Source organism: Lynx rufus, unplaced genomic scaffold, assembly GCF_022079265.1.
Source record: "Lynx rufus isolate CCGP_SWC_20201006 ecotype Redwood Valley unplaced genomic scaffold, mLynRuf1.p SCAF_2, whole genome shotgun sequence".
Classification (NCBI taxonomy): Eukaryota; Metazoa; Chordata; class Mammalia; order Carnivora; family Felidae; genus Lynx; species Lynx rufus.
The window spans coordinates 193204314-193485674 of NW_025814834.1; the positions used below are offsets into that span (position 1 = coordinate 193204314).

The following is a 281361-nucleotide window of genomic DNA, read 5'->3' on the forward strand; positions in this document are numbered from 1 at the left end:
GTCACATCTGCTTCAGGGTCTGGCAATAAAGTGAGCGACACTAGCAAGTCACACATTACAGGGGGCACCACCCCCACATGGGCACAAGCCTGTGCTCAGGGACCATCCTAGATCAGCATGCCGGGATCCCTTGGGTTTGTACCCCCAAAAAGAAATTGAAGGAAGGGCTGACTTCTAGGGTAGGAAAGGGTGAGGTCAGAGCACATGGTCAGGGGACTCTATGGGGACAGAGAAGGGAAATGAAGGACAGGTGGTCTGGCAGAGTTGGCCAAGCCAGGGCTCACCACCAAGGTGTTCCAGATGCAGGCCCCCGTGGGTACAAGGGCTGGCCCCTGTAAGGTTAATAACTTATACTCTCTCTCTCACTAGCATCCCAACCAAAGCCATCTGACCAGGGAGTCCAAGAGAAGTACATCCACAGGGAGTCAAAACACTAAGGCTGAAGAGACAAACACGCTTAAACTAGGTCAATCCAGTTCAGGCTGGTCCCAACTGGCTGCAACTAGATCTAACTGATTCAAGCTGGCTCAAATCAAACCAGACCTGTCGGGGCCAGCTCAAAATGCATGGAGCTGGCCAAGACTCAATGAAGTTGAATCAAACCGGTTGTGACCTGCTCATACCACCTGGAGCCATGGGAAGGCCAGCAATTCAACACCCAGTTCTTTTGTGTTGGCCTCTGCCCGGTGGAGCTTTGTGTCCCTTCCTCTTAAAACTTCTTGAATTCTTTTGCTTTCGGTATGATTTGTTTTTATTTTAATTCCAGTACGGTTAACATACAGTGTTATAATGCATTTTTTGTAATGTTTATTTTTTTTAATTTTTGAGACAGAGAGAGACAGAGCATGACGGGGGAGGGTCAGAGAGAGAGGGAGACACAGAATCCAAAACAGGCTCCGGGATCTGAGCTGTCAGCACAGAGCCCGAGGCAGGGTTCGAACCCACGGACCGCGAGATCATGACCTGAGCCGAAGTCGGACGCTCAACCGACTGAGCCACCCAGGCGCCCCTTACAATGCATTTTTTAATCCAAGCATCCCATCACAGTCGGAGGAGGTAACATGCACATGTTCCCTGCTATTAAGGTGATTACTTGGGTGAGTGCAAGAGCTGTCAACAACATGGGTCCAGATCCCCACCGCAATGTCCTGGTCGGGAGATCTTGAGTAAGTTACCTACTCTCGCTTACTCTGTCTCTCGTGTCAAAAGACTCAGCTCATTACAGGACTTGCCTCAGAGAGGACAGTTTTGAAAATTAAGATTATATACAGGAGCACTGTTCCTGGCATGTAATAACCACTCAGTACATAGAAGTTATTCCCATCTTATTATTATTCTTCTGCTCTGACCTCACACAGCACAGCCTTAACCTCAGATGACCAAAATTCAGAGTGCTACACTGCCACTGCCTCAGCATGTGAACTTGGATAATTCACTCAAGTTCTCTAAAGCCTCAATTTCCCCAGCTGAAAATGAGGGCGCTAACACCTGCCTCAAGGGTCATTTTGAGGATTGAATAAAATGAAGCAAGCACTTGGCAATATATCTGGCACGTAGTACACACAGTACCCCATATATATTGGCTACTACTATATGACTAACTAACACTTAAATAATGTTAATTCTGTGCTAACGGTTCTATGCATGTCAACTCAATTAATCCTTAGGACAACCTAAGAAGTAGGTATTAGTGTTATCCCCAAATTCAGGAGGGGTAACTGAGGCTCGAAACATACCACAGTGCCTCACGATTCTGAAATATTTTAGGAAAGAAAGGAAATGGTGCATTTGTCAAGGTGAAGGACAATGAGAGATTGAGCCGAGGGCACGTCTTGGGAGTCTGGTGATTAAAAGCAGGCAGTGTTTAAAGTCAAGTTCCCAGCTCACACACTTTCTAGGCCTCAGTCTCCTCATCTCTCAAATACGAATAATCTTTATCCCACAGAATTGTGAGAAACAAACTAGATATCATTTATAGCTTGCACATAGTAGGTGCTCAAATATGTAAGCTCCCTCTCTTCTTCCACAAGGACATTAGGCATTCAAAATCGGTGTGCATCGGCACAATGACATTTGCCTGGAGTGACCCCTGTAGAGCACACTATCTCCACATGACATCTGCCCATGTGTGCTGCCCATCTCTAATGTGGCATCTGATCTAAGTTGCTTGTGTCTTACAGCAACACCATCTGGAACACAAGGCTTCCAGGTCACCATGGCGAGGAAAAAGAGCTGGAATGTCACTCACCAACTCTTAAATGTTTCATTCCAGAATGTCACATTTCACTTCAGCTCTTAGACCATTGGCCAGATTGGTCACATGGTTCTTCTGCCTGGCCATAAGGAAGCTGGGAAATATGAGTAGCACGTGAATTCAATGAGAAGTACATGCCTCTGCCCTAGGATGAAGCCATCCATCTCAGTTGGGCTGCATCATTAAAGGTCTAACATCCAACCTGAAGAAGCTGATGGTTCTGAGAGCTCGACCACTCTCCAGCCACATCTAGAGTGCTGTATCAGTTCTAGGTGTTGTGTTTTCAGAGCCTCCAAGACACACGGATTCCCAACAAAAGAGGAGACCAAATCAAAGATGTGGCTGGAAATCTAGTCTTGTGAGGAAGAGTTGAAAACATGTTTGGCCTGGAAGAGGAGCAGCTTCAGATATCTAATTTCAGATTCTTAAAAAGCTGTCATGGGACAGAAAAGAATGAAACTGCTCTGTGGGGCTCCATGGAGCAGAGTCCTCCCAGACAAGTGGAACTTACACGGACAAGGGAGACAGTCGAGAGCTGAGCACGTTTGAAAAGATTGACTCAGGAGAGAGTGGATTCCCTGCCTCGAGGACATGCAGAATATGCAGGCAGAGTCCAGAAAGCCATTTGGTTTGGGTGCTATGAAAGAATTCAGGTATCTGAAGGAGCTGAAATAGACATCCAGTAAGAGTCTTTACAGACAGAGTTCAGATGGCAGGGGTAGGGACACAGCTCATTCAGATTCTAAGCTTGGTATCATAAGGAATCAGGAAGGAAGCCAGCCTTCAGAGTCCCTGTTAGATTAGGCTAGGCCTTGCTACAGTAACTGCGCCAAAAACAAAAAACAAAAGTTCCATGGTTTGACCAGAACAGGTTCATTTCTCTGGGGCAGAAGGGACTCTCCAGACCTCTGTCCCTAGACTCTCCCCCGTTCCTCAGGTAAAAAGCCCTGCTGTCTGGGTGCCTCCCACTCTCAGGGACACTTATGAAGGACACCCAACGTGAAAACAAATAAAAGTAAATCACCCCATCAGAGCTATAAGTAATAATCAATAATTCAAAGCCTTGATAAAGTCTTGCTGGAGAGCGCTTCAGAGAGAAGGCACGGGCTGAGTTTCATGGTTAATTCAATGTCAATTAGCTGATTGCTAACTTCCCTCCAGCGAAATCGCATGCAGTGCAGGGGAGAGAAATCAAACGTGCTCTCGCTTTAACAAGCCTGGTGTTTCAATCATTCATCTCTGGCCGCGGGCTCAGAACCAATGCCAACAGACGTTCCTTCACAGTTTTATCAACCATTTCTGCGTGTCACTGTTTTTTCAGCTGCCCTTAATTGTCCCAGGACCATCTCTGGGAACCAAGGCTACTCGAAATCCAAAGTCAGGAGAGTAGCTTTCTGCTTTCTAGAAGGTTGTGGGACCCACACTCCTGAAACTCAGTTTCCCCATGATAATCTCTTCCTCCAAGGGACACTGTGACCAGCCAGTGTGACAACGAAGGTAAAGTGAAGAGCAGAGAGGCTGGTACATAGCAGGCGCTCAGTTAAGGTAGTTTTCCTCTGCCCTCACAAATCCTGGGATGGGTACATTGCTCACCTCCATACCTCCAAGCCCGTGTATAGGCCATGGCCGCCTTCAGCACCATGGCCAGAGTCTCTGCCCAGAGGCTGGAGAAGGGTGGGGAGGAGCAAGTCGAGGAGATGCTGCAGGGCTCAGGGCTGGAGGACCAGCGGGGGAAATCAGTGTGCAGGGATCCCGGGAATCACTGAAGCACGCTGCTTCCCTTTGCATGTGAGAAAACGGGCCAGAGAGGGTGAGGAACTTGCCCATAAGCATAAAGATGCCAGGTCTCCAAGCTCAGCCTCTCCACATCTCACACTGCCCTACAGATAGAAGGGTGGAAATTCTGAGTCCCCTTCTCCTTCCTGGGACTCTCTAGGGGGTAGGACACAGGAGGGGAGTTATTGATGCACAAGGAGACCCCGGAAAGGGCTGCCTGAGGGACTAGATGGCTGCAAGAGACCTGAGCTCTCCCTGGGGTTCAGCCCTGGTCCAGCATTTCTGGACAGTGTCCTCTGCTTATCTCTTCTCCTCGCAGTTCTGAGCTGAGGCTTTAATTGGCCATTCCCAGGCCTAGCACTGTGCATGGCACTGCAAAGGTGGGTAGAAAGGCTCCTGACACACATCAGTGCCTTCTCTTGGAAGGCAGACATATATCTCTCACAAGTGTGTAGCATCCTATGATGGTTAGTTTCATGTGTCAACTTGACTGGGCTAAGGGATGCCCAGATAGCTGGTAAAACATTATTTCTAGAAATGTCTTCAAGGGCATTCTCAGAAGGGATTAGCATTTGAACCAGCAGACAGAATAGAGAAGATCACCGTCACCTGGTGGGAGAGGGGGGAGCTGACATCACCCCTCATCCAACCCATCATCGAGGGCCTGAATTGAACAAAAAGGCAGAAGGGCGAATTTGCTCTCTGATGAGCTGAGACATCCGTCTTCTCCTGCCTTCAGACATCAGTGCTTCAGACTTGGACTTGGCTCTCCTGTTTCTCAGGCCTCTGGATTTGGACTAGAACTACTCCACTGGACTTCCTGGGCCTCCAGGCTGCAGGTTGCAGGTCATGGGACTTCTTAGCCTCCATAATTGTGTGAGCCAAGCTTCATAATGAATCTGTTTCTGTGTATCTCGATATATCCTATTGTTCTGTTTCTCTGGAGGACCCTGACTAGTACACATGTCCATGCATTGTGGACTGTGCCCAGCAGTGTAATGACTACAGATACTTTGTCCGGGGAAGGACTGAGAATGTTCTTTCCATGACCCACAGGTCCTCTGGACCTCCTCTCCTTCCCCTGGGGGTGCAGGAAGGCAACCCTCTCCAGTCTCCTCTATCACAGGCCACCCCCAGATTTGAATCCTAGCTCCACCAGGAACTAGCTGAGGGATGCTGTAAAGCTCGTTAACCTCTCAGAGTCCCAGTTCCTTCATGTGAAAAGTGAGGATAATAATAGTACCAAAATGATCAATTGTTGAGGAGATTAGATGAGATAACTCAAGCATAGTGCTTAGCGTGGTGCCCAGTACAGAATATGTTTCAAAAATAATAGTGATCTTTTTTTAGTAAAAGTTTCTCTTGGAAAAATTCCAAGCCTCGAGGGTATTCCAGGAGTCTGTCCACAGCAGAATTAGTATGAAAACACTCGAGGGTACCCTGGGCCACCAAGACCTCTTGGCCCAGATAATGTGAGGCTCAGTGTGAGGCCATGTTCAGGGGTTAGTGCTGGGCCAGGTTCAGGGCCAGTCCGGGCCTGGGCTAGGGCTCAGTGTGAGGTCCTAATCAATAGCCCACCACTAACTCATAACAGCCTTGGGAAAGTCCCTTCCCTATTAGCCTTAGTTTCCTTGCCTATAAAATGGAACAACAATCCTGGCCCAGCGTGCCTCACGGAGGTGTTAGGAGGGTGCCATCAAATTGTGCATGTGAAGGCTTGCATAACTTCAGAGATAAGCTTCACTGCTCAGTGTTACTTGTATTTCTCTGGACCCCAGATCTGCTAAGTGCGAGATTTCTCTCATTTCCATGCACCCATGGTGGGGGCCATTCCCAGGATCAGAGCAATAAGGCAGGGGACTGGGATGCTGGGCGGGGTGGGGGGGTGGGGGGGAGGGACACCCAAGACTCTGCTGCTCTTCCCAGGAGCTGGGAACAGAAGGCTTAGAATTCACTGCACACATATTTGCTGACTTCTCTGCACTCTGCCAGCTTCAGGCATTCACTTCCCAGAAGTTTATTTGAGGAGACGCAGATGAGCCGGATTTGGGTTCAGCAGACCTGCCCAGACAAACAGGCTGAGCCCTTTCTCACTGCCTCTCTCACACACATTCCACCTCGCTCAGTTTCTCTTTGTCTGTCTGTCTCTCCTTGACGACCTGCTCCTCGGTCTCTCTTGCTCCTTGTGCTGTTTATTCGCCATTTGATCCCCTGCTCCACATTCAATCCCTGCCCTTCTCAGCCCTGCTTTGTGCCCTGGGAGGCTGACCCCAGCACACTGCATGGCCTGGGTGCCCCTAGGTGGGGTTCAGCTGGTGGGAGACACCGGCAGAGATTACAGGGAGGGGGGAGAGGAGGTCAGGGATTCCTTCCCCACCCCCTCTTTCCTGGGCAACATTTTTGGCAGTGGCTATGTTTCTCCGTGACTACAGTTTGCACCAGGCATCCGTCCTCCACAGCACCAGCCCTTCCTGGGCTGTGACAGCCCATCTCCCCCACCTTGCTGCATCAGCCCTAAAGGTTGCAAAGGCTTCAGACTATTGCCAGCCTCTGGGACCTCACCATCCCCTGTTGCTTCCTAAATTCCACCCATGCCAGGGTGCCTGGGTGGCTCAGTCGGTTAAGCGTCCAACTTCGGCTCAGGTCACAATCTCATGGCTCGTGGGTTCAAGCCCCATGTCGGGCTCTGTGCTGACAGCTCACAGCCTGGAGCCTGCTTCGGATTCTGTGTCTCCTTCTCTCTGACCCTCCCCTGCCCACGCTCTGTCTCTGTCTCTCTCTCTCTCAAGAATAAATAAACACTTAAGAAAAAATAAAATAAACTCCACCCATGCCTTGTAAGTAGCCCATCCATTATAGTCTGTACATGTAAACCATTTGAAGGGAATTCTGCTTCCTGCCAGGACCCTAACCAAACACTCTTCAACCCCATCCACACTCTCTTTGAGATCCTCCATAGTCCTCAGCCTTCTCTCCTTTCAAGTTCTCCTAAACTCAGGGTGGGAAATACTAAGATTGCTTCTGTCACATCCCTTAGTGAAGGCCACTCCAGGGTGGTCCCTGCTTCCTTTAGACACACACACACACACACACACACACACACACACACACACACACCACAGAACCAAGAGTCCCTCTCATCTTCCCAGCAGGTCAGGGAGAACTAGGGACAGCTTGGAACTCAGAGTAAGAAGAGCTGGTTTATAGCACCCCCTTTGCCACAAACCAGCTAGAGCATTTAATAATCTCCCATTTCCTCCCATGTAACATAAAGAAACGCACACTTCTCAAGCTGTTCGAAGATCTGGTAGGCTGACAAATGTGTACGTGGTTTGCAAACTGTAACCACAACACAGCAATGAGAAACTATTACTGAGACCCCACAAGGAGCCAACAGGTCTGCGACCTCTCTAAGGCAGTGGGCGAAATACAGCAGACCGCCGGGACGACCACCGTCCGGTGGCCATGGCTGCTCCCGACCCATGGGCCAGAAGGAACCACCGCTGTCCCAAGGCTAGTGATCTTGAGGTTAAGGTTGGAGCTGGACTCAGCTGAAACTGGGGGCAAGGTTATGGTTGAAATTCAGGCTGGGATCAGATTTAGGATGGGGCTGAGGTCTGGTAGTGAGGCTGAGGTTGGGGTTGGATGTGTGTTCCATTTGGGGCTGAGACCAGAGTCAGAGCTGAGTTAGGGGCTGTGGCTGGGGTTGGACGTTGAGCTGGGTCTGGGGCTAAAGGTTGAAGTTGGTGTGAGAACTGAGACCGGCACTGAGTCAGGAGCTGGGCATGGGGCGGCAGAATCCTCCCTGCCCACACAGACCTCCACTGGGCTTTGGGACCCTAACTGACCTGCACGATGGAGACACTGGTATATTGACACCTTCTTCCCCATCCTGGAGTGACTGCTTCATTCATTTATTATTTCATCTGTCTATTCAATGAACAATTTATTGATTACCTATTACGTGCTATATATTGTACCAGATACTGGCAATGCACTGGTAAGCCAAGCAGATGTGGTCACTACCCTCACGGAGCTTACGTTTTAAAAGGGAAGAAAGACAATAACCTGACAATCACAGAACTGGATGTATAATTACAGGTGTGCAAAGGGATATGAATCAAAAGCCCGGGGAGCCATGTGTTAGAGAACACAGCACATGAAAGGTCATGGAAGGCCGCTGGATGTGATAAAAGTTCCCAACATCTTTCAAAGTTCATACGGGGCAACAGACGACAGAGGGGTTGACTCCCGCTGGTAACCAAGGAGCACTTCATGGAAGAGGCTGCATTGTGCTATGTTCTCCACGGCTTCCTCCATCCATGACGCTGGGAGGCAGTGGATGCAATGGATCTGAAGTCAGGTAAACCTGGGCTCAAAGGCAGACCATCCAGGCCTTGGACAAGTCACTTCCCCTCTCTGAGCCTCAGTCCGATTCTGTAAGACGGAAACAGTAGTTCCCACACTGTGGGGCTTGTGTGAGGGTTCAAGATGACATGTGTAAAGTTCCCAGCGCACGTAAGGTGCTCACTTAATGTTATCTCCTTCCCCTTTTCCCAAGGCGCAGAGGATAGCGGGAGCTTGCTGAGAGCAGCTGACACCCCACGGGCGACTGCTCAGGGTCCCGATCTCCGGGCTCAAGCTGTCACCCCGACAGGAAAGGTGTGATCTCTCCCCAGAGTTCACGCTCCCCAGAGTGCAGGCATGATTTACACAGCCATTGGGGCAACTCCAAATTGGACTAAAACCTAATGACTGGAAACGAGACAAGTAATGAAATTCTACGCAGAAAATTTACAGGGGAGATTTATTAGGTAGGTTTTATTTACGAGGCTGAGCACTTAGGGCTCTGGGGTGGGGTGTGGGATCGGAAGAATAAATCCAGTCCACATACACCCCACCCCGCCCCCACTGCCTAGGCATCACCTCCACTCAGCCGGCCTAGACTCTTGATAATTAGGATTAGGAGACCTTGCCGCATCCCTACCCCCACTGAACTCACAACCTCCCCTCGCCTGCAAGGCTCTTTCACACTTTACAACCTCGTCTCAGTACTGCCAGCCTCTCCAAACGCTGGATCTCCCTATCTTTGGGAAGACAGTTGTATCATTCTGGGGCAGGCTGTGCCTGGAGGCTGGACCTCAGAAGCACAGAGGGGAGTGGCTGGAAGGCAGAAGCTTGCGTGGTTAGCCCCTAATGAACCTGATCTTGGAATAAGTCTTCCCCAAGATATGAGGTGGCAGGCAGAGTGGGCAGCAGAAACCCGAGGAGAAGGAGGTGCCACTCCAGAGGAGCAGTGGGCAGGACTTTCTTGTGGTCAGGACAGGGGAACAGCTAGTAGGAGTCTAGAGGGGAAACTGAGGCAATTCGGTGCTGCATCTGGGCCTACAAGCTGCAAAAAAAAACCCAGTCAAGATTACAAGACTGTTTTTAGCTACAGAAAGTAGAGCGCTCTCCTATGCCTTTCCCTCACATCTGTCCCTTTCCTGGGCAGAGGACAAAGCCACTGCCCACCATGACCCTCTCTGTGCCTCCCCTCCATGTAACTCCCACCAGCCTTTCCTTTCCTCCACCTGCTTCTCTTAGCTCCAATACTCTGACCTGTTCTCTTTTCCATTCACCTTACTCCAAGCACAATGGCCTCCTTGTTGCTCAAACACGCCCAATAAGTTCTTGTCTCAGGATCTTTGCACTGCCTAGAATGCTCTCTCCCACCCCATAAGCAGCACAGCTAGCTCCCTCCCTTCCTTTTTTAAATTTTTTTTTGACGTTTATTTATTTTCGAGAGACAGAGAGACAGACAGAATGCGGGGGTGGGGGGGAGGGATGCACAGACACACACACACACACACACACACACACACACACACACACACACACAGAATCCAAAGCAGGCTCCAGCCCCAAACTGCGGACACAGAGCTACCCGGACAGAGCCTGACACAGGGCTCAAACCCATGGACTGTGAAATCGTGACCTGAGCCAAAGTCGGAGCTTAACGGACTGAGCCACCCAGGCGCCCTGCTCCCTCCCTTCCTTAAATATCACCCTCTCAGAGAAGTCTGACTCATCAAAATTTCAACCTCCTCCTAGACACTCCCCATCCCCCTTCCCCACTTTATTTTTTTCTCCTTAGCATGTATCACTAAATGCTTTATATTATATGTATCTTGTTCATTGCATGCCTCCCCCATGAGAACAAAAGCTCCCGGAGGACAAAGACGTTTGTCTGTCATGCTTGTCACTGTAATCCACAGTTCCTAACGCGGAGCTTGGCATACGGAAGGCACTAGTACAAACTTAGCTGGGTGGCTGAGCCTCACCCCCAAGCAGCATAAATGCCCTTCCGGAGTGTACAAACAAGTATGTACAGGATGCCGAGCACTGTGCCCAAGGGTCCCTGTGATTACCTCCATGAGTGGCTCATTTACCAGGTGCCCTGGGCACCTGCTCCTGGGTCAGGTACTGGGGGCACCAGGTGAATCAGATCCAGGCGCTGTGCTCAAGAAGCTCCCAGTCTGGGGAGGGGCAGGAGAAACCCAGAATCGGGAAGAGCGGCTCCAAGTGTTCAAAGCACAGCCCCTGGGAGACGACGGAGGAAGTCAGCCAGGGAGGTCTGGGAGCCGGGATAGCAGGCGCCCACAAGTGGCTCTCGCAGCCACGCGGAAACCACACGAGAGCTGGCAGCAGAGGCCACGGAGCCAGCTGTGGGTCTCAGCGCCGCCATCCACCAGCTGTGTGACTTCAGCTGTTCCTCCACCTCTGTGCCTCAGTTACCTCATCTGTGAAATGGACATAATATAGTGCCTGCTCACTGGATGGCTGTGAAGATGAATCGAATTTGTAAGGTCCTTTGAACAGACCCAGAACATAACTAAGAAGCACACAGTAAATGCTAGCCATCGTTATCGCTGCTTGTATTGTCGTTCATGAAAACTGACAGACAAGGGAAAAAGAATTCTAGGGAGCATCCTGGGCAGAGGTTAAAGACGGAAGTACAGGCATGTTTGAGGTTAGAGAAGAGGCTTCCATACCAGCGTCGGGACTGTGCTAGTAAAAGCCTACCAATAGGTTCTGGGGGGGTGGGGGGGGGCAGGGAGGGGGGGAGGGAGGGGGGAGGGCTGATGTGCAACATTTGTCAATTTCTGTAGGGCAAATACTCCCACCAAGGCCAGTTTCAAACCACCAAAGTGACATCACTGAACAAGAACTTGGGAAGAGATGTGTAATTGGGACCTGCGGGCCCACACAGCGACCTCAGCCTGCGGGTGGGCTCAGAAGGATGGCCTCCATCCACCTCACCCCACCCCAGTCCCTGACAGGGCCAGCTCCCTCTACACCCAGCCCTTGGCCCTCAAGTTAGGCTCTAGAAGGGAAACCGATTAGGCTATGGGGTGGGAGGCAGGGAGACACCAGCTCAGATGTGGCCTGAGGTCCATGTTTAGCCCTTGCCCCAGGGAATCTTGGGAACTAGTCTCTCTCTCCGTCTCTCTCTCTCTCTCTCTCTCTCTCTCTCTCTCACACACACACACACACACACACACACACACACACACACACCTGAATCCTCAACCCTGAGCCCAGTGGCCACCTGGATTATGAGCACATCTGCCTCTGGAGAGGCCAAGGTGATTGGAGCCCCTGGAATCCTAGAGGAGTAAGGGAGGGAGGCCCACCTTCCACACGAATTCCCTGCACACAGCCCCAGTCTCCCCCTGTGGGCTCAGATGGGGATGCTCTGGAAACCAACTTCAGAGGCTTGGGGCTGGGCCAGCCCCCGCAGAGCAGCTCCGCTGAGCGCTGAGTGGGGAGGGGCCCTCGAGCTCCGGGTTTGCCACCTTGCTCTCTCCCTCCCACCCACCCTCCCCAGCAGGTTTATCAGCGTGAAAACAGGAAGGCTGGCAGTGCTATTAATAATACATGAAGCCAGCTCTGCCCCCGATCAGGCGGGCAGGCAGAGGCGGAGAGGCAGCCCCAGCCCCCAGGGAGGGAGGGAGCCAGGCTGCTGGGGGCCTGCCTGGCTGGGCCACGGGGCAGGGGTAGGGGCAGGGGGAGCTGCTCTCTTCCTTCTCCCATTTGCTTTGTGCACGTCCAGCACTCAAGGCCAGACACTGGCGCTCCCTCCATTTTGCTGACTGTTATTTCCCTCCTCAGAAACACTGCCTGAGTCCTGCAGAAGCTGCAAGCCGGTAGAGAAAACTTTCTGGTCTGGGATACAGGAGACCAGGTTCTGGGACTTGGGAGGCCACAGAGGGTCAGGTGTAACACAAGCTTTGATGTTAAACTGATCTGGATCGGAATCTTGGCCCAAGCCCCACCTACTGTGTGACTTTAGACAAATCGCTTTACCTCTCTGAACCTCCGATTCTTCATCTACAAAATCAGAGACCACTAAGGAAATGGTGAGAATAAACCAAAGAATAGGTGTGACACCGCTGGCACATAGTAGTTGTTCAAAAAATGGCAGCTGGGCATTATTATTTTTGTGACTATGAACTTGGGCAAGTTTCTTCTCCCCTGAGCCTTGATCTTCACATCTATAAAATGAGGAGGTTGATCTCCAAGAGCCCCCCAGGTGCCGGTGGGATCTCCATGACCACAGAATGAGAATCCCCAGGCCACAGATGAGGTCTCAGAAGCCCCTGAGATGCCCCACCCCTCTGGTAGCCCCCCTCTCTGGAAATGCTACCCCTGCCCCAGAATACACCTGCACTAAGACCGGGGGTGCCTGGTGTCTGGTCCACTCTGGCCTCAGTTTCCCTAGTTATGATGTAGCAATCCTCTCTTAGCTCCCTGAGGAAGGGGTGAGCAGAGGGCAGGGCCAGGAGGGGAGAAGAAAGAGCGAGAGTGTCCTGGGGAGAGAGAAGAAGCCTTGATTCTGAGTCATCAACAGATAATCACGAGGAGCTCAGGGCTGAGGGGGTGGGGGGCCAGTGGGGGGATTACCAATCTTTTCCATCTGCACTCACTCATTCATTCATTCCTTTACTCATTCATTCATTCATTCATTCACTCATTAGTCCATTCATTCACTCATTCATTCATTCATTCGTCCTACAAATACTTCCAGAGCCCTCTCACATTTTGGAGGAAGCCCTCTGCCCTGATCCTCCCTCTACTGTTAGTCCTTCTGAGGCTCCTACGTGAGATCCTTACCCTCAATGAACCCTTTAAATGAAGGGGTCCCCAGAATTCTTGACCTTTTCCTCTTCCCACACCACATTCTCCCTGGATCTCCCCCTTCACTCACAGACTCATCTCTCCTGATGCCAATAACCCCAAACCTCCTTCCCCAGAGTAGACGTCCCCCCAGCTCCAGACCCATGGATGCAACAGCCCACAGGGCATCTCTATGTTGATAGTTCACAGGCACCTCAAACTCAGCAAGGCCTGAGTCCAACTCACCGTGTGCCCCAGGCCTTCCCTCTGACCATCCCCCCCTGCACCTCCTCTGAGCCCTACACACACCCTGTGCTTCAGCCTCAGGAACCACCGCACTCCCTCTGCCACCCAGCTCCCCGCAGCCGCCTGCAGCCTCACCTGAATGACTGACCATAGAGAAGAGAGGGTCATTTCACCCCTTGGTCCCCTAAAGCACAGCGAACACTGGCCTTGGGGTCAGAAGATCAGGGTTCAAGTCCTGGCTCTGCACTTACTGACAATGCCACCGTGAGAGCCTCACAGAGCCTCCACTTCCTCAAATGGGGATGATAAAATCCCCACCTCGTTGTATGGGGTCACAGTGAGGATTACATGGTCTTCTGTAGAGGAAGTAGTTAGCATGTGCCAAGAGCACGTCAACAGGCTTCAGGTCTGATGACGATGACGAAGGTGGTGGTGGTGGTGGTGGTAAAAGTTTATTCACCACCAAGCTTCAGGCTGGAAACACAGAAATAAACAAAGACAGACCTGGCCCTCAAGGAGCTTGCCGTGAGGCAGGAGAGGCTGTCATAAAAGCAAACAACTACAAGGCAAGCAAGGAATGCTTACACACTTGTAGGAACAAGGAGCTATTTGGGTGCTCAGAAGAGGGTGGAACTAAGTCTGCCTGAGAGTCAGGGGCTCTGGACAAGGGAGAGGGCATTTGAGCTGGGACTGGAGGGATGTGTAGGAGTTCCCCAAGCAAAGACAGACCAGCATCCCGGGCTCCAAAGTCCTACTCATTCTGAACAAGGTGCCCTTTTTTTTTTTTTTTTTTTTTTGTTAATGTTTATTTACTTTTGAGAGAGAGTGTGTGTGCACGAGCGGGCAAGGCGCAGAGAGAGGAAGACACAGAATGCAAAGCAGGCTCCAGGCTCTGAGCTGTCAGCACAGAGCCCAACGCAGGGCTCGAACTCACAGACCGTGAGATCATGACCTGAGCCGAAGGCAGACGCTTAACCAACTGAGCCACCCAAGTGCCCCTTCTAAGGAATACGGCTGATAGGAAAACTAGTCGGAGCACAGAGAGCACTCTCACTCCCCTTGTGGGTGTGGGCCAGTGGGTCAAGGGCAACCACAACACACCTGAGCCACCCCAGGTGCCAAAGCAGCAGAGATCCTTACAGGGTGGCTCACTGGGCAGAGGGCCCTGCAATTTGCTCCAGCCCCCATGTTGGGCTTCTAGGCTTTCTCTCTTCCCTTCTCCTTTCTGCCCAAACCCAAGGTCTGTGAGGTTTGGTCTCCTCACTCATGGTCACAACCTGCTTCCTGTACCCCACACTCAGCACTAAGCACAATACTAAGCAGTGTCATAGCCTAGAAGCACAGTGCTCTTGCCTGAGCCCTGGGAAGTCCACACGCCCATCCTCTACAGTCCTGTTTCCCTCCACCCCCTACCCCAGGGTCTTCTTTGGGCCTGTGAGTCTGGATGCATGGGGAAGGGAACGAACAATGGATGGCAGAGTCCCTATACATGGAAGTCTCCAGCACTCAGAAAATCAGAGATGCCAGAAAAACCGTCTGCTGCCTCTCCACAGTCAGGTCCCCTCTCCTCAACGTGACAACTGTATTTCCTGAGTGGGACCAAGGGGGAAAGAGAGATGCTTGCAGACCAGACCTGTAGTGGACAGAGTTATAGAATCTGGCTTCAGACAGTCCTCAGCTAGTCCCAGCTCTGTCCCTGCCTGGCTGTGTGACCTTGGGCACAATTTCATCCTTCTGGATCTGTTTTGCCATTGGTGACTTTCAGTCACTCGGCCAAGATTCATTGACCATCTCTTCTATTCTGGGTCTAGCTCTAGGATGAATTTTGATGAGTAAGACAGACCAAATCCCTGCTTCATGAAGCTTACATTCTAACTGGGCAAACAATCAAAATGTAACCAACTGAATCAATCATGTAACTTACATGAAGGTAAATGCTCTGCCCAAGGGATGAGAGAGGAACTAGAAGGCATGTGTTTTAGCCAGGTTGGACAAAAATCTGAATCAAATGAGGGAATGAGCATGTGAAGAGGTGGGGAAGCCACTCCTGGCAGAGGAAATAGCAAGTGCAAAGGCCCTGAGGTAGGAATGAGCTTAGCAAATTTAAGGACTTCCAGGCGGCCAGTGTGACTGGAACAAGGAAACAAGGGAGAAGATAATAGGAAAAAAAGATCTGCAAGGCAGCTAGAGGGTCATTCATCCAAGGGCCCTGAAAGCCATGGTGAGCACTTCATTTTCATCCTGTGTGAAATGGGAGCATTTAAAGGTTGTAAGCAGAAAAGGGACATGATCCATCCAAGATTTTAAAGGATCTTTCTGGTTGTTATGTCAACAACAGACTCTGGGGCAGCACTGTCCAATGGAAATACAATGCAAGCACATGTAATTTAAAATTTTTTTTTCAACGTTTATTTATTTTTGGGACAGAGAGAGACAGAGCATGAACGGGGGAGGGGCAGAGAGAGAGGGAGACACAGAATCGGAAACAGGCTCCAGGCTCCGAGCCATCAGCCCAGAGCCTGACGCGGGGCTCGAACTCCCGGACCGCGAGATCGTGACCTGGCTGAAGTCGGACGCTTAACCGACTGCGCCACCCAGGCGCCCCATAATTTTCTAACCACCACTTGCAAAAAAAAAAAAAAAAAAGCAAAGAAACAGTGAAATTAATCTTAGTAATATATTTTACTTCATCAAAATATTATCATCTTAATATATCTATATGAAAAATGATTAGAGATATTTTGTGTATTTTTTTTTCATACCAAGTCTCTGACATCCAGTGTGTACTTTGTACTTGCAGCCTATCTGCAAGTAGGGACTGGTCCCATTCCAAGTGCCCACTAGCAACACAGGGACACTGTGAGGGACAGCGGAGCTCTGGAGGGTCAGGAGTGAAAACAGGAAGACCAGGTAAGAGGCAACTGCCAGACATGGAGAGGTGGGGCTTAGAACTGAGTGGTCACCGTCGAAGGAGCAAATCTTCCTTTGCTGGATCACCGTGAGGAGGAAAGAAGGTAGGACGTAGCAGGGTACAGGGTGAGGGTTGGCTGTTATTGTTTGGTATTATTACTTAAAATTGACTGACCCCTGAAGACACTAACTGGGCAGCAGGCACAGTGCCAGGGGCTAATCCTTAGAACCTCAGTGACCTCTCATCTGATCGCTTAGAGACCCAAAGAGGCCAGTCCCTGGCCCCCAGTGACAGACAGAACCGGAGTCAAGGGTATGATCTTGAAGCAGTTGTCACCTCTGAGATAATCCCACTCCTGAGCAGGCATAGCTCCACTGCCTGCAGATGCTACTAAGACTGCTGGGGCATTGCCCAGTCCCCTGAGCCAGGACCCCAAGGATGCAGGAGAAAAGACGCTGGAGCCTAGCCTAGGAACTGGACACAAGAGCCTAGGTCTCCCTAAGCCCGGAAGCACCATGTGGCTTTGGGCCGCCTGCTCGGCCTCGTCTGCAAAGTGAGGGCTTTGCACAGCACGCGTTACAGGCATGCTGGATAACACACGAGACCCCTCGCTGACGTAAGGAAGTAACTGCTTGCCTCATGTGTATGCATCTCTTAGATGTGGGCTGTGCAGCCTCACCAACCTACAGGTTCAGATGTTGTTCTACGAGTAACAAAAATAACACGATAGTGAACATTCACGGGCCACCTGTGTGCTAAGTACTTTTATACATCTGTTAGGTCACTTCGCCCTTATCACCCAAGGTCACACAGCTTCTGACTGGCAGGCTGCCGTGGAACTAGGCAGTCCAGCTCCAGACCCTTAACCACTATGCTCTCCTGCCTCTCTGATGAGAGCAGACGGGCACCAAAATCATCCTCTTCAAAACTGCTGAGTACCTCCCATGAGCCAGGTGGCAAGTTCCCTGTGATTTTTCTCCTGGGGCTGGGGAGGGGGTTTCTGCCCAGGATGGAGGTGGCTACCTGGACATCCCCTCCTGCCCCAACTTTTCCCAGATATACACAGACACCTGCATGCAGAATCCAGCCCTATCTGATGGGGGAGAGGATTAAAACAAAGACAAGGTTACTGGAGAGTGGAGCTGAGCTGAGCCCAGGTTGGAGCCCCGAGCTTAGAATTAGTGCTGCAGGTGAAATTCCCTGGAAATTCTCTGAGACCATGAAATTTGCACGAAGACTTATTGGAATGCACTCTTGAGAACAACAGTAAGACAGGGGAGCAGCACTCGGCAAAGGGAGAAGCTGACGTGTGATATAGTCGCACCAAAGGGGCCAGGCTCACCAGGAGCTCTGGGGCTAGGATGGCCCTTCACAAGCGTCCCAAGGTGAAGCAAGGGGACCTGACCTTTACACACACACACCCCCCCCCCACCAACTGACCAGCCCCGGGAGGCAGGCCGCCCCCAGGGAGGGGTCAGAACTTTGGGCGACGTGCCCCTTTTCCACCAAATCACCAACGTCAATCCCCAGAGATAGATTCAGCTAGGAGTCATCAACAGCCCACATGACTACAGTCAGGCCGTCTGGGGACAGGAGAAAGGGGACAAGAGAGAGGCCTCCTGGATAGCTTCTTCCTCCCAGGAGCAATACTGTCACAGCGGCAGGAGCATCAAGTCCTAGCCAGCCAAGTCCATAAATAGCCACTGAGCACAGCCAGGGAAGGTTCAGTCACTGGAGGGACGCGGGCCCAGCCGGGGGCTCTGTCTCTAAATCACTCGCCACCCGCCTCCATCCCGCGGGTCCCCTCACGGCCAGTCCCCAGGTCCCAGTTTGGCTCTGCAGCTCCCCTCCCCCACTGCTCCCCACAGCAGGGCCCATCCCCGCCCCCATCCAAGGCCTTCTCAGCAGGCCATTGTGAGGCTTGAATGAGCTTAAGCAAGTGGAAAAGTTTTGTTCACTGCTGGTGCCATCCACAAGGAAGGGGGCCCTTCATGAGCTCCAAACTTCCTGCCTTTGGAAGAGCTGTTGTTCCCCTGGGCCCACCGCTTTCTCCCCTTGCCCTGGACTTCCCTCCCCTGGCCATTCTCTTCCCAGCCCTTCACACCTTCCTCCTCCCACCTGAGTCTGTCTCTGTCTTTCTGAGTCTCTCTCTCTGTCTCTCTGAACCTCAATCTCTCTATCCCCCTGCCCCTCCGAGTCACTCTGTGCTCCTTTGGGTCTTTGTCTCCGGCCCCTCCTCTGCAGTTTTACCTCCAGCCGGGCCAACTCAACCCCACAGACGTTGGCCGCCCACGTCTGCTGTCCTGGCCAGGCCTGGCAGGGAGGGCAGGTGGGGGGTGGGGGGCGATTGGCCTGAACTCTTGGCTCCACGGCAGCTCCTGAGCTCCGAGCTCACCCGGCCACCGCTCTGAGGCCACACTCCGCTCCTCCTCGGCTCCTGCTCTTCCCAGCATGGCAGCCAGCCCCTGACCCTGCTTCCCAGCCTGTTTGTTTAACTACAGTAGTGTGGAGAGGCTCCACAGCCACACAACTCTACCATTCCTCAAGCTGGGTGCTGGCAAAAGGGGCCAGCGGCTCCTGCAGCAGCCGCAGGCAGGCCGCCAAGCAGCAAGGCCCCGCCCCTGGAGCGGCACAGCATCCTCTAGGCTGGACCCCGATGAGGGTCACAAGCCCGGCCCAGGAGGGGTAGGAGCGGCGTGCGAGATGCCCATTTCCCCGGGGCCCCAGGGTGCCCAAGCCTGGCAGCTGCTGACAACCCTACAGCCAGGACAGAGCATTTCTGACGGGTTCAATAGAGATGGGAGCCCCACCTCTCAAGGAGCTTCTCTAAGAAGCAGGTGGAGAGAGGAAATACATAAACAGAAGGGTCACGAATGTATAAACACTGAAAAGCTCTCTAACACATGCCCTCAATAAGCATAACTGAACCAGTGACTATGATAGGCATTCAGTCAGCAGTGTGTTGGATAGATGGGTGGGTGGGTGAGTGGGTGGATGGATGGATGGATGGATGGATGGATGGACGAACAGATGGAGAGACAGGTGAATGGGGAAGAGGTGGATGGATGGGTGGGTAGATGAACAGGTGGGTGGATGGACAGACAGATAGATGGATGGATAGGTAAGTGGATGGGTGGATAGGTAGACGGGTAGAGTCATGATTTGCAGATTAGCAAGCCCATCATTATAAGACCTCCCTTTCCCTTCATCCCACCCAGAAAACCCCTTTTGCCACATTTCTTTATTCACCAAAGACTGACTAAGGCACCAGACTCCTCCCTCGGCCTCTGAATTTCCAGTAACTTTTCTATTTCCTCTTCTCTGTCCCTTTTCCTGCAGGAGAGAGTGAGGCAAAAATGGAGCCTAGACCACAGACACAGGTAGGTGGTCAGGAACTAAGAGGCCCACTCTGGCTGAGGCCTATACACTGACTATATTAAGGAAAGGACAGAGGGAACCAGGCAGGGTAACCACCAGCCATGCTGCCTCCAGCACAGTTAGCAAAGCACAGGGAGTGTTTTGGGACAGTGCCATCAGACAGCAGGAATGGAACCTTGTTTTCTCCCTGCCAGGAACCTCAGCCCCAAGCTGAGACTAGGCTCCCTGAGCAGAGCCCAGAGGACAGGGCTTGAGCTAGTCAGGGGGCTGGAGAGAGCCAGGTGCTAAGCCGTAGAGGGGAGACGGGAAGATGTGGCTGAGAGCCCCGGGGAGAGGAAGTTCTCAGGCAGGCCAGGCTGGATGGGATTAAGTTAGGCACCTCACCCTCTCTAGCTTCAGTCTGCTGGGTAGCTTTGATGTTCTCAGGACCGCCCTGCTTCATCCACTGTGAGGATCCTGGTCTTTCCAGGTGGCAGACGTTAGGTGCCCCAATGTGGCTGGGAGATGGAAAAAGGCTGGAGGAATGGAAGGGAGCCCAACAGTCTCCCCAGGCTTCCCCAACTCCTTGTGTTGTTGTGAAGGTTTAACAAATGTAAAATGCTTAGAAAACAGAGCATGTGCTCCATAAGCATTAGCCATCAGCACCTAAGATAGTACCTGGCACAAAGTGGGCACTAAATATTTGTTGAATTAATGTATGAATGAATGTGGACCTGGAAGGCATTATGCTAAGTAAAATAAGTCACACAGAGAAAAACAAAAACCATATGGTCTCACCGTGGAATCTGAAAAACAAAGCAAACGAACAAACAAAACAAAACTCATAAATACAGAGAACAGAAAAGCGGCTGCCAGGGGTGGAGGTGCTGGGGGGTGAACGAAATGGGCGAAGGGGGTAAAGAGGTGTAAGCTTCCAGCTATAAAATAAATAAGTCTTGCAGGTGTAAGGTACAGCACGGTGACTACAGTCAGTAATATTGTAGTATATTGAAAGTTGCCAGGGAGAGTAAATTTTAAAAGTTCTCATCATAAGAAAAAAAAATTGTAACTTTGTATGGTAATGAACGGTAACTAGATATTATGGTGGTCATTTCCCAGTGTATGCAAATATCAAATCATTATGCCATACCATTATACTTAATAATATATATACATACACACATATGTGTGTATGTATATGTGTGTGTGTATATATAAAGGGAATTTTCTGTATTTCCCTCCCTCAAAAAAAAGCATGAATGAATGAGTGAATCTTGCTCCCACTTTGCTCCTCTACATCAAACATTGGAAGATACAAATCAATATTGTCTCTATAACTACCAAGGGAGATATACATATGAAGTTCATTCCAACCCCAGGGCCTGTGCCCTTGTCCCTTCTGCCATGAGTGATTTCCATCGCATCTTCACGTGGTTCACATCCTCATTTGATTCCAATCTCTGCCACTGGAAATGAGAAAGGGCCCTTACCAGTGTCTGCTGATAGAGCTCCCCCACTCCCCGAAGTTGTGTCTCCTTCCTCAGTCAACTCTCACCAAGTACACACACACACACACACACACACACACACACACACACACACATCCAGGCAATCCTAACTAGACAAAGTCAGTGTCCCTGCCCAACCCAGAGCTAGAACATGAGCCAATAGGGGCTCTATTGGGCCTGACAGATGATCCCCCCCATGCACTGGTGACTGTGTGTGTCCATGCATGACAAGGGCTCACCCAACCCACAAAGGAGATCATGCTCTGTCCCCAACCATGCCCACACCCTCCCAATCAGCCTTGGCAAGAACCATGGTAGCATGCAAACAGTAGAGTCCACTGGACCAGGATTTAAGAATCCTTGCTCTACCACTTAAGGGGAAAAAAGACACTCTTACTGAGCACTTACTGTGTGCCAGCCTCTGTGCTAACCTCTCTACACCCTTGAGCTCATTTAACAATTAAGCAAGGTAGGTGTTATCTTTACTTCATACCTGGTTGAGGCATAATAAACTGGCTGAGTGGCTAAGTAAACTGGGGCTCTGGAATGAGACAGAGCTGGGTTCAAGTTTGTACTCTTCCACTCACTTGCTGTGTGGCCTTAGGCAAGTCACTACAGCTCTCTGAGTCTCTGCTTCCTCCTCTGTTATGAGGAGATAAGACAGCCACTGCCTTTGATCCTGCTGAGGATCAAAGGAGGTGATGGATGAAAGTGCCGCCCGGTGTCAGGCATGCAGCCTTCAATCAAGGCCGGGGCCTGCCCTTGCCTCCTTATCTCACCAGCGCCCCTGCCAAGGTTTGCAGGCTGAGACTGGTCTTCCCCGTGGTGCCAGGCACAGGGCTGGGCACAACCGGCACACACAGAATATTCTTGCTGATTGGCAGATTTTCCCCAGGCCTGGATTGCAGACAGCACTCCCTTCCCTCTCCCGGGAGGCACCCAAGCAGGGGACTCCCGCCCTGGGCAGCACCAGGGGGAGGGACTCTAGAGGGAGGCCCCTTCCTACCTCTGATCCTCTGCTTTGTTTGGAAGCCTTCCACCACCATGTGTCCTACCCTGAACCCAAGCTCCTGCTCTAGCTCCTTGGGTCTGAGTTCCTACCTAGAAAGCTTGGCTGGCACCCTGGCTTCTCCAAGACGGTGGCGACCTACAGGCTCATCAGTCACCCACCCCAGTGTCTGAAGCTCTGACTCTGCCCCAGCCCTTTATCTGGACCCTGCCATACACTGACACGCACCCCCCCCCCACTCATACCAGCTGCCCAAAGCACCCACTCCAGAACCCTGGGCTCCAGACTGCCCACAACTCAACCCCCCGGCCACCGCCCACCTACCCACGGCTGTCACTTTCACCCCGTCCAATAGCCCACACGTACACACTCAGAGCCTACAGCCCGTGCCCACTAGCCATGCCCTCCGCAGGACCCTGAAGGTTGGCAGAAAAATCACGGAGGCACTTTGACATCAATCAAAGACACTCATAAATAAGTATGAGTAAATCACATGCAAACCAAGGTGGGAATTTACATCTTCCATTGCAGAATCAGCATCTCCCAGTTCCAGGGAAGGCTGCCTGCCTCAGTGCTCAGGAGTTTCAGGACAAGAGCCCCTCTCATTCTCGAGGTCCACTGAACAATCCCAGATTCATCACCTGAGATTCTCAAACTTCCAAGTTGGGAGTATCCACCACCATTTACTGATTGCCTACCACATGCAGTCGCCCAGACAACTAGCTCCTACAGACGTTAAATGAGATGGCACGTAAAGTGCCTAGACTGGCAGCTGGCACCCAGTAAATACCCACTATATTTGGACTACAACGATTACTACCAACTCTGAGCCTCAGTTTCTTCTGAGTGTTTTGGTGAGGCTGTAATGTATAAACCCAGGTAGAAGCACTTAGCATAATTCCTGCGCATAGTAAGCACTCAATAAATCTTAGCTATTATTATTAAATAGAGTGTGTCTATCCAAACAAATTCTGGAAAGATATAGCCAGTAGGAGTAGTTATGAGGGGGTGAGGCAGAGAGATTAATGGAGGACTTCCACCTTCTGTTTCGTATGTTTCTGAGGGAAAGAATTTTTACAAATAAGCTTTTATCATCAGCAAAAACTATAAAGACATTCCTATTCAGTGGAGTAAAAGCTATCAAGGCAAAGAGCCTGTCTTGGGACCATTCACTTCTCAGCTGCCTCCCCATCGTCCTGCCTGTCTCTCTACTCTCCTGGGGACCCCCCTCCCTCGAAACCTGGCAAGTGCCAGGTAGGTTCGACCAGGGGAAACAGTTCGCTTTGGACACGACATTTACATTCATAACCCCTCCCATGACCTCCCCCTGTCCGGCAGGACAAGTGAAACCAGGAACCCTGGAACTTTTCCACACAAGCTAAGCCAGGCCTTGGCTCTCCCACCTGCCCTCAAGGATTCAACCTGGGCAGAGGCCTCCTTGCTTAGATCTGGTCCCATCCCCATGACCCCCAGAGAGGCCATTATGTCTGGATTCACTGTGGCCCCCTGAACTTTGCTGTTCTTCCCTGCTCCTATCTGCGGCCAATGTGCAGGATCTTCAGATCCTGCGCATCTTCACCCATGTCGTGGATAAAGAACATTGGGCAGGACCAGGCCCTTGTCCGGGGTGCCCTGGGCCTATCACCCAGCACCCTGTAGCTTTAGTCGGCTCACCAGGTACAAATAAGAAGATACGCCCTCAGGGCCTCTGAGTGGCTCAGTCCGTTGAGTGTCCGACTCCTGATTTTGGCTCAGGTCATAATCCCAGGGTCATGTGATCAGGCCCCGCATCAGACTCTGTGCTGACAAAGTGAGGCCTGCTTGGGATTCTCTCTCTCCTTCTCTCTCTGCCCCTCCCCTGCTCATGCTTGCTCTCTCTCAAAATAAATAAATACATACTTACAAAAACTTTTTTTAAGATTCTCTCTCTCCCTCTGCCCCTCTCCCCTGCTTGCACTCCCTCTCTCTAAAAAAATAATAATAATAAAAATGTTTTTTAAAGATACACCCTCTTCTCTGAAGCCCCCTTCTTCTAAGACTGAAAGCCAGTGTCTACTTCCTTCTGATACTAAAAGCCGGTATCTCCCCTCCAACTCCCCCCACCCCAATTTTAAAAATGAAGGAAATGAGATCATAGTGGCACAACCATGTGCTCATCGTTCAGCAGCCATTCTTTATTGGTACCACTACAGACCAGGAATTGGGCAGGGTGCTGGAGAGACAGAGCCAACTACCCCCGGGAGCTCACAGCTCCATAGGAGAGACAGACTCACAAAGAGTAATGCATGACCATGCAGGGCTGAAAATGCTAGCACGGAGTGGAAGCAGGGCAGAGGTCATGGTTTAGTCTCGAGTGGGAGCACAAAGCCTTCCCAGAGCATGAGACCCTTGAACTAGGACTTGAAGAATACGAGGAGGGAGCATTCCAAGGAGAAGGAACTGCGTGTGCAAAGGTAGGGAGCCATTAGGGCCTGGTGTGGAGGGGAGGGGGGGCAGAAGCTCCGAGCTGCTGGATTCAGAGGATACGCAGAGGCGGGACAGGACTTTGGATGTAACAATGTGCACAGTAAAGAGAAATGGAAGGCTTCTCGGGAGGCAAGTGACAAGTGACAGGTCCAAGTTGTGTCTTGGGGAAGCATTCTGACTTGACACAACACAGGGGCCAGAGGAAGGGAGACTCATCCTAGACCAGTCATTAGATTTGAGGATTTATCTACTCCCCTTACACATTCTTTTAACATTACTTTCCTGGAGCCACTGAGGTGTAGGCTTTGGCTGTCCCTTGAGGTGCTCAGAGCCAGGAGGCCGACGGGCTTACAAATGGAGGTAAACTAAGGCACTCTACCTGAGGGTCCTTTAGAAAGGACAGCAGGGATAGGAGTCTGACGTATACTCTGTTCCCAGCCACAAAGCAAAGTTGAGATTCGAGGGTGATTTTATCTACAATGACAAGTCCACCCCCAGGCTCAGACAGGTATTGTTCCAGACTCGGCAGACATCCCCAAGTCAGACAGATGTCCAGGGCTCAAACAGACATTGCCCCCAGGCCAGGAAGATGTTGCACCAGGCCCGGACAGATGCTGTACCAAGTTCAGACACATGTCCTGGGCCCCGACAGAAGCTATCCCGGGGCCAGATAATGTGCTGGGCTCAGCCAGGTGTCCCAGCCTCAAACAGATGTTGTCTCTAGCCCAGGCAGATGCTACCCTAAGCTCAGACAGATGTCTGCCACCAGAGATACATAAAGATGCTAAGAGGTCCCTGGGAAAATATAATTCCTAAATCCTCCTTTGCCACTCCCCCCCCCCTCCACCTGCTACCCTCAAGAAAGCTGAGGAAGGCCAGCACTGAGCCCAGCCAACTCTCTCCAGAGCCCCCAACTTGTAACGGCCAAGGAGCCCTATCATCCTGTCCCTCCCTCTGGCTCCAGGCTAGTCTGCTACACAGAAGGGAGAAAGGCACGTAGAGTGGGGTGATGAATGAGGCACAGGCACAGGAGTACAGGGCACCTGTCCCATCTGTGGTGTGGCAGACAGTAATGCCTGGGCTACCCGAGCTGACCTCAGGGAGAGGGGGCTGGAGGGTTAAAGGAAGGAGTGGGTTGATGTAAGGACCAGGCCCACTAAGTCTTACTTCTAACCAACGCTCTGGGACCGGCTGGAGGGAAGAGGCCCTGTGACCTCATCCGCAAATTCCCATCTCTGCCCAACACCCTAAAAACGTCGTTACTCAGTCATTTGAGGGTAATTACTTCTCCAAAGCTGGACAGCATTAGGCTAGGGAGAGAGGAATAAGGAGGCCGGCCCCAGTGTGGACACAAAGTGGAAGATAGTTCCATTCATCAGCTTGGCTGGAAGAATGACCCCCCACTCCCAACCCCCCCTTCTCTAGGAGCCTTCACAGGGGCAGCCGGGATCCAGAAGGAAAAAGACCTTTCCCCTCACAACCACACAGCTATTGTCAGGAGCTAGAATTGCATGGACGGCTGTTGTGCAGAAGTTGGGGTTCAGAAACCGTGGAGTGCTGAATGTTCCCGGTCTGTGGGTGGAGGAGGGAGCTGCTAGCAGTGGGATGGGGAGGAGGGGTTTTAGTGAGAGCCTAACAGCCCCATCTGCCCTGAGGGGCCTCCCTACTGGTCTAAGTCTCTTACAGAGAAGAGCTAGGGAGGCAGCAGTTCATGAATATGTAAATTAACCTTGAGCCACACCCCCAGCAGGTGAAGGGTGGGACCTTCCTTCCAGCTCTACCTACTGCCCCTGAAAAGCTACCTGGAAGCTGAGAAAGGTGAATTGGGTCTTTAAAACCCCTGTCAAACAGAAACACGTTCTGACACAATGACCAACACTGATGCACACACATCAACACAAACCAAGCACCAGCACCCTAACCCAAGCACACAAACACTTTAGGGAAATGTATAAGGTACAAACACGGATTCATGCGAGCACACTGATATACAGTCACCATATACACAAGCCCAGCAAGCCCAACACACTATTGCAAATGCTGTACCACACACAAATGCAAGGGAATCCCCCCTTCTTTCCCTGCACCCTACCCAAGCTGCCCACTCCCCACCTTCAGTCAGGGCACCAAGTCAACACCAGGCCCGGGAAACCACCTCACTCTTCTACTAAAGGTGACAAGGACTTAAATTATCATTCACTGCTCCCACCCCACCCTGCGGTGGTGAATTTTGCAGCCATCCAGATAAAAAGTGTGTTTAAGAAAGAAAGGAAGGAAGGAAGGAAGGAAGGAAGGAAGGAAAAGAAAGAGAGAAAGAAAGAAAGAAAGAAAGAAAGAAAGAAAGAAAGAAAGAGAAAGAGAGAGAGAAAGAGAGAGAGAGAGAGAGAGAGAGAGAAAGAAAGAAAGAAAGAAAGAAAGAAAGAAAGAAAGAAAGAAAGAAAGAAAAAAGAAACTCAAACCCAGCCCCAGCCTTTCAGAGTGATTAATCCCTGCTAATGATTTACCGATTTGCAGAGAGCGTGTTCTGCATAACCGGATGGTGGGCATTAACACCAGCTCAGAGGCTGCCATTCTGCTAAAAATGAAAGTCAATTTTAAGAGCAATTGGCCACCCCTAATTTGAATATTCTACAGACGCACTGGGAGGACCCCCCACCCCCACCCATAGACTTAGGGGCTGAGGCAGGGGAAAGAATGCAAAGACAGATTCATCCCTAAGAGATATTTCACCTTCCATCCCTCCTGCCTTTCACCAAGACTGTGAAATAGGGAGCCTTAGATTCAATAGGTGAGGCTGCTTCCTCCTCCTCCGCCACAGGCAATGCCCTTCCCACCCCTCTACTCCCCAACACCAGGCTTTTGCCAGCACAGGCAGGACAGAAGGGATAGGACACCTGGAGGGGCTGAGTTTAGAGGGGAAGATGTGGGGGCTTGACAGCTCAGAACAGTGATCACATCCCATATGGGACAGCTTTTTGGATAGTGGTGAACACTATGAATCTGTCCAGCTGGCACCAATCAGCACGGAGGCAACGGATGGACACGATGACCCTGGCACTGCCCCAGGTCAGAATCTGTGACAGCAGGACCCTGCCAGACTCTTTCAATCAAAAACACATTGCAGCCCAGAAAAGAGCAGGGTGTGGGTGTGGTCACTCCTGACACGGCTTAGCAGGAACTGGTTGGGGAGCAGGCAGTTTCCACTCCTGTCCATAGAGCTTCTTGCTCACCCCAGGCAGCCCAGGAGAAAAAGCAAACCACACTTTCCAAACTTCCATCGGGGCAGTGGTCTCATCTCGCCTCCATAAGCCACCCAACAGGGACCACCCTGCCCAGTTTACAGATGAGGATGCTGAGGCTGAGTCTCGTCCAATGTCATCCAGCAGACCTGAGTCTGAGCTAAGATGGAACCCTGGACCTCCTACACTCTGAAAATGCGGGATCCAGGGTGAGAGGGGAAAACTGGCAGAAGGGAAAGGGAGCAGCTGTGAGTGCTGGCCGAGTCCTGTCCCCCTACCCCCATCCCGGCCACCTCAGCAAAACCTCAAAGCTCATGCACTGCACACAGAAGGGTGTCCTCAGACACGAGCTCCCCCAGTAGCCCAGATCTGCCTTTCCTTAGCTCTTTTCAGCACTCATGACTTCCAGTGAGGAACCCAGGGGGAGCGTCCTGGAGCCTGTGTTCCCCCAGCAGTGAGAGGCCTTGGGTCTGCAGACACACCTGCTCTCAGGGCTTCTTGGACTCCCAAGAACCCACCGACCAGACTGAGAAGACACAGCGCAGGGGCTCAGAGTCCAAGGGGGAAAGCAGCCAGACCCAGCTGCCCCCTCTTCCTCCCTCCCAGATCTTGCTCCGCGTGCCGGCTCACCAGCCTGGGATGTGTGTCTGGGATATCACAGTGCATATGTGGCCGCACAGGTGTTGATGGTGAGTGTGGCTGTCTTCTAGAGGCCGTGTCTGACTCTCTTGGGCGGAAGCATGAATGTAGATTACAGAGTTTGCGTCTGTGACTCAGGGCTTTGCAGAAAGACCGTGTGGGGTTGGAGTTCATCCCTTCGGAGCTTCCCCCCCCCGCCCCCCCCCGCAGCCCCCTCCGGCTGTGAGACCCCCCACAGTGAGGGCCCCATCTGCTGGAGGCTCGGTGACCTGTGTCAAATGAGCAAGCGCTCAGTCACACTCCAGAGCCTGGAGGAGACCGCACCACTCTGGGAAAGCCCAGCAGCTCCTAGCCCGGGGGCGGGCTGAGCAGGGGCCCCGCTGGGGAGGGAGGCCCCAGAGCCTCTGAGACTGGCGGCGGCCTGGCTGAGAGCTGCCCTCCACAGACAAGGAAATTGGGGGGGGGGTGGGGAAATAGGAAAAGAAAGGGCTTCCCTGCTTCCTTGGGACTAGCACTGCTGCTGACGGGCATGAGCCAAACTCTGAGCAGGGCATGGGCCCTCCTCCAGCTTCTGATCCCTTGTGCGGGATATATTAGTTCCATAGGGTGTGGGTGTATGCATTAGCCTGTCTGCGTGATAGGCGGGGTTCGCCTCTTTGTATCTGTGCATTGGTGGGGAGAGTGTGCATGTGTCTGTGCGTTCATGTTTGCGAACACCAGGGTGTGCCTGTTTGTGTGAACTGGCATGCCAGAGGAGAGTGTCCATGCTTGTGACCCCAGGGGCCTGCAGGTCTCCTGTATTTTGCGTCACCGAAGGGATGCCTACCTGAGCCTCCCTGAGCCTATGTGCAGGTTTTATGCATGTTTCCTTTTAGACACACGCCTGTATTTATCACTGTGTGTCTGTTTGCGCGACTGTGAATTCTGACCCAACAGGATGACTCCCTGTGTCCCTATTGTGAATCTGTTATGTTCGTCCCTAAGCTAAATTGCACGTGTGTACCTGTGTGTTATGTGTATGAACACATGTCTGTTCACACGCCTCAACCATTCAGCGCCTACATGGGTTCAGGTAGGTGTCTGACTTCTGTCTCCCAATTTTTCCCCAGGCCCTGGGAGGGCAGGGCTCCTGGAGGAGAGGGGCTGTTTAACTGCAGGCATCTCTGCCAACGGGCATGTCAGAGTCCCTGGAGTTCTACACAGAATCTCCAGGAGCAAACACAAGGAGGGTGTCGAGACCTCTGGCAGAAGCCTAACTCTCAAATACAAGAAAATTTTGACTCCAGACCAAATCCATACATTGTAGAGGCTCTAAAACTTTCAAAACAGAGACGGGACTGTTACCCTGCCCTAGTCCACATGGCTCGCCCCAGGGCAGTATCTAACATTAGACTTCAGGGCGGGCCTAAGAAGCAGACAGTCCTGTCCCCATTTTAAGATGAATAAACCGAGGCTGGGACAGGCGAAGCAGCTAGCACAAAGTCACCGGGCTGCTAGTGGGAGAGTAGGAGACGGGATCAGGACTGAGACTTGCTGGCTGACAAGCTGGTAACCTCGGAGCCCGGCTTTGCTGCAGACACCCCTCAATTCAGCACACACATGGGAACTGGGCTTCAGAAGCCCCAGATGGTCCAGGCCTGCCCTCTCCAACCTCCGCTCCCCAGAGAGCTACCAGAGATGGGGCCGGGGGGCTCTCTCTGCTGCGACAGCCAAAGCCACTGTCCCCACAGGTGTCCTCCCCCATCAAACAGCAATGGGAGCACAATGAGAAGTAGGACCTCTGTAGATTCTGCACCCCTCGGACAAGTTCAGTTTCTTCATCTCTGCCCTAGGGATAACAATCTCAGGGCCCCTCCACAGGGCTGGGAGGTGCAGGTGAACGTGAATGGATGTAAAAGCACTTGATAGGGGCACCTAGGTGGCTCAGTCGGTTAAGCGTCTGACCATGATCTCAGGTCATGATTTCACAGTTTGTGGTTTCGAACCCCATGTCGGGCTCTGTGCTGACAGCTCAGAGACTGGAGCCTACTTCGGATTCTGTCTCCCTCTCTCCCTGCCCCTCCCCACTCGTGCTCTGTCTCTCTTACTCAAAAATAAGTAAACATTAAAAAAAAATTTTTTAAGCACTTGATAAAGCACTGTTCCCATGGGTCACTGTTCTTCAAGTCTCAGTGGCGATTCAAAGGCCAGACATTGTAACACCTGACCACTGTCCAGACACTTCCCTTCCTCCAACAGGAACAGAGAGATTCACAGAATCTGATCATCACAGCTGCAAGGCACTGAGAGGTTAGCTGGTCCAAACCTCCACAATGCCACTTGATGGATAAGGAAACTGAGATCTGATTAGGGAAGGAGAGTAACATGCCTGCTCGTTGGGCACTCACAATAGAAACAACCAGAGTAAAAGCCCTTCCTGAGAGTTTTTCACCCCCACTGTCTCAGACTACCATCTGACTTCCCTCAGTGAGACAGGTGGGCTGCCTATGGTACCGTTACTCCCAATTTACAGGGAAGAAAACCAAGAACTACAGGGATTGGACCAGAGTTATTCTCGCCCAGGAAGATGGTGGCAGGTCCAGGTAGGAAGCCCAGGCTTCAATGTCATGCTGGCCTTGGTTAGGGCTGGCCTAAGAGTAGCCTTCACTACAGAACTCCCACCTTGGCCCTAACTCCTAGGCTTGGAGGAGGGGCCAGGAAGGCAAGTGTTTTATGATCTTATGAAGGAAAGGTGGCTCAAGGTGACCACTTCTTGGGCCAGAGTCTAGGAAAGCCAAGCATCCCCAGCTGGATTCAGACAGAGCTCCATCACAGCTCTTGAAGCAAGGGTGGTACCCAAGATGACTGCTCAGGACAGTGGCCAATGGCCAGACAAGGGCCCTGCCTTGTCCCACTCCATCCCCTGAGGGCTAGCCAGAGGCTGGTCTAGGGCATTCAAGGCCTCGATGAGCATAGTCTGTGCCCAGGACGACCCTTATCACGGTGGCCTCTGCCCCAGCTACCCCAAGGACCATTCCCAATGCAGCTGCTATCTGAGCCCCCATCACCCTTATTTACTCACTGAGGCTCTATTCTGCAGTTCTAAATTCCCCAGTAGGGTCTAGCTGGGCCCCTAGCTCAGTTCTGTAATCTGGGACCCCAGGGCCCTGGAATCTGTGGATCCACGGGGGGCAAGGCGGGGGGGGGGGCGGCGGTGAGCCGTCAGCTGGGAGACTCCCTGGGACCCAAACCTCAGTGCAGAAAAGAGATGGAGACTGCAGCTCACTCCACTTGGCCTCCAGCCCAGTGTTGGTCTTAGAGGCACAGAGTAGCTGCACTGAGGTCCACGTCCACTCAGGATCTTTCAAGGAGCCCTCAAAGAGCTGGGGAGATGAGGAGATCCCCACACTGTACACCTCACCCCTCTAACAAGACTTCTTCGATCTCAATTCCCTTTTCGGCAGCCCGGGCAAGTCCGTTAAATTCCAGCCCGGGCTCCATGCGAGGCTGGACAGCTCCCGGCCTGCACGCGGCATTTCTGAAGTGCCAGCCGCCCTTCCCCAAGTCCATGCCACTCCTCACCTGGAGCAAGTTTCGCGTCCGCGAGTGACCCCGTCATGACCCCGACCAATGAGCCGGTCACGCAGAGAGACGAAGCGAGGAGGCGGCAGCGGCATGGGACAGATACCCGTGGGCGCAGTACGTCCACCACCCCCGTCGGCGGCGTTTTCGCCGGAGCTTCGGTCTCTACCTCAAGGTCCTCTCACTCCGGAAGCCCGGAACGCGGCCTGGATACGGGAGCTCCCGCCTTCCCGAAGCATCGCTGCCGCCGGCCATGCGGGCCCCGAGCCGCCCGCGCGGTACTCACCTGGTCCGCGGAGTCCGGAAGAAGGGGAACCCGCACGAGGCGGGAAGCTAGGGCCGGTCCGACTCCACCCGCACCCGACGCGCTCTCCGGGCCGCATAGGTCGGCGGAGTTGCGACGCTGGGTCTAGAAGGAGAAGAGGGAAAACGAGACGGGCCGGGGAGGCGCGCAGAGGAGAGCTCTGTGCCGGCTGAAGCCGCGGGAGGCAAGGCGGCCGAGGTGAGCAGCCGCGCCGGAACCGAGCCGGGACCCGCGCCGCCTCCGGCTCGCAGCCGCCGAGACCCGCGGGAATCCCGGCCCGCCGGCAGCGGCACTGCGGAGGGAGGAGCGCGGGGCTGAGCTGCTTCTCGGAGCCTGAGCGCCTCCCGGAGCCCGCAATCCCCGCCGCCGCCTCTTGGCCGCCCGGGCAGGAGACGGGCGGGAATTCAGTTCGCGTGGAGTGTGGGACCTGCCGGGCTCCGAGTCTCCTGCATCGGGGGTAAGCTGGGCCCACGCAGCCAGGACGAGAGGGGGTGCGGTCCCAGTGCCACCCCCGCGCCACTCCCCACGTGGCGGCCGCGCCCCCGGGGCGTGAGTATGTAAGCGGACGGTAGGGGGGCCGTGAATGAAGCCCCAGCGGCCAATCAGCACGGCCGGCGCGCGGGACCCCGGGAGCGAGGCCCAATGGCGAGCTCTGGGCGGCCGGGCCGGGCGGCAGGCGGACGCGGGGGGCGGGGGCCGTGGCCGGGGGGCGGGAGGCGGCTCCGCGGGCAGCCAATGGGCGGCGGGTGGGGTGGGGCTCCGGAGCGCCGAGCGGGTCGGGGCTTTAAGCCGGCGGAGCGCGGCGGCGGGGCCCGCAGACGGAGCGGAGCGGCGGCGGCGGCGCGGCGCTGGGCGCGGGGCGGCATGGCCACCACCGCGCAGTACCTGCCGCGGGGCCCCGGCGGCGGAGCCGGGGGCACAGGACCGCTTATGCACCCGGACGCCGCGGCGGCAGCTGCGGCGGCGGCGGCCGCCGAGCGGCTGCACGCGGGGGCCGCGTACCGCGAAGTGCAGAAGCTGATGCACCACGAGTGGCTGGGCGCGGGCGCGGGCCACCCTGTGGGCCTAGCGCACCCCCAGTGGCTACCCACGGGAGGAGGCGGCGGCGGCGACTGGGCCGGGGGCCCGCACCTGGAACACGGCAAGGCGGGCGGCGGCAGTACCGGCCGAGCCGACGACGGCGGCGGCGGCGGAGGAGGTTTCCACGCGCGCCTGGTGCATCAGGGGGCGGCCCACGCGGGCGCGGCATGGGCACAGGGCGGCACGGCGCACCACTTGGGCCCGGCCATGTCGCCGTCCCCAGGAGCTGGCGGGGGCCACCAGCCCCAGCCGCTCGGGCTGTACGCGCAGGCGGCCTACCCGGGGGGCGGCGGCGGCGGCCTGGCCGGGATGCTGGCGGCGGGCGGCGGCGGCGCGGGGCCCGGCCTGCACCACGCGCTGCACGAGGACGGCCACGAGGCGCAGCTGGAGCCGTCGCCTCCGCCGCACCTGGGCGCCCACGGACACGCACACGGACATGCACACGCGGGCGGCCTGCACGCGGCGGCGGCGCACCTGCACCCAGGCGCGGGCGGCGGTGGCTCGTCGGTGGGCGAGCACTCGGACGAGGACGCGCCCAGTTCGGACGACCTGGAGCAGTTCGCCAAGCAGTTCAAGCAGCGGCGCATCAAGCTGGGCTTCACGCAGGCCGATGTGGGGCTGGCGCTGGGCACGCTGTACGGTAACGTGTTCTCGCAGACCACCATCTGCCGCTTCGAGGCCCTGCAGCTGAGCTTCAAGAACATGTGCAAGCTCAAGCCGCTGCTCAACAAGTGGCTGGAGGAGACCGACTCGTCCAGCGGCAGCCCCACCAACCTGGACAAGATCGCGGCGCAGGGCCGCAAGCGCAAGAAGCGCACGTCCATCGAGGTGGGGGTCAAAGGCGCACTCGAGAGCCACTTTCTCAAGTGCCCCAAGCCCTCGGCGCACGAGATCACCGGCCTGGCTGACAGCCTGCAGCTGGAGAAGGAGGTGGTGCGCGTCTGGTTCTGCAACCGGCGGCAGAAGGAGAAGCGCATGACCCCGGCGGCCGGGGCCGGCCACCCGCCCATGGACGACGTTTACGCACCGGGCGAGCTGGGGCCGGGCGGGGGCGGTGCGTCGCCGCCCTCGGCGCCCCCGCCGCCCCCGCCGGCCGCACTGCACCACCACCACCACCACACACTGCCCGGCTCGGTGCAGTGACCCCGCGGGCCGGGCCCCCGCCGGCGCGCGGCGAGGCGCCGCGCGGCCTGAACTCTTTTTGTTCGGTTGCTTTGGATTTTACAAAAAGCCCAGAAACTTTCGAACAAAACCAAACACCCGGATGACCCTCTCTGGCGAGCGGCGAAGACGGCCGATAGGCTGCGTCGCCCGAGCCCCGGGAGAGAGGAGCCGGAGATCCGAAACGCGCCAACTCACCGGGCATCCTGCCCGCCGCCTGCTCCCCGCCCCCATCCCCTCGACGACCCCCGCCCCTGCCCCCCCGGGCTGTTCGGGGCCGGATCCCGGCAGCGGCCTCCCCACAGCGACAGGTAACGCGGTACGGGGTTAGGGATTCCCCGGGAGAGAGGACGAAGAGAGGAGAGTGCCCTGTCCCTCTCCCCGGCGCGGACTCCCGAGCCTGCGGGTTGAGGGTGGGGGACTGTCACTTTATTCGCTCCACGCCTCTTCTCTCTCATAAGGATGCGCCCCACCCCCCCCTTACCCTTCCTCCGGGCTTGGTTTTTTACGGTTTTTATTTATTCACGGAGCCTCTCGGCTCCTGGGGTCCTTCTAACTCCGCCCGCGCCCTTAATTTAAATCGCTGTATACTGTATTTATCGGGGCCCCGGAGGGGAGGCCGCGAGAGCCGCGTCTGTGTATAAAAGCAGGAAATAGCCAAAGCTTTAATCTAGCCTAATTTATTTTTTCCCCTTACCTTCCCCTGCCCTACCCCCAAAAAGCAAAACAAAAACAAACAAAAAAAAAAACTAACAAAAAAGATTCGAGTGTTCATTTTTTCGTTTCGTTTTATCCGAGCTGCGATTCGGTTCCCGGCCACGCGGGAGGGGTCTGCGCTCCCACAACATAGTCCATGGGAAGAGGCTTCTGCCCCGCTGCAGACTGACCGCTGCACAGCAGGGCCCCCGCTCCCCGCGGGGCCCTGCCCTCCTGGCCACAAACAAACGAAACTTGACAAAGTTGGAGATATTTTTGGACCAGCTGTAGAAATAAGCCGTTCCCTGAGAACCTTCTGCCTGATTCCCTGCAGCTTCCGCCTGCTCCCTTTCCAGCCCCACCTGGGATGCGGGATGCTGGGCGGCCAGGAGAGAAATCCCCAAGTTTGGGGTGAGGTGGGAACCATGTAAATATGTGAGATATGTACACACTGGCGGGGAGAAGAAACATTTTGTGCTTGGTTTTTATTTTTGGTTTTCCGGGTTGCCCTCCATCCCCATCCTAAAGGATTTTGTACACCGAATAATCCGAAAAAAAAAAATATTTTAATATGATTTCCAAATTTCTGACCCATCTCTATTTATTTTCTGGATGTGTTTGGAGCTTCCCCCCTTCTCCATTTCTTGTTCTGTTTGTTACAGTTTGGATTTAAATTTTGTTATTTTATTTTTATTATTTTTTGGAACAATGTTTTGGTGCATTCTTTGTATCTTTATTGCAAAAAAAAAAATAATGTAGACTGGGAAGTTCCCTTTATATTTATGTTATAGTAAATATTTTATTACTCACATAAACATGTACCCCAGGGCTGTGTCCTGTCCTTTTTACTACGAGGGTTGGGTTGGTTTGCGGGTAAAGCGTTGGGATACCCTAACTAACCTCTCCTAAAGTTCTGGCCACACTATCTTGGAGCAAGGTGACCACGCAGACCTTCTCTCAGGCCAGTATGAGGACTGCCTGTTACTTGGGCAACAGTTGGGCCCCTGCCTTTAGGCGAGTGAGTTTTAGGGAAGATGAAGCTGCCTCGTGTCCCCTCCCGTAAACAAGACTATCCTGAGACCAGACCAGGACCTACGACACTGCAGACACCACACTGATTTCGGGACAGCCATTCCCCAGGCACAACTGCTTCTCAGCCAAGGAAGAATTGCCTGTCTCACGTGGACCACCAGCCTGGCATCTTTGTGTTCCCCACCCAAGACCCCAGACCCTGACTTTGGTCTCCCTTTGCGTTCCGCGTGTGGCATCCAGGCCAGCTTTACTCTCCCAGGTCATGGGGCAGTCGGAAGCAGGGTCAGGCCCCACCAGCCCACCCCAGCTGGCTCTCTACCCACAGAACAAATGGTGTCTGAACCTACCTGGATCCACTGGGAGTTCTAACAGCTTCCACAGTGGTCCTGCGGGAATTAAGTGGGCCTGGGGAGGGAGTCCTGCCTGTTTGCTTAGGCAAAACCAGTCCTACTTCTCTGCAAACAAACCACCTGCCCCAGCTTCTCTGGTGGAGGAATGAGGGCAAAAACAATTGTGCCACCAGAAGGCCCTTCCATGTCTCCAGGGATGGGTCCCCAAGGAAACCCCCCTTCCCCCACTCAGGGAGTGATGCCTATGCCTGTGGGAAGACTCAACAGTGGTACAGTCATGTACCTGGGGGGACAGATGCAGTCTCAGACATCTCCCCGTTCAAGCTCTCAGCAGCAAATGTCTCCCCACCACCTCCTCAAAGTCATGATGGTGGGGGAAGATCTGGATTCCAGGGCCAGGGCTCAAGGTTACCTGTATCCCCGTCAAGATTCTCTTTTTCCTTTAAAACAACTTTTAAAGATACGCATAAAACATGGATTCAGTTTTCTCAGGAGGAACTAAATGAGGTTTCTCTTACTCTTCATGGACACAAAACCTGAAGCAGCACAAGCACTGGACAGGGTTGGGGGGTGGGGATAAGTTGTGTCCCTAGTGAGCGTGTATGCGTGGCCCCCTCCTGCCAGGGAAGCTGCCCAAGCCCAGGGGCTGGGAGAGGCCTTGGCTCCAGCCGACGCATCTTGGGCACCCAGAGAGGTGTTCCCAGGCTGCCAGTTCAGTGGTACCTGGCTAGGCTGAGGCTTTAGGATGATGGTACCATGCTGAGAGTCCCTGGTGACTTTCTGGCCTCTGACCCTCAATCTCAGGAGGAATTGTCTCTGCAAGTACACAGGCCGCCAAGATTTTTCCAAGGCTCAGCCTCTCACTGCTGGTTTCTTTCTCCTCCCTTCTTCAGTCCAGCCTAGTGGGCAATTAGCCCTGTAATTCGCGCCCGTGTCCCAGCCATTGCCTGTGCTGGTGGGCCCAGCGAGCCTTCTCAACGCTTAAAGACGAGGCCGGGAATGTAACAGCCAGGTGACAGCATGGCCTCCATTTCCTGCTCCACTAAGTGGAGAACTTCGAATCAGCCCCATACTCCCCCACACTCTCTCCTCATTCCTCCATTCCTGGATTTGTCCCAGCCTCGGGGCCCTGAAATGGAAGCAAACGAAGCTCAGAGCTCCCTGCCGCCTGCACCGCCCTGAGCCTCAGCAGGTTTGGAGGTTGGAAAGGCAACAGGGAAGACCAGGCCTTTCACTGGCCTCTGCCTGCAGCTGACACCTTGATTGATTGATTTCCTAATTGTCTGCTTAATCCTGTACAAGAGGGTGGATTTATTATTTAAGCAAGTCAACTCAAAAACAGCAAAACAATGTGGCCTCCCAAGAACCAGCAGCAGCTGAGGAGTAGAACAAAAAAATGAAAAAAAAAAAAAAAGTGGAAACAAGGATGGGAGAAAAGCTTCCACTTTGTGAAGATTTTACTTAACGAGCACCAGCCTGGGACAGCTACCCAGTGACCGACCCCTTGGTCACAGAAGCCCCCAGAGGTCCTTTCCCTAGTCTCCAGCTTGGGATGGCCATAGGAACCATAGCACATTTGACTGTGTGAGGAGAAACCACAGGGAGAGAGACAGATTTTGTCCTGGAGTCTTCCTCCTTGGATACAATACAGCTTAGGAAAGGTTTCTCCATCCCGTGTGTACGTGGAGTTACGTGCTCACTCCCGAGAGCCCCAGACTTCCTTGCATTCAAGAGAGGCAGACGGCCCTAGCATCAGTCTTCAGGGAAGCCCAAGCCTTCCCAAGCAGATTTGGAATTTTCTGATCCCAGCTCTCAACCCTTCTCACCTGAAGAAAATTATTGCCTATGATCATGTGGACACAGATTCTGTTCCTTAAGAGAGCTTCATTCTCCCCATGTGAACCTGTGTGTTGGTGTATGAGTGTGTGTGTGTGTGTGTGTGTGTGTGTGTGTGTGTGCGCGCACGCACTATAGCCGCTCCCAGAAATAGGGGGGAAAGGAAGGCCATGCTATACCACTAATGCCTTGAGCTGGGAAAACATTGACAGGGTGGGGGGTGGCTAAAACAAGCAGGAAGGTGGCCATCATTGTCGACAAGGCAAACCCAGAACCCAAACCTCAAGGACGCCTATATTCTCCCCCAACGTCCTGCCCCAGGAAGTTGTACTAGCTTGTATGTCACATGGCTTAGGTCCTGTACAATCATCCCTCGACCCCAAGACCGGGCTGGGTGTCCACAGAACTAGCTGACCCCCAACCGTAGCCACCCACTTAGAGCTGTTTGGAATGGAGTGTCCTCCAGAGAGGCTCTGGGCCTGCATGTGGGAGGGTCAAGTTCCCAGTGGCTTTCCCGGGCCCAGGCCTTTTGGAGCAGGGCTTGAGTTCCAGAAAGGAGACATGCCTGAGTAGGGAGAGGAGTGAGAGTAGGTTAATTATCTGGCCCAGCTGTTCCCCCTAAGCTTAGCAAACGGGAGTCACCCAGGGCCTCTAGCTGAGTGACTGAAGCCAGAGGAGCTGGCCATCTAGTCCCTGCCCAGCCTATTTGAAGGCATCGGAATTAGTGTTTGGCCAGCCGTTCGGGGCTCCATGTGGGAGGACTGCCCTCTATTGGTCCCTGAGCTGGGACGTGGCCACAGTCACCAGGGCCGCCTCACAGCTGAGCATCCCGCCCCCCAAAACTCAGCTTCAAGTTGGCTGTGATAAGTGGGTTGCCGGGTAGAGCAGAGGCAACCGTCACCTCCGAGAAGGCAACCCTGCTTCACGTGCACACAGGCTTGCCCACAATCCTTCCTTCACCTACCTCCCCTCCGGTTCTCCACCGTTCTCAGAAGTTCGCCATCAGGCTATCTCCTGTCTCTCTCCCACTCGCACCCTTGCCCGGCCCTCCTCCCCTTGGCCGACTGGAACCCCAAGCACGCCCTCGCCAACTTGCTACCTCACACACATGCTCACACGCTCGTGGCCACACCCATAACCGCGGGCCAGTGCCGGCCCTGTTGTCTTGGGCACTGGGCTCTCCGGAGCTAACCTGGCACTTGTAAACATTTGGTTGAACGCACACAACCATGCTTTGCGGCGTTGGACCAGGGCCCTTTCTCTCAGAACGTGCAAGCACTTACCCCACAAGCCGCTTTCCAATCCCTGCCCGTCATTGTTCCCGGCTCCTCCCAGATCTCTCCTGCTCCCTTCAGATAATTAAAGTTAGGCTGTGTGTTTGTATGTATGTGTGATCTTATTTTTTAAACACACACCCCCACACATACATATGCGTGTATATATACAAACACACACAGCAATTAGATCTATCCATTCCTGCCGCCGTCCCTCTTGTGCAGTAAAAACCTCAGCTCTGCACATGCCCCCACATCGCCATGCGATGAACCATCACCTAGTCATGGGCTCCTGATGTCACACACACATACACACAGACACACGCGCACTGGAGCTTTCACACAGTTACATCCACCCCAGCTCCCTGGTGTTTCTCCAGGGGCACAACCCACCTCCCACCCACCTCCAGGGCATCTGAATGGGCTCCCTTCAACTGAGCTGAGCACCAGGAGGGCTCTGCTTCAACGCCCCCCACGCACACACCCAGTGGACATGTCGTTAGCTGAGCCTGACCAGGGTGGGTCCGGGTATTATTAGGCTGCAGAGACAGCACGGAGGCATATGGTCTCGTACACAAGAAATAATGTTCATGTTAAATCAGACCTCATGCATAATGCATGGTGCCTGATCTCACATTATTTTGGGTGTTCGTCAAAATCAGTGTTCTTTCTTGCGAGGGCTCCTGAAAAGAAGGGGGAAAGACATTTGCTAATGGCACCCGCCGCCTGGACCCAGGGAGCCAACAGTGCCCCGGGAGCGTTCCTCTGGCCCCACTTCACCCACCAGCGGGTCTCATCCCTCTGGCCCGTCCGTCTTTCCCCACAGAAGGAGGGGCTAACTCCGGTTCGTAGCAGGCTCGAGGCCCCGTGTTATTTTTATTTCTTTTCTCTCAGCTCTCTGTCCCCGGAGGGTTCTGGGGAATAGCAGTGGCTCCGTCGTTCTCACACCCGATTCATTTGCCGTTTTATGAACTCCCCGTTGATTCATCGCCTCCCTAAGTCAATGATTCACTCCTGATGGCTTTTCAGAAATCCTTCTTCAAAGGCTCCAGATTATTCAGCTCTGAACAGGGGCAGACCTGGACCCTGCGTGGCTACTGCTCTCCTTGCTTAGGGTGGAAAATTGTCACCTTGCTTGGCCTTTCCCTGGGACTGGCCACCCTGAGAGGAGGGAGTGCTCCCTCCAAACAGAAGCTGCTAGAGTTGACCCCAGCAACTTGTGGGCAGACCCGGCTCTCCACTAAGGCCCCCTCCAGACATTGTCATCAAAGTTCCTAGGGAAGCTGTGTCTTGCGGGAGGCAGGGAGCAGAATGGTGAAGCACAGTGTCTATAGGACCAGACAGATCTGGGTACAAATCCTGGCTCTACCTCTTACCAGCTGTGTGACTTTAGGGCAGCTACTTACCCTTTCTGTGCCTTGGTTTCCTGATATGTTGATGAGGGCAATGCCTACAGCATAGAGCTATTTTGAGAATTAAGTGGGATGATGTACATAGAGTGCCTGGCATAAGTAGGTGATGAATGAATGAAAGCTGTTTTATTGTGGGGCCTATGCAGGGCATTGTACAAAAACAAGTGAACGGGAAAGAAAGCCAAAATGTAATGAACTTTGGCCGTGGCCCCCACTCTGTCCAAGGCGTTCTGACATAATACTTACCCAGCACTTACTTCGTACTTACTTTCATTATCTCACATTAATTACTCCTATTCTGCAGATGAACAAACTGGTACCCAGAGAGCTTTAGGGACCTGTCCACGGCAACAAGACTAGTTCAGGATAAAAGCTGGAATAAAACCTATTGCCTCTGACACCTGAATCCATGTTCTATTTACAGCAGTGAATAGCAGTGTCCGGTGCTTGGGGCATGGGCCCAAGGCAGAGGAGGTTCCAGAACTCAAGACTAGGCCAGAAAGAGAAGCTTGGGGACCAAGGGTGTTGGAGCTCATTGGCTAGGATCTGCCTCCTCTCTCCACCACTTTGCCATGAGGTTCAAGGAAGCTGGATGCCTTGCCCGAGCTCACCGAAGAGGTCAGGGAGCCCTCCTCGTGCATCCATTCAGAGAGCTGCATACTGAGCGACCGCATACATGAGGCAAAGAAGGTGGGACCTGGTGTCTTCACAGGCTTTCCTTCCGGCTGCACCACCTGCTACCCCTGGGACCTCAGGCAAGCTGCTTATGCTCTCCATGCCTCAGTTTCCTTGTCTGTCAAAAGAAAATCATGATAGCACCTGCCTGGTAGGATTGCTGAGAGATTATATAAACACTTAAAAGAATGCCTGGCATGTTGTAAGTACACATTAAATGTCAGCCATAAAATTAATTTCATATGTATAATATATGTTATTGTATTATTCCTGGGCTGAATCAGTGTGGAAAAATCATGCCCAGCTTGATTCCAGCAATGCTTCCCCCTGCCCCCCCCCACCCCGAATTACTGCTCTTCACTCTCAAAACCACTCACTCTGGAAAGAAAAGTTCAAGCTCTCCATCCCACTCCACAGATGAGGAAATGGAGGCCCAAAAGAACTTGCCCAAAAGAACCCAGAAAGTTAGTGGCAGATGCAGTCTCCCAACCTATCCCCTACTTCTACCTCTTCGTGACAATCCCATGTCCCCAAGAATGTGTACTGAGTCCCTTCTAAGGCTCTGTGTAGGCTCTGGGGAGATAGCACCGAGACGGTCAGAGAAAACCTCATAGACGGCAGTAGCAGTATTTAAGCTGGGTCTTGAAGAATGAATAGGGGTTTCCCTTGGGGCTCACTGCTCAGGGCCTGACCCTGAGGAGGCAAAATCACTCAGCCCCAGCGCCCTCAAGACCCCATTCATTCCCCCTCCCTAAACCTTCATGCTTCTTGCTGCCTTGGCCAGTACCCATCCACTAATGGGCTCCCACCCCTTCCTTTGATCCCAGCACAGAAGACTCAACTCAGGACTAAGGCTCCTGGATCCTGGGGAGCCACTTACTATGAGACTAAGTCTGAGTGTAGATTCCTTCCAGGCCCCAACTCCTGGTTCTACTGCCACCCTACCCAGAGGTTAACCAACAAACTATGCTACAGGGCATCCTAACATCGAAGGTGGGTCCCAGGTGCCTCGGTCCAGGCCTCACTCCACTATCCATCCTTGGTATGACCCAAGTTATGTCATCCCTGGAGTTTAACATATGAAGTAGGCATTCCCTCATTTATTTATCCATCCATAGGTCCGTCTATCCACCAGCTCATCCATTCATCCATGCAGCCCTTAACCACCTCTTCAACCGCCCACCCATTCATCTATCCAACCACCCACCATCCATCCACACATCCCATGATCCAATTTAACAATCAGGCCCTATGTTGAGCACTGGGAACACAGAGATAAATCAGACCAGCCCCCCTGTCCTTAAAGTTCTCTTGCATTAGCTTCTTCCCCTCACTACCTCTCAGTCATGTAGGGTAGGCATGTGAGGACCCACGTGAGATCATTGTTCGGGAGGAAACAATGAAGTCTATTGTTGCATCTATGCATCTTGTGTGTCAGAGCACTGGGAACCTCCACGCGCCATTCATTTCTTCAGGGCCCCACAGAGGATGCAGTCAGTATGGCTTCTGTGTGGCCCTAGGACTCCCCTTAGCTCTGTTTTCTCACTCCAAGAATGCCAAGTGCTGACCTAAACTAGAGAGATTTCAAAGGAAGCAGAGGAGAGGAAGGTGCTTATAAACATAACTTCTGCCAAGGCTAAAGATCGCCACTGGAACTCAGTCTTTTCTACCACAAATGGCAGTAGCATCTCAGCACCAGGGAGATATGGAGAAATGTTCTGGTCCTAGGCCTGTCACCACCTGGCTGTGTGACCTTAAACAAGTCCCTGCCATTGTTCAGACCTCAATTTTCCCACCAATGTGGTGTGAGGGGTGGTCTCTGGATCCTCTCAGCTCTGAAGTGGCCCCTCTCAATTCTCGCTTCCCTTCTAGCCTGGGTGGGCCTGCCCCTCTGACAATGGGGCCTCTCTGACCGGCCCACACATGAGGAGGGGTAGGAGATGACGTGGTTGGTGTCCATGGCCTGGAGTCCTCTGACTATTCAACACACACACACCCCCCGCGACACAAACAACCCTCAGTGGCCTCCCCCTCCCACCCCCCAGAATCTGGGCACAGCTGGGGCTTGCTATGCCCTGGCCACCCCATGAATCACCCCTCTATGGTCCCGCGGGGGAGTGGTCCAGGGAGCATCCTACGCCCCCCATGGGGTGAGGGCCAGAATCACAACCCTCAAGTAGGCAGTGTCCACAGGAACAATGGGGGCCTGTGGCTCACAGCAGGAATGCAGCCATTGTCCTGCCCTGGCCCCCAACCCCAAGGCCTCAGGTCCCCAGGCCAGGCAGGCTGGCGTGGGTCGGTGCGTCAGGCACTCGTGTGCCTGGGCCAGGACACATGGCCTGCCGGTTCCCCTCTCTGGGCAGGCGGGTGGGTGGGCTAATGGGCCAGACCCCATCTCCATACCCAGCCTCACAAAGGATCCCGTACCCAGGGTGAAGAGAAGCAAGACAGGGCCCAAAGAAGCCAAGCTGGCCTCCGACCCACCCATCCCTGGGGTACTTGTAGCAGACTCAGAGAAGGGGCCTCCCAGCTCTGAGACCCAAGCTATACATCACAGTGGGGAGGGGGACCACATTAGAATAATGCAGGATTCGAGTGGGGTTGCTATAGCGACGTATTAGGGCAATACATCTAGGGAGCCCCGGCCCCTTGGTGATGTATGACTCTGCTTAGCTGAGGGGAGCAGGGGGAGGGGATCTATCCCGCCCCTCCAAGGGGACAGCAGACACCAAACATTCCCTTCACTGGGGGAGAACATCTGCCTTGGACTCCAAAAATAGGCTTCTCAGAATCCTGTCAAGACTGAAAGAGATGCTCTGCCAACCCAACCTCCAACAACCCCACCTTAGTCCATGCTCTACTTGGCTTCAGCTTCAAATCCCAGCTTGAAACTCAGCCTCGACCCCACTGTGCCCCGCACCAACCTCAGGCCCAGCCCCCAACCCAGCCCTTCCCAGCTCTGTCCTTTCTGCTTCAGTGCTAAAGACCATCCCTGCACTATCTGCCCAGCATCCAATGGGATTAACAGAACTATATTGGGGAGGGGAGGGTGTAGGGGAGCAAAAAAGGGAACAAAGGGGAAGGAGGTAGAAACATCCAGAAATGTTCCTCAGCCAAACCACTCAAAGCTGTTAATGTGAGAGACACCTGGAGAATAAGTCTGAGGGCACACATGCGCTCCCTTTCTCACCCACAGGCCTCCCCATGCCAGTATCCGGGCACCCACCCCCATCTAATGCCAAGTCTGGAAATTTAACTTCCCTCCACATAGTACCGGGGCCAATGAGGGGGTGAAGTGGTAGACTAGCCTTAGAGAAAAAGTTGTATTGGGGCTCCCCATGAAGGAGAGCTCGTTTAAAAATCTTCACGTAATGTTTGCTGTATCAAATCATTTGTACTGGCTTGCCCTCGACCCTTTAGGGACTTCAGGGAAAGATTCTCCTGAGACAGCCCCCTTTGCTACATCCACCTGAGCATCTTGGTGAGGAAAAGAAGGACAGATAACCCCATTTAAGAATCACAGGTGTAGGGGTACCTGGGTGGCTCAGTTGGTTGAGCATCCAACTCTTTAATTTTTTTTTTAATGTTTTATTTTTGAGAGAGAGGGAGAGACAGAGTGCGAGCGGGGGAGGGGCAGAGAGAGGGAGACAGAATCTGAAGCAGGCTCCAGGCTCTAAGCTGTCAGCAGAGCCTGACGCGGGACTCAAACCCATGACCCATGAGATCATGACCTGAGCCAAAGTCAGACGCTTAACTGACTGAGCCACCCAAGCGCCCTGAACATCCGACTCTTGATTTCGGCTCAGGCCATGACCTTGTGGTTCATGAGTTCGAGCCCCATATTGGGCTCTACACTGACAGTGCAGAGCCTGCTTGGGATTCTGTATCTCCCTCTCTCTCTGTCCCTCCGCTGCTCTCTCTCAAAAATAAATAAACACTTAAAGAAAAAAATAAAATTAAAATAAAGAATCACAGGTGTTCCTGTAAGTATATCCCTGTCTCTCTGTATCTTGATTTTCCCTCTACATATCCTTGTCTGTGTATAGCTCTCATTGTACGTGTACATGTTGTTGCACACGTGTGTGTGCATGCATGCCTTGCCTCTTCACTGAATGCTAATTTTTAGTTCACTCAAGTGATTATAATAATTGCACAACCCCAAAGAAGTCTTCCTTTTTCCCTTTTGAAAGTGACACCCTGGCCCTGTGCCAGATAGGGGATGTGGCTTCCAGCAGGAGGTGGAAGATGCAGACCATAGAAGTCACCCCCCTCCCACCAGAGGACATAGGTCATAGGATAAGCCAGGGTAGGAAGCAGTGCCCTCTACATGAGCACACGTGTCCACCCTGCCCGTGAACACACGTGCATAGACATGCATGCACGCACACTTTGGTCCTAGTCTGGCGTTGTCCCCACAACAGAAGAAATTAGGTTCATTCTTGATTAGAAAGGATACACAAAAGGGGCTTCTTTTCTCACTGTCCTTCATCCTCCAGGTGCCTTTCTCACACTTGCACAAACACACATCCTCGCACACAACGTACATACATTCACACACAAGCAAAGAAAAAGGGAAGAGAGAGATTAAGAGAAGGTAGGTGAAGACAGAGTGCGTGTGCCCAGAGGGCAGTGCCTGGGGTGGGGGTGGCAGGGGGCCCAGGGCACTGAGTGGGCAGGAGACCTTCATGGCTTCCTCTCTTCCCTAGCCAGCGACCAAAGGTCAGCCCAGGCGGATCAGCCACGTGCAGTCCATCCACCCCCAGCAGGTCATGTGAGACCAAAACCAAATCCTCATCAACATACCATTGTCCTACAGAGCCCAGCCTTGGGCTGAACTGGACCAGCCCCCTCCAGCCCAAGACTAGTCAGTGCCCCTCTAGAACCTATGGTCTCCATCTGAACGGAACCTCTGGGGCTGGGCGGGGGGGTGGGGGGGGTGGGGGGAGGAGAGGGGGGAGGGTGTCTCTCAGCCCCACCTTGAGGACAAGCTGGGTGATGCTCCCCTGGATCCTATCCCTCTTTGGCACTTCCCATCCCCTTCTGAGAAATGGGAAGAAGCCAGCTTTCCATTTGCACTGAATGCCTGAGTGGGACCATGAGCAGGGGAAGAACATCTCTCTCATGTTCCCTCCAAGGGGCACATACACCACGCCATGCCACCCCTGCCCCCTGCCCATTGCCCCACATGCTCTAAAGGGGAAACAGAGTGAAGCAGAGAGGGTTGAAGAGTTGCCCTGAAGGTCATCTTGCACGTCAGCACTAGGAGGGGCCCCAGATCCCCTTGCGCCCTGGCTCCCAGCCTGGACCACAACACAGGCTCCATTGACTCCTGGGCACCCTTTTTCCCAAGATGCACGCAAAGCTGTGGGCTTGCGGTTCCTGCCCACAGGCCCCTGGGCCCACAAGGCTCCATGTAGCCTGGCCCCACAGAACCCACCCAGGGAAAGAGGCCAGAGCTGGCTGCCTGGATGGCCGTGGGTGGACACAGCTCCCAAGGGGCTGGCAGAAGGGAGGAAGAAGGACGGGATAGATACTGCACCTACACAAGAATCTCTTAGATCTGGGCTGCAGGCCTTCATGGCCAACCTCCAGACCCTGTCCTACCCAGCCTGGAATGAAGCCAAAGATAGTGGGGACCTGGCTAGGACAGATTCTCCATCAGTACCACCTTTACCCCCGCCCCCCCTTTATTCCTTCCAGAAACAGGGACCCCTTGGCCCCACCACTGAGACTAAACCTGGGGCAAAGCTGCCCTGGCCCACCCTCTGCCTCCTAGAAGGGAAGTCCAGGAGAGGAAAGATGGTGTGTCTGGGGGAGGGGGATTGGAGGAAAGCCGGGGCCAGGAAGGGGAGGGCTGTCCCAGCAGGATGACAGAGAGATGATTAAACCCACAGAGAAGATTGATAAGGGAGCTGAGCAGCTGCAGCTCTGCAAGGTGGGCTGGGGACAAATCTCATCTTGTCCTGGCAGCTTTCAGAGCACTGGGGGGCTGGGCCAGCCAGGATGAGCTCATGACCTCCACAAGCTCCCAGGGCAGGGAGGGGGTGCGGGAGGAGGGCTGCTCCCATCTTCTTCCCCCTAAGGCCTCTGACGGTGGCTTCCAGAACCCAGCCCCCATTCCCGCCACCCGAGAGCTCCTTCACCGCTCGACACCCCAGTGCACCTGGGCAGCATGCCCCTTCTCACCAGTGCCCCCTTCACCCACGGCATCTTTGCCCCGACTCTCACTCTCGTTATTATTAGATGTGATTTACAGTGGAAACGCTGAGTCAGACAAACCAAGAGTCCCCAGACAGAAGCAGTGGCAGAGAAGAGTCCAGGGGAGATGGCCGTCTCTGGACACCATCCTCAGAAGACAGTGAGTTGGGGCACTGAGAGGAGCTGGAAGTCCATTTCTGCTATTTCTCCGGTCTGCTCCAGACCCCAAAATCCTCACCTGGGTCTCCCGGGCATCCAGACCCCCTTTCCGATGCCCACCCAGCCTCTCAGCCTAATCCTGTCACAGCCTGGATCTGCCTTGGCAAGTCGGAGAGAACAGCCCAGGGATCCCGAAGTCCTAAAATCCAGGTGGTTCTACTGAGCCGTTTCCTCCAACCAGGGCTCATGGTACAGAAGGCAGCCCGACTCCCAGAGATGGAGAGAGGCAGGGAAAGTGCACTGCTGGGGTCCCAGCCCCCCACTCCGTAAGCGGCAAACACGGGCACTGTGCGTTCACGTGGGCGTCCAAAGGCACAAGAACGCGTGGGGAGCACATGCTCCCGCTCCTACCTTGCTCAGAGGAGCTCAGTGGGCAGGATGGTCTTCACTCCCTGGGTCTCTGACTCCCTGGCAGGGAGGAACTGGGCATTGTTGCCAAAAATAAACGTTCCCTCTCCCGCTCCCTGGCTCTCAGCTCCCGCTCATTAGGATGCGTGGCGTTTGGCTGCGGTCCCACACCTTGCAGCTCATTATAAATATGCAGTCGCTGCTGGCGCTACCCCAATCATCTCTGCAATCAGAGCTTTTAATTAGGTTAATTAAATTGTATCAAATCTCGCAGGGACGCAGTTCACTGATGCTGATGAGGCAGCCAAAACAGACCCCAGCTCCTCCGCTAATGAAGGCCGCTGCCTGCCTGCGCAGTGAGGGAGCCCGAGCGCATAATAAACGGGCACGTCCTCTGGGAGGAGCTGCTGCCCAGGCCCAGCTCTGGGGACCTAGCAGGGGGTCTGCATCAAGCCCACCAGGCTCCAGCTGCAACAGAGACTCCCACCCCGGGGACCATCCCCTTCACTCGAGAACTGGGGGTTCTGGGAGCCTGGGTAGGTGGGCAGCATCAGGGCCCTGAGCACCTGCCACCTCTACACAGAAAACCTGGGCATGCCCCCAAGATCCAGACTTCATGTAGGGTTCCCTCTTTACCTCTCCTCCACAATGGCCCAAGAAGGCCAGGACTCTGTCTCCTACTAAACACACACACACACCACACCCTGTCACTGCCCCTCTCAATTGTCTTATTAGCCAGGGAGGCCAGGCTGGGACCGGAAAGCTCACCCAGCCATTGCTGGCCTGGTCTCCATCTGCCATGGAGGCCATCTGCCCCCACTGGGGGGCAGGCAGGGAGCAGTTTATGCTACCAGCCAGTAACGGGAAGGGGTGGTCTCCCAGTCTCCATGTGCCAGATGGATCCTGCAGCTTCCCACCTACTGCTCCACCTAAAGAGCCCTCTCTGAGGGACCTGCCCCCGATCTCCAGGGATCAAATTAGCGAGAGATGTGAGGTGGTTCCCTTCCCCAGCCCGTCTATCCTGAGCTGACCGCCCCTGTCCCTTGGCAATCGACCGCTGGCTACTAGAGACCACAGGGCCCTGCAAAGGCTCTCCCCTGCCTTTAAGCAGGAAAGCAGATGCTGCCACCTCCAAAGGGGCTGTCCCCAAAGCTCCACTTGCCTCAGCTCCAACCCCCTCCTCTTAACCCTTCCGTCCGTCACTGGTCTCTGTGGCTGAGCAGCAGAGAGAGGACAGGGGAAATTTCCAGCGCTCTCGGGACATGTTGTTTCTGCTGTAAAAGCTGGTTTTTTTGGTTTGGAAAGGTTTTTTTTCCACCTAGTAATGTAAAAACATGAAACCTGAAACCAACCCCACATTTGTCACCTCAAAAGAGAAGCCTTTGGGGTAACTCGGAGAAAGCTGTAAATGAGTCAGGCTGATTCAGGGCGGGGGGTGGGGGGGGCTGCCCAGCTGCCTCCGGGGCATCACAATTTCAATTAACACTTATGATGTGAGCAAGGCCATCAGGTGACAGACAACAAGAGGAATGGAAAGGGCTTCCTTCCCACCCTTAACCCCAAACATAGCAGTCCCCACATAAGCTCCTCTTGCCTAGAAATTGCTAGGTCCTGGGGTCTGTTCTGGACCAACGTCTACAACCACCAAAGCCGGGGACTCAGGACTGCACCACAGCCCCAGCACCGAGCAGTTTGCTCCCCAGATGTGAGAGGAAACGGTTACTCTCATGATGAGGGCTATCAAGTGAAGCACGCAAGACCGGACAGAGAGAACTAGGTACAAACTTTGGTTGGATAGATACAGAGGAGACAGAACACTCCAAATGCAACATTGATGGGTCTAGGAATGAGGAACACGCAGATTCCGTACAGGGAGTCTGAAGAAACAAGAGAGATTTTTTTGCTCTCCGACCAGAGCGGTGTAGGAAAGAACAAGCAGAAGCATGACCCAGCCAGCCTCTGAAGCTTCCAAACTCTCAGGGGTGGACTTGGGAAAGCCAGCTCTGCCTCTCGGGGTTTCGTAGCTTCATCTCCACTCCTCCCCTGCACTTTTTGCTGAGACAAACCCGCGGAGCTGGGTGGGAGCCCCGCCAGGAGGGAGGCCCGGTGACCTGCTGGGCAAGAGAGCATGTACCCTCTGACCCCAGGAGGCAGCCGCCCGAGCCCAAGAAACCGCCAGCTCAGCCCCAATAGTATTTCGGGTCCACCCCCAATTCCTCCACTCGCCGGGGGCTTTGGGTCAAGACTCCCACCCAAGCTTCGGCCCGCCCTCTCCCAACACCCTGTGCACAAGGCTGTGAACGGATGCACAGGGAGAGCTTGAGGAGGGAGGCCGGCACCGCATACCCACTTGCCTCACTGGTTCAGGTCCCAACAGGCCCCTGGCCTCACCGGCCTCCACAGGCAGGCAGAGCAAGTCTGCGTCTGCTGGCTGCCTTCCCTGCTGGAGGATGTGCAGCTCTAATTGTTCACTGCCCCACAACCAGCAGCGGGGGAGAGACAGTGAGCTAGACATAAACCCTCGCAACTGCTCACGGGGAGACCCCCTACCATTTCCTGGTGGAACCACCCTCTCGATGTGGTACTCAACAGGCTTCCTTGCATGGGCCTTACTAGAAACGTGAGGGGAAAAGCCCGCTCCTGCCCCTTCCTTGTTTTGGGACCACACTTACCTCAAACTGCTGGAGTAGGGGTGGAAAAAACCTTTTTTCCTAAGAGTTCTCCTCTAAGGCACTGAATTCAATAAATAGGAACTAAGCACCTACGTAGTACAGGATGCTTCCAACAGAAGCCAAGAGTGCTAAGAGAGTAGACACCAGCACCCAGAGAAGGGGCAGCAGCTCCATCTACTGGGCCCTTTCCTACCCTGTTGCCAGGAATCAGTTCCCTCTAGAGTTAGAAAAAGATTTAATCCGAGAATAAAGCTAAGGCCTGACACTCTACTGCTGGAGTCAGAAGGGCTCTAAGAGGCAGTGGAGTAGGACTCAGGCAGGATAGTTGGTTCCCTGCCCGAGAAACCTCGATGTTCCACGTCAGCTATTGTAGCTGACACTCTGGGGACCTCATTTGTACGAGACCTGAACCACACAGGTTCTGACTCAGAGCAATGCCTTCCACCTCCCTATGCTGCCCGCATTCCCCTTGGCACAGCCAGAGCAGGACGCCACCAAGAGCCCAAACCACCTCTGGGGCCTGGACGTGTGGATCCTAAGAAAACAACAGTCTCTCCCCTTCCCAAGCAATGAGCCAGGAGTCCGAGGTCCCACTGAGTGCCAAAGCATAAGGTCCTGGCCTATTTTCGGCACCCAGGAGGCTGGGGCATCTGTCTTGGGTTCATCACAAGGGGCAGGCAAGCTCTCCTTGGGCCTCAGAGACAGCCCTCAGTGTTAACAGCAATTCGGGACACCTGGTTTTATCTCCTTATAGTTCTCTATCTCTAATCTGGAACTTACGGTAGTCCAAAAGGATAGACGTTCCTGCCTACACACATGCCTCTTCAATGAAGCATTGCTGTATACCTACAGAACACGTGAGGACTTACTTAGCACCTAACCAGCGGATGTGAAACCCTGGTGGCACGTTCGTGTACCAGAGGGTATATAGGTGTGCGCATACGTGTGTGCATGAGGCCCGAGGTGTAGTACCCTGAAAGTCTATTTAAGTGAGAGCCAGGGCGCCTGGGTGGCTCAGTCAGTTAAGCATCCGACTTCGGCTCAGGTCATGATCTCACGGTCCGTGGGTTCAAACCCCACTTCAGGCTCTGTGCTGACAGCTCAGAGCCTGGAGCCTGCTTCAGATTCTGTCTCTCTGCCCCTCCCGAATTCATGCTATCTCCCAAAAATAAACAAACGTTAAAAATAAATAAGTAAATATAAAGTGAGAACTAACGAAGTGTGCGTACCTTTGTGTAAGCGTAAGCTTCAAGAGAAGGCATTAGGTATATCCCTTCCCTGCCTCCCACCTTCCTACCCTGCAGGGACAAGGGATACGAGTCCGAGTAGCAGCACCAAGCTGGTTTATCCCAGGAACAGACTCTGCCCACTCCTGTCCAACATCCACAGGATAAATCCCTTCCCTGGCTCAGGACTCAGACCTCTATGTCATAAGACCATTAACATTTACTTAGCTCACCACCTCCCCAAAAGGAAGTTCACACAGAGACTGTGAAGCATTTCCTTCCTTAAGGCAAAAGCTACTAACTTCTATTCCCTGGCCCTTCTTCCTACTTTCCAGGGCTCCCAAATCTAAATCCCACTGGGTACACCCTGAGGAAACATGCTTTCATTTTAGGCTTTATATAGGAGCCTAGCAGTCATAGAAACTTATTAAGTTTTAACAATGATTTTCGTTTTCTCTTTAAAATCCAGGCACAGCTGTTCCTCCTCCAGGGGTGAGGTGTAAGCACACCTCCCAGAACTCTGCTCCTCCCACATTTGCTCCAAGCATGCTCAGTCCTGTCTTGACCAGCCTCAGCTTACCACCCCGACATAGACAGGAAGAGTGAGACTCTGGGAAGACAAAGGAGCTGCTACACATGCTCTGCAGTCCGCACCTCCAGGGCACAGGCCTGTACCAAGCCATCTACAGCCTTGGAATCAGGAGCTGGCCAGAAGTGCAGAGGGCAGGAACAGAGCCAGATCTGTCCGATATGAGCTTCATCAATAAGGAGGTGCCACCATGGGTTCCTAGTTCCAAGGGTTTCTATCTGTAGCTATAAAGCGTAAGAGAAAGAAAATTCCTCCTTGGCTACTTTATGAAGCCACTGAATATCCATAAACACAGAAGGAAGGAAGGTAAAATCAGTCTGCCCCCTAAATCAAACATGCAAGCATTAAAAATATTTATTTTAATTTCTACTATGAGCATATACTACTTTTAAAAAATTAATTATGTGTGGCACCTGATGGCTCAGTTGGTTGAGCATCCGACTTTTAATTTTTTTTTTTTTTAAAGTTTATTCATTTTTGAGAGACAGAAAGAGACAGAGTAGGAGCAGGGGAGGGGCAGAAAGAGGGAGACACAGAATCAGAAGCAGGCTCCAGGCTCTGAGCTGTCAGCACAGAGCTCGATGCAGGGCTCAAACCCATGGATCATGACCTGAGCCGAAGTCAGATGCTTAACCAACTCAGCCACCCAGGTGCCCTGAGGATCCAGCTCTTGATTTCAGCTCAGCTCATGATCCCCCGGCTCATGAGTTCGAGCCCCAAACTTGGGATTCTCTCTCTCTTCCTCTCTCTCTCCACCCCTCCCCCCCATTTGCATGTATGCACACGCTCTCTCTCAAAGTAAACTTTAAAAAATAAAAAATTAAGTGATGTAACAAAATGGAAGAATTGAAGTGAAAAAAGATGTAAAATTGTTTACTGTAATTACAACTACAAAACACAAAAACGTAATTAAAAACCAGTACACACCTTTATAGAATGGAGGAAATAGGGGCGCCTAGGTGGCTCTGCCAGTTGAGCATCCAACTCTTGATCTCAGCTCATGATCTCACAGTTTGCTGTCAGCACAGAGCCTGCTTGGGATTCTCTCTCTCCCTCTCTCCTGCCCCTGCTCATGCTCTCTCAAAATAAATAAGTAAACTTAAAAAAAAAAATAAAGAATGGAGGAAATAAACCAGAACACTCACAGTTTTGTTCACTTTCATTGCCCTAGCTGCTAGCACTAATAACTATTTATTGTTCCTCAATTAGTACTAGGATTAGGGAAGAATTCATTTATTTTCCAAATTTGCAGTAATAAGATTATATAACTTTCATAAGGAAAAAAATATATAGGAATATAAAACTAAGGCTGATTTCACAACCCTCAAAACAATAAGACATGGGAAGGGGCTTTAATGGCGTCCACAGAAAAATATCACATGTCAGATCTATAATAAAATTACAAACAGGAAAAATCATGTCATTCAGGCTAATGGAATGTGAAGTTACTCAGGGAAAAAAAAAGGAATTCTCTTCTGTATGGAATGACAAAGCTCATCTGTACCACTTCAACGTTTTCGACGACTCTGAAATTTGTAAATAGCTGGGGAGTTCACTGTTTCTTTCTTCACCTTCACCTTCTGAGTTTTGTCCTACAAAAGATTAAAAAGGTTACCAGTAAATGGTAGGACAGCATTTTGTAAAACAGGAAGGTTAATAAACTACCTATTGGAAAGCCCCTAATTCAGTCCTTCTCAAAGTACAGGAAGGACAAAGCCCTACTATCCTCAAGTATCCCCAGATGCAGTGAATCATGTTCTCCCCTGGGAATCTATAATGCTACTACTATGTTGAAGTTTCCAGAAAAACTGAGAAGACAGGGAGTCAAATCATTTTTCTGTAGGGCTTATTCTCACACGGAACCCTAGTTGAGAAAGGCAGATCTGAATGATCTACAAAGCTGAAGAATTTGACATTTAGAGGAATGGTACTAATATGAAAGGAGCATCACATAATCCTTAGCTGTGCTATTTAACAACACAATGTTGTCTATTTTTAAACACCAATGAGTGACACACACTGCTTTGTTAACCTGCTTAAATGTTACACATAGCTGCTCATAAGCTATAAAGTTCATATGCTACCTGATCCTACCCTTTGCTGTTCCAAAGCACTGACTAATAAGCCCCTTATTACCTTCTTAATCAAGGAACATTTCAACACTGTCAGAGTAACAGACACTGGCTCAAACCACTGCCCCTGAGGAGCAGACATTTTCACTGGGGTTGATTTACACACAGCTGAAATCCAGTCTAAGTTAAAACCTTTACAAGAGAGAAAGGAAAAAAAATAAAATAAAAGGAAGGGCCTAAGGCTCTCTCTCCTTACCAGAAGATCTTTGCGTGTTTGAATTTTCTGTGCAATAACAAACAATTTCTTCTCGCGTTCAATCCGCTGCGTCAGGCAGTTATACTGCTTTTGCCTTTCTTTAGCTATCCGCTGTGGAAGAAATACACACCCGTTTTCAATAAAATTAACAAGATAAAAATGAATTAAAAACTGCTTTTAATCCACTCAAGTCCAAATGCGTAAATGGTTTCATCAACTCCCTCCTCCTTACTCAGAATCAACACAAGGGACCATAAAATTGCCCATTTTAGGAACACCAGATTCTAGAGCTAACAGAACGTTGGAGACTTGCCCAGGGACACAAGGATCACCTGGAACAGAGTCAGGACTGTCCCACGAGTCTCACGGGTCCCAGGAATCTTTCCACTACTACACTAAGCTGTTTGACCTTTGTGTGAGCGTCCCGGTTACCTAAGGCAATGCAGGAATGAGCCAATCCTGGAAACCCTACACAAAGTGAACAGAGAATAGAAAGGCTAATGGACAGTGTGCAGTTGTCTGAGAACCACAGAACTCAGAGAGAAGGACTTTTTCAGCAGAAGCTGACCTGAGAATTCTCACTGCTGAAATATCCCCTCAAAGGCCAGTGGCCCTTCAATTTGGGGGAATCATGAACCCCTGAGAAACTGAAGAAAGCTGTGGATTCTTTCCTGAAATAAATGTGTATGTGTGTTGGTGCAAATTTGTGCAAACGCATATGCCTATCTGCACAAAATGTCTGTGTGGAATGAGAGTGTTCACAGACTTCCTACAGCTCATCCATGGGCCGCCCACCCCTCCAAGTTACAGAGAGATTATAAATTCCCTTACAATCCACCATCAGTCTCTTAATGAAAATATTTTTGCTTTAAACAAAACAACCAGAAGAAACAACACCACTGGACAAGAACAGCAAGATCCAAATCTTTCCAACTTACAAGGCATGTCTGTGAACTATTCTGTTGGGAGCACTAATCTCTTTAGGGACCACCATAACACTTGAGAAGTGTTAGTGACACAGCTAATTGAAAATACAACTAATTGACAAACAGGGTTATCACGAGAATACTAGTCAGCCGGCTCCTCAGCTGGAAGTGTTATCTACAAGGGGGGGACCATCACCGGGCTTCAGATTTAAACAATTCACCAATTCTAGCATAGTCTCGCAGCAGTGGTTTCAGACAGCTTTTGTTTTCACTTTATTACACAGACTGTCAAATTTATGGGATTACCCAATATAGTCAAACTAATTAGGGGTATTTATATTACCAACGCAAGTTTAGCTGCCTCTGAGCTAGAGAAACTGCTGTGAAATTAAACATTGGAAGCAAAGCTGATGCGGTGTAAATGATTCAAATCAAAACAGAACAGCTGTCTGCTTGAAACACATTGACAGCATTTTTTTTTTAATGAATCAGTCAGAAGTGAGAGTTCAACTCCAGAAGGCTCTGAGAAAAAGCATGTCTTCTGCACAAACCCAGTTACAGTGATGGAAAGCACCATAAGGAAAAGTCAATACAAAATTCTGGTTACAAATGTATAATATGTAAAGACTTTTTGAGATGTGTATTTGCTGAAGGTTCAATATCAGAATATACCAAATCCCTAAATCTTCAGTGTCCCCTCCTCTCTCTGCATTTTACAAGGTAGGCATCAGTCACAAGTCTTAAAGGCACAAAGCCCAGAGCGAGAGGTGGGATTCAAATGCAAATCTAAAAGCCAGACCAGGGGCACCTAGGTGGCTCAGTTGATTGACATCAGTTTGGGTCATAATCTCAGTTTGTGAGTTTGAGCCCTTCACTGGGCTTGCTGCTATCAGAGCCCGTTTAGGATTTTCTGTTCCCCTCTCTCTCTGTCTCTCCCCTACTCACACTCTCACACTCAAAAATAAATAAAACATTTAAAACAATTTTTTTAATTAAAAAAAATAAAGCCAAACCCTTAAGCTTCCAACCACTAAGCCACACTATGCCACACACCCCTCAATCTTAAAAACCAAGAAACCTTCATCCATTCCCATCCCATCATCAAATCTTCCTTCCACTTTTCTTTTTTTAAAAAAATTTTTTTTTTCAATGTTTATTTTATTTTTGGGACAGAGAGAGACAGAGCATGAACGGGGGAGGGGCAGAGAGAGAGGGAGACACAGAATCGGAAACAGGCTCCAGGCTCTGAGCCATCAGCCCAGAGCCTGATGCGGGGCTCGAACTCCCGGACCGCGAGATCGTGACCTGGCTGAAGTCGGACGCTTAACCGACTGCGCCACCCAGGCGCCCCTCCTTCCACTTTTCTAAGGGAACTTAATGAGCTTTCCTTAATTATAGTAAATGCGGGGGGAGGGGGTGTGGATCCTAGATTCTCCTAAGCTCAGACCTGAAAGCAATGGAGAAAATTACCTTAAGTCGAGTCTGCTGGGTAACCCCCTTCACTTTCTCCTTCTGCAAGGTCTCTATTGTGGGTCTATTAAAGACTCTGTCAACAAGTTCCGGGGCTGTTCGCAGGTGAGTGGCAATATCAAACTGTTCAACTGAAAGTCAAGACAATTCTTAAGGCACTAACACCAAACATACACCAACATGCTAGACTATCCCAGAAACCCTCAAACATTTCATACCTTCCTTTTTGGTGTCAAAAAAAAACACATGCTTATTCTGTTGCTTCCCCTGGAAATCCAGCAGATGGAGCTCTGATTTCAGTCTTTCAATTTTCTAGAATACAGAACAGGATCTCATTTTACACTGGGTTCTTCCAGGGTATCAGAGATGAATGTCAAAAGTGTAAACCATTTCACATCATTATCACGAGCCAGCAAAAAATGTGCTTCATTCTTTTAAAGAACGGCTAAACATCCATCAAGCACCAACCACAGTTAAGTGACTGGGCTACACATTCCACAAAACTCATTTAATCCTTACAACAATCCCATGAAATAGAAATGAGGAACCAATCTCTCAAGGATGTTAATTTGTTCATAATCATGGGGCTAATAAATGGCAGAGCCAGAATTCAAACCTAAGTCTGTCTCATTTCCAAATCTGAACTCTTTCCACTCTACCATACTGACTACACTTCTAAATCATTATACCATACACAAGTACTTCAAGAAGAAATCAACTTATAATTTGAAGTCACTGAATCTGCATTTCTTTCCTTAACAAAAATACAACAGAACAAAGGGCTTCAGTTGTTACCTTAGCTTCTGCAACCCTTTTCATTTCTATGTATTTGACATCCTGGGTTTTCATCAGTTTCAGCTGTTCTGGAGTTACTTCTTCCTTAGTCTCCTTAATAACGTGAACTCCATCCTAAAATCCAGATTTAAAAGATACAGTCCCTCTTAGATTAAAATCACTGATAAGCTGTCAGCATAGCTTATGACTGGAACAAAGACAACTGAATGCCATCTGCAACAGCAGTCCAATGTACTAAGCCCCTAGATGCATGTTCAATTTAGCACCTCATCATCCACTCTTAGAACAGCTCCAGGCAGAGGTGGCTGGGTGGCTCAGTCAGTTAAGTCTGACTTCGGCTCAGGTCATGATCTCACGGTTTGTGAGTTCAAGCCCTGCGTCGGGCTCTGTGCTGACAGCTCAGAGACTAGAGCCTGCTTCGGATTCTGTCTCTCTCTCTCTCCCTCTCTGCCCCCCACCCCCACTTGCACTCTCTCTCTCAAAAATTAACATTAAAAAAAAAATTAAAGAAAAAAAAGAAAGAAGAGCTCCAGTCATAAGACAACTCAGATTCAGGAGTAGAAATGCATGCTGTTCATGAAGGGACAGTTTGCCTTGGATACTGACCAACAGCATTTGGACCAAGTGGAGAAGGGCTAAATAAAGGCCAAGGCTCCTTCCTCTCCATCTCTTCCCCCATCTTATTTTCTTTATTGAGTTGGAGCTCAGAATACCAACTGATCCATTAGGTACCCACCTGGAGTTTAACCCGAGTCATTTTATAGTAGAATTCATCTGGATTTTTTTCAAGAGCCTTCTTCCGGAGAGCTCTGAGGTACTCTTGCTTTTTCCGGTAGTCACTAAAAGGCAGTTTAAGTGAAGTTCATAACAAAAAAAATCCAAAAACAAAAAAGCACAAACAAAAAAACCCACAAGAGCACACTTTACAAGCATCTAAAGTTCATACAAAATGAAACTCAAAAAAGCCAGAGCAATGACTAGATTTGATCCAGACTCCACCGTCACTAATGTTGAGATCCCGTCACTGTAGGCTACTCTCTTATCCCCAAATTCACCTGAAACTGTCCCCATCTCACATGTTTTAGCGCTTTTTACATCTTTAGAGGGAAACACCAAAGAAAGCACATATTAAAGCTCATTAGAAAGGGTTCTGATCAGGGCGCCCGGGTGGCTCAGTCGGTAAAGCGTCTGACTTCGGCCTAGGTCATGATCTCACAGCTCGTGGGTTTGAGCCCCGCATAGGGCTCTGTGCTGATGGCTCAGAGCCTGCAGCCCGCTTCAGATACTGTGTCTCCCTGTCTTTCTGCCCCTCCCCCACTCACGCTCTGTCTCTCTCCCCTTCAAAAATAAACATTTAAAAAAAAGAAAGGGTTCTGATGCAAGCTTGGGCACCAACTGACCAAATAAGGTTCCAAAACTACACAGCACAGAATAGCATACTGACTAGAATCGTGGACTCTGAAGCCAGACTATCTGGATTAAAACCTTAACTCCACCACTTCTAGCTAAGTAATCCTGGATAATTTAGCTAACCAATCTGCATCTTAATTTAATCTGTAGAATGGGTATGATGAGAACAGTATCCCAGAAGGTTGTTGGGAGGAATAAATAAGTGTAAATATTGCAAGTCTCCCAAAACACTACCTAATCCAATAATAGCACTCAGTTATCATTATTAGCCTTAACTCTGGGACCCAGAGCAATCCACTTAATCCATCACCATCTGTACCAGGAGCACAAAAGGACCTCAGCTGACATGCATAGTTAACAAATAATTATAATTTATTCTCCAAATAAAGTGCCAAAGAAGAAAAATAGAGGTAATTGTTTTATGAAATGTTTTCAGAGTTCATTATCACCCACGCTCAGTCTTATGAATCCATCTTTCATATCTCTTCATTCCACACCACACACGGGGTGATGTAAGAGACTCAACAACTGGAATTTTAGATTCTATCTTGCATTTCAAGAGAAGGGAGAGAAAAAAAGAGATTCTGCTTTTGGCTCAAACACCAAGGCAGGGGCAAATCAAAGCCACTATGAGCAAACTATCTGGAACAACAGAATTAGAAAAAATTCGCAGTGCAACTGTAGTTAAATAAATAACGCTCTGCCCAAACAAAGAGAGAAGTTTAGGGTCACAAACAAGTATCTGACGGGTTGCCAGCGTTCTGGCCATTTTATCAATGGCAGGAAATTATCCCCCGTCAGACACTTGGGCAATCCAGATGCCGTGCAGGGAAGTGGTCAACCTTCTTGGCAGCACCTCTACCGGGAAACCGAACTCACTCTGCGCGAAGTTTGTAATCTTTCTTTTTTTCCAGCAGGCCCAGATGTTTTCGAAAGCCAGGCTAGAAGACAAAAGGGAAAAAAAAAGAAAGTGCTTAGTTCCCCCAGCAAACACATGCCCAAATCAACATGACACCTCACAAGAACAAGAGTCTCTGGAGTGCTCAGTAAATCCATGTCCTTGGAGCCAACTTGCTACCCTGTTCCCTTCCCTCCCCCACTGGGCTCTGCCCAAGGATGAGAGGTACTATATGGACGCCAGAGAGGTCATAAGCACTGCCATAGTAGGTTTCCTGGCCTATTAAGGACAGAGAGAGGCAACAATGACTCGGCACTAAGCAAGCAGTTGCCAGCTGTACTAAAATTACTACAGCCTTAATCCAAGGGTTTAAAAAATACTATGAAGGGAAAATATAATAACAGGGAGGCAACTGTGGTAAGGGCTCTAAATTTAGAGTCCAAGAACTGGGTTCAAATCCAAGCGTTACCTCTTAACAATCTGTGACCTTATGCAAGTCACTTCACTTCTCTGAGCTGCTGTTTCCTAACTTTAAAACGAGAATAACAATACCTGCTTCCCCTGGTTATCATTAGGATTAAATGAGCCTCTGTAAGGGGCAGTGCTGGCACCTGGCCTGGCACAAGGCAAGTACCCACCACATGTTTACTGTTATTATTCTTCCTTTGGTAAGAAGTAAGAGAGAAAACCGAGTGTGACACAGAATACCCTTCTGACACAGAACTTGGATAGCATGGAAGGCACAAGGATTATATCTTGGTATTATCTTTCTACAAGCTATTTGTTGAGCAATTAATATATGTCAGTATCTGTGCTAGATGTTTCTGCCCACATCATCATAACAGGCCACATTTATTAAGCACGTACTCTGTTACAAAGCAATCTGCTGTGCTTGTTACACACAATCTCTTAATCCCCACAACAAACAGGAGAAGTAGATAAAACATACGATTGTTATCCCAATTTTCCAAAAGGGGAATAAAGTTTGGAGAATGACTTACCCAAGAACACAGAATAACTGGCAAAGCTAGAACCAGAACCCACTCTATGTCAGGCCAGAGTCTGTGCTCTTTCCCACAAAAGACCGCATCTTCTCCTGCTCTGAATAATCTCAATTTTTGAGAAGGTACATACACTTTTTTTTTTTTAACGTTTTTTTATTTATTTTTGAGACAGAGAGAGACAGAGCATGAACGGGGAGGGGCAGAGAGAGAGGGAGATACAGAATTGGAAGCAGGCTCCAGGCTCCGAGCCATCAGCCCAGAGCCCGACGCGGGGCTCGAACTCACGGACCGCGAGATCGTGACCTGAGCTGAAGTCGGACGCTTAACCGACTGAGCCACCCAGGCTCCCCAAGAAGGTACATACACTTCTAATACAATACTACACACAAGTTTAAACTTGTATAATATTAGCAGATGACATTTTTAAGTTACCTTGCTCAATTTTTATCCTTGAAATGATGCAACAAATAATTCAATAATTAAAATAACAGCCAAACTGAAATCAAAAACACAACAAACACAAGAAACAGGCGTTGGCGAGGATGTGAAGAAGAAGGAACCCTCATGCACTATGGTGGGAATGAAAATGGATGCAGCCACTGTGGAAAACAGTATGGAGGTTCCTCAAAAATTAAAACCAGAGGGTGGCCCGGGCACCTAGGTGGCTCAGTCGGTTGAGTGTCCGACTGACCTCAGGTCAACTCAGGTCATGATCTCACAGTTTGTGCGTTCAAGCCCCTCATCAGGCTCTGTGCTGACCGCTTGCTTGGAGCCTGCTTCAGATTCTGTGTCTCCTCTCTCTGCCACTCCCATGCTCATGCTTTGTCTCACTGTTTCTCAAAAATAAATAAATGTAAAAAAAAAAAGAAATTTTTTTTTTTTTTTTTGAAACTAGAGAGTGGCCTGGGTGGCTCAGTCAGTGGAGCGTCCGATTCTTGCCTTCAGCTCAGATCATGGGACTGAGCCCCTGTGTCCGGCTTCACACTGAGCATGAAGCCTGCTTAAGATTCTCTCTCTCCCTCTCTTGCTGTCCCTCTCTCCCACGCATGCTCTCACTCGCTCTAAAACTAAAAAAAAAAAAAAAATTCAAAACAGAAATACTCTACCATCCAGGAATCATAGATACTGGCTATCTACCCAAAAATTACAAAAACGCTAATTCAAAGGGATCTGAGTTATAGAAGAAGACTGGCCATTGCATCTGAAGTAGCTCACCTAATTATACCTACTCCCTCCATACAAAACATCTTCAGTAGCTGGCCCACCACCTCAGTGAAGAACCTATGGCATAAAGTCCAAACTTTACCCAGACATAGAGTACCCTGGTCAACATGTTTACCCATCTTTCCAGCATGGCCTTCGTCTTACCTCTCCCACAAAGAGCCTCTATTCCTACTCAAACATGACCGTGTCATGCTTATGTCCAGCCTTAGAAGCCCTCTGTCTTCTGGAGTGCTGGTGGCTCAGTCAGTTAAGTGTCCGACTCTTGGTTTCGGCTCAGGTCATGGTCCCACGGTTCGTGAGTTCCAGCTCCACAAGTTTGAGCCCTGCGTCCGGCTTGCTTGGGATTCTCTCCTGCCCCTCCCCTTCTCTGTTAATCCAAACCAACTACTCACAACTGATATTTTGGATACACTATTCAACCTCTTTAAGCATCAGAGTCCTCATATGGAAAATATGGATAACATCCACCTCATAGACACGCTGTAGATTTAAATGAGATCATCCTTGTACAGCATGTTGGGCTGTACCTAACATACAATCAATGCTCAAAAAGTGACAGCTATTATCATTCCCTTCAAAGTTCAGCAAGTTTCACCAGGAAGCTCCCGCATCATCTCTACTTTTCCCATTCAAATTCCTCATTTGGCAGTGTTCCTGTGCTATCTCTTATACAGGTGCCTCTTTATATATATATATATATATATATTTATTTATTTATTTATTTATTTTTGAGAGAGAGAGAGAGAGAGAGAGAGAGAGACATGGAGTGTGAACGGGGGAGGGCAGATAGAGGGAGACACAGAATCTAAAGCAAGCGCCAGGCTCTGAGCTGCCAGCACAGAGCCAGAAGCGGGGCTCGAACTCAAGAACCATGAGATCATGACCTGAGCTGAGGTCGGAGACCCATCTGACTGAGCCACCCAGGCTCCCCTTTTACAGGTGCCTCTTTATTCATCTTTTAGTGGCCTCTGAATTCCTGGTCTGATTTCTGGCTTTGCCAGTTGCCAACTACAGCTGTATGTCTTTAGGCAAATTACTTAACCTATCTGAGTTTTAGTTTCCCCATCTGCAAATGAGAGAAAATAACGGTACCTACCTCCACACGGTGTCAACAGTTAAATGAGATAACGAGTAAAGCATTCTACACTTTTGGCTCTGGCCCACAACAAACACTGCTATCGTTACTTTTTTTTTTTTTTTTTTAATTTATTTTGAGCGAGCAAGCAAGCAAGTGGGGTGGGGCAGAGAGAGGAGAAGAGAGAATCCCAAGCAGGCTCTACTCTGTCAGGGCAGAGCCCAGCTCAATCTCATGACCCTGGGATCATGACCTGAGCAGAAGTCAAGAGTCACGCTCAAGGACTGAGCCATCCAGGCGCCCCTATCATTACTTTTAGATAGGCCCACAAATAGGTTCAAACAGGTACCACAATTAGGTGGCAAACTGCACTATTGCTCCTAGCACACGACTGAGCACACAGTAAGTGCACAATAAATACCTGATAAATGCTATTAAGGAGGAAGACTGACTCTGGTTAGGAGGCCTTAGTTCCCCTCATCAGTAAGCAACACAACTTTGGACACATCTTTCTCCCTCTCTTCCCCACCTGCAAAATGAAGTTGGACCAGATAACTAGGTTGTATAAGTGGTTTTTAAGCACAGTGAAATGGATGCGCTGGTTCTGCATATATTAAACTAGTTTCTACTCAACTTCCCCAACACAGACACACCCTCCACAGAAGTCCTACAACTGTTTATCCACCTGAATTTGGGGTTTAGGACTCGGCAAGTCACTTCTGCTCTCTGGGCCTCAGTTTGTTCACCTGTACAATGGGGATGGAAAACATTATGGCCTGAGACATAAAAAGCGTATACGGCAGACCTTCATAAGATTCTGCGCTAAGCCCACGCCTGTCGGTGTTACATGATCAGCACCGATCTCTTGGGTTACTGACCCCCGCCCCCCTACGCAGTGGGCAGGGCTCTGCACCCTTAGATGGGGGTTCCAGTTCCAGCCGGTATGCGCTTTGGCCTCACCTTCCTCCCAGGTCAAGCATTTTACACACGGCGTCTCACCCAACTACCTCCGCACTGAAATTCCGCAAGACAGCTTTGACTATACCCAAAGAACCGGTCGGGAGGAAGGCAGGGAACGGGAACGACGACCCCCCTCCCCTCCCCAGGCTTCGAGGCTCCGCCCCAGGCACGCCGGCATCATTAGCATATATTTGCATTTATTTACGTGCCCCAGCGACGCGCCAAAGGGACCTGGTCCCGCAGGTGAGGAGGAGAAAGGGGTGAGGGAGGCACACGGGGCCACGGGCCAGCGCTAGTGGGACCTGTGCGGTCCTACCTGGCTTCGCTCTCGGTGTTCTCGCTGCCGGGACTTAGCCGCCTTCCGAAAAGCCGCTGCCATCGCTACTCACGCCTGGAAAAGCTCAGGAGACAACGCCAGACCCGCACCGCCTCAGCCGCCTAGTACCCCGATCCTACCGGAAGTAGGCCAGGGCGCCAGACGCTTAGAACCGCCCACTTCCTCCCCGCAGCCTATCCGACCCGTGCCTTCCCGGAACTACGTCATCTAGCAAAGGCGTCCAGCGCGAGCTGCTTCTGGGAAGTGTAGTTTCCTAGGTCTAGTCTCGTGACCCTGCGAGACTAAGTTCTCATTCGCCAGAGCTTGTGCACGTGTACCCAGATCTCTCGTTTTCGCGCTCGGCTCCGCGTGGTCACCTGGGAACACGTGGCTGGCACTGCCCTGGGGCTGAGCCGTGCTTGGAGTGTGCGCATGTGCAGTCACCAAACAGCTCTGCTCCACTTGCCCTATTTACACGGTGTGTTTAGAGGCAGGAACCGTGTGAATTTTAACGTGTACAGGAAAGAGCGTTCTACAGACAGGAGACCTTAAAACCAGGTTTGGCTCTGCCACTTACCAGCAGCTGTGACTTTTGACAGGTCTCTTGACTTTAATGAGCATCATTTTTCTTCGTCCATAAAACAAGGATAATAATAGCGTACACCGCTCGCTTCACAGGGCCGTCAAGAGACTCACAGTTGAATGGAGGAGTTCTATCCCTTACAGTAGTTGTAAAGTTGGAGTCCCTCACACCCTCTGGGGCATGGCAGCTGGCTGACAGGACGGGTATCAGAGGCAGCACAATGTAATGATTAGGACCATAAACCATACAGGTGTGATCTGATGCTAACAGCCACCAGCCAAGACAAAATTAGCTTCATTTAACCTCTGTCTCCCCATCTGTAAAATGGTGGTAATAATACTATTACTTACAGAATTGCTGCAAGGATGAAATGAAATGGTATGTCTAAGGTGTTTGCTGCCGCGTTCACCTCTTAACAAGTTCACAGTCGGGACGCCTGGGTGGCTCAGGCGGTTAGGCATCCAACTTGGGCTCAGGTCATGATCTCACGGTTCGTAGGTTCGAGCCCCATGTCTGGCTCTGCCCTGACAGCTCAGAGCCTGGAGCCTGCTTCCGATTCTGTCTCTCTCTCTCTCTCTCTCTGCCCCTCCCCCCTCTCTGAAAAAAATAAACATTAAAAAAAAAAAAACCTCACAGTCAATTGGAGCAATGGATGTTGTTGTTGTTACTACTATTGTTACTAAACCTACCCATAAGGATAGAGAGAGGGTTGGGCACAGCAGAGCTCTTCAGAGGCATTTGGTTTCTTTTCCACTACACGAAGCTAACCCTCAGCGAGTCCTATAATAGCACCCATTTGTCATGACAGAGCTCACTCCTCCAGCTGAGACACTCTGAGGAAATCCTCTCCTCAGTCCCAGGAAGCGCGAGTCTAGTAGACGGGTGGGTACGACAAAGCTGAAAGTAGCTGAGATCGGCCACGTGACAAGTTTTTCCCTGCCTGTCCGTCCAAGCCTTGCCCAACGCAGGCACATAGGTTAACAAAACCTCCACCTCATTTGTGACTTAACCATTGAAACACAAGGTCCTTCATGATTTAGCCCACCTTCCCAGTCTCAGCTCAATTAAGTGGGCCCAAGAATCAGCCCTGGAATTGAATTGCAGACCCACAACCTATCAGCTTGAATTTAGGGCCACATCGTCAAATTCTCTGAGCCCCGTGTCCTACTCTACCAAATAGCGATAATAATATAACCAACTCCTGTGGCTTTTGTGAGAACCCAAGGAGGCAACGACTAGCACTTAGCATGGTGCCCTGCATATAGTCAGTATTTAACATGTTAGCTCTCCCTCTACCCACTCCCCCCCCCACCCCACACGCACATATTCATTTCACCCTCTGCACCCACAGAGCATCACCAGGTTTGGGGGCATGAGAAGACTGTTTCTGGGCAATCTAAAAGACACTGTCTGCTAAGCCATGAGGTCTGGCAGGGGCTCCAGGCAGCCCAATGGGTAAGAGCAGGCAATACGTCCAGAGAAGGAAGGAAGTTTTCTCACTGGGGGAAGGAGGGCTTGTGATCACAAGCATCAAGGAGTGATTCAGCACCCAGAGGAAACCATGAGAAACCTGTCAGTTGTCAGTTGTCAGGCTGTCGCCTTGTCTTAAAAACACTTCCAAGGTGAAAGATGGCTGGGAGACCCTGAACAAGCCCCCTTCCACCACAAGATAAGAAAGGGTAGGTGGGGGCCTCCTTGGTGGGTGAAGAGACAACCAGCTCCCACTGTATGACCCAAGGTTAGTCAGGCTCTGCTTCCAGCCTCTGCTCAAATACACCTGTTCCCTACAGGGAGGGTGGGGGTGGACTGATGGGAAACGGGAACAAGGAGTCCATGTGGCTGATCCCTAGACCTTCCTGGGGCACGTTGTCCTCCTGGACCAACAGAAATGTGAGCCCACTTGGGAGCTAGAAATGGGAAGGGGAAAGGACAAAGCCCCTGTCCTACACCAGCGTCCCTCCCCCAGGCTGAGCCAAGTCAGAAATCTAATTTTCTCTGGCTTCCAGATTCCTGGCCCCAGCAGCAGAAACTTAACAACTGACCATGAGAAGGAATATGTTGGGCAGGGCGGGAGTCCCACCTCTTCAATACCTACTGTGTACCTTCCTTCAAGACTCACAAGAATGCTGTGAGACAGGGGAGTCCACTACTCTTCACAGATGAGCAGACTGAGGCTTAATACGGTTGAATGACTTAAGAGGCTGCAGGGCCTGACAGTTAAGCTCTTTTGGCATAAGGAGCTTTGACATTTGACTGGATATGAATCCAGGCTTTGCCATTAGTAGCTGTGTTGCCCTTGGCAAGTTAACTCACTCTCTCTGTACCTCCATCTTCTCATCCTTAAAATGGGTATAAGAATACATATTTCATGCGACACCTGGGTGGCTCAGTCAGCTGAACCCCTGACGTAGGCTCAGTCATGATCTTGCAGTTCATGAGTTCAGGCCCCATGTCGGGCTCTGTGTTGACAGTTCAAAGCCTGGAGCCTGCTTCAGATTCTGCCTCTCTCTCTCTCTCTCTCTCAAAAATAAATATTTAAAAATATATTAAAAATATATATATTGCATACCGTTGTTGGAAAATCAATTACACTAATATATGCAAAGTGCTTAGGCAGAGATCGGTGCAAAGATCTCAGGAATTACTGGCTCTTATAAAAGCTGTTCAGCAGAGATTCAAGCCATGAGTAAATACCAGAGACCCCCAACTCTACCTTTGATCCAACACCTTCCTTAGTCATAACCCCTCCCTCTCGGAAGGCTACTCATCTTTGCCTCCCCTCACCCCAGAGCAGACCCCTTCTTGTCATCTCTCCAACCTGGCAATCTTCCCTGCCCTCCCCAGGGCCAGGAGTCTTCTACATCTTCAAGACAAAACCCAGAGAAAGGGCACACCCATGGGCTGGCTGTTCACCCTCTGGACTCCAGATAGCAGGTACCTGTGATCCAAACTGGGGTGGAGGAGAGTTGAAACTGAAGCAGCATCTGTCATTCCTTCATTCATCAGGTATTAATTATGTGCCAGACCTTGGAGCAGGTATGGGGAATACAGGAGTGAATAAGAAGAAACCTGTCCCTGCCCTCATGCAACTTACAGTCTAGGCATCAGGCACAATAATACACAAACAATTGGTTTAATTTTGGAAGGAAACCTGGCCTCGGGGGTGACTTGGTACCCAGGAAGGCGGGCATATGATTCAGAGATGGGAGAGGAAGGTACTCAGGAGCCCCAGCCTGGGAGGGAATGAGTCTGTGCTCTGAAAGCTTGGCTGGATCCAGCCTGGGGGATGGGAGAGCCTCTGTGGGCATCTCTTACTCTAGAGGCTGAGGTTATTTCTAGGGTTGGTTTGTTGTCTCTTGTTTTCCAAACAGCACAGCAGAACCTCCTCCTCCCTCCCCCATCCTACCAGATCGAGGCTATTTATGCCTAGTGACAAGCCTGAGGATCCCAGGGGGGGTGGCCTCAAGGACCTGGAGGGGCCTTGTGTCCCTGGCAGCCGCCAGTCCTCCCTCCCAGGCACAGGGAGGAAGCCAGAGGATTGGAAACTGTAGAGGTGGGGAGTCCTCCTCCCCACCTCTACAGTTCCCTCCACTTCCCTCCACACTGGGTGGTTCCCTCCACTTGCCTCCACACTGCCGCCTGCAGTGCCCCATCCCTGCACACTCCTCACACCCCTCCCTGAGAAATCCAAAAATCGTGGGGCCAAGGGCTAGGGTCTCCCCTGGGCCTCAAAGGTCAAAACTATTCCTGGGCATTGTGGAACCCAAGGCGGAGCTCGTCTGTCCCAGGGTACAGCTGGAGGTGAGGAGGTGGTGACCTCTGTTTTTGCCCCCCAGAGTTGTGAAATCAAGCCCTTTGAAGGTCCAGGCTCTAACCAGGGTTGGGGGTCCTCTCTTCACTCCTTGTTTCCTGAGAACACCTTGGTTCCCACTAATAAGAGCCATGACAGCAGTCAAAAGCACCCGCTCTTGCGGGCTGAAGTCCTCTTTTACAAACTCGGGCTACGTGTGACCCCTGGGGGTAAGCTGGGGGGGGGGCATGAAGATGGTATGTGGACTCTTGGTCCCCCAGTGGACCTTGTTCGGCTGGGTCCCGTACCCCTCGCCTGAGACCGAGTACAGCCGTCTCCCGCTGGCTGCTGGTGGGAGGCGTGGGGGAGGCTGGGAGTGAGGACAGAGAAAGCAGGGAGGGGACGGGGGCGGGGTCCTGGCGGCCCGGGGAGGTAGGGAGAGCCAGGTTAGACTGGGCGGGCCGAGGGGCCCTGGGGCGGGATCGGGCCCAAAGAGGAGGTGTGGGCGGGGTCTGGCCCCCAGCCTGCGGGATGCGGGGCCGGGGCGGGGTCCGCACTCTGCGGGCAGGGGCGGCCGGAGGCGGGGTCCGGGCGGGGCGGGCCCCGCGCGCACTTCCTCGGGGAGGGGTTGGGGCCGAGCTCCCACTCGCCCACACAGTCCGTGTGCAGCCGGCACCCTCACCGGCGGCGCGCTCGGCCCCCGCTCGGCCCGGCCCGCAGGTACGAGCCGCCGCCGAGGGACGCGCGGCCCGGCTTCCCCGCTCCCGCCGCCCGCTTCGAGGTGAGCTCCCCGCCGTGCCCGGCGCCGAATCCCCGCTCTGGGCCCCGGCCCCCGCCCCCCGCCCGGGTCCGGCCGCGATAACCTGGGGACGCGCTTGGAGCGGGAGGCGCGGGGGCGCTGAGCCCCGGAGGGCGCCCCCCCGGATCGCACGGATCCCGGCCGCCCGGCGGCCGGGCGGGGGCTGCTTCGAGACTTGGCGGGGGGAGGGGGCCAAGTTTGAAACGGAGAAGCCAGAGTCGAGCGAGGGACCGAGAGGGTTCGAGAAACTGAGGCTCCCAGAAAGGCCGGTGGAGCGAGAGCGAGACAGGGATACGAGCGATAGGCTTAGATAGGGGGAGGCTCAGGGATGCCCGAAGCAGGGACAGAGACTTGGGCGTAGAGTCACCGAGAGCCGACCGGAGGCATAGGGAGGGACCCAGGTTTTGTGGAACGGAGCATTTGAGGGAGAAGCATACAGTGATCCCAGTGAACACGCTGTAGCGCCCTTCCCAGGGCCTTGCAGGGTCCTGGACGAGTAAGGGGCCCTTGAAGCCTAAGCTTCTTTAGCCTTGTGGTAGATCAGCCTCTGTGAGGCCTATAGAGAAGTCCAGAAACTGGAGACAGAGACACTTAGGAACAGAGATGTTAAGAGAGAGAGAAGGGGTGGGGTGGGAACCCCTAGGAGACCCTCAGATACCAAGACTTGGGTGTACAGAGGTAGAAATCCGCAGAGCCGGGCCCTTGCAAGATGACTAGCCCACCCAAAACATAAAGACAGCTGAAGTGTGCAGAGACACAGACATGCTGAGTGGGACAGAGCTGGCTCTGACGGAGGTGCACTGACAGCTTGGGTCAGACCTGGAGAGACTCAGGCCTGAAAAGACTGGGAAGCAAGGATGTGGAGAAACAGAAACTCTGGGCCAGCCAAGCCCCTGTGAGGCAGAGGACCTGAGACAGACTGAGATCAAAAAGGAGCCCCAGGCATACACCAAGACAGCCCCAACTTATTTTTAAACTCAAATCTTGGACGCACTGCTTCAGCCCTGGGGGATCCGGGGTGAATGAACTGTTCCTCTCCCGTCCCCAGAGCAGCTGCTGGATCCTGCCTCCCATCCCCCCCCTTCCCCTAAACTGCTCTGACTCCCAGGCCCCATGGGGGGAGGGGAGGGGAGAAGGGAGAGTTTGGGGTTGGTGCCTGATAGCAGGATGTGGGGGGTGAGGAGAGTTAGGTTTCTCCCCTTAAATCTCCTGTCAGTTCCTGGGACTTGGGGGGGGGGGAGGGGTCTGAGCTGATCCTGACTCACAGCTGCGGGGCCTCGCCAGGGTCCTCCTGGACAGTATAGGGTGGAGGTGGGGGCGGGGGAGAGTTGAGGGGTTGGCATGGGTAGTTGGAAGGGCTTCTGGTTGTCTTCCAATCGCGGGGTTAGCAGCTGGGAAGAAGAGTCAGGCTCCTGTGCTAGTGATGTCACCAAGTATCTCCTGTGTCCCTGCTCTTAATGTTGACCACCCTCTTTACCACCACTGCAGCATTTTTAGAGAGACAAACAGGAAAGGGCTCCAGGCTGGAAAGCAGGGAACCTGGCCTCTCTGAGACCTGAGTGACCTTGGGCCTGGCTTGTAGCCGGTTTCTGTACTCAACTGTAAGATGGGGATGGTACCCTAACCTGCCTGCCTTTTGTGAGATCCAGTGAAATCGTGGCTGGGGTTGCACTTTGTGAGAGGCCACACTTTGTGTGAACACCTGCGTACCTGTGTGAGTTACGCTCACTGGGATCAGGCTGGCCCCACTGACCTCCTCAGCCAGCCCCATAACCTGGGCCTCTTTGCTTCCCCCAGCAGAACTGGAAGTTGGTGGGGGGGGGGGGGTCCCTCTTTGTTCTCTCCCTGGGTTTACCCTGGGAATGTCCAGATCAAAACCCAGGCCAGCTCCCTGACCCAGGCCTGGCTCAGAAACTTGACTGACCCCAGTGTGAGTGAGGGGGCTAATAATAAAAACACCGATGGCTACCATTTACCGACTATTCACTTTTTGCCAGGTGCTTTCCAAGCACCAACATTTAAGCCTAACGACAACCCCAGGAGTAGGAGGTAGTCTTAGATAAGAAAATAGGCCCAGGAGCTTCAGTGACTTGCCCAAGATCACCCAAATAGTAAGTGAACAACAAGTCAGGATTCAGATCCACATGCCACATTTGGGCCTCTATCACTACATGCCACAGCCATTCTGAGCTCTGGGAGGTGCCAGACGTGTGTGTCTGGGTCAGGTGTAGGAGTGAAGTGTGTGTGTGTGTGTGTGTGTGTGTGCATGTGCATATTGGTGGGAGCAGGGGCTGAGAGCCATCTGGCAGACTGAGCAGTCTACCCTGTGCTCGAGCGTGCACACGCGCGCGCGCACACACACACACACACACACACACACACACTAGCCATGAAGGAAAATAAGATTGGCTCTCTTCCTAAGGGCTAAGCTCCCTTAGCCCTGCCAGGGAAAGTGGGAGGGAGATGGGGAGGAAGGGGGATGGGCAGGGACAGGTGGGCCTTGATAGTGCCCTTCACTGTCCTCATTAAAGCCCAGCTGGATGGACTAGGGACTAGGGAATTCTGGGAAGGAAACAGAAGCCATGCTCATACCCTATTTGGGGTGCCCCTGTCTCAGAGTGGTGATTGCATCCCAGGGGATGGCCCCAGAGCTAGCCTGGGCCTGGGAAGGTGATGGCTGCTGTGGGCCAAGCCAGGAAGGAAGGAAAAGACCCAGGGCACCCCTGGACAGACCGTAGCCACACTCCACCTGTGTGGCCCCCTGCTGCCCAGTGGCTGACAGCCCAGACGACACTCAGATGTTGTGCCAGAGGAAACCCAGGCCCGACTGGTAGGGAGCGGACTGAGAAAGAGGGCTACGCTCTACCCTATAGCACAACTCTGCCCCAGGAGTCACTTCTCTGAAGACCCCAGCCCCTGGAGGCCTCATGGCCTGGCCCTGGGTACAAACTTTGTGCCCCTCCCCCCCCCCCCCCCCCCATTGTACAGAAGGGCAGTTTTGAGTTCACAAACCATCCCTTCAAGAGCCAGGCCCTCCAGGCTTGGGGCATTTGCTGGCGCCTGGAGTCTGAACTCCAAGCCAGAGCAGTGCTTCTTGGCCAGAATTTCCCACTGGGGGTGGCTGAGAAGAGGAGGTCTTTCCCTCCACTTGAGCCTGGGCAGGCTCTGGGGACTGCCAGTTACTGGGGTGAATGGGGGGAGGGGGTAGTGGGTTTGGTGGGTTCCTTTGTCCTCCCCAGGCTCCTCTGAAGCTGTGGGAACATCCCCTTCCTCTGAGTCCTGGTAGTTCCTCTCCACCCACCCTAGGATCCAAGCCCTTAGAGAGCAGACTTCATGATGGAGGAGGCTGGGGGTGGGGAGCTCTGAATCTGGGGCTCGAGACGAGTAAGGGACAGCAGAAGGGACTGAGAACCCCACTTCCCTACCCCCCCCACACTCCCCATGCTCCTGTTCCAGAGGCAGCTGTGTGTATGACCTCATCCCACAAACATGCTTTGTTCCTGAGAAAATGGAAAGTGTCTGAGGTTTGGTGGGGGCTGGGTGTCTGCAGCAGCAGCTCTCAGGGCTCCCCCCTGCCTGACTCCCCACCCGAGAGGGGGCCTGATTGGGGAGAAAGTGTCTCCTGTGACTCCCACTCTCACCCTCCACTCCCCCTGCCCCAAACCCTTAGAAACCAGAAAAGCTGGGGAGAGGCTGTTTCTCCCAGAGGCAGGGGGTGGGAAGTAATGACCCCAGGGGATGGAAAGAACTGCCAGGAGCGGATGCCCCCGTCGGAGATGGCAGGGGGCACGCTGCATAACCTCCATCTTCAGTTTACCTCTCCCTCCCCTGGCATCTTCATTCCTTCTTCTCTCCCCTGTTGTTGGTCAAACCTGACATCTGGCCATCTGCGCTGCCACAGCTGCTGCATATGTTGCAGGCCAAGGCTGCCCAGTCTGGTGTGACCAGAGACCCCGCAGGGGCCAGAGGGGGGGTGAGGGCAGAGGGTCCAGCTGGGGAAGCTTGGCTGTGTCCAGCTTGCAGGACTTCCTTCCTGCTTAAACCTAGGCTGAGCCTCTCAAGTCCTTGCTTGGGCTGATTCTGCAGGAGGGAGGCCCGAGGTGACTTCCACCTCCGCCATTCGCGACCCAACATCCTTCTACACACCCCATTCATGTCCCTATGCTCCTCACTCCGGAGCTCTGGCTAGAGGTTCCTTTTTCCATGTCGCTAGGGCTCCTTCCTGGGAGTCAAGAGAGGGTGGGGGTGCTGTTTATATGGGATATAGAGTGGGGTGGCTCCCTGCCCCTGCTGTTGTCCCCTCAGGGACAGTAGGAACAGTGGAAGCTACACTCAGGCTGGGGCAGGAAATGAGTCACTGACCCAGGAAAAGCCCCCTCCCCCCAGATCTGCCAGGGCCCAGATAAGAAAACAACTTCTGCTTCCTGATTTTTTTTCCTGACCCCTTCTCTCCCTCCTCTCCCCGCCCCGAACCCCCATTAAATGCAGAAATAAACATGCAGGGGGTGCCTGGGTAGTTGAGTGTCCTATTCTGTATTTTGATCCCTGATCACGGGATCATGGGATCGAGCCCCGCATCTGGCTCCTCGCTGAGTGTGGAACCTGCTCGAGATTATCTATATCCCCCTGCCCTTCTCCCCCCACCCCGGCTCCTGTGCGTGCTCTCTCTCTCCCTCTCTCTCTTTCTCAAATAATTAATTGGTTAAAAAAAAAAAAAGAGGGACGCCTGGGTGGCTCAGTTGGTTGAGCGTCAGACTTTGACTCAGGTCATGATCTCGCAGTTCATGGGTTCGAGCCCCACGTCGGGTTCTGTGCTGACAGTTCAGCCTGGAGCCTGCTTGGATTTTGTGTCTCCCTCTCTGTGCCCCTCCCCTGCTCGTGCGTGTGTGTATGTGCGTGTGTGCGTGTGTGTGTGCGCGTGCACGCCTGCACGCTTTCTCTCCCTCAAAAAAATAAACGTTAAAAACAAAAAAGAAAGAGAACAAATGTGCCAGACTCCTCGGTTTCCAGAAGCAGCCCTTCCTCTTCACCACCTGTTCTGACCTGGCATTTCTTATGCCTGGTCTCTTGCAAAAGGCTTTTACAAAGGGCTGAGTCACAGCCCCTCTGGGTGACCCACGCCCCACCTTTTGCCCCTGGCAGGGCGCACTCATAGCCACCATGAGCGAGTCCTTTGACTGTGCGAAATGCAGCGAGTCCCTGTATGGCCGCAAATACATCCAGACGGACGACGGCCCCTACTGTGTGCCCTGCTATGACAATACCTTCGCTAACACGTGTGCTGAGTGCCAGCAGCTTATCGGGCATGACTCAAGGGTAAGGACTGGACCTGACAGGGCAAGGAGTGGGTGGAGGCTGGCGGAGGGGGCAAAGGTGCCAGTGTCCCTTGCCACACGCCCCGCAGGAGCTGTTCTACGAAGACCGCCACTTCCACGAGGGCTGCTTCCGCTGCTGCCGCTGCCAGCGCTCACTGGCCGATGAGCCCTTCACTTGCCAGGACGGGGAGCTGCTCTGCAATGACTGCTACTGCAGCGCCTTCTCGTCGCAGTGCTCCGCCTGCGGGGAGCCCGTCATGCCTGGTACGTCCCCTGGGGGGCTCGCCGTGTGTGGGACCAGGTGCCTGCATCTGGGTAGGGTTCTTGCACACACAAGGGACTGGTGCATGTATGGTGCATATGTGGAGGCTGACTATGCTTAACACCTGCACACACAGCATCTTTCTGGAAATTCAGTGTATACAGGATGGGTCATGCCCGTGTGCTCCCGGGAGATTAGCATGCACGGGGACTGGCATACCCAGCTGTACACACGAAAGCAGAGCATGTACAAGAACGGACAAGCTTGGTACATTCCTGAGGGTTTGGCGTGTGCCGCACCAGCAGGCCTGCTACGCGCCTGTGAGTTGACCGTGTATGGGCAGACGGACAGGCTTGGTACACGCCGGGGCGCTTAGCACGTATGAGCGCCTGCACGTGTGGTACATGCAGAACCGAGAAGTGCAAGGAGACCATCATGCTCGGTGCATTGGGGCTTGGTGTGTGCAGAAGCAGATAAACAGAGGGCTTCACGTGTGTGGTGACCCGCATGCCTCATAGTTACGTGAGGCTTGAGGACGTGTGGAGCATGACATTGTTAGGACATGTCAAGGCTTAGCGTGTACTGATCGATCACGTCCGGGGCATTAGAATTCTGTGTGGGCAAAGACTTGCTTGGCTAGTATATGTAGGATCGTTGTGGTGTGCTCAAACCATCACGTCTGGCATATAAGGGCTTAGCGTATACCGAGTCATCGTGCCTGTGACACGAAGGCCTGGCGTATGCTGAGACAGTCATATCTGGTACACATGGGGACTTCGCTTATGCCAACTCCTCATGTCTAGTTTCTGGGAGCCTAGCATGTGCCCAGCGAGCGTGTGCAGTGTTCGGGGGAGGGTAGCATGTGCCATATATGGGGCCAGGGTCCTGCTGCATGTGCATGGATGCCACCCTGCTTAGGCTGTGGGGACAGCGGGGACCCTCCTCGGGAGGGTAGCAGAGGGTGGCACTCAGGAGCTTAGGACACAGCCTCTGAGTGGGACCCCTGTTCCCCACAGGGTCCCGGAAGCTGGAATATGGAGGCCAGACGTGGCACGAGCACTGCTTCCTGTGCAGTGGCTGTGAGCAGCCGCTGGGCTCCCGTTCCTTTGTGCCCGACAAGGGTGCTCACTACTGCGTGCCCTGCTATGAGAACAAGTTTGCGCCTCGCTGCGCCCGCTGCAGCAAGGTGGGGGCTGGGCCAGTGGGGTGGGGGTGAGCCAGGCTCTGTTGTGGGGTGGGAACTGCCACTCCCTCCCACTGACAGATGCTGCCCCCGTAGACGCTGACACAGGGTGGCGTGACATACCGTGACCAGCCCTGGCATCGAGAATGCCTGGTCTGCACAGGGTGCCAGACGCCCCTGGCAGGGCAACAGTTCACCTCCCGGGACGACGATCCATACTGCGTGGCCTGTTTTGGAGAACTCTTTGCACCCAAGTGCAGCAGCTGCAAGCGCCCCATCACAGGTGGGACAGAGGTCAAAGGACAGAGCGGGTAGGGTGCAAGCAAGGGAATGGGATCTGGTGTTGGGTGAGGCTGAGGGACAGGACCGCGCTCCGGATCCGCAGAGCTAACCTCCGGCCTCCCCCCAGGACTCGGTGGAGGCAAGTATGTGTCCTTTGAAGACCGCCACTGGCACCACAGCTGCTTCTCCTGTGCCCGCTGCTCCACCTCCCTGGTGGGTCAAGGCTTCGTGCCGGATGGAGACCAAGTACTGTGCCAGGGCTGCAGCCAGGCAGGGCCCTGAGCCAGGACTCCTGGGCCCAGGGCCTCCCAAACCAGGGCTCCAGGACTAAGGCTCCTTTTCCAAACCACCTTTGGGACCCAGCCCCACCCCCCACCCCCAAATTGGGGCTCCTCCTGGGCTCCAGGATTCAGCCTCCCTGCTCCCACATCCCAAACCGGTACTCCCTGACCCAGGGCTCCCAAACCTGGGCTCTTATGGAGCCTCCATGATTCAAATCCCCTCTGCCAACCTAGACTCCCCCTACAGTCTGGGTTCCCAGATCCCAAGCCCTCTCCCCAAATCAGGGCTCTAGACCCAGCCGTCCAAACCTGGACTCTGGGGCCCAGGCCCCCTTTGATCTAGACTTCTTTCCTGAGACGTTAGGTCCTCTGTGGGTGCCTGAGAAGTCCTCAAAAGTGGGCTGTATTCAGGTTTGACCCTCCCCACCGTCATCCCAATCTAGCCTCGGGGCTGGGGCTCTCTGGACAGCAAAACAGGCGTTGACACTTTAAAGGGGTCCTAGAGCACAGGGTTTTGCCCATCCGGTATCTGTCGAGTGTTTTCTCCTTTCATTTGAGCTCCATTCTGCCCGGAGATGGGCAGAGGGGGTGGGACTGGCTCACCCCGCCCTTCCAGATTCTGCAATAAAGCAGTGTGAGGAAGCGAAGGCCTCTGTGTGTTTGTCTGGGTTTGGCGGGGGGTGGGTGGGGGGGCGGGGGAGGAAGGTTCCCTGGCAGACAGGGAGGCTCTGAGGCTTTTCCAGACCTCCTCCGTGCAGGGCAGAGGAGGAAGCTGCTGGGATGGGAAACCTCCGGAGAACGGGGATCCCGCCGCTGCTACTGTCCATCTCAGGCTCCGCCAACCTCCCCTCTGCTGGCGAAGGACTTTTTCCTCCGGGTGGGGAAGGGAGGGGGCTTGGGGGAGGTCCCGGACGGGAGCGGAGTTGGCAGCGGGTTCCCCATCCAGTACAAACCGCCCCCCTCCACTGGCAGCTCTTCCCAAATCCCGCTGAGCACCCTGTGCGGATTCCCAGTCTGGGCCCAGACCCTCAGCCCCCTTCCCCCTCTTCCCGAGGATTAGCGGAGGCGGCCCGGGATCCGCTCGGGGCCGCACGTTTTTTGCCAAAAAAGGCAAGGATGCAGCTGCACGCGCCGCGGGAACATCTGGATCCGATTCCCGGCATGAATGGGTCACGGCCCCGCCCCCCCGTGATTCAGGGGCGGAGGCGGGAGTGAGCGAGGGGGGTTGTCCCCCAAAGTGGGGAGATGGGGCGGAGCGCTGCTCCCCACCGCGGGTGTCGGTCGCCCGCGGCCCCTGCCCCGCCCTCGGCCCCCCGACGGTCGGGGGCGCGCTCCCGGCACGCGCGGCGTGGGGCACTCCTTGTCCTGCCCGCCGCCTCTTGGGGTGGGGACCCGAGCTGCAGAGCGAGTGGGCCTTAGGGTCTCGTGGGGGAGGGGCCCTCCGGTCCGGCAGAACCACGCGATCATATGTATCTCATACTAAATCCTCCCAGAAATCCTATGAGGCGGGCATTTTTCCATTTCACAGAGGTGCAGACGCCGCTTGCCAGTTCCCCAAAGTCACCTAGGTAATCACAGGTGGATTATTTTCAGACTGCCTCCCGGGCCCGATGCAAATCCTAAACTTTCTGAGACTGTGGTTGCCATTTTTCAACAAACCTTTACAAATACCCAACATGTGTCCTTACAACTGATAATTATATGTTTACATTTTTGTCTCTTTCTCCCAACGGCTTCTGTGAAGGCTGGGCTCGCGCCTGCCTTGCTCACCCTTCTATTTTCAACTCCCGGCACTTACTACTTGTTCAATAAATACTTGTGGAGGAAGGGTAGTCCAAGCATAGAAAACAGCTGGTGCAAAGAACGGGAGGCTTGAAAAAACATATGGCGCTTTGGGGAAGCAGCAAGTAATTTCATTTGGAGGAAGTGCCAAGAGACTAAAATGGCAGGCAGAAGCCAGGTCACAAAAAATCGAATGCCAAGTTAAACAGACCTCACCCTGAGGGTAAGCAGCCAGTGGAAATGTTTCAGCAGGGGCATAAGATGATCACTCTGACTGCAGCATGAATAATGGATTGAAGGGGTAAGATGAGCAGGCTCTGTAGGAAGCTAGCGCACTGGTCCAGGTGAGAGATAAAGAGGCAGGTGGCATCAGGAGTGGAAAAGACAGGACTCGGTGACTGATTTGATAGACCGGAGAAGGAGGTTTTAGGGGACGGAAGGTGAATGGTTTTGCTTAAGTGGTCCACCCACCTCAGAGAAAGAGATGTACAGGTACTGTGTCATTGATCTCAAGATAAATATTTTTCGTCTTTAACATCCCAGAAAGCCAGATGCATTGTATAATGGGTAGATGTGACATAGATGGACAATTTTTTCTTCTTTCTTAGTGGAACATAATGATGGAGTTAACATTTGATGACATCTTATATTTGATGATATATCATAGATCCCAAATCCTCCCCCCCCCCGCCCCCCAACACAGTCTCTCCAATCTTGAATGGAGATTTCCCACCTCTTTTCTAGAGGTGCAAGAAAAGCCTCTGGTGAGGACTTTTGCCTGGAGTGCTCTCCCTGCGGTTTAGATCTTGTTTAAATTTTTAGACATATAACCCTCACAACACCCCATCAGCAGGCAAGATGAGAGTCATTATGCCTGCGTTATTTTTCAAACTTTGAAAAACATAAAGCAACGCATTCTCATTGTAGAAAAATTGGAGAATTCCTAAAAGTAAAGAGAAGAGGCAAATCACTAAAAATTGCTGGAGATACTATAACTTCCTAGTTCCTTTTTTGTTAAGCATGCATGTACATATGTGTGTCTTAATTTTTAGGGCTTATTTATTTATTTATTTATTTATTTTAACGTTTTATTTATTTTCGAGAGACAGAGCATGAGTAGGGGGGGCGGGCAGAGAAAGAGGGAGACACAGAATTTGAAGCAGTCTCCAGGCTCTGAGCTGTCAGCCCAGAGCCCGACGCGGGTCTGGAACCCACGAACTGTGAGATCATAACGTGAGCCAAAATCAGATGTTTAACCAACTGAGCTACCCGGGTATCCCATTTTTAGACTTTTTAAAAATGTTTATTTTTGAGAGAGAAAGCAAGAGTGGGGGAGGGACAGAGAGAGAGAGGGAGACAGAGGATCTGAGCAGGCTCTGAGTTGAGAGTGGAGAGCCCAATGCAGAGCTCAAACCCACAAATCTTCAGATCGTGACCTGAGCTGAAGTTGGACACCTAATCACCCGAGCCACCTAGGCGTCCCTTAATTTTTAGGGTTTTTTTTTAAAGTTTATTTATTTATTTTAAGAGACAGAGAAAATGTAGGTCAGGGAGGAACAGAAAGAGAGGGAGGCAAAAATTCCAAGCAGGCTCCACACTGTTAGCTCAGAGCCCAATGCAGGTCTCAAACCCATGAAACAGAGAGATCATGACCTGAGCCAAAACCAAGAGTTGGACACTCAACTGACTGAGCCACGTAGGCACCCCTCTCCATTTTTAGTTTTTAGTTTATTTTTTAATTTGAAAAAATAATGCATGTATAAGTTAAGAAAAAAAAGTTTTCATGCTGGGTATATACAAAGAAAAATTTCCCTCCTGTATCAGATCTTCCAGGCTGTCTCCTCATTAACAATTAGTGTTGAACTTCATTGAGTTCATATAGATTCTTTTAATAGATTTATTTTTTATTTTTTAATGTTTATTTATTTTTGAGAGAGAGAGAGAGCATGAGTAGGGGAGGGGCACAGAGCGAGGGAGACACAGAATCTGAAGCAGGGTCCAGGCTCTGAGCTGTCAGCCCAGAGCCCGATGTGTGTCTGGAATCCATGAACTGCAAGCTCATGACATGAGCCAAAATCAGATGCTTAACCGACTGAGCCACCCAGGCATCCCCTTAACAGCTTGATTGAGGGATAAGTTACATACCATAAAATTCACCCACTTTGAGTGTACAGTTCAATTACCTTGAGCAAATCTAATACAGTTGTGGAACAATCATTGCCATAATCAAATTTGAGAACATTTCTATCGCCACCAAATTTACTGTCACTCCACTCTCACCTCCAGCGACAACCACTCATCTCCATAGACTTGCCTTTCTGGACATTTCATCTGCATATACCCTATGACATTTTTTGTATATGGCTTCTTTTAGTGAATGTGATATTTTCATGGTTCATTCATATTGTAGCATTCCTTGACTGCTGAATAATGTCCCATATTTTGTTTACCATTCACCGGTTAATGGATGTTGGGGCTGCAACCAGTTTTTGTTGATTATAAATAATGCTGCTATGAACGTCTGACTATATGGGAATATGTCTTAATTTCCATACCTAGAAATTTGCTTCATTCTTTTTTTATGAAGCTGTATAGCATTTCACTGCTCGGATGTACCATATTTTATTTTTTTATAAATTCAATTTTTTTGACAATTACTTTTTAAATGTTTATTTATTTTTGAGAGAGAGAGAGCATATGTGTTCACGGGGGAGGGGAAGAGAGAGGGAGAGAGAGAATCTCAAGCAGGCTCCCTGCTGTTAGCAGGAAGCCCCACCTGTGGGTCTCCATCCCAGATCAGGACCTGCGCCAAAATCAAGAGTCAAAGGCTTAACCAGTTGAGCCACCCAGGCGCCCCACCATATTTTATTTTACCAGCCCCCTGCTTACAGACAATTAGGTGTCCTCCACATGCGAATTTCTTTTTTTTTTTTTCCAACGTTTTTTTTTTTTTTTTTGGGACAGAGAGAGACAGAGCATGAACGGGGGAGGGGCAGAGAGAGAGGGAGACACAGAATTGGAAACACGCTCCAGGCTCCGAGCCATCAGCCCAGAGCCTGACGCGGGGCTCGAACTCACGGACCGCGAGATCGTGACCTGGCTGAAGTCGGACGCTTAACCGACTGCGCCACCCAGGCGCCCCCGCGAATTTCTTTAAAAAAAAAAAAAAAATTACTGACAAGGACACTGAGGTCCATTGAAGGGAAAAACGTTGTCAGAGGTCACGATGAAAGCTAAAGACTCAAGTTCCGGTCTCCCAGCTCCCATCCACGTTCTCCAACTACTCAGTCCACCATGTCCCTGCCTGCCCTGCCCGCCTCATAAAAGCCCAGAAAGCCGGCCTCTTAACCTCAGATGCCAGAATTTCTGGACGCCCTCTAGAGGCACCTGCAAACCGCTCGGCCTCGCTCCGCCACACCTCCGGCCAGCAGGGGGCACTGCGGCGATCTCGACAGCACGGACTGTGCTCTCCTTGTGAGGCTCCCTTTTCTTCGAGTCCCAGAGGCACTTCCGGCACCCGCGGAACTTTGGTGCAGCCGGACGCTCAGCGCGGGACGCGGGCGCGCAAAGCGGCGGGAGTCGTTTCCGGCCGTGTCGGTGGTGTGAATCGAGGTGCAGCGGCGGAGGAAAAATGGAGACAATTCTAGAGCAGCAGCGGCGGTATCATGAGGAAAAGGAACGGCTCATGGACGTCATGGCCAAAGAGATGCTCACTAAGAAGTCCACGGTGAGTGGGGGCCTGGGCAAGGGCTACGTCAAGGCTGGGCCCCGTTCCGGTGTTTATCCTCGGGGAGCTTTTTTTGGCCCTCAGACCCTTCCCGCTCCGGGCCTCCTGCTCCCTCCAGGGCTCCCTCTCCAAGCTCCGCCATGGTTACCGCCCGCGGAGGCGCCGCGCTCCCCGAGGCCTCGGCTACAGCCGCTGGGACCTGGGCGGGTAAGCTCCGCCCTCCGGCGGCCTTTCCACCTTCAGAATTCCGACTAACGGCATCTGTGTCACCGTTTGCTTTTCTTCAGCTCCGGGACCAGATCAATTCCGACCACCGCACGCGGGCCATGCAAGATGTGAGTACTGCGTTGTCCGCTTCTCTTTGGGTCGGGATGAGCTGGAAAAGAGAGGGGAGGCGGGGTGCGGGGTCCCCACATGAACCTTGGCCGAAGGTAACCACCAGACTGACCAGTCGTGGGTTGTCTGCCTGGAGATGTCCTCGCGGCTGCCAAACCCGAGGGTACTGAACTGCGCTTCCTCACTTCTGTGAATGGGGACCTTTTATTCATAGCATCCCGTGTCCCATGATGTGCAAAGAATAGTTAAGTCGGTGGCCCAGGCACAAAAGGTACTATCCCTTCTCCCCCAAAAAGAATGCTCAATGTTAGTGTTTTCCCCTCAAGGTATTGTTTTGAAGTATTTGAAGTGTTTTTCCCTACCAAATTGCATTTACTTCGTTCAGTTTCTTACTTTTAGAAAGTGGACGGGGCGCCTGGGTGGCTCAGTTGGTTAAGCGTCTGACTTCGGCTCAGGTCATGATCTCGCAGTTTGTGAGTTCAAGCCCCATGTCGGGCTCTGTGCTGACAGCTCGGAGCCTGGATCCTGCTTCAGATTCTGTGTCTCCTTCTCTCTCTGCCCCTCCCCCACTTGTACTCTGTCTCTATCAAAAATAAATAAAATATTAAAAAAAAAAAGAAAGTGGAGCAAAATCAAAATGTTGATTAACTTAATGCAACTTAGTTGCTCATTTAATGCTGAGTGATAGGTAAATGAAGGTTCATTATACTGTGCTCTCTTCTCTTGCATGTATTTGAAATCTGTTTAGAAATGATTGAAAGACCTGGGGCGCCTGGGTGGCTCAGTAGGTTGAGCATCTGACTTCGGCTCAGATCATGATTTCACGGTTTGGTTCATGAGTTCACACCCTGCATAGGGCTCAGCACTGACAACGCAGAGCCGGCTTGGGCCGCTTGGGATTCTCTCCTCTCCCCCTGCACCCCAACTTGTACTCTCTTGCTCTCTAAATGAATACATTTTTTTTATGGGGCGCCTGGGTAGCTCAGTCAGTTAAGCGTCCGACTTTGGCTCAGGTCATGATCTCACAATTTGTGAGTTCAAGCCCTGCATTGGGCTCTGTGCTGACAGCTCAGAGCCTGGAGCCTGCTTTGGATTCTGTGTCTCCCTCTCTCTCTGCCTCTCCCCTGCTTGTGTTCTGTCTCTCTCTCTGTCTCTCAAAAGTAAATTAAAAAAAAAATTAAAAATTTTTAAATACTTAAGACACTTTTTTGTGTGTGAACATTTATTTATTTTTGAGAGACAGAGAGAGGCAGAACATGAGCAGGGGAGGGGGGAGAGAGAGAGACAGAGACACAGAACCTGAAGCAGGCTCCAGGCTCTGAGCTGTTTGTTAGCACAGAGCCCGATGCGGGGCTCAAACTGTGAGACCATGACCTGAACTGCAGTCGGATGCTCAACCGACTGAGCCACCCAGGTGCCCCTAAATAAATACTTAAAAAAAAAAAAAAAGATTGAAAGACCTAATCAGAGTTTCTCGGTGCAGGAAATGATTAGTATTATTAGCTCCTAGTTCCTTATCTAAATTCTCAAATCAAAAATACTGTGAAAATGGGGGTGCCTGGGTGTCTCAGTCAGTTAAGTGTCCAAGTCTTTTGGTTCAGGCATTATTTCACAATTCGTGGGGTCGAGCCCCTCGTAGGGCTCTGTGCTGATAGCATGGAGCCTGCTTGGTTTTCTCTCTGCCTCTCCCTCTCCCTTTGAAAATAAATAAACTTGGGGCGCCTGGGCGGCTCAGTTGGTTAAGCTGCCGACTTCGGCTCAGGTCATGATCTCGCGGTCAGTGAGTTCAAGCCCCGCGTCAGGCTCTGTGCTGACAGCTCAGAGCCTGGAGCCTGTTTCAGATTCTGTGTCTCCCTCTCTCTGACCTTCCCCCGTTCGTGCTCTGTCTCTCTCTGTCTCAAAAATAAATAAAACGTTAAAAAAAAAAAAAAAAAGAAAAGAAACTTTACAAAAAATATTGTGAAAACAAAAGAGTTTCTATGTTTTTTGGGTGGGGATGGGGACCGTATTTCTTTTTTTGTTTTTTAATTACTTGGTGGCAAAATCTGATCTGAACAGATAAAAGGCTTTTTATGGCCTTTATTCCACTTCGTAAATAATGCATCGTTTTCATTGCAGGATTACTAATATGTGTTCCAGATGCCAGTAGGGATGTTGCATAATATGTAATCATTTTCCAACTTAAAATTTCCAAATTCTGAAGTGAAATCTGGTCCCAAAAGTTTTGAAGAGGGAACTGTGCGATCTTGAGTTTGAATCCAAAGTAAGCTGTGAGATTTTTACTTAGCCTGTGCACTCAGTCAAGCTTTGTCAAGTAGTGAAAGTCCTCTTGAGCTACCCTCAAGAGGTAGGGAACTTTTATTTTTGACGGTGGGAACTGCTGTTTAGAGTGTGATACTCTTATGTGATTCTCTGACTCTTCCAGGGAAAGTTAAGTATCAGTAGGATGTAAATATAGGAACACTCCACCCTTCAAAACGTGTCACTTAGGTAGTCTTCACCTTGACGTGTTTTAAAAACTAAGCAGGAACAGGGGCGCCTGGGTGGCGCAGTCGGTTGAGCGTCCGACTTCAGCCAGGTCACGATCTCGCGGTCCGTGGGTTCGAGCCCCGCGTCGGGCTCTGGGCTGACTGCTCAGAGCCTGGAGCCTGTTTCCGATTCTGTGTCTCCCTCTCTCTCTGCCCCTCCCCCGTTCATGCTCTGTCTCTCTCTGTCCCAAAAATAAAATGAACGTTAATGCACTGAACACTCATTAAAAAAAACATTAAAAAAAAAAAAAAAACTAAGCAGGAACAGCGCTGTCAGTTTAGGGTACCAGAAAGCGCAGGAACTTTTACCACCACATCTCTCAAGGTTTCCCTGACCTTTGACTAGTGGGCCCTGTTGGTTGCTGAGCCCTGTAGTTCCAGATTACTGTTCTGATGGGTTTTGTGTTTGCCTTTCAGAGGTATATGGAAGTCAGTGGGAACCTGCGGGATTTATACGATGATAAGGATGGGTAAGTGCTAGTCCCAGCTAGTCCAGAAGTTCATGCCTCTGAGGAGCCACGATTAAAGGACTGATTGTGTGTACTATGTTCTTTGGATTTTTCCTGAAATTGTAGGTTACGGAAGGAGGAACTCAATGCCATTTCAGGACCCAATGAATTTGCCGAATTTTATAACAGACTCAAGCAAATAAAAGAATTCCATCGTAAACACCCAAATGAGGTATGGTACTTAGAAAGTATTTTTTCCAAACCTGCCCGAAAAGCACACTAAAGGAAAGGTGTAAAGAGAATAGAGATGTGCCATTTAGATGTCCCTTCAAAAAAGAACCTGCCATTTAGCTGCAAGCAGATACTTAGCTGACATCCTACAACTCCAGTGCTTTCAGTCTCCCCCTCATCTTTAGACCAAAGCCATACTCTTCCCGGATAGCCCCAGCCAGTGACTGAGCACAGTGAGGGTACTGTGGCCTGGCTATTTCCATCCACTGAGAAACTCTTGGAATGAGTAGTCTTTGCTCCACAGCTCCCCATTGGGAGGTTAAAGACTTTGTCCTGTCTAAATCACAGTGTAGGCTCTCCCTGCCCAATCATGCTTTGTTTTGTTTTGTTTAAGAATGGGGGGTGGGGGGGCAGTGCCTGGGTGGCTCAGTCAGTTAAGTTGTTTGTTCCCTTGATGGAAATAAGAAAGAGGTAACCCATATGCAGTGGAAAATGGGTTTTCGTATATGTAGCTTTTCAGGTGATAGTGTATATAGGTAGGAGTGTTCCGTGAGTGGTAGAAGTTAGGTGACTGGGGTTTAGGCAAGAGATAAAAGCTTGTGATTTAGATCTGAGAATTATCTTAGATATGATGGTTGAAGCCATGAATCATAGAGTTCTGAGAAAGAGACGCAGTGTGAAGGTAGAGGTCAAGCTTTTCCACGTGCCTTGAGGGCATACCGATGACAATAAGGTACCTAAATGAACCGTGTCCTGGGAACACTTCTATCACAGAGGTCAAACAACAGCTCTAGGTAGTGTGTCTTACTGAAAAGCTAAGCAAAAGACTTTCAGAAAGGAGGCCACTGGCATCACTTGTTGTTGACCGGTAAGTGCCAGGATTGCTGCTTCATCAAAGTAGTGGGAATGGAAATCTGGTCACAGGGGCCAAAAGTGGATCACGGGGAAGCAGAAGTATGGATTGGGGAACAGGCATTTAAAAGACTGGCAGAAAAAAAGAGGAGAGACAGGAGGGTCATAAGGAAGATGTGCATGTTTTAAAGGAGCAGGTAGAGAAAGGAGAAGACTGAAAGTACCAGAAAGAAGACATTGATGTTCAGGGGTGGGAGATGAAGGTGCTTTCCCCCACCAACATAAGTCTTCCCACCCTTTTGAAGTGTAGAGTGTAAAGTGTTTTGCCATCCAAGAGACAAGACACGAGTACCATTCTGATGTATTAACTTTATTCCAGCCCTGGTAGAAAGATGATAAGGAATACATAGTTTCAAAAAATGTTGGAAGGATGCCCAAGATACACTAAGTGGGGGGAGAAAAGGTCCAATTATGTGAAAAACAAACCTTGCACATGCCTGTGTGTGCTTGTACAAATGTGTATATTTAAATATATGGAACAGGGGTTTCCAAATTTTGGTGGATATATTTGAATCCTCTGGGGATCTTGAAAAAGTGTTGCTACCTTCCCCACCCTTCTGATTTAATTGGTGTCAGAGGCATCAGGATTTTTTAAACCACTCCCCAGGTGATCCTAAATGTTCAGCAAAGTTTGGAAACCTATAAAAAGGCCTCTTGGGAGGGACTCCCCGGTGGCTCAGTCGGTTGGGCGGCAGACTTCAGCTCAGGTCGTGGTCTCACGGTTTGTGAGCTTGAGCCCCAAGTCAGGCTCTGTGCTGACCGCTCAGAGCCTGGAGCCTGCTTTGGATCCTGTGTCTCCCTTTCTTCTCTTTGCCCCTCCCCCGTTCGTGCTCTATCTCTCTCTTAAAAATGAATACACAGTAAAAAAAAAAAAAAAAAAAAGGTCTCTTGGGGTTCCTGGGGGGCTCAGTGGGTTAAGCATCCAGCTTTTGATATCTGCTAAGGTCATGATCTCACGGTTCATGAGTTCGTGCCCTATGTCAGACTCCACACTAACAGTGTGGAGCCTGCTTGGGATTCTCTGTCTTTCTCTCTGCCCCTCCCTCACTTGCTGTCTTTCAAAATAAATAAATAAAAAAAAAAAGGAAACATCTCTTAATAATGCTTACCTATTTTCAGCAGAATTAAAGGGGGATTTGGGGTTTTCATTTTTTTTTTTAATGTTTATTTTTCAGAGAGAGAGACAGAGATAGAGAATAAGCGGGGGAGGGGCACACAGAGAGATACAGAATTTGAAGCAGGCTCCAGGCTCTGAACTTTCAGCACAGAGCCCAACACGGAGCTCGAACTCAAACTGTGGGATCATGACCTGCATCGAAGTTGGACACTTAACCAACTGAGCCACCCAGGCACCCCTTCATTTTGAGTTTTTGTGAGCAAGTGTTACTTTAGCAGTTTTTAGTCAAAATAAAAAGCAAGGTAATTGGAGAATAGTAGTAGACTCATAATGAAAACTCAAGTCTAAAGTGTCAGAAGTCCAACTTTCTGTACAGCCCATTTCTGTGACGTTGCAATTTTTTTGTTGAAAAATCCACGTGAATTTTTCTCTTTTCTCCCCTCAGATCTGTGTGCCAATGTCAGTGGAATTTGAAGAGCTTCTGAAGGCTCGAGAGAATCCAAGTGAAGAGGCACAAAGTAAGTAGGATTTACCCTTTCCCTCTAGCACTAAACAAAAGTGCAGGTTAATGACAGAGCTCAGATTTTCACCCAAAGCCCCAGAGAAATTTATAGCCAGGTTCTCTTGCCGGTTTTCTCTTTGCTGGTTTCTGAGCTGTACTAACATCCTAAATTGGCCTTGGAGAAAATACTGATTTTTGTGCTACCCTAGCTCAGATTCGCTGACCTGGAAAATTGAAGTTTGTTCACTTCGTGAGTATAGGGAGGACATTTGGGTGAAGAGCTGTGTCATGAAACAAAGAACTAGCAGTCCGTTTGAAAAGCCAGGTCCAAGAAAGTGGTCTTTAATGTCTGAATCACTGGTATCTTTGATACTTTCAGATCTGGTGGAGTTCACAGATGAAGAGGGATATGGTCGTTACCTTGACCTCCATGACTGTTACCTCAAATACATTAACCTGAAGGCCTCAGAGGTAGGACCTGGGGGGTTATGGGGAGAGTGGTTCTGATTCTACGGGGGAGTCAGGACATCAGGCTGGGGCTCCTGGACAGGAAGCAATTAGATTATCTGCCTTGTGTTTTGTAACCATTATGTAAATCTTAAAGAGGTGATGTGCTTTCTTGGAATGAAATAGTATTCAAAATGAAAAGCTTCTATAGTGAACACAACGAGCATTTTATTTTATTTTTATTTAAGTACGCCCTACACTCAACTTGGGGCTTGAGCTCATGACCCTGAGATAAGAGACACGTGCTCTACCAGCTGAGCCAGCCAGGCACCCCAAGCATAGTATTTTATTAATGAATTTTATTGCTTAATATAAGCATGTTTTGCTTTTGTAAATATAAAAAAAAAACTTTTTGAGGAAGCATGCATGCGTGCGTTTGCGAGATGGAGAGGGGCAGATGGAGAGAGAGAGACACTTAGGCAGGCTTCACACCCAGCATGAGATCATGATTGTGAAGTCATGACCTGAGCCGAAACCAAGAGTCAGACGCTTAACCGACTGAGCCACCCAGGCACCCTTAAAGTATATTTTTTTTAAAAAACTGAAACGGGGGGGGGGGGGCGCCTGGGTGGCGCAGTCGGTTAAGTGTCTGACTTCAGCCAGGTCACGATCTCGCGGTCCATGGGTTCGAGCCCCGCGTCAGGCTCTGGGCTGATGGCTCAGAGCCTGGAGCCTGTTTCCGATTCTGTGTCTCTCTCTCTCTCTCTCTCTGCCCCTCCCCCGTTCATGCTCTGTCTCTCTCTGTCCCAAAAATAAATAAAAAAAACGTTGAAAAAAAAAAATTAAAAAAAAAAAAAACTGAAACAGAGGGGTACCTGGGTGGCTCAGTCGGTTAAGCGTCTGACTCTTGATTTCCACTCAGGTCACGATCTCAGGGTCATGAGATCAAGCTCCACGTTGGGCGCCGTGCTGAGTGTGGAGCCTGCTTGGGATTCTCTCTCTCCCTCTCTCTCTCTGGCCCTCCCCTGTTTACACAGATTCTCTCTAAAATAAACATAAAAAAAAACCCTCAAACACATACTGAGCTCCTGTGTTAGATGCACATAGTACTAGGTATATGAAAAATATAAAAACATAATCTGTGCCAGTAAAGGGTTACTTAGTGTCTTTTATCACAAGAGTTGAGACTGAATGTGACAATCTCAGAAAGTTCACAAGGAAGCGTATGATTAAGTTCTTTATGGGGTTGTGAGGAAATGTCCCAAAAGTTCAGGGACTGTACTTTAAGCTCCGTGAGGGCAGGTCCTGTACCTATCTTGTTCTCGTTTGTATCCATGTAGTTGGTCCAAAGATGCTTAATAAGTGACTGTATGAATGCACAAATGTTACCTTCAGGACCTTAGTTTAGGCTGTAGTGGGTGTCAGTTTTCAAGTGCCTCGCATATAGTTAGGGTTTGACAAATGTTTCTTTAGTTTACTGTTTGTTGATTTGATCTTTATTTTGCAGAGTTCATTTCGTGTCTGGTGGTCTACTCAGTGCTGTGGAATTAACAGCCCACTAGTGCAGGAATTAAATGATGGGGAGGGAAAAGACAAAGATGAGCCGGGCCTTGTTACTTTGTTAGCACTCAGTTTTGATCTTCATTTATTGGAGACTATAGCATAACTTGGTGCAGATACCTAACTGAATCTCTTGTCATTTCTCCTTTCAGAAGCTGGATTATATCACATATCTGTCCATCTTTGACCAATTATTTGACATTCCTAAAGAAAGGAAGAATGCCGAATATAAAAGGTGGGCTTTGCCAGCTGCTAGGCTCTACTGGATTTGATTAGGAGGTTATTTCATGTAAAGATTGGATGGCAGAGTTTTGCATTTTATTGCCTGGAACAAGGACACAAACGATTTCCAGGTTTATTGGAGGATACGGATTTTGAATGACATAGTCTTTTAAGCATTTGTCATACTCTGGCTCTAGGAAAAGATGCATTTGTTGGCACATCTGGGATCTTATGCCCATGCTGTTCTTAAATTTGTTTCATTGTGGAAGGAAGTATCATTCAGGAATCTGGGTCTTTGGAGTTTAATAAGAAAAAGATGAGAATTTCTCATTGTGACTGAAGTGAGGTGCCTGGTTCTGATGTATAGATGGAAAATTTTGTTTGTGGTTTTATGCCCCGGGTTAGTGATCTGTACTCCTTCCTCTCTTGTTTTTTTCTTTTACTTGAAATCTTTTGTGTTAAGATTTTAGTGTTTGAAATTATATCACGAGAATGAAATGAGGTCAGAAAAGTCAGAATCAAAATTATAGGAAAAAAGTCAATTGCAAGCCCCTTCTAAAATTTAGTATTACTGCTTTTAAAAACTGGTGTTACTAGGATTATGATTGTATTTTACGGGACATAAAAAATCTATGCAAAACATAAAAACTCTCATTGCTTTCTCTGTATTGCTTGTTCCTCTGTAGATACCTGGAGATGCTGCTTGAATACCTTCAAGATTACACAGATCGAGTGAAGCCCCTGCAAGATCAGAATGAACTTTTTGGAAAGATTCAGAACGAGTTTGAGAAGAAGTGGGAGAATGGTACCTTTCCTGGATGGCCGGTGAGCTTCAGTGGGGTTGGGAGAGGACAAGCGCAGGAATTGAATTAATTATTGTGCTTTAATATTGATCCTCTATCTTAGGGCATTAATACCGATCCCTCAGGATCAGTTGTAACTATGAGGTGTCCTTTGCCAGTTATGTCAGGTTTTCTTTCCATGCATACTTTGGGAATGAGATTTGTCAGGGCCTCCTTGCCATTGGCTGAGCTCAGGATTTTCACCAACTGTGTCATTACTGCTGGGTGGCTCCTGTTGCCCAGAAACTGAAAAGATTATATGCTAGAAGTCTGTACCATGTATTTTCACTCCTGATGATAAACTTGAGTTCTCCTGAACTCTGAGGGAGAGAATGACCATCTTTCTTTGGCTCTGCTCTTACGGGAATTTGATTCCTAGTCACACATGTGTACAAGGAGGGGACCATCCACCACCTGGTAATTTAGATAGGTGTCTCCCTTGCCTTCATTCTAAATGTGGATCTTCCTGTTCTTCTTGCTAGAAAGAGACCAGTAGTGCCCTGACCCATGCTGGAGCCCATCTTGACCTATCTGCATTCTCCTCCTGGGAAGTATGTTTTCTTTTTATTTTTTTTTTAAGTTTGTTTATTTATTTGGAGAAAGAGCATGCACAAATGGGGGAGGGGCAGAGAGAATGAGATAATCCCAAGCAGGCTCTGCACCATCATCACAGAGCCCAGTGTGGGGCTCAAACTCCCCAACTGCGAGATCATGACCTGAGCCAAGATCAAGAGTCGGACACTTAACCAATTGTGCCACCCAAGCGCCCCTGTTTTCTTTAGCAACTGTACTGGTCTCGCCTGTTCACTGCTCAGAAGAGCCACTCAGTCGTCTTCTCTAATGCCGTGAACCTATTATGATAAGACACCAGTTCCTGGAACCAGGCATCTACGAAGAATGTGGAAAGATAACGATAGAAAGAAAAAAATTAAGCCAACGACTTTGAAAAGTGTAAAATAAAATAATTCTAACTATATTAAACTATAGCGGAGGTAATCACTACCAATATGATTACGTATGAACTTGACCACAGAGTCAGTCCTTTGGAGAATTTGAACTTACTGCTAGGTTTTGGCTATGGAATGTGTGGTTTTGCCACAGCTTCAAGAACACCCGCACACGAGCCTGCGAACACCTAAGTTTGAGCCTTTTGTTGTTTCTCAGAATCTATTTATATAAAATTGTAACTTGTCTCTTTTTTTGTGTAGGAGTTGGCCTCCCTGGGTCTGGACAGATTGAAATCTGCACTCTTAGCTTTAGGCTTGAAGTGCGGTGGGTAAGAAACTGCTTTTTCTATCAGAACTGTCTCATTTTACTGTGTGTTTGCACAATAACTGGCTCTGATTCCATTCTTTCCTGTCACCGCCCACTGCAGAAATATGCAGGCCTATATGATAAAAGAACTCTGAAATCTTTTGCTCCTCCCGTCTCCTTAGGACCCTAGAAGAGCGAGCCCAGAGGCTCTTCAGCACCAAAGGAAAGTCCCTGGAGTCACTCGACACCTCCCTGTTTGCCAAAAACCCCAAGTCAAAAGGCACCAAGCGGTAAGTAGCTGGTGTGGCACCTCGGTGGATAGTTTTAAAATTTTCCCATGCAGAATTTTTGCCACAGCAGCCTGTTTTATCGCCATTATTGATTCAGAGAGGTCTAGTTTGCCCTTTTTTCCCTGCAAACGGCAGTGCTATCGTTGTAAACCAAGGACAGTCCGTACTCCACTGATTGAGAGTAGGTACTTTTTGTCACCTCAGGAGGAGATGGAGGCTGAGTAGGGTCGGGAAATACTCTTCTAAGTTTCTTTTGGCTCTTGACAATTGAATCTTTTTTTTGAACTGAAGTATAGTTGACCCTATGTTACATTAGTCTGAGATGTGCAACCTAGTGATTTGACAGCCCTCTGCTTTTTTTTTAATTTTTTTTTTAATGTTTCTTTATTTTTGAGAGAGAGCATAAGCAGGGGGAGACACACAAGAGAGAGAGGGAGACACAGAATCCGAAGCAGGCTGCAGGCTCTGAGCCATCAGCACAGAGCCCAACGCGTGGCTTGAACCCACAAACTGTGAGGTCATGACCTGAGCTGAAGTCCGACGCTTAACCATCTGAGCCACTCAGGCGCCCCTGACAGCTCTCTGCTCTATGCCATGCTTCCCACAAGCGTACCTACTGTCTGTCACGTTATAACGCTGTTGCGATGCCACTGACTATATTCCTTATGCCGTACCTTTTATTCCTGTAGTTGAATCTATTCTCGAGCCACATGCTTGTACAGGGTATTTTTTAAATATGAGTTTTTCGTAATGCTTACAACAACTCTGAAAAGTAGTTATCCCGATTTTTTGCAGATAAGGACTCAGAAAAGTAATGGAATGTGCCCACTATCTCACAGTGACTAAGTAGCAGGGTCAGGATTTGGGCCCAAGTCTGCCAATCCCAGAGCTTGCCTCCTACACCACATTTCTTTTGTAGATTATGATGATGGAAATTTAAATGTCTCCATGTGTTTTTCACCTTCTAGAATGAGGTCAAAGAGGAAGCTTCTGAGCATTCCAAGAAAGAACCTTAATACTTCTGTCAGCAAGTCCTAAGTTGAATAGAACATTTGCTTTCACAGCATGGCATTTGTCACATGCTTGTAGTTTTTAATGCACCCTTGGAATAAATGTTCCCAGATACAGGGGATAAGGCATTGGGCAAAAGAACTCTTGAGTGATATGGCTTGTTTCTTGTTTCCAGCGACACTGAGAGGAACAAAGACATTGCCTTCCTAGAAGCCCAGATCTACGAATATGTAGAAATTCTTGGGGTAAGCAATGGACTCTGCTGAGAGCTAATAAGATACAAGATATAGGAGTCAGAAATGTGAATTCTTAGTTGTTTTTTTAGGATCGAAAGAGAAAAGGGTAGATGTTAAACTACTTCAGCAGAAAATAGGGTTCTCTCAGGGTACTTGGGCCTTTAGTGAAGTCCCCTCTGTTCTTAAGTGCCTTTTGTTAAGCGATATTTCCAAGGCCAAGCAGAGAGAAGAGACTCCCCTCTCAGTATAGTATCCAGAATGTTGCAGGTTCTTTGCCTGCATTCCAGAATATACCTAGAAGATGACCCAGGAAACAGAAGGCAAGTAGGAGAAAAATCTATTTATAGCAGTTTAGGTATGATTTTTACTATGAAAAGGCCTTACTTACATATTTAGAAGATTATAAGGAATTTGCTAGGGTTAGAATGTTAGTGGTACAAAGCTGGCTGTGAACTGCATCTTGAATATTCTTTCAAGAAAGGGCTGAAGGGTGAGTTGGAGTAGAAAAAGCCCTAATCAAACCCAGAATGCTTTTCTCAGAAAGGAGGAGAAGGGAAATGACTCTTTCAGAGAAGAGAAGGTAGACGAAAGGGCAGCACTCATCCAGAGAAGGTCAGGATCTCTGGGAGTCCTGCAGAAGACCAGCCTTTTGGATAGTCTCTGCTTTGTATAATTGTCAGCTGCTCTCAGAGCATTTCCCTATACAGATGCTCAGATCGCCTTTTGAACAAGTGGCTCTGACTCAGTAGCTTGTTTATATGTCTTTGTTGCCGTGGATGTTTTCATTATGCTCTTGTTTGAGGACCTTGCATGTAATAGCTATAATACTAGAGTCACCTGTTGGTTCTCAGCCGCTTTCAGTAAAAGGGTGGCTAGGTCTTGGAACCTGGGACACTGCTATTCCCCGCAGTGAACTTGGGCTGTGCTAGTATGGTCGGCAGTCTGGGTTGCCAGTCCTCCAAAGATGATTGGGAGGCTAATTTGTACCCATGACATAAGGTGTACACACGACTTTTTACTTTCTCCCTCCTTTGAGAGCACTTTGGTTTCCCTGCCGGCAGATGGCACCACTCTCTAGACTTCCAGTCAGAATGGTTTTCAGAAGTTGCTCTCAGTATGTAGTGGTATGATTTTTACTGTTATCTCAGCATTTATCGATACCTGTTGGTTTCCAGACATTGTACTAAATCCATAGGTACAATAGTGAATATGACATGGCTTCTTGACCTTGAAAAGCCCACTTTGTGCTTGGGGGAGACAAGTAACTGCAGCGTGATGTGATGTGTGCTGCAACACATTGAGACTGCATTTTCTGATTAGAAAGAGGGAGAAAAAAATGTTCTAGGAAGAGGAAACAGTAAGGATGAAGGTAAAATATCACGAAGAGGAACTAGATGTTAAGAAATAATGAGAAAATCAGTGTGCGTGGAGTGTGCCTTATAAGGGAGGGAGTGGTCAGGGAATAATTTGGAGAGTTATGTTGGAAATTTGGACTTTGTTCTTTAAACAGTAAGAAGCCAGTAAAAGTTTTTTTTAAGCAGAGTGTACCATTAGGTTCTTTTTTTAACGTTTGTTTATTTTTGAGAGAGGGGAGTGTGAACAGGGGAGGGGCAGGGAGAAAGGGGATCAGAGGATCCGAAGCAGGCTTCATGCTGACAGCAGAGTCTGACAGGGGCTCGAACTCACAAACGGTGAGATCATGACCTGAACCGAAGTCCAACGCTTAACCGACTGAGCCCCCCAGGCACCCCGGGTGTTTTTGGTTTTGGTTTTGTTTTTTAAGCACATAAATCTGGGAATAAATGGAATTTGGACTGGAATGAGGAGAGAGTTAGGGCAAGTTAGAAGGTTGTCATCTTGACGAGGAAGGAGAAGAAAAGACTGGGTAAGAAAATATTTTTAGATACAGAAAAGACTTCTTTTTCTGTTCTGTGATCGTCTGTGGCCGCATTGAGTAGCAGAGGCAAGTGACATAAGACCTTTGACTTTTTCCTTCAGGATCAGGAGAGCCTATTGATAAAGAGTTCTGATCTGAAGGCAGGACTTGCCTGTTATTGTACAAGCAAGAAAACCGTATCCTTGGATGTGAGGGATCAACAAGGTTGTAGGAAATTAGGAAATTGCCCTTCTTGTTCTGCACTACTTTTTCTCACTTCCCTTTTCATTTCTGGACCTGACTTAGGAACAGCGACATCTTACTCATGAAAATGTGCAGCGCAAGCAGGCAAGGACAGGAGAAGAGCGAGAAGAAGAAGAGGAAGAGCAGATCAGTGAGAGTGAAAGTGAGGATGAAGAGAATGAGATCATTTACAACCCTAAAAACCTGCCCCTGGGCTGGGATGGCAAAGTAAGTTCAGCACTACCCCCTTCCTGTTGCCCATTCGGGATGCAGACGCAGACACTAGTCTAATACTGATTCTTATCTGGTCTCTTTCAGCCCATTCCCTACTGGTTGTATAAGCTTCACGGTCTAAACATCAACTATAACTGCGAGATATGTGGAAATTACACCTACCGAGGTCCCAAGGCCTTCCAGCGACACTTTGCTGTAAGGAATTCAGAGCCGTTTCTCCTGGAAATTGAAGTATGAGATATGCAACTTTCAAAGAGGATAGGAACAGCCCGAGAGAAGCGTTAGCGTCCAGAGCTTAAGGGAAGCAAGAAGGAGTGGATCTAAAGTCAAGCGTGTGGCATTTGACCTTTGGCACCACACTAGCCTAGCATTACACCTAAGATGGTTTCTGGAGGCATTCTGCCACTTGCTGTTTGAACCTCATTTCCGTTTCCCTTGCTGTTTCTTATACTTCTCATATCTTTCTGCCAGCACCTTAGGCCATCCTCTGACTCTTTGGTCATTTCTCTACCCACTGCTAGTATACAAAACCAGAGAAAGGACTGACCGCCTCCTTTTTTGTGTCTTAAATGGGCTTTTGCGTCTTCGAAAAATAAGAACTAAGAGGATAACATTTATCAAGCAAGTTTTGAGACAAGGCATTATCTGGATGGTACTCCAGTGAGTGGATTCACCCTTGTTTTGTTTCTGTCTTTGGTTTCTAGTACTTGGAAGGAAATCTTACAAATGGAAAAGATTTGCTAGGCCAGGGTTAGAGAATTCATATGAACTCCTCTCTCCCTCCTTCAGACATCCATACTAATTGATCCTGGGTCTTTTCTGTTGAGCCCCTGAGTAGTCTCTGAGTCTTTCTCAATATTACCTTCAGTGCGTTGGAATTGACACCCAGGAGAAAGCCCATGCCATTTGCCGTCCCCGAGCCCAAATTGTCATCGTCTCTCCCTGTTCTCCTTCACCTCCTTGCTTACTCCTGGTAAGCAGCCTTCTTTGCTTACAAAGGTGACGCTGACCCGCCATCAGTAACGCTTACTCATGCTGGTGGTGGGAGTGCGTGGGAGATGACTGGTTAATTAGAGTTGTGCTGTTTTCTGTGGTCTTGATACAGGTTTTATCTGGACCACTATTGGATCTGGATCTAGAATGTCGGTTTTATATATCAACCCCGTGGGGAAAACAATGCAATGCTGCTTTGAAATAACTTCCTCTTCTCAGTCATAGGCAGCTGTTTACAAACGCAAACTGCAGAAGGAGTGCTGCCATTACATGGAGTCTTTGACATGGGGTCACGTTAGGGCTTCTGAATAGAATGGAGTTTGTATTCTGTGTTCATTTATTCCCATTTCACATTGTCCTTCCACTTCTCTCTTCTCCCAGGAGTGGCGTCACGCTCATGGCATGAGGTGTCTGGGCATCCCAAACACTGCCCACTTTGCTAACGTGACACAGATTGAAGATGCTGTCTCCTGTGAGTATGCTTTATTGACTGTTTCCCTAGGCCACACCAAGTGGCCACCCCTCCACTTCCCTGCCCCAGTACCTGGTGTGTCCAGGTCTAAGGTTAACAGCTTGTGGACTTGGAGAAGTTCCTACAGTGACACAATAGCTACATTTTTGGCTGTGGCCTTTGAACTCTATGTAATATGAGTGAATGGGTATGTATCTTTTTCTGAATTCGTTTTAACGTGTTGAAAACTACAGATATGAAAGACAAATAGAAATAATCCCAGCTTATTCCTGAGGTGACAGGGCAGATACACAGAAAAGTGGTAGCAAAATACCTTTTGCAGAAAGAATGGAGTAAAGTGCATGTCAGAAGATGTGCTGTTAACCTTAGTCATGCTCCCTGCTTTGCCTGGCAGTGGTATCTTTTCCTGCCATTAGCATCACTCACAAAGAAAGGGGTACTCCCCCTCCACTCTGAAAGTTCTGGTAGTCCCCCTCGGGATCACGTCACACCACTCAGCTGCTTGGCCAGCTGACTCCTTTGGCCGCATACCTGAAGTTGTTCACATCCACTGCAGAGACACATTAGAAATGACCTTCTAGAGGTACCTGGGTGACTCAGTCAGTTAAGCATCCATTCGACTTTGGTTCGGGTCATGATCTCACAGTTTGTGAGTTCAGGCCCCACGTTGGGCTCTCTGCTGTTAAAGCAGAGCCCGCTTCAGATCGTCTGTTCCCCTCTCTCTCTGCCCCCTCCCCGCTCATGCCCGCATGCATGCTTACTCGCTGTCTCTCTCAAAAATAAACGTTTAAAAAAAAAATAGAAATGACCTTCTCAAGAGCTCCCTGAACAGTGGTGACTGCACTTACCCCCAGTGAGCATTGAAGGACAAATATCATTGTCAAAAACGTATTTTGTACACCTGAAACTAATAGAACGTTGTATGTCAATTATACAATTATATTTCAGTAGTACAAAAAAAAACCAAAAAACCCTCCCTGATCCTGCCTAGCCTGTAGATTCTGGGGACTTTTTCATTTAGTGTTATATGTGCAGTCAGCTTTGGGGACTTCTCACTGTCTCGTTTTTCCTTATTCGTTTACAAGTCAGGATCATACAGTCTCTCCAGAATTATGAAGTGCCTCGTTAGCAGATCGTCACATTAGCTTCTAATTTACTTTTCATTTTTGCCCTTTACTTTGTTGGGATGAAATTAAAATAGTAACAGAATCTCATAGAATTATAACTGCATTTTGAATGCAGTCTCATTTTTAGATGTATTTTTTGGCTGTGCACCACTAATAAATACATCACAGTTAATTTTTTGTGTATTTTTTTTAATGTTTATTTATTTTTGAGAGAGAGAGAGAAAGAGCATAAGTGGGGGAGGATGGGATGGAGGGGGAAGAGGTGGCTCCATGCTGACGGCAGAGAACCTGATGCAGGGCTCAAACTCACGAACCACGAGTTCATGACCTGAGCCGAAGTCGGACGCTTAACTGACTGAGCCCCCCAGGGTGCCCCTGTGTATTTTATGTCCCGTAATTTGCCTGAGTTAATCTATTATTTCTGATACCTTGAGATTGACATTGACATTATTTAAGCTTAGGGTCATACGAACTGCTAAAACAAAAGTGAGACTTCTATTTTGTTCCATGTTTGTTTGTGTCACAGATAGTATGTATCCTAAGCATTCTCTTCAAGTCTTATGTTAAATAGAAGTAGGTGAGGGGTGCCTGGGTGGCTCAGTCAGTTAAGCGTCTCGACTAGGTTCAGGTCATGATCTCATGGGTTCGTGAGTTCGAGCCCTGCATCGGGCTCTGTGTTGACCTCTTGAGGAGCCTGGAACCTGCTTCAGATTCTGTGTCTCCCTCTCTCTCTGCCCCTTCCTCGCTCATGCTCTGTCTCTGAAAAGTAAATAAACATTTTTAAAAAATTAATAGATAAATATTTAAAAAACATTAAAAAAAATTTTTTTTAAAAAGGTGATAAGCCATTCTTACCTGCTGGCTGTTGTGTTTTTTTGTAAGTTTTTATTTATTTTGAGAGTAAGAAAGCATGAGAGGGAAGGGGCAGAAAGAGAAGGGAGGGAGAATCCCAAACTGGCTCCACACTGTCAGCGTGGAGCCTGACCCAGGGAGCCCCCCCTGAACCGTGAGATCATGATGTGAGCCCAAGTTGGATGCTCAGTCAACCGACTGAGCCACCTAGGCGCCCATAACTGGTTGCTGTTTTTAAAGGAAATGATGCTGCACATCCACACTGATTTTTAAGATTGGCTCATGGTTTTATTACCACATTCCGCAAGAGAAAGATGACAACATTTTTCCCACTTTTTCTTTTATGGGCATTGGATTAAACCACATTCCTGGATTATTTCATACTGGTGGTGGATATTCTTTTAATACACTTATTTATCCTGTTAGGATTCTGTTTAGAAGTTTTATATTTACGTTCAGTAAAAGATGTGCTTCTTGTTTTCCTTTGAATCACTTGTCAGATTCAGGGATCAAAACTGTATTCGTAACATAAAGTGGGTGGGATTACACACTACATTCTCTTGTCATTTGAAACTTTATACTTAAATAGAGGTTACTTCTTCATACAAAGGGACAGCCAGAGAAGATTCTTCAGTTAATAACCTGTACAACTCCTTGATTTATTATGACAGAGTGGAAACCAAGTGCTTTATTTCTCTTCTGTTTTATTTTCTTTTTCCTGCCAATATTTTTCAGTAATGTTACATATATTTTTTATTGTTTTAAGTCTTTAGTATATGTGCTGCCGAAGCGAGCACTTGTTTTAAGTCTTTAGACAAGAATTTTCTTCTCTTTGTTTCTTTATTCTTTCTAAAACAGGCATTTAGAACTCGATGTCGTTCTTTTAGGAATCCATTAGGAATATCCATTAATAATACGTTTGCTTTTTATTTTTTAAAGTTGTAATTTCTGATTAGAGTATTTTTAATTGTATTTGGTTGAGTACCTTTTAACTCCCTTTTATTTATTCCTGTATTTCCTGGCCCATGCAGTAAGATAGAGAATTTCTGCCATTAGAATGTATTGTATTTTTGTGTTCAAGTGTGTAGTCTGATTTGTTAAAGATTTCTATAGACCCAAGAAGTGCTTCTCTCCATCTGTAGGCTGTTTAATCTTGCAATGTTCAGGTCCTTAAATTTCATAATTGTATTTATTTCACATTCTGATAGGGATATATTGACATTCTCAGTTATAATTAAATTTGTCTCCTGCATTTATACCGATTTTGTATGTATTTTATGTTGTTTGAGCCACATAAACTCAAATTGTATTATGACTTTACTGATTACTTCTCTCTTTTTTTTTTGGAAATTCCCTTTATCTGATGGCTTCTTTGTTCTTTTGTGATGGACTTAGACCGTTTCCCAATTATCAGAATTTTGGCAGCAAATGTGGGCCATTTTTACCCTAGTCACCAATACTCATCATTGTATAGGCATAGGAATATTAAGTCTTTTATGCTTCATTGTATTAATTGATCTGTTTGTACTTAGGTCCTTTGCTGGAAAGGTTACCTTGTTTTTTAGATTTCTCATTTACATGGATTAAATAGTAGACTTATATCTATTCCTTTTAGATAGATATTCTTCTAATATTTCTAACTTTCAGGTTTCAACTAAGTTTATTTCTATTATTAATTTTTATTAGCTATTATTAGCATATATTATTTGGTTGAATTATAAGAGTGATCATATCTTGATGACCTGAAACACCGAAAATGTTATACTTATTTCTTACTCTGTGATTCAGTCAGTAGAATATATTCTGTGTTCTTAATCGTACCCTGTTTATCAATGTTTTTACCACCTCATTTATAAAAAGTGGCTTTTCTGCTTTCAGATTCATGTCCTCTCTTGTCATGATCTTTTACCCTAGAACTTGGTTGACGGATTCCGTCAGGTTCTTTACATTTTGATACGTTCTGTTTCAAGGGTAAAGTTGGTTCAGAACCACATTCCTAGTGTAGTTTTGTGTGGTGGTTAAGAGTGCAGACTCTGGAAGGCAGCCTGTAAGTGTTCAAATCGTGGCTCCGCCACTTGCTAGCTTGTGGGACACTGGGCAGGTTACCTCTCTCAGTGCCTCAGTTTCCTTATCTATAAAATGTGGCTGGTAGTAGTATGTCTACTTGACAGAGTCGTCTTGAAGGTTGAGCCAGATATGCAGGTACGGTGCTTACAACCATGGCTGATGGCCGTGCCGAGCTACCCAGTGAGGAAGCACAAACTGCCCCCGCCCTCGTCATCTCCACTTGTGGGGGCTCCTCTGCAGGTCCCATGAGAGGGGTCCAGTCACCTCCGTCTTTTCACTCAGGGTTTGATTTTGCTATTGCTAACTACCGTTTATCAAGTGCTTGCTGTATGCTGGGTAAATGGGAGATGTTTTACACTCCCTAATCTGTAGAACAACCGGTGAAGTAGTAGGTCACCTGCATTTTCAGATGAGGAAAGTTAAGTAATTTTTTCAAGGCCCCGTAGTTTATAAGTGGAAAAAAAGCCAGGGATCAAACCCCCTTTCCACACTGCCAAAACTGCCTCCTTCCAATCAGCTTCAAGTAGGGTTTTTTTTTTAAAGAGTTGATCATTGGGGCGCCTGGCCGGCTTAGTCAGAAGAGTATGTGACTCTTGATCTCAGGGTCATGAGTTCGAGCTCCATTTTGGGTGTAAAGATCACTTAAATGAATAAAATTTTTTAGAAATTAAGAATTGATCATTAATTTGATTCCAGAAAGAAATGCCATGAATTTTCTCCGTGGCCATACTAGATTTTCAGAAAAATTTATTTTTTTCTAGAATATGGTTGGGAGGTTCATGATGCTTCCATTGCCCGAATTATTTTCAGAATTTATCTCTTTATTCAAATGTCTGCTTACTCAATTTCTCTCATACATGTTTTTATTACTGGCACTTCTTTGGTTTGTTGTATCATTTCCATCCATCATGACTTTCCTTGATATTTTTAGGTTCTGTGTATGACATGAATAGTGTTATCTCTGTCCCAATATCACTGTCTTTTCACTTTTTCCCCCACCCTCTGTTGATCATTCATAGATTTATTACAAATTTATCATCACTTCTCCCCTTCTCCTTTTTCCCCCGGGCATTTGTTCCTTCTTTTGAGTATCCCAGGTTAACTCTCTGGCTTCCTTTCAGACTTGCAGGAACAGATCAATGACTGGATACATACTGGCTCCCACAAGATCGTGACAGGCTTTATCTCTGATGTCGCACTAGTAGTAAGCAATTATTGAATTGAGGTTAATTCTATTGTGTAAGGTTTCTGCAGTTTTTCTTCATTTCCTGCTGGCAGTTTTATTAAACCTGGGTTATCCTTTTTTTTTTTTTTTTTTTTTAAGATTCTGAAGTAGACATTTTAGGAATTTTTGGTTATAAGGAAGAGAGCCTATAAAAGTGAACTCCATGCCCCCCACCTTGAATATGCCTTTCTCTGTACATACACCTTCTCCTTTTTCTTGTATTTTTTAACCCGAGTTCATATGAGGGCAACTGTCGCCCTTGCTCCGATGCCCTCCTTCAGCCTGCCATCGCCCAGCTTGGTCGGCGTCTAATTGTCCCCATTTCTAGTACCGGGGACAGACAATAGATGGATGCAGCCGGGTCTTGTGCCATCTGTAGTCCAGTCAGCTGGGTCTCCGGTAGTTAGCAAAAGTGGTTACTTGTTAGATACACCAAGAAGATGTGTTCCCTAATAAGGTGCTGGTCAGGGAAGTAACCGTTGGCATAGCTTTTACACTGGATCCACTTGCTGATCTTTGTTTTACATCATTCTGTGGACATTTTTCTTCTGGAGTTTTTAGCCAGGAGAGAGGGATTCAGCACCGTCATTTAAATTACAGTTCTTTTTAGGGCGCCTGGGTGGCTCAGTCAGTTAAGCGTCCGACTTCGGCTCAGGTCACGACCTCACAGTTCGTGGGTTTGAGCCCCGTGTCGGGCTCTGTGCTGACAGCTCAGAGCCTGGAGCCTGTTTCAGATTCTGTGTCTCCCTCTCTCCTCTGCCCCTCCCCTGCTCACGCTCTGTCTCTGTCTCAAAAATAAGTAAACATTAAAAAAAAATTTTTTAAATAAATTACAGTTATTTTTGTTTTTTAAGTTGAAGAAAACAACGGCCAAGAAAGAGCCCTGTGAAATTGCCCCCAGAGATCTCCATTATTTAGGTGGGTGGTCACCACTGACCAGTATTCACTGGATATAACTCTACCTGAGAAACTAACAGCATCAGGTTCAGTTATCATGTTGTTTATGGTAATAGCATAAGAAATTTAAAAGCTGTAATGACCTCTGTGGACATTGCCTATGAGAGCAGTTGCTTTGCTAGATCATGATATTCTGTCTCTGGCTTTTTATTGAGTGGGCTATGTCCTCAAAAACAGGAAATTGAATTTGTTCACCTATTAGCGAATCCACACTGGTTCCCAAAGGTAACCCCATTCTTTTCTAATTGTTTTTAGATGCCTCTGAAGAGTAATATCCCCCTTACTGCTCCATAGTTTCCTACATCCATTTTTCTTTTCTTTCTCGGAAAAAAAAAATCATGACAACCGAGAGAAAAATCACCATAGCATTTCTAATCTCCAATATTTCACTGTCTTCTGGGTTGGATTCCTGAATGGCCTGGAATAGAACCTGACAAGACCCTGCCCTGGGTCCTTGTAGCACATGATAAATTTTCTGTTCATTTATGATATGCTTATTATCTGAGCCTGGAGACTTCAGTTAATTTAAAGCAACTAGCAAGGAGGGAAAAGATGATGAGGTCGGTATCTGTATACCAGGCACAGAGCTAAGCACTTTCTCCTTTGTTGTCTGTCTCATCCCCCATATAAGGCTTCAATTTGTTCTATGTGGTATTTCTTTTAATCTTGTCAACTTTAGGGTAGCTCTGCTTGGGAGATGTGAAAGCATACAGGTATCAGATAGTTGTGCCTTTTCTGCCCCCCCCCCCCCCGGTAATATTTTGTCCTCTCCCTCAGTGGACCTGTCCTAGCTGTCCCATGTAGACCTCTGTTCTGAGAAGGCACCTTCTGGCAACAATCTTAACAGAGTTACAGCTCTCTCTTCTGGGTTAGTACCTGTCCTGCTGTGTGTACATGTGTGCTTGCTCCCTCAGAAGCTGTGATAGTTTCTGGAAATGTTTGCTACTGTTCATCTTCTTTAAGATAACTTGTTCTTGAACTGTCAGAATTCTTATTTTCATATCTCCAGTGTTTGTTGAGCCATCTTATCGTTCAGATTCTTTGGCCATGATATTTCACCTTTTTTTCCTCCTCTGAAGCTTCTCAGATCTACAAACCAGCCTTTAAATTAACATACGTGACCATGCCTGGTGTTCCCTTTCTCTTCTGTAATGAACTTTAAGACCATAAGGTCACTTTCTCCAATGATTCTCATAGGTTGTACCACATTAACTTCTTCCTCGGAGGGTGTATCAGTTCTCTATTATAAGAGGGCTGTGGTTTTGTTTGATCCAACTTGTCTTTTACAGCAAAGCAAAGATCATGGTAAGTTTTGCCACGGAGGAGCTTTCGTCTGTGGGTGGTCCAGAACTGAAATTCTAGTCCGGGGAAGGCAAAAAGTCTCATCCAGGGGAATCTTAATGGGGACAGGAATTTTGTAACATCATGATGTTGTCTGCCTGATGGATATTCAGGCCACTCTTGATTGCTGTTCATTTTTCATCCTGCAGTGTGGGCCAAGCTGAAACTGCAGAAGGCATCAGAGAGATGGCAGCCTGACACTGAGGTGGGTGCTAATGTGGCATTGGGGATAGCATCAGGTGACAGCTCCCTCACCCTGTGGGAGGCAGACAAAAGGTGGTCCCCAGTTCACCATAGTAGCGAGTATTGGCCAGAAGTGCCAATATCTGTGAATTGGCTCTTCATATGTAAACCTAATTTATTTGTGATATTAAATGTGTGTCCCGAGGCGGGTTGTATTCTGCTTCTGAAATTTTGAAGCGGCAAGTACGAGCACCCAATGTCTTGCCCTGCTGTGAGGATTCATAAGCTAAGAAGTTGTGAACCCGTATCATAGGTTAGGTCTCCTTCGAGGAAAGCATCTAATGAGAGATGACCCTCTCTCGTGCTCACGGGGTGAGGAGGCACCCTTATTGGTCTCGAGATAGTCCTCCCACAGAGCACAGTTCAGGGATGAGGAATGATGTGTGTGTGAAGTGAGGTAGCTGTTCCCTTTCTCTGAGGTCACTGGTTTCCAATATTCCTTTTTTTTTTTTTTTTTTGGTAGCAGCAAAGCCATCTGCAGACTGTAACGTAGAATTCCAATACATAAGATAAAATAAAGGAGAACTGCACTGGAAATGAGGAAGCTCAGCTTTCTTGGCCTCCCTTTCAACTCCCCCCCCACCCCCCAGTGGCCTTTTGGGCAGACACTGAGGGTTCTTGGGGATCCTTTGCGAATTGTTGTCTTAGGTCACCCTTTCTCAACCAGGGTACATCATCTTAGACACACAGGGTGATTTGAATGAACTATTTTCTCAGGTATCCCTGGGAACTGCTACCATTCTAGTCACCTAGGATGTGTTAGTTTATGACACACAATGGAAGCCTTAGGACAGTCGGGTTCAATCGCCTTGCAGATCCCCAGAACCCCAGGTGAGAAAGGCCATCTCAGCTGAATGCCATGAAATCAAGCCAGGGTGAGGTCAGGTGCCCAGAGGCTAGTTCCAAGCATTTCTCCCAGGAGGTATGGCTAACAGTGTGCCCCTGTCCTTTCAGGAAGAATATGAAGACTCCAGTGGGAATGTTGTGAATAAGAAGACATATGAGGATCTGAAGAGACAAGGACTGCTCTAGTGTTCAGGGACGTATCTCGGCTTTCGGGCTTGTCCAGGCTTACCTGAAATCTGCCTTTTCTATTTCTCCCAACCAAATGCTCCTAAAGACTCTGCTACTTAGTCTTAAGGTCTAGTGTGCATCTTGGGGGGAAAAAAAAGCAAGGCATGCTGGCAGATTGCAGGGTTAAGATGTGTTTTATCTTTGTTTTATATTAAAAGATTCTGTCAGAAAATAAACCCAGCCCTTCTGAATGTGTCTTGTTCTAAAGCCCAGGATTATGGACTAACCTAACTAATCCTTTTGTTCTTAACACTTCCCTACCTCTTTCTCATCAACTTAAGCAGCAACTGAGGTTTGATGAGCACTGGTTAATGTTACATTTATTATGTTAGGTAGGTCTAACCTAACTTCTTTCCCACCCCCATTTGCTGCCATTTCCCCAAATGCACATTACCGCAGGATAAGCCCTGCCCTTAGTTGAGTCAGCCATTTATGCATGTAGTACGGAAAGGTGGTGAAGACGAGCCAGGGCCTCTCCTCAGGACAAGGTTGCGGAACCACGATTTGCCTTTTGTATTTGCATAAAGGAAGGAGTTGGGCTGTTGTGGAATGGGCCTGCAGCCCTGCCCCGTCCCTAAGCCTCAGCAGCGTGGCACACAGTGGGTCTAAGACAAGCTGTGACTTCACCCGCTTGCCAGCTCACAGCAAGTCTTTGGTGATCCTCCTTCTGCAAGATCCCTACTTGACTAAGAGGTGGCTAATATTCTTGTGGACTCCAGCCCCAGGTAGCCAAAATTTGGGTGGCATTTGGCAGCCGCCCTCGGATCCAAACCTGGTTTCCCAGATGGAAAGAACTAGGGGAGCCGAGGAGGCGATGATCTGCCCACAGGCACAGTTGTTTGAAGGCCAGAGCCAGCTCCAGAACAGGATTTCTCCAGAGAGCTCCTTTGGCCCTCAGCACTCAGACCTTCAGTTTGTCTGTCTGTAATGTATCTGCTTATAAAAATCCCAACTCCAGGGGCGCCTGGGTGGCGCAGTCGGTTAAGCGTCCGACTTCAGCCAGGTCACGATCTCGCGGTCCGTGAGTTCGAGCCCCGCGTCGGGCTCTGGGCTGATGGCTCAGAGCCTGGAGCCTGTTTCCGATTCTGTGTCTCCCTCTCTCTCTGCCCCTCCCCCGTTCATGCTCTGTCTCTCCCTGTCCCAAAAATAAATAAATGTTGAAAAAAAAAAAAAAAATCCCAACTCCAGAACTGGCCCTTCCTGTCACACTCCTCTGTTGCCCTCGTTCTCTCCATGGCAATAGGGTTTCACCGCCCCTGCCCCTGAGACCTGACCTGTTGCTCTGGGTTGGTGTTGTCCTTCCTGGTTCAACTGTCTCTTCAGGCAAGTCCTCACGCGTTCCTTTGTTTGTTCCTTTGTTGCTTAGAACCCGAGCCAGACAGCCTCTCCAGGGCTCGAGCTGCTGAAGCAGAATGCATGGTAATTAAACCTAATCGAGCAACTAGAAACCTCGAATACTGAAAACCGGCCCAAAGTGCAAGCAGACATTGCCGTTTGGGAAGGGAGTTAAACAAAACCTTGGCACTGGGAAACAGGTGGGACCGTCCCTCCAGCCTTCCCGCTGGAGCGACAGCAGCACTGGGGCCCCAGGGGATATACCTGCTGCATTTCCACTGTCACATCCCTCAGAGCCTCCTCTTTAGGAATGGGTACCTGGATTCCAGGGTCAGTACAACCTGTATTTTACCGTGTGGGGGGGGAGGTGGGGCCAGGTCCTGGGGAGTCCTGCTATCACCTTTGCCTAGGTGACTGCGGTCCTTACGCAAATTGCACCAGAGAGGCCTTGGCGGAAATGTGCCGCTTCCCTGTCTCACGGCAACAAAGGATTCTTCTTTCTTCATCCAAACACATATTTTTAGCGCCTTCTGTGTCCCAGCTAGGTTTACAAACCTTGAGAATTAGGTGAAGGTGAGACCATGAACGGGAGCAGAACCGGAGGTACGGAGACCCAAAAACAGCCTCCTGGACAGGGAGAAAGCCCTACAGCCAACCTCCAGCCCCGAGGGCACAGAGCTATTAGCACAAACCATCAGAAGTGGTTCTCCCACAGGGGACTCCCTGGAATCTGGACTTCATCTCAGCTCCCTGACCAGGCTCGGGAAGGAGCATGGTTGCTCCCTCTTGGCTTACACCAGTAGTCCGTAATCTTTCCAGGATCATAGATTCCTTCCGAAATACGAAGATAAAAACTGTGGACTCTCTAGGAAAATACATGTGCATAGGTAGTTTTACACACCATCTCAAGGGTTCACGAATGCCCGGAATCCCATTCTTGGTTCCCGAGTCTTATGAGAATCTCTCCCTTAGACGTGGAGTCTGAACCTCTACCAGGGCACTTCCTGCTGAGAACAGGTGACTCAACTCCCTCTTTAAGGAGGGAGGCTGCTCATCAGAGAAGGTCAGGCTGGAGACTCGTTCCGGGCTTGCCCCCCAGACAGGTGCTGCCAAACCCAGTGGCTGATCCTGGGATGAAACTCCCAGAAACAGGAGTCTCTTCACTCCCACCTCAGAGGAAAGCCAGTCGGTCTGTGTCCAGCCCCAATGGGCCATCCCTTTCCTCCAGTTGTCTTCTGTTCCTCTCGCTGGGGTCAACTTGTCCTGGCAGGCTTTACAAAGAGAGCACCCTAAAAATGTAACCAGTGTGTTAGAGGAGTGAGGGGCAAGGTTCCTGGGGTTTTTCTCCTCCCTCTGCATTATTTAATCTGTCCTTGGGATGATGGCTCCCCCTCATTGTTCAGATCCTGCCAGCAGCTTCACCTCCCGAGTTCTCACGGTAAGAATGGACCCACAGCCTCTTCCCGCACACCACCCTTTCCACCACCAGCCAGCCAGACTTCTCCCATTCCAGGTGGGTTCTGGGAGGACATGGGCCTCCCTGCCCTCCTGTCACTCCTGAGAGCCCTCTCTACCTTCCAGGTTTCTGCTCTACACAAGTAGGCATGTCCCAGTGGGACCTTGGGACGGGGGTCCTTCTCTCTGCCCAAGCTGCCAATTGGCTTTAATTTCTCCCTCCAGCTACAGTCTGGACAGCATTTGGCTTGTGCTCCCTTCTGCCTGTGGCCCCTGTGTGTCCCGCCCCCATCCCCCAGCAGTAATGTCAGAAGGAATTCCCAGAGCTGACCAATGATTCCAGGGGCTGCATCGTATGCACACGTGTTCACTGCCCTCCGTAGCTTCGGGTGTGCAGGTAGGTCTATGTCTGGGAGAGGCTGGGGCACAGGGAATCATTAGGAATATTCTATCTAGCCATAGAGAATTGCACAAACCAAAGCCAAAGGTAATGCAGATTAGGAGGTTATCGGCCAGGCTTTCTGATTCTGCTGTGTCTGGCCAGCTCACACTCAGGCTGTCCCTCCAGCCTCATCTACCCAACCCAGGGAGGAGGAAAAGAGGCCTGTGCGGGATGCCTGGGCCCTTCCTTTCACATGGACACAGACATCTGTGTAGAGCCTCTGGGCCCTTCTCTTCACCTTTGGAAGCTGAGATCCCCTTGGAGAGGTGCTGTTGGGAGAACTGCTTCCCACTTGCGGTGTTGGAGGGGAGGGAGAGGCGTGGGGACACCTGCTGGGAAGGGGTGAGGGGAGGGGTGCCTGGCTGGCTCCATCACTAGAACATGCAACTCTTGATCTCAAGGTCTTGAGTTTGAGCCCCACATTGGCAGTAGAGATTACTTGCAAAAAGAAGACAGGGGCACCTGGGTGCCTCAGTTGGTTAAGCGTCTGACTTCGGCTCAGGTCATGATCTCATGGTTCGTGAGTTCAAGCCCAGCATCAGGCTCTGTGCTGATAGCACGGAGCCTGCTTCGGATTCTCTGTCTTCCTCTCTCTCTCTGCCCCTCCCCCGCTTATAGTCTCTCTCAAAAATAAATAGATAAAGTAACGAACATTTTTTAAAAAATTAGAAGAGGTGAGGGTAGAGAGAGAAGTGACCTCTATTGCCAGGAGATCCTATCCTGCTTCACCTCAGCACCCTGGATCGTGAGCACTGCCCCAGATGTGTATTCAAGACCCCTGCCCGGAAGGCCCCAGCCGAGAGGGGTTCTAGCTCCAGGCTTTCCCTGGAAAGAGACAGATGGAAGTGCTGAAGGAAGAATGAGGTCAGGGAAGCGTGTCCTGTGAGCCTTGGGAACACGGGGCTGGGGGAGAAGATGGAAATAACGCCCCCCCCCCTTCTCTCACCTGCAGCAGTTTTCTGCCTTGCATGGAAACACCCGAACTGGGCTTAGCACACTCTTCCAGGTCTAATCTTTCAGTACTGGGGGAAGCAGAGCCAGGATCCAGATCTCCAGTGTCTAAGACCTACCTCCTGCCCTTGGCCCAGCTCTGGTTTAGAAACGGTGGGATCCGAACCCTGAAGAACCCAGACAAGGTGTGCCCTGATTTGGGGCCCTCTCTGTGACCTGGGGTTTCTCTGCCCTGGGTTCTGAGAAAGCCCATCTCCCCCCAGCACCTTCTGATGTTGGACACAAATGAAGCCCGATCAGAGGCACCAGATGTCTCTTTCCTGTCACTACACCTGCTCTGGTTCTGTCTCCCCTTGGGCCTGGGATGCTGCTGTTGCCATGCCGACAACAACATTCACTCTCAGAGGGGCTGTTACTAGGCTCCAGGCCCCTTTGTGCTTGCCTTAGTGTCACTCTGACTGTAGGGCTTACGGGAAGCAAAAATTCAGCCCCTTGGTCCCTTTCTCCGTAGAGGTTGACCTCTCCTGCTCCCCAGCCTCAGTTTATTCACCTGCAGAAGGCAATGATGGGGATCTCTCTTTGCAGTCCTCAACTGGGTCCTTCACTCTCTCTGGCCCCTGCGGGACCTCGGTAGAAGATATCTGTGGCCAACAGTAGTCATGGAGTTGCTTTGCTCAGAGGTAGCTGTCCCCAGCCCAGGGACCCCAGCCCTTCCTGGACTCTGTGACCATCCCTAACTCATGACTGTTGCTGGACCCTGGGACTGCCCCTTCTCTTCCCTGACCTCACAACCTCTTTCACTTGACCTTTCCTTGACCTGTGACCCTTGAGCTGGTTGCTCCCTGCAGTGGTCCCTCTCTCCTTTTTCTCCTACCAGTCCTTCTGCTGGTCTTACTGGTCGCCCAGAATCTGACGAGCAGTCAGTTGACCCCTGCTCCTGTCCAGGTGAGCAGCACACGAAGGAGGAGAGAGCCCCCTGGTGCCTTCACCCCATGGGAAAGGAGCCACAGTGTTCCAAGCTGTCTGCAGATATGACACAGCTCCTACTGCTTCTGAGAGATGTGCTACCTGGAGGCCTGGGGAACACCACCGTGAGGTGAGGCGTGGGATGGGGCTGCTGTGGGAGGAGGGAGGGTTGCTCACACTGCATGCAGTAAGCTGCTGCGAGAGAGATGCCGAGCAGGAGGGAAAGGAGCCGCTGGTTGGGATTGGGGCAGGGGGCTGAGCCTGGCCCAGGACTGGCTGTCCCCGCTCCTCCTGGACTCCCGGCATGCTCTTCTTCCAGCTGATTCAACTCGGTGCTTCCTGCTACGTGGCCCAGGGGAGATGAAACCAGTCCCAGCCCAGACCCCCGCTGTCCTCGGTGCTGCAGTGGCGGCTCACTCTGCTAGGCCCTGAATGAACTGGGCTCTGGTGAGCAGCCCCGCCAGCGTGGGGCCAGAGCCCCTCCTCCATGGCCCCTGCTCTGGCTTCTCCCATCGCCCCTGTGAGCTGTGAGCCCCACCCCGCCACTCCCCAGCCCTGAGCCTTGCCCACCCACTAACACCCAACTCTGAACCCCACTCTTAGTTGTTGGGTTTTTTTTATATGTAATTTATTGTCAAATTGGTTTCCATACAACACCCAGTGCTCACCCCAACAGGTGCCCTCCTCAATGCCCATCACCCACTTTCCCCTCTGCCCCCACTCCCCATCAATCCTTAGTTTGTTCTCAGTATTTAAGAATCTTTTATGGTCTGCCTCCCTCCCTCTCTGTAATTTTTTTCCCCCTTCTCCTCCCCCTGGTCTTCTGTTGAGTTTCTCAGGATCCACATATGAGTGAAAACATATGGTACCTGTTTTTCTCTGCCTGACTTATTTCACTTAGCATAATACCCTCCAGTTCCATCCACATTGCTACAAATGGCCAGATTTCATTCTTTCTCATTGCCAAGTAGTATTCCATTGTATATATAAACCACATCTTCTTTATCCATTCATCCGTTGATGGCCATTTAGGCTCTTTCCATAATTTGGCTATTGTTGAAAGTGCTGCTATAAACATGGGGGTACAAGTGCCCCTATGGATCAGTACTCCTGTATCCCTTGTGAACCCCACTCTTTGGAAGGCCCTCAAATCTGAGCTCAGTTTTTACCAACCCTCAGCCTCTAGCCACACCCTAACCTCTCTACCTTGTCAGGCTGACTCTTACGTTTGAGATCTACCCTCCTCATCACTCCCTGAGTCTGAGCTTTGTACCTTCGGTGCCCCAACCCCACCAGCCTCCCCCTCCCAGTTCTCCCTTCCCCCTTCTCCCTACCAGCTCTCCCCTTTCTCCAGTCTCCATGGAGGCCCAGCAAAGCTCCTCTGCTTGTCCCGGGTGGCAGCACTGTAGCAGTTTCAGATCGTGACTGTCCCCACACACAAAGCCCTTTCTGGGATGGGGGCTGGGTCTCTGTAGAGGGGTTACCTCCCCCCACCCCACCCTGCAGCGGAGTGTCACAGCACTTCCCCAGGCAGCCCTGCTCTGCTCCCAGGCCTAGGCCACCTGACCATCCCAGAGGACTAGCTGCTTCCCACTTAGCTCCTGGTGACCACCAAGGAGCCAGCCCCCAAGGGAAACGTGAGTGTCTGCTTCCCACCTGCCTGCTCCGGAAGGCAGAAGCAGGAACAGGGCTGGGGGCAGTGGGACAGCCACATGGGGCTTCAGCCCTGCCTCCGTCCAGCGTTCGCTCTACATCCAGTCTGAGCAGAGCTGCCCGCTCCTCAGCCTTCCCTCCACTTTCTCTTACAGGGGAAAATCTGTGCCACCTTCTCCTGCCAAGGTGGTGACTGCTTCAGAGGGCAGGAAGCTGTGCCCTGAGGGCTGGGACTCCTGTGAGGTGGGCCCTTGGAGTGCTGTCCTTCCTCAGAACTACAGGCCTTTCATCTCCCGCTGGGGCACAGTGGGTCAAGCAGCCAAAACTGGCCAGAGCTAGACCTGGCCGGAGCCCGGCTGCCTGGGGCCCAGCATGCTTGACCCTCTCAGCTCTACATCATACCAGATCCAGGGTGGCAGCTGGGATCTTCCAAGTCTCCATGACATGCTTCCTCGTTTCTGGTCACCCCGTATGTTCTCTGGGGACTGACCGGCTGAGCTCGTGGAGAGGGAGCTGGGGGTCCAGGGAGGTTCAGCTCAGCCCATGGCCCACTTTACACTTCCTGCCTCGGTGAGTGGCAGGGGAGGAGCAAGCAGAGTATGAATGGTCCCATTTCTTCTTGCAGCTGAACTGGTCCAGCTCAGGCTTTGTTGCAGGCCTACGTGGCAGGGACCCCTGGCTGTCGCGGGACAGTGGCTCAGCCCTACTACCAGGAGTCCTGCCAAGCCTCAGCTTCTCCAGCTGGATGGGAATCTTCACTTCAACCGGGTTGCCACAAGGGTCACTAGGAGGGCCCCTCCACGGGGCCACAGCTGTGGCCATGCTGCTGTTCCTCCACTCTGCCCTGCTCCCTTCCTGCTCCCCTAGCTGGGCCCAGAAGAACTGGGGAGCAGCAGCTAGGGAGACTCTGTAGGCCCTGCAAGCCCCTAGTCCCACTCCTAGCTCTGACTCCTACAGCTGTATCTTTAGTGAGAGGGATTTATCAGGTCCATGGCATGGGCTCCAGGATCCTCACTTCTCCTTCCCAGGGCCTCAGCCTGAACTTGGTGCCCTCCAAGGGGGCAGGGCTTCAGCACTAATCCCAAGGAGAGGCTAGCGTTCATCTGGAAAAACAGAACTTCCCTCCTGACCCCCCACTGAATGGGAGGACCCCAAAGTTGTCAGTGTAGTTATCTGGGGAGAAAGAGTTCCAGTAGAGGCCAGAGCGGGCCAGCCTGGATGAAAGGAGTTGAGGCTGGAATAGAGGAGAAAATGAAAATGCATTATTTTTTTCCCCGTAAGGCAGACATGGCCATCTTCCTTCAGGATGCTAGGCGGGGAACTCTGGCCCCATGACTTGGAGGGCTGGGGTGACGGTTAGAGCAGTCATCAGGAAGGGGGAGCTCAGAGTACCCCAGGACCTAAGGAGTTAATGGAGGCAGCGAGCCCCCCAGCGCCCCCGTGATTGGTGCGGGCATGCTGGGACTTGCAGGCTGGCTGACCAGCGTGTGGCGCACGGGCTCCTGGGAAACGTAGTCATTAGCCGGCCAGGGCCACGGTGTCCTACGTCCTCAGGTCCTCAGCGGTGACAGCTCAGGAGGTAGGCAGCTGTGGCAGGGGGCTGGGAGCAGGTGCGGAGCAGGGAAGCCAGGGCCGGGCTGGGCAGGCGGGAGTGGGCAGACTGAGGGCTGAGACCCTGGTCCTGCAGCTGTCAAAACCGGACACCCCCTGGCTTGTGGCTGATGCAATCAGGCCTGCTGGGCGGGGATGAGGGCCAAAGAGCAATGCGATGTGTTTTCCTGTCTCTAGGGAAAGAGGAACGGGACTGGGGTCCTTGTCCAGGATGAGGCCCTCCCTTCCCTTCCCTTCCCAAGAAGAACAGGACATTTCCCCCCAAATCCATGCAGACGCACCACTGATACCCTCCAAAGAGGTGCCAGCGGGGCTAATACTGCTCCCCCAAAAGGGAGGCAGAGCCCTATCCCACGAGCCGTGGGACCATGCCTCCCTCTCCAGTAGTGGGACAAGGCACCCGCCTTCCAATAAATAGACCAGACCCCACTCAGAAACAACCGGACGCCCTTCCAAAGGGTGGTGCAACAAACTGTACATCCCACCAGGGCAAAGGGATGGCCCCTCTCCCTAGAAACTAAAGGGCCCATCTAAGGAGGAGGAAGGGGAGGGTCAGGCCTCCTCTAACTTCTCTCTGTACAAGGGCTCTCCTCCCTGCCCCTCAGTCCTCTGAGGCAGCTCCATCACCTCCTGGGTAACTTGTTGACCTAAAGGGGCTCCCATCTGCCCTCTCCCCAGGGCGTGTCTGCTCAGCAGGGACCAGCATGGACCAGTCTGTGGCGATCCAGGAGACCCTGGCTGAGGGGGAATATTGCATCATCATATCCTTCCCAGCACTGAGCTCCCAGCCCCGGCGCCTGCCCTTGCCCTGGGAGGTGGACCGGGCCGTGTCTATGTGCCTGTCTGCTTTCCTCCCTTTCTCTGTGCCTTCGGGAAAGAAGGAAGCTAGTATTTACTACGTGCTTGCTCAGTATCGGACTCCTCCCGGTGCTTTAAATACTCTGTCATCCTCCCAACCCGCTGTGACGTTGGGGGTTATTATCCCCATTTCACAGATAAGGAAGGGTCAGAGAGGTGAAGTGACTTGCCTAAGGTCACACAGTGCATCTGGGTGAGCAAGGGAAGGGCAGGGAAGGTGGGCTGGGCTGGGTTGGCAGAGGCCTGGCCTCTGGTTTCGTTTTGGTTTTTCCTTGACCCCGAGCAGCAGGCAGTTCAAGGTGTGCTGTGTGAGGGAGACAGCAGGCAGAGCCGTCTCCTGGGACTCGTGCGCCACCGCCTGAAACATGGTGGCCAGGAACACGCGTGAGTGAGGGGTTTGGTCCTTGCCTGTTGGGCCATGGGGTTATTCTTCACTGTATCCTCCAGCTGGGCTTCAGCCATCCCTCTGGGGCAGAGCCTAAGTCTTCTAGATTAATTAGAATAATGATCACTCATATGTTTTGAACACTATATTCTAAGCCCTTCCTGTGTATTGGGCTCACTTAATCCTCAAAATCTGTTGGAGAAACTTGTCAAGCAGAGACAAGTCCAGATCTTGAGTTGCATGGCCTGTCTGCCTGGGTTCAAATCCAGGCATCATTGCCTCTGACCCACGTGATCGTGAGCGAGTTGTTTTACTCCCCTGTACCCAATACATGTTGCCAGCGATGCCCACATATTACACAGAAGGAGAGAGACTGACAAATGCTTGTCGAAGTTCTCAGAGCCAAAAAGTGAACCTCAGGATCTCAGAGCTGAGGGGATGGGGGAGGGGCACTTAACATTTTCTAACCTACCACCCTGACTTTACAGATAGCAAAACTGCGGTCAGAGAGGGTGGCTGAGGTTATGGTGTTGCTGTCACACGCTACAGATAGATCACGCATGTGTTTCACTGACAAAGCAGAGGCACCCCAAAATGAGCCAAGTTCAGCTTTGATGACCTATCTGTAGAACGGCAGTCTTTGATGGGCACCGTGGACAGAGAAGGCATGAGGATTGTGCAGAGCAGGGCACCACCAGCACGATCCTAGGGACCAAGGAGGGAGTGTGAGCACTTGGCCAAGGCCTCCACGATGAGCCTGAGGGGCCACCAGTGGGCCCTGTCTTCACCTCTGCTTCCTGCCCTTAGTCTCTTCCTGTACACGCACCGGAGGATGGCCATTACCGGGGACGATGTCTGTTTGGACCAGATAGTGCCGGTCTCACGGGATTTCACGCTGGAAGAAGGTGCCACAGGGGCTGGGTGGTGTGAGTCCCTCTCCTCTGGGCCCCCGGGTCATTTCTGCCCTGGTAGGGGCTGGAGTGCTCAGTTGCTAAAGCCATTTTCATTTCCCTCCCCACAGTGTCCCTGGATGGTGAACTCTACATTCTTGGTGAGTGGTCTTTTCAGCGTGAGTGGCAGTTAGGGCCGAGGGCAGTTAGGGCAGGATCCACTGAGAGAATGGTGTGAGGAACACTCTCTGATGTCCTTACCATGGCAAGCAAAACGCTGTAGGATCAGGCCCGCCCATCCCCCCCCGCCCTCGCTTGCTGTGCTTGGAATCTTCTGGATTGCTTCCATCACCTTCCAGCATGACATGATCCAGCCGCGGAGCCCCTGCACAAGTTGCTCCCTCTTTCTGAGAGCCCCCACACCTCTTTTCACTTAGCCAACCCATCCTTCGGGGCTTCAGTTCACACTTTACTTTTTCCAGGAAGCTTTAGTTGAGCCTCCCGAAGTTGTGCTTCGAAGATACACATTCCTTTTTCTCATCCTTGACGGCTCTCTGTCACCCACAGTGATTTTTTTTTAAGTCTTTTTAAATTAAAAGAAGATTTTTTAAAATTTTTTTAAATGTTTATTTATTTTTGAGACAGAGAGAGACAGAGCATGAACGGGGGGAGGGTCAGAGAGAGAGGGAGACACAGAATCCGAAGCAGGCTCCAGGCTCTGAGCTGTCAGCACAGAGCCTGACGCGGGGCTCGAACTCACGGACCATGAGATCATGACCTGAGCCGAAGTTGGACGCTCAACCGACTCAGCCACCCAGGCGCCCTAAAAGAAGATTTTTTAATCTATTTTTGAGAGAGAGAGTGCGTGCTCACAAGAGGGGGAGGGACAGAGAGAAAGAGGGAGACAGAGAATCCAAAGCAGGCTCTGAGCTGTCAGCGGAGAACCCGACACGGGGCTCTAACTCATGAGCCGTGAGATTGGGACCTGAGCCAAAGTCGGACGCTTAACCGACTGAGCCACACGGGCACCCCTGAAGTTTCTTTTTTAAGATTATTTATTTTGAGAGAGACAGAGACAGAGACAGAGTGAGTGGGGGAGGGGCAGAGAGCAAGGGAGAGAGAGAATCCCAAGCAGGCTCCACACTTAAGTGCAGAGCCCGACACAGGGCTCGAACTCACAAACTGGGAGGTCATGACCCGAGCGGAAACCAAGAGCTGGATGTACAACTGACAGAGCCACCCAGGTGCCCTTGCCACCTTCAGTGATTTAATTATTTGTAGTGACCTATTTAATGCTTGCCTTCTCTGCTAGACTGTAGTAGAGCCGTAGGGTTACAACAGAAATGAATATTCAGTCAATGAGTATCTTGTGTCAGGCACTATGTTAAGAGCTTTACGTACACCATACGATGCTTCCCCACCACAACTCCATGAAGCCGTCACTGTTTTCCCATCCCCATTTTGTGGACAAGGTAACTGAAGCCTAGAGAAATGAACTAACTTAGTAAGTGGTGGAACCGGGATTCACACTCAGAGTCCAGACTGTAGAGCCCACAGTCTTGATCACTCTGCTAGATTGCTCCTGCTCATTCATTAGTTGAGTGCATTTGTGGGTGCTCACCATGAGCCTACAGGGTGCTGGGGGGTTCTGTGATGAGCAGGACACCCTCCACAGTCTAGCTCCTTGCAGACAGGCCGTGTCCATTCCCCTTACCATGGTATTCCCAGTACCCAGCACGTGCCTGACGTAGTCAGCTAGACCCAGACAGCCCCTCTCGTCTGCTTCTATGTGCAAATTCCCTTCTGCTCAGGGATGGGTAGACAACAGGTCAGAGAACTTGTCCCCGTCCAGCGCCATCTAGCACTCTTGTGGGGAGGCTTACTGACTGTTAGAGCCCTGATCCGTGTCCCCCTGCGGAGTGGGGAGGATGTTAATTTGGAGCTGAGGGTGTAGAGGTTTCTTTACCACCCAGCAGCAGCCTTTAGTGAACTGCTTAAGGGCTAACAGGGCTTTGGGATCTTGGGCTGCTGATTCTCCATTCTGGGGATGCCAGCCTTGGTAGTTCTGGAGGCCAAGGGCTCAATTCCCACCTCTTCTGTGCAGGCTCAGATGTGACTGTCCAGCTGGACACCGCAGAGCTCAGCCTCGTATTCCAGCTACCTTTTGGTTCACACACCAGGATGTTCCTCCAAGAAGTTGCCAGCGCCTGTCCAGGTAGGTAAGACTCTAGGCTCTCTGGGGTGGGGCGGGGGGTATGGCTGGGCACTGACCTACCCACCGCCAGTTGACTTTCCATCCTTTGGACTCACGCTCCACAGTTTCTGTGCCCTCTCAATGCTGCTGGCCTGAGGCCACAGTGCCCTCAGGCCATGAGCCAACCATGGGTTTGCATTTCTGGCTTCCCATTTCTAAACCTGAGCGGAGCCCCCTTTGTCCTCCCGGCTCTAGGCTGGGTGGGCTGTGATTCTGATGCAGAATCTTTTACAAGTTAGCAGGGTCAGCAACTCCTAAAGGCCTATCTTTCATCTCTCTGGCAACCACAGCTGGGCATATGGGCTCATCTGCTCTTGAACCTTGCTCTGTCTCCCACGGCAGCTGAGAAAATGGTCTAGTTTTGGCTTAGCAATGAGAGGTTAGTGGCCTCTGGGGCAGAACTTGTATAGATCAGGATTTCAGCCAGGCAGGTAAAGGAGAGTTTGTACAGAGCAGAGAATTAGCCACAGAACACGTAAATCTCAGTCACCAGGTACTGGGCTTAGGTGTATACCTAACACCATTATTTGTTTCCTTTCCAGCTAACATCTTGTCTCTGTAGGAATGACGGAGGGGGGTGGGGGCTTCCCTTCTATCGTGGTCTAAATGTCTGGGGGGGCTCCAACTTAATTTGCCTGGTATGCCAGAAAGGGGACTGGCTTTGAATGTAAGCTGGGGTATGTGGGATAAGGAAGTAGAAACAAGATTACAGACCCTTGAATGCCTGGTTAAGGGGTTTGAAGTTTATTCTACAAACAGGGGGGAATTTGTCTCCAAAGCTTCAACTAATAAGGATAACTCAATTTATGATTATTATTAGTAGATGTAGGAGGGGTAATAATAGTAATAACAGCAAAGAACATGGACTTTTAAGCTGCACAGTCCCTTGCATTTGAAACCTATCTTTGCTGATGATGTGTCTTGGGACAAACCACCTCACCTCTCTGAACCTTGGTTTTGTAGACTTGTAAAGAATATCTTCCTCATGGAGTAGTGAGAATTAAATGGGAGAATACATGTGAAAGTGCCCAGCACATACTAGGAGCTCAAAACCTGTTTCTTCCTTCTGTACAAGAGGGCCCGTAACTTAGCTAACATTCATTGTTGACTCAGTGTGTGTTAGATGCTGTTCTAAGAACTTTTTGCACATTATCTTATTTTCCTTACCATACCTTACAAGGTTGGTATTAGCAATGTCTCCATTTTACAGACAAGGAAACTGAGGCTCGGGGAGGCTAAGTGTCTTGCCTGAGTACACAGCTGGTAAACTATGGAGCCAGGATTAGACAGGACTACATAGTGTCCTCCAGAAGAGCTGAGCTCGTGTGTGTGTGTGTGTGTGTGTGTGTGTGTGTGTGTGTGTGTGTGTTTAATGCTATGAAAACATTTTTTAAGTTTATTTATTTATTTTTAGAGAAGGGAGGGGGAGAGAGAGAGAGAAAGAGAGGGAGAAAGAGAATCCCAAGCAGGCTCCACACTACCAGCATGAAGCCTGATATGGGGCTTGAACCCACGAACCGTGAGATCTCAACCTGAACCGAAATCAAGAGTTGGATGCTCAACTGACTGAACCACACAGGCGCCCCTTGCTCTTGTGTTTTGATGCAGAATCTTTTACAGAAGTGTTTCCTATCCCATAGAAACGGCTCAGTGAAGAAAGGCTTCATGGAGGAGGTGATATGTAAGCCAAGACCTGAAAGATGAACAAGGTTTTTCCCAGGCAGGCAACAAGGGGGAGACGGTTGTCAGAAGGAAGAGCAGGTTGTTGAATGGGATTGAACTTGGAGATAGGAGGGTGTGGAGAGAGCTGAGCCAGCAGAGGCCAGCAGAGACAGCTCAAGAAGGGTTTTAAACAACGAACAAAGACCTTGGACTTTGCCCTACAGCTTGTGGGGAGCTGTAAGAGTTTTAAACCTAGGAATGACAAGGTAGGATTTGCATGAAGGAAAAGTTCCTCTGGCAACTGGTTCCAAAGGGGAGAGACTAGAGCAGGGAGCTCACCGGGAGTGCATTGCAGGGGTTCTGGCATAAAACCTGAGGCTTGGGCTAGGGATGGAAAGGAGACGGTGCACCGGAGATCGAACTGAAGAGAATGCACGTACCACATGGGCAGTGAGTTTGGGTTGTGTTCATAACTTTACCCCAGTGGTTTGAACAGTGCCTGGCACTCAGGAGGCACTTCATGGATATGTGTTGAAATGAAGAACAGAGCTTGGTGCCTGGCTGTGAGTCTGGAGAGAGAGAGGAGTCAAGGATGACTTTGCTCTTTTAGGCTTACATATCTGTCTATCAGTCCCTTTACCTGCTCTGCCTTCTGGGGACCACACCTGGGATAGCCAGCAGGGACACTGCACTGAATCAAGTTCCCTGAGTAGTCATCATGACGTGGACTCCCTCAGGGAGGGGCCTGGGTAAGACGGGGACTCTCACTGGTGAAGCCTTGGGTGCCTACCAGCCCAACCCTTGCCTTTTATAGATAAAGGGACTGGAGTCCAGGATGAGGGTTGAGGTGAAAGGTGAGAGGAACTAGGTTTTCTCCACCCGGTCCCTGGTGGATAACGTGCAGCACAAAAGGCCAGGGAGTAGAAGTGCCTTGGTCAAGAGACCACAATTAGAGAAAAGAATTAGAGAACCCTAACTGAGCACCTACTATGTGCCAGACATTTTTCTAGACATCTGGACCATGCACACCAACCATATTCTCCTGTTCTGTCCCTTGAGCAATACTAAAGAGTAGACATGCTGTTTATAGATGAATAAATTGACATAGGGAAGGTAAGTAACTTACCCAAGGTCATTTCTCAATTGAATTGATGGGACGGGGTTTGGAACCCCAGGCTCTAACCCATGCCCCCGGGGTCCAGAGATTTCAGTTCAGATCCCAGCTCTTCCACTTCCTAGTTGTGAATGTGAACAGTGTATTTTATTTCTTTAGGTCTTGGCTTTGTCATTTGTACAATGATATGAACCTGCCTTACCTACTACTCCAAGAGATTTATGAGGATTAGATGAGGCCTAATATGGATTAACACTAAGCAAATACTGAAAAGAACTTAAAAGCTATTTCTGCCGGTGCCATACTGGGGCCTGGAACCCAAGTTTCTTCATTTATGATGTCCCTGCAAATCCAATTAGGTTCGGTCAGGTTCATGCAGTTTTACAAGAAGAGCAGGCAAGATAGCATAGGAGACCAAAAGCATTCGGGGCACAGACAGAAGTGGGTTTGAGTGAGAGGCAGAAGCACTCAAGAATTTCCAGGAAGAGGTGGCAATCTGTTAAAGGGGAACCAGAGGTCTTGTCTTGAGAGGACCTGTCTTGAAGGCATATCTCATAGCAAACACACTACTTTTACCTAGAGTGTGTTTTTACTAGGAGTAGCTTACAAGTTGCTGACGGAGATTATGGGTAATTAAAGCACCCAACCCACTCCCTAGTACTGACAGCTATTTGAGTTCCCACTGTGCCTCTCACTCTGCGACCTAAGACTTACGGTCTCTGAGCACAGCTTCTATGGGATAATAGTTCCTCACTTCCTACACTTAGTTGTGAGGATTAAGAAGTAATACACATATGAAGCACACACCTTAGCACATAGTTACCACGGGGAGTAGCGCGGGTCTAGCTTGGAAGGGCACTTTTTTCTTTTTCCACATTTATTATTGCATTTGAATCCCAGATGCACCCAGTGCTCCGGGAAACAGGCTTGGAGACTCTCCGGAAAGGCTGAGCGATTTGCTCACCGGCCTACAGTCGTGCAGAGGTGGAACTGGCTCTTCAAGCCCGTGGCTCAGCATTCCCTCCTTTTCCCTGCCACAGGTTTCGACCCGGCGACCCCGGATCCTGAATTCCTGTGGCTGTCTGTATACAGGTGCACCCGGCTGGAGCCCGATCCGCCCACGCCGCTCGGTTGGAACTCTGCCCCGGGCCCCCGGCCGCCATGCGCCGGAATTGGCGGAGGCAGGTATCCGTCTCGAAAGGGGCGGTGGAGATTGGAGGAAGTGCGGCTGCGGGGGCGGTCTCATTACTTTTGGGGGGGGGTGGGGCTATGGAGAGTATCGGCCTTCGATTGGTGGAGGTGGCACGCGGGGGCGGGCCCTTCTGGGGGCGGAGCGGGCAGCGCGGGCGGGGCGGTGCGAGCGGCGTGATGAAGAGCTTGAAGAAACTGGCTGGGAAATGTCCGCCGCCTCCGGCTCTCGGGAGTGCGACTCTGCAGGTCTTTGGCGGGCTGTGGGAACCTGGGTTGGGCCTCTGGGTCGGGGGCGGCGGCGGGCCCGGCCCGCGGGTGGGCAGGGTGTGCGGTTTGGTCGGTGGACGCGCGGGGCAATGACCAAGGTCCTGGCCCTTCGGGGGCGGGAACGCTGGGGCTGAAGTTCCGAGGGGATGTTATTCTTAGCCGGCGTGGTGAGGGCAGGCGGACGGCTGTGTGGTACCCCGGAATCTGGAGGCTGAGGTTGTAGTAGAGCGCCGTTCCCGACTCGCTGTGTGCCCTGGAGCCAGTCGCTGCCTCTCTCTGAGCCTCAGTTTCTCCATCCTGACCTTCCGAGGTTGGCCTGTGTTGGGGGTGCGCTCGCCATGACCGAGCCTTCCTTTGGGCGAGGAATGGTGTGTGTATTGGGCTGCCTGGCTCTCTTGTCAGTCTTTGGCCCGTGTGATGGGGCTGTGCACAGATCCGGGGTCCAAGAGAGCCCTGTTCACCGTGGGACTGGAGGCCAGGATGAGGTTACAGGTGAAAGGGACTAGATTTTTTCCACCCAGCCCTTAGTGGGTAGTGTTGTGCAGCACAAAAAGCCAATTGTTGAACAGGAGGTTGTCTTTTGGAAAGCAAGAGGCCCAGGGCTGAAGTTTGCGTCAGTCTGGTGCTTTGGGAGGACCTGCAGACCTGTATTTTCTGAACAGCCCCTTGATTTTCTGCACGGGCTCCCTGGTATGTTTTTCCCCTGGGTGCGCCCATGCGGCTCCAGTTACGTGAGAGCTTTGGCATGACCACTGGTACCCATTCGTGCCTCCTTTCTCAACCATCTGCGAGAGATGAAGAGTCTGTCAAGTGGCTGTGTAAGTGTGGGCCAGCACTCCGCTTGCTCTTATAAGGCTTGGAAACTATGAGGGGCTGGGGCGTCGGGGGTGGGGTGCGGATAGCACGTTGCACAAAGTTTGTAAAACGAGAGGAAATTGGGTGAGCGAAAGACTTCCTCAGTGCTTATGCTTTTCCTTCATTGCAGCTGCCACAAGAGGCGTTTGAAGCGCCTGATGGTGCTGATAGTTTGCATCTTTCTGGGGCTTATCTCAGCTCACTTGAAGGACTTGATCTTGAGACAGCTGTTGCTTCAGTTCCCATGACATCCCGGGCTGTGGTGCTGGGACAGGTGAGAGCTTACCATTAAGAACAGGCCCAGTGGCAGCAGAAAGAGGCGGGTTGTGTTTTCTCAGCCAGCATGCCAGGGCCAGGTTGCTGGAGTGCTTCATTCCCTACGTGGAGAGAAAGGTCTTCTGCGAGAAGTCGGGACAGCTCTGAAGCCAGTTATCTGCCCCTGGGTGATAAACGCGCAGGGATCTCACAATCTTTCTTTTGCTTTCAAAAAACAAAACCGAGTCACATGCTGGTGAGGAATTGTCGTCAAGGTTTTGGTTTTATTTTTAGTCTAAAATGATTTGGCCCCATCATAATAACCTACGGTAAGTGGGGTTACACTAAAGTGCTAAGTTTTAATTTAAGTTTAATTTATAGATTACTCATTTATAAATTGAGTTCATTTAAATTCAATTTAAGTTAATTAAAATTGCCAAATGAATCATGTTAAAACTGGGAAGAGATGGTACCCAGCCCCCAGTTCTGCCTCTCATCTCTGCTTCCAAAGTTGCTCTGGCCTCAGAGGAGAGTCACACCTTCTACAACAGGTAGGAGAAACTTTTGGGGCCTCCTCTGACGTTCTGGATAGTCCAGGCGCCCAGGGAAACAGGTAGTGGATTTGGTTCTTTCTATACGCGTATGATCAAAATACCCACTTCCGGATAGCCTGAGGAACCAACCTGAGGCGAAAGGACTGCTTAAAAATGCTATTTGTGATGTACTTTAGGAGAAACAAGGCTCCCTCAAGGAGCTGACAGTCCATACATTGAGGTAAGAGAGTGTAGGGTTAGCCCAGCAGGGCAGTGGTCCTTATAGGGTGAGCCAAAGGGATAAGAGTACCTCAAAGGCGTAGGTAATTTGGCGGCCAGGGGAATCTGGTCTTCACATCTCGCCTTTGTTTTGGTAGAGAAAGGAAAGAGCTCACTTTGATGCTTCTCTCCCAAATGTCCATTCTTTGATTTGTCTCTGCTGAATTTGGGGGTGTCAGGCCAAGTTTGGTAGAGATTGGGCAAAGACCTGGAGCTGTGTTCTGGAAGATTCTGAGACATGTGCTAGAAAGGGAAAGAACTACTCAGAAGTCCCATCGGGTGCTCTTCTGGGCTAATTTAACAAAGTGGTAATAACACTCAAATGTTGGTCTTTTGAAGTGGTTTTCTTATTCCATGGCTGATTCAAAGTGAGGCAGCTTTGTAATAACTCAGATTTAGAATGAGATGCGCCATGAGTATTTTTGCCCCTGGACCCAGAAAACAGCATTAGAATCTGTCTGGCCTGAGAAAGGAAATGAATGCTATTTATATCTCAGGGCAGCATAAAGGGTAACCTAGATTACCAGGGTAGAAGCCAGAGAGAATGTGGGAAAAATAGCCCCTGGGTTGGTCCATCTCTCTCTCTCTCTCTCTCTCTCTCTCTCTCTCTTTCTGTCTTTCAAGAAGTAAAATCTGTGTGACCAACCTATCCTTTTAGCAGCGAAGAGGAATTCTCCTAGATATTTATCCTGCAGGTAGGAACGTTGCCCATTCTCTCTGCCTTTGTGGGCCCCTAAGCTCTGAAGGCCCCTAAGCAAATGAGTTTGGATCACTTTGTTTAAACAAAAGAGAACTGTGCTCCCTTTTTCTTCCTCCTTTTGTTGTTCCCTTCTCCATTTTCCCTGTTTGTCCCATTTAGCCTCCTGTTTGTTTCTAGAACAGGAGAATCCCCAGACGACTTTTCCTTCCCTCAGAAAACAGTTTGTGTTGGAATTCTACAGGGGGAGTCTTGAGCAAGCCAGGTGACCCACAAGCATTCATTTAGAAGTGGAGCTTTGCACAGAAAAATCCTCAGGGACTGAAGGTTCAGGAAGAGAGGCATCAATATTTATTAGAGGGAAGACAGGGTTGGAACATAGAAGCCAGCTGACTTGCATGTTTTCTTTGCTGCTTAAAATATACTGTAACAAATTTGTAGGCTTTACCACCCCTCGTGCATATGCAAACTGAAACTAGCAAAAATGAATGGTGAGGATTTGAAAAAAGTGTGTGTCTAATTTTTACTTATTTATTTATTTTTTTATGTTCCTTGCACCTTGGTACAATATTAGACATGTCTCTTGACTTTCCCCTCTTCCATCTATGCAATGAGAATGAATGTTTGCCTCCAAGAAGGTCACCTCTAAGTTATTTAGAGATGCTTTTGTTTGGGAAACACACTCAGGAATTGCAAATGCCCACTTTCCAGAGCTTAGAGACTGGCTGCCCTCTTCAGGGCCTATCCTAGGCCAGATTCTTCCAGATAACTAGTCATTATCTTCTTACTGCTCTCTCTCCCTCCAATTTCTTTTCCGTGAATGCAGTCTCTTAAAATCTCTGTCATCCTGGACTCTTCCCTCTCCTCTTCTAATAACCACGTTATTTTTTAATCCCCATAGTTCACGTAAGTATCGTCTTACTTGAATGAACCCAGTGGTCTCCTTCCAAGTCTTCCTAACCTTAAGGCTGCTTCTCCCTCGGGATCTCCCTAGCCTCTAACTTTTATCATGCCCTATTTTGTATGTGAACTTGAATGTTGTGCCACTCTCTGTTACCCACAGGATAAAGTTCAGATTCTTTTGCATGACAGTTCAAGTCCTGCACAGCCTGGCTTCAGCCCCCTCTTATCGTATCTAGTCTTATCTGCCCCAACTCCCCTTCATTTCCTCTTCCTTCGAACTTGACTGCTTGTAATTTCTGGATAAAACCCTGTGCGTTTTCATCTTTGTTGACTGCTCATTCAGCTACATTTTTACAAGCTTGAACTTGCTGTTGTTAGCATTTTGCATCCTCTCTCCTCCCCACATGCCAGCCTGAGTGCCTTGCACATCACCAGGTGCTCAAAAAATGTCTGTAGTCTTTGAGCTATAGAGACCCGCGCAGTTCATCGCCTCAAGTGCTTAGTCACTTGAGAAGCTCCTGCCCCCTTCCTCTTTGAGTGTGCTCTGAACTTCTCTCCCCTCTCTTCCTGGTTTGCTCTTACCCACTTCTCTTTTCAGCTTTATCACCAGACCACAGACCAGAAGGTCCAGTGGAGGGAGAGCCTGGAGGGAAAGAGTCAAGTAATCTGTCCAATAACTTGTCACGACTACAGTCTGTTGCTGTGAACTGGGCGCACTGGAGTCTTCCTCCTTGAAAGCTAAACCGGTCACATTTAGTCCTTGCCAACCTAAGTTGGATTTGCACAGGGTGCAGGTAGAGTTTGAGTCCAGGGCTTATGGATCCGCAGGGCACAGGATGTGTTTTTAGAGATGTCTAAAGAAACAGAGAGAAAACTAAGAAGCATGGTTATTTGACTTTTAAGAAAGTAACAACTATCTGGGGTGCTGGCCAGGCTGACCGTTGTTTGTAATGCCGGGTGCCCTGTGTTCTGGACTTCTCTTCAGAGTTTCCCCGCACTGTGGACTATACGTAGCTCCCCGCTCTCCCTTTTTTAAAAAATAGACTGCACGTCCACTGTGGGGCTTGAACTCACTGCCCCGGGATCAAGAGTCACAAGCTCTACCAACTGAGCCAGCCAGGCACCCCTGGTTCCCCCTCATCATAGAGTAAAATCCAAACTCTACATGGGGTTCAAAATCTTACACTTTGGCCATTTATTACTAGTATGTATTTATTCCTAAAAAATCTTTTCTTTTGAACATTTTTTTTAATGTTTATTTTTGAGAGAGAGAGAGAGAGAGGGAGGCCGAGAGAGAGGGAGGCACAGAATCTGAAGCAGGCTCCAGGCTCCAAGCTGTCAGCCCAGAGCCTGACACGGGGCTCAAACTCATGAACCCTGAACAAATTTTCAAAATAAAAATTTGTTTATAAAAATGTATTGCTATCGAGGCGCCTGAGTGGTTCAGTCGGTTAAGCGTCCGACTTCGGCTCAGGTCACGATCTCATGGTTCATGAGTTTGAGCCCCGTGTCGGGCTCTGGGCTGACAGCTCGGAGCCTGGAGCCTGCTTCAGATTCTGTGTCTCCCTCTGTCCCTCCGCTGCTTGCACTCTGTCTCTCGCATTGTCTCAAAAATAAATAAACATTAAAAAAAATTTTTAAAAATGTATTGCTATCAAACTATTATTATTATTAGCAGTTACCATTTATTAAGCACTTACTGTGGGTCTGTGGGGCTCACACTATGCCACAAAAGTTCTGTAAGAGGATGTCCATTTCTCAGATGGAGAGGTAGAGGCTCAGATAGGGTAGGTAACATGCCTGTGATCACTCACTGGTCAGTGACAGAGTTGAGAACAGAACTCAAATTGTCTGTTTGAATCTAATGCTTGAGCCCTAATCCCTGTACTCTACTTCCGTGTCCCCTAATCCTTCTCAAACAAAACTTTTTCTTTGTACTTGTTTATACTACTTATTACTACTATTTTCTGAGGATGCCATAATGCTGTCTTTGTACTGAAATTATTTCTTCTGCCAGAAATACTTTCTGAACCTCATGTTTTTCTGATAGTTGATATCTTGCTATTGTTTATTGGTTGAGAACCCAAACTCTTGGGGCGCCTGGGTGGCTCAGTCAGATGAGCGTCTGACTTCAGCTCAGGTCATGATCTCATGGTTTGTGAGTTCGAGCCCCATGTCAGGCTCTGTGCTGACAGCTTGAAGCCTGGAGCCTGCTTCGGATTCTGTGTCTCATTCTCTCTCCGTCCTTCCTCCACTTGTGTTCTGTCTCTCAAAAATAAATACATTTAAAAAAAAATTTTGAAAGAAAGAAAAAAGAACACAAACTCTTGACCCAGATTCCTTGGGTTTGAATCCTGGCTGTGCCATTTACTATCTGTGTGTTCTGGGGCAAATTAGTTAACTTCTGGTCTGCAAAGTGCAGATAATAATAGCACTTACTTCATCCGATGGAACAGTTTTGAAGATTAAACATATGTAAAGTGTTTAAAACCATGCCTGGCATGTAGTAAGCCTTAAGAATTTGCTGTTAATATTATTCATGATAATACTACTATCATTGTCATTAACACAGCCTGATTTGGATTCTGGGTAGTTGGATCCGTTTATCTGGATCTGTTTATCTTCCTGTGAATTGAAGTACCTTGTGCTGGTATGTGTCTCCCTGTTTCAGACTGAGAGAGCCCTTGGCGTGGCCCCCTCTGTGTCACTGGTAAGCGTTGAACCAACTCACTCACTCCTGCCAATTTGAAACATCAGGGATTTTGCTCACATGGTTTTGCAGGTTCTTCTGGTGTGCTGGATTTGGAATGCAAAGGCCAGTGACTGACTGAGAAGATAGGAAGGGACATCTCCTCCTAGACCTGTCTAGTAGATACTCAGCAAGGGCAGGACATGATCTCCACCCAGCAATGGCAGCCACACACCCGCACACCCTGTGGACACCATGGTGGTACTTTTGCTTTGTTATCCAAGCAGACTCAACCCTTCTATTCATTTGCTACTTACCTCTATGAGTTGATAGTTTCCTTGAAGATCCTGTGCTCGTGCTTGCAAAGGGGGTGACTGTGGAGTCAAGCAGATCTGGGTTTTAACGTCTAATGCGATTAGAAGGTAACTTGGTAAATGGTAGTGTTCATTATCAGAGCAGTGGGGGGTTAAGAGTGGCAGAGCTGGGGGAAAAAGTGGTAGAGGGGAAAAAACTAACAGTTCCTGCCCATCTGCTGTGCACCAGGCATTGTGCTAGGCTCTTGACCCATGTAGATTTCGTTTGGTTATTCTTTTGGGTTCTAAGTTTGGTGGTATTATTCACATTTTACAAATGAGGACACAGATGCAGTAATTTGCTTGAGGTTTCATATGAGGTCGTGGACAGAGCCAGTAAAAGAGCCAGGTCTGTTTCATTCCAAAGCCTAACGCTTATTTCCAAAAACACTAATTTCTCTTAAAAGTGCCACACCAGTTATATGGACAAGAAAGGCCTTCACAAGTCGGAGGGATGACTACCTCGGATAGTGTGGTGATGGTAGTGGGGCATCAGGAAGAAGAGGAAGGAGCTCGTAGGAGTGGAGGCTGGGCTTTGCAGGAGAGGTGGCCAGCAAGTAGGAGGGGCTTCCCTTGGAGCCAGGGGTGAGGGTGGCACGCAGGGCGAACCTGTCTATTTAGATCTGGCTGCTTTTAGGTGACTGAGGAGAGCCAGTTTGCAAAGGGCCTCATCTGCCAGTTCAACCAGTCTGTATCTTAACCTCCAGGCATCGGTGCAGTGCTGAAAGCTTAAGAGCAGGGAGACCTAACTAAAATCAGAGTTCAGTCTGGCCACATCCAGAGACCAAGTTGGGTAGTGAGAAGTGGGAAGCTCCTGTAGTGGGAGGCTCTTGCGGTGATAAGAGAGACTCTTGCAGTGACAAGTGAGGAGAGGATGGCCTGAAGAAAGGCATCCTTGGGAACAAAGACATTGGTGACTGACCAGCTCTTGGGGCCCTGGGACGAGAGGTGTGGGTGGATGGCAGGGTTGCAGACTAGGCTGGCGGGGACAGGGCTGGTACAGATGACAAAGGGGGAGCTCAGGGAGAGGGCCCTAGGTCAAACCGCACCTTCACCTGGGCCCCCGCCGTGCACAGAACTTCCTTGTGGAAATGCAGACAGTAGGCGGTGGCAGGATTAAGTTCTGGCAGAGCTGGACAGCTCCATTTGGAGCGAACTGTGGTGGCCGATGATTCTTGAAGAGAAGGAGTGTGACCTAGGTCTGCATTTGTCCACTGTGGTAGCCGCATGTGGCTATTAACATTTAACTTAGGTGAATAAAATACAAAATCCAGTTTCCCGTTCACTCTAGAAACATTTCAGGTGTCTCAGTGTGGCCAGTGGCAGCAAAGCTGTAGAACCTTTCAGTCATCACAGAAAGTTCTCTTGGACAGCACTGGTCTGTATATGGGAGCATCTGCAAATAACTAGGGCACCTGCAGGGGGAAACAGAGCAACAGGAGGAGACAGAAGGAGCCACTGAATTAAGAAATAATGTTCCTGGGAGAAAAAAGGAAAATAAAGAATGCTGCTGCTTTCGTACAGGTCTCCAAAGAAGTAGGGTACTTGTATTTGGGTCTGGATTTTTTTTTTTCCTTGTGTCATGTCCTGTTTTGGAAAAAGCCCCAACCCCAGGTCATTAATAGGCCTGGCTACAAGATGTTGGCATCAAGACCTTGCCTCTTGTCTTTGTTTTGTAGCTCTGGGCCTTCAACAGGTCCGGTTTGGCTTTTAGAGCACCTTTTGCCCTTGAAGTGAGGGAGAGCCTCCAGTTAGCCACAGGGAGAGAAGACAGCAGTCGCGTACAGCAAATACACTGTTGTCTCTGATCGGCGGAAGAGGCCAAAGCTAGAGAAATTGGGTAACTTGCCCAAGGTCAAACGACTAATGAGTGGCAGGGTCCAAATTGGAACCTGGGTCTTTGATTTCAAAACCCATGATAAATGTGCCTACAATAAAAGACACATTGTAGCTGCTTTTGAAAGTGCCTATAAGCAAAAAGCAAAAGAGGTCCTACCGTTGAGAAATGATTTCTGTTGACATTTTGGTTTCTACCCTTCCAGGATACGTATGTGTACGTATGTGTCTGTAAAATTTATCGATATATTTATAAGCTTGTGTTATAGATGGACATAGACACACACTCTAGTCCTTTTTGATGTGTGTAGATAACAGCAGGCCATGCTCTTAACTACCGTCTTCAATCCCTTATTAGCAGTTCTGAAGTCCTAAAAGCTCCAAAGACTAAAAAAAAAAATTGTATAAGTTTGGCCCAAGCCCACTTTGGCAGCAAGACTCGCTTGAACTGACATGAGACTATTTATAGGCTTTATTTATCCCCCCACACTTTACTACTCATACGTCGCACTGTGGAAATATCAAAGTGTTTGATTCCTCAGTGTTGCCTCAGACTCTGCTGGGGGGTGTTGTATTATATACAGCATAGGTCACATATTAGCTTTTTAAGATCCCCCAAATTCTGAATTCCAAAGTACGCTTGGCCCCAAGTGTACAAGTGTTCGAGATCAGAATCGTGGATCCGTGTTAGGCACTACTGCTGCTTGAGCTAAGGAAGGAGCCTCCAGGGGCAGTGTTGTCTGTTTAGCCAGGCATGGGAGAAGGGTTTTGGTCCTGTAAACTATACAGTGCAATGCACAGGATTTGCAAGAAAAGCAAAACACTTCAGCAGTTCTATACATCCAGACCAAGCTGTTACCATGGTTGACCTACTTACTAGGTAGCCTCTTACAGGGAAATGGTTTCAATTGTAGGTGTGAAAGGTGGTCATCAAGTAAGCACCCAGAAATGACAGTGAGCTTGATCTCTGCCCTGTGGCTCTTTGTTCACTGTGTGTTTACTCACTGCCTAATATGTTCCATAAATTGTGGTAAGCCCAGGTCCACAGAGGAAAAAACATCAGCCCCTGCTCCCAAGGAGCTTGTGGTCTAGCTAAAGAAGTAAGACAAAAAGAGGTGAATACAGTGGCGGTTCTATTAGATAAATGTCTTGATTGAGGCAAGCACTAGCTGTATGAAAATACAAGGAGAGGACCAGTAGAAGACCTTTTGAAGGGGGTGAACACTGAGCAGAGTCTGAAAGGATGATGTCTACCACACAAAGGTGGGATTGAGGACTGGTTAGGATCAGGGGTGGGGTGAGGAGACAGCATCTAAAGAGAAATCGTGGGGCACCTGCATGGCTCAGTCAGTTAAGTGTTCGACTTCGGCTCAGGTCACAATCTCAGGGTTGGTGAATTCGAGCCCCACATCAGGCTCTGTGCTGACAGCTCAGAGCCTGGAGCCTGCTTCAGATTCTGTGTGTGTCTCTCTCTCTATCCCTCCCCTTCTTGCGCTCTGTTTCTCTCTCTCTTCAGAAATAAATAAACATTAAAAATAATAAAAATAATAATAAAGAGAGAAATCGTTTTGGTGTGACTGGATGGGGGTGGTGGGAGATGGGGCTGGAAAGGGGGTCTGGGTGAATTACAAAGTTCCTTGTGTGTAATACTCATAGGTTTGGGGTTGATTCGATAGTTGATAGAAATTATTGTGGGAGGGGCGCCTTAGTGGCTCAGTTGGTTGAGCATGAGACTCTTGATTTTAGCTCAGATCATGATCTCACAGTTCGTGGGTTTGAGCCCCAAGTAACTGCTTGGGATTCTCTCTCTCCCTCTCTCTCTCTTCTTTCCGGCTCACGCATGCACACTCTCTCTGTCCAAATAAATAAACTTTAAAAAGAAAAAGAAGTTATTAGGGGATTTAAGGCACAGCAATGACCTCAGATTTATGTTTTCTTCTAGATGGTGGCAGAATGGACTGGAGGGGGGGTTGTGATGGAGGCAGGGAAATCATTGAATGTGCTTTCCAGAAATTGTAAGGGCCTAATCTCGGGCATGACAGTAGGGATAGGGAAGAGGGTCAGGTATAAAAATATTTAGGAGAGAGGATTTATAGGACTTAGTGAATGAACATGGGAAGAAAGGAAAAACCCAGATGTCATCTGTTAGATTGGGTGACAAAGGATTGGAGGTCTGAGGTTGGAAAAAGGCAGAGTAGGAGTAGGGAAGCAGAAGAGGAGGAAGAAACAGGAAGCTGTGGTTGAGAAGGAGCCAGGGGGCTGGGTGATGGTAAATTTGGTAAAGAGCTGCTGATAGCCAGCCGCCGTGCCAGATCCAGGGGAGAAGAGATCCCGAGAAGACTGTTCTGTGGCTGGAAATCCCCCAGGTCACGCCTTAAACTTTCCACTCGTAGAGTGAAGAATGAAGATGTTCTGGTCGTCGCTGGGCTGGTTCCTGCGGCAGACATGGTGATGTAGGCCTGCAGGGCGATTTTCCAGTACACTGCCCACTCATGGACAGAAGCTGAATCCATAGGGACGAACCACCTGTCCCCAGGAGATGTTCTTCCAGTCTGGCCCTTCCTAGGAACTTACGAAGCCTTTACTAGGAAGCCCCAAAACAAGATCCTGAGTCCTTAGCACTGACATGCAGAAGCAGAGCTCTAACCCATATTCCTTAATTTGCCTTTGCTCATTGTAAAGTATAAAGATATTTATACTGAAGTGCCTGCTTTATAAGTGAAGAAACTAAGACCCAAAGAGAAGAGGGAACTTGTCACACAGGAAGATAATGGTACAGCTAGGCTTCAGCTTAAGTTTCCGGATACTTGCATGCATTTAACACATCGAGTACCCACTCTGCTGCAGGTGCTGTTCCAGGTCCCCAGGAAATCGCATAAAGACAAAGCCCCTGCCTTGCAGAGCACTTACGTTTTAGTGGGGATAGCCTCCGATAAACTGATGAATACTCACAAGATATAATGTCAAATGGTATTGGTACTAAAGGGAAAAATTTCACAAGATTGTGGTTCCCAGACTGTGTGCTGAGGTATCTGGGGCTCTGTGGTGAATTCACAGGGACACTGTGGGACTTGTAAAAGTTCGAAAGTCAGCACATAGATACTTGAGGTCTGTTCTAGCTCCAGGTAGTTTACAGTTTCAACATTAGATGGTGCCGCATTCCTTCTGAGGACATTGTATCAAAAGGAAGGTGATGGGGCGCCTGGGTGGCTCAGTTGGTTAAGCGTCCGACTTCGGCTCAGGTCACGATCTCGCGGTCCGTGAGTTCGAGCCCCGAGTCAGGCTCTGGGCTGATGGCTCAGAGCCTGGAGCCTGCTTCCAATTCTGTGTCTGCCTCTCTCTCTGCCCCTCCCCCATTCATGCTCTGTGTCTCTGTGTCCCAAAAACAAAATAAAACGTTAAAAAAAAATTTTTTTTAAAAAAAAAAGGAAGGTGAAGCTGGGTTTTTGGTGGTTGCTGTCATCAAAAGCAAGTAGGGGCCTGGGGGGCTCAGGTGGTTAAGTGACCGACTCTCGATTTTGGCTCAGGTCACAATCTTATGAGTTCAAGCCCCACACCAGGCTCTGGGCTGACAGCATGGAGCCTGCTTGGGATTCTCTCTCTTCCTTTCTCTCTGTGCGTGTGCCCTCTCTCAAAATTAGTAAACTAAAAAACAAAAAATACAGGGGTCAGTTGACCATCCAACTTCAGTTCGGGTCATGATTTCATGGTTCATGAGTGAGTTGGGCTCTGCACTGTCAGTGCAGAGTCTGCTTGGGATTCTCTCTCTCTGCCCCTCCCCTATTCTCTCTCTCTCTCTCTCTCTCTCTCTCTCTCTCTCTCTTAAAATAAATAAACTTAAAAAAAACTACCATGCAAAAATCAGTGTGGCACGTTGTACGTGGTGTCCAATCGGATTCCAAAGTTTGAGAGGTTGGTTGTACGTACCCAGTAGGCACGCACATCTCGTTAGTAGGTAATTGTGGTTATTTAAAATGAAACAAATAGTATTTTTTCCTTCTATTTATGTGTATTCGTTTTCAAACTGCTACTTAAGTTGTTAGGCCTTAAATACTTAGTAATTTATTTGGCCCTAACTACTTGAACAGCTCTATTAGGTATTTCTTTTGGCCTAGAGGCTCTTTGAAAAAAATCACTGCGACAGGAAGGGTGCTGTGAACAGAGGAAGTTTAGGAAGTTCTGGAGAAAGGGGATAGAGTGATGTGGGTGGCAGGGTGGTAGAGAGAGCGTCAGCCTCCTGATGTCTGAGCAGAGGCAGGAATGAAATGGAGTGAGTAATGTGGAGGTCTGAAGGAGAAGCATTCCAGGCAGAGGGACCAGCAAGATCAAAGTCCCTGAGTTGGGAATGAGCCTGACATGTTCTAGGAACAGCAGAAAAGGAAATGGACCCAGAGCAGACCGGGTGACGTAGAGCACAGTGGATGAGGCCAGAGAGGTGTGAGGGCCAGGTTAGGTAAGGAGCTAGAGCTCTGCTGAAAGATCTAGGTTGGAGTATGGAAATTTGGGAGTGGTCAGCATGTAGGTGGTTTTTAAAACTGAGACTGAGAGGCACCTGGGTGGCTCAGTCCATTAAGTGTCCGACTTCGGCTCATGATTTCATGGCTTGTGGGTTCCCATATCAGGCTCTGCATTGTCAGTGTGGAGCCTGCTTGGGATTCTCTCTCTCTCTCTCTCTCTCTCTCTCTCTCTCTCTCTCTCAAAATAAATAATAAATAACCTTCAAATAAAAAATAAGACTCTGAAACTGAGATCACCTAGCTGGGAAAGAGTGTAGCTGGAGAAGCGGTCATGCCAGGACCTAGCCTGGATTCATTCCTGGGGGTGGGGGTGGGGTGCATGGAGAAAAGAGGAGCCTTCAGAAAGTAAAGTGTGTGTGTGTGTGGGGGGGGGGGAAGGAGTGGTTTCTATCAAGTGCTGCCGAAGAGAGGTTGAAGTGAGCTTAGCTGAAAACCGGGGAACTGACCACTGGATTTGGCGACATGAATGAAGCGTATCAGTAACCTTAACACAGCAGTTTCAGGGGGAGCCGTGGGGAGTCATGCTCTACCTCCTTGAAGGTAGAGTGTTCACCTACAGTATTTGAAATTCTTCAGAGCAGATTTGTCTTTTCCTCTCCACTTATTTTTTTATTCAGTTAGTTGTAGCGCTATGGACTGATGGCTGTTTCTTTTATACTTTGAATTATAATCCAGTATTGTTGCTCACACTGTTCCAGCTGTGACCATTGGAGCTCTTTCAGTTGGCTCCTGTGTTCACTTGACATACTCCCCTCATTGTGGGTGTTTTAATTTAATTTAATTTATTTTTTTAAATGTTTATTTTTTTTTTTTTTGAGAGAGAGAGAGAGAGAGGGAGGGAAGGAGAGAGACAGAGGTTACGAAGCAGGCTCCCCACTGACAGAGAGCCGACGTGGGGCTCGAACCCATGAACTGTGAGATCATGACCTGTGCCGAAGTCAGACGCTTAACTCACTGAGCCACCCAGGTGCCCCTGTTTTGTTTTGTTTTGTTTTGTTTTGTTTTGTTTTGTTTTTTTGAGTGCTTTCTTGTTTTCTGGCACTACAAAATGCTCCATCTTGTATATTTCCTACCCCAGACCTAAGATAACCATATCTCAAGGAGCCTTGGTTCCTTTTATTGGCGAATAAATGGTATTAGAAACCAGGATCTGGGTATTAAAGAGTGGTCCTTGCTACTTACTGGTGGGTCCTTGCTTCTAGGCCCTCTTAGCTGACGGAGCAAGGAAATGTATGTGTGTATACTTACACGTGTGTGCCTCTGTATTTCTGCATGTAACCATATGGATGTATGTTAGGTAAACATGAACTCATGCTGATATCTCCAGCTCTAATCCAGTACCACATGGATCATTCTAGTCTCTTCCCCTTCCAGGTTTATCTGGAACCTCTTTATCCCTACAATGAGATACCCAACTCCTGCAATCCACTACCCGTTTTCTTTCTTTCTTTTTTTTCTTCTTTTTTAAGTTTATTTATTTATTTTGAGAGAGAGAGAGAGAGACAGAGACAGAGAGAAATTCCCAAGCAGGCCCTGCAGTGTCAGCATGACGGGGCTTAAACCCACAAACTGTGAGATCATGACCTGAGCCAAAATCAAGAGTTGGATGCTCAACCAACTAAGCCATCCAGGCACCCCTCCTCTGTCTGTCTTCTTAAGTGTTAAATTCCAGGATCCAGGTATAGTGACTTCACAATTGTTAACCCATATCCCCGTGGGAAACAGCATTTCAGCTAGAGTATAGTGCTTGCATACAGTTCATTTTGCCTTTAGTCTTAGAGGTTCCACTAATTTCCAAAGTTACTTAGGTCAGCACTTTTTTCTTCTGTCCTCTTCATTGAGGCTGTTCATACATTTGTAATATAGTTAGATACTTTGTCATTTCCTGTATTTTACTCCAGGATCCCCTGACCTCCAAAATGATTTTTTAAATTTGCATACATTAAAGTTCACTCTTTGTGCTATAGTTCTATGAGTTTTGAAGCCTATAGATAGTGTCATGTATCCATCATCACAGTTTCTTACAGAATAGTTTCACTGACCCAAAAAGTCCCCTGTGCTTCCCTCACTTAATCCTTATGCCCCCACTGAACACTTGGCGACCACTGATCTATTTACCATCTCTAGAGTTTTGCCTTAACCGTGATGTGATATAAGTGGAATCCTACAGTGTGTAACCTTTTCAGAATGGCTTCTTTCACTTAGCAATATGTGTTTAAGATTCATTCATGTCTTTTGGTGATTTGGTGACCCCTTATTTTTTATTGCCGAATAATATTTCATTATACGAGTACCATAGTTTGTTTATCCAGTCACCTGTTGAAGGACATCTTGGTTGCTTTCAGCTTTTGATGAATATGAATAAAGCTGCCGTAAACATTTATGTGCAGGTTTTTATATGGACATAAAACTTCAAATCATAAGTATCTAGGAGTGGGATTGCTGGATCATATGGTTGAGGCTACGTTTAGCTTTGTAAGAAACTACCAAGCTGCTTGCAGAGTGGCTGTACCTTTTTCCATTCCCACAACCAGTGCATGAGAGTTCCTCCTGCTCCACATCCTTGCCAGCAATTGGTAGAGTCAGCTTTTTGGTTTTCAACCATTCTAATAGGTGTCCCCGTATGCCATTCACTAAGTCAAGTACCTTGGCTGTCTAAGCTTTAGAGTTCAATGAGAGTAAAGCAAGAGAGGTAGGATACAGTGGGGGATTTGGGTCTCAGAGATAACTAGCTAACCATGGGGTCATAGAAGTCTAGAAACAACCTGTTGTAGTTTCCTTTCTTACTTTTGTTGTATGCCGAACACAATGGGAAGATGACCTGAAACATTCCAAAAGAACACTACAGACTTGAGCTTAGATGTTACGTATTTATATAAGACACATAGGGGATCCATATTCACCCAGTATTTTCTTTTGAATTGTTGAGTGATTGAACTGCTTGTGTGCTGGCTGGTATGCTGGATGATGGGGATGCAATGATGAATAAATCAGACATAGTTGTGTCCCCAGTAAGCTCACAGTCTAACCAGGGGGAGAAACAGTTATAATACACAGCAATTTAGGCTATAATGAAAGACGTACGGGGAGCTGTGGGAACACCAGTGGAAGGGCATCTGACCTTATCTAGGAGTCAGAGATGGTGACATCTTAGAAGAAGTGACCTCAGCTCCCTCTCTCTCTGCCCCTCCCCTGCTCACTCTCTGTCTCTCTCTGTCTCAATAATAAATAAACGTTAAAAAAAAAAAAAAAAAGAAAAAAGAAGAAGTGACCTTGGAGATGTGGTCCATAGCAGGGCTTGGCTAAGTACAGGTCATGGGCCCAATCCAGCTCACTGCCTGCTTTGTACAGCCTGTGAGCTAAGAATAGTTTTTATAGTTTTAAATGTCTGAAAAGAATTAGAAGAGAATAATTTTTTGTGACATTTAAAAATTATATAATCCTCAGATTTCGATGTCTATAAATAAAGTTTTATTGGAACAAAGCCCTGCTTATGGCTCCATTTACCTTATGCCAGCAGGGTCGAATAGTTGTGATGGAGACTGTACAGCCTGCAGATCCTCGGCCATTTACACTCTGCCCTTTGCAGAAAAGTTTGCCAGTCCCTGGCCCCAGGATGGGTAGGAGTAAGCCTTGTAAAGCAGAATGAGGAAGAAGGAAGTGGGTTTCTGATGGGATCATGGTATAACTGCAGTAACTTTAATATACTTAGACTGTGGCAGTCCGGGGGGCAGGGAGCCAGAGGACTGTGGTGAAAGATGCAGGTGGACAGGTGGGCAGGAATCAGACCAGAAGGAGACTTGGCAGCCATATTGGGAGGTTTGGGTTTATCCAATGGGAAGCTTTTAAAAGATTTAAGTGATGTGATTAGCCTTCCTTTAAAAAAAAAAAAAAATCCTCTTGCCACAGTGTAGAGTTTGGGTCAGAGATGGAGGGGTGAGAAAGGAGGCCAGGAGACTATTAATCAGGTTTTTGAAGTCATTCCAGGGAGATGCTGGTAACATCGAGCTAGTAGGGTGACATTGGAATATATTGATTTGAGAGGCCTTTAGGAGGCAAAATTGAAAGGCCTTAGGAATTGATTGGAGGTACTGAAATGTAATTATTTTCATGTTTCAAATTGTGTGTGTGTGTATGTGTGTGTTTTCGACTCTGAAGTTTGTTTTTTTCTGGTTCCTGTGAATGCATGGTTGAAAATCCATGTTTAGTAATAGTCTTCAGGGCAAAATTCTTTCGTGATGTTTCATCCCTCCAGTGCTCCTGGTAACTTGTGTGTTGAAGCAGCATCTTTCCGTGGCTTCTCCATTGCTGTTTTCTGTTGACAAGAGATTTGGCTTTTTACTTATTTATTTTCTAAGTAGGCTCCACACCCAGCGTGGAGCCCAGCATGGGGCTTGAACTCACGACCCTGAGAACAACACCTGAGCTGAGATCAAGAGTCTGACACTTAACCGACTGAGCCACACAGGCATCCCACAGATTGGGCTTTTAAGGAGCCAAGAAACTGTTGGCAGATTAATTTTCCTTTTCAGGTTTATCTTGGTTTAACAACTGTGTCAAAGTATTTATTAATTGAAAGTCCTTGGTTTGCTGTTTGGTTTTGAGGCAATTTGTTAACAATGACAAGTGCTTCCCATTCTCTAGAGCACTTAGACCCTTTCCAGTGTTAGATCTCTGACCCTTGCCTCTTTCCTCCTTGAAGTTCCACTTGGAGTAAATGGAGTGATATCACTATCTTATATTTCATAATATGCTGTGTGGCTTCCAAAGTTCTTACATGTCAACTATTTGATCCCTACAGTAAACCTGTGAAAAGAGCAGGGTAGGTCAAGTCACTGACATTAAGAGAGATTGAAGCCTTGCCCAAAGTCAAGAGGTCAGTAAATAGTAGAGCTGGTGATGGAGCTTAGGTCTGCAGATTTCAAAGTTTTATTTTTTCTGTAATGCACTCTTGTCTCTAGGAAAAGGGAGTCAGACCAGTGGGATATTTATGTTTTCAGAAGTAAAGAATCTCTGGATGAAATGCTTGTTTTTTCTCCCTCTCTCTGTGCTCTGGGAGCTTCACTCAGACACCAGCACAGACCTTTCCTGTGCTTTCAAGAAGTATGTGGACAACCAGTGATTCCTAGACTACAATTTGAGAAGTGGGGGGTCTGTATATTAAAGTATATGTAAGTGTGTTTTCATTCCCTCCCCCTCCCCTTAGGTGTTTTTGACTTTGATGATTCAAGGTCAGATGGGAAAGGCATGCTTGTGGACCAAAGCTCTTGGGGTCAGGATACAGCAGACAACTTGCTCACAAGGTAATGCACTCTCCCTTCATTTGTGTCTCTTAGGGCCACAATTTTCCTCATTTTAGAACTGAGACCATTACTGTGCATGATGTAAGTTGTCCCAGGGTGGCTGGCTTAACCAGTGGTTAAGTGGTTAACAAGGGGTTGGACACTTCCTGAGCATTTACTGTGTGTGCCCTGCACTGTGCTTTTACCTGGATTATCTTATTTTAGCCTAAGACATAGGTTCCATTATTTTCTCTGTTTTACAACTACAGAAACAGGTGAAGAAGAGACTTTATAGAATGTTCCCAAGATCCAGACCTAGCAAGTAGCCCATCTAGAGTTTGAAAGTGGCAGTATAACCCTACCTTAGAAATGTAGAAGATTAGAAACATTTTCATTTCTCCTTCCCATTCTTTTAGGAGTTTCCGGACTCTGAAGATACTTTTTTCCGCTTTTATGTTCTCTTCTTTTTTTCTGACATGCTATTATATTTAGCCTGTACACCAGTGCCCCCTGCTGATTGTAGCCGGAATCTCATCTGGTCAAGATAGATTAAAAACTTGTTTTGGTCAGTATTTTAATTATGCACTGAAGCAGTAGCCAACAATCCCTGAACTTTATTTTTGTTTGAGTTTTATTTATTTTTTTTAAGTAATCTCTATATCCAACATGGGGCTTGAACTCACGACTCCAAGATCAAGAGTGGTGCACTCCACTGACTAAGCTAGCCAGGCACTCCTGGAATCCCTGAATTTTAAATGATAGGTAGATCTGTCATTCTCAGCTCACTTATAATTAGTATGTACTTGATACAATACCAGATACTTGTAGCTATTTATTCAGTGTCAGAAGTTGTTGTGGGTGCTTTGTATATCTTAATTCATTAAGTAATCATCAGCAAAAATTTCTGTGCTGTTATTAGGATTATGTTAGATAAATGTATCAAATTTTAAATTTTGCTTAACTTAAAATTTTTTTTGATGTTTGTTTATTTTTGAGAGAGAGAGAGAGAGAGAGAGCGAGCGCAAGCGGGGGAGGGGCAGAGAGAGGAGACACAGAGTCCAAAGTAGGCTCCGGGCTCTGTGCTGACAGCTTAGAGTCTGACACGGGGCTCAAACTCACGAACTGTGAGATCATGACCTGAGCTGAAGTCAGATGCTTAACCGACTGAGCCACCCAGGTGCCTCTATTTTGCTTAACTTTAAATGTTGGCATTTGAATAATTTTTAGTATGACTGTTAAAACTGCACAAATAAAAATGAAATACAGATTTTCTTGTTCTCCTCTTATTTCTAATTATTCCTGTGGAATAGAGATACAGTAGAATTGTCAAGTCAAAGGATCTGGATAGTTTTATAGTTTCTTTACATGAAGCATTAGGGTCTAGAAAGAGCACCGTCAAATCTGGGTTCTAATCCATACTCTGCGACCATCCAACTGTGTGGACCATTGATGATGCTAGGTCTCATTTTTCTTATTTGAAAAAGGAAGGGATTAGATCAGTATGTCTTCAAGGTCCCCCCTGATCTGAGATCTCTATCAGAAAATCTCTGGACCAATGTGCTATATGATTGACAACATGTAAGTTTATTTAATTGCACATAGAAATAGTGTTGTCTTAGTAAATGCATTTAACTTTGGAAACTTCTAGCTTTATGTTCATGTATTTTGTCATGGGGAGACTCATCAGAATATGATAAATTTCTGTTTCTTTGTTTTTCTAGACAGAATAAATCCAAGTCTGACATCATTAACATGGTTCGCTCCTCCACTATCACAGTATCAGACAAGGCTCATATTTTATCAATTCAGAAGTTCGGACTGCGAGATACAATAGTGAAATCACATCTGGTGCAGAGAGAAGAGGATTATACCTATATCCAGAACTTCAGGTAGCTAACTGGGTGGACTGTTTTCAAAGCAAGGTGATCTCTCAGCTCTCTGGAATGTAAGCACTTCCCCCCAACCCCCCGTATCCTGGATTTGGAAGTAAATCCTTCTGCAGAGTCTCTCCCATCATTTTCGAAATGATCATTTCCTTTCGCTCTTCACTAGTAGGCATTTATTCTTGTGCCTTTTCTGGCCAGGTATGGTGGTAGGTGTGGTAGAGCGGAAGTGACACAACTTGCAAATAGTTACAGCAATGTTTGAAGAGACATAGGGGCCAGAACAAGGAATGATATCCTGAAATTTGCGTATCTCTTGGTCATTCCAGGCCTTTGAGTGTATATTTATTTAGTTTTGAGAGAGTGAAAGCATGTATGCATTGAAGACAGTCCTTTCTTTGTTTATATGTTTATTTGTTTTTGAGAGAGAGAGAGCCCGTGTGCGAGGGAGGGACAGAGAGAGAGAGAGGGAGACAGAGGGTCCAAAGCAGGCTCTGCGTTGAAAGCAGAGAGCCCCGTGTAGGGCTCCAACTCACAAAGCACAAGATCATGACCTGAGCCGAAGTCAGACACTTAACTAACTGAGCCATCCGGGTGGCCCTGAAGAAAGTCCTTTAAGTTGAAGTTAGTGAATTGAAGTTAGTGTTTGGTAATCTTTTTAGACAAGATTACTGGAAGTGAAATGAGTAGGGGTTGCAGGATTCTGCTAGATCTTTTTAAATCCGTGCACTGGGACTATAAACACAAGGTAACATTGCTTCCAGGTATATGAAGAGTCACTTATTGTGAACACTGCTGTTGCTTTCCTTCTGAAAGTAACAAGGTACTTCCCCCCCACTCCCCCCCAGTTCCCTAGCATACACAGGATGAAGAATCGTTTTGTGGATTATGGCTCTCTAATGTGTTTCAAAGCTAACAGGAATGTTCAGAGTAGGCCTGTCCTGTTTGAAGTCCTCATAAAAGCACCAAAGTCACCCTTTGGTGCCACAGTTGTTGGTCTAAGTTAGATGTGACATTTCTTGTCTTCGAATTCCACCCCAAAGAGACTGAAACTGGGCAAAGTCAGCATAAGATGCTTTCCCCTGTCACGTCCATAGTCCTCCCAAGTGACTCATCAGTTCTCTTTGTTGACAGGTTTTTTGTGGGAACGTACAATGTGAATGGCCAGTCCCCCAAAGAATGCCTCCGGCCCTGGTTAAGCCATGGCATTGAGGCCCCAGATGTGTACTGTGTAGGGTGAGTGCCTCTCTTCTCGGTTGCCTCTACATCTCGAGAAAGTACAGCTGGGGTTGAAGGGACAGGGACATGAATGTATAACTGCGTTTTCGCAGCAGGTGAAGGGATTGAAAAATGAGCATGTGCTTAATAACAGCTGCTTCTCTGTTTGATGTTCTTACTCGTGGTAAACAAATTTCCGGCACCATTAAAGTGATGTGCTTGGCATTTAAATGCTATTATTTAATTGTTAGTGCAACCCTCCTGTTAAAATCACTACACCTTGAATTGACTTTCATCACTTACACATTCAACATTTTGTCAGTCATAAAGTAAAGATCTCTTTTTGCCAGGGAAGGAAGGGTAGCTTTTTTAAAAGCGCCATCAGTCATTTTTTTCCCCCTCCATACTTCTGTATTCTTACCACTGTCCTGGGCACTATGGATGGGGTGGGGGCAGCAAAGAAGCCTGCATAGTAAAGTGGGAAGGGCCTAGAATTTGGAATTTATATAGACGCAGGCGTGGCCCCCAGTTTGCCATTCGGTGCTTGTGTGAAATAGCGGTCTCGGCTGTGAAATGGAGATGCTTCTAACTGCTTCACAGGCTGGTTACAGAGAGGAAATGGGTGGCTGCCCATGAAAGTGCTGGTGGTTCCTTAGCACTTAGTCCCTTGGCTTCAAGTGTTTATTTTTCTCCCCTCTCGAGGGCCCTGCAGTTCAGCTGGAGAGCCAGGACACGTGCATCTAAACCAATCTGAGGACGGGTTGTCTCGCACACTAACCTTTCTCTGTCTGACCGCTTGCTGCTTATAATAGGTTCCAGGAGCTTGACCTGAGTAAGGAGGCCTTTTTCTTCCATGATACCCCAAAGGAAGAAGAGTGGTTTAAAGCTGTATCAGAAGGTCTTCATCCAGATGCCAAATACGCAAAGGTAAGAGAGGGGCCAGTGACCTTTAATTTTATGTTGCCACGCAGGGAAATTCAAAGACCGTTTTGGACTTTTCCTGTGACCTTTATCAAAAGCCAGTCCTAATTATTTCAGTTCCAAGTCCTCCAGAAGAGGCGCTGTGGGTAGGAAAGACGCAGGCCTTGGCGCTGGCAGGCTGTCCAGGTTATCACGTAGCATGTTCAGTGAGCTGAACAGGTGATCACCCTGTGTCCTGTTCGGAAGAAGGAGACGCATTAGCACCCTGAGCCAACCAACTTCAAGACTCCTTTTCCTCTGGGACATTTATTCCCGTTTTCGACTGTGTTTCATGCTGTGACTTGAATGTTTGGCTCTGTTGTCCAGGTGAAGCTCATCCGACTGGTCGGGATTATGCTGCTGTTGTACGTCAAACAGGAACACGCGGCGCACATCTCCGAGGTGGAAGCTGAGACCGTGGGGACAGGAATCATGGGGAGGATGGTGAGGTTTTGGTCGGTATGCTTGGCACACCGGTGGCCTTGACCCGTAAGGTTTTGACACTGCGTGTCCTGATACCATGACTGCATGCACCCCAGTTGGATGGTGCTGGTATGACAAGATGAACGGGGCGTTCAAGCACGGCTAGATGGAGCGGACCGCTCAGAGGTCGGATTTCAGTGAACTCACCCCATTCAGTTGACTTACCCCATTAGCACGTATCCCTGTGTCCGCTCCACGCCGGAGCCTCTAGTTGACCTGCCCCTTCCGCCCATGAAATATGTTGCAGAGACGCTGTTGGGAAACCAAGATAAAGAAAGAGCGCCAGGGCCGCCTGGGTGGCTCAGTCAGCTGTGTGTCCGACTCTTGGTTTCGGCTCAGGTCATGATCTTACGGTTTGTGGGGTCCGGGCCCTCGAGAGAGAGATTCTCTCTCTCTCTCCTCCCCCTTTCTCTCCCCCCCTCCTCTACAAGGTCAGTCCCCCCTTGAGAGAGAGTTCTCTCTCTCTTTCTATCTCAACATAAAGTTAAAAAAAAAAAAGGAAAGGATGCTGATAACAGGTTTGCAATTTTCTTGTCTTGAGGCTCCCACAGTCCCACTTTTAGGCTCCGCTGCAAGAGCTTGGCTTCCTGTGGAGAAGGGCAAGCATGTGGCTTGCCTGTGACTTAGTGAAAAGTGGACTCAGCTTGGCCACTGACCGGCTAGTCACTCCAGCCAGTGACTCTGGGGTTTGTTTTCTTACCTGTTCAAAGACAGACAGTCACACTGCTTCGTCTCCCTGTCAGGATCATTTTGAAGAGGAAACATTTTGAGGGTATGCGGGCGGGAGTGACCGACACGACGAGGTGGCGAGTCGGATTCTGTCGGGCTCTTTTCCGCAGGGCAACAAGGGAGGAGTGGCCATCCGGTTCCAGCTCCACAACACCAGCATCTGTGTCGTGAACTCTCACCTGGCAGCCCACACAGAAGAGTGTGAGAGGAGGAACCAGGACTATAAAGACATCTGTTCTCGAATGCAGTTTTGTCAGGCTGACCCAAGCCTCCCCCCTCTCACCATCAGCAAGCACGAGTGAGTCTGGGCGTGGAGCCCAAGCAGTTCACCGCTCCTGCTGTACAGAGCTGGGGCTCCCCCCTGTTTCGTTGGGGGCAGGCCTCCCACTGCCCGAGTGGGAGCTCCAGCCAGCGCTTGCTTCCACGCGGGTTGTGTCCCATGAGATGTTCGGTTTCCCAACTCCCCATCCGGCAGATCTCTGGCATCTTGGTCCCACGTCATTTGTCCCCAGAAAAACGTAGGTTTATTTTAATGCGGGTCTGCCTCGATAAACAGCAAGAGGGAAGCAACCAAAGAACGAGCTTGTCAAGCTTTACAGCAAGCTTCGCAAGGTTTTAGAAGTATGTTTTCGGATCCTGTACATCTGTTCTTTCCAGAAGCATATGTAGTTGAAATCGGACTGCAGTAGTATACCTTCGCTTAGTATTAAACCTCTTGATTCACCGTTAGAGTTGTAGTTACAGCTGCTTAGAGAATCTTGTGCTGATCTTTGTTCCCTTAATCTCTAAAACTTCCCGTATGTCTAAATTCAAGGCATGTTAGAATCCCAGGCTTTACGGTAACACTCGAAGCTTGTGCCACTTCTTTTAGAAAAAGGAAGAAGCCATTGGGGCCATGGTGTCTGCCAGGGAGCACACAGATTCAAGCCTCTCATCCCACCTGCCGCGGTGGTGGAACTGTCTTGAGCTCACTGGCGTTCTGGAAGCTGACGGGATGGCTTTCCTTCTCCGGGGAACCCCGCAGGGAGTGTGTCTTCCGTTCTGCTGAACCTCCGGCACCCTAGTTTGGGAGGTGGCAGCTTGCATGTCAGTCTGTCTGCTGTGAGCTCGTGGGTGCATTTATCGTGCGTGTCTACTGCTATGCATTCTCCAGTGCCTGGCTGCTGGCTTCAGATAGAGCAGTAGCGGACCTTATGGGATGTGCACGGTCATCTGGGAATGCTTGGTTATCCTTCTCCCAAAGAAGCAGGTGTAATAAAACACCTGCCACACTTCGCACAAAGAGCCAACCAAGGATACCGTGGGGGTTTAACTCAGACTCCCCTGTGAAGGTTGAGCTTTGTTTCAGAGGAACTCAGCTCTAGAAACAAAGGCGGAGAGTGTGTTTTGTGGACTGCGATGTGCACGGAGGCGACATGATGGTGTCATCTGGTGCGGGGTCCCTGAGCAATCGACATGACACCCAATATTTGATCTCTGGTGCCTCGTCCCAGAAGTGAGGTGAATGGTGGTCTCGCTTTTAGACCTGATTAGGCTGTCTTTCCAACCACACAAGAATAAAGTAGTCCAGGACGACTCCAGGCTGTTTCTCATGAAACTGGAGCAAGGTCCCGGAGTCAGCAGCATGTTAGCCGTGGCGTGAAATGGGATGGCAAGAGAAAAGATTTCCTGAACAGCTGGGTCCCTTCCCTCCCAGCCCCCAAGAAGCCGAGTCTCAGGGCGCTCCTGTCAGAAGCACACTGGCGAGGATGGGGGAAGTCCCGCCTAAACTGTGAACTTTGTGCTCTGTCCTCACAGTGTGATCTTGTGGCTGGGGGACCTCAACTACAGGATAGAAGAGCTGGATGTGGAAACGGTGAAAAAGCTCATCGAGGAGAAGGCCTTTCAGACGCTGTATGCGTATGATCAGGTACACACAGCCACCTGTGCCCTCTTAGGCAGCTGTCCCGCCACTGTGAGGGCACGGGAAGGCCTGACTTCCCAACCCTCGGCCTCTTCTTCCTCCGCTGGGCAGGCTTCCCTGAGAAGCTGATGGCCTGTCATTTCTCTCTTTTCTGCCTTCCCTCATCCATGGCTGCCTCCCCATCGGCTCTTCCCTCGAGGCGCCTCATCCCCCTTGGGGGCAGGAACGTGTGTTCTCTCTCTCAGTCTCTCTCTCTCCCCCTCCCCTTTCCCCTGGTGCTTGCGTGTTCATTCATTTGTTCAAGAAGGGGCTAAAAGGGTGCCAAGTTTCTCATACAGATCCTTAGTGTGTTTAAGATGATTTGTTAAATTGTTTTCTGAGTGAGCCTCCTCTGCCCCCTCCTGCTCTTCAACCAGACTTGTCCAGTGTAAATGACAGCCGTTTCTCCTGAGCGGCTTTCTTCACTCCTGCCAGGAACCAGTTCTGGAACCTGCTGTTCTCCACTGTGGTCTGGGTCAGCGTTTCTTGCTCAGAGCATGAGCCATTTCACAGGACAAGAGACGTGTGTCTCGCTGGCTTCCTTGAGGCTACTCGTCCCTGTAGGTTTCAAAACCATTCAAGTGGTCAGGGTTGTTCAGAAGGTTCAAGTCCCTTTTCTTTTTAGTCTGTAGCCGCCTTCTTATTGTCACCAGTCTCAGTCTTTCTGTTAACCTTTTTGTCCCCTGATGCACATCAGTCAGAGGGGGAAACATCTCAACTTTGTTGTGTCTTTCTTTTATGGAATCATCTCCTTTTTGACCATTTTTCTCTCCAGTTCCTTTCCTTTCCTTACGTGTTTTTTCTCTTTTATCCCTGTTTCCGCATTAAGCCAATCTGCTCAAAACTGTTTACTGCATCTATATTCTTGAGTGAGGCATTCTAGCTTCCCTGGCGGTTTCCTGCTGACCTCCTCTTGCCTTCTTTTCTCATCTTTCTTCAAGTAAAAGTACCTGTTTTGTGTATTCTCTGCTTTCCAGATGGTTTTAAGGTCTTTACATACCGATTTAAGACTCCTCTTACATTAATATCTACATTTTTATTGTTTCTGCGGCCTTTCCTTAGTAGTTTTTTTTTTAGGCATTCCTATTTTGGGGAATTTGGCAACTGTTGTCCCCTGAATAGCTGCCACCCTGTGTCCAGTGCTAGCTGGCAGTTCTTCATCAGTCCATGGCGGGCCAAGCTTGGTCCCCCCGGGAGGAGACAGGAGCACCTGTGGTTGTTCATCTCCCTGAGAGTGTGATCTGGAAGGATCTCCTCAAATGAGTGCAGCAGGAGGAATGCTGGCTATTCTCAGGATGCACTAGGCACTATTCTAAGCTGACAGTTCTTTCCAACAGCCCCGGGGGGCAGACTCTCTTGCCAATCCAGAATTTGCAGAGGGGGGACATCAAGGCACAGAGCTTCCCCCAGTTCAAATAACTCATTTGATAAACTCCTTTAGAAAACTGTTTAAATTTACATTTAATTCATACTTGTTTTGGTATACTTCTGTTTCTACGTACATGAAAGTCCCCTTTGCTTTTTGCACTGTATCTTTCCAGACCCTTTTCCATGTAGTCCTCTCTCCATGTACAGTGGGAACAGCTGTGTTACGCAGATGAAATGTCTGATATTTGGAAGGAGAAGCTCCGTGTCTGTTGGTACCTGATCCTCTTAGGGACGTCTCAGTAAGATGGTACTCAGGTCCCTTGGATGCAGGTACACTCTTAGAAAAGAGCCTTAAAAACTGTACAGCAGGCAAAGGAGTGGTCAGCTTACTCCCCTTCCTAGGATTTCGTTCTCAGAATCTTACAGAATAACTTTCTCCTGGGACTTTCTCTTTAGGTTAAGGTTCAACTTCCAGATTAAAGCCCTTTCCTCTGCTAATTCAAGGTTTCAGTTTTTTTATTTTGAGGTTTTTTGGGTTTTTTTGTTGTTGTTTTTTCCCCCCCTTCCATCCTTTTACACAGCTGAAAACTCAGGTCACGGCCAAGACTGTCTTCGAAGACTTCACTGAAGGCGAGCTCACGTTCCAGCCCACGTATAAGTATGATACTGGCTCCGACGACTGGGACACCAGGTAGGTAGGGAGTTGTGCAATGGAAACCCAGAAATTTCAGGAAGCACTTGCCCCCATGGACATAAAGAAGGAGATAGGAATCCTATGACTTCCCCGTGTTTTGCACTCTGGTCAAACGTTTTCCCTCAGTATCTGCTCATTCAGCAGCCCTACCTTCCCACGTTTTCTTTTTGACTGCCTTAGGCTTTGTTCCACAATAATTTACTTTTCAGTTATGCTTAGGGTGATAGGATGATTCTAAGCAGCTTAGCTTGTACTTGGTCACTACATAGGAGTTTATCGTTTTTCTTAGTGCTTATGGCATGCCTCACATTATGTCACACACTTCTATGACCTCATCTAAATCATCCCTACAGCCACCGGAAGTAGATGTGATTTATTATCTCAGTTCTTAGATCGGAGAACGGAGGCATGCACAAATTAAAGAGCCTCTCAAGGGGCACCTGGAGCGTGCGACTCTTGATCTTGAGGTTGTGAGTTCGAGCCCCATGGTGGGCATAGAGATTACTTAAAAATAAAAATCTTAAAAAAAAAAAAAAAAAAAGAGATAAGAGATAAAGAGCCTCCCAAACAGGGAAGTGTAGAGCCAGGATTCTAACCTTGGCAGTAGGAATTCAGAGCCTGTTTAAACCACCATCTTTTAAGGGCCACAGAGTACTTACTTGCAGGTTGCCTTTTTCATCTCATCCCCACAGGAGGGTAAAGAGCAGGGAATCATTCTGAACCGTGTTTGGCTTAGAGACCTAGCAGCTGTTTTGGGTGATACCCACAGGGTACATGCTGTCCCCTGGTGGGCCCGAAGCACTGTGCCTTCTTGGGTCCCTGGGCCTGCATGCACACGCATTTGGAGGCCCTGGCCTGTCTCCCCAGCCGAGCCAGGGTGCCAGCCAGGCACTGGGCACTGGTGTGCCTGTGTGGGCCCCCAGCGCAGACTTTGTATTTCAGTGAGAAGTGTCGTGCTCCTGCCTGGTGTGACCGGGTCCTCTGGAAAGGGAAGAACATCACTCAGCTGAGTTACCAGAGCCACATGGCCCTGAAGACCAGTGACCACAAGCCTGTCAGCTCAGTGTTTGACATTGGGGTAGGTGGGGAGCTGATACCCCTTGCGATCACTCTGTAGGGAACTGGTTCTCATAACCACCTTTGTCGTTTTGGTCTCCTCCTCCCCACCTGAGTGTGAGAAAGCTTTTAAATGTTTTTAGGGGTGCCTGGCTGGCTCAGTCTGTAGAGCATATGACTCTCGATCTTGGAGTTGTGAGTTTGAATCCCATGTTGGGTGTAGAGAATACTTAAAAATTAAAAAAAAAATTTAAATAACAGTGTTTTAATTTAAATCCAATTCATAATTATTTTCGTATATTTCTCCTATGTATTCCTATGTACATGGAAGTTTTCCTTTTTTTTTTTTTTTTGGACTATGTCTTTCTAGCCCTTTTTCTATGCACATACAAATGTGTCAGTATCCTATATACAACACAGAGGATGTTTTTTCTTTTTGTAAAAGAGATCATCTTATGCACATTGTTCTGAGAGAATATCTTTTTTTTCCCTACTGACTATGTCTTAGGAGATCTTTCTATGTCAGTAAAGGTAGAGCTCCCTCGTCCTCCCACTTCTGCTGACTCTGTATGAGCTTATTTCCCACATCCTGGCTAATACTGAATTTTATCACTCTGAAATTTCTGCCAACCCAATGAGCCAAAAGGAAAAGATATGTCATTATTATAGATTACATTTCTTTGATTGCCAGGTTGAACATCTCTTTATTTATTATCTCTTCTCCTGTGACTTCTGTTTCTTTATTTTACCAATTTTCGAGGGTTCAGGTAGAGGCATATCAGAATCTGTGAGGATGTAGTGGCTTGAAAAAAGCCTAACGGATGTTACAACGTTTTATTATTGGAAAGTGACAAAAATTGTGTTTATAATTCACAATACCGAAGGGAAGGCCTGACACAATCTTAGCTGATGGAGCACAGGTTACAAAAGCTTGAGAAATGCCACTTTAAATCAAACCCTAGAGAAGTTTCTCGCCGCAGGCCTGTTGACAGGCAGCAAAGTCACCGGACATCTTTCTGCCCCAGCTCTGCGACCTGGCAGAGCTCCCAACCAAGCTTTCACTCCAGTGTCTTCTCAGCTAATCAGGAAGCGGTTGGCTTTACCACAAGTTCAGCCTCTGGAGGACCCTCCGGAGACTATTGTTAATTGGGTTCTTTGTTAATTAATTAAATCTATTTAGTCTTCACTTTCTGTGTGGCTGTCAACTGCTCTTTCCCAATACTGTGCGTGTCTTCTTTACTGAAAAGGAAGAAATGGGCAGAAGGCAACTCAGGCTCTGATGTCTCCCTCCCAGGTGAAGGTGGTCAATGAAGAACGTTACCGGAAGACTCTGGAGGAGATTGTTCGCTCCCTGGATAAGATGGAAAATGCCAACATTCCTTCTGTGTTCCTTTCTAAGCGAGAGGTAGGAAGGATATGTTAAGAGCATTGGCACGAGGCTCTTCTATTCATAGAACTTAAGTCTCATCTTCGAGGTCTCGGAATTCCAGGAGGCACCAGTCCGACCACTGGGCTCTAGTCTTCTTGACTGATAGGCTGCCACTAGTTAAAGCGAGGCTGCTGATGTTGGCTGAGAGGAGGGGGTTGTTGATTTAGATGATGTTCATCTCCTGATCGTCTATATCAGAAGCCTTTCACCTTTGTGGCTCCTATGTTTCACCCACACATGGGCCATTCATGTATTAAATGATGGCATAGATGAGCCAAAAGGTGTTGTGTTTGATTTTAGTGTAACTGGGTAGGTATTCTCGCGGTGGGGTGGGGGGGGGGGCGGTTCTTTCTCCCAATGTTTTGCTCTGACTGAGATTAAATTGAATCAATTTCTTGGGTACACATGTGTTGGTGGGAGGCGAGGCGGTGTAGAAAAGGGATGGGCAGTGGAGGAAGTCAAGTTAGGGCTGAAGATTTTTCATGGAAGAGCTACAGCCTAGATCGTTGAGAATAGACAATTCCAAGAAGCCAATCAAATGGAGATTTATGGCGAGGGTATTGTTAATGCCCTAGAGGTCCAGCTACTTGGAAAGATGTGCTTGGTCTTTGTGTTTGGGGGTGCACTTTGTAAAGGGTATCTTGGAAATGGCCTTTGGATATAGAAGATAGAAGATTTGAACTTTGATTCCTTCAGGAAATTTGTTTATAAAACATGAAGTTTTTGGATTCCTGGGTTGAACATAGACAGCTGGTCTTAGTGGAGCTGTGGCCTCCCTGGTAAATGCCTAAATCAGAAACGTGATTCAAAAGAGGTAGTCCTTCATTTTCTTTCCAGAAAGGGCAAAGATTGCTCAGTTGGGGTGGCTGGGCAGGTTGCCGAGAAGAGAGCACTGGTCTGACTGGTCCCGGTCTTGCCCCCAGTTCTGTTTTCAGAATGTGAAGTACATGCAGTTACAAGTACAGTCCTTTATAATCCATAATGGACAAGTGCCGTGTCAGTTTGAGTTCATCAACAAGCCTGACGAAGAGTCCTACTGTAAGCAGTGGCTGAATGCCAACCCCAGCAGAGGCTTCCTCCTGCCAGGTAAGGCCTCTCTTCCTAGTTTCCTGGTTGCTGGTTTGGGGAACACTCTACCTTGCCTGTTTATTTTCCTAAAATAAGCTTTTTTGTTCCTGAGTGTTTTGTTGTCTGATTGAAACTTCTAAAAGCCCTGTGGATGTGAACCATCCATGAATAAAATGTAAAAACAGTAAAGGGCAGGAGTTCAGCTTGAAAAAGCTTTCTCAGCCATCTATGTGTTCCATAATTTCACAGAAAGAGAAGACAGAAGACCTCTGGGAAGCAGGTGCTGCTGTCGAAGGACCCATTTTCACTGTCTGCCTCACTATAATCAGCTCCCAGCGTCTGCTCTTGTAGGGAAAGATAACGGGGTGGTAATCCAGAAATTATATCTGGCCCTGGAATGTACCATTCATGTCTTTCCCCTGACTGCTCCTTTGCACTCTGCATCGTGCTGTGTGGCAGAGGGATTAAGCCTGTTTTGTGGACAGTTTGCAGGCTGATATTTGCATTATATTTTCTGCTGGATCAGGTGTCTTCATCTGACCTGGCCCAGGGCAAGCGCCTTGATCCATGCCTTCAATTCTATTAATAATTCTAACTTGAGCTGTGCTCCTTTGTACTTGGATTTCATAGCAATGGCCGATTTCACATGTTTTTGTTTGTTGTTTTCATATTCCCACTTGGACTATAAACTCCTTGTTCATGTGTCCTCTGAGTGCTGAGCACATACATACTTGTTGGTTGGCTGATTCGTCTTATTTCCTTTCCCAGCCCTTTGTGCCTGATCCTTGCCCCCTCTGTCCCCTTTCCTCTTGGCCTCTCACCAGCCAACATTACTTTTAATGTTATTCCTCAGATTCTGCCATTGAGATCGAACTGGAGCTATTTGTAAATAAGACCACGGCTACAAAGCTCAACTCAGGTGAAGACAAAATTGAAGACATTCTCGTTTTGCACTTGGACAGGGGAAAGGATTACTTTTTGTCGGTGACAGGGAACTACCTGCCCAGCTGTTTTGGATCTCCCATTCATACACTGTGCTACATGAGGGAGCCAATCTTGGACCTGCCGCTTGAAACTATTAGAGAGCTGGTGAGTTATATGCCACAGGGAACCATCTAGAACTGTAGCAGCCGAGCCAGTCAAACAAGATAGTCTCTGTCTTTCGTACATAATTCATTAGAGAAACTCAGCCATGGATACTAAGATATGAAGCTTCCCTGGCTCCTAATTTTATTCCTTTTTTTTTGTTTCAATCATCACTTGGTCGTTCTTCAGCCCGAACTAAATTTTCTGAGACATAGAAGGCTCCTATGGGGAGAATTCGAGTACAAGGGGACTAATTTAGAGCAGATTTATAGTGATATGCATTTTTCCCCCTTCGAATGCACTTTTTTGATTTAGGGACTCTTGATTTCTATCCTCTTCATTCTATAAGGTGAAAACAGAGGCCCAGTAAGGAGAGTGATTGGTCACAGGTCACATGGTGAGTTAACAGTGGACCTGGCCCCTGCATTTAGGTTTTTGGACTCCCAAGTCTGTGCCCTTACCTCACAGACCACATTCTCACCCTGGTTCTGACAGTGAAATGCTGTTGACAGGATGTGTTTTCCAGAAGACAATGTGTATTTCACCTGATTCATTGAAACTGCTTGCTGTAACCCACTCCTACTTCTCAAAAATCACCTTTGTACCTTGATTCTCCCACTTGATTTCATTTGCCCGTGGAACATTTGCTTAGGGGATTGCAATGCTTTCCTTCTTCCATGGGTTCGCTGCCCCCATGGTCAGTATTTTGGAGCTAGGCTGTCAGAAGTTCCATTGGTGGGCCTTCAGACTATGTTTTTTATTTCTTTTCAGACTCTGATGCCACTACAGACTGAAGATGATGGGATCCAGTTGGAGAACCCCATGGGGATCCCCAAAGAGCTCTGGATGATGGTTGATTACCTGTACCAAAATGCTATCCAGCAGGTAGGTGGTGGTTAAGCAGTCAGACCTGATTGAGGCCAGGCTGCCTTGGGAAAGAACATCAGCTCCAAGAACTTTTGGTATAAGAAGCTTTTACCCCAAGGAACCTGTGGAAAGCTTTTCCTTCCCTAGGGAGTGAACGGGGGGTAGATTCATGTTTCACACCCCCGTGAGACCTTGCTATTACATACAACACTTGATTACCCCCAAGGGAAGCAGCCTTGCATAGGATGGCCTTCGAGGCACAGCATGTTTCCCCGACCTGGTCTCTGGGGTCCTCCAAGTAGAAAGACATCTGGATTCTTCTCAGGATGTCAGCCTGCTATCCTTATGAGGAACTCTTGCCAGTTTCTGGGAAGGGGAGGGGCTAACTTGTTGATGAGCCAGACCAATGTAGGAGACCAGATGGAGACCCCAGGCCTTGAGTCAGGAGGCCTGACTTCAAGAGTGATTTGGGCAAGCTTCATGAAATCAGATTGGTCAGTTTCACTGAGTCATTCATACAGGGAGAAGACTAATACAAACTAGAGTCTATCACAGCTCTACCACCTGGGAGCAGCATACGTTTTTATGACATTCTCTTTTCATTTCTCCCCACTCCTCACATTTATCATTACAGTGTACCAAACACTGTTCTAAGTGTTTCACAGCATTGCCTCAATTAGTTCTTACAATGGCTCTCAGATGAAGAACCAGAGGTTCAGGAGGCTAAGTAACTTGGTCGAAATCCCAACGCTGATAAATGAGTAGGATTGGAATTTGAACTCAGGGAATTTGTCTGTAGAAGTCACCTCCTTGAGCAGGGGCCATGCTAATCTTATGTGTATCATTTCAGTTTTGGTACACATGCTGCTGAAGCGAGCAGAGAAGTTACTTCTTTTTTTTTTTTTTTTTTAACATTTATTTAGTTATTTTAATTAAAAAAATTTTTTTGATGTTTATTATTTTTGAGAGAGAGAGACAGAGACAGAGAACAAGGAGGGGCAGAGAGAAAGGGAGACAGAATTGGAAGCAGGCTCCAGGCTCTGATCTGTCAACACAGAGCTTGATGCAGGGCTCAAACCCACAGACTGCGAGATCATGACCTGAGCTGAAGTTGGCCGCTTAACCAACTGAGCCACCCGGGTGCCCCTATTTTTATTTATTTTTGAGAGAGAGAGAGAGACCGACCATGAACATGGCAGAGGGAGAGGGGCAAGAGAGAGGGGGAGAGAGGATCCAAAGCCAACTTTGCACTGACAGTATAGAGCCCGATGTAGGGCTTAAACCACGAACTGTGAGATCATGACCTGAGCCCAAGTTGGACGCTTAACCAACTGAGCCACCCAAGAGCCCCCAGAAATCACATTCTTAAGTATTGTGCTAATCTACCTTCTCTGTAGAGCTCCGTTCAAGTGTAACTTTTGAGCAATACATAGAATATTATTATTCAGTTATATGGCATTAAGTCATTTAGTAAAATGATTATAAAGCATGCTAGGACTCATGGAAATACCTTTATTGCCATAATCTTGTTTTCACAAGGCAGGGAGGTGCCTTTTTCTTTTTTTTAATTTCATTTTTTTTAATTTACATCTAAATTAGTTAACATATAGTACAGTAATGATTTCAGCAGTAGATTCCTTAATGCCCCTTACCCATTTAGCCTATCCCCCCTCCCACACCCCCTCCAGTAACCCTCTGTTTGTTCTCCATATTTATGAGTCTCTTATGCTTTGTCCCCCCCCCCCCCGTTTTTGTATTATTTTTGTTTCCCTTCCCTTATGTTCATCTGTTCTGTGTCTTAAAGTCCTCATATGAGTGAAGTCATATGATATTTGTCTTTCTCTGACTAATTTCACTTAGCATAATACCCTCCAGTTCCATCCACGTAGTTGCAAATGGCAAGATTTCATTCTTTTTGATTGCTGAGTAATACTCCATTGTATATATACACCACATCTTCTTTATCCATTCATCCATCGATGGACATTTGGGCTCTTTCCATACTTTGGCTATTGTTGATAGTGCTGCTATAATCATGGGGGTGCATGTGTCCCTTTGAAACAGCACACCTGTATCCCTTCAGTAAATACCTAGTAGTGCAATTGCTGGGTTGTAGGGTAGTTCTATTTTTAATTTCTTGAGGAACCTCCATCCTGTTTTCCAGAGTGGCTGCACCAGCCTGCATTCTCAAGGGGGGTGCCTTTTTAACTTTCTCCATCTTATAAATGATATATTTTCTTCACGTTTTTCTTTTTCTGGTTAATCCCTCTGTAACACTGCAGGAAACATAGCTACTTTTAAAGTTTTCCCTTATCATTGTGTATAGTATGCCATACCTATAGTGTTGTGTTCTTTTCTTTTAATGTTTATTTATTTTGAGAGAGAAAGAGCATGAGCAGGAGAGGAGCAGAGAGAGGGGGAGAGAGAAAATCTCAAGCAGGCTCCATGCTGTCAGGGCAGAGCCCAACGTGAGGCTCGATCTCACGAATCATGAGATCGTGACCTGAGCCGAAATCAAGAGCCGGACACTTAACCACCTGAACCACCCACGTGCGCCCTATAGTTTTATAATAGATGTTTTATCACGTTAAAGACCTGTCATGGGAGCATGCTTGGGAAGGCCTGAAAGATGAATTAACCACATCAGCCCTAAATTTATCAGGGTGTTTACCAGGGTGATTCAAAGGCCTCGCTACACCGCTCACTCCCTTTTTACACCTTGCTGGTGATCATATTTCTAGGTCCGGAAATCACAGCCGATTTTCTGAGAATATAATGATCCTGTGACTTTCTTTCCTTTTGCAGGACGATCTGTTTCAGCAGCCAGGCCTGAGGTCAGAATTTGAGCATATCAGGGACTGTTTGGATACTGGAATGATTGATGCCCTCTGTATCCTTCAGGCACTCATGTGTGCGTGCATGCGTGTGTGTGTGTATGTGTGTGTGTTTGTGTGACTACGATTAAGATGTGAGAGAAGAAAGAACAGTATCTTAAGGCTCAAAATCTGATCTTGTGTCCTCAGCTATCATATTTTTCTTAAAGTTTGCATAGAGAAGACTTTACCACTTTAAGCAACTGATATAGCAGGAACTCATGAAGGCCCAGCTAAGCTGACAAAGAGCTTGGCCCCCTTCACTGTGTCAGGCTGGCATCCTAACTCTGAGTGGAGAGCCTGACTGGGCAGGCTGCACTTCTGGCCTGTGCTCCTTCCTGGGCCTTTTCCTAACCATGGCACAGCATCGCCTTTTCCTTAACGATGGGCCAAAAGCCGCCAACAATCATTCTGTGGCTGAAGCCCTGCTGCTTTTCCTGGAGAGCCTGCCAGAGCCTGTCATCTGCTACAGCGCCTACCATAACTGCTTGGAGTGTTCCGGCAGCTACACAGCAAGTAAACAGGTGAGGGGAAGCGTTAAGCATCAGCACACACGTGTTGCAGCCCCAGGCCTCATGGGGCCTGAGGGAACAAAGTGGGCGCAGTCCCTCAGACACAGTGTCCTAGTAACTCAGCTCCAGAGCTTTCCTTCCCAAACCTGTTCTTCCTTTCATGTCCACTTTTCTTTTAGTGGCTTCACCCTTAATTCCAGTGACTCAACCCAGAAACCTGAGTCATTTCTGAGTCGTCCTCCGCTCACCTCCCACATGCCCAGTTCCCTTGATCTGTCACCCGTCATCTTCTGTTCTCATGTACGCACCTTGGTTGAGCCCTGAATTCAGTCTGTCCCTCTGCCGATTTGTTTTGTATACGGCCCTCAGACCATGTGCTCTAAAGCTCTCGTTATGTCACTGTTGGTCAAAAACCACACATGGCTCTCCATTGCCAGTTAATGATTTTCTTAAACAAATACTCAAGACTTCATGATCTGGCCTAGTGGTTCACACATGTAACATGCCATGGCAGAATAATCTAGAAAACTTGCTAATAATATGGGTTCCAGAGCCTCACCCCACATCCACCGAACCAGAATCTCTTTTGGAATATTTCTTGTGCGAGCTTCCCGACTGATAACGATGATGTGCCAATGGCTGGAATACGCATTGAATTCTGTCCTGATCGACCGCTCTCGGCTTAGCGCCTGTTCAAACAGTGGTGCTCCTGCTAAAATTGACTTCTTGGTTTGTTCTCTCTCCTTATCTCACTGTTTTCCTTCTCTTGCCTTTTTTACACTTTCTTTTGCCCTAATCCTTACCTCTGCAAGCCCAGTCTCGTCTTTAAGACCCAGCTGAAAATGTCTTCCATTCCCCTACGTCTTTTGAGAGCACATAGTTAGAATATTGACCCCTAAATTTTTTGTAATGTTTTTATTTATTTTTGAGACAGAGAGAGACAGAGCACGAGTAGGGGAGGGGCAGAGAGAGATGGAGACACAGAATCTGAAGCAAGCTCCAGGCTCTGAGCTGAGAGCACAGAGCCCGATGTGGGGCTCAAACTCACAGACTGCGAGATCATGACTCGAGCCAAAGTCGGATGCTTAACCGACTGAGCCACCCAGGCGCCCCTAGAATATTGACCTCTAAATTCACACGGTGCTTGATCTGTGCTTCTCTTTTGACTCTTGTGCAGAGTGCTAAGTGATCAGGACTTTCTTTGCATAGCCTTACTAATGTCCTGGGATCGTGCACTCAGTTGCTGGAATATAGCAGATGCCTAACAGATGACTGACTGACTGAAAAGACAAATCCCAATTCTCCCTCTTTCAGGTCATTTCTACCCTCCCCACATTCCACCAAAATGTCTTCAACTACTTGATGGCGTTTTTGCGAGAATTACTGAAAAAATCAGCAAAAAATCATTTGGATGAGAATATTCTAGGTAAGCAGCCAAGTGTCTGTGGAAAGCATCTCTGCCAACCGAGACTCATTAGCAGAAATGTACTTGAGGGAGGTCCCAAGACCACTGCCGTGGAACTAAAATCTCCAGCTCTGGGCACAGTTCACCCTCATGCAGCTTTTGTTTTTCAAGCAGAAAATAACGCTTTGGGGCACTCCTCCCAACTCAACAACACAGGAAGAAGTAGTGCTTCTTTTGCTGAATTGTTTTGTTTTCTGTGTTTTTCATGCAGCTAGCATATTTGGCAGCTTACTGCTTCGAAACCCAGCTGGTCACCAAAAGCTTGACATGGCAGAGAAGAAGAAGGCTCAAGAATTTATTCACCAGTTCCTCTGCAACTCACCCTGAGCCTATCTCCTCTCCTATTTTATTTGAGGCAGCCAATTACCAGCCCCACCTGTTTCAGATCAAGAAGATATGAGGGTTCTTGGAAGCAAAAGCGGCAGCTGCCTGTTTTCCTGAGCCCAGACCCCCCCCCCCCCCCCCCCCGCCGTGGCTGTCACACTCATTGGTACTGTGAGTCGTGAAGACCTGGGGGGAATCCACCACAATAAAACTGACAGTCAGTGTTCAGCTTTAGTTATTTAACACAGATCTATTTTTAAAAATTTTAAAGATGTTTAAATAACTGTACTTCTTGTGCTCACTCAGCCAGCCTGCCTCCAAGGCATTGTCAGTGCCTTCCCTGTAGCCTGGGCCGAGCTCCCCATGATCAGATATTTGAACAAACTTTGGGGTCCTGAAGGGAGAATGAATTGGACAGCAAGAATGCAAATGGGATCTGCTGGGTAAACAGGTCGCAGCCACCCCAGATGCTTCCAGTTCTCTAAGCGCATGTGTATATGTATATACAAAGCCTACCCCCCTTCCTACTCAGATGTGGCTCAACAGCTCTGGGGCTGGCACTCAGCCTCTGAGGGCAATACAGTGGCTTGAAAATGAAAATACTGAAGAAATTGGTGTTGTGGTGAAACAAATGGGATTTTCTGGGTCAGCAAATCCTCTAAACTGTATATGATGCATCCCCTTTCTCATATGTGTAATATATTTTAATGATAAATGTATTTTTAACAGTGGTTGTTTGTATGTTTTTCTCTCTTAAGAGAGGGCAGTTGGACTTTTTGTGGCTTAAGCATTTCGGCAGCTGGTCAGGGGCCAGGCATCTATTTCTTTGGCCCCTGACCAATCTGGTGGGTGACGATCACTACTCATAGTTTTCAAGCAACGGATGTACAGGCATGGCCAGAACCCCTTGACCCTGATGTAGTCTCCGGGAGTTGTCCCACCCTGAATATTCTAGAGAAGTAGCTTATGGGGAAAACAGGCAGTGACTTCCCGGGAGGTTCTAACAGATTTAACGCATTTTGAAGAGACAGAATAACGAAGGTACACGCAAAATCGCTTCTTGGGCACTTGAACGCCTAGACTCCCTGGCTGTGTAAAATGTGACCAAGATGCAGGCCAACAGGATGACTGTGAACGGTCAAAGAGAGGGAATGGCCAGTAGGTGGCGCTGACTGGCCCGGGCGGGAGTCCAGTAGAAGCCGGCAGTCTGCAGGGCGAAAAGTTGGGACCGACGGCCTGGGCTGTCGTGAGGAAGGGAGTGGAGCGTCTTGTACGCGCGCGAGGGGAAGAGGCGGCGCCGTCCTTTGGCTGCGCTTGGAGTACTCCCTGGTTCTGCCATTTGGATCCGATCTTCCTTTCCTGGTCCCAGCTACTATACTAACTTTGGTGATGAGGGTAAGCTGGGAATGTCACAGCCTTGCAGGCTCCCCTTGCGGGTCCCAGCTAAAACTCGGATGGCCGACTGTGGTCCTCCCGTAGGAGTTGTGGCTGCGAGGGTGAGGGCGGTCAGCGTAAGCCGGGCTGAGGCTGCTTTCGACTAGTGGTTGAGGGGTTCGACCCCTTTTCCTTGCGTGTGGTGCCACAGAACAGACGCCCCGACTCCCGGCCGGCTGCGGACACGGCCGGCGCTTCTCAGCGCGGGGCAAACTTACTGTCCCGCGGCGCCTCCACGGCGCCCCGCCCCGCCCCTCCTGCTCGCCAATTGGAGGCCCGAGCTCAGCCCCCACACCGCCTAAACCAACCAGAAGCGCCAGAGAGAGGCGGGGCCGGTATCTCCTCCTTCCTCCGGAAAGCGGAAGCGGAAGTGACGTTTGGGGAAGGTGGGGGCAATCATGGTGCCGCTGGGGAGGGGAGAAGCTGCCGCTGCCGCCGTTGCCGGGAGCCGCGGAGGTAAAAGGCGAAACTAGACGCGGCCTGGGCTCGGGGCTTCCCGGGGGGCGCGGGACTTAGGCTCCCTCCTGAGGCATTTCCCAGCAGAGACCCCACTCTGGTCACCATAGGGACCCCACCCCTCCTCCGTTTCCATGGGGATGGGTATCCAGCCCCCCTTGCCTGTTTCCATGGAGACCCGGACCCTGCCTCTCTTCTCCCGGCTTGGAGCCCCCCAGCCTGTCTTCGGATTTTTCCGTGTAGCCCTGGCTGGGGGCTGTCCCAGTCAGGTTCCTTTTCCCAGCCTTCTCTCAAGGGTGCTCCGTTTGTACTACTCGTGTGCCACCCTCAAGCCTCCTGGTCTTGTTTGTTCCGGACAGTTGGGTCTCCGCTTAGCTGCTGATGGTGCCGGGGAAGCCCTGAGGGGCCGCCGGTGCTCTTATCTCTCCTCCGATGCAGCGAAATGTGCATCTACCCGGGTTGCGTAAGCCAGAGCAAGGGGTCGGGCCGGTTCCTCCCGGATCCAATCCCTTGGCCTGTCTCTGGTAACTACCTCTCTGTCTAGCCGCCCCACTCCGTAAAGGTTCACTTTCTAACCCAGGACAGAGGAGAGAGATAAAGTGTAAAGCCAGACTGAAAACGAAAAGTGATGTGCTGATTATTTTTAAATTTCGTTCTGCCTGCCAAACCCAGATTTGTAGAACCGGTGTGTTTGCAGCTAAAGGAAGAAGAACTAATCCAGAACAGAAAAGATTTCAAATTTGGTATCCTTCCTGTGAGAACATATCTTTCGAAGAGAGGATGTCTTCCCAAGAGAGTATATCTGCAGGTCTTTCATTCATTTAACTGACATCTCCTGAACTCCTAGTGTCATCGTATTGTGCTAGGGAGAGTAGAAACAAAAATAAGACTCACCATTCTCTCGCCGCAGAGAGCACACTATACAAGCATGGGTCTAGTGGACACCACATTGTTTTAGGAGATAAATAGATATAATGGTCTTCTTTGGATATGCCTGACTAGGGATCAGACCATCTACCCAGAAGCTGAAACATCTGTTTTAGGAAGGAGGGAATGAATTCACACTTGCTTTCCCTACTATTACCAGACATTGTGCTTTAATGAACATTATCTCTTTTACTCTGTGTAACAACTCTGAGAGAACGGGGATTACCAGTCCCACCTTATCCATAAGAAAGATGGAGCACAGAAAAGTTACCCAGGTACTAAGTGGCAAAGCTGGAATTTGTGGGTAGGTGACCCTGCCTCCAAAGTTCCACTTCCACAATGGACTACACTGCCTCGTGGTCTAATCTGGGGCATATCTGAATGGGGTTTTCTTACTTTAAGATGTGTAATAACTCAGCCTTGAGGCAGTTTGTCCTCTTCTCCCCTTTAAGTTTGGCAGTAAGGCATGTTTGGAAGGTCTTAAGAACTACTTATTTCTTCAGTTGGGTGTGTGTGTGTGTGTGTGTGTGTGTGTGTGTGTGTGTGTGTGTAAGGCATTGCTTTTCCTTTAAAATGGTTTTAAATGGTTTCCTTGATGGTTTCAAAGTTAAACTTTAAAAAATATGATTCCCAAGGAAGATGATTTTCATTTACTTTGGCCTCTTCTTCAAGTGAGAGGAAAAATGTGCCCTGTGGTTGCCAAGGAGGTCCCAGGGTATGGCTCTAACTCTGGCTTTGTCCTCTTGCAGATAGGTCATTACCTTTCCATTTCTCACAATTGGGCTGAGCACGATTGAACCATGGGGGAACACAGTCCGGACGACAACATCATCTACTTTGAGGCAGAGGAAGATGAGCTGACCCCCGATGACAAGATGCTCAGGTTTGTGGATAAAAACGGACTGGTGCCTTCCTCATCTGGAACTGTTTATGATAGGACAACTGTTCTTATTGAGCAGGACCCTGGCACTTTGGAGGATGAAGATGATGATGGACAGTGTGGAGAACACTTGCCTTTTCTAGTAGGGGGTGAAGAGGGCTTTCACCTAATAGATCATGAAGCAATGTCCCAGGGTTATGTGCAACACATTATCTCACCAGATCAGATTCATTTAACAATAAACCCTGGTTCCACGCCCATGCCAAGAAATATCGAAGGTGCAACTCTCACTCTGCAGTCGGAATGTCCAGAAACGAAACGTAAAGAAGTAAGTAAAGCAGTGGGTGAGGGCCCAGGTTTGCTTTGGAGAAAAATCCTTACACAACTCGCATTGGCCGTTTTAGCTGGGGAATAAAGGAGTCCCTGGAATGAGGACCTACAATGGCTTTGCTTGTCTGCAACACATAATGCTTCATATTTTGTTGTGACTGCTTTCTGGAACTTTTGGTTTGTATAGCCATATTGAAATTTGAGAAAGCTAATTTATAATTTTTCACCTTTTCTTGCCCACATCGTAAAATCAAATAGAAATTTCATTGAGGTAAGTCCATGTTTCTGAGGCTGAAATAACTAAATTTGGCTTATCTCTGGGGTGTGTAAATGATTTGTTTGGGAGATGAGTATCTGCTGAAATATGCTTTATTTTTGTAGTGAATATTTGATGATTAACAAAGCCTCGCTTTCTCTTGTAAGAAATTCAGGCAAGAGATAGTAAACGAGAGCAGGTGATCTAAAATAAGTTTTCGTGCTCATACTTAGCTACTGTGAGTAAGGTAATGTATGTCACAATGGTTGGAAAACCGTAAAGCATTGTGCAAATTGTACTGGTAGTGATCATCAGCAGAATGATATGGGTTAAAGGTAACGATAGACATTATCTAGGAACTGATTACAGGTCAATTAGAAAAAAACAGATCACTGGTAATTGCAGCGTCAGGGACTAAATGTAAACTGTTACTAAACAGACATGGGATAAATCGCTTAGCAAAATATTTTTTCTCTTAGGCTGTAATTAAGGCCTTGAAATGGGAGAATTTTATTATTCATGCCATATGGCTTTCCCATGACTAGCCGTAGAATCTCAGAGCTGGAAGCAACCATAGAGAAACCAACCGTCTTGTCCTCCCTCCCACCTCACGCAGGCATTTCTCTACAGCATCTCTGACATTAGTTCATCTGGTGTCTGCTTGAACACTTGCAGAATGACGAGAGCTCAGTGTTTCCCTGCTCAGCCTAATCCATTTATTGGCCAGCTCTGATTGTTAGAAAGCTTCTACTTGTATAGAGCCAAAAAACCTGCCTTCCTGGAGCTGCCGCTCACTGGTTCTAATTCCGCCTTCCTGCGCAACAGCAGGTTCAACCTTCCTCTCCCAGGACAGATCATGGATTTCTTTGAACATCATGGATGTCTCTTTATCTTCTCTTGTACAGGCTAAACACCTCGATTTACTTAAATAGTCCTCTTTGACATTTTCCCCTGATTTCTCATCAGTCTGGTCACCTTGGATTGTGTGAATTCCAGTTATCCGATGTCTTCTTAAAAATTCATAACTGAGCACAATCTCACAAGTGTGAGGCAGCCAGCACTGAATAGTGTGTGACCCTTATCTTTTAATCTGGACACTGTACTGTAATTGCTGTATAGGCTGTATTTTATTAGCAATGACAAGCTGTCGGCTTGTACTTGGAAACCTCTAGAATAGTGATTCTTAACTGGGGGCAGTTTTGCTCCTCGGAAGACATTTAGCAATGTCTGGAGACATTTTGGTTGTCATACTGGGGAAGTGCTGCTGCAGTCCAGTGGGTAGAGGCCAAAGATCCTGTTAGACATTCTGTAATATACAGGACAGCCCCCTGCAACAAAGAATTATCTGGGCCAAATGTTTATTGGCTGTTTTCCAATAAAACTTTCTTTGCAAAACAGCCAGTCGGCTAGATTTTACCCGCTGGCTGGAGTTTGCCAACCCCTGGATGAGAACATAGGGAGCTTAGGGAATAGTTGAAAAGAAGGATGGACAGGTAGCAGAGATCCAGACATGGAAGGTGGTGATAACATGCTGAGGGCTTTGGACTGTATTGGGGAAATAGTGGGGAACCATTGAAGGTGTCTGAGCCAAGGATTCATATGGTTAGAGTAGCATTTTAGAAATATTGCTCTGGTAGCAGTGGTAGCTTGATTTCCCAGTTAGGAGGGGTTGTAGCTTAGATTTGGAGTTTTGTTTGAGTCTGATGAAGGGTAATGGTCTTGTGTTTGAAGAATGAATTGCGTATGATTCAAAGGATTCATCCATTTTTCTAAGTATGTTGGGTTCTTCTCTGTCTTAGTTCAGGGACCCCACGGATGATTGATGGAGCTTCAGGACTAGGAAGCAAGTAGTTAGAGTGCACCGTGATAGGTGCTTTAACAGAGGCCTGTTCAGCATGCTATGTCAGGCTGAGGAGAAAGCGTCAGACTCTGCTGCTCCCCTCACCTTCCGGGAATGGTGAGTCCCATCAGAGGAATCAAGAAGTCCGGAAGAGGAGAAAGTTTGGTGGGGAAACTGATGAGTTTGTTTGGAGTATAGTGAATGTTTAGTCTTTGAGGAAAAGTGAATCAAACAAGTTGAGAAGCCCTTTGGAAATGTAGATCTGAAGTCAAGGAAATGGCTCAGGATTCACAAATGGGCAGTAGGTCAAAGCGTGGGCAGTTTACTTAAGACAGGAGTTTAAGAGTTGGCCAGAGAATGTGAAGGTTAAAAAGAGAAAGAGGAACCAGAGATCACATAGTCAAAGAGATGGGTGGAAAACGGTGTTGTGGAAGGCGAGGGAAGAGTGTCAAGAAACAGAACTATTCTGTGTGACCCTGCAGAGGGGTTGGGGGACCCAAGAGAAGCCACTGGTTCTGTATCTGTGCCATTGATCACACCACGAGAAGTTTTTCGGTAGAGCACTGGGGGCCGAGGCCAGCTTCCAGTGATGGAGAAGTGAGTGGGTGGTGAGGAAACCGGAGGAAGGAAGTGTCAAGTTGGTTTAGGGTTTTTTTACTATGGTAGTTGGAGGAAGAAGAGTGATGAGGTAGTAGCAACTCAAGGGGTGGGGGTGGGGGGGGGGTGAATCATTTCTTTAGCACAGAAAACTTGAACATGGCTTAGAGCCTAAACTGCAGGCCATCCCCAGTTAATGATTACTATGTGAAAGCGCTTCGAGCACAAATGTTTGGGAAACATTAAGTTGAATCAAGACAGAGGTTTGTTTATTATGGAATTTCTCTGAATTGTTGATGTGCTCATAACTATGGAGGAAGGAAATGCAGAATTCTCCAAATGTTGTGAACTTGGGAAACCATTTTCAGGTCTTATTTCCAAGGTCAGTATTTTGTGGAACCCATTTTGGGAAATGCTGATCTAGACAGAAAAGGAGGAGATGGTAGGGCGGGAATGATTATGCAATCACTTATATGAGCTGTCACTTTCCCACTACAGGTCTTCCTTGACTTATGGTGCGGTTATGTCCCGATAAACCCATTCTAAGTTGAAAATAGTGCATCGAAAACACCTAACCTACGATCTCGTAGCTTAGTCTAGCGTGTCTTAAACGTGTTCAGAGCCCTTACATTAACCTACAGTTGGGCAGAATCATCTCAAAGCCAATTTTATCATGACGTGTTGACCAACTCATGTAATTGATTGAATACTGTACTGAAAGTGACAAACAGAATGGTTGTATGGGCACAGAATGGCTGGAAGTATATCGGTTGTTTACCCTTGTAATCTCAGGGCTGACTGGGAGCTGTGGCTCCCTGCTGCTGCCCAGAGTCACATGAAAGTACCCTACCTCATATCACTAGCCCGGGAAAAGATCCAAATTCACAATTTGAAGTACAGTTTCTCCTGGATGCATGTGGTTTTCTCACCATTGGAAAGTGGAACCATTATAAGGGGGGGACTGTACTGGCAGCCTGGTTGACTATTCATGTCTTCAGGTCTTGTTGAGTAGATAAGGTCAAGAGTACTGTGAGCACCTTGTTCAGTCTACTGTGGATTTAGCTCACTGTACTTTTATCCCACCATATCTTTCCATTCTGTCCATGAAGCCTACATGGGAAGATTCTAGAAATTTTAAAAAATCAGTTGATGTGAGGGAGAAGCATCAATGGCTTTTAGTCTTTGAAAATGTTGCTTATTGAGCAGGCCTTCAGGGGACTTGACTTCCTGAAACACCATTTTACTTTGCTTTTTCTTTAACAATAATTGGGGTGGGGAGGACACTGAAATTCATTTAAATGGTCTGAGAGGCCAATGTTTATGACTATTTGATAACACTTTTCGTGATTTCTGTATTCCCTCTTTTCCCTTTTTTTTTTTTTTTTTTTTACACTTGGGCTTTTTCTTCCTTCGTCTCCATGTACAGGTATTACTCTTGAGAAATCACATCATTTGATAACTAGTTAGTCTTCTTGGCCTCGCAAGCAGCTTATTTTCTGAGTCAGATTTTAGCCTGATTTTCCTGTTCACCCCTGATTGTTCCATTGTTTCCTGTAGTGTATAGTTGGCTTACCTGTTACTTCACTTTTTTCCTAAGTGCTTGTCTTGCGTAAAAATAAACCAGCCAGAACCTGGCTACGATGCTGTCTTCTTCCACGGGGCCACTGGCCATTCTGACTCTAATTTCATGTATCTTATTTTCATACTTGCTGTCTTACTGCCAGCAAGTATGGTAGCTTTGAGAAATCTCCAATCAAAATATGTCATTCTACACAAGATGAGCATTCTAAAGAGTTGTTCCTTTCGTGCCTTTCTCTTTTGGGTTTCTGAGCAGCTGGGTTCATGTAGTCCGTGGTTTCCCAAACTTTCTTGCATCTGTGTCTTCCTGAGAACCTGCCAGGACCGTCTTGTCACCTGTTCATCTACCTCTGTACGAACCACACTGGTGAACGTTAATGTACCTCCTGGGGCTAAGTGACCTTGCCGCTTTGCTGCTGAGTAATTGGCTAAGAAGTCAAGAAAGCCGGGAAATCCTATACCATATGTGTCCTTCATGGCGCACCAAAATATTCTGGTACATCGATTGGAAAAGAGTATCTTTTTTTTTCTACCAAGAAGCACAGTTTCAGAGATGCTTTGTGAATTAGGCTGCTTGCTATATTAGTCAGTGACACTGCAAGAGGAGTTTTGGCTTTTTTCTTAGTGTGGCAAATTTTAAATATAAGAATAAAGGGAGGGGCACCTGGGTGCCTCAGTAAGTTAAGTGTCCAACTGTTGATTTCGGCTCAGGCCACGATCTCACGGTTCCTGAGACGGAGGCCCATGTCGGGCTCTGTGCTGACAGCATGGAGCCTGCTTGGGATTCTCTCCCTCTCCTTCTGCTTTTCCCCTGCTCACATGTGTGCACTTTCTCTCTTTCTCTCTCAAAATAAATAAATTAAAAAAAAAAAAAAAAAAGAGGGGCACCTGGGTGGCTCAATCAGTTGAGCGTCCGACTCTTGGTTTCGGCTCAGGTCATGTGAGTTCAAGCCCCACATCGGGCTCTGTGCAGCTGGCAGCGCAGAGGCTGCGTGGGATTCTCTCTCTCTCTCTCTCTCTCTCCCTCTCCCTCTCCCTCTCTCTGTGTCCCTCCCCCACTTGTGCTCTCTGTGTCTATCTCAAAATAAATAAATAAACTTAAAAAAAAAAGAATAAGGGGGAAAATTTGATTCTAGTGTTTTGCAATATGTCCTTTACTTTGGGAGACCTAGTTCCAATCTCATTCCTCGTTATGAACCCCTCAGGCAGTGGAATGATCCACTCTGACAAATGTGGATGTTGCTGACTCTCCCAGAGGGGAACTACTTGCTTTTTAGCCTTTGCATACTGTGATTACATGTCTTCCCAGGCTCCCTTCTGAACTCCCACAGAATTGCCATTCAGAGCTAGGACTTGACATTCTGGCGTTCAGGATCCACTCACTCTTTCCACAAGCTTTTACTTATTATCTACTTTTGTCAGGTATCAGGAAGGTCAAAGAAATAATCCCTGCCCTGGAGGGCTTGGACTCCAGCAGCGAGACTGCTGGAAGCTGTGCGTGCGGGATTTGTAGAAGCCAGGGCAAGAAGCGTTTTCCGTTTACCACCAGGAGAAGCCATTTATGCGTGCTTCCCTGCACGCCTGCGTGTGTGTTACACACCTCCTCGCGGCCATCGGCATTTCTGTCACTGAAGCCCGCTGGCCTGGAAAAGGGACGGAGGTGGTTTTGTGTACATACTGGTTTTACAGCATGGTGCTGCAGAAATAACAGGTCTCAGATTCACATTTTATATAAGCTGTACCTATTGGATATTGCTAACATTTTGCTATTGTAGGACATTGGAAAAAGAACCCACATTTTAATGTTTTTCTCTTATTTAAATCAAGCCTGTTTCTTAAAATTGTTTCTTCTGTGAAGTGCAAAGGGATAATTTAGACCCAGAGTTCCATCTTTGTTCTGCTTTATTCTGTGTGGCCTTGGGCGAGCTGCTCTGTTTCCTCTTTTGTAAAATTGAAATAAAAATATCTCATTGCATTTTGTGAAGATTAAATGAGATTTATTCATACATAAATATACAACAGTATGTGCATAAAACATCTAGCACAGTGTGGTCGTTCAGTGAACGCTCATTTACTTTCTGTCCCTTGTAGGCCCACGCAGTTTTTGAAGGAGGTGCGGAGGTAATCTCCAGTTTATGAAGAGGTTGAAATGGCCTCTGTTAGGAACTCTTTGGTTCCTAAAAACAAGGTTATGAGGGGCGCCTGGGTGGCTCAGTCGGTTGAGCATCCGACTTCGGCTCGGGTCATGATCTCGCAGTTTGTGAGTTTGAGCCCCGCGTCGGGCTCTGTGCTGACAGCTCAGAGCCTGGAGCCTGCTTCGGATTCTGTGTCCCCCTCTCTCTCCACTCCACCCCTGCTTGTGCTCTGTCTCTCTCTGTCTTTCAAAAATGAATAAACATAAAAAAGAAAATTAAAAAAAAAAAACAAGAACCAAGGTTATGAATTGTGGTTGGGTTCCAGGACAGCCTACAGAAGTCCCATAACCCCTAATTCACTGAACTGTTGTATTAATATCACTGTGGAATGTGAACCACTGTTTATGATCAGGAGAACATGTTTTTAGCCCTACTGCGGAACTCTGTGAACACCAGCCCTCATCACTGGTAGTCTGTTCCCTTTGACTTCCTTAGCCACCTGGCCACTGAAAGTTACTTCCTTGGTGGGCATTTGGAGCACCAGGCAAAGCTGAGGGCTCATTAAAAAAAACAAACAAACAAACAAACAAAAAAAAACCACCCTTTTGGGGCACCTGGGTGGCTCAGTTGGTTCAGCGTCCGACTTCAGCTCAGGTCATGATCTCGCGGTCTGTGAGTTCGAGCCCCACGTCAGGCTCTGTGCTGACAGCTCGGAGCCTGGAGCCTGTGTCGGATTCTGTGTCTCCCTCTCTCTGCCCTCCCCTGCTCATGCTCTGTCTCTCTCTCTCTCTCCCCAAAAATAAATGAACATTAAAAAAAAAAATTCAAACACCCTTTTTTGGGTGCCTGGGTGGCTCAGTCACTTAACTTTCCAACTTTTGATTTTGGCTCAGGTCATGATTTCATGATTCGTGGGTTTGAATCCCGCGTTGGACTCTGTGCTGGCAGCACAGAGCCTGCTTGAGATTCTCTCTTTCCCTCTCTCTCTCTGCCCCTCCCCTGCTCATGCCCTCTTTCTCTCTTTCTCAAAATAAAGTAACATTTAAAAAATAAAAATAATAAAAATACTTTAAAAATAAAATAAAAAACACCCTTTTTATTGAGCTGTAATTGACATCTAACATTATATTAATTTCAGATGTACAACATAATGAGTCAGTATTTGTATACATTGTGAAGTGATCATCACAATAAATCAAGTTAACATCGGTCACCACACATAGTTGCAGTTTCTTTTCTTTTTTAAAAAAAAATTTTTTTTAATATTTATTTATTTTTGAGACAGAGAGACAGAGCATGAACAGGGGAGGGTCACAGAGAGGGAGACACAGAATCTGAAACAGGCTCCAGGCTCAGCTGTCAGCACAGAGCCCGACGCAGGGCTCGAACTCACGAACTGCGAAATCATGACCTGAGCCGAAGTCGGCCGCTTAACCGACTGAGCCACCCAGGCACCCCTGCAGTTTCTTTTCTTATGAGAACTTTTAAGCTCCCTCTTGGCAGCTTTCAAATATACAATATGGTACCATTAACTTTAGTCACCATACTGTATCCTGCATCCCCGTGACTTAACGTACTTTATGAACCAAGGAGTCTTCTAGCCAAGGAATAAGGGCTCCGATTACGCTGGTGGTGTTGGGAGGGTAAGATGCCTAGCAACCGCTGAGTGCCTGCTGTGTACTAGTCACTGTGTTAGGGGCTTCCACATAGTTTTGTATTTGATCTTTATCACAGTTTATAAGCTAGGTACTTTTAGCCCTCATTTTACAGATGGAAAAAAAGAAAACGGCTTAAAAACACAACTGGCAGGTGGTAGGAATGAGGTTTGAACTAAGGGCTTTCTGGATGCCAAAGCCTGTGCTTTTCTAACAAACGCACCACCCTTGTAAAGACATGGGGGAGACTCAGCCACCGAGGCCCATTAGCCGTGGAAAGGGCTGAGCATCGAGGAGCAGCAGGGCAGCGTTAGTTCTGCAAGGGTAAAAGGCTGAGGTGTGGGAACCGCTGTGTGAATTCAGCTCTGGTTAGTGGGCAGTGGGAGGCCCGATGAAGAAATGGGGGCAGTCAGAGCTCTTGCATTTCTACATTGAGCACTGTGGTTACGCATTGTGGGGTAGAAGAAATGAGATCGGTGCCGGTCTGGGAACAGAGCTGGTATTGGGGAGAAGGGTGGGAAGTCCCTCATGTTGAGGAGGACTGGCCAGGCCAGTCATTGGTTTGTGAGAATGTTTAGGCACTAGGTGCTCAGGGCCAGAGACTCCCTTTCCTCATTGAACATGGGGCTGGTAAAGAGTGTAGAATCGAGTTCCCTTGGTCCCTCATTTCTTTTTCCTCTGGCAGAAACCCAGTCTTTTTTCTTTGCTGAAAAAAAATTAAAAAAAAAATTTTTTTGTTGACGTTTATTTATTTTTGAGACAGAGAGAGACAGAGCATGAACAGGGGAGGGTCAGAGAGAGAGGGAGACACAGAATCTGAAACAGGCCCCAGGCTCAGCTGTCAGCACAGAGCCCGACGCGGGGCTCGAACTCACGGACCGCGAGATCATGACCTGAGCCGAAGTCGGCTGCTTAACCGACTGAGCCACCCAGGCGCCCCTGCTGAAAAAAAATTTTAAATATTTATTTATGTACCTTGAGAGAGAGAGAGAGCGAGAGAGCGCGTGCACTAGCACACGTTTGAGTTGGGGAGAGTCCGAGAGAGGGAGGGAGGGAGAGAGGGAGAGGGAGAGAGAGGGAGAGAGAGAGAGAGAGAGAGAGAGAGAGAGAGAGAGAATCCCAAGCAGGCTCCATGCTCAGCACAGAGCCCAACATGGGGCTCACTTCCACGAACTGTGAGATCACGACCTGAGCCGAAAGTCAGAGGCTCACTTAAGAGTCAGAGGCTTAACTGACTGAGTCATCCAGGCGCCCCCTTTTCTGAAATTTAGGCTTTTGTCTTCTGGAGTCCAGTGTTTAATTTTCTCGTTGTTTGCTTATCTCATTTTCCTTTCCTTCTCTGACTTCTGTTGACTTAACCAGGCAATCGTCTTTGTTAAACATTTCTCTATTCTAGAACTATTCAAAACACCTTGTAAACCAACATCAGTTCTCTGAAAGCTCATGCTTCTTGCTTTTGATAGTATTGGACCCCATCCTCAGTGAGCCTACCGTGTGCCCGCTCTGTGCTCATTACCTTAGGAATGAACAAGTGTCAGAGGCCTCACACGAAAGTTAAAATGAGTCAGTTCTTCAGCTCTTTTAGAGAAACGCATTCTTTATTATCAGTGGAATTGTTAGTGACTTTATGTTCGTATTATAGATAATGCTAGTTAATTTCAAGAGGCGAATGAATTATGTGGCACCTCTCCCTCAAGTTCTTTAAATTCAGCTTGAGAATCCTTTCTCAATGGTCCCCAAGTCTAAGTTAGATGCTTTTTCTCTGTATTTCTATTCTCACATCCATTATCAGCACAACTTCTCATGCCATTCTGATCTATTTGTTTGATTCTCTCTCTCTTTTTTTTTAATGTTTGTTTATTTATTTTGAGAGAGAGCGTGAGCAGGGAGGGGGCACATGGTAGGCTCACCGAGAGAGGGAGAGACTCCCAAGCAGGCTCTGCACTATCAGTGCAGAGCCTGATGCGAGGCTCGATCTTACAAACCGTGAGATCACTACGAGAGCTGAAATCAAGAGTCAGCCACTTAACGGACTGAGCCACCCAGGTGCCCCTGTTTGAGTCTCCTCTTGACGTTGAGCTCCTTGAGAGCAGGGACTATCTTTTCTATATTCCTAGCACCTTGGACAATATAAGCCCTGCAACATAATTTTTTGAAAGCATACAGGCGTGATAAACCTTACTTGTATTTAAATGTACCACATGTTGCAATACCTCTTCTCTGTAACCCTGAGAACTTACGTGTTTTTTGCAACTTCCTGTTCTGATCCAGTTTGAGGAGGTTTAGCTTTCCCTTTTGTGAAACTTGGTGCCATTTTAAAACGATTCTGAAAGACACAGGGTAATGACTTCCATTTACTGCCTGCCTTCTGATGGTGTGAGAGAGGGCTCGTTTCTTCAGTGTATTATTAGGGAGCAGGCATTTGCCTTGGCAGTCCACTTGGCTGTCCCACCTTGAGACACAAATGTCTTCCCCAGTCCGCGTCCTCTCCCAGCTTTCTCTCCCGTCTCTGTCTTCGCAGTCAAGTTCCTTGAAAGAGTAGTTACATTCATTGTCTTCTGTTGCTTGCCTTTCCCAGACTTCTCAAGAGTGTAACATTTTGGTTTCTCTTCTACCCCTCCAGTGAAGCTAATCTTGCCGGGGCACTTACGACCTGGCAAGTTGGCCATATCCAAGGAATTTTTTTTTAAGTTTATTTATTTGTTTTCAGAGAGCAAGAGAGAGAGAACACATGAGCAGGGGAGGGACAGGAGAGAGAGAATCCCAAGCAGGCTCTGTGCAGTTTTGTGCAGAGCCCGATGTGGGGCTCAATTTCATGACCTGTGAGATCGTGACCTAAGCCAAAATCAAGAGTCACTTAACCACCGACTGAGCCACCCAGGCGCCCCTCCAAGAAAGGCTTTAATGAAAGTCATCTCTGCTGCATTTGACCCAGTTGACCATCCTTCCTTTGTTACTCGTCACCTTTGTCACTACTTTCCTCTACATTAAGTCCTGCTGGTTTTGTTTGTTTGTTTACTCCCTCCCTCCTTCCTTCCTTCAACAAACATGAATGTAGTGCCGCTCATCCACAAGGCTAGCCACAGAGGCTGTGACCAGAGACAGACATGGGCCCTGCTCTCATGGATCCTACAGTCCACCAGGAGAGTAGCCACTCATTCACTGAACTCAACAAATACTTATTTAGTGCCTCGTGTTTTCCAGCTACTGCCATGCCTACCAACTAAAGAGGTATTGCTATAAAACCATTCCTTGAGGAAGAAACTTTTAATGGAAGCTTGCACTGGCCAAGTAAAAAACCTGGATGGGAATAGGGGTTGGTAGGGCAAGGAGACGGGGAGCGGTAGTTAATTATTGATGGCGCTGCTACTTACAAAGTTCTCAACTGCTGTCGCATCTTAAGAATGAGAGCCTATCCTTATCGCTCACCATTGTTGAAGCGCCCTGGTTGAGACACGCTGCTCCTTCATTGTGGCAGCCATAGTCCTGCTTCTCACTTCCTGGTCGGTGACTGTTTTGAAATCTCTACCTGGCAGAACCAAAGAGGTTTTCAGTCTTGATGGGAAGTCAGGATATATGTGTGAGAGGATCATTAACAGCATGGGCTCGGTGCCGAATGAGTAGTATAGTTAAATATTATTGGATCAGAGAAGGGCACTGTCACTCACACGTGGGGTGATCGTGGCAGGCCTTGGAAGTAGTGAGGCTTGAATGGAAGGAAGAGAGAGACTTAGAAAAGGAGAGAAGGAACCAGACGTTTCCAACAGAGAGGAAGGAGAGGCAGAGGCAGGCGAGTGGGAATTCAGTGTGGTGATTGAGGAAGGGGTCCTGTTGCTGTAGGCCTAGATGGAACCTACTGTTGGACCGGTTCTGGAGTAATGTGGTCAAAGGCAGAAGGGGACCTACGGGGGGGGGGGGGGGGGGGAGGTGGGAGGGGGAGGGGGACTTTGAATATCAGGCAAAGGGACCTTAACATCTGAGCATAGAGATGGCATGTGGAGAACACTGCTTTAGAACAAATCTGGCAATGAGTGGCTTCAGACCTACTAGGCACTGAGACATGATAATGCCCAGCCCAATAATTCAGTTCCATGGATGTTTACAGAGCACCTCCTGCACGTCAGGGGGAAGGTGAGGAACGAATAATACGTGGGAGAGCACTTGCTAAAGACTTGTGCAAGATTGTTGGGGGTTGGGCAGATGAGAGAAGGAATGAGAAGGAGACTGGAGGAGTCAGGGCTCCTCCCACCCCTGCACCCACAGGCTTTAGGGTTTGGCAAACAGTGGCCCATGGGCCAAATCCATCCAGATGCCTGTTTTTGTAGAATGGTTTTTATATTTTTATTTCTTTTATTATTTATTTATATTTTTTATTCTTTATTTTTTAAATTTACATCCAAGTTAGCATACAGTGCAGCAATGATTTTAGGAGTTTATTTCTTAATGCCCCTTACCCATTTAGCCCATCCCCCTCCCATGACCCCTCCAGTAACCTTTGTTCTCCATATTTAAGAGTCTCTTCTGTTTTGTCCCCCTCCCTGTTTTTATACTATTTTTGCTTCCCTTCCCTTAAGTTCATCTGTTTTGTATCTTAAAGTCTTCATATGAGTGAAGTCATATATTTGTCTTTCTCTGTCCTCATATGAGTGAAGTCCCATGATATTTGTCTTTCTCTGACTAATTTCGCTTAGCATAATACCCTCTAGTTCCATCTATGTAGTTGCAAATGATAAGATTTCATTCTTTTTGATTGCTGAGTGATACTGCATTGTATATATATACACCACATCTTCTTTATCCATTCATCCATCGATGGACATTTGGGCTCTTTCCATACTTTGGCTTTGTTGATAGTGCTGCTATAAACATGGGGGTGCATGTGCCCCTTCGAAACAGCACACCTGTATCCCTTGAATTAATACCTAGTAGTGCAATTGGTGGGTGTAGGGTAGTTCTATTTTTAATTTTGGGGGGAACCTCCATCCTGTTTTCCAGAGTGGCTGCACCAGTTTGCATTCCCACCAGCAGTGCAAAAGAGATCCTCTCCACATCCTCGCCAACGTCTGTTGTTGCCTGAGTTGTTAATGTTAATCATTCTGACAGGTGTGAGGTGGTATCTCATTGTGGTTTTGGTTTGTATTTCCCTGATGATGAGTGATGTTGAGCATTTTTCATGTGTTGGTTGCCCATCTGGATGTCTTCTTTGGAGAAGTGTCTACTTATGTCTTTTGCCCATTTCTTCACTGGATTATTTGTTTTTTGGATGTTGAGTTTGATAAGTTCTTTATAGACTTTGGATACTAAACCTTTATCTGATATGCAGATATCTTCTCCCATTCTGTCTCTTGCCTTTTAGTTTTGCTGATTGTTTCCTTCACTGTGCAGAAGCTTTTTATTTTGATGAGGTCCCAACAGTTCATTTTTGCTTTTGTTTCCTTTGCCTCTGGAGACATGTTGAGTAAAAAGTTGCTGCAGCCAAGGTCAAAGAGGTTTTTGCCTGCTTTCTCCTCGAGGATTTTGATGGCTTCCTGTCTTATGTTTGGGTCTTTCATCCATTTTGAGTTTATTTTTGTGTATGGTGTAAGAAAGTGGTCCAGGTTCATTTTTCTGCATGCCACTGTCCTGTTTTCCCAGCCCCACTTGCTGAAGAGACTGTCTTTATTCCACTGGATATTCTTTTCTGCTTTGTCAGAGATTAGTTGGCAATATGTTTGTGGGTCCATTTCTGGGTTCTCTATTCTGTTCCATTGATCTGAGTGTCTGTTTTTTGTGCCATGGTTTTTATATTTTTAAATGATTTTTTTTTTTAATTTTTTTTTTTCAACGTTTATTTATTTTTGGGACAGAGAGAGACAGAGCATGAACGGGGGAGGGGCAGAGAGAGAGGGAGACACAGAATCAGAAACAGGCTCCAGGCTCTGAGCCATCAGCCCAGAGCCTGACGCGGGGCTCGAACTCACGGACCGTGAGATCGTGACCTGGCTGATGTCGGACGCTTAACCGGCTGCGCCACCCAGGCGCCCCTAAATGATTTTTTTTTTTAATGAAAAGAATAGTATTACATAGTGAAATGATACGAAATTCAAATTCCACTGTCCATAAAAAAAGTTTTTCTGGAGCACAAGCTGGCTTGTCCATTTAGATACTGTCTATGGTTACTTTCACCTAACAGCGGCAGAGGCGAGGGGTTGTAATAGAGTCCGCGTGGCCCACAAAGCCTAAAACCATCCGGCCCTTTGTGGAAACCTTGTCCATCCTTGAGTCACACCCGCCCTTACCTCAGTCCCTCCGCTCTGAAACTGCCTGTCCCTCTTCCCACCTGAGGCTTTTCCCTCCACCAGGCTTTTAACGATCCCGTTCTTTATATTCCTCTTAGACTCTCAGCTTCTCTTTTTTCCAAGATCTTTCTCCTTCCAAATATGCTCAGGACCTGCCCTACTTTTAAGAAAAAATCTTCAACTCAGAAGTCCACTCTGGCTCCTGCTGTCCATCTCTCATCTCTGCCTCCACTTCATCTTTGGTTCATTCACCTTGACCCAGGCTTTGGGCCCTAGCAGTTCATTAAAACTTAGCCTTGTTAAGTAACTAGTGATTCCTAGCTGCTGGATCTAGGAGTTTCCTCAGACCTATCTTGTTTTCTCAAGACATTTCAGGTTTTGATCATTCTTCCTTGAGATCCTTTTTCTTTTTCTTTGTTTTTTTTTTTTAATTTTAAAGTTTTATTCATTTTTGAGAGAGAGAGAGAGAGAGTGCAAGAAGGGGAGGGGCAGAGAGAGAGGGAAACACAGAATCCGAAGCAGCCTCCAGGCTTGAGCTGTCAGCACAGAGCCCGATGTGGGGCTCGAACTCACAAACGATGAGATGGTGACCTGGGCTGAAGTCGGATGCTTAACCAACTGAGCCACCCTGGCGCCCTTCTTTTTTTTTCTTAATTTTTCTTTTTTAATTTTTTAGAGAGAGAGAGCATGAGCAGGGCAGAGAAGCAGAGAGAGAGGGAGAGCAAGAATCTCAAGCAGGTTCCACACTCAGTGCAGAGCCCCACGCAGGGTTTGATTCCATGACCCTGTGATCATGACCTGAGCCGAACTCAAGAGTCAGACACTCAACCATCTGAGCCACCCAGACACCCCGTCGAGATCCTTTTTCTCTTACCTTCTGTGCCATCATTCTCCTTTGTGTCTCCCTGTTTCCCCAGCCCATTCCTCTACTCACCCAGCAGTGGCTTCACTTCTTTTACAAGCACCTTAAACATTGGTGACTTTCTGAGCCTCTAGCCTTTGTCCTCTTACAAGAGCTACTATTGTATACTCACTCTATGCCATTCACTATATTTAAATGAATTATGCAGATTATTCCTGATCCTTACAACAATCCTAAAAAGATAGGTTTTCTTTCCTCCATATTGTAAATAAGGAAAGTGAGGCTTAGTGTACTTAACAAATGTTCTCAAGGTTACACAGTAAGTGGCAGAGCTGTGCTTGAACCTGGCCTGCTTTGGTATGCAGGTAAAGTCAGCTACGTGTACCAGGGACTCCTGCCATAGGCATTCCTTTCAGTTTCCAGCCTGTATGTCTGACTGTCCACTAGACGTTTCTACCTGGAAGTCCTGGTAGCACCTCAAAGCCAACTCATCATCTCTCCTCCATCCCCATCCAGCCCCAGGTTGGTGGTGTGCCCATCTGTTTAGTCACCCAGGCCACACTCTTGACCGAGGCTTTATCTCTCTCTAACCCCTTCTGCTCCCCAGTTGCCACTGCGGCCAGTCATTCCTCCTGCTTTAATTTCTCTGAAATTCATCTCTCACATTGTCCACTCTCGCTTGCTGTTCAGGTTTTTCTCGTCTCTCTCCTGGACTATTGTCCCTCTTCTCCTAGCCTCTACCCCTTCTTCTGTTCTCTTACCCTTCCAGCCCATCCTCCACTAGGCTACCAGAAGGATCTCTCCTAAACTGCAGATCTCATTTGTTGCTCCCTTGGTTGAAACCTGTTGGTGAGTCCCCTTTGTCCTGTTCCTCTACTCCACAGTTTGACTAAGGAGGCCTCACCTTATTTTTCTAGATCTTTCTCCTTCCAGCCTCATACGTACTGCGAGTGTGTTTGTGGTTCACTGTACCAGCACTCCTATTTCCCTGCAGTTCCCAAGGTGTCACCTCTTTCTGGAATGCCCTTCTCTTCCTGGTTTATCTGAGAAACACCTTTTCAGTGTATCCCTAAAACAAACAGGCAAATGACAAACACTTCAATTCAGAGAGAGTACCTCAGCTTCTGAGCCTTGACTGTTTACAGTCTTTCCAAGAGGGGTTAGGTTTCCCCTTTTTGTATTCCCCAGGCACCTTGGGCACGTATCTGTTGTCAGACTCAGCACAGTGTATAAACATTTGTGCACGTCTACCTCCTTAAAATCGGCACTCCTTCAAAGCAGAGATCTTTGTCTTGTTCACTTGTTTGTCTGTGGCATCCGGCTTGTTGCCTGGGACCTGGTAGTTCAGTAACTGTGGAATGAATTACTAGCGTGTTGTTGGAGATGTGGACTGAGGCTTGGGAGAAGGATCGGAGTCAACGGATGAAGACGTTCATGAAAGCTGAAGAGCAGACAATGCTAGCACCCTGGTGTGTGTGGCATCAGATCATTTACAACGTGTTTTCACAAACGTCCGATCTCATTTCGCTCCTCGCCAAAGCACTGTGAGACAGGCAAGGCAGGCATTAATACTCGCATTTGAGGAATGAAAAACTGAGGCTCAGAGTAACGAAATGACTCGAAAGGTCCCGAACATAAGTGCCAGAAATTACTCCTCCCCCAGCCACGTCTCATGCTGCTTCCCCTGAACTGGGGCAGGTATGGGAGGGTCTGGGAGATGGGAGATAAGTGCCAGAATAAACCTATTTATCAAAGGAGTGCCCCGGAGAAGAAGATAAAGAGAGCCCCAAGGAATTGCTGTGTTGTGGAGGATAAGTTTTTAGGAGGGGAGGGCATCACTGATGAGATAGTTTTGCAAGTAAATGAAGGAAAATGGAAAAGGATGGAAGGGTTTGACCACCAGGAAGTGCAAGAGAATGTCCTGCAGTGAAACCAGCTTGCTGAGTTGCCAAGTTCTTAAAAGGAACATGTGGGCACCGAGGGAGAGGGAGGTTCACATGTGTGCCACCCTTTCTAGAAGCTTGGTGGTGAAAGTGAAACCGAGAGGCTGGCATTTTGAGAAATGTCATACCAGCAAATACTCCAAGAACTCCATGGTACAGTATTTTCATTTCATAGACTGGAAATCACGCTGGGGAAATAATGCTGGATGACTGAGTATATCAATATTAGGATATTTCAGACTCACTTTAACGTTGGCCGGTTCCAGTCAGGGTGGGGTGCCATAGGGCAGGGTGTTTAATCAAGCCTTAAGACAGAGCCAAAGTGGTGTTTCAGTATAGGTAACTGTAACAGTGGAGGCCCACCTTTAGAGGCCAGATGTGTACTAGAGTGTGGAAACCCCCTCCTTCTATTCATTGAGAGTATTCACGTACCTACAAGTTCATCTCGTGCCCGTGACTTGTTATTTGTTGTTCAGAAGTGATCTGATCAACAGGAAGATTTCCCCGCTTTGTTGTTAGAGGCCGTTTTCTGTGTTGACGGTACAAACCTCTGTGTGTCGTCCACATCTCCTGGGGAGGCAGACTCTGGGGGAGAGCAGGGCCCTGGGCAGCTCTTTCGCCCTGTTGATGAGGTGTCCTTTGTGCGCCAGGTAAAGCGGTACCAGTGCACATTCGAGGGCTGTCCCCGCACCTACAGCACAGCGGGCAACCTGCGCACCCACCAGAAGACTCACCGGGGAGAGTACACCTTTGTCTGTAATCAGGAGGGCTGCGGCAAGGCCTTCCTCACCTCCTACAGCCTCAGGATCCACGTGCGAGTGCACACGAAGGAGAAGCCATTTGAGTGCGACGTACAGGGCTGTGAGAAGGCGTTCAACACTCTGTACAGGTCAGCCTCCTCTCCACCCTTTGACCCTGACTTTGTGATGGCAGAGCCCTCTCCTTGTCCTGCACAGATATGCACTTCCAGGGCTTGAAAGAGCATGGCTGGGCTCACCTGTCTAAAATTCGCTGGGGGATCTTTTTACTTAAAGATCGGCATATATTGGGTTGGTGAAACAGGATAGTACATTTGTGTTTAGATTTGTATTTCCTGGAGTGGCATACTGGTATGGGGATTTTAATACTGGGCCTAATATGTCCCCTTGGCTCAGGATCTTGGTACTAAGGCTTCTGTCACCTTCTTTCCTTCCTCACTTTGAAGCTAACTTTTTTCTACCACTCATTGGCCAGTTCTCTTTCACACTGTTTGTGTCAGGAGACTTGTATTAGTCTTCAACCTTGGGTCTAAAATAACAGACGTAGCAATAGCTAACACTTGTGAAGCATTCGTTGTGCTCAGCACTGTTCTGTGTGCTAATCCTCACAGCAGTTGTAAGTAAGTGGAAGCATAGAGAGGTTTTAGAACTGGTTCAAGGCCCCCCATCTAGTAGGAAGTAGGACCAGGATTTGAGTCCCAGGCAGTCTGGTGGCAGAGGCACACTCCTACCACTCTGCTGTGGACTTCTCTGGATTTCTCTCCGAGCAAAAAATTTTGGATCCCAAATTCTTCTGCACTGGATCCAGAAGCACATTGAGCTGACATGGGTCAGAGGCTCTGTAGCATATGATGCCAATGACAACGGGAAGTGTTCTCCGGCATATCTTGCAGGCTGAAAGCACATCAGCGGCTTCACACAGGGAAAACGTTTAACTGTGAATCTGAAGGCTGCAGCAAGTACTTCACCACACTCAGCGATCTGAGGAAGCACATTCGAACCCATACAGGAGAAAAGCCATTTCGGTAAGTCTTACTGTTTTCTGTTTGTCACTGACCGTGTTTCAGCTGGGTGTCTCGATGTCCCCTCACATTTTTCAAAGCAGAAGGAAAACTCCCCACGCTAGTTCTTTGGGGGTGTTGGCTCTCCCCGGCATGGCTATGACCAGCTGCATGCCGGAGGGGGAGCAGTGGCTTCTAAGAGCATCCTTACTCCAGACTCGGACAATGGCCTTTCTGCCTCCTGCTTTTCCTTTGTTTTCAAGAAGCATTTGTTGAAACTCGCTTACGTGGGAGGCACTTTTATCAGTGCTAGAGAAATACTGAGATCCACTCTTTTCTCTTGAGAACTTAGTCTGGTGGGAAAGAACCACAGGTAAGTGGAAAGCTTACAAGACTGAGGTGCTCAGAAGACTTTGAGCACAGGGGAAGGGATAGCTACCTAAAAATCGAGGTGGGGAGAGGAGGAGGAGATGAGGGGTAAGAGTGCTTAGGCTAGCGGGGCAGGTATTTTATTCTGTTACCTTAGTTGCTTTGTAATATGTGTGTGTATACACAAACATATAGGAGCATCCGTTTTTGTCTGTATATTTCTATCTCTATATATTTGTGCACATATGTGTATTTAATACATCCACGTGTAAATGTATAAGCTTGCAGGAAGGACTTGTATCATCTACTTTCTTCTCTGCTCATAGCACATAGCATGGTTCTACAAATAAATAAAAAGCTAGAGTATTTCTTTTAAAGATCATTTATTTATTTTGAGAGAGAGCATGCATGCAAACAGGGGAGGGGTAGAGAGAGAGAGAATCCCAGGCAGGCTCTGTGTTCAGAGCAGAGCTTGATGCGGGGCTTAATCTCATGACCGAGAGATCACCACCTGAGCGGATGTCAGGAGTCAGATGCTTAATCGACTGAGCCACCCAGGTGCCCCAAAGCAAGAGAATTTTTTATTTAGGTGGTAGGTAAGCTGTATACCCAATGTGGAGCTTGAGCTCATAACTCCGAGGTCAAGAGTTCCATGCTCTACCTACTAGGCGCCTGTAAAAGCAGAAGTATTTAGATTCTAGTTGGTTACTCACCAGGTTCTGTGAAGCTTGGGTTACTTCTTTCCCCCATAGTGGGGGACTCTGATTTCTATTCAATCACATGTATTTTTGTGATGATTAAAACTGTTAATTTTTGGGGCGCCTGGGTGGCGCAGTCGGTTAAGCGTCCGACTTCAGCCAGGTCACGATCTCGCGGTCCGTGAGTTCGAGCCCCGCATCAGACTCTGGGCTGATGGCTCAGAGCCTGGAGCCTGCTTCCGATTCTGTGTCTCCCTCTCTCTCTGCCCCTCCCCCGTTCATGCTCTGTCTCTCTCTGTCCCAAAAATAAATAAACGTTGAAAAAAAAAAAAAAAAACTGTTAATTTTTCTTGAATATTAGATGGGACTTTAGGCACAATGATTATATATAATTAAAAAGTAAAATGCTCCAGAGAAACTTTCTTTTTAAGGAAATTAAATACTTTGGCTTACAAGAAAATGCATTCATTTATTCATATAAATAGTTATTGGGGTGCCTGGGTGGCTCAGTTGGTTAAGCATTTGACTCTTAGTTTCGGCTCAAGTCATGGTCTCACAGTTCGTGAGATAGAGCCCTGCATGGGATTCCACTCTGATGGCACGGAGCCTGCTTGGGATTCTCTCTCTGTCCCTCTCTCTCTCTGCTCTTCCCTGCTTGTGCACGCTCTCTCTCTCAAAATAAATAAACTTAAAAAAAAAAAAGTTACTGAGGCACCTGGGTGGCTCAGTCAGTTGAGCGTCTGACTTCAGCTCAGGTCACGATCTCACGGTCGGTGGGTTCAAGTCCTGCTTCGGGCTCTGTGCTGACAGTTCCGAGCCTGGAGCCTGCTTCGGATTCTGTGTCTCCCTCTCTCTCTGCTCCTCTCCCGCTCACTCTCTGTCTCTGTCTCCTTCAAAAATAAATAAAGATTTTAAAAAATTTTTTAAAAAGTTATTATTGAATACCTGCTGTGTGCAAGAACTATGGCAGATGTAAAGAACTACGTGGACCCCACCCTCAAAGAGTGTATAATCTAAGAGAACCGATAACAAATGGATACACATAGAGATAAAATAAGAATGGAAACAACAGATGCCATAAAAGAAGCACATAGATAAATGCCTCAGAAGTTCTCAGGAGGGGAAGATTGCTTCTAGCTTTGGTTATCAAGAAAGTAGAAGAGAAAGAAGTGGATCTTGACACTGAAGATTATAAATAGTCATTACGGCCACTACACCTTATATTATACAGTCAATGTAGTCGGGACTGATCTTGTCTTAGTGCTATATTGTAGGCTTCATGCCTGTATGAGAGCCTCTGTACGTGCTATCGATATTCCTGGTATTCCACTGGCAGTAGATTTTTCATATCGGCTCTGATCGTCAATAGAATTCTGTTCAGTAAGTCATCAAAAGGCTTTTAGTTTCAGAGCTCTCAACATGTGACTTGGAGGACAGGAAATGTTTATCCTGGGCCGTCAGTCCCCTCTGTTCCCAGATTTGTCACCTTTTCCAGTGATTTGTCTTCATTCCCATCTCAGAAACCAATTTCCTGTATCGGATCGCAGTGTTCTGAACGTTTGTTTTAGGTTGAGCTTGTATTTATAAGAGATGTTGAAGATAGAGATCTGTTTACCCAATGACTGCTGTTTCTCTTTGCTTAAACAACGTACTTAGGTGTGATCATGATGGCTGTGGGAAAGCATTTGCAGCAAGCCACCACCTTAAAACCCACGTCCGCACACATACTGGTGAGTGTAGACTAATTTTTACTTTTTATTTGAATCTTCATCAGACCAGTAAATATCTGCATTTCTGTCGAGACCTGTAGAGCTTTGTAGAAGAAGGAAGCCTAATCAGCGTAGCCTTTGCCTATAATGTTTGAGTTTCTTTCAGAGGTAAAGGACCTAAGATTGGACTCCAAAATCCAGCCTTAAGAAATGAAACCAGTACAGAGATTCTCAAAAAAAGAACCTTGCGGGGGGGGGCGGGTACTAATCTTCTCTTTAAGGTTGCCAGGAGAAGGCCATTTTTGCTGTACATTAAGTTTTAGGGCTGAGATGGTCAACATGTATTCTGTCCAACTCGTGGCGACTATGACCTGAACCCTCATGAGAATATTTACTTCCCTCTATTAGGGAAAAGTAGATGTCTCAAACCAGTACAATGACTTTATGGTAATACTAACACTACTTGTCATTCTTGCAGGTGAAAGACCCTTTTTCTGCCCCAGTAATGGCTGTGAGAAAACATTCAGCACTCAATACAGTCTCAAAAGTCACATGAAAGGTCACGATAACAAAGGACACTCATACAATGCACTTCCAAATCACAATGGATCAGAGGTGCGCAGTGTTTTGTCTCTTGTTTCCATCTAGGCAACACGGAACAGCAGTGATTGTTTGTGTATCAAAATAAAAGGTCAAAATGTCTTCTTATGTATCTGTCAGTGAGAGGGAAGAAATCAGGGTCAAGATCTGTGTCTTGTGTTGGGATGGTGTCAGCCAGAGATTTCCCCAGGGTGCCCTGTGCCTCAGCTTTTGATTCAGCTCTGCCTCCTTCCCATCAGGTTTGGTCCAAGAGGTGTCTTAAAACCAGAGGTCTCATGGGGCGCCTGGGTGGCGCAGTCGGTTAAGCGTCCGACTTCAGCCAGGTCACGATCTCGCGGTCCGTGAGTTCGAGCCCCGCGTCAGGCTCTGGGCTGATGGCTCAGAGCCTGGAGCCTGTTTCCGATTCTGTGTCTCCCTCTCTCTCTGCCCCTCCCCCGTTCATGCTCTGTCTCTCTCTGTCCCAAAAATAAATAAACGTTGAAAAAAAAAAAAAAAAAAAAAAAACCAGAGGTCTCAGAATGGCTTCCAGAGGGTCAGCCGGATGCTCTAAAAGGGTGTTATTTTCTCATTCATGTCTGTGAAATGGCACATCTCTACTTAAGTTGGAGACACAAGTTACGCTTTTGCTTCACACACCTATTTAATCTGTCATTGGAGAACCAGGCAGTCTGGATGGTTTTTTTGCCCCTTTGAATCGTCCACGGGCCAGAAGGTTTGAAAGCCACTGACGGTGGGTGCTGAACCACAGAACATGCCTCTGCAGAGTTTTAGACAGTCTGTCCATTCTTTGCCAGGCCTCCACCATATTTCCCTCTCCTCTGTAGCTCCATTGCAGAGAGGTGCCGGGAGAAATTTATCGTTTTTACTTCTAATGTGCTATTGGGCACTTACGATGTCTTTTAAACCTAGGAAGTGAGCGTTATTATTATCTTACTATTTCATAGATAAAGAAACTGAAGCACACTGACCCCCTTTTGAATAATGAGATTTTTTACTTAAAGTAGGTAATAAATTTTGATTTGGGGGAGAGACAGCATACTTTAATTCTGTGGTTTTCAATTTTTAAACAGCAAAGGATCCCTTCACATGGACTCTGCTCCTTTATTTTATTAGTAATAGTAACTAACATTTATTGAGTGTTTACCATGTGCCAAATACTGTGCCAAGTGTTTTTATATGTTTTTATATTATCTCACAAGAGCTCTGTGAGGTCAATACTGTTACTATCCCTACATTACTGATAAAGAAACTTGAGGCAAGGAGAAATGAAATAATGAAATGGTAATTATAGGTTTATAATTATAGTCTGATTCCAGAGCCTGGTTCTTGACCCCTCTCTTGTAAGAGGCAAAATGACTTTATTGTGAGGGCTGCAGCCGCTGGAGCTCAGCTGCCTGAATTCAGATCCAAGCTCCACTGCTGATCCATTAGGCAAATGGCATCTTTGTGCCTCAGTTTCTTCATCTGTGAAACCAGATAAAAATATTGAGATCTGAGAGTCTTTGTCTACTAAGCTGCATGCATTAAGTTGCGATCAGCATTTGTGTGATAATCCAGGGACGCTTTAACCCAGTGGACGGTGCTCAGGTCTCGTCTTCTCTGGATCACAGCTCACTCCCCAGTGAAGGGAAACTCCTCTCGTCTCAGGCTCTCAATGCCATCTAGATTGCCTTTGAGTCCTAAATATAGATCTCCAGCCTGGATCTCTTCCTCAACTCTAGACTTGTACAGACAATTCTCACTTAGGATGGTTTGACTTTACATGTACAAAAAGCAATATGCATTCAGTAGAAACCATACTTTGAATTTTGATTTGGATCTTTTCCTGGTCTTATTGTGGGCCATATCATCCTCTCTTGTCATGCTGGGCAGTGGAACCAAGCCACACCCCCCACACCCCCATCAGCCCCGTGATCACAAAGGTAAATAACTGATAACACTTATAGCTATTCCAGACCCATACAACTGGTCTGTGTTTTTCCCTGTCACTACAGTATTCAATCAATTACATGAGCTACTCAGCACTTTATTACGAAATCAGCTTTGTGGTAGATCATTTTGCCCACTGTAGGCTAATGTAAGTGTTCTGAGTGCATTTCAGGTAGGCTCGGCTAAGCTGTGATGTTTGGAAGTTTAGGTGTTCAATGCATTTTCGACTATCAGGACATAGCTGCACCGTTAGTTGAGGGAGATCTATCTATGCAGCCTCCCTCTTCAACCCAGATCTCCTCTGTCTTCTCAAATCTGGTATGTCCAAACCTGCTCCTCCTGCGGTTTTCCCCACCTTGGTAAATGGCACCTCTGGTTTTTTTAGTGGCAAGGACAAAAATCTTGGAGTCGTTCTTGATACCTCTCCCCCCGCCCCCCCCACCATACCCCATCTCTACCAGCAGAGTCTTTCAAGTCTACCATGAGAATATATGTAGAATCTGATCACTTCTGATGACTGCATTCAGGCCACTGTCATCTTTTGTCTGGATCACTGCAGTAACCGCTAAGCGGACTTCCTCACACCTTTCCTCCTCTCCCAACTCCCACTCTGCCCTGCCACAGACTCGTCTACATATTTCACCCAGAGCAATCTTTCTAAACCATAAGGCAAATAATGTCTGTCCTCTGCTCATGAGCCTCCAGTAGCTTCTTGTATCACTTACAGCAGAAGTCAAAATCTTTACAGTGGCCCGCAGGGCCTTATACACTCCAGTCTGGTCCCTTCTCTGGCCTGATGTACTTCTCTTCCTCTCACTGTAGCCGTACTGTCCTCCTCGTGGTGCCTTGAACAAGGGAAGCCCGTTCCTGCCTCTGGGCCTTTGTACTTGCTGTATGCTCTGCTTGGAACTCCACGGATATGTGCATGGCCCACACGCTCTTTCCTTCTCAAATGCCAGGATCTCCTCATGCCAGTTTATCTGAGAGGCCTCCCCTGATCTAATGAAACAGCAACTCCTACCCCAGCATTCTCTATTCCCTTTACCCTCCACAGCACTCAGCAGCATCTTCTATTCTATACATTTCTTTGCATTTTTTGTCACTCTCCACCCCCCTGCCCCAACTAGACTATAAGCTGAATGGTGACAGGTATCTTGTTTTGTTCATTATTGTATCCCTGGGCCTGGGACAGTGCCTAATGCATAATAGGTGCTCAGTGAATATTTGTCAAATGCTTGCATGAATGGGAACATCTCATCCATGAGGTAAGCAGGGTTACTGCTTAAGGTGTGTGAGTTGCAGCTGGCGTTCTAGGAATCCAGAGTTGAGAGTTAGCCTAGGCTGTCGTATTTGAAAAGTAAATCCTCAGTACGTACTGCTCTGAGTAAGAATCCCTGAGATACTGGGGATCCAGTGGTACAGTGGAAGCTGGACTTCCCATCAGAAAAACTGGGTTTGTGTTCTTCTAATTAGCTGTGTGATTTTGGACTGTTCACTGCCAGACTTAGCATTAATTTTCTCACATTTAAAACGGGAATATAAAATAAAACTTCACGAGTGTATATGAAGAGCAGATGAGGTCATGTGAAATTGCTTTGTAAATGATAAGATCAGTTCTACAAATAACTGATTTTGTATTATCACAGCTTTTGTTAACTCTGGAGCTTGAGTCATGAGATAATTCTTAAGCTCTTTATTAGCCATCTTTAAGAAATATAATAGGTTCTTCTAAGAATATCAGGATTTAAAAAACTGAAATAATTCACATAGCTCTTGCTTTGGATGGTTTATGCCTCTCCAGGTAACAAATCTAGACATTTGGGACCGTAGGGACATTAGAGTCAAGTGTTGTATTCCATGCTATGCTACTACAAATCCTGATTTTTTTTGGCTTTTTACTCAATTAGAATATTTTCTCTTTCACAGGATACAAATCAGTCGCTTTGTCTGAGTGACTTGAGCCTTCTGTCCACAGATTCTGAACTTCGAGAAAATTCTACTACAGTAAGTGCACCTGTGATACGGGTGTGAGACATATAAGTTCAAGAATTGAGCACTCCCTTTGGTGGGAACATCGAAGGAGGCCAGTCTTTGAAGTCTTCAGATGTAGTTGTGTTCAATTACTGACCACTTCGGGCTCCTTTGTTTGGGGTTTTATTTCCTGATAGAGCCCCAATGGGAGGGGTTTGCTGTCTCTGATGTCTAATGCCTTTTGACCCACATCACTCCATTGATAACCTCTGGCCCCAGAAAATTTCTTCCTTTTATTCATTTAGCAAATAATTTATTGAGTGCCTATTCCATCAGGCAGTGTGCTGGTGCTGAGCTTGTAGTGGTAAGAGAGTAGGTGTGGTCTGTCCTTATGGAGCTTAAAATTAGTCTACTGGAAGGGGGAGCCGGAATTCCAGTTTCTAGACTTTCTCAAGCCCTGCTGGTCTGACCTGAGTCCGTCTTTTTCTCACCTTGAGCTCACCGCATTGGGTTCCTGCAGGGGACTCTGTCTAGAAGCCCTCCTCTGAAAGACAACCCTGCCGTCTCTTGATCTGATTGCTCCAGTTCCCTCTGTTCGGCATTTCCCTGCCATTCCCATGGCTCCGTGATGTCCCTTGCAGGCCACTGCATTAAGCCTGAGCTGATGCTCCTTTGGGAGGGTCTGTGCTTTACTCTGTCACCAACACTGGTTGTTACGTGTGCATTGTTTGTTGTTTTCCTGCGGTAAATAAACATTGCTCACGTTAGATTTTCTAGGAGTATATGCATAATAAGAAGGAATCAATGTGATAGGAAGTATCTGAACAGAGACTGGAAGGCTCAGCAATGCCATGAAATGTGTGCTGTTTCTCACAGTATGGTCAGTGGAGTCATTTGCAGTGCTTGTGACAATGTAGTTTCTTGGGCCTCACCCCAGGCCTACTTCATCAGTTCCTCTGGGAATGGTATCTGACTCTGCATTTTTATATAAACACCCCAAGGCTTGGGTTCTCCTGGTAATGGTAGAGCTGCTCTTAACAGACTAAGCCTCCCGTAGAAAACAAATATATATATATGCTGGGCAAATTATCAAAAACAACTATTTGAAGGCACCAAAGAGCATTCCAAACAGGCAGAGGTAACGCTTGGAAGAAGGAGCCACTTGGACAGCAGCAAAGGCACTGAGTAGGTTTTCAAGTTTTACAGCTTATCAGCCTTGGGGCAAGACCCAGTTGACACCAAACAAGGGGGCTAAAACTCAGTAAACATTCAGTCTCACTGTCTTGAATAAGCAGAGGACAGAGTTCACAGCTCTCACAGCAGCACCTGGAAAGTGCCTGGGGACGACCTAGAAAGGAAAGAGTCAGAAAGTGGGAGCCCCACGTGCCATGTATAAACTCTGTTCGCATCTCTAGTTGACCCCTGAGCTGTACATGCGTGAGACAGACCCTAAGCAGCCCAGCGAAGGCTGGGCATAGATTGCAGCTGCTGTCGCCTGCAAGGAAGACAGCAGTTTGCAGTTAGAGCACAGCCAAATCAACAGAATATTCAAGAAAACAAACACACTCTTCCAGGAAGTGGAACAGAATCCAGAGTCTCTATAACATATCATTTGGATTGTCCAGGGTAATCCAAAATGGGTGAACATAAGAAGAAAAAGGAAAACATTACCCCTACTTAAGGGAGGAAGGTACTCTGTGGAGACCAATGCCAAAATGAGTCAGACGTTAGAATTAGTAGATAAAGATTTTTTTTTTTAAGTTTATTAAGTGATCTCTACACCCGAGTGGGGCTTACGCTCACGACCCCAAGATCAGGAGCCTCATAGTCTACCAACTGAGCCAGCCAAGTGCCCCAGTATACAAGAATTCTTAAGTAGCTCAAATATGGTGAAGGACGTAAAGGAATATGCTTGTAATAATTGAATAAAGAGGAAATCTCAGCAGAGAAATAGAAACTTACAGAATGTACCAAGTGGAAATTCTGGAACTGAAAATGTATCTGGAATAAAAAATTTACTGGTTGGGCTTAATAGCAAATTGGAAATGACAGAAGAAAGACTCAGTTAAATTGGAGATGGATCAATAGAAATTAACCAATCTGAAGAACGAAGAAAAGCATTAAATAAGTACTTCATATGATTTTTATGCGTATTCACATTTCAGGGCTGATACTCTAAATGCAGTTTCTATACTGGATGGCCTCGATGCCCTCTGAGTTATGGAACCTACGATTTCTGGGTATAATCTCTCTTTAATCTCAGATTGTATTAAATGGTTTGGGAGTCCACTCCCTGGCCAGGGCCATGACAAATGACTAAAGAGCTTTCTGGAGCCCTGGGGTCATTGGGTGAGGTATTCTAGTGTGAGGGAACATACGTACTTGTAAAAAAAAAAAAAGGCGGGGGGGTGGGGGGCAGCTTTTTCTACCACAGTTTACATCAGCAAGAGAGAGACTCTGTCCTTGGGGGGTCAAGTTATATATGGTGCCCTCACCACCCACCATTTATCCAGAATTAGAAATATTCTCATGTTTAGTCTTTCATTCTAAGGCCACAATTCCTTGAAGTAATAGAATTGATTTTGCTTTAAAAAAATTATGCACTATTAATATCAAATATACATTTTAACGAAATCATCCTTTTATGGGTTTCTGGGCAGTCACATGCATATGTGCATCCTGGAAGTGAGCTGTGCTTTACTCAGATCTTTTGGTACAGGAGGGGTGAAGCCGCTAGGCAGTGGCCCTCAGGGCCTCCTGGCACCTGAGCTTCAGGATCCATCCTGATCCCATACATCTCCCAGTGTCCTTTGTCTCTCTGTGCCAGGCCCCAGAGGCTTAGCCTGTTCTGGTCTCCTCAACTTTGGGGAGCTGCTCGAACTTACTCTGCCCCCAGGGTATGTGCCCTGAAGACTGGCAGTGGCTCAGTCACAGGTCCTTTCAGCACTTTGCTTTTTCCCTTTTTTTTTTTTTTCCTTTTGTTTTGTTTTTGTTGGTTTTGTTTTGTTTTGTTTTAATTTAAAAGACTTGTTTTTGAAGTATAATTAGTACAGAAAAGTGCATCTAATCACAAATGATTAGCTTAATGAATGATCACAATTCATCCCATCCACGTAACCAACATGCAAATCAAGAAACAGAACATTCCCAGTTTCCCCGGAAGCTCCCCACCCTCCATGCCGCCAACAACTATGACCTCTCCCTAAAGATAACCACTGTCCCAGGGCTCAGTCGGTTAAGCCTCCGACTTCAGCTCAGGTCATGATCTCACAGTCCGTGAGTTCGATTCTGTGCTGACAGCTCAGAGCCTGGAGCCTGCTTCACATTCTGTGTCTGCCCCTCCACTGCTCATGCTGTTTCTCTCTGTCTCAAAAATAAATAAAAACATTAAAAAAAATTAAAAGCTTTAAAAAAAAAAAAAAGATAACCACTGTCCCAACTAATAACCTGAGATGGATTTTTACCTGTTGTTGTGCTGTGTATACTTGGAATCATGCCAGTCATACTGGTTTGTGCTGGCTGCCTTCTTGCAACATTATGTTGAAGAAGCGAGTCTGCATTTGTTGCAGATCACTTGTTCTCACTGGTGAACAGTATTGCACTAAGTGAATGTACCACAATTGTTTTTTTCTACTTCCCTTGGGTATTTGGATAGTTTCTAGTTTGGAGCCATCATAATACTGCTGCTGTGAACATTCTTGTGCCTCATCTTTTGGAGCCATACGGGCTTATTCCTTTTTAACAATGTTACTGCTGATAATTTGAAAACAGGTAAAACCAAACCACCATGAGGAAGCTGCAGAGCTTATAGGAGTTGTCAGCCCACTACTTTACAAACTGGGTTGCGCCTCTTTATTGGGTTATAAAATAGGGGTTTAGGATCAGCATTTTAAGGGCATCAGCACAATAGACAGTATCAGAAGACATTGCACGTAGTAAGGATAAGCCTCGTTTCGTAGACTTGTTTCAGTTATACATACGGATAAGTATGGAACGTGAAGGATGTACTTGTGTATGTATAAGATGTATTTCTTACTTTGCCTCATGGCATCATGATAAAGAGTTTGAAGGCCGCTGTCTTGGCCTGTGATTCTTTTGGTTGTTGTTGTTTCCAAATTTTTATTTTTTTTTAACAAATAAATAAATTCTAGTTAACATGTATAGTGTAATAATTGGTTTCAGAAGTAGAATTTAATGATTTGTCACTTACATGTAACACCCAGTGCTCATCCCAACAAATGCCCTCCTTAATGTTCGTCATTCATTCAGCCCCTCCCCTGCCTACCTTCTTCCATCAACCCTCAGTTCTCTGTCTTTAAGAGTGTCTTATGGTTTGCTTCCCTGGCTGTCTTTTTTTTCCCCTTCCCATTTGTTCATCTGTTTTTTTTTTTCTTAAATTCTACACATGAGTGAAATCATATGGGATTTGTATTTGTCTTTCTCTGACTAATTTCGCTTAGCATAATACACTCTAGCTCCATCCACGGTGTTGCAAATGGCAAGATTTCGTTCTTTTTGATGGCTGAGTGATATTCCATTGTAGATATACATATATACATACTACATCTTTTTTTTTTTTAAGAGAGTGAGAAAGAGAAAGTCCCAAGCAGACCCCATGCTCAGCATGGAGCCTGACGTGGGGCTTGATCCCACAACCCTGGGATCATGACCTTAATTAAGCCAAAATCAAGAGTTGGGTGCTCAACTGATGGAGCCATCCAGGCGCCCCTATACCACATCTTCTTTATCCATTCATCAGTTGATGGACCTTTGGGCTCTTTTCAGTTTGGCTGTTGTTGATAGTGCTGCTATAAATATATATCAGGGTGCATATACCCCTTCAAATCTGTATTTTTGTATCCTTTGGGTAAACACCTAGTAGTGCAATTGCTGGGTCATAGAGTAGTTCTATTTTTAACTTTTTGAGGAACCTCCATGCTATTTTCCAACTGGCCCATGATTCTTAACTCTCTCTGGACTGGAAGCAGGAGGCTTTGTGTGGGTTTTTGCCTTCAGCGTCTGTCATGCAGGCATTCGGAATTACTCCTCTTCCAGTTGATGGAATCATGCTAGAATAATTGGCCCCTCTGAATCAAATGGGCAGTTTCATTTCTGAGGACCTCTAGACTGCTGGACAGTTCCACTCATGACATGTCCCGGGACCCAGAGTGATCCCCACCCCCCCACCCAGAAGCAGAGTTGTTGCCAAATGACCTTTAAACACAAGTTGGCACTGACACAAAATATGGCCCAAAGATGGGTTTTGTTTGGTCTATACAGTGTTTTGTTTTCAGTTACTTGCTTTTAGCTACAAATCGGTGGATTTCACATAAAAATCCGCATTTCAGACCATTTTTGAGCCCTGGAAATCCCCAGTCTGAATATCACAGGGCAGCATTCCTCTGAAGCCCTTTAGGTGACTGGCGTGCATAGTCTCCAGTTTGCCAAAGTCCCCGCCACCCTTGGTTCACTTCTGTCACCTGCCCACACTCCTGGAGGCGGTTGCCTCTGTCACTTCTGCCCTACAAAATGTGGGGTGGAGGTAGACTGGAGACGAAAGAATTGCTGCCCCTCTACCCTCCTTAACCAAAGAGAAGCCTGAGCGTGGCCATTTTTATTTGGTGCCTATCAGGAGTCAGACCCTCAGGGCATTATATGCTCCCCCCATTTTATCTTTCCTAAAATGCCTGACATTTTCTTAATTCTTAATTACAAAGAAACTTGCAGTGACAAACAGTAGTGAATATAAGGCAATCACTATTGCCTCTCATGAAAAGTTTCTTTATACTGTTTAATTCGTTACCATGTGTACATACTAGAATATCATAGATGTTATGTAATGACCTTGAAGGATATTCACAATATATTATTATTACATGAGAAAAGCAGGTTGCAGGTAATGGATAGAATACAATCCCATTTTTAGGAAAGATTTGGTCTTCTTTTAGAGCAGGGGGCCAGAAACTTTTTTTTTTTGGTGGGGGGGGGAGCCAGATAGTAAATATTTTTGGCTTTGCAAACCATAGAGTCTCTGACATAGCTCAACTCTGCCGTCAGACCATGAAAGCAGCATAGACAATAAATGAACAAGCATGCATCTGTAAAACTTTATTTACAAAAACAGGCATTCAGCCTACAAGTCATAGTTTTCTGACTCCTGTTTTTTTTTTTAATTTAATTTAAAAAATTTTATTAATGTTTATTTACTTTTCAGAGAGAGAGAGAGACAGCATGTGAGCAGGGGAGGGGCAGAAAGAGAGGGAGACACAGAATCCAAAGCAGGCTCCAGGCTCTAAGCTGTCAGCACAGAGCCCAGCATGGGACCCAAACTCACAAACCACATCATGATGTGAGCCGAAGTCAGACACTTAACCGACTGAGCCACCCAGGCGACCCTGTTTTTCTTTTTAAATTTGAGAGAGAGAGAGCATGAGCTGGGGAGAGGGGTAGGGAGTGGGGGTGTGAGAGGGAGAGAGAGAGAGAGAGAATCCTAAGCAAGGCTTCATGTTCAGTGTGGAGCCCAATGCAGGGCTCGATCCTATGACCAGGGATCATGACCTGAGCCTATATCAACAGTCAGATGTTCAACCAACTGAGCCACCCAGGCGCCCCACTGGCTTCTGTTTTTGGGTATTTGAGGACACAAATCTTTAGTGTCTGAGGTTTAGGGAAATCTTCGTCACCTTGGAAAGGAGAAGTTAGAAACAAGAAGCATATCAAAAAAGATCATTCTAGTTCTGTTGCTGTGTGTTCTCACAGTGAAGAGTTGCCTCAGGGTGACAAGTCTCCCATCTTTGTCTCTGTCCATCAATCACAGGGCCAGGACCTCAGCACAATTTCACCAGCAATCATCTTTGAATCAATGTTCCAGAATTCAGATGATCCGGCAATTCAGGAAGATCCTCAGCAGACAGGTTTGTTTCACAGACTCTCTTCCTGAGTAGCTCTCAGCACGGGGCAAGGGAGTCCCCACTCGTTGACACACCCATGCAGGCACGGGGAAGTTGTAGTTCAGTTCCTTTGAACAAAGTGTGCATTTGGCGAGGGGTCAGGGAAGTGTGGGCCTTTTGTTCAACCCATCTTTTCCTCTCCTTCCCTCAGCAAGAGTCCACTTGAGGGCCTACTGTCCCTAGACCTTCAGAAGAAGGGGTCTCCTTCTCTAAAAGCTCTCGTTGGCTTTCAAAACCGAGGAGAGCTCGGAGCTGTTTCTTTTTCTGATGCGATACTGTGCTCGTGAGTGGGCAGGATCCACAAACAGCATCAGATGCATAGATCATTCTGTGTTTGAATGAAAATCTGTCCCTGAAGCTTTCACGGTAGTCAGAAAGTGTGTTCACTGGTTTTGCCAAAAAAGGATGTCCAGTCTCTTCCAGAAAAGCCTTAGGATACTTTTTTTTTTTTAATGATAAAAGCTATACTAGCTCTTCACATTTAGAAAGTGAGAAGCCTGGTGCTTTGAGCAGAGTGGTCACGAAATGAAAACAGAAAGCCAGCCTTCTAGCAATGAAGGTACTGGCTCTGACGGACTTCAGCTGCCTTTGGTGTCGCCATAATGACTGTGTTTTTGTGGCTCATGTAAGGCTTGGGATATGTATATATCTTTCTATTTCTTTTTCTTGCCAGCTGCCTTGATTGAAAGTTTTAATGGTGATGCAGAGTCAGTCAGTGATGTTCCGCCACCCACAGGAAATTCAGCATCTTTATCTCTTCCGCTTGTACTGCAGCCCGGCATCTCCGAGCCACCCCAGCCTCTACTACCAGCCTCAGCACCGTCTGCTCCTCCGCCTGCTCCCTCCCTAGGAACTGGTTCCCAGCAAGCTGCATTTGGCAACCCCTCTGCTCTCTTACAACCTCCAGAAGTGCCTGTTCCCCACAGCACACAGTTTGCTGCTAATCATCGAGAGTTTCTTCCGCACCCCCAGGCCCCACAGCCCATCGTCCCAGGACTTTCTGTTGTTGCTGGGGCTTCGGCGGCGGCATCAGCCGTGGCAGCACCGCCCCAAGCGCAAAGTACTACTGAGCCCCTGCCAGCCGTGGTCCAGACTCTGCCCCTGGGCGCCAACTCTGTCCTGACTAATAATCCCACTATAACCATCACCCCGACTCCCAGCACGGCCATCCTGCAGTCCAGCCTAGTCATGGGAGAACAGAACTTACAATGGATATTAAATGGTGCCACCAGTTCCCCGCAAAACCAAGAACAAATTGTAAGTATTCTGACTGAAAGGACCCCCGGGGGTGAAGCGTATTTACACGGGTGACGTGTTCAGAGGCTTTTACTTCAAAAGGAAGATGGTTATCGTATGTGCCCTGAAACGTGTAATTCGGCCTCTTGTCACTTCCCCACGATCGAGGGGTATCAATCCAGGGAGTGCTGTGATGGATGCCTGCAGGAGGGAAGCAGAGAAGCAGCCTTCGTGTACTGCCGGGTGGATGGCCGCAGGCACGGAACACATGTTCCATCTGCAGTGTAATGCCACCCTCTAGGACAGGACAGCAGTCAACAGACTGCAGAGGCCCGAGAACGATGTAGGAAAGCGGTTCTTCTCCAAGGCAGAGTCAGACTGACGTGAGGGAATGGTGGGCCGCCGTCTGGTAGAAAACACAGCAGTGGCCAAGTCAGCGAGAGAGTCTGTGCACCCAGGACCTGCTCTAGAGCCAGTTTCTGCAAAAGTGTTTGGTCTCGATGATGAAGGAAATGACGTGGTCATTCACTTAAATGTATTTCAAGGGCCCAGTATTTACCAGATACCATGCATGATACTCTTGGGGGTACAGAAAAGTGGAAACCATGATCTCTTTTTCATAAAAACTTACATTCTGCTTAAAGATGCTAAAATGCCCCAAAGAAGAGTAGCATTACCGGTAGGTAAAGTGCCGAATCGCAATGAAAATGGTAATAATAGCTGTGGTATATGGAACCCTTACTACGTGTAACGGCTTACTGTGCTAACTAAGCACTTTTTGAAATTAAGGATCTAACATGTGCCAGTCATTACCTTCTGTACATTATTTTTAGATTACTTTTTTTTTTTTTTTTTAAGATTTTACTGAACAGGTGGGGCAGAGAATTTCCATACACTCCCTGGCTACCCGTCCCTCCCTGCCAGTTTGCCCTAATAGTAACATCTTGCATTAGTTTGGTACATTTGTTAAACTGATGAATCAGTATTGATATATTATTACTAATTAGAGTCCATAGTTCACATCAGGGCTCACAGTTTGTGTGCAGCATTCTGTGGGTTTTGACAAAGGCATGATGTCATGTGTCTCCCATCATAATATTCAGAGAAGATTCAGCACCTAAAAATCCCTGTGCTTTACTAATTCATCCCTTCTCCCTCTCCCCCTTTCCCCTAGCAACCATTGATTTTTTTTTTAATTTTTATAACATTTATTCATTTTTTAAGAGACAGAGAGCACAAGCAGTGGAGGAGCAGAGAGAGAGGGAGATACAGAATCCAAATCAGGCTCTAGGCTCTGAGCTGTCAGCACAGAGCCTGAGGCGGGGCTCGAACTCATAGACCGCAAGATCGTGACCTGAGCTGAAGTCAGACGCTCAACCAAATGAGCCACCCAGGCGCCCCTCCATTGCCGTTTTATAGTGTCAGCTCCCGTAGCTCAGCCAGAAGCTTTCACATTCCTCCTAGACTCATCCTAGAGGCACCCCCCACCTTTTTTTTTTCCTTTAAAGGGATAAAAGATAAAGCCTTTTTACGATAAGACTTGAAGAAAGCAGAAATCCTGTAGCCAATGTAACAGGAAGTGTAACTAAGGTGGAAGGGTGAATTGTGGGCATGATTTTATAGTCGTCCTCGTAATAATGTAAATAACCAATGTTTGCTGAAGGCTCACCACATGCCGCAGGCTCTGCGTACATCATCTCCTTTCACCCTTGCAGGGGTCCTTTGGTTATCATCCCTGTTTTTACAGATGAGGAAACTGAGACGCAGACGTGAAGCCACTTTTCTGACCTCGACAACTGAGAAGGGACGGGGCTTGTGTCCAGGGCTTATGGCATGCTGCAGGGGGCCTTCACAGGGGCTGTTCTGCCTGTGAGAGGAAGTCTTAGCCAGTCCTTAGCATGCAGCTTGACCTTTGAGGAGACCAAAGAACTTCCCAGACTCACAGAAGTACTGGGGAGTGGTGGGAGCAGAGGGCTTGTAGGGAAGCTAGCCCTGGGGATCCCTTTGAGAAGACCACAGCTTGAGCAAAGCAACCTTGGTCCCTTTGAGCAGACGGAACCTACTGGATTGGGCAGCTGGGAGACAGCCAAATAGTAGGGGACAAAGCTGGCTGCGTTGTCAGCACTGAATGTCAAACAGTACACTGACCTCATGTCAGAGCGCAAACAAAACATCACTCAGTGCAAAAATCCTTGAACACTGAGGGTTTTCTGTCCTCTGGATGACCAGTATAATCGGGCAGGCTTCAGGTCCTTGGAGATCTGCCATACTTGAGTGGCCGTAAATGTGATTTTTTTTTTTTTTTTTTTCCCAGCAGCAAGCATCTAAAGTTGAGAAGGTGTTTTTTACCACTGCAGTACCAGTAGCCAGTAGCACAGGTATGTAATTGTGTGTGTTAACTTTAAAAGAAAGTCAACTCTCTGGGCCCCTTGAGGCACAGCTCATTATTGCTTTGCCCCAGTTTTGAAAACCTCAAATTTGTCAGATTGTATTGTTTGTTTATTAGAGTATTTCACCTTCTCACAGCTATTGGAAGTTAGCGGGTTTATGGCATAAATACCACAGTTAACATTCCTTAAGGGGTCACCGTTCTTTCCTTTCAGATATAGCTTTTAAATGTAACCAGAAGAAAGTCCGACTCACAGTGAATGCCAAAGAGGGCAGCTGTTAATTCACTGGACTCTTTTCTAGTTACAGTAACGAAGAAGTAGCTTCTGGGTCAGAGACTCATACAGAGCGAAAAGTTCCTTTTTCTCAAGCTATTTTATAGATTAAGAAACGGGGGCCCCAAATGACTAACTGACCCCTCCAAAGTCATAAGTGAGTTTGTGGCAGAGCCAAAGCACTAGTTCTCAGGCCTCCTGACTCGCACTCTGTTCTCCTGCCCCCGGGTCTCTAGCTTTTTTGAGACACACAGAGCCTGTCTCATCTCAGTGTGCACGTGCACAGCACACATACCTGCACCAAAGAGCGGGAGCATGGGTACGCACGCAAGGCTGACGGTGTACAGGGGTGCTCCCCCCACCTACTGTGTGTCTGAGACTGGGGGTGCAAGCACGAGCAGGAGGCCCCGGTGGAGCTTGGTCTCGGGCAGGCGGGACTCAAGCCCCAAGTCCCGCACAGTGTGGAGAGCAGTGCGTAGGGAGGCAGCAGCTCTGTGCACGTAGATAGGAAGCTCGTGTGCCAGCCGGCCTCGGGCCAGCCCCGAGCGGAAGCCTGCTGGAATCACAGCCTGGCAGCCTGGCTGTGCGCTGGGTCTTCAGAAATAAGAGTAAGTTCTCTGGAAAAACAGCGCGGTCTGGGGAGTTCAGGCAGAAGGAAGAGCGCAAAGACCCGGAGGTTTGAAGAACATGTCAGAAAAAAGGGAGGCATCTGCTGTAGCTGGCGTGGAGGGTATAGGGGGGTTCGAACAGCCAGAAATGAGGCTGCAAAGACAGGGTCATCTAGATGGTGTGTGTGGCCAAGGAAAAGGGACTTTGCCTTGCAGGGGATGGGGAGTGTCAGGCAGAACAAAGTCTGGAGCATGGCATCCTCCCTTGCCGCCACTCCTGCTTCCGTGGCACTCAGTGCTCACCCACTCCGTATCCCCGTCCGTCATGCCCCTGCCCTGCGGCTACTGGAGGAGCAGTCTCTCTTGCCTCTCTCGCAGGGAGCTCTGTACAGCAGATCGGCCTCAGTGTTCCCGTGATCATCATCAAGCAAGAGGAGGCGTGTCAGTGTCAGTGCGCGTGCCGGGACTCTGCCAAGGAGCGGGCGGCGGGCAGGAGGAAGGGCTGTTTTTCCCCATCCCCGGCAGAGCCGAGCCCCCAGCCTCCTGACGGGCCCAGCCTGAAGCTACCGTCGCAGACTTTTCCCTCACGTCCCGGTCCCTTGTCGTCCTCCTCCGCTGTACCCTCTTCCTGTGAGCAAGGCAGACAAGCAGAGACTCCTTCAGACCCTCAGACAGAAACGTTAAGTGCCATGGATATGTCAGAGTTTTTGTCCCTCCAGAGCCTGGACACCCCGTCCAATCTGATTCCCATCGAAGCACTACTGCAGGGGGAGGAGGAGATGGGGCTGACCAGCTTCTCCAAGTGAAAGGGCCGCGTGCACTCACCTCTAGGAAAAGAGGGGCAGCGGAAGCGTAAGGTGCGGTGCCTGCCATCGTGGGGGGTCAGCAGTTCGAAGGATGAAGAAATCTACTGTTTGAAATCCTCACCTTTCAGACGTATTTTCTTTAGTCATATCCCAGGAGCATCCATTTTAAGGAACTGATCTTTGGAAAAAAACAAAAACAAAAACAAAAAAAAACAAAACAAAAAAATGCTAAGTTATAAATGAACTGTTTGGCTGCACTGTATGTCACTTTTGCTTATTGTCATGTGAACTTGGAAATTAAGGTTACTCGTATGCATAAACATTCGAAATGAAAGGGTGTGGCTTCCATCCGTGTGAGGCTGCCCATCACTGGCACTGGGGACTTTGTGGTCTGGGCAGTAGTGTTCAGCGTGGCGGGCGTTGCTCCTCCCCGTGCGTCTTTTGAGTCTGAGGCTGAAGCTCGCGAGGAAGGCGAGACCCTCGCTCCGTCAGAGGGGGGAGTGGCAAAGGCAGAGCAGACAGCTGCGAGCTGGACAGGGGTCGGGCCAGGTGGTCCTGTTGTTTGATCTTGGTGTCCGCGGAGCTCAGGGTGATGGCAGGTGGCGTCCTGCAGCCAGTTACAGCACAATGGGTAGTAAAAGCCTGGCCTGAGGCTGTGTCAGTGATGTCCCGTCTGCCGCGGCCCCAGGCGAGCTGGTGACCGCTGTCTGTCCCCGCCGTTTGTGGAGCTGGCTCCGGCAACAGTGTCACGGCGTTTTTGCCTTCCCTGTTCTTCCTATCTCTTGGTTGGTTGCCAGGCCCTGCAGATCGCAGCGGACTTTCCTTGGGGAACATCCCTGTTTTGTCCTTGAGTGGACGTGTGGCTTGTGGCCAGTTGCCGGCTGGTGGTCTGCCTTCCTTTAATGGTATTCTCTTCCTCAGAGCTGAAGAGCTGCATTTTGCTTATCAGAAGGAAGTCCTTGTTGGTGTTTTTTGAGGCGGCATGTAATTGGCGGGCCAGGTATCCTGGTTCCAGGTTCTAGCCAGGCTTTTGCTTGCCCCTCCCATCTCCACCTCTCACCCTCTGGATTTTGCATACAGTCTAGTACAGTGCAAAGAAGGATGTGACTTGCTCAGCTTAGTCACGTGATTTCTAAACAAATACACAAAAGCAAACAAAAACCACAAAACGATGATCTTCTACTCAGGGTAAAACAAAACAAAACAAAACAAAACAAACAAAAAAAAATTCCCCCTTCCACCAAAAAGCCTGAAATGTTGCAATAAGTTCTCTCATTTGGAATGTTTCATTAAGTTGTGTTATGGGGAAAAAAATTTTTTTTGATTTGTGTATAGAATTATATCCATCTGTCTGCCTTTGGCTCCAAGTCATTGCCTCTTAAAATAAAACCTAAAATACAATTCACACTAAAATGGAAAGTTTCTCTCAACCGGCTATATTAATGTAGTCATGAGTGCTCACCGAGCCTCACTGAGCTCAGAAATGAGGCCTGGCCCACGGTCTGGACTAGGCCTCAGCCTCCAAGAGCCCCCTTCCCTGCTTGAGCGGGGAACAGGGGTCCACAAACAGGACTGCTCTTCTGAGTCGACAATGTCAGGCAGAAAGCAGCCATAATTTTGCCTTCCTTTACCATTACCTAATGTAAAGAGATCTGCATGTGTCACTCTTCTGTTCTCTGAGCTATTTATTACTCAGGGCCAGCCAAGACAGTATCCGGAGCTGATCATTTATCTGGGAGCCAGAGGCCCTGCCTTTGACAGAATTTCAGGGACACAGTTGGACAAGAGGGCAGAGGTAGTCAGTGTTGTTACTGCCACGAGGAGAAAAGGGCTTTACCCGCAGGCAGCTGGTGGCTTCTCATTCTAGGAGTCCAGGCAGGAGAATCAATTTCTTTTTGACCTTCTGCACTCCCCTCCCCAAAAAGCTGGTGGGTTCTCAGCAGAAGTTGATAAGGCAGGAGGCATCTTCTGTTTACCACAGTGGGTTAATCTTCCTGGGAAACCAGTTGCTGAGCATGGTTTGTCCTTGGCCATCTCTGGGTCTCACACCCAGGGGAAGCTCTGAGGCAGGAGCCGCGCTGTTTTCTCTACAGCTTCTGACAGAACGACATGATGGGGTCCCAAAGGTAGCTCTATCGGAGGGCACGAATGACCTCCCCAACATATCCATCCGAGGGGCACCCGAGATTCGGTTCCCTGGGAGCTGAAGTGGGAAACAGGAACCCAGAGAAAGCCATTGGAAGTGTCCGTGGTTTCGTTACTGCTTCTCTCGAGTTAATCAGGGCTGTACTCCTGTTGGGCATACCTAGGTCAGTGGCTTTTCTGCTCTCCAAAGATTGGGGGGTGATGAAGCAGCATCTTAACAACAGTATTTAGGCTGACAGATTTTTCTAGTTGAAGTATCTGCCTTTTGAGGGTGACTCAAAATGACAAGCGGGACTGTCCGAGCCAAGTAGCTTTTGAAAAATCAGGAATGTGCTTAAAATGCCAGTGAGTGGTTGTGAAGAGCAGGTTCGCCCACAGGCCAGGCCGTCTTCCCTTCCTCTTCCCGCGCTCTTCCCCCCACCCCATCCCCTCCCGCAAGCCTGGCCTCTTGTGCCAGGGATCTGGGAGGAGAGCGGGCCGCCGGCAAAAGTGGAGCTAGAACGGGCCTTCACGAAGAGTGTGTTTTCCAAACCCAGGCACGAACCTGTGGCGAGGTTAGGGAAGGGCTACAGACTTCGGGCAGGTGAAACCAAGCTTTCTTTCTTCCCCTGGTAAGCTTGGCCATTGCCACCGTGTAGATGGATTCTTCCAGCTCCCACTAGCACATCTCCAGTTCCACTGCCCTTTGCAGGGTGTGGTCAGCACCAAGGACTGGAGTTCATGGACCTAGGAGGGGGTGGGAACCCGGCTGGCACCCCCAAACTGCCTTAGCAGGGGGGTGGGACATTGAGGGAGGATGGCCCTGCCTCTCCTGGCAGGGTCTGGCAGCCTTGTGGGGCATCACCAGTTTGGTGACACGAGTTGGTGTCATTTTTTCAATTCCACCCCTTCCCCCTTAGAAGGAGATCATGGTACAAAGCCCAGGAGGGGCCTTAAGGTGTGAAGACGTCTCTGGGTAGAAGCCAGGGACTTGTCTCCCCCACCTCTGGGAAAGTGAATAGATTGGAGTTTTACCTTCAGGGTCAAGGCAGTGGATTGATGGGGATAATGGAGGGTGGGTGGGTTTTCCTGAGAGACTTTGTATAATGCTGAATGTGTCCAGAGGGATGAGTTTGCAGAACCTCATATTGGTATATTAAAGAAATAATAAAATAAAAAAGCACTTTAGGTTATTTTATCTTTAACCCAATTGCTGCAATTTCTTTTGTGTATATATATATATACATATATATACTTTCCACAAAGTTTTATTTTTTGCTCAGAATAAAAAGTTAAATTGAGGTGTGAAAAGAAAAGCACTTACCTTGGTGCAATATGTGTAGCTTGACGGTCGTTGTCCCATGTGGCCCTGGCCCGGCCGCGTTTTTCCGCTCGATCAGCCCTGTACTGTGAGGCTGTCTATAGGGAAAACACTATTATGCACTCTCAGCAACTGCTCTATCTATGCAAGCCTTCCCTGTGTGCCCGAGGGCGCCCCCTCAGGCTCTCTGAAGAACTGCGGGTCCTGTTTTCCTTTGCTGACTTGAGGCCCCGTTTTCATCACTTCTCGGTCCCTTGCCATCTTGCCCCGCCTTCACCATTACAAAGTGATGCCTGAAAGGAAGGAACAGGTTGTTCCTAGGTAGAACCTGGCACCTTCTAGACTTTTATATCTGTAATCATGTTTCGTTGTCTTCAATCTTAGAGACTTCTCCGGAGTCACTGAAACCATTGGTTTGTGGAACTGCAACAGTATTGCTAGCGTTTACATTTTCCAATCTGAACTATGTTGGGGAGGTGGTGGTGGTAGTGGGGGAGCGGGCAACACGAGCCATTTCCCTACTGCTCCCCTCACCGCCCGCCCATGTTGGCTCTCTAAGAAAAAAGGTCTCCAGCCTTCATTAAATCCAGTAAACAAAGCTGTTACTGATCTGCTTTATCGACTTCTCTTCCTTTCCCCACATTCCCCTCCTGTTCCCCCGAGCCCCCATTTTATCTTCAATTCTCAGGCTACTGTAGAATAGAGAAGTTTTGAAATACACTTCAGCCAAAGCAGAAGGATTTCCACAGATCAGTATGCAAATGGTTCTGTGACACAGATGGGAAATTGTCCATTCCCTAATACCGGGTGGCGGGGCGGGAGGCGACAAAGCTGAATCTTGCATATTTCTGGTTGGTAGTCAGTTTAGCCTGTTTCCTCTTGCATATTTTGGGGGGGACAGGGAGAGGGTCCCATGTTTCCTCTCATGACCTTTGGGGAAGCTGATGATCACTGTTTGGGCATTTCTCACTGTTACTCCTGTTCCAGAGGTTCTCCTCAGTCTGCACTGAAAAATGCAAATTAAACTGGATCTTATGTCAGTGTGTACATAGTACAAGCTTTTTTACTGGAAGCAAAGTTTAAAACCACACACTGCCCTTTTGGTGGTGTGCCTGCTGGGCCAAAAATTGGGTGATAATGTAGTGTCACTTTCTCAGCTCAATGCAGTTTCTACTCTTTTTCTTATGGGAAAATTTTTCATAAAACCTTTTTTCACCAAAACCCAGGGGTGTTTTTTGCAATATCCTCGTTATCCTCATAGTGGTGCCAAGTCAGAGGCCTCTCTTGCCCTTCTCCCATGTCCTTATGCCTCCCCAGGGCGCTGTTTGATTCAACAGTCTACATCCTTTGCTGTGTTTTTGGAGAATGTGGGGGTGGGGGGTCGGAGTTCAAGGTGGCTGTTCCCTTTCCCTGTGAACTCCTCCTAGTCCCTTTTGGGGAAGGTGGCTGGAAATAGGTTTTTGCTGAATCTCTGGCTCCCATCTCCTGGCCAGGAAAGGCAAGACCCACAGAGAGCCTTCTTTTTTGACACACACCAGTCATTGGCCGGAGGTCTTGGTGACAGTTTTTAAAATCTCAAATGGTTTTATTTGGATTGTGTAAAAGCCTATCAAATTTATTTAAGGGTGAAACATGGGAACAACGGACTTCCACTGAGCGATATGAAAACGTTACAGGTTCAGTACTTCCAAAGGAAGAAACCTCCAAACCCAAAAAAGAGTAAATATGAATTTGTATTTTTGAAGAATGTGAAATAATGGTGTTTGCTTAATTGCTCATTTTGTATAAACTTAATATTGTACTTTAAGATATCTGCTAAGAAGTGAAAATTTAACTTTTTGGAATTGAGAAAGCAATATTAAATACTAATGAAATCCTAATTAAATGCTTATTTAAATCTGGTAGTATCTGTGGCCTTTCTTCCCAACATTACCCATGGTTGACAATTTTCAACCACTTCCCCCCTCCCCAGCTGAGTCTCAGGGGACAGAAAGGAAAGGTCGGTCACCAGGAGAGTCTGCAGGTTTCCTTTTAATCAAGGCTCTGCTAAAAGTGTTTGGTGGGGCTAGGAGCCCCCAAAGCATGAAATGGACACGTAACACCACCTGGATCCCCCAAAGCAGGTCAGACCACTCTGGAGAGCACTGCTGGTCTTGCCCAAATCCGGGTCATCAGACTGGGTATTCCTTGGCTACATTTCAAAGCTCAGCACTGCCTTCAGCCAGGATGAAGTGGGAGTGAAACCCAGCTGCTAGCAGAGCGGCCACCCCAGGCCGAGAGCCAAGTACCAGCCACTGCTGGTGAAGACTGGCCCCTTTATTGAAGGGGGTTGTTCAGAGTCCAGCCACCAGCCCCGGGAGGGAGAGAAGTCAGGGCGCCCATCAGGGATGGTCAGGGCTCCGCAGCTCCATCGCCAGCATCCTTTGGAAAGCCACCTCGGGCGGAGACAGCTGGCTGGGGAGGCGCTCCGGCTTTGGCTGAGACGTTCTGGTTGGAACAGAAAGGAAAAGTGAGGCTGGGAGGAAAGGCCTTGGATTAGGCCCCGCAAGGATATGGCCACTTGGCATTCGGCTAGCACTTAACTTTTTCAAAGCCTCTCGCCCAGATGAAAGGAGGCTGGGGGTAAGGCGGTGGGGACACTCTTCCACCCTCCAGGGGAAGCTAGGGCTTAGCAAGTCCAGCCACGGGGCAGTCCCCACCTCCCAGGCCCAGCCCGGGGTGGGCACTGACCCCGCCACCAGCCGGCTCCGGGCGCCGGCGGCCCAGCTGCCGCAGCATCTCCTCGCAGGCGGCGATGGTGTCCAGGAGCTGCCGCTGCCGCTGCTCCACCGCGTCCAGCAGCTGCTGGGCGCGCTCATCCCGGGGCGGCTGCGGGGGTGGCCTCCCGCCGAGCCCCAGCCCCGCCTTCCCACGGTCCACGCCGGCAGCCTCCCTGCCCGGGAGAGAGCGACAGACACACGGTCAGGGCCGGCGCTCGCGCGGGGTCCGAGCCCCTTCCCCCCGCCCCGACGGGCCCCCTCTCACCCCCGTGACCAGTCTGAGCCCGGGCCCCATTCCATCTCCGCCTGCGCGGCCCGACCACCGCCCCCCTTTCGGCCGCCCCCCTCCCCAGCGCTGCGCTAGGGCTCCGCAAGGCTGCGCCCCGCCCCGTCCCCACCGGTCTCCTTCAATCCTCCTGGGGGTCGCGGTCCCTTTAAGGTGCCCGGCGTGGAGGTGGGGCCGAGCTTCCCCGTCCGGAAGCTGACTCGGCGCGTCACTTCCTCCCGGAAGTGGGCCCGGGCGGATGTCTCCGGCGCGTCCGTGCAGGGGGCTGAGGGCCGCGGTGGCTGCCAGCGTGGGGTTGAGCGAGGGGCCGGGGGGCTCCGCCCGGAGGGGCCGCCTCCTGCGCCCACCGAGCCCCGCTCCGGCGGCGCCGGGGGCCCGGCTGTTGCGGCTCCCGGGGAGCGGGGCCGTGCGGGCCGCAAGCCCGGAGCGCGCCGGCTGGACCGAGGCGCTGCGGGCCGCCGTGGCCGAGCTGCGCGCCGGCGCCGTGGTGGCCGTCCCCACCGACACGCTGTACGGCCTGGCCTGCTCGGCGAGCTGCTCGGCGGCACTGGGAGCTGTGTATCGCCTCAAGGGCCGCAGTGAGGCCAAGCCGCTGGCCGTCTGCCTGGGCCGCGTGGCCGACGTCTACAGGTGAGGCCGCCCCGACCCGGCCCCGCTGAGGGCGGCACCGCGGGAGGGGCTTCCGGTGACAGGCTTGGGAGACTGAGGCGCAGAGAGCGGGAGGGGCTTGTCCAGGCTCACCCAGGAATCCGGAACTGGAAATGTGTATCGAGCACTTAACGTCTTCCAGTGTCTGAACGAGATGCTGGGGCGCCGCGATGAACGAGGCAGTCAGGGTCCTTACTCTCCTGGCGCTTTTGTGATAATGGCGGGGGGCGGGGGGGGGGGGAGGGGAGGGACGCCCATGGTTTAAAAAAAAAAAAAAAAAAAGGAAACAAACATGATAGCTTAATTTAGTAGGGGCGGGGGATGCCTTGAAGAAAATGAAACATGGAGCGTGATAACGGTTCAGCTGTTGTAGCCTCAGAGACCAGAGGCATGTGGGCCCCAAAACGGGAGTGCTCCTCTGGAGCCCAGCGTCTCAAACTCTCAGGGAGGTGAAGAGGGAATACAGACGGATCTCATCGTAGTCCCAAGAGTCCCCTTTTCTAGATCTGTCCATAGTCTGGAATAGGACCAGCAGCGACCCTTCATTCTTGGATGGATCTGTGTCCCCTCTGTTTTCCAGGTATTGCCATGTGAGAGTACCCGAGGGGCTCCTGAAAGACTTATTACCAGGACCAGTGACCCTGGTGTTGGAACGCTCTGAGGAGCTTAATAAGGATCTGAACCCCTTTACTCCTGTGAGTCAGATTTGCTTTTCTTGTGTCCCCAGACTCCTGCCATCTGGCTTTCACTAGGATCCAGGCCAGACCCACTCCCCACCCGTCTCACCCTTTTTGATGATCCTCTCCCCTTGCTTTATAGCTCGTAGGCATCCGGATTCCTGACCATGCCTTCATACAGGATTTGGCTCAGGTGTTTGGGGGGCCACTTGCTCTCACCAGTGCCAACCTCAGCTCCCAGGCCAGTTCTCTGAACGTGGAGGTAAGAGCTACCCAGTCCTCCCCGCAGAAACATCACCAGCCCAAACACAGATTCCTCTGTGGGGTTGATGGTTCACTGGAATGACCTGCAAGAGACACCCATTTGTTCTAATGGTGGGAAGTCGGCCTGGTTGGCAGGGGTGGGGTGGGGGTGGGGGGATCAAATGAAAGGATCTTGAAAAGGTTTCATTAAAAAGTCTGAGAGGTGAGGGGGAGAATTGCTGTTTTCTTCCTATTGTGTTTTTAGTAATAAGAAATATTACAGTAAGTGATTTTTTTTCTCCCCCATTTTTTTGATGGTAGCAGTTTGAAAATGTCATTAGGCAATAAGCCTTTACATTAGTGCTGTAAAGAAAGTTAAGGCTCTGAAAGGTTGTGTCACTTGTCCCAGGGACTCCTGACCCTGTTCTTTTACCTCGGCCGATAGCCATGTCAAAGAAAGGATTATCCTAATCCTGCCTTGACTGCATGGCTTTAGAACAAATGAGAACACACAGAAATGCCACCACACGTTTTTTTTCCTACAGAACTTAAATGTAAAACATAGCAAAGTACTGGGGTTTCCCAAGCCCAGACCTAAAGAGAGTGCGGTCAGGGGCCTTAGAGAGTGAGGGTGAGAGCTCAGCATCCTTTCTTATTCTGGGACTGCAGGCTTTACCTGGTCCCCGTGGCTGTGCCCGAGGCAGTGGGGGTGGGGGTATTCTTGGCTTGTCCGCAAACATTTGACCCAACCAACACAGTAGCTGGTAGTTAAGACCCTCCGTCCCCAATGCCCAGGCCTAGCCACCACTGCAGCATTTTCATGAGTGGTAGTGCTGGGGAGAATGGGTGATGCTCTAACCCAGTTAACAGTTCAATCCACAGATTTTGGAGGGGCATCCTTCCCGTAGCCCCTTAAGGATTGAGTGCTGGTGGCATGCACGTGAGAATCCACGTGTCTTCCTCTCCGTACCCTTACCCTACTGATCCTGAGATCCAGAATCAGAGTGTCCTGGATAAAGTCACTTGAATGTGGTGACATAGAAATTTGGGCGGAAGCTCAGGGTAGACCTCCACGTCTTTGGACGCCCACCTAGGTAGGACTCCAGTCATTGTATTTATACATCCCCAACAGAAGATCTGTGTGGCATCTCCTCTTGGCACAGAAAGAGTTTCTCTGAGTTTTAGGTGTTACTTGAGGCACCGACCTAGGAGGGCTTCACACCTCACAGGATGCTGTATCCCAGGCGCTAAGGCAGTGTCCTTGGCACAGGTGACCTTCACTGTGTGAGGTTCCTTTCCCTGCTTAGAGGAAGATGCCTCCTGTTTTAGAAGTGTGGGGTCTTTGCTTTCTTATGAACTCTGGGTGCAGTGTGACGTCATGGCAGACGCCAGAGGTAGTGTCCATGGTCTTCCTCTCCTTCTCAGGAGTTCCAGGACCTCTGGCCTCAGCTGTCCCTGATCATTGATGGGGGACCAATCGGGGATGGCCAGAGCTCTGAGTATCGCCTGGGCTCAACTGTGGTTGACTTATCTGTACCTGGAAAGTTTGGCATCATCCGCCCAGGCTGGTGAGTCTTTGCTGTGGCGTGGGGATAGAATTGGAAGGGGGTTGGAAGGTGCAAAAAAAAAAAAAGTCCTCGGCAGAATAAAGGTTGTCATTCCTATCTTGTCCCGAGGGGAATGAGCAGGTTTGAAGAACTGGCGGATGGAGGTGGGGACTAAGTTTGCCGGTGTTTGCTGGCTTTTTCAGATTTCAAAGGATTCATCAATGATCTATTGAAGAGCTGATCACCGTGCTCTGGTGGGCTCAGGGTTTTGAGGAGTCAGACTTTAACTGCCCTCCATTTCCTCCTCAGTGCCCTGGAGAGAACTACAGCCATCCTCCAGCAGAAGTACGGGCTGCTCCCCTCACACGGATCCTGCTCGTGAATCTCGGGAAGAGGGAGGGCCCGAGGACTGGTGCTGGACACTGTGTGTCTGTTCGCTGGTGACTGGCAAGGCCTCATTCACAGAGGCCACGGGGGCCACAGCATCACTAGTCTGACGCTTTCAGGCAGTGTGTCCCTCTGAACCCTGTAGACCAGGCCCCAGAAGCTGCTGATTTTGTCTCACACTGGTGGGGGAGGTCATATTTATGAACTGTACTTTCATATCAGCCAAAAGCTGACTAGACACTTTATTTGAGCACATTCCTAGGACGGCCTTGTCCTAATAAGTTTCTTCTTAAAAGATATGTTTGAAACATTGAAAGAACAGACTTGGAATCTAGTCAGAGCCTCCCCTCTGGTGGGTGGTGGCTTTTAAGGTCCAGATCAGCCAGCGCACCAGCTGGTGCTGTTGGAACGTCTCAAGTGACCAAAGGCATGTGTTTCTGCACCTGAAGCTGGAACCAGATTAGGATAAAGGTTGTTGAGCCACGGGCCACACACTGTTTCCTCTGAACCAGTGAGGCCGGTGGTATGGTGTGCTGTGATGCCAGGAAGAGCCATCGTTTTGGGCAAGTTGTGGGAAGTGAGCTCAGTTGGCAAGGGGTGGGGGCGGGGAGGTCCAAATTAGAGAATACTGGAAAGCAAATCTCTACTATTTCTGTCAGCCAGTGGCTCTTTTCGTATTTATTCATAAAATAAATTATAACAAATTATACCTATAACACTTTTATTTGAATCCAGTGTCTACTCAGCAGCCTGCATCTTTATTCATGTGAATACCAAGTGTTAAACAGTTATTCTTGGGTATTTGAACCTTGTTTTTCATTAATAGAAAATGTTTTGTAAATAGTTTATTTTTCTTCTTTTGAATTATTTCCGTAGGGGAGGATTGCTGGGTCAGAGCGTATGAACATTTTTCTGGTTCTTGATACAGATTCACCTTCAAAAGAACTGATCAAGCTGCTTTGCCATCAGCAACGAATGAGACTTGCTGCTTCAGGCCCCTGGCCTTGCTGTACTTTTAGAATTTTCCAAATTGTGTATGTGGGAATGAAGCCTCCTAGTTTCTCCCTTCTGTAACTTATTACAGGTCACCATCCAACCCTTTTCACCTGTCCTCATCTGCTCCATCCATCGGTGCCATTCAGTATCCATGACCTAACTGGAGCCGGGGGTCCTGTGGTAATCCATAGGCCCGCTTCTTCCCCTCCTGCACCTTGCACCCCATTCCCAGTACTGGGATTCAGTCTTGAGCCCATAAAGTAACGCACATATTTCCAAGTAGCTCCTAAGTCTTGCCAAGGAGGTGTCCCAGGGTCTACTTTGAGGGCTCCTACAATTATAGCACATTAGTTTATTTGTAAATAAGCACTAGTTGGTTACATATCCCCTCTAAAAATCGTGTTTGAACTTTTCATTTCTTAAGCAAACTCACTCTTCGTTGTGCCAATGCTGGCCAGCCGATCCCACATGTCAGGTTGTCACGGAATTTGAGGGCGGGCTCAGAATTCAGGAAGTCTTGAAGAGAGCAAAAAGAATGCTTACTTGAGAATACCACGTATTTAATTGATACAAATCACAGTAGCACTGAAAATGGCTCGACTGAGTGGGCCTCATTCAGTTTAGGCAGCTAAAGGGAGGCGGGGCAGGGGGGGGTCCTAGTCCTCTCCCTGGAGCTAAATGGTCATCTGGGGAAATGGAGGCTCTGGAGCACAGAGGTATTTTCTTAGAGGAAAAAGAACAACTCCCAGCGCTGGGTAAAACTGCAAAAAGAAACTGTGCTCAGGCACTAGCTACAAGGCCACACCAAAGAAGGAAAGCTGGATCCTGTAAGCTTCTGGAAGAAAAAGGACCTTGCCAGGTCAAGTTCCTCCCTAGCGCCTAGCACATAGTAAGGTGCTCAATTAGTGTGTGTTGAATGAATGAATGAATGCTCAGGGGTATTTCCTGATCATTGGGTTCAGGAGTCTACCGGGAAGGGCTTCAATCTAGAATTTCCCTTTTGGGAAGCTTCAAATCTGGTTCCCTGACTTAGAGAAGACAGGTGCTGTGGGAGGAAGGCTGAAGAGGAAGCAGGGCATGTGCTAGCCCCGAGCCCTGGCCCCTCCGAAGAGCAGTCACCTGGTGGCTCCGCTGCACACCAACCTGCTGAGTTCCAAGCGAGGAGGGACTATTTTAAAGTGTCGGGACAGGATATGGAGCTGCCCTGGGCTAAATCCAGTCACCCGCCAGCCTCTGTGGTTCCCTCTGGAACCCTGCCTTGTTTCCTGTCACCGCAGAGCACCCCGGCACCACCTGCCCAAGGAACAAGCTCTGTTCCACGTGGGCCCAGGCTTGGCAGCCCACCCAGAGGCGGCCCGCCGCTGACTTGGAGACCGGCGAGTGCCCATGACCTCAGCTGAGCCCCACGCAGCGACACCTTCCGGTGAGGCCAGGACGTTGGCACCTCGTGGCCGTTGGCAGGCTCCTCACATCAGCCACTGCTCCTTCTCTTTGATGAAGTGCTCTGCCCAGCGGCGAGTCAGCTCCAGGTACAGGTTGGGCTGGTGAGGCAGGTAGTCCAAATACAGACGTGTTGGCGTCTTCTTGGGAATGGCCTTCTCGATCTGGGTGCCCTCATGCCACTCATTGAAGGAGGTGATGGAGACAATCTCGGGCCTCACCGTCAGGGCTGCCTGCAGGGCTGTCTCATAGTACTTGCCATTGACCCTGTTCCGAGTATTGTGGTTATTCCAGGGCCGGATGCTGGTGTCAATGTAGCCAGGCCCCACGCTGGGGATGAACATGAGGTTGTTGGCATCACAAAAGTTCTTCACGGCTTTCCAGTTCTGATGGGAGGAGCCGAAGGAGAAACCATTGGAGGCAAAGTAGGTATACATGCCATCAAATCCGGCAGCCAGGATGTCGTGGGTGTGGCCCTCCTCCACCAGCAGGGCTATGAAGACCCCATCATAGGGGGTGTTGCGGATGGAGTGGGGCCCATTGGGTGTCAGGAGGTGAGCCCAGGCCTCAGGGGACGTCAGGTATGAGTCGTAGATATAAAAGAGTGGGAGGCTCTTGCCCATGCTGTTCTTATAGCGGTAAAATGCACCATGGGAGCCATACCTGAGGAGCAAGAGGGAGAAGAACTTGACTTGGCCGCCTAAGAGGGGCAGCCAGTACAGCTGTAGGACAAGCCATGGGTTAGATCTTCCCTGATGTCCAAGTGCAATTTTGGATCCAGCCAGGCCCCACAGTTGGAGTCATCATGCCTCTAAGCAAGAACCCAGGCCTCCACCCCCCACCCGTCCCCAGCCTCAGAGATCCTGTATTCAAGCCTCACTTCCTTGCCCTCCACCATGCCACCCCCTGTCTTTCATCTATACTGCAGCAACAGCCCCCTAACCGGTCTCCAGGCTCCCACTGCTGACTCCCTACAATCCACTCTCTTTAATCACATTTGATTGCTCTTAGTACTGAGACCTGCAAGGCCCCTTCCTACTTGATCTGGCCCTACCCACCTCTGTCCCTGCTGTAACCCCATCTCTACACACCAGCTACACTGGCCTTTTATTCTGCCGTCAGGCTTGTCCCATCATGGGCCTTTGGATCTGAGAGCCCTCTGCCTGGAATCTTCTGCCTGCTCCAGATCTCTGAAGAGCTGACTCTTCCTTCAGGTGTTAGTTAGCTCACATGTCATTTCCTCAGAGAGGTTCCCTTGACCACTCTTTCTAAAGTATAGCACCCATCCTCAGGCATGCTCTCTAACACAATATGCTGCTTTATTCTTTCTCAATTGCTTTTTCAGAGTATGGGTCACAATTTGATCTTTCATGTGTAACCGCTGTGCACTTCACTGCCTCAACACACTGGAATGTAAATTTTGCTAGTCCTGCCCATTACCATACAACCGGGGCTTAGGACAGTGCCTGGACACCTGAAGGCACTCAACTGTTTTCTGAATAAGTGGATGATACATGCAAACGCTGTACAAGCTACTTTCACATATATTAACTCACATAACTCTCACAAGAGTCAACGGTTCAGAGGCTTGCATCGGATCACAGATTAGAGGCTGCTGCATCAAAACTCAAACCCAAGTTGCTGACCCCAAAGCCCGGTACTGTCTACTGTGAAGTAGCTGCTGAGGACACAAGCATTCTGCCCTTGTGTGTCTTGACCTACCTTTCTAAACCTTCAGTCCCACCCCCATTTTGATCCCCACCAGAATCCAGGCCCCACAGCAGCCTTACGTGTCAATGATGTACTTGATGTTGTCATGCAGAGTGACGTCATCCCGGCCCTTATAGGGTTGGATGTGGAAGGCCACCTGCCACAGACAGAGGAGATACCGGTCAGGTGAGTATCTGCCCAGGGGCCATAACCTATAAGGCTCATGCTCCCCTAAGGCTTGAAGGAGAGGGCCCGACAACTGTAGGCATAATAGAGACAAAAGCAGCCACTGCCCTCAGGGCCAAGAAAACGGGCAAGAAGCTTGCCCACCTCCCACAGCAGGACATCTGGGAACCATTTGGATGGGCTGTGACTGAATGGCTAATAGGTTTAAAGCTCACATGCCAGTTCCACGTGATTGGCATTAGCTGCTTGAAACCCTGGGAAGAAGGATGCTAAATGAAGCTGCATTGATGGACAGAGATGCTATGATCTGTTAAACATGTCAGTGATGGGCTCAGGGACAGGAGTGGGGCTCCTCTCTGCTGTTTATCTTCCTTCGCCACCGGAGAGGGGAATGACTTATTTGGTTCATTTGGAGAAATTAACCGGACATGCTTCACTCAGCTCATTCATTCCTCTTGAAAGCGCGCCTGCCTGCCAAGAACATGGGTTGTACTCTACGCCTTGAGGCCCAGCATTGCCTCCCACTAGGGGTCTGAGGCTGGAGTTGAGTTTCTGGGCGCATTTGGGTCCTTGCCTGCCCTCTATCCAGAGTCAGGCTCTCCAACCTAACTTCTATCTGATATTTATTGAGTCCCCCATTTCTCCTATATTTAGTTTTCCCCATTTTCCCCCATAATTCAAGAAAATAAGAGTGACAGGGGCTATTTCATAGAGCCCCACCCCCAACACCACACTTGCTGTGTATTTGCCGTACTTAGGCTAATGCCAAGAACTAACCCTGCGGGCAGAGAAGGGGAAATCTGAATGGGCCAAAGAGCACCTGACCTCTTCTTGGAGACTCACCTGGATATTGTACTGATGGGCGGTGTCGAGAATGGCGGGCACCAGGTCATCTGAGGGTTCCCCGTTATCATCAGCCATGCCAGGTGGGTACCAGGACAGGACCAGGACGCCTGAGACACAACACAGAAGCTACTTCAGAGACACAGAGTACCCATGCGACGCAGATGTGTTTCCTCACAAGCCATCTCCAACTGCAAAATGGTTTGTTTGTGCCTGAAACCTTGAGCGGGGCTCTGGCAGGCCAGGTTTACTTCCTGCACATCAGATCCCAGAGCCTAGCGTCCTGGAGCTGTCCACGCCCGCGGTGCTGAAGCGAGGCGGTAGCGGGAACCTTTGCGCACCAGGCCGAGAAGGAGCCTGACAAAAGCCTGAGTAGGACTCGGCTGTCGCTTGCATTTCCAAGGAGTAGAACAAAGGGAAATGGGTGCATAACACCACACCCATCTGGAGGCCACAGTCCTGTCTCTGGAGGAAAGGGGCACATCTAAGGTCCCGCGGGGAGAAGAGTCCCAAGCCGAGGTCATCTTATCCTTCCCACAGGAAATAACGTTTGTCTCGACCATCTGCCTCTCTAGACTGTAAGATCCTGAGGGATGGCCTCTGTGTTATTTATCTGTGAATGCCTCCCATCATTGTCTCTGGCATTCAATTTCTCCCCATTCACTAGCCATCAATAGATAAATTGAAACGTGTTGTAAAATCCAGCAGAATTCAGTGACAAAATCTGAAAGAAATGAGCCTCCCCACCAGAACCTGCCTACAAAAGAGGCTCCCAGGAACCTCTTTTCAAGCAGAGTACTTGATGAAAAGCTGCTGCCCGCCCCCCCCCCCCCCCCTGCAAACAGAGCAGGGTCCATCATACAACATGGGCAAACTTTCTGCAGCCAGCAAAACCAGGAAGGGCTGCTGCCCTACCCCTGTATCTGGTGTGAAAGCTGAGGCCATCCTAGGCGTGACTCCACTGAGCCCCACTCCTGCAGGGCCAGGATACCCAGGCCTCACTTACCTAAGACTAGAAGCCCAAAGACAGGAAGACTCTTGCTCCCTCTCCTTGCTGTCCCTCCTTGGGACAGCTCGGAGCAAATGCCTTCTTCCACTGGCCCTCCCAGCAGCTCTGCCCTACGAAAGGGCCCTGTTGCAAGGGGTCAGAAGGCAGAGTAGGGGGAGACCTAATACTAGAAGGTAGGGGCGGCGCCGCGTGGTAAGCGCTGAATGAAAGTAGAAGGGAGGGAGTAAGAAGCCAGGCAGAAGGGTGAGTGGGACCAGAGGCTCGGTGACAGGACCAGTGGGAGTTGTGGCGTGGAAACGAGGAAGGGCGAGGCTGGGGGACAGGGCCGCCCGAGGGTGGGGGGAACTCACCGATAGCGGCTTCCTTAAGCTGGGTCATGTGCTCCCGCAGCACGTCGGGGTCCCGAGAACTGTAGGGCCCCAGCTCCGGGTAGAAACTGGAGCCCAAGTCGTCGGGAGGACTATGGCGGCCGCGGGGGTAGCTGGCCGAGATCTTGGGGTCCCAGTGCGGCACCATGACGTGGTCCCAGTGAATGTAGTGGCCTTCGCGCCGCGGGCTCCCGTACCAGGAGTAGTAGAAGGCGTGCAGGTCCGAGTAGACGCGCAGACTCTGCCCGGGGGCGGGCTCGGCCTCCGCGGGGGCCGGGCCCGGGGGGCTGCCCGGGCCGGCAGTGCGGGGCGGCGGAGGCGGAGGCGGCGGCGCGGCGGGGGCGGCCGGGGCCCGGGCGGCGGGCGCGGGGACTCCCTCCGGGCGTCGCTCAAAGGGCGCCAGCTCCAGGCCCGGGCCCAGCGCCGGCAGTCCGTCCGGAGCCTTGAGCGTGCGCAGACCCATGAGCGTGCCGAAGGCGAAAAGCAGCACCAGGAACAGCGCGATGCAGGCGCGGCGCCGCCGCCGGGCCATGGCGGCCCCTGCGCTCCCCGTGGCCCGCCCGGCTACCTCCCCGCGCGCCGCGCCATGGCTGCCCGCCCGGCTCCCGCGCGTCGTGCAGCCCGCGCGCGTCCCAGGGAGACGGCGACGCCGAGCACCGAGCACGGCGTGGGCGGCTCCCGGCCTCTCCCCCGCAGTGCGGGCGGGCCCGGCACACTGAGAATGCAGGCGGCGCAGACCAAGTGGTCAGGAGTCGAGGGGGAACTGGACGCGGAGAGTGGCAGAACTGCTAGTGCCCTGGGCCAAAGGAGCAGGGGCCTAATCGGGTGGCGTGGCTCACGAAGCACTCGTCTCCCTTCGTCCCGGGCCAGCAGCGTAGAGGCACCTGGAGGAGGAAAGGGAATGCCCTCCTTCCCGAGCCCAGGAGAAGGTCCGGGCGGCGGCGCCCGAGGGCGTGGGAGCAGAGGGCAGGGTAGGGAAGAATGCGAATGTCGGAGTCTGACCCTCTCGCCGTGGATCTCCTTCCCTACTGGTCCCTCTTTACTGACTTCACCGACCCTCTTCCTGCTGTTCTCAGTGACCTCCCTTCTTTGCACTCAGACCCCCTTTCGCACCCCGGGGAGCCTCCGAAACTTGGGGAGGGAAAACCCCAGGAGTCAGACGCTACAGACACTGGCTAGAACGTGGGAGGACAAGGGAGACCGTGACTTGCACAAAGTCACACGGACCGGGCCTAAACCCAAGAGCTCTTGTCACTGGCCAGACTGCTGGTGCCAGGCCTGTTGTCCAGGGCTGTTTGTCTTTGGACAAACTCCTAGGATCGGTGAGGACTAAATGAGACAGTTACCGAAAGGCACTTTAAACAGGGCCTGGCAAAATTAGCACTCGGTACATGTTGGCCATTCTTTCCGGACTCTGGGCGCCAGAGGGCAGACCCTGGGTCTTAATACCCTTCTAGACTCCAAAGGGGGGCTGCAAGAACAGGGTCTGACACTCAGTTCCCAGGGCTGTTTGCTGAGTGAATACCAACCAGTCTCTGGTGTGACATTCTATAGGCAATGACACCTTCCTCACTCAACACTGAGTTCTTACTCTGCATTATTCATGAGTTTACTTATTCAGAAAATAGTTTTGTTTATTGTCTGCCTCCTTCACTGGTCCATGATGACAGCAACCTTGCTCTAGCTGCTGTGTCTGAAATAAGGTTTGGCATAATAGTAGGCACCTGATTCTTATTTAAGTAAAAAAAAAAAAAAAATTGTAGGAAACCCAGGAAGAGGAGGAGCAAAGTTGGGGAATGTGGGTAGGTCTGGAGCCAAGGAAAGCGAGTTTGAGAGAATTCATAGTAGTAAGTGTGAAGTAAGTAGGATGCCTTCAGCTCCAAGCAGCAGACACCTGATTCACACTGGCTTATGCAATATGGAAATGTATCATCTCATAATGCAGGACATCCAATGGTAGGGCAGAGTGAGTAGATTCCCTGGTTCAAACAACATCATTAGGAACCTGAAATGTTTCCATCTCACTGCTCTGCTGTGCCCGCCATTGACTTCATACCAAAACCTACCCAAACTGGCTCCCCTCATATCACAAAATGACTGCTTGGGGGCAGCTGAGGCAGCATGCTCCCTTTCCCCAACCAACAGGCAACAGTAAGACCCATTTCTCTTTCCTAGAAGGGCTAAGCAAGCTTCTCCTTAAAGCTCATCAGTCTAATCTGGTATAGGCCTGCCCGTTCATCCCAAACAAATTGTTGCCAAAGGGGATGGAATTACCATGACTAGATTAGATTAAATGTTTGCGGTGGATTGAAACTTGGGGAGAAGACCTTGCTCTACCATGGTATTAAATGGTTCTGGAAATGAGTAAGAATGGGAAGAGGAACTTTCAGGAACACCAGCATTTTGGGGTTGGGTGGAGGAATGGGAAGCCAGGAAAGCTTCATGAAAGAGGAAGCAAGAAGTGGGAGTGACTGGTGATGGTTTTAGAAAACTGGCGGGTGTTTTCCCCAGCTCTCCATCCCTCCACTATTTCCAGAAATGCCCTGCAATGTAATGGTGGCCTCCACTGGCCCTGTCTGGAGTCCCAGACACTACCACCCAGCCATAATGGTTTGATCTGGGGCTGGGAGCCTGACCCACAAGGAACCAATGATAGTGCCCATTCCCCACTGTACTGATCATGGACACCCACCCAAGGGTCATCAATTATAACCCTTCTCTGGGATTTTTTTCTCGCTGGTACTGAGGGTAGACTCAATCTTTCTCTCTAAAAGTAGTACCGTTAACTGGGGTGCCCGGGTGGCTCAGTCAGTTGAGCAAGAGGCTTTGGTTCAGGTCATGATCTCGTGGTTGGTGAAAACATTTGTGGGAGCGAGCCCGCATCAGGCCCTACACTGACAGCATGGAGTCTGCTTCAGATCCTCTGTCTCTCTCTCTCTCTCTCTCTCTCTCAAAAAAAAAAAAAAAAAAATATATATATATATATATATATATATATAGTACCATTGGGGAAGGAACAGGGACAGCGAGGAACTTAGTGGTATTGAATCTCTAGTTTCAGTTTTCCTTGAGGCCTGGTTTCAGTGTGAAACACTGGAATAATCTTTTAATAAATTACTTTTTAATTCTAAACAAGATGATGAGTTCATGGAGCACTTTATTGGTTGCCTATCAATCTCAAGCAGAGATTGACCAAGGGACTCGGGAGCAAGGAGGGCATTGGGGAGGGAATCCTAGGAAGTGAGAGTGGGGAAGGGGAATGAGACAAAAAAGAAAAGCCAGACTAATGGTACATTATGGAGGTTGCTGCCATTGATAATGGGGCTTTGATTCTGCCTTCTAAGAAGTGTACAAATGCCTCCCAGAATTAAAAGGTTAAAGCTAAAGCAATTATCTACTGGCCCCCATCATCCCCTGGTTGAGTGTTTTCCTTAGGGCTGTTAACTTCCTTACCCTTCTGGCCTCCTTTGTGCCAGGTAGGCTCCCATGATATTGGAGAAGGTCCTGAGGCAGGACAGAGAGACACGTCATATGTTTGAAGTGGGACGCTGCCAGTTAGAGGTAAATCTGGGCTTACCCAGAGCTGTCCACCCTAACTGTACTGTCCATAAAAAATTACTACAGACTTAGCAGCTTAAAACAGCGCGAAAGCGCATAATCTCACAGTATTATCTCGCAGTTTCTGTAACTCAAAAGTCCAGGCACAATGTGGCTCAGCTGTTTTTCTGCTTGTCTCACAAGACCAAAATCAAGTGTTGGCAGGACTCTGTTCCTTTGTGGAGGCTTTAGGAATGGATCCACCTCCCAGATCATTGACAGAATTCAGTTCTATGTAATTGTAAAACTGAGGTTCCCACCTCCTCACTGGCTGTCAGGTGGGGGTCCTTCTCACCTTCAAGAGGCTGCCTGCATTTCTTCGTTTGTGACTTTCTTCCTCCGTTTTCAAAGCCAGCAACATGAGGCCCAGCCCTCACACACTGAGTCTCTCTGACTTCTTTTCTACTCTTAAGAGCTCAAGTGATACATTAGGCCCAGTTGGGGATAATTTCCCTGTTTTAAGGCCAACTAATTAATAACCTTAATCCCAGCTGCAAAGTTCCTTCACAGCAGTAACTACATTAGTATTTGAAGGAATAGTCCAAGGTCAAGAAACTCAGGGGCAGGGACAGCTTCAGAATAATTCCTCCCTCGGAAACTGTTGCTGGAATCAAAGTGAGCCAAGGGGGTGTGACGTGTGGCTTCAAAGTTGTCTGCTAGGGGTGCCTGGGTGGCTTCATTGATTTTGGCTCAGGTCGTGATTCCAGAGTTGTGGGAAGGAGTCCCACTCTCAGCACAGAGCCTGTGATTCTCTCCCTCTCTCTTTCTCTGCCCCTCTTGTGCTCTCTCTCAAAATAAGTAAGTAGACTTTTTTTTAAAAAAAGGCAAAGTTGTCTGCTACACCCACTCTATCAGTTAGAATGTGTTTGTCTGTAAATAAGAAGGAGGATAGCTAACTAAAGTTCTCAAACTTTAGCGTCATATCTAACTTTGGGGGATTTTGTTAAAATGCAGATCCTGATTCAGTGGGTAGGAGTGAGGCCTGAGGTTCTGCGTTTCTAGTAAGATCTCAGGTGGTGCTGAATCTGGTGGTTTCAGACCACATTTTTGCACTTAAAGTATAGTGAGATTATTACTCCAGGTTTTGAGGAGTCTTTATTTAGATAGGCTGGTTTTAGAGATGGTTAATCCAGTGCTTCAAAGACATGGAGGCATCATATCATCTTTAAATTTTTTTTTAACATTTATCCATTTTTGAGAGACAGAAAGAGACAGAGCATGAATGAGGCAGGGGCAGAGAGAGAAAGAGAGGGAGGAGACAGAATCCGAAGCAGGCTCCAGGCTCTGAACTGTTAGCACAGAGCCTGACATAGGGCTCGGACTCACGAACCGTGAGATCATGACCCGAGCTGAAGTCGGATGCTTAACCAACTGAGCCATCCAGGCGCCCCGGGCATCATATCATCTTGTCTGTGGTTTCTTTGGCCCTCTCCTCATGGTTGAAAAAGAATGGAAGCAATTTCAAGCATCACTTTCCCACTTGCCAATGTCCAGATGCAAGAGGGAAATGGCTCTCTTATAACCCTTTTAAAGAGTGAGATAAATTCTTCCAGAAGCTCTCAGCTGACTTCCCATCATTCCTCATTGGCTAGAATTGTGTCATATGCTCATGCCTAAGCCAATCCTTTGCCAAGGCCATTCAGAAAAAACACAGCCAAGAATGTCTTCCACATCTACCTAGAGTCTCTTCTCCCTTTCTTCCCCCACAGAACTGTTGAGAGACAGCCATTTCTGCTATGGCAGTAGATAGCAGGTTTACTCTGTGGAAGGGTAGAACAAGAAAGCCTCAAGATTCGGGGGTACCAGGCAACAGCAGAGGTGGAGATGAGGTGCCATGTTACAATCCAGGGGAATAGTAAAAATATGCATAATAAGTGATAAGAAGTTCAGCCCCTTGAAAAGCTTTCTATCAAGCTTTTGTACCAAGTCTGAGTGACTGTGTTCTGGAGAAAAAGAAAGACCCTTAAGAAAAATTTTACACTTACTGAAAAGCCAGCTCACTGTCTGATCAACCCAGAGTGAAATATATAAGTTAGCAAATCTGCTTCTTGCTTCAGATCTTTCAAATCTTTCAATCAGTTTTGTGCGCCTCACTCTCCACATGAATAACCAGCCAATGATTCCCAGACATTTAGTAAAAGTCTCTTATGTGAAAGGCAGAGATAAAAATAAGCAAACAAAGAAGAGAGAAAAAGGAGCAGAAGGAAAGAAAGAGTGAGAGAACAAGAGCAACTAGATTAGAGGAAACAAATAATTCAGCTCGCCAAACATAACAAATGTTGTCATCCAATACCCCAGAGAGTTTGCATTCATGAAACAAGAACAGGATGCTATATAAAAGGGAGGAAGTGTTGATTAGAGTGCAAGATAAAACTCTTAGAAATTAAAAAAAAACAAGAGTTGAGGGACACATGGGTGGCTCAGCCAGTTGAGTGTCCGACTCTTGATTTCAGCTCAGGTCATAATCTCACGGTTATGGGATCAAGCTTCATGATGGGCACCAAGCTGAACATGGATCCTGCTTAAGCTTCTCTTTCTCCCTCCATCTGCTCCCCTCCCCCTTTTCTGAATTAAAAAATAAAGAGCTGAAATTTAAATTAAAAAAACCTTTTAAACATTTTATTTTATTTTTTGAGAGATCACAAGCAGGGAAGGGGCAGAGAAGAGAGAGAGAGACACGGAATCCAAAGCAGACTCCAGGCTCTGAGCTGTCAGCACAGAGCCTGATGCAGGGCTCAAACCCATGAACACAAGATCATTACCTGAGCTGAAGTCAGTGCTCAACCGACTGAGCCACCCAGGCGCCCCTGAAATTTAAATTTTTAATATAAAATTTGGAAGATCAAGCCAAAGAATCTCCCAGGAAGTAGGGAAAAAATACCCCCAAATCCTGAAGATGGAATTTGAAAGAAACATGAGAAAACTAGAGAATTGGTCCTGGAGTTCAATGTCTCACCACTGCAAATTCCACACAAAAAATTATAGATAACACTGAAAGGAGAAATTATCAAAGAACTTACTTGGGGCGCCTGGGTGGCTCAGTGGGTTAAGTGTCCTGATTCTTGAATTTGGGTGAGGTCGTGATCTCCGGGTTTGTGAGATTGAGCCCAGTGTCAGGCTCTGTGCTGACAGCATGGAGCCTGCTTGGGATTCTCTCTCTCTCTCTCTCTCTCTCTCTCTCTCTCAAGTAAATAAAAAAACATTTTAAAAAAAAGAACTCACACAAGAAAATTTCACAAAACATGACTTTATGGTTTGTGATAGTCCTCCAAGTGAGCACTGAAAGGAAGGAAATACACAAAGGACTCATCATTATGAAAGTTTGGGATAGTGAAAACAAAGAGAAAATACAAGTTTTTAGGGAAGAAAAAAAGATGTTACATGCCAAGGATGTGGAATGAGAGTAACACTGGAAGTAACACTGGAAGCCAGAAGACAGGGAGACTTACTTCCAAAACTCTGAGGGAAAATAATTTTGAACCTAGAATTCTATAACCAGTTTAACAAGTGTGAAGAGAGAAGAAAGACATTTTTAGGTACCCGAGGTCTCAGGGTTTTTTCTCCTGTGTCCTCTTTTTCAGGAAGCCACCAAAGGATATAATGAAGGGCTAAATTTAAAAAGGTAAAGAGAAACTTGGGATCTGGTAAAAAGGAAATCTAACACAGAGGAAAAGCTCTGGGGAGCGCCAGGATGACCTGGGCAAGTCCAAAGAGTAGTGTGCCCCAATAGGAGTGGAAAGATACCCCAGCACAGGTATGTTCAGGAACGATGGATATTGATAGACATCCTGATATATAACCCATTCTCAACTTTCCTCTTCTGTGGCTGTATTTTAGGTTAAATCACTAGCAGATACATTACATCCTAGAATATTTTTCACTATTGAGCCAAATGTGAACTATAATTACACTTCCTTTCTTGTACAATTTTTATTTCTCCTGGAGCCCATTCCCCTTTTCCCTGTTTGATTTGTTTGTGATATCTTCATTAGTTGTTTTTCCTAAACTGTCAACACAACTACAGCAATTCTGTGAATACTGTCTTCCGCACAGTTCACGTATTAGGTTGTCTATCAATCAGTGAATAAAAGTGGTCAGATGATGATAAGTGCTGTGGAGAAAAGCCAGTCAGGGTTAGGGGAGGAATGCCAGGGTGGAGAAGTTTTGTAATTTTTAGTAGGTTGGTCAGGGAAGACCTGAAGGTTGGCAAGGATGACCTGAAGGGAGAGAAAGGAAACCATGCAGACATTTGGAGGAAGAGAGTTCCAGGCAGAGGGAACAGCAAGTTCAAAGTCCTGACACACACACACACACACACACACACACACACCTGCTAAAGTGGCCATTTTGTTCCATTGACCATGGCGTTTGGACCAGAAGCAGACATATGACCCAAGCTAGACAATTCGATTCCTCCCCAAGAATGAACCAAAATTAGCTGTTGGGAGGTAAACTGAAAGGTCATGCAGACTCAGGGACATAGTAGAAGCTGGAGTGGACATGACAGGCCATGTGGATCATGACAAGCCAGAGTGTTGGGGAGACCAGAGTTTAAGGGCAGATGCCATGAGGAGGCTGAAGTGAGCAGTCTGTCTACAAAAAGGAAAGCGCAGCCACTATGCTATGAAAAACAAAATAAAATAAACCAGAGATTATTTTACCCCAGGAGGAAAGAGGAAAAGAAAGCAAGAAAAGACTTTTTTTTTTTTTTTTTTTTAAGGAGAAATCAGCTGCCTCTGTATCTGGCAGCTCTCAGACCTGCTTCATTTGCCACCAGCTTGTCCAATTCATTCTTGGGAGATATGTGCATCCACCTGATAACTTCTCTCTCCTTCACTTCAGTATATTTAAATATTTTTGTCTGTGGCGGATGGACCCTCACATGGTCCCCAGGATTCCTGTTCCCTCATGTGCGTGCCCTTCTAAAACCCCCTCCCCCTGAGTGTGGGTGGGACCTGTGACTTGCTTCTAACCAGTAGAATGTAGCACAAGTGAGAAATTCTGTAGATGAAGTTAAGGTCCCAGATCAGTTGAATCTGAGTAGATTAAAAGTGAGATGATTCTGACTTAATCATGAAAAATCCTTAAAAGAAGGACTGGGTACTCTTGAAGGGACAGATTCTTGTTGGCTTGATGAAGTGAGCAGCCACTTTGGGAAGTTCATATGACAAGGAACTATGGGCAGCCTCCAGCCAAGAGCCAGGAAAAAAGCCAGCCTCCTCAGTCCTACAACCACAAGGAAATTAATTCTGTCAACAATGTGAATGAGCTTGGAAGCAAGTTATTCCCTAGTTGAGTCGTTGATGAGAATGCAGCTAGCCAGCACCTTGATCACAGGCTATGGGACCCGGAGCAAAGGGCCCATCTAAGCTGCTCCCAGAACTGACCCATGGAATATGTGATGTATTATTATGTGTATTCTTTTAAGCTGCCAAGTTTGTGCTAATTTGTTAGTACAGCAAGTAACATACTGTCTGTCCAACCAACTTTGACTGAATAAATAGGCTTTAAAATTTTTAAAAAACTTTGTAATGTTTATTTAATTTTGAGAAGAGAGAGAGAGGAGGAGGAGGGGCAGAGAGAGAGAGAGGGAGACAGAGTCTGAAGCAGGCTCCAGGCTCTGAGCTGTCAGCACAGAGACCAACATGGAGCTCGAACTCACAAACCGTGAGATCATGACCTGACCCGAAGTCAGATGCTTAACCAACTGAGTCCTTCACCCCAATAGGCTTGAAATTTTTAATCAGGATGCCTGGGTTCTAGTCTAAGATTTGCAGTTTTCCTCCTTGACCCGGGCAAATGTCTTTCCCTCACTGGGCCTCAGTTGCTTCATCTGTATAATGGGCAGGTGGACTAGTGGAGCTCTGATGTTCCTTTAAGTTGCAATATTCTGGATGTTGTCCCTGACCAGTGTCCTATTGTAGAGTGATGTATGTAGGCTCCATTTCTCTTCTCAGAGGGCTCCAAAACTGTCTTCATCTGAGGGTGTAAATCCTAACTCATTGTTTGGTTTTCCACTTTTGCCACAGTTGAAGTATGTAGCCTCCCCCTACTGGCCTTATTAATATAGATACAAATATTTGGGGGTAAGGAGTGAGAGACTGCATTTGAACAGTTGTCTATGGTCTATAGTCGAAGGCACATTATGTAAAAGGATACAGCTCTTCCTTTCTGTTTTTAAATATTTATTTATTTTTGAAAGAGAGAGAGCGAGATCAGGGGAGGGGCAGAGAGAGGGGGACAGAGGATCTGAAGCAGGCTCTTCACTGACAGTAGCAAGCTGGATATGGGGCTTGAACTCACGAACTGTGAGATCATGACCTGAGCTGAAGTAGGATGCTTAACCGACTGAACCACCCAGGTGCCCCTACAGCTGTTTCTTTTAACCCTGTATCACCATAGGACCTCTTCTAGGAGTTTTGAATAAGTGTTAAGGAAGGTGCTATTTGGGAGAGAAGAGAAAGAAGAGAGCCAGGAGAGAAATGAAGACAGAAACAGACACACAAAAAGAGAGAAATGGATAAATGGTATTTTAAAGACAAAACAACGGAGAGATTATTGGGAAGGTAGAAAAAAAAAACTTTGTTTTTTAAGTAGGCTCATGCCCAGTGTGGAGCTCAACGCAGGGCTTGAGCTCACGACCCTGAGATCAAGACCTGAGCTGAGATCAAGAGTTGGACGCTTAACTGACTGAGCCACCAGGTGCCCTGAAAAATAATTTTTTACACAATTTTCAAATAGTGTCATACACCAATAGAGGACGTACAGTTGACTCCTTAACAACACGGTTTGAACTGTGCGGGTCCACTTATATAGATTTTTTTTTTGTCCAATAAATACATTGGAAAACTTTTTGGAGATTTGTGACCATTTGAAAAAAACTCACAGACAACTGAGTAGCATAGACATTCCAAAAAACTAAGGAAAAGTTGGATGTGTCATCTATGCATAAAATATACATAGATATTAGTGTATTTTATCATCTACTACCATAAGATATACACACATCTATTACAAATGTTAAAACTTATCAAAACTCACTCACACAAACACTTACAGACCATAGGTGACACCAGGGAAATCAGACAAAGATAAAGGTGCAGTATAAATCATAACTGCATAAAATTTAGTGCATGCTGTACTACCACAATAATTTTGGAGCTACCTCCCGTTGCTATTGTGGTGAGCTCAAGCATTGCTAGTATCTGCTTAAAACAGTGTGTGATCAGAGAATGGTAGTTGCCAGAGGAGAAAGAGGTGTGGGGATGAGTGAAAATGGGTGAAGGGGAGTGGGAGATACAGGCTTCCTGTTATGGAAGGAATAAGTCATAGGGATGAAAGGTACAGCATGGGGACTATGGCCAATGGTACTGTCATAGCGTTGTATGGTGAAAGAGGGTAACTACAGCGTAAATATAGAGTTGTTGAATTGCTCCGTTGCACACCTGAAATGAAAGCAACACTGTGTATCAACTAGACTTCAGTTCTTAAAAAGTAGCATGTGATTGATGGTCATCATCTCTGAGTGAGCAGTTGGTCTTTCCAGCAAATTGGGTATTGGAGTAAAAAGTGATCTCTCGTGGTTCTTGGGTATTTTTTGTGTTTAGTGCAATACCGTAAACTTTGAATGTCACCATGGGACCCATATGAAATGCCACTAGTGGTGCTGGAAGTGCTCCCAGTTCCAGTTGAATTGCTTGATATGTACCATAGATTGAGGTCTGCGGCTATGGTTGCCCTCCAATTCAAGATAAATGAATCCACTGTAAGTACTATTGTTAAAAAAAAAAAAAGGAAAGGAAATTTGTGAAGCAATCATTGCAGCTATGCCAGCAAGCACAAAAACCTTGCACTTTTTTTTGCAAAATACCTTTTTATCTCATATTGAAAATGCAGCGTTTATGTGGGTGCAGGATTGCTATGAAAAAGTTATACCTATCGACTCTAATATGATTTGAGAAAAGGGAAGTCATTCTATCACAACTTGAAGCAAAAGGCAGATGAAGGATTGAAAGTTGGAGAATTTAATGCCAGCAAAGGATGGTTTGATAGTTTTAGGAGGAGGTTTGTCTTTAAAAACGTCAGGATAACAGGAGAAGACATTTCTGCCAGCCATGAGGTGGCAGACAAGTTCCCAGGTGCCATTAAGAAAACCACTGAGAAGAAAGGATATCTGTCTGAACAGGTGTTCAATGTAGATGAAAGTGCCTGGTTCTTGGGGGGAAAATATTCCATGAAGAACATTTATTAGTAATAAAGAGAAGCAAGCACCAAGACTGAAGGCAGAAAGGGATAGGCCAACACTACTGCTTTGTGCAAATGCAGTCAGGTGTGTGTTCAGGACTGCCTGAGCCCCTAAACACTGGTTGCTAGTCTTTTGGTTGTACAATAAGAAGGTCTGGACAATGAGAACACTTTTTTTGGATTGGTTTCATCTATGCATTGTTCCTAAAAAGTCAGGAAGTATCTTGCCCTTAGGGATGGCCTTTTAATGTTCTTTTTTTTTTTTTTTTTTTTTTTTTTGAGAGAGAGAACAAGTGGTAGAGGGAGAGAGAGAATCTTAGGCAGGTTCCATGCCCCAAGGCAGAACCTGGCACAGGGCTCGATCCCATGACCCTAAGATCATGACCTGAGCCAAAATCAAGAGTCAGACGCTCAACCGACTCAGCCACCCAGGCATCCCTAAAGTTCTTTTGATGTTGGACAATGCCCCTGGCCATCCAGAAGCCCGTGAGTTCAATAACAAAGACGTCCAAGTGGTCTACTTGCCCCCAAACACAACATCTCTAATTGAGCCTCCAGATCAGGGAGTCATAAGGACCTTTAAGTCTCATTACACATGGTACTCCACAGAAAGGTTTGTCAATGCTATGGCAGAACCCCAATGGAGAGAACGTCACGAAAGTCTGGAAGAATTACTGAAGATGCATCACTTTTATAGAAAAGCTGTGAAAGCCATCAAGCCCGAAACAGTAAATTCCTGCTGGAGAAAACCGTGTCCAGATGTTATGCATAACTTCACCAGATTTACGAAGAGAGCCAATCAAGGAACTCATGAAAGAGATTGTGATTGCAAAAAAATAAAGGGGTAGAGGGGGTGAAGGCCTTAAAGATATGGATCTTGGAGAAATTTAAGAGCTAACAGACACCACACCAGAGGAATTAACAGAAGATGACTTCGTGGGGGTGAGTACTTCCGAACCCGTGCCAGACAATGAGGAGGACCTAGAGGAAGCAGGCCCGAAAACAAATGGCCATTAGACAATCTGGCAGAAGGGTTCAATTATTCAAGATGGCTTTTGACTTTCTTTTTAATGTTTATTTTTAAGAGAGAGAGAGAGAGAGGAAGCAGGGGAGGGGCAGAGAGAGAGGGAAACACACAGAATCCAAAGCAGGCTTCAGGCTCGAAGCTGTCAGCACAGAGCCCGATGCAGGGCTCGAAATCACCAACCTCGAGATCATGACGTGAGCTGAAATCGGACACTTAACCGACTGAACCACTCAGGTGTCCCAATGCTTTTTTTTTTTTGTTAAATGTTTGTTTATTTTTGAGAGAGAGAGAGAGAGAGCGTGGGCAGGGGAGGTTCAGAGAGAAGGAGACACAGAATCCGAAGCAGGCTCCAGGCTCTTGCTGTTAGCACAGAGCCCGATGAGGGCCTTGAACTCTGGAACAGTGAGATCATGACCTGAGCTGAAGTTGGATGCTTAACCGACTGAGCCACCCAGGTGCCTCCCGAGTCAGTGATCTTTTTTTATTTTAATGTTTATTTATTTTTGAGAGAGACAGACAGAGTGTGAGTGGGGGAGGGGCAGAGAGAGTGGGGGAGGGGCAGAGAGAGACACAGAATCCAAAGCAGGCTTCAGGCTCCAAGCTGTCAGCATAGAGCCCAACACAGGGCTCCAATTCAACCACCTGTGAAATCATGACCTGAGCCAAAGTCAAATGCTCAACTGACTGAGCCACCCAGATGCCCCACGAGTCAACGCATGAGCAGAATCCCCATAAGCAGAAGCGACTTGTGTTACTTTTGAGCTGAGATAGTTAGGGGTTTGCATGGCTCATACAACACCCTCTTCCCCCATCCCATGTTCCCGATTCTATAGGGTCAACAAGCCTCTGTCAATTTCTTCCCCTTGAGGACTGTGAATGGAGCAGAGTCCCTACTAAGCCACACTGAACATATAATGAAAGCTAAAAATAAACTTGTTGAACTAAGTCATTGAAATATGGGGAGATTTATGTGTCGCGGCAGCAGCAGTTGATTACACCGAGTGATACTCCTATGCTGTGTTCATAACACTGAGTGCACTACCTTCCATGTTCATTCTTTTGCCCAAAATGTCTTCCTTGGATTCCCAGGAATTTTAGTTTTTATACTGCAGATGTGGAGGTGTGGTGTGATGTGCTTTTATATACTTTAAGACTATGTTATTAGGTGTATACAAATTTAGAATTGTTATATCTTCTTAGTTTATTGACATTTTCCCCATTATACAGCGTCTAATAATGCTTCTTGCCTTGAAGTCTAATTTGTATAATATTAGTTTTGCTTTACTGATTTTCTTTGAGTTACTGTTTGTGTACCATGTTTTTTACAACTGTTTTCTTTAACATATCCAAATTCTTATATATAAGATTTTTTTTAAAGCAGCAATGAGTTTCTTTCTAAAAACCAATTTGACAATTTTGGTCTTTAAAAGAGGTATTTAGTTCACTTAGGTTTAATTGCTATTTATATATTTGAGTTTCAAGATATTGTAGTATTTATTTTATATTTCTCTCACATGTTCTATGTTCCTTTTTCCTCTAACCTTTTAAACTTTTTTTGATGGATTTTTTTAAGTTTATTTATTTTGCGAGGGGATCCCAGTCCTAGTGAAGGGCTTGAACTCATGAACCATGAAATCATGACCTGAGCTGAAATCAAGAGTTGGACACTTAATCAACTGAGTCACCCAGGCATCCCTTGACTCCTTTTATTATTCCATTATTTTACTGCATGAATTATATATATATATATATATATATATATATATATATATATATACACACATATATATATATATATATTTTTTTTAACTATTCTTCCATGATTACTATGGTGATTACAGCATGCATTCTTGACTTGTTAAAGTTTAGTATAAATTAATTCTTTTACCATTTTCTGGACAATGAAAGGAACTTAAAATACTTTAACTCTATTCACCTGCTGCTACCCTGTGTACCATTTCTGTGGTGCAGTTTAATTTTACATATGCTTAGAATTCCACAAAATATTATTGCTTTATACAGTCATTGTTCATTTACCTTTAACCATATATTTACCCTTTCTGTTGCTCTTTATTTCTTCCTGCATGTTGTGCTTCCTTGGTTTATTTTCATTCTGTTTGAAAATTTTCCTTTAGTATTTCTTTTAGTGAGGGCCTATGGATGAAAATTTTTCTCAGGTTTTGAGTGTCTGAAAACATGTATTTTTCTTTCATTTAAAATTTATGTATTTATTTATTTATTTATTTATTTTGAGAGAGAGAGAGAGAGAGACAGAAAGAGAGCAAACAGGGGAGGGGCAGAGAGAGAGAGAGAGAGGGAGGATCCCAAGCAGGCTCTGCCCTGTCAGCATAGAGCCCACTGTGGGGCTCAGAACTCATGAACCGTGAGATCATGACCTGAGCCGAAACCAAGAGTCAGATGCTTAACCAACTGAGCCATCCAGGTGCCTCTCTTTCATTTTTGAAGGATATTTTCACTGGGTATAAAATTTTAGATTAACCATATTTTCTTTCAACACCTTAAAGATGCTATTCCATCATTTCCTTGATTTTATCATTTATGTTGGGGAGTCAGTTGCTAGTCTTAATAATATTCTTCCTTTGAAGGTAACGTACATATTTTCTCTTTCTAATTGCTTTTAGGGTTTTTTCTTTTGTCATTATCTTTGGTCTTCAGCAGTTTTATTATGAGGTGTTTAGATATTGCTTTCTTTGCATTAATCCTGCTTGAGATTGATGACACTTCCTGAGTATATGTCTTAATGTCTTTCATAAGTTTTAGAAAAATTTCAACTGCCCTGTCTTCAAATATTGCTTCTGTCCCATCCTCTCTCTTTCCTCTTTCTAATTCCATGTATTTAGGCTTATTAACTATGTCTCATATGTCTCTTACTCTCTTATCTATATTTTCTATTCTCTTCTCTCTCTACATACTTCAGTATGGATATTGTATACTAACCTATCTTTCAGCTTATTACTCCTAGAATTAGTTGTGTCTAACCTTATGTTAAATCCACCCATTTTGTTACATACAGTTATTGTATTTTTTTAGTTCTATGATTTCTTTTTTTATTTTTAATTTTTTTTCAACGTTTATTTATTTTTGGGACAGAGAGAGACAGAGCATGAACGGGGGAGGGGCAGAGAGAGAGGAAGACACAGAATCGGAAACAGGCTCCAGGCTCTGAGCCATCAGCCCAGAGCCCGACGCGGGGCTCGAACTCACGGACCGCGAGATCGTGACCTGGCTGAAGTCGGACGCTTAACCGACTGCGCCACCCAGGCGCCCCTAGTTCTAGGATTTCAACTGCACTTCTTTTTAGAATCCAAGTTTGGTGATTAGCTAAAACTCCAGAACAATCCCAATGCAAAATGTTGCTGTTCTATGCAGATCTAGCTCATTCAGTTACACTGATAAAATAATGTGAATAAAATTAATAAAATACCATTTTTTGTTTAAGCCAATTTTAGTTAGGTTTCCAGTTACTACAACTGAAAAATCTTACCAAAGTGTTGATATCTCTGTCTTCATCATGTTGAAATGGTTGCAGCCACTTCAGGTGTCAATTGCAGATATGACATGCAGAGAAGTGGGATGTTGCCTGTTAGGCAATTCCTTCTATTAGGAGAGAAAACCTTTTCCAGAATCTCTAATTCAGAAGGCCAGGGTTGTGTTACATACCCATGCTTAAGTTAACCCTGACACATGGAATGGGATGACAATGATTAACCAATAACAATCTTTATTCATCCCTGAACTTGGGGAGAAGGTCATCTTCTCTGAGCAAAGGACTGTAGCAGATGAACATCTGAACAAAACTGGGGATTTCTTAGCAATGAAAAATATAAAAGAGACAGGTATTGAGTAGTCAACAGTATTTACCTCACTAACAGATATATTTTCTGTAAAGGTGTGTGTGTGTGTGTGTGTGTGTGTGTGTATGCATAGACAATATCAGGAAGGGTACATATCAATCTATTAACATGTTTAAAATTTGAAATGGGACTATATGAGGGTAGTACTAATGGATATCTTTACTTTTTACTTACAAAATTTTTTATCAGTTTATATTACTTTGTTCATTTAAATTTAAAAGGTCTGCTTCAATCTCAAAATGAGCTCTTCAGAAACAAAATTAGGATTTTAAAAATAGTCAGAGAAGCATATGTTGATAGATCCCATTCCAAGCCCTGGCCCTTCGTACAGTCACTGAGGTGCCAGTGGCAGGTTTATCCCTATTGGGAAGATGCCCTCAAATATTTAAACCATCCAACTGCCTCCCCTTACACTCTCAAAGCAGCCTTTGCGTCATAAATTGGCTTCCTATGCACATTTTCCTACAAAGGAAGAATTTGCTGGACATGGTAATGTGAGAATTCTGGCTTCCTTGGCAGTTCCATTTCTCATTGTATATTAATTCATTGGTTCTTTGAATCAGATAGCAATATTGGAGCTGAGTTAGTACGATCTACTTTCCAACCCTTCAACTCATAGGTTCTTTCTTAGTGCTGTTAAAGTCAAGTTTATGATCCTGGACCATGATTAATTCACCAAGGTAAGTGTCACCTCTGAGGGCACTTGGCAGCTGGCCAGCCAGCCAACCCTGATGACACTCCTGTCTCTTCAAGCACATTTCTTTCAGGCTCTCGTACTTTCTAGTCACATTCATCTCAACAAACTGTCTCCTTCTTTATCCCTCATTATGTCTTTTCCTCTATGACGGTCTCTCTAATTTTATCTCTCTCTCTTCCTATCTTACCGCCTAACTTTTCTTTATCCTTTACTTTTTTCTTTCTGTTTTTCACCTTAATTAACCATGAAGTTGAATAATAAAACATACCAGAACTATGTGCCAAGTACTATGTGCTGGGATATATTATATTCTGACCTCACAATAACTCTGAAGTATTTTCACTCTTATTTTACAGAGGAAGAAGCAGAGTATCATAAAGTCTGAATATTTGTATTAATGAAAGGTTTTTGCTGCTTAATTTTCAAAGTCAATGAATTCAATATTTTATATTTCCTTTATCTTAGAAAAATACAATGTAAACACTTGTATATAACCTCCATCTTATTTTTGCCTGTGAATTTATTGTCCTGGAAAATAATTCACCTTGGGGATGTTTATTTTTCTTAAGCTGGGGAGTAGGAGATAGACCGGAAGAGGAAGGAGACAAATTGGAAATGTCCCTTTGAGCAGTAGGGCTTGCCACTGTTCTTTGCTCCTTCCTTGTCCTCTTTTCTGAGGAGAGGGATTGGCCCTGATTCTCTGAAGCAATCTTAGTCTTCTCCATGGAGGAGATGACCTTCTCTGTCTAGCCAGGATGAATGTACTTTCTGGATCTGTGCAAAAGGAAGAGATCAAATTTTCAGCCCCTAGATGTATAACTTTCAGTAACTTGGAAATGGAAGTTGCAGTAAAGTTGGATTGGCTTCCTGGAAGATCACTTCTAATAAACAATTAGATGTTGAATTAAGCTGCTCAGCTCCAACAGGTGTTCTTCCCATCATGCTGCAGAGAGTAGAAGTAGAGAGAAGCATCCCTTTTATGCCGCCTCACATGGGGTTGGGGAGGAGCAGAGGAGAAAACAGGAGTTTCCAGATGGGTGCCAGTTTCCTCCACTCTTACTCCATGAAGTAAGACTGCTTACCTTCTGGAGGTGCAAATAGCTAGGCCTGGGTTATAGGCTGGAGGAACAAGGCAGAGAGCCCTGGGCCGATGATTAGAGCAGGGCAGCAGAAGGGCCCCAGGTCCAGTTGAAAATGGACGGTCCAGACTTTGGTAGGTTCAGCACCACGGACAGAAAATTTTCTACAGGCTGAAGCTGGCAGGTGGGCTCACAGTTCAGCACTATGCCAGAACCCCACCCCCACCCCACTCCTGTACTGGCTATTCCAGGGAAGAATCTAACCTGGCCCTTGGTTGACTGGACCCCAGCACTTTAAGTTCACAGTAAAACAGCTTAGTTTCCTTCTAAGGCCCTTTTGAATATCTTCACTTAGGTGTCTATTCAGCAGTCACCTGGTTGAGTGGAGTCTGCTTTGGAGGCACTCTTAAGATCTTGCTGATTTGCATATATCCTTATACACTGAGGCATCTCTGTCCTGGTTTTATTATAAATGAATTGTTCTGAGGAAGAAAGAAAAGGACTGAAGGATTGTTTCAAATCTTCTTTTCCTCTTCTTTCCCCCATTGCTAGGGTCTCAATCTGGCAATTTCCCCAAGGAGGCTACAGATGCATGTGGTGGGAGAGGATGAGAACCAGACTCCGGACAGCCAGGGGTTTGTTGGGGCATCCTGTATGGCTTTCCCCAGATAATTTTCTCCATATGCTTGGCTCCTGAATGATCCTTCCAGGCTCCTAAGGAGTCTGCATTTTGTGTTAGCATACAGGGCCAGAACCTCTGGGCTGAAGTCCCTGGAGCGCAGGTAAGAAGCTGTGACTGGCGCCTTAGAGACTGCATAAGGGATGGGACCCGGTTTTGAAGAGAAGGGTGAGGGGTAGTGGAGTGAGGACTCATTCTGAAATGAAAGGAGTCCTGGGTCTCTAAGCAGCTTCTAAAAATACCAACTCCCAACGCTGGGGGTGGAGGGGGAGGGGAAAATTGAGCGTGAGAAGAATGAAGATGGAAGGAGGTAGGGGTGTAAGAACGCTTCTTCAGGGAGATCTGATTTCAAAGACCCTACCTGCATCTAAGAACAGCTGGATGCCACACCTCCTTCTGCTTTCTCAGCGGGCTTCGATGTCCTGTGGTGTCCGAGCCTCAGCCCCTCCTGATGACCTTTCTTTTTACCGGCAAAGGATCCCAACTCTTCCCAGCCACTCCTCCTTCTTGCTGTCCAGCAAGTATGTCTGTGAGCAAGGGTGCATAAACACACACATACTAGATGCGCATGCGCACACACACACACACACACACACACACACGACACAGGAAGGGAGCTTCCAGTCTAGCTCAGAGGCTTGTAAGTGGCCAGTTGTCTACGATGCCAGCAATTTTCATTATTCATTATCTATTACCCCCAAGGAGGTATGGATTGTAGCAGAGACAGAGATTCACCCAGATATTTTCAGCACAGAGCATGGCACTCAGGGAGTGTTGGTTGAAAGGTAAGGAGCATATACATACACACAAAATGTACACTCAGGCCAGGCAGGTCATGGGGATACACGACTCATTAATTTTCAAGGGTTCTTCAGGCTGCTTTAGCCACCATAAAGGAGCGGTGTTGGGTCCCCCAAGAAAAGAGCTTTGAAAAGCCACAGGGTGGGTGGAGCTTTCTCTGCTCAAGTTCAGCCCAGATGGTGGCGCTCAATAGCCGCCTCCCTCGTCCTGGAGGGCTCCAGCCCTTCCCACCACCAACGCCTTAAACCCTCAGCTTGCACATAAATGACCTTCACTAGATAGAGGTCGTGTTCCACGTTTCCTTGCAGCTTCCCCAGCGCTGGCTGAACTCCGCGAGGATTGCTCCGCCTCTTTCGCAGACCCCTGGGAGTCCCTGCCGCTGAGCTCCTTCCCAGTCCCCTGGGATGGGCGGAGAGGGATTATCAAGGCGGGGGGGGGGGGGGGAACTCCAGGCTCTGAGCAGACTGGGGAAAAGGGTAGTTGTGCAGAGTGCTGCCTGTGTCCTGGCAGCAAGAGCAGGAACCTGAGGAACGGATCGTTCATGCAAAATTTACCACCGCCCCATCCTGGCGTCCACATGGTTTCCCAACCTCGGAAGCGCTGCTGGTAGGGTGGGACTCCGTCTCCCACTTTGCTCTCCTTTCTAGAGTAGCTCCCAGGGTCAGCCTTAGCCCCTTCCTCCTGCCGGTGTGTGTGTGTGTGTGTGTGTGTGTGTGTGTGTGTGTTGTGTGAGGAGGGCGGGGAGAGAAGAGGGCAGGACTGAGCCATAAGACACCAGGAGCCTCAGACACAGGAAGAAGCCAAGGGCTTGTAGATAGAGGAGCTCCCTAGAGCTTGGGGTCGGGACATCAGGCTTCAAAACCCCTTGAAAGTCCTGGGAACAAGGGAGCTTCCAGCCTAGCTCAGAGGCTGCAAGTGTCGCGGCCTCCCCGAGGTTCGCCCCTCTTTAAGCCACGCCCACATTGTCTACTTCTCGGGAATGAGAGGCTAAGGTTTTGCGCTCTGGACCTTCGTCGCCGGCTCATCCTCCTCCCCAGGAGCCAGACCAGCGTTCAGCGCTACCCACCCCCACGTTTGGAGATTGGCGGGACCCCTTCCTTCCCCCCTCCATTTCGCCGTTCCGCCCCTGGCCTATGAAACTCCACCCCTCCACCTTCTGCTGGCGGGGATTGGTGGACTTCCCGCGGCGGTGCCTAGTGATTGGCCCCCATGGATGACGGTAACCAGCGAGATCCCGCCCCCAGAAGGAGCTAGGGTCTGGGGGCACTGCTCAGCGGTGCTGGGGCTGGCGCGGCTTGAGCCGCCGCCGCACTGACAGCTCGGTCTGCGGACCATGGAGACCGGTGCGGGCCCACATCCGTTGCGCCTGTTCGTCTGCCTGATGCCGCTCTGTCTGGCGTTGCTTTTGGGACCAGGGAGGCCCGGGATCGCCGAGGAAGGTGAGGAAACTGGTGGCTGTTCTTGGAGCTTGGAATGCCAAAAGATAGGAGGCTGGAGAACTGGGGGTCTGAGGGAAGGAATCGTATAGAGAGACTGGAGTCTGTATTGGGGTTTGAGGCAAGCGGGCAGCGGGAAGCAAAGAACTAAAGAGGCAGAGAAAAAGGTAGCTAAGCAAAGGTAGCTAAGGACATCGGGCTGGAGACCTGGAAGGCTGGGAAGGAAAGAGACCAGGAATCGTGAGAGCCAGAGGCGGCGGTTCAGGTGCCGGTGAGACGGACAGGCTGAGCGATTGGAGGTGGGAGGTGTGGGGGCAGGGAGATGAAGAGAGCAGAGGAGACAGGGAGGTGTGGAGGTGAGATCGAAGTACGGGACGACGGGATGGAGCCCGAACCGCGAGGCAGGAGGTGGAGCGCTGGTAGGGGAGGGATGGCTGGGTCCGGGAGTAGCCCGACGTGCTGGCGAGGGAGCTGTCCGCAGTGCTGAATTTGGAGCGCAGACTACCCGAAGCGGTCCGCGCTGTTGGGCTTGGAGCTGCCTGCGGTACCAGGGCTCGCGCCTTGCCTCTGGATCTGGGGGAGCCGTACACTCAACTGAATCCAGAGGCGTAATACCCAGGTGTAGAATCCTGAGGAGCTGGAATCTAAAGCGCTGACCGGGGGGTTGGGGCGCTGGATCTCTGACGCCAATATGCAATTCCGATGTGCTGTCGGTTATAACAAAATCAGGAAGCTGTCGGTGGTCCTGCTTATTGTCACTGATGCCTCTGGAGCCAACCCTCTTAGAGACCCTCACCTTGGAGCCCCACCCCCTTGCTTAAGCTCTAGATTTGTAATCTTCCAAGACTTCAAGATGGCCTGGGCTCCTGTCTCTGAGCTGCTGCTGTGCTATCCAGACCAATGCTTCTTTGGGACCGATACTAAGAGCAGGAGAGAAGAAATTTTCATTTCTCCTGCTGCTGGCAGAGTCCACTCATTTTCCCCAGAGCCCCTAAGAGTCAAACTAAAAAGGTTCTAGTCTCTTCCATCCCTGGTGGCTTCAGACCTCAGATGAGCCCCTGAGTATGAATGAATTCAGGATGTATGCAGAAATCCTCTAATATGCTCACTTTCTGTCTCTTCTTGACATGCAGTTATAATTTAGGGAGCCTAGAAGGCGGAAAGGGGGGCTCACTGACACCACCACTCCTTTCTTAGAGCCAATGTTAAGAGTACTTCCATGAACTCTGGCAGGCTGAATAATGACTCCCCAAATATGTCCACATCCTAATTCATCCCCAAAACCAATCAATCTTATTCTAAATGCAAAAGACTTTGCAGATGTGGTTAGGGATCCTGAGATGGGGAGATTATCCTGGATTATTTGGATGGCCCCAATGTAATCACAAGGGTCCTTACAAGAGGGAAGCAGAAGGAGTCAGTGAGGGAAGGCAACTTGATCACAGAAGGACTGGAGTGAAGCACTTTGAAGATGGCGGAGGATGCCACAAGCCAAGGAATCCAGGTGGCCACTAGAAGCTGAAAAACTCAAGGAAATGGATTCTCCCCTCTGAACCTACAGATGGAACCAGTCCTGCTGACAGCCCAACTTTAACCAATGAAATTGATTTTTAACTTCTGACCTCCAGAACTATAAGAGAATAAATAAGTAATTGATACTTGAAGCCACAGAGTTTGTGATGATTTGTTACAGCAACCACAGGAAACTGCTACAGGCTCCTTGCCTAATTGTTGTGGCTACCTCTTTCTGGACTCAAGCTACTCACACCCCACGCCTTCATGGGAAAGTACGGGGTGGGAAAAATTTGTCTCTGCTCCCTCAGCAAATTTACAACGAACTCACAAAAGCGTCCCTCCCACCTTCCTGACCTTCTGACTTTCTGACATCTCTGTTCTTCCTCTCCCTAGTCATCCTCCTGGATTCCAAAGCCTCCCAGGCTGAGTTGGGCTGGACTGCACTGCCAAGTAATGGAGTAAGTGTAACCTTTCTCTCCCTCTCCCAGGAATCTTCTGGTGGTCTGAGACTCAATTCCTTAGCTCTTTGTGGTTACAGCAGATCAAAATGCTCCTCAGAGCACGTGATCTCCAGCGGCACTGGCTTCAAGCCAGAGTGGCCTATTAGAAAACGTTGAGTCTTCAGTCAGTCTAAGAAGAAAAGAAAAAAAAAAGAGAGATAGTGAGGGGAAAACCGACTGTGTCTAGCAACAGAAATGTGTCATCTAGATGAGCCAATGCTGGACAGTGTCTTGCACATAGCAGGTCCTCCAAGCAGTGTTGCTGATTGATGGATTGACAGAAGGAGCAAGATTTAAAATCCTGAAAGTGGCTTAGAAACTTGGTGGGGGTGGGCAGATGTGGCTGTATGACTGCAGCCTGGTCCCCGTGTGGGCACCTGGTGGAGAGCCGGGAGACTTCAGACACTATTCCCAGCTCTGCTGTTAATTCGATGTTCATATCCAGTCAAATCACTCTTTCTGGAGCCTCAGTTTCCCGACCTATAAAATTAAGGGTTGGACTCTTTGTCTCCAACGTTTCTCCCAGCTCTGCATCTTATAATTTCAGGGGGATGGGGTGTGTGTGGAATGCGAGATGATGGGGAAGGGGTTTTTCAGCTTTAGACACCACCAGGGCTTCACCTCCTGGGGGCGCCTTGGCTCTGAGCTTCCCACATCTTTGTTCTCCTCCCCAGTGGGAGGAGATCAGCGGCGTGGACGAGCATGACCGTCCGATCCGCACATACCAGGTGTGCAACGTGCTGGAGCCCAACCAGGACAACTGGTTGCAAACTGGCTGGATCAGCCGTGGCCGCGGGCAGCGCATCTTCGTGGAGCTGCAGTTCACACTGCGCGACTGCAGCAGCATCCCGGGCGCCGCGGGCACCTGCAAGGAGACTTTCAACGTCTACTACCTGGAAACAGAGGCTGACCTGGGCCGCGGGCGTCCCCGCCCAGGTGGCAGCCGGCCCCGCAAGATCGATACAATCGCTGCAGATGAGAGCTTCACGCAGGGCGACCTGGGAGAGCGCAAGATGAAGCTGAACACAGAGGTGCGCGAGATCGGTCCGCTCAGCCGGCGGGGTTTCCACCTGGCCTTTCAGGACGTGGGCGCATGCGTTGCGCTGGTCTCTGTGCGCGTCTACTACAAGCAGTGCCGCGCGACGGTGCGGGGCCTGGCGGCGTTCCCAGCCACCGCAGCTGAGAGTGCCTTCTCCACGCTGGTGGAGGTGACGGGAACGTGCGTGGCGCACTCAGAAGGGGAGCCCGGCAGCCCCCCGCGCATGCACTGTGGCGCTGATGGTGAATGGCTGGTGCCCGTGGGCCGCTGCAGCTGCAGTGCGGGATTCCAGGAACGTGGTGACATCTGTGAAGGTATTCAGCGGACGAGGGGGCGTGGCGTGGGGGCGTAGCGCGCAGGTGGCAATTGGGAGAGAGTGTGCCGTAGACCAAAGAGGCAGGAGGAGGAGTGGAGCAGCTGTGGGCTGTGGAGCCCAGAGCCCTGACCTTCTGTGGAGCTTTCCAGCGGGTCCAGCCAGGCCCACTGAACGAAGTTACGAGGAGGTGAATTTGACTCCATATAAGGGGGCATTAGGGGCTTATATTTCAGGCACTACGATAAGCACCTCGCAAAGGATGTCTCATTTATTCTTGGCAATAAAGTAAGTCACCAGTATCCCTATTTCACAGATGAGGAAACGGAGGCTCAGAGAGATTAGCACCTCGCTTGCAAAGTTAGTAAATGGGGAACAAGGGTTCGAACCAGATTTGCCCAACTGCCAAGTTCTTTCTATTACGCCATGCTGCCTCCCGTATGCATAAAGAAAAATGATACAGCAGCCCAACTCTACTAGCTATGGACTAGGGGGATTGGTTACATTATAGTGAGCTCCCTGTCACTGATAATATGCAAGTCAGGGTCTGGCAGGGGATTCTTGAGCTGGAGAGAAAGACTGAGAGGTTGTGCTAGATGACTAGTAAGATCCCACCCAACTCTTCGAACTGTGAGTCAAAGTGCCCCCTGAGGGAGACCCTTCATGTGGGGGCTCTGTTGGGTTCTCAGGTCTGTGTGGGCACCGGGCCAGACCTCTCCTTTTCTCCCCTATCTGTGGCTCTGAGGACTGAGGGTAAAGATGGGGTATGGATGTGTACCCTTAGTGTAGACAGATCAAGAGAGGCTTCTGCTAAGCCACGTCCTTTTCTGGGTGCCAGGACAACAGAAATGAGTCAGAGATAGTCTCAACTCTTCAGAAGCTCTATAGATGGAAAACATAAAAATTGAAAAATCACAAGGTGATATGTGATCCAATGGAGGGATTAATATAGAGGTGGGAAGACAGAGGAGGAAATGACTCAACTTAATGTCACTCCTTTGTTCAACTGTCCATTCGATATGAGTTGAGAACTTGCCAAGTGCATGTAGGGAGGGTTTATTATATATATTTAGATGAATGTCACCATCTCTTTCCTGGTGGGAACTTATGGATTAGTAAGGGACTTGGAGGCACGAACCTTCCTGAACTCTCCAAGTAGGGTTAGGATCCACTTCTGTTCTCCAGCACCCACTGCAACCTCTACTTGTTGCTTAAACAAAATTAAGTACAGTTGACTGCAATCTCTGTTTCTGCACTTACCCCATGCTACGTAGTGATCTACTTGTGTGTGTTTCCACCACTGGACTAGTGACTGACTTCAGGCAATGGTTGTATCACATTTTAGCAGCCCCAGTATCCATAACAGGATGTGGTAAGTGCCCCATGGAAATGTATTGAGTGAAGGAGTGGTAACCATAGGGTGTGATACATATCAACAGAGAATTGAGGAAGCCTGGAGAAGGGAGAACCCAAATCTAAGCATGGAGAGAGACAGTGAGAAGGCCTTTCTTCCAGGCAAATAAAAGCATTCTGACTTAAGAGACTGTCTGCAGAAGCATGGAGGCAGGAGGGAATGTAGCATGAGTGGGGCTGGGGGCAGAGGGCATTTGGGGGTGTGAGGGCTGATGGGGCTGGGGAGGGGCAGGAACAAATCATGAAGGGCCTTGAACTTTAGGATAAAGTGCTGAGACTATATGCTGTTGACCAATGGGGAGGCTTTGAAGCAGGGGTCTGACATGTTCAGATTTGTATTTTCAAAAGATCACTCAAGCCGTAATTACAAAGAAAGAATTGAGGAAGGAAGGATTAAGGGGTAGAAAATAAGAAAGATGGGACAACAGTCCAGGAGAAAGAACGCATGGTTTGAAGTGAGACAGTAGCAGAGGTCATTGAGAGATGAGGATGGATGTGACAGCCTCCACAGCACTTGGTGACCATGTGACACAGGAGAAAAGAAGAGTCCTTTTTGATTCATTTACTTCTGGGGGATTGGATGGACAGAGGATCATTTGCTGGGGTAGAGATCACAGGACATCGATGGACACCGAATCTGTGGTGTCTGGGATGCATCAAGTGGAGGTAGCTAGAAAGTGAGTCTGGAGCTCAGCAACAGAGAGATAGAGAGAGAGAGATTGAGAGAGAGAGAGAGAGAGAGAGAGAGAGAGAGAGAGAGAGAGAGAGAGAGAGAGATACTACTTGAAGCTGTGGGTACGGTTGGGACAGACCAGGCGAGGTAAGAAGCAAGAGGGCCAATGATGAAGCCTCATAGAACAGCGGTATTTAAGGGTTTAAGGGGGAGTAGGAGAATCAAAGCCCATAAAAAAGGACCTTGAGGGAGAATCAGAGGCTGGGGAAGATCTAGGAGAGTGTTATTTTTGGCAGCCAAGGGAGGCGGAGGGGTCCAGGAGGGAACGGCTTATAGTGTTGGTGAGCAGTCAGGTAAGGTGAGGTTTGGACAATGTCCACCTGGTGGCCCTGGCCAAAGCAGTTTCTGTTGAGTAACAGAGAGAGAGACCAGGCTGCCAGGAGGCTGGGGGATGAAGGAAGTTGGGGAGCTAGAGTAGGGAACACACGCAAAGTCTCTGGGAGGCTGGATTGGAAAGGGGAGGAGAGGGAGGTGGTATCTTGAGGAAGACATTGGGTTGAGAGGAGATTTTGACTGATATGCTGAGGGAAGGAGCCAGTGGGGCACCAAGCAGGGGGTGGTGGGAGTGGTCTGCCCCAGGGGGGATGTATTTTATTACTGACATGGCTTAGAATTGCTGACACTTGTTGCTAACCAAGATCGGGCCATGTTTTCGTCAGTTTCATTGTTTTTTAATACTCCGTACATCGTGCCCTTCCTGCCTGCACCCCAAATGGACCACTTTTACCGCTCCATTCCTCTGTTCTGTCACCGGGAGGAAGCAGTAGAGAAGGAGCAATGTAAGAAGTAGGAACCATATGAGTGATGGAAGATAGTCTGGGAGGAGGAGAAGGGGGCAGGACCCAGAGTGAAGGAGGAGGGGCTGGAGGCCTCCAACAGGAGGTGGCTCATCCTTTCCTCTAGGTCTAGAAGGAACGGGGAGAAGAAAGATGGGTGTGGAGGGAGGTTCGCCGGTTTGACGGCCGGACATTGAGGGACTTACCAACTGACAGCCTCTCTTCTCCTTGTGACGTGGGAGGAAGGCATCTGCACCAGTGGACAGTAGGATCCTGGTCTGTTTCATTCACTCTGTCTCTAGATCCTAGCTCCAGAGCACCTGACTCATAGTAGATGCTAAAAAAAAAAAATCATCCAATGAATGGATCAGGGTCTGGAGGAGGGGGTTTGGATACACATTCTGGGCAATCTCACACACACACACACACACACACACACACACACACACACACACGCTCAGGAACCCAGTCCTCCTTCTGACTTAAGCTGAGACCAGACAAAAAGCCACTTGTAATGGTATCATCTCTGCCTTGGGGAATGGGGAGCTGGGGAGGGTGCCAGGGAGAGGTTCATAAGCGAGGTTTTTTTTTTTTTTTCCTGTTTCTTCTCTTTCTTATTTATTTATTTTTTCATTTATTTTTATTTTTTTTTTTTATTTTTTTTATTTTTTTTTAATTTTTTTTTTTCAACGTTTATTTATTTTTGGGACAGAGAGAGACAGAGCATGAACGGGGGAGGGGCAGAGAGAGAGGGAGACACAGAATCGGAAACAGGCTCCAGGCTCTGAGCCATCAGCCCAGAGCCTGACGCGGGGCTCGAACTCACGGACCGCGAGATCGTGACCTGGCTGAAGTCGGACGCTCAACCGACTGCGCCACCCAGGCGCCCCCATTTATTTTTATTTTTTAAGGGAGTTATTATTTTGAACTGGGGTCTGGAGAAACATAGGAGTTTGCCAAGGAAAAGGGCTGTGAGACATTACAGGACAAGAGCCAGAGGTGTGAAACGAAGAGTTCAGTGTGGCAAGGGCGGGGTGGTTGGCATTGGGGAGGTGCTGGCAGGTTTTAAGAAGGGAAGTGAAATGCTCAGGTTTGTGTTCAGAAAGTGAAGGCCTTCCAGTGCCTTCTACAGCTGAGTACAGAGCCTTCTCTAAAGGTAGACCGATGTGGAGGGGATAGAACCAAGATGTTCTCTCTCCCTTTTGTTTCTCTCTTTTATTTACCCTCTCCCGGTCACTAGGGTTTTGGGGGGTGGGGGAGATCAGGGTGTACAACCTGAGTCTTCCAATCTCTGTGGGAGTGCCCTGGAGCAGGGGGACCTAAGCAAATATTCTCTAAGGCTCCCCCGGGCACACAGAGACCCTGTGGTGGGGTGGCAGGAGAGGGGGGTTACAGACAGGGAGGCTCATATGGACTAAATATAAGGAAGCCCTTTCTCAGCAGAGGCAGCTTCAGAAGAAGGTGGGCTCCCCATTTCTGAGCAGAGACTGTGGCTACTTCTAGGAAAGGTGCCGGAGCACCGGGCCGGCGGGAGTTGAACTAGGTGATCTCTGACATTTGCCTCTGACCTTGATGAAGACAGGGAGGGGCCCGCAGTCAAGAGGCTCTCATGAGTCTGAGCCTCCACACAAACCTCCTCTAAACAGAGTCTGTCAAAGTAGAGATAACCACCTCGGTCTCCGTTGGGACACACATCTCTGGGACAGTGGATGTCCCAAACACGCAGAGAAAGGGAGCCCCTGGTACTTTTCCCTACTGCTGGGAGATCCTGACGACAGATCTCCACTCTGACCTCACAACAGAGGTGGGCAGGCCAAGGTTATCATCCCCACTTGACTGATGGTTTCTTGAGGCCAGAGAGGCATAGAAAGGGGCAGAGCTAACACTGGAACCCAGGCCATCCGAGTCCCAGCGGGGGTTGCCGTTGGTCACCAACCCACCATGTTAGTGAGTGCCATGCTCTGCTCTGAAGGCAGATTATTTCCAAAGCCTCTGAAGCTTCACAGGCCCTGCCCAAAGCTGTGTTGCCCAGGACTCAGCAAGGTGGAACCTCCAAAGCCTAAGCCTTCCAGATAACGAGAAACCCGCAGCTTACTCCCCTCTTCTCCCAGACAGGCTGAAAATCCTTCCTGAGGGCTAGTCTGCATCCCCTCTGTTGTACTGTGTGTGTCTTCTTGGGGTTGGAGAGCAGCCAGCCTTCCGGAACCAGCTAAAGTAGCAAGAAGGCCTGGTGGGTGCAGGGAGGGAGGTGAGAACCACCCAGAAGCTGAGAGGAGGGCCAGGAGCCACTGCCTCCCTGCCACCTGGCCCAGCTGGTGAGACATTTTTTCGAGTGGGCGTTCAGCCGTTTCCACTTCAGGCCTGTGACGGAGGAACAGTAATTACTACCACTGTTGTGTACGTGTTGTCTGTGCCGGGCTAAGCGGCTTACACTTCACCTCAGTTAATCCTCCAACAACCTTTTTGAGGTGGGTGTTCTACCCGAGGCTCAGAGAGGTCAACCAATTTGCCCAAGGCCAACAGCAAGTAAGTGGTAAACAACCCAGGCGCAAACCCAGGTTGTTCGGATATAAAGAGCCTGTGCTCTTAACAACCTGCATTCTGGGTGAGCCCGGAGAAGTGACAGAAGCAAAGTAAGTAACTGGGGAGGGTGTCCAGACCAAAAGTAGAGAAACTTCACCTTCCTTCAGTCTACTCTCACCCTCCGCCCCCAGCCCCCACACCTGGCTGGCTCCACTTTCAAACTGGAACCAAGTGCATCAGTTGAGGATTTGTGATGCCACGAACCCCCGATGGTAGTGGTGGGAGGATGGGCTCTGACAACAGTGAGTGTGTGTGTCACTGTAAGTGTGTGGGTGTCTGTCCTTGGGTAGCTGTGAAATACCCCTTGGAGGCACCTCTCTTCTGGGCTCACATCAAGACTGGAGAGTTTGGCTTATTTTCTTCCAGTGGGCATTAATTAGGGCAGCATGGTGCGGGCTCCGAAAGCTGTCTGCTTGGGCTGGAATCCCACCATTTACTAGCTGTGGGTCATTGGGCGAGTTACTGAACCTCTCTGAGCCTTAGTTCCCTCATTTAAAAAGATGACGATAAAGGACGCACCTCACAGACTGTTGGGAGGATTAAACGAATTACTAAAGGTAAAACGCTAGTGTTCTGCACACATTAAGCGCTCGCTAAGGATTAGGTAGCCCTGGGTTACGTCGGGAGCTGCCATCCCACGCGGCTGTTACTGGACTAGCTGAGACTCCCTTCCGGGCACAGTTCCCGGACTTAAAGTCACCCTAATGGGGCAGGCAGGAAGGTGGGGGGAGAGACACGCTGTGGAGGAGACCCCTCCTCACGTGGCTCCGCCCCGCAGCCTGTCCCCCAGGGTTTTACAAGTTGTCCTCGCGCCGGCCGCTCTGCTCCCCGTGCCCAGAGCACAGCCGGGCCCTGGAAAACGCCTCCACGTTCTGCGTGTGCCAGGACAGCTACGCGCGCTCGCCCACCGACCCGCCGTCGGCCTCCTGCACCCGTGAGTGCCCCTCCGGAAGGCGTTCGCAGAGGGGGAGGGGGGAGTCAATAAAGGCGTGGGGGAGGGGTTGCTGAGGGCAGGGGGCTCCGCACTGGTGAGCGTGGGAAGGGCGTGGGGGCCACGACCCGGACGGACGGCGGGGTGGAGGGAGGGGAGCCGGGGGTGGGGATGGGGCCCGGGCCTTGGGTGGGAAGAACCAGGGCAAGAGTCCAGAGGACGGAGGGATGAGGCCGGCTTCTCGTGGAGTGGACCACCCCCCCCCACGCCCTCACCTCACCCTGCGCCCGGGCCAGAGGGGGGCTCCCGCCCCTCACACTCAGCGCTGCGCCCCGCACCCCCATCCTCGTCCGCCCGCTCGCTAACCTCCTCCCACCTCCCTGGCCCTCCCCCCACTCACTGGCCCCCACGTCCCCTTCCGTCTCTCCCCCATCAATGGCCTCACTTACCCCCCAGTCCCTCCCCCCCCACCTCCACGCCCCTTCTGCCCCCCCCTCACTAACCTCCCCCCCCCCCCCCGCCCCGGCTCGCTCCGCCCCCCAGGGCCGCCGTCGGCGCCGCGGGACCTGCAGTACAGCCTGAGCCGCTCGCCGCTGGCGCTGAGGCTGCGCTGGCTGCCGCCCGCCGACTCGGGCGGCCGCTCGGACGTCACGTACTCGCTGCTGTGCCTGCGCTGCGGCCGCGAGGGCCCGGCGGGCGCGTGCGAGCCGTGCGGGCCGCGCGTGGCCTTCGTGCCGCGCCAGGCCGGGCTGCGGGAGCGCGCCGCCACGCTGCTCCACCTGCGGCCCGGGGCGCGCTACACGGTGCGCGTGGCGGCGCTCAACGGCGTGTCGGGCCCGGCTGCCGCCGCGGGAGCCACCTACGCGCAGGTCACCGTGTCCACCGGGCCCGGGGGTAAGGCCACCCGCGCCCCTCTCCGCTTAGAGCGGGCTCCCCGCGTCTCCCCCGGAGGCGAGGCCCCCACCGACGTCCCTGACGGCGGGGACCCCCCGCAGACCGCCAGCCCTGCCCGAGGGCCCCGGGGGAGGGACTGAGGACGCGGGTGACGCGGTGCCGCCGGGCCAGAGCGGTTGCGGGCGTTTCCGGGAGTCCGCGGGAGGCAGTGGGCGCCCCTGCTCCCGACCTCGCAGAGAGCCTGGCACCGCACCCAGCTCGCGGCTGCCCTGCCTCTCATCTCCCGCGGGAAAGAGCGGAGAGCCTCGCCACCTTTTGCTGTCCCTTTTCAAAAAATTCAGCAGGAAGGGCAGAGTCGTCTCTCCTCCTTTACTGTCTCAGAAAGAGGGGTTCTGTCGTGTTGTTCCCCCCCCCCCCGCCCCCAGCCCGCAGCCTCCATCCCTGCAGCATCGGTCACCCTCTTTCCTGGTCCCGGAGAAGAGCAAGGAAGCACTTAGGGTCAGACCGTAGGGACGATAGAAGTCATTAGTCAACACGGAGCGGTCACATTTCTGAGTCTGGACTAGAGAGGAGTAAATGATGACCTACACTCCTTTTAGGCTACACCATCCCCACTCTCGAAAATTACTTTTACTTGTCTTTCACCCAGCTGGGGTGCACCTTCGCGCAATCCTTCAAGTACCCTTTGCAAGAAAGTGCGTGTGGTTTCTGAGCCTTTTCATACCTGAGATTTGATTGGTTTGTGACTCGACTTCCCCGTCTTCTAGCAGTTGTATTGCAGAGAAGTCTGAGGCCAGGGTGATTTTTATTCTTGTGTAAGTAGCGTGTGTGTGTGTGTGTGTGTGTGTGTGTGTGTGTGTGTGTGTGTGTGATTCTTTCACCTACTAGTGAAAATAAAACTTGACCAATATTGAACTCTTTCCATTGAGTTTGGCTGCTACATAGTAAAACTTGTGATCTGCACACATTTTTTTGGTATTCCTGGGGAATACTTTTTTTCAGTTATTGCTTTGACTAGAATTTCTGATAGCTTCCAATATCTCTCTTAAGAATCTCTCTAAGCCTTAGGTTGTACATCCATTTTCTGATTCTCAAATCTTGTCACTCGCTTTATCATTTTTAGCTCTTAATCCATTTTCTCTGCCTTTTGGGAGAGATTTCCAATTTGTCTGGTTTTTTGGAATAACAGTTTTGCTCTGTTTTTTACTATCTCGATTATGACTTAACATTTGTTATTCCATTTACATGTAAAAAATCAATATTGAGAAAGAAAAAAGCACCCATAATCCTATTACCCAGAGATATACAACTATTAATATCTTGGAGTGTATCCTTCCACATTTTTTTCTTATCTCTCTATCCATATCTAGAACTATCTACTATAAAATCCCTTTTGTATAATATATGTGATATGAGATTTTTATCTGGTATTTCATATTAACATCCTATTTTGATATAGATGGATTTAAAAATCGTGTTGAGATACTGTTTCCTTTTATTAATAAAAATACTAAGCTTCCACTGATTGAATGCTGCTCTGTGTTTGGTGCTGGAACTTGCAATATGATTTTCTACATTCATTCGTTTAAATGGAATGGTAATCATCTTTCAGTTTTTAAAATATTTAAGTAATCTCTACACCCAATGTGGGGCTCGAACTCACAACCCAGAGTGAGTCACTGGCTCTTCCGACTGAACCAGCCAGGCGCCCCTAATCATCTTTCAAATGAGGAAGCTGGGGCCTAAGAGGACAAGTGAATTGTCTAAAGTCACCCAGCTAGTAAGTAGACACACATCTTTGAACTCAGGTCTGTCAACCACCAGAGCTCCCCATGCTTTTAGCCCCTTGGCCATAGAATGTTTTCACTTAAAAAAAAATTTTTTTTTAATGTTTATCTATTTTTGAGAGGCCAAAACCGAGTGTGAGTGGGGGAGGGGCAGAGAGAGAGGGAGACACAGAATCTGAAGCAGGCACCAGGTTCCGAGCTGTCAGCGCAGAGCCTGATGTGGGGTCTGAACTCAGGAACCACAAAATCGTGACCTGAGCCGAAGTTGGACGCTTAACCCACTGAGCCACCTAGGTGCCCCAGAATGCTTTCGTTTTTTATTGAACTTAAAAAAAAAATCAGGAATGTTAATTTTATAAAATGCTTCTTCAGCATCTTTCAAGATGACCAAATGTTTTTTCTCCTTTGAGCTGTTGGCATGATGAATTCTATTCATGGATTTTTCAGTGTGAGCTCTTTTTGCACTCCTAGATTATACCCTACTGTATGTGAGTGTATTATTCTTCTAATATTTTGCTGAATTCATTTGCTTATATTTTAATATTTTTCCGTGTACATTTATAAGAGAGATTAGTGCTTTTTTTATTGTGTTCTTTGTCAAGTTTTAGCATTTGTCAAGTTTTGCCGGCTTTGGAAAAGGCATCAGAAAAAAACTTCTTTTTCTCTGCTCTGGAACAATTTAAATAGCATAATTATCATTCTTTGAAGGCATGCAAAACTGCTTTTGGGGGCCTGCACTTTCTTTGGGGGAAACTTTAATGATATTCCCAATCTTTTCCATACTTCTTGAATGAGTTTTGTTAATTTGTGTTTTCGTAGCAAATATTTTGATATTTTTCTAATTCAGTAGCCTAGAGACATACGTTTTAAATTTTTTTTTTCAACGTTTATTTATTTTTGGGACAGAGAGAGACAGAGCATGAACGGGGGAGGGGCAGAGAGAGAGGGAGACACAGAATCGGAAACAGGCTCCAGGCTCTGAGCCATCAGCCCAGAGCCTGACACGGGGCTCGAACTCACGGACCGCGAGATCGTGACCTGGCTGAAGTCGGACGCTTAACCGACTGCGCCACCCAGGCGCCCCTAGAGACATACGTTTTAAAACTTTCCTCAGTATCTGTGTAACTGTGCTTTTTCTTTCTTCATGTCATGTGCTTGTGATTTCTTTTTAATTAATTATCCTTGCTGGAAGTTTATTTTACTGGTTATGACAATCAGTTCTTGAATTAATCAATTCCAGTGTTCTGTACTTTTGTCATTTATTTTATGATTTTATCTTTATTAACACCACCCTCTTGCTTTCCTGAAGCCTTTTTTTTAGATGAGTTCAGTGCTTAGTTTTAATATTTTAAGCCTATGAATTTTCCTCTGAGTATAACTTTGGTCACATCCAGTATGTTTTTATACATCATACATCTCATTAGTATTGTCACTTTTTTTGGAGATACTTACATGCCCTAAAATTTCACATACCTTTTGAAGTATACAATTTGGTGCTTTTTCATATATTCACATGGTTGTGCAGCCCACATTTTCATCACCCCCAAAAGAAACCCATTAATAGTTACTCTCTCCATTCCTCCTGCCCTGTCTAGCACCCTCTAACCACTAATCTATTTTCTGTCTCTATAGATTTGATTATTCTGGGCATTTCAGGCACATGGAATTATACAACATGTGAGTTTTTGTGTCTGCCTTTTTTGTCTGTTTAGCATAATGTTTTCAAGGTTTGTCCATGTATCAGTATATTATTCCTTTATATGGCTGAGTAATATTCCATTGTATACCACACTTTTGTTTATCCATGCATCAGTTTATGGACTTGGGGCTGTGTCTGCTTTTTGGCTATCATGACTAATGCTGCTATGCATATCCATGTACATGTTTTTGTAAAAACATGTTTTCACTGTTTTTGAGTGTCTGTGTAGGAGTGAAATCGCTAGGTCATGTGATGTTATAGACTGAATTGCGTCTTCCCCAAATTCATAATGCTGAAGCCCCAACTCCCAATGTGACTGTGTTTGGAGATAGGGCCTTTAAAGAAGTAAGTAAGTTTAACAAGATGTTAAGGACGGGGCCCTGGTCCCATAGGACTGGTGTTCTTACAGAAGAGGAAGACACCAGAGCTGCTCTGTGCACACAAAAGAAAGGCCAGGAGAGGACACAGCAAGAAACGGTGTCTGTAGGTCAGGAGGAGAAACTCTACCAGAGTACTATGGACACAAACCTGTAAGCATCTTGGGGCGCCTGGGTGGCTCAGTCAGTTAAGCGTCCGACTTTGGCTCAAGTTATGATCTCACAGTTTGTGGGTTTGAGCCCAGCCTCGGGCTCTGTGCTGACAGCTCAGAGCCTGAAGCCTGCTTCAGATTATGTGTCTCCCTCTCACTGCCCCTTCCCTGCTCACACTCTGTCTCTCTCTCTCTCTCTCTCAAAAGTAAATAAACATTAAAATTTTTTTAAAAAATTGTTAAAAACAAATCTGTAAGCATCTTGATCTGGGATTTCCAGCCTCTAGAACTGAGACGTACGGTTGGCTTTTTATCTTCTTCTGGAACTAATTAACTTTTTGTGGATCTGCCAAACTGTTTTCCAAAGCAGCAGCGCCATTTTACCTTCCCGCCAGCGGTGTGCAAGGGTTCCAGTCTCTCCACATCCTCACCCACACTTGTTACTGGTTTTGTTGATTACCACCACCCTAGGGGATGTGAAGCAGTATCTCCCTGTGGTTTGGATTTGCATTTCTTTAATGACTAGAGATGCTGAACATCTCTTCATATGCTGGGTTTTCTTTTTGCCAATGAGTTATGAGCTACTTAAAAAATTATATATATATATATATATATATATATATATATATATATATATTCTGGGTATTAGACCTTTGTATTCGTTTTCTAGGACTTTTGTAACAAAGTACTGAAAATCAGGTGACTTAAAACAAATTTCTTGTCTCACACTTCTGGAAGGTACAAGTCAGAAATCAACGGGTCAGCAGGGCTATGCTCTCTCTGCTCCGGAAGAGGATCCTTCCTTGCTTCTAGCCTCCTGTTTGCTGGCAGTCCTTGGTCTTCCTTGGCTTGTAGATGCCTGTTCCAGGCACATGACTCTTCTCCCTGTGTGTCTTCATATTGTCTCCCCTCTGTGAGTGTCTGTCTCTGTGTCCAAATTTCCATAAGGACATCGTTCATATTGGATTAGGGCCAACTTGAACGACCCCATTTTAACTTGAATCTCACTGTGAAGACCCTATTTCCAAAAGAAGTCACATTGTAGAGGTACTGGGGGCTAGGACCTCAACATATCTTTGTGGGGGGGACACAGTGCAACACATAACAACCCCCATCAAATATATGATTTACAAAGATTTTCTCCTACTCTGTGGGTTGTCGGTCACTTTTTGAAAAAGAAAATCAAGGTATAATTGACATATAACCTAATGTCTGTTTCTGTTACAACGTAATGAGTCGTATTTGTATAGATCGTGAAACGAGCACCACAGTAAGTCTAGTAAACTTCCATCACCACACGTGGTTACACATTTTTTTCTTGTGATGAGACATTTTGAGGCCTACTCTCGTAGCAAATTTCAAATATACAGCATAGTATCGGTAACGATAGTCACCATGCTGTACATTACACTCCCAGGACTTCCTTATTTTATAACTGGAAGTTTGTGTCTTTTGACCCCCTTCCCCTGTTTTGCCCAGCTCCCCGTCATGCCTCCGGCAGACACCTTTCACTTTGAGTCGTGCCTTTTGAAGCTCCAGGTTTTAAATTTTGATGAAGTCTTTGGTTGCCTGTGCCTGTGGTTTCATATCTAAGAAACCACTGCCTGGTTCAAGGTCATGGAGATTTAGACCTGTGTTTTCTTCTAGTATTGTAGTTTTGCCTAGATTTATTTTAGAGAACGTGTTTTCATTTCTGGACGATTTGCTTTTCTTCTGTTTCTGATTTTACTGCTCCATGCTTAGAGAAAGAGGTTTGCACAGCTTTTCCTTTTTTAAGTAGTTCTTGAGTTTTCTTTGTTGTCGAAGATATGGTAAACATTTTAACTATTTCCTGGCTACCCTACAGCATTGTGTATTATTTTTGTTCCGTAGTTTTTCTCTCGCTTTTTCCATATATAAATGAAACACATTATTCAATTCTGTTTCTTCTTATTGTCTGCTTGGTGTTTCCATTCTGCTTGTGATTTTGTTAAAATTCCTTGTATTTGCAGTGCATTTTCTTTTTTTTTTTTTTAATGTTTATTTATTTTTGAGAGAGACAGACTGTGAGCAGGGTAGGGGCAGAGAGAGAGGGAGACACAGAATTGGAAGCAGGCTCCAGGCTCTGCGCTGTCAGTAAAGAGACCCACGGGGGGCTCGAACCCGTGAACGGTGAGATCATGACCTGAGCCGAAGTCAGACACTTAACCCACTGAGCCACCCAGGTGCCCCTGCGGTGCATTTTCTTTTAAATGTTTCAGTTTTCTGGGGCGCCTGGGTGGCTCAGTCAGTTGAGCGTCCGACTTCGGCTCGGGTCACGATCTCACGGTCCGTGAGTTCGAGCCCCACGTTAGGCTCTGGGCTGATGGCTCAGAGCCTGGAGCCTGCTTCCGATTCTGTGTCTCCCTCTCTCTCTGCCCCTCCCCCGTTCATGCTCTGTCTCTCTCTGTCTCAAAAATAAATAAATGTTAAAAAAATTTTTTTTAAATATTTCAGTTTTCCTAATGCACACGTAGTTTCCCCACAGGCCTCCTTGCTTACCTCCTCTGCTTTTACCTCGCCTCATCTTTTTTCTTTTTCTTCTCTGCCTGTTGTTCCTTCATGGTCTTCTGCTCCCATTTTGCGGAGGCTGTGTTTTCTTTCATCTTCTCGAGGATGCCAGACAGTCGCCTTTCTTGTTTCTCTGTCACACTAAATCCCTCTTAAGAAGCTGCGCCTCCTGAATCTTCAGAAATAATATTACCATTCATTTATTCTGAAATGTTTTTCTCACATGCCTGATGTTTTTGGCATTTTCTCTTTCCTTGTTCTTGAACAAGGAGATGGCTGGTGTTTGCCAAAAAACCCCATGTGTGAATTGCCCTCTGGGTTGGTTTGTAAGGCTTTTCAGCTGCAAGTAACAGTAAATCTCAACCCAGCTGATGTTTCGCTGAAAATGATTTCTCAGCGTACCTAAGAGTGGAGTCAGAGCATGGTTATTTCAGCAGCTCATCGGGGTCCTCAAGGACCCAGGTTCTTTGTGTCTTTCTACTGTGCTATGCCACTCCTTGTCACATAGGCTGGCTCCCTCATGGTGGCAGGTTGGATGCAGTAGCTCCAGACATCACATCCTTACCATCCAGAGCAGAAGAAAAGGACTGTTTCTTTCGTGTAGGTATCATTTTAAGAACAAGAAACCTTTTCCAGAGTCCGTCCTCCCCTTAGCTGCTTTCTCCTTACATCAGCCAGAACTGGATGATAAGCCCGACCGCAGTCATTGGCACAGGAAGTGAGTCCACACAGCTGTCTTAGAACAATCGGAATTACAGGGGGAGACAGTAGACCCTGAATCAGAAGTTGGGCTCCACAGGCCAGGAAGGGGGGACATGGCTGTTGAATAGTTTTCCACTCTCGGTGGTCTCGGTGGTCTCGGTCCCCCGTGCTGGCTGGATTTCATCACAGATCCACCTACAGCAGGAGAGGGCATTGGGCTCGGTTTTGAGCTCCGGTCTCAGGATCTGTCAGGCTTTCATCTAACGTATCTCTGTGGGTCTGAAATGGAACCGTCGCCTACCTCTGTATGGCCGTCTAATGCTTTCAACAAATGTAGCTCCAAAACACGACATTCCTGGCCTCTTCCTATCTCTGCTGTCCATCCGTATCTGCAAGGGTCTGTGCCATCCTGGGACGTTTTCTCTCTCCTCTCCCCTTGAACCCACGTCTCTTCTGACAGCTGTCATCTCCCAGTGGATTTAGGCCGAGAGGCACTCCTGGGGGATACGGAAGGACACTTTTCCTCCAAAGCAACCAAGCAGGAGAGTGATGGCTGTGCATTGTCCTGTTGACAAAGACCTTGCCTTTTTGTAAGGGTCAGACAGTGGGAGGAGGGATTAAAAAATCTTTCAGGTTATTTTTAGGATGGGAGACCGTGTCACTCTGTGGGCAGCATAGCCTGGGGCTTCACGACAATTGCACTTTTCAGTCCCGTTCCACCGGCTTTCTCATAGGTGGAGTGGCATATCTCCCCCATTCTGGCATTCAGCTGTCTAGACTAGCTTACGTTGATGTTCTGAGTTTTCAACTCTTTCTGTACCTTTCTGTTTTCATCAGAATTGGGAAGAGACTGCAGGTGGGGGCTGCTAGATGGTTACCATTTAAAACCGGAAGCCATGTTCATGCACTTTTCAAAGAGTGAGCTGCATGGGCCCTGTCCCATAGCCACCTGGTATCTACTTCCCCTCAATCCCCCAAAGTCACCAGGAGCCTCCACATTGTTAAAGCCAGAGGGCGCTTTGAATCCTAGTCTCACCCTGTCCTTTCTCAGCAAATGATACTGCCAACCGCTGGCTCTTCTAGTTAGTAAAGTTGCATGGAGCGCTTGCTCCGTGTCAGATATTGTACTAAGCTCCTCATATACATCACTTTATAAAATTCTTACAGCGAGCCTAATGAGGTCAGAATTGTTTCCATTCTACACATGAGGAAACTGAGTCTCTTGCTCATGGACTGGAAGCTAATAACCAGAAGACTCAGGAGGGAACCTTCTTAAATGTTCTCTTCCCTGGGCTTCTGTGATCTCATTTGCTCCTGGCTTTCCTGCTCTCTCTCTGGCTCGTCGTGTTCAAGCTCCTCTTCCTTAACCTGCCTCTTAAATTAAATGTATGTTTCCTAAAAGCTTTTCTTTCTCTCTTTCTGTGCCTCCTCCTGGGAAGCTTCATCCAGTCCCCTTCTGATGGCTCTTGGGTCTCCATCTCATTTCCAGATACCTTTTGTGAGTCCTGAAACCACCTATATAGCTGCCTTTCCAGCATCTTCTCTCGGAAGTGTGTGTGTGTCGTGAGAACACTTAAGATGTCTCTTAGCAATTTCCACGTATACAATACGATATTGTTATTTTTAAAGATTTTTTTAAAAATGTTTTTATTTATTTTTGAGACAGAGAGAGACAGAGCATGAGCAGGGGAGGAATAGAGAGAGAGGGAGACACAGAATCTGAAGCAGGCCCCAGGCTCCTAGCTGTCAGCACAGAGCCCGACGCGGGGCTTGAACCACGAACTGTGAGATCATGACCTGAGCCGAAGTCGGATGCTTAACCGACTAAGCCACCCAGGCGCCCCTAAGATTTATTTTTTAATTTTTATTATTTAATTATTTTGAGAGAGAGAGCGTGAGCGGAGAAGGGACAGAGAGAGAGGAAGAGAGAGAATCCCAAGCAGGCTCTGCACTGTCATCACAGAGCCCGATGTGGGGCTCGAACCCACAAACTGTGAGATCATGACCTGAGCCGAGATCAGGAGTCAGAAGCTTAATGGACTGAGCCACCCAGGTGCCCCTACAATACAGTACTGTTGACTATAGTCACCATGCTGTACATTAGATCTCTAGAACTTATTCGTCTTCTCACTGAAAGTTTGTACCCTTTGACCAACGTCTCCCATTTCCCCAGCTCCTAGCCCTTGGCAACCACCAATCGACTCTGTTTCTATGAATGTAGGTTTTTTAGATTCCACATATAAGTGAGATCATGCAGTATTTGTCTTTGTCTTTCTTCTTTCACGTAACATAATGCCCTCAAGGTTCACCCATGTTTTTGCTGATGGCACAATTTCTTTTTTTATGGGCTGAATAACATCCCTTTATATACATCATTTTCTTTTCTTTATTCATTCATCCATCAACAGACACTTAAGTTATTTCCATATCTTGGCTATTGTGAATAATGTTGCAATGAACATGAGAATGCAGATGTCTCTTCGAGATAGTGATTTAATTTTCTTGGGATGTATACTCAGCAGTGGGATTGTTGGATCATAGGGTAGTTCTATTCTTAATTTTTTGGAAAACCTCCGTGCTGTTTTCCATAATGGCTGCACCAATTTATATTCCCACCAACAATGCACAGGATTCCAGTTTCTCCACATCCAACACTTGTTATTTTCTGTTTTGTTTTGTTTTTGACAGTAGCCATCCTCACAGATCTGAGATGGTATCTCATTGTGGTTTTGACTGGTGTTTTCCTGATGATTAGTGATTTTAGACATCTTTTCATGTGCTTATCGGTGATTGGTCTGTCTTCTTCGGAGAAATGTCTATCCAAATTCCCTCCCCATTTTAAATTGGGTTATTTGTAGGTTTGTTGTTGTTGAATTGCAGGAGTTCTTTATATATTCTGGATATTAACGCCTTATCAGATATATGATTAACAAATATTTTTTTTTCCATTTCATAGGTTGCCTTTCATTTTGGTGATTGTTCCCATTACTGTGAGGATGTTTTTAAGTTTGGTGGGATCCCATTTGTCTATGTTTGCTTTCATTTCCTGTGCTTTTGGTGTCACATCTGAGAAATCATTGCCAAATCTAATGGCATGAAGCTTCCCTGTATGTTTCCTCCTGGGAGTTTATGGTTTCAGGTCTTACATTTAGGTCTGTAATTAATTTCATGTTAAATTTTGTATGTGGTATCAGGTAAGGATCCAACCTCATTCTTTCGTTCGCATGTGGACAATTAGTTTTCCCAGCACTGTTGGGTGCAAAGACTGTCCCTTCCCCATTGGGTGGGCCTGGAACCCCTATCGAAAATCATTTCATCATATCTGTGAGGGTTTATTTCTGGGCTCTCTATTCTGTTCAGTTGGCCCGCATTTCTGTCTTTTTACCAGTACCAAACTGTTTGGATTATGGTGGCTTTGCAGTGTTTTGAAGTCAGAGTGTGAGGCCTCCAGCCTTGTTTTTCTTAAGATCATGTTGCTATTCATGGTCCTTTGATTTTCCGTATCAATTTTAGGATTTCTTTTCTATTTCTGCAAAAAACAATTTTGTTGCAAATTGAATTGGATTTGTAAGTCGCTTTGGATAGCCTGGACATTTTAACAATATTAAGTTTTCCACTCCATAAACACGATGTCTTTCCATTTATTTGTATCTTCTTTAATTTCTTTCAGCGATGTTTTCTGATTTTCGGTGTACAAGTCTTTCACTCCTTTGGTTAACTTTATTCCTAAATATTTTATAATTTTTTGCTGCAATTGTTAATGGGATTGTTTTCTTAATTTCCTGTTCAGATTGTTCGTGGTTAATATGTAGAAATGGGACTGATTTTGCATGTTGACGGTGTATCCTGCAACTTTGTTGTATTCGTCTAGTAATTTTAACAGGGTCTTGTGGAAGTTTTAGGATTTTCTACATAGAGGGTTATGTCACCTGTGGACTGAAATAATTTTACTTCTTTCTTTCCAATCTGAATGCCTTTTCTTTCTTTCTCTTGCCTAAGCTCTCTGGTTAGGACTTCAGTACTATGTTAATTAGAAGTGTTAAGAGTGGACATCCTTGCCTTGATCCTGATCTTCAAGGAAAAGCTTTCAGTTTTCCACCATTGAGTATGTTCGCTGGGGCTTTCTCACATATGGTCTTTATTATATTGAGGTAGTTTCCTGCGATTCCTAGTGTGTGCCGAGCGGATTGACTCTTAACCAGACCGTTAGAAGAGTTAAGTAGGTGGTCTTCCTGCTCCTATGCTTTTTAATGCCTCCAAACCACAGAAAGTGTAGAAAGAACCTGGGGTGTTAGAACCAGCCACCACTAGTGCAGCTGGAATGCAGGGGGTGGGCAAGAATCAGGTGGCTTGGCGCTTCGCTCGAAGAGACAGGGAAGCTGAGACCTGTAAGGTGAGAGCGGGCTCCCCTCTGGTCCTAAGACAACTCAGGCCCCGCCCCTCAGGAGCTTCTGGCCCCGCCCCGCCCGTCTGGCCCCACCCCCACCCTGCATGCCCCGCCCTTCCAGCCCCCGCCCTGCCCCACAGTGGGTTCCCATCGAGAACCGAGTGTTCCTTACTTTCAGCGCCCTGGGAGGAGGATGAGATCCGGAGGGACCGAGTGGAGCCCCAGAGTGTGTCCCTGTCGTGGCGGGAGCCTATCCCTGCCGGAGCTCCCGGGGCTAACGGCACGGAGTACGAGATCCGATACTACGAGAAGGTGAGGTGAGGTCTGGGCGGGACCTGAGGCTGCATTCCGGGCTGTGGTCCTTTTCTTCACAACCTCCTCGAGGCAAAAGCCCTTCTTACTTTCCTTGTGAACACATCCACCGGCCTCCTAAGTGGCTTTTGCCAGGCCTGAGTTTCTTCCTATCCCCCCCCTCGACTCCGTGCATGGACCCCACTGCTCGTCGGCTGTCCCCTTCCCTGCCCCTCACTGGTCATCAGCTCCATTGTCACCACTTTTGCCTAGTGTTTGCAGTTCACTAAGAGCTTTCTCTAGGGACTCATTTCCATCTTGTGTGGCCGGACCATATGCAATTTGCAGCCCTCTTTAAGAAAAAGAAGGCTGAAGTACCATACTCTTTCAAAATTTACAAATTGACCTACATTGGTAGGTCAGGTGGTCTGCTGGGGCTTGACCATGTGCTGGTCAATGTTTAACGCCCCGCTCTCCGGAACAATGAGTGTATGAGTTACCCTGACAATTTTACTATAGAAAAGATGTGTCATATGTCGTTTACAAGGAATAAGGAAAGATACACAGCTTCTCCATATTGTAAACCCCGCATAGCCAATTGATTCTTACAGGATGCTTTTGCTGATTTTTGCTAACTTCTTGTATCTGTTGTCAATCAATAGTCGCAGTTCAACCTCGATTTGCCAAGTGGAGATATATCCCGATCCACTGTCTCCTTCCTCCTTGAATGTATTGTCTTTAAACGTGATATGTAATCTGCTGTTAAACTGCTTCTCACCTTGGTGCAAATCTTATTCCTTCAAGCGAAACCTTGCTTTCATCTTCAGCACTTAATGTGTCAGAGCTTCACTCACTCCTGAGTGACTCAGGGGACTTCTTGGCTGAGTCAGATAATAGTTTTTGAATACTAGAAGTCTACCGAGAGCTGTGAGTTTGGGGTTGGGGGGGTTGGTGAACACAAAGGAGGAGGAACTCCTGAGTCACGGCTGGGCCATCTAGGGGATGGGGTGCCGTGGACTGAAAAGGGGGAGCAGAATCGAGGTAAGAGGATGAGTTTGATTTGGCCCATGCAGTGTTCAGGGGGCCTCTGGGACATCCAGGTGGGCTTGCAGGTCTGCAGCTCAAGGGAGAGGCCTGGCGCTGGACAGAGAGTTGGGGCCCTTTCTGCATGGGGCTAGGAGCTGAATGAAGCCAGGGGCCAGAAGAGATGGCCTAGGAGGACAGGGAGGGTGGGAAGAGGGGACAGGACAGGGCTCTAAGGAACCCTGACATTTGGGAGATGGCAGAGAAGGACACTGGGAAGGAGCTGGGCCGTGCAGTAGAGTCCAGAAGCTGAGCTGGCAGATGCTCCAGGCCCTTAGGGGGGTGTGAATTTGCTGGGAACAAAAAGCCTTGAAAAGAGGGTCCTGTGCAAGAGGGGCTCTGTTTGAAAGGCTTCAAGGGCGTCGCCTGGAACCCAGTGACCACAAATCTGGGAGGCACAGTGCTCCTTATCTACACTCTGCTCTCTGGGTGCCGGTCCCGCGTCCTCTGCAGAGGGGCTTTGCTCAGGGCATATCACAGCTGCCTGGGTTGACAGCCTTGCCTCTTTCTTCCACCCGGGCCCTAGCCTGCCCGGCTCAGAAGGGCCACAGCCCTTGCCTCACTGTCTTTCAGTGGCTCATTCAAATACCTGGAAGGGAGATTCTGATTGGCCCGGTTTGGGTCAGCGTCTGCCCCATTCCTGAATACCATGGTCAAAGAACTGGGCCACATGATATCGGGAGGCTGTGGTTGTGGCAGGGGCTGTAATAAGGTGGCAGGGGCTGGGGACAGAGACAAAATGATGACAGCATCTCCGATAGACCCCATTCTCAGACATGTTGGGGGGCAGCATGATATAGAGATAAAGCACGGGACCTGAAGGAATCAAGAAGGTGTCGTCCTGCCCCTTCCTTGATGTGACTGTCACCTATAAAAGATGGAAACACTGTTGTGAGGACTTAGGTAGTCAGGCCTCTAAAGAGTCTGCATAGCAGCTGGCAGCAAGCTGACCCTCACTCCATGACAGCTGTTGCTGTCCCCACTGTCCAGTGGGGGCCTCAGGCAAGTCTGTCTACCCCTCTGCCCCCGATTCCTTATCTGTGAATCCATGCCTTGCAGGACATTGTGAAAACCAGATGACAAAGAGGAGGAAAATCTTTGTGAGCCGGCAAGGGCCGGGCAGGTGTCAGGGTTCAGTTTCTTCTTCTTTCCTCTGTGACATCAGGCCCTGCTTACCCTCTGGACTTCCAGGCCCTGATGTCCATCCCCAAGAAGGAGGATCTAGCATCTTCTCTAAAGTTTCTCTTACTGTTCTTCGCCACAAGTACCACTGAGCCCAGGTGGGGACTTGCGTGGAGAGAGGGGTTGGAGAAGCTGTGGAAGAAACGGATGGAGCCCTCCCCAGACTGTCGGAGTCAGCTTCTTCCGCCTGGTCCCTGCTCACCTGAGGGCTCTTCTCCCTTCTCCGCCTCCCCACTCCTTTCCCCTGTCATTCTCCAAGGAGCGTGGGTCTGGCCCTGGGTCCAGGCCTCACTTCTTGGTCCTTCCTCAGGGTCAGAGTGAGCAGACTTACTCCACGGTGAAGACAGGGGCACCCGCGGTCACTGTCACCAACCTGAAGCCGGCTACCCGCTACGTCTTTCAGATCCGGGCGGCTTCCCCGGGGCCCTCCTGGGAGACTCAGAGCTTCAATCCCTCCATTGAAGTGCAGACCCCAGGGGAGGGTAAGTGATGTGTGTATGTGGAAAGGGCTCTGGGCAGAGAAAACTCAGGCATGGGGCTGGGGCAGGGGGACAGACTGGGGAGGGGGTGGTCCTCTGTGCAATTAAGGGAGCCCGCAGAACAGCTCAGTTACAACCTAAATAGTTACCGAACTTGGAATCCACTGACTGGGGCCTATTCAGTGACATGAATAAGTTGGGGGTGGGGAGGCCTGTCCTGGGGGAGCCCATAGGGGAGGGGCTCACGAGCAATTCTAACCTATGTCTCCAGCTGGAGTCTCCCAGCCTCTCAAGACCTCTCAGGTCTTGTAGAAACATGCTGTGCCCTCTCCAAGATTCTTGACTATTTTTTGGGGAGGAGTTTCAGTCTCATGGTCACTTCTTGCTCGGATGGCTAAATGCTTTCCCATTCTGCTGCTTTCCCTCTGCCATGATACAGGCTCACACACGGGATGTCATTCCTTTCCCCACCAGGCCCTGGAGCGAGAGGCAGGCTTCTGTGCAGGCTGGGGCCCCAAAGGGGCTGCCCTGCAGCAATAAACAAAACACAACAAGAATTGTACCCATTCAGTGGGGGAATTGTGCGGTACATGACTAATTCCTCCAATAAAGCCGTCATCAAGACCAAACAAGACAAAACAAAACAAAAGCTGTACATCAGACATCAGATCCCCTGATTCTAAAACCGTGCCGGCTTCTCCGTGGTATTGTGCTGCCCACTTCCTCCCTTCACCTCCCTCCCCTGGCTCCTCTTCTCCCCACCCCCCCACCCCCAAACTCCCTTTCATGGTGAGCGATGAGCAGCTTAGCTCTGGCTTTGGTGGTTTTGCCTGCTGCTAACCCCGCCCTCAGGATCTCACCTCTATCTACCCCGAGCAGTTCATGAAAGTATTTTCCTGGACAAAGGCGGTTCCCCCTAAGAGGCATTCTGACACCAGCTGTCAAGATAATAATTCTTTCCAACCTGCTACACGAGTCTAATCCAAGATAGGAAGAGCTCTGAGCTCCAAAGGGAGGTGGAGATAAAATGTAGAGGGAGTCAGGCTTCTGGGAAAAGAGACGGTACTTCTTGCTCGAATGCCTGTCTGTGCCAGACCTCGGCCAGGTGCTGGCGAGAGGAGATTAGAGCTCTGTCTTGAAGGCTAGGGAGCATTTGAATGCCAAGACGCGCAGGGGAGGCATTTCGGGTAGAAGAATCCACCTGAACAAAGGCTCACGGGCTGGGCTGGAGTGGGCGTGGTGGGGGCAGGAGCTGGGGGCTGGCTGGTCGCTGAAAAGGGCTGAGGGTTTCCATTCATTTGGTGCTTCTCAGTGAGTAGACCCTGCTCGGACCCCCAGCCTCCTTTGCTGTGGTCCTGGTTCTGCGGGAATGGGTCTCCCAGTCTGCAGAGCACTTCTTCCAGTGAGCTGTGATCCCAGCTCAGGAGCACAATAAGGGACGGTGCTTCAGCACTGTATCAGTTATCCATTGCCGCGTGACAAATTACCCCCAGGCGAGTAGCTGCGAACGGCAGACATTCATTCTCTCGTGGTTTTTGTGGGCCAGGCATCTGGGTGCGGCTTAGCTAGGTGCCACCGGCTCAGGGTCCCTCGTGGCTGCGGTCGTCTCAAGGCCTAATGGGGAGAGAATCTGCCTCCCAACTCAGGTTCTCACTGGCTGTTCGCTGGGGGCACGTGGTTCTCTGCCTCTTGGGCTTCTCCCTAGGGCTCTGCATAACACAGCATCTAGATTCTTCCTGAGACAGTGACAGAGAGAGAGGGTGCCCGAGACAAGCTGCAGTCTCTTGTCACCTCATCTTGGAGGTGACATCCCATCACTTTGGCTGCATTGTTTGTTAGAAACAAGTCACTATGTCAAACCCATACTCAAGGGGACTAAATAATACCAGGAGGTAGAGAATCCAGCGGGGACATCTCAGAGGCCACCTTCCACAACTGCCCCGTCTCCATTTCCATGTCCACACGGATACCTCATTCCACATAGTTCTTGGCAACTCCGCCCACCTCTGGCCTGACCAGACCCCAGGCCATGTCCCCACCTCTGGGAACATGGGCTCTAAAATCCCCCCTTTGACCATGGCCTTGTTGGCCCCTAACTCTCCCTCCCTTTTCTGTCCCTTGTCACTTGACTGTGACATCTTCCCGACAGCCCTGGGGCTCCGACCTCATATCCCAGGCTGTCACCCCCCTTCTGGCCCCATGTCACCCCAGGCGCTACAGATCCTCCCTGGGGAAACGCTCCCCAGCTGTGCTGGCCCTCACTGCCCGGACGCTGTGCTGCACTTGTGTTCCTCCTCCTGGAGCCCAGAGCCAGCGCAAGTCCTGTGTCCCACGTCTCATCTCATCTCAGTGGAGTCTTCAGGGCTGCATAGCATCTCCCCCATTCTCGATAGTTTCCCCAAACCTGCACCTCTCTCGCGCACCTCCTGTCCATCCCTGCTCCCGGCCGCAGATACTTCCAGCCCTTCCCCCTCAGGCAGGAATCCTGTCCATTGCTCCCTGGCTCCCTGTCACCCTCAGGATGAAGTTCCCACTTCTTGGCCTGGCATCCCAGGCCCTCCGGGCGCCCTCTCCTCCCCCAGTTCCCATTTTCCTCCCGCTGTCCAGCTTCACGTCTTGGCGCTCTCAGCCTTCTGTGGTCTGTATCCCAGCCCCACAGGATGGCTTGCCGTTTTCCAGACCCAGCATGTGCGTCTGAGCACCACCCAGACCTTTTCCGATCTCCCAGGCCCAGAGCAGATGTCACGTCTCTTCTGCGAAGCCTTCCTCGCTGGCTTTTAGGAAGAAACGAGCATGCCTCTGCTCAGCAGTCTGTTTCTGTTGTCATTCTGCAGTTAGGATTTTTGTTTCTGTCTCTCCCACTGGTCTGGACACTCCTCCAGGGCAGGGATTCTGGCTCATTCATCACTGTCTCCCCAGTACTGGCGCCAGCCTGTCACACATGTTGGATGGATGGATAGATGGAGTTGAGAGCCTGGGGTCCTCTAGGCCACTCTCTTGGGGACATAGTTCAAAGTGGAGGCTTTTGGAATCAGGTTCAGACCTCCGGCTCACCATGTATTAGTCGTGGAACCTTGGGCCTATCACACAACTTTTCTCAATGTCAGTTTCCTCAGCTATAAAATGGAGACACCACCGCCTTACCTGCTTGTTGTGACAATGAAACAGGACCATTTAGTTAAGGCACGTGACACGGTGCCCTGAATGGAGTGAGTGTGTATTAAACATTAACTCACGTTGTAATTGTCGGTGGATGGTCTGGATGGGGCTGGGGAGCTCAGGTGAGAGGCTGTGCCCCCTGCAGAGCTATGTTAAGTCAGTGCCCTTCGGAAAGGCAGAAGGAGAGGTGCAGCCCTGCCTCTCTGGGCCCCTGGTCCTCTCTCTCCGAACTGGACTGCCGTGGAGGTGCCCGGCCCTGAGAGAGGAGGAAGCTCCAGGTGCCAGTGTGGTTGGTGGGGCTGCCTTGGTCCCTCTGCTGTGGGAGCCGGGGCCAAGTGCAGAGGTGCTGTGGGGGGTGGGCAGGCGTCTGCACTGGGGCCTCCCCAGGAGCCTGGTCCTCTGCCTGCCTCAGCCTCGCGGTTTACCCCCAGCTGCCTCAGGGTCCAGGGACCACAGCCCTGCGGTCGTCGTCACGGTGGTGACCGTCTCAGCCCTCCTCGTCGTGGGCTCTGTGATGAGCGTGCTGGCCATGTGGAGGAGGTAGGTGGCCGCTCCCAGCCTGGCTGGCCCCTGGTGGGTCGTGTCCCCGTGCGCACTAACATGTGCTCACGGCCCCTGTGTCTGTACCTGCATTTGCGCACATGCAGATCTGCACACGCAAGCATACTGCTGTGTAGATCCAGGCTTGGCTCGCACGGGCCCCGGCCCCTCCCCCGCTCGCTGCTCCCGCGGCAGCCAGCATTGCAGCTAGCTCAGCCGCTCTGGGATGAAGGGGATTTAGCTCCTTAACTCATTAAATGTCAGAAGGCATCACTGAGGATGGCATCAAGCGCCAGCTGCTCCAGTGTGATTAGGGTTCTCCTGAGGCGCTCAGAGGCCCCCCAGCCCCTGCCCGCCGGGGATCCGGAGGCCCTCGAACACAGGCGAAGGGAAGAAAGGCAGAAATTGCGTGTGGGAGGGGGGAGGACAGGGAGGGGAACTCATAAACCAGAACCTCCCCCCCACCCCCCAACGCTCAGCAGAGGGAAGCTTGCAGGAGAGTGGGCAGAGAAGGGGGGTGGGAGGAGGGGAAAGGATGTGGAGCTTGAGTTTGGTTCAGAGAAGATTCCAGTCCTTTTGCATGCAGCAGAAACCTCACAGCGTGTATTTGCCCCTTCTCCCCACGGCTACACTGCTGCATGCAGAGGTGCCAGGCTGGGGCTGAGGTCGGCAGACTTGAGGGTTGGAAAGTCTGCGTGTGATGCGCTGGAGCGGGGGTAGCAGAGGAGAGTGATGGCTGGTCAGGGAGCCACATCCCAGCACATCTCAGCATCCCGGAACTGCCTGTGGGTTGAAGGGACAGCGAGCATTCACCCGGCACTGTCTGTGTGGCCTTGAATGAGGCACTGCAAGCGACTGAGGAGGGGAGGGCCTTGACCTGTGGGTCTGGGAACCAGCTCTGCCTGGGCCAGGACAGTCAGGGAGGCAGGACAGGAGTAGTGAGCCCCTTTCCAGTGCTCAGACGCCCATATTGGACCAGTTGGAAAGCTGGAATGTCCAGGAGCCAAGAGCCTCTTGTCCTGGCTGGGAGCTTAAGGGCTCAGGGAGACGGGAGGAGGAGCAGAGAGAGAGGGGCATAAGGAGCACCCCTCCAGGCAGGGACTGTGCAGGACAGGAGTAGCTGCCCAGGAGCACCTTGGAGACAGATGCACTAGGGTGGGCAGAGTAAGCCACGGTCGGTCTCAAAACCCGCTCAAAATCCAATGGCACTGAAGTGGAGGTGGGGAGAGCCTGCCGGTCTCATGCCAATGGGCATGGCACCTGTCCGGCGCGTCCAGCCACCTCTGCAGGCTGGTGTCTGATGTCTGCAGTGCTTGCTCTGTGCACGGTCTCCTCGCCTCCACTTCCTCTCCCCGCTCCATCCTGGCCCATCCCCCTTCTCGCCAGAGGGTGTTGTCCAGTGGAAGCTTCTGGATTTCTCTACGACTCCTCCATCCACTCAGTCTTGCCCCCTTCCTTTCCACCCACCTCTCCTGGATGATCCCTTCATTCATGGAAGCAGGTCCCCACTCTAGGAGACTTCAGTAGCTATTGGATGACTGGTGGCTTATTGGGACTTATAACGGACAGCCCTTGGCTTATTGGTTCTTGAACTTCCTCATTCCCAAGGACCTTTTCTTCTGTTCCACCTCTACGTCCCTCTCCCAGATGCTGCCATGGACCTGGCCATCGCCCCAGATACGGAGTCCAGCTCTTGCACGTGTGCCCCGCAGGTGCCCTGTCCTTGCAGCTTGCCCCCTCGGCCGCATTGGTTGCACCTGCTCCTTCACTGCATCATTGCCGCCCCCCAGCTCCTCACCCCCAAGTCTGCACACCTACCTGTCTCTGTACCCGCCCGCCCCCTCCCTTTGCTCTAGAGGAGGTGCCTTCCTCCTGCTCCTTCCCACTGTGATCCGAACCCCACCCCTTCTCGCCATCACAGGAACCCGTACTATTTCTAGTGCCCCCCCCCCCCCCCGCCCCACATAACAGCTGACATTTATTGACTGCTTAGCAAGCTCTGTGCAACAGTGCTGTATCAGGTAGGGTTGTCTTGATCCCGATTTTATTAAAGAGAAATCCCAGCCTCCCTGTCCCGCAGCTACCAAGTGGAGGGGCTGGGAAGCCAGTCTGTGCATGAGGTTCCAGAGCCTGGACTACTGACCACCATCGTGACCATTTTATCCTAAATGGCAGCCTTTTCCCCCTTTCCCATCCGTACAGAAGGGTGATCTTCTCTCTCCAGTCTCCCTAACCGCCCCTCCTTGGAGCCTTCACGCCGTCTGTCTCCTCTGCTCCACTTTCTCTTTCCTTCGTTCCTGTGACAGTGTCACCCCTGATTTCCTTTCTGTTTCCCTTTGGCTTCTCTGGTGGTTCTTTTGTGATGTCCTCCACGGCTCCTTTCCTCCCTACCCGATCTCTCAATGTTGGGGTCCTCAGACTTGTTCACAGTCCCCCTTCCCAGGCTCTGTCGTCTTCCTGGACAATGCCCCCAGCTCCCAAACTTGTATCTCCAGAGCAGACCCCTCCTCCAAACCCCCCACACTCCTTTCTAACTCCTTACTCCTCGCCCCTCCCTGCTTACTCTGTAGGCTCAGCAGACCCTACCGGCTCAGCATGAGCCCTTTGCCACCCCGTCCTGGTAAACGGCACCACCATGAACAGGTGGGCAAACCAGAACACCAAGAGTCATTCCTCCCTTCTCTCTCCCCCTTTCTGCCTTCTAGCAGTCTCTGAGCCCTGTGCCCCTGTCACCTAAACGTCACTTGTGTCCTCTTGCTTTTTGTTCTCTGTGTCCATACTCACCCTGTAGCCTGAGCCACGGCCAGCTCCTGCGGGGCCACAGCTGCAGCCAGGATGATATTTCTAAAATACAGATTGAGTCATGACACCTCGGCACCCCGGGGGCTCTCCTCTGGGCCAGCAAGGCCCTGCCTCAGGGGCCCCAAATGCCAGTCTGTGGTGCTTTTGATGGTGATGCCGTACTTTGGTCCATGACTGCCTCTGCAGGAAGCCGCCCTTGATGGTCTAGGGGGTCAGGTCCCTCCGCCGTGTGTTCTCACAACGTTGTGCCCCTCTCCCCTGTTGGTACCTGTGAGCGGGCTTGTGACTGATGCTCAGTGCTTGTTTCCCTGGCTAGACCAAGGCCCCCCTGAGTGCAAGGGCCACCTGAATTGCTCACCGGTAGGCAGGCAGGCAGGCAGCTTGGGTTCAAAGTCGGGGGTATGGATTTGGGTGCCTCTGGAATTGCAAGAACGTGCATCGTGTCTCAGAGCGAAAATAATTAGGAATAATTAGGATGAGGGGTTAGGTCTGGGGCTAGGGTTATAGGTTGACTGCTTTCAAAGCAGGACAAGCAAGATCTGGGGCACAGATCTTGTGGTTTGGAAGGGATAAGGAGCTGCCACCCTGGGCGCTGGTGAGATGGGAAGGGGATGCTGTCCAGCTCAGAGAAGGACTCTGCACCTCCGCAGGCCCTGCCCCTATGGCAAAGGAGGTCAGGATGCCCACGACGAGGAGGAGCTGTACTTCCACTGTGAGTTGTTGCCTGGCCCCTCCTTAGCCCTCTTCCTTGCTGTGCTTGCGTAACTACTCCCCCCCCCCCCCCCCCCGGCCACGGGCCCCCTTCCTCGGGCTCATCTCTGTCTCTCTCTGCATTGCAGTCAAAGTCCCGACACGCCGCACGTTCTTAGACCCCCAGAGCTGTGGGGACCCGCTGCAGGCTGTTCATCTGTTTGCCAAGGAGCTGGATGCAAAAACCGTCACACTAGAGAGAAGCCTTGGAGCAGGCAAGCTGGGCTTCCAGGGACCCTTGTATAGCCCAAGAACCGCCCCCTTCCACTCCATCCCACCTCCATCCTGCAAGCCCGCCTCTGCCCCGAGGCCCTCCCCCATTTCCGGAAGCCCTGCCTTCACCCCAGTCCCCACCTGGCCAGGAGGCCCCAGCTCCACCCAAACGGGACCTCCGCCCACCAGGTTCCAGGGAAGGGGATGGCAGAGGAGTCCGTGACCCTGCCTTCCTACCCTCCCTGTCCCCAAGGTCACTGAGACCTCCCCGCTCTTGCCCTTTTCCAGCCGGCCTCTGCAGACTGCCACTGGCAGAGGTTTAGTCCCGGGCCTTCATGGGGCAGTGGGGAGGGGCCTTTGCAAACTTGGGACCAGACAACCAAACCTCAGTTTTTGCCCTGGCTCTACCTCTGCCCAGTTGTGTGACCAGGGGCGCGTGCCCTTTCTGCTCCAAACCTGTTTCTTGTCTGTAAAATGAGTGCAATAGCTGCCTCATGCAGAGCCGAGGTGGGGACTCTGCAGCCCTCAGCACCCCGGCCCGGCTCATAGCAGGTGTTTTGCTCTCTGCTCTTCAGTCTCCTGGCCTCCTTCCTTCCCATCTGCAAACCCTCAGCCCCGGGGCTCAGAGAAGGCAGCCACTTTACCAGGAGCCAGACACTGTCCCCGATACCGTTGCCAGACCCACTGGATAGAAGCCAGAAAGGGGTAGTGTGGCAGAGGAGATGTCATCGTCACCCTTCCTGGGTCACCCTGGGCTTTAATAGCCTTTGATACACTTGCATGTGCAGTATCCTCTCTGTGAGTCTTTGAAATCTCCTGCTGAGGCGGGCCGGGAGGAACCCCCATTTCACAGGGAAGAAAATCGAGGCCCAGAGAGGAAAGAGAGGAAGCCCATGTCACATTGCTGGTACTCGGTTTACATGATTTGAACTCGGGAGCTCTGAGTCCCAGGTCAAGAAGAGCCTGTGATCCAGAAGTTGCTTTCGCCTCAGCTCACCCTGCCTGGGTTGGCCGGGGGCGGGTGACCTCCGGGGGACTGTCTGAGGTGCTATTTCCTCACAGGGCGGTTCGGGGAGCTGTCCTTCGGCTGTCTGCAGCTCCCTGGCCGCCAGGAGCTCCCCGTGGCCGTGCACACGCTGAGGGACGGCTGCTCCGACTCTCAGAGGCTCAGCTTCCTGGCCGAGGCCCTCACCCTGGGCCAGTTCGACCATGGCCACGTCGTGCGGCTGGAGGGTGTCGTCACCCGAGGTAAGGCCCTGTGCTCCGCAAGTATGGGGGTGGACACGGGGTGGAGGTGGGGTGCCCTTCCTTCAGCCATGGAAGGCTTAGGCCCTTCCTAGGCCGCCCAGGATGGAGAGAAGGCCTCAGCTTGCTTTCACTGACTCGGGGGCCCTTCCGACCCTGAAAGGCCTTTCTGACCTGCAGTGACTCTGTGGGGTGGATCGCCTGGACCTTGGGTGATCTCTCTTAGCAAACTTATTGCAGCTCCTGACCGTGGTCCTCCTACGGAGGTCTCCTCTTCTGTTCTTTGGCATAGAGGATCCTGGGCCCCACAGGAGGGTGGCACGACTGGGGAAACTTGTTTCTGGCCGTCTTGGCCCCGGGCTGGGGCCCAGGTGGGGGAGCACGTGTGCAGGCAGAGGGGAGCAGGCAGCTCAGTGGGTGTGTTCCCCTTCCCTGGGCACAGGAAGCACCTTGATGATCGTCACCGAGTACATGAGCCATGGGGCCCTCGACGGCTTCCTGAGGGTGAGTGGCCTGGGTCTCTGGGGTGGGGGAGGGTACTGATAGCCATGTTATTCTTCGTCCCTCACTTTTCTCTTTGGTGGGACTTGCACTTGGCATCATTCCCTAAAAAGGTGCCCACTGGCCAGGCTGGCCTGGTGGGTCACAGGGCAAACCCAGAGAGGGCCAGGTGACTTCCCTGAGGTCACACAGCACCAGGGAACTGAGTGTGTAGCACTTCCTCCCACAGCGGCATGAAGGCCAGCTGGTGGCCGGGCAGCTGATGGGGCTGCTGCCTGGGCTGGCGTCAGCCATGAAGTACCTGTCGGAAATGGGCTACGTTCACCGGGGCCTGGCGGCCCGCCGTGTGCTGGTCAGCAGTGGCCTTATCTGCAAGATCTCTGGCTTTGGGCGGGGGCCCCGGGACCGAGCGGAGGCCGTCTACACCACCATGGTGAGGATTCCCGTCTCCCAGACAGACCCGCCCATCAGACTGCACCAGAGTCCCCCTCACCCACTTCTCCCCTCTTCCTGGCTGTGTCGGGGCCGCTGCCTGCAATCCCGTCCCTGCCCCCAGTTGGTCCCGAGTAAAGGCCAGCGTGGGCCTCATTTTCTGGTCAGCTTATGTGCCTTCCCCAGACGTGCAGCTGAGAGGATGGCAGGTGGGGCTGGATCTGGGGCTGTGTGGGGCGGGGAGCCCCGGGTGTACTTGGGCCGGTCCCTTCCTGCCCCTGACGCGCTTGTCCGTCCACAGAGCGGCCGGAGCCCGGCACTGTGGGCCGCCCCTGAGACGCTTCAGTTTGGACACTTCAGCTCTGCCAGTGATGTGTGGAGCTTTGGTGTCGTCATGTGGGAGGTGATGGCCTTTGGGGAGCGGCCCTACTGGGACATGTCTGGCCAAGACGTGAGTGACCTCAGGCCCCAACTTCCTGACCCCTGCCCAGTGACCCTTGACCTCCTAGCCTGAGACCCCACTTCACTGTCTGCTTGCTTCCGGTCTTGCCTGGCCACTGCCTGAGTCTTCCTCAGGATGGGACGTGCGCATGCGTTGGAGGGACTTAAAGCTTCCTGTCTGCCCCTCACCTCCGTGGCCCAGGTGATCAAGGCAGTGGAGGATGGCTTCCGGCTGCCGCCCCCCAGGAACTGCCCCTCCCCCCTCCATCGACTGATGCTTGACTGCTGGCAGAAGGACCCAGGCGAGCGACCCAGGTTCTCCCAGATCCACAGCGTCCTGAGCAAGATGGCGCAGGACCCAGAACCCCCAAAGTGTGCCGCGACCACTTCTCCCAGGTATAGCCGATGCCTCGGCACATTCCCGCCTATCCCCAACCACGCCAGATCCGGCCGGCCGACCTCTCACTCTCCGTGAGTGGCCTCCCCACATGGCCCACATCCAGCTGCCCCACCTGTCCTGCTCCCCCCCCACCCCGTCCTCCCCCACCTGTCCAGCTACGCCTGCTCACCCAGTTGCCCCAGATAGAGCTAATACTCTGCCTGCCTCAGACTCATGTACATTTTCATCCATCTCAGTCACTCTGCTTGTCCTGGGTTTTGCCTCACACATCCCAGTACAGTGATCACTGACTGGGTGAATGTGTGTGGAAATCGTTCTAACAAGCTTGTAGTTCCAATAAATAGAATAAGTGAAACGAATATTAGTTGCCCCAGGTATAATATAGGTCACCTCCCAGACTGTCCGAGGTGTGTCCTGTCCCCCAGACTGTTCCAGATCCTCCCAGTACCTTTGGCTGGCTCAGGTGTAATCCACTCTCTACCTACCTGACTGGTATCTTGAAACCCTCACCTGCTCTGGGGGTGCCTCGTGCTCCATGCAGCCACGTCCACCCTGGGGCTGGGTCGCCTTCCCCATCTCCTGTCCTCTCTCAGGTGGCCTCTCCTCAGGAGAGTGACCAGGTCTGGGCACCAGATCCCTGCTGTCAACTGACCACAGCCCCTCTGCTCCCCAGGCCTCCCACCCCCCTGGCAGACCGTGCCTTCTCCACCTTTCCCTCCTTTGGCTCCGTGGGCGCATGGCTGGAGGCCCTGGACCTGGGCCGCTACAAGGACAGCTTTGCCGCAGGTGGCTTTGGGAGCCTGGAGGCCGTGGCTGCCATGGGCGCCCAGTGAGTCCGAGGAACCCCGGGGGCCCTGCCCCTGTCTACCCGGGACCCTCCCCCTCACCCCCTGCCTGTCCTAATTCCAGACCCTTCCCCTGTCCACACAGAGGGAGGGAGAGTGGAAGAGGGCCGAGCCTGCTGGGTCTGACCGGCCCTTCTTTCAGGGACCTGGTGAGCCTGGGCATCTCTTCGGCCGAACACCGGGAGGCCCTCCTCAGCGGGATCAGTGCACTGCGGGCGCGAGTGCTCCAGATGCAAGGCCAGGGGGTGCAGGTGTGAGCGGCCCCAGCCCTGCCAAGGACCCTGGCCAGCTGCGCTCCACGGGTGTGGAAGTGAGCATGCTCTCCCTGCACTCGGGCCCAGAGCTTGTTCGGGACCGCGGTCCCCCCATTCCTCCGCCTACCCTTCCCATTTCCCCAGTCTGGACACCTTGGCTGCTGACTCCGTCCCCCGGGGCCAAAGGGTTTAAATCCCTGGGGAGAACCCCTGAGATGTGGTCCCAGAGACCAAGGTGGTCAGGGCGGGGAGGGGAAATGTAGCTTTAAATCACCTGGTTTATGTTTTTCTGTCTTCCACACCCACTGGGGCCTGGGGCCTACCCCAGTGGGTGCCCCTGTGCCCCACAGACCCATTGGCCGGTTGGCGGCACGGGCCCCTAGTGGGCTTCCGTGAGACCTGGCGAGGACCCCAACTGCCCGGCAGCCCATCCTGAAGGGCCTGCGCTTGGGCTCGGCCCTGTCTGCACACTGGTCCTGAGGCTCAGGCAGCAGAGGTGGTGCTGAACTCAGGGGCTGGACCCCAAGG

At 49.0% G+C, this 281361-nt stretch overlaps 10 protein-coding genes, 1 long non-coding RNA gene and 1 other non-coding gene across 16 annotated transcripts; 8 read left to right on the plus strand and 4 right to left on the minus strand.

The window, feature by feature from the left end:
* Positions 1-33293: 33293 nt before the first annotated feature.
* Positions 33294-34652, plus strand: POU3F1 (POU class 3 homeobox 1). Its single transcript, XM_047082466.1, has one exon. It carries the CDS (start codon positions 33294-33296, stop codon positions 34650-34652), a length of 1359 nt encoding a protein of 452 aa, XP_046938422.1.
* Positions 34653-54344: 19692 nt separating this feature from the next.
* UTP11 (UTP11 small subunit processome component) lies at positions 54345-65743 on the minus strand. Its single transcript, XM_047085574.1, has 8 exons — positions 65604-65743; positions 61006-61067; positions 59453-59555; positions 58717-58830; positions 58140-58233; positions 57922-58052; positions 55526-55636; positions 54345-54789 (listed from the first exon to the last, which is right to left on the minus strand). Exons 1-8 carry the CDS (start codon positions 65664-65666, stop codon positions 54706-54708), a joined length of 762 nt encoding a protein of 253 aa, XP_046941530.1. The 5' UTR covers positions 65667-65743; the 3' UTR covers positions 54345-54705.
* A 4875-nt stretch (positions 65744-70618) lies between these two features.
* Positions 70619-78745, plus strand: FHL3 (four and a half LIM domains 3). The gene is made up of 6 exons (XM_047084851.1): positions 70619-70757; positions 75918-76091; positions 76180-76354; positions 77369-77538; positions 77632-77818; positions 77945-78745. Exons 2-6 carry the CDS (start codon positions 75936-75938, stop codon positions 78097-78099), a joined length of 843 nt encoding a protein of 280 aa, XP_046940807.1. The 5' UTR covers positions 70619-70757; positions 75918-75935; the 3' UTR covers positions 78100-78745.
* Positions 78746-83388: 4643 nt separating this feature from the next.
* Positions 83389-108443, plus strand: SF3A3 (splicing factor 3a subunit 3). Its single transcript, XM_047084552.1, has 17 exons — positions 83389-83607; positions 83895-83942; positions 86889-86941; positions 87047-87152; positions 89626-89698; positions 90062-90153; positions 91842-91924; positions 92598-92736; positions 93236-93304; positions 93962-94029; positions 94190-94297; positions 95484-95553; positions 97727-97891; positions 97982-98092; positions 99272-99362; positions 107081-107136; positions 108129-108443. The coding sequence occupies exons 1-17, from the start codon at positions 83512-83514 to the stop codon at positions 108204-108206; spliced, it is 1506 nt and encodes a 501-aa protein (XP_046940508.1). The 5' UTR covers positions 83389-83511; the 3' UTR covers positions 108207-108443.
* Positions 108444-109929: 1486 nt separating this feature from the next.
* LOC124514532 (uncharacterized) lies at positions 109930-114057 on the plus strand. Its single transcript, XR_006962624.1, has 4 exons — positions 109930-111435; positions 113017-113111; positions 113309-113527; positions 113717-114057. It is a non-coding gene; the product is annotated as an uncharacterized LOC124514532 (long non-coding RNA).
* Positions 114058-116532: 2475 nt separating this feature from the next.
* On the plus strand, positions 116533-164169 carry INPP5B (inositol polyphosphate-5-phosphatase B). Its single transcript, XM_047082579.1, is given in 26 exon segments — positions 116533-116629; positions 117340-117422; positions 117809-117903; positions 118712-118809; positions 118926-118955; positions 120899-121009; positions 124865-125079; positions 125082-125171; positions 125174-125261; positions 143406-143502; positions 145203-145370; positions 146499-146600; positions 147395-147509; positions 147870-147986; positions 148865-149052; positions 150552-150663; positions 152646-152755; positions 153701-153836; positions 155109-155219; positions 156167-156329; positions 157165-157400; positions 158169-158282; positions 161070-161154; positions 161534-161661; positions 162964-163075; positions 163326-164169. Coding segments are annotated over 25 exon segments (2994 nt in total). The 5' UTR covers positions 116533-116629; positions 117340-117365; the 3' UTR covers positions 163442-164169.
* On the minus strand, positions 159041-159144 carry LOC124516784 (U6 spliceosomal RNA). The gene has a single exon (XR_006963179.1). It is a non-coding gene; the product is annotated as a U6 spliceosomal RNA (small nuclear RNA).
* A 1093-nt stretch (positions 164170-165262) lies between the features above and the next one.
* MTF1 (metal regulatory transcription factor 1) lies at positions 165263-211249 on the plus strand. 3 transcript variants are annotated; one of them, XM_047085325.1, is made up of 11 exons: positions 165263-165328; positions 167005-167463; positions 185260-185498; positions 186261-186392; positions 189092-189165; positions 189623-189759; positions 193600-193677; positions 200462-200558; positions 201268-201851; positions 204145-204208; positions 205480-211249. In XM_047085325.1, the coding sequence occupies exons 2-11, from the start codon at positions 167056-167058 to the stop codon at positions 205905-205907; spliced, it is 2241 nt and encodes a 746-aa protein (XP_046941281.1). In that variant the 5' UTR covers positions 165263-165328; positions 167005-167055; the 3' UTR covers positions 205908-211249. The 3 variants fall into 3 exon arrangements, with proteins under 3 accessions (XP_046941281.1, XP_046941284.1, XP_046941282.1); XM_047085328.1 differs by having other exon boundaries at positions 204148-204208; XM_047085326.1 differs by lacking the exon at positions 165263-165328 and adding an exon at positions 166083-166136.
* On the minus strand, positions 211239-212587 carry CUNH1orf122 (chromosome unknown C1orf122 homolog). Of its 2 annotated transcripts, none has more exons than XM_047085333.1 (3): positions 212510-212587; positions 212083-212284; positions 211239-211839 (listed from the first exon to the last, which is right to left on the minus strand). In XM_047085333.1, exons 2-3 carry the CDS (start codon positions 212128-212130, stop codon positions 211744-211746), a joined length of 144 nt encoding a protein of 47 aa, XP_046941289.1. In that variant the 5' UTR covers positions 212131-212284; positions 212510-212587; the 3' UTR covers positions 211239-211743. The 2 variants fall into 2 exon arrangements, with proteins under 2 accessions (XP_046941289.1, XP_046941288.1); XM_047085332.1 differs by lacking the exon at positions 212510-212587 and adding an exon at positions 212377-212436.
* A 48-nt stretch (positions 212588-212635) lies between these two features.
* On the plus strand, positions 212636-216737 carry YRDC (yrdC N6-threonylcarbamoyltransferase domain containing). The gene is made up of 5 exons (XM_047085331.1): positions 212636-213027; positions 213626-213740; positions 213865-213984; positions 215391-215533; positions 215822-216737. Exons 1-5 carry the CDS (start codon positions 212636-212638, stop codon positions 215892-215894), a joined length of 843 nt encoding a protein of 280 aa, XP_046941287.1. The 3' UTR covers positions 215895-216737.
* Positions 216738-218291: 1554 nt separating this feature from the next.
* MANEAL (mannosidase endo-alpha like) lies at positions 218292-223026 on the minus strand. 2 transcript variants are annotated; one of them, XM_047085329.1, is made up of 4 exons: positions 222434-223026; positions 221075-221184; positions 220126-220202; positions 218292-218998 (listed from the first exon to the last, which is right to left on the minus strand). In XM_047085329.1, exons 1-4 carry the CDS (start codon positions 222981-222983, stop codon positions 218362-218364), a joined length of 1374 nt encoding a protein of 457 aa, XP_046941285.1. In that variant the 5' UTR covers positions 222984-223026; the 3' UTR covers positions 218292-218361. The 2 variants fall into 2 exon arrangements, with proteins under 2 accessions (XP_046941285.1, XP_046941286.1); XM_047085330.1 differs by lacking the exons at positions 220126-220202; positions 222434-223026 and having other exon boundaries at positions 221075-221145.
* A 20757-nt stretch (positions 223027-243783) lies between these two features.
* On the plus strand, positions 243784-280836 carry EPHA10 (EPH receptor A10). The gene is made up of 17 exons (XM_047085748.1): positions 243784-243889; positions 245795-245859; positions 246576-247254; positions 253537-253692; positions 254233-254583; positions 266395-266528; positions 269083-269254; positions 272842-272950; positions 276403-276464; positions 276592-276717; positions 277778-277963; positions 278403-278464; positions 278691-278894; positions 279195-279344; positions 279537-279730; positions 280408-280563; positions 280722-280836. The coding sequence occupies exons 1-17, from the start codon at positions 243784-243786 to the stop codon at positions 280834-280836; spliced, it is 3027 nt and encodes a 1008-aa protein (XP_046941704.1).
* Positions 280837-281361: the final 525 nt, after the last annotated feature.

Bases quoted from the DNA above. Each gene is read 5' to 3' on its own strand.
- POU3F1 (XM_047082466.1), top strand. From the start codon at position 33,294: ATGGCCACCACCGCGCAGTACCTGCCGCGGGGCCCCGGCGGCGGAGCC.
- UTP11 (XM_047085574.1), bottom strand. From the start codon at position 65,666: ATGGCAGCGGCTTTTCGGAAGGCGGCTAAGTCCCGGCAGCGAGAACAC. The intron at 58,053-58,139 runs GTATGAAATGTT...CTTGACTTTCAG, and splicing joins TTTTGACACCAAAAAGGAAG to TTGAACAGTTTGATATTGCC. The intron at 54,790-55,525 runs GTAAGGAGAGAG...AATCTTTTGTAG, and splicing joins AAACACGCAAAGATCTTCTG to GACAAAACTCAGAAGGTGAA.
- FHL3 (XM_047084851.1), top strand. From the start codon at position 75,936: ATGAGCGAGTCCTTTGACTGTGCGAAATGCAGCGAGTCCCTGTATGGC. The intron at 76,355-77,368 runs GTACGTCCCCTG...TGTTCCCCACAG, and splicing joins CGGGGAGCCCGTCATGCCTG to GGTCCCGGAAGCTGGAATAT. The intron at 77,819-77,944 runs GTGGGACAGAGG...GCCTCCCCCCAG, and splicing joins CTGCAAGCGCCCCATCACAG to GACTCGGTGGAGGCAAGTAT.
- SF3A3 (XM_047084552.1), top strand. From the start codon at position 83,512: ATGGAGACAATTCTAGAGCAGCAGCGGCGGTATCATGAGGAAAAGGAA. The intron at 97,892-97,981 runs GTAAGTTCAGCA...GGTCTCTTTCAG, and splicing joins CCCTGGGCTGGGATGGCAAA to CCCATTCCCTACTGGTTGTA. The intron at 98,093-99,271 runs GTAAGGAATTCA...CTCTTCTCCCAG, and splicing joins CCTTCCAGCGACACTTTGCT to GAGTGGCGTCACGCTCATGG.
- MTF1 (XM_047085325.1), top strand. From the start codon at position 167,056: ATGGGGGAACACAGTCCGGACGACAACATCATCTACTTTGAGGCAGAG. The intron at 185,499-186,260 runs GTCAGCCTCCTC...CATATCTTGCAG, and splicing joins GCGTTCAACACTCTGTACAG to GCTGAAAGCACATCAGCGGC. The intron at 204,209-205,479 runs GTATGTAATTGT...CCTCTCTCGCAG, and splicing joins ACCAGTAGCCAGTAGCACAG to GGAGCTCTGTACAGCAGATC.
- CUNH1orf122 (XM_047085332.1), bottom strand. From the start codon at position 212,411: ATGGAATGGGGCCCGGGCTCAGACTGGTCACGGGG. The intron at 212,285-212,376 runs GTGAGAGGGGGC...TCTCCCGGGCAG, and splicing joins GGCTCAGACTGGTCACGGGG to GGAGGCTGCCGGCGTGGACC. The intron at 211,840-212,082 runs GTCAGTGCCCAC...TGTTCCAACCAG, and splicing joins CGGAGCCGGCTGGTGGCGGG to AACGTCTCAGCCAAAGCCGG.
- YRDC (XM_047085331.1), top strand. From the start codon at position 212,636: ATGTCTCCGGCGCGTCCGTGCAGGGGGCTGAGGGCCGCGGTGGCTGCC. The intron at 213,741-213,864 runs GTGAGTCAGATT...CTTGCTTTATAG, and splicing joins ATCTGAACCCCTTTACTCCT to CTCGTAGGCATCCGGATTCC. The intron at 213,985-215,390 runs GTAAGAGCTACC...TCTCCTTCTCAG, and splicing joins CCAGTTCTCTGAACGTGGAG to GAGTTCCAGGACCTCTGGCC.
- MANEAL (XM_047085329.1), bottom strand. From the start codon at position 222,983: ATGGCCCGGCGGCGGCGCCGCGCCTGCATCGCGCTGTTCCTGGTGCTG. The intron at 221,185-222,433 runs GTGAGTTCCCCC...GTTGTGTCTCAG, and splicing joins GCTTAAGGAAGCCGCTATCG to GCGTCCTGGTCCTGTCCTGG. The intron at 218,999-220,125 runs GTAAGGCTGCTG...CTTGCTCCTCAG, and splicing joins ATCAAGTACATCATTGACAC to GTATGGCTCCCATGGTGCAT.
- EPHA10 (XM_047085748.1), top strand. From the start codon at position 243,784: ATGGAGACCGGTGCGGGCCCACATCCGTTGCGCCTGTTCGTCTGCCTG. The intron at 269,255-272,841 runs GTAAGTGATGTG...GTTTACCCCCAG, and splicing joins AGTGCAGACCCCAGGGGAGG to CTGCCTCAGGGTCCAGGGAC. The intron at 272,951-276,402 runs GTAGGTGGCCGC...GCACCTCCGCAG, and splicing joins GTGCTGGCCATGTGGAGGAG to GCCCTGCCCCTATGGCAAAG.